Raw genomic sequence first — 248,387 nt, forward strand, 5'->3', positions numbered from 1 at the left:
GGGGTGCCTAACCCTAACCTTCCACCCTAGTGCCTAACCCTAACCTCCCCCCTTTTAGTGTCTAAACCTAACCCCCCTCCTCCCTGCACCATAAAACTAACCCTGTCAGGGGGGTGCCTAACCCTAACCTCCCCCCGGGGGTGCATAACCCTAACCCCCCCCCCCTGCGTCGTTGTTGCATTCCGTTCTTGGGATTATGACAGGCATCGGTATCTTGACACCTGTCATAAATCCCTAGCCGGCATTCCGGATGTCGGGATTGTGACCGGCGACCGCAGAGATGTGTGCTAACCATCGGGTTAGGGCATATCTCTGACTTAGCCCCAATGACTAGATTATTGTTATTATCGTTTATTTATATGGTGCCACAAGTGTTACAGATGGGGAAGACAGGGAGGAGGGAACATGTAGCAGCAAGTTAGGATGAGAGATGGAAAGCATTGATGAAGTAGTGGGTCTTCAGAGCCCATTTGAAGGATTGTAGAGAGGTGGAGAGTCTGATGGGGAGAGGGAGAAAGTTCCAAAGATGGAGAGCAGCTCGGGCAAAATCTTGGAGGCGGGAGTGGGAGGAAGTAATCAGTTGGCATGAGAGGCGGCATGTATTAGTTGAACGAAGAGGGCAGACAGGAGAGTGAAGGAGATGAGGTCAGAGATGTAAATGGGAGAGGAATGGGTGAGGGCTTTGTAAGCGAGTGTGAGAACCTTGAATTGGGTTCTGAAGAGGAAGGGGAGCCAGTGGAGGACATGTAAGAGAGGGGAGGCAGATGTAGAGTGTTTGGAGAGAAAGATGAGACGAGCGGCAGCTTTCAGGACAGACTGGAGAGGAGAGAGAGGGGAGTTTGGGAGGCCAGGATGAGCAATATCGATTAAGCCTGAAAGAAGGGAGAAGGTCTATTCAAACAAAGCAGGAGACTTAAACTAGATACACACTGTTCGATTTTTTTGATCTATCCGACAAACAGGGCAATTTTTCTGAAAATTAAAAGCTCCAATATCTGTGCTACACATTATGCACTTTTTTTTATTAGAAGTGTTAAAGTGTACATATATATCACCATTTTAGTCTAATTATTAATTAATCATTATATATATAAGTATTAGCTCCTTTATTTAATCATAGTCACATATATGAGGACTATATCATAGCCCAGAAACTAGCTTGGTTGCTCGATTAGCATTTGAATACATATAGCCAGACCACACACAAAGACCACATTCTGCCTAAAGCAAAAGATTAACATCTCAACACATGTGGCCATGAGTTCTCTGGCCTTTGTTGTAACACACACAAAGGTTAGAACCACCCCCATAAGTTTCAGATGACCATGAGGGCAGGCTGGGAGCTGAGACACACAGAGACACTCACTGACAGGGGTGTATCTAGGGATCCGAGCGCCCCTGGCAAGGTAATGGACTGGCGGCCCCCCCCCCATAATTTCAGCAAGTGCCCCCAGTAATAGTCCCCCCTATGCAGTGCCCCCAGTAGTAGTCCCCTCTATGCAGTGCCCCCAGTAGCGTCCATCACTCCATAATGTGCCCCCAGTAGAGGCCACTCCCTAAACAGTGCCCCCTAGTAGCCACACTCCCCCCCCCCCCCCCGTGCTGTGCCAGAAAAATAGAAAAAACACACAAAAAAAGCAACTTACCTGATCCCCGCTCCTGCCGACGACCGCCGCTGTCCACTTCTCCAGGCCCACTCTCGATCTGCACTATGGGATGGGAGAGACGTCATGAAGACATCGGGAAGACACCCCCGGGGCACCAGCCAAGTGTCATACCAGAGAGCGGGACACCACTCAGTTAGCTCAAGACTTATGTGAGACATTCACCCTCACTATTTGGACCAGTCATCCTTAGCGAGACTGTTGTTTACCTGCAGGATTTTGCCAGGATTGTGTGACCCGCCGTGGTCAATGTAATACATTATATCATATTGTGTCAAGGTTGTCATGACCCGCCGTGGTCAGTTTTCACACACTGTGATCATTTCTGATTGACCCTAGTTATTGTTGTGTCAATCAACTCCATTTGTCACACGGCATTGTTCCATCTGTACCTATATAGGTCCATTTCATATTAAGTGCCACATTAATTTTAATTTCAGTTTAGTAAACAATATTGTTTCACCATATTGCACTGTTTAGTCATTTTCAATCATGTCTTTCTCTTACAATTAGGAGACACTAGACCATTACACCATGGCAGCGCTCCGAAGCCACCATCAATAACTGAGCTCCACATCTTTGCTAATACATATCATATGTGCCAATAGAGCATTAAAGATTATTTTCCCTATTACCATATTTTGTTAGCAATCGACATAAGATATCCATATTTGCATATTTATAATAGTATTACAAGGAATGTCTGATGAAGTTGGTGTAATGGAGGAGGTGAAAACCTTAGATGGATAGATATGTGAATTACTGGATGCATTACATTGGTATAATGTAGTATGTTATTATATTTATGATCATTGACAGATATCAGAGTTGTAGGATGAGGCTTGGAAACAAAGAACATGTGGCATCCCATCCCCCACACATCCCACACCCCCATGGCCGGTGGTTAAAATCACGACAGCGGAAGTGAGGCAGGGGTGAAGATCCCGATCACTAATTAAGGTAAGTACCGTTAACCTAATTCCCTACCCTAACCGTCCTTTAGGGGTGCCTAAACCTAACCTCCCCCCGGGGGTGCCTAACCCTAACTCCCCCTTCCCCTAGCCTAATCCTCCCGGGGGGGTGCCTAACCTTAAGTCCCCCCGGGAGCCCTAAAACCTAACCCTCCCACCCCCGTGGCTGTCCGCGCCTGGCACCCGGCTTACCTTCGTTCGGTATGCCGGGCGTCGGGCTCCCGGCGTAGGTCTAATGACAGGCGTCGGGATTTTGACGACTGTCATTAGTACCTTGCTGGGATAAGACAGTCGGGAAGCCGGCGGTCGGCATTTAGACTGTCGGCTTCCTGACTACATCCTGTTTTAGGATATACTGTGCTGTATGTGAACTTTATGTTTATATAAATACACTTGTACTTTAGTACATCTGGTGTGCAAATCTTATTGAAATGAAATTATCCTAATGATTATAACCTTTCGAATATATGATAAAAACAGAATATTTGCTTCAGACATATGAGATTAAAACCCAGACAACAAAAGGTAAATGAGGCACAAACAAGAGAATAAAGTGCAAACAGAGAAACAAAGGAAAGAAACTAAAAAAAAACCTTATCAAGAAGTTACCGATTTTCGGCTGATTTTTCCTATGTCCACCCACCAGGCGGATGAATTAGTTACAGAAAAACGTAGTAAATATGGGCAGTTTATGCATTTGTGGATGGTTTTTAATTGTATAGTGTGTACCTAGCTTTAGGGCCATCTGGGCAAACGTATTAGCTCTTTCGGATTGCAGTGTCATCTCTATGCTGATGGTACTTAAATACCTATCCTCTCCAAATTTGTCACCATCTGTATTGGTCCGTGTTATTGAATGCCTTTCTGCCATTTCCTCTTGGATGTTATCTCGCCATCTAAAATGTAATATTTATAAAACAGAATTAATTTTTCCAGCGACCAATAGTAGCTACCAACCTGATATCTCTATCACTGTTGAGAACACAACAGTAAACCCTACCCCTCAAGATCCTTGCCTAGGTGTAATTCTTGACTCTGAACTGCTGATAAAATACTACAACCACCCAAGTAAACTCTATAAGCTGTCCTACCCAATTATATCCCCACTATACAGTCCACACATACAGTAGCTTTACATATATTCTTTTCTCACTCACACCTCTTTGTCTGTCTGTTATTAACCAGACAAGTTTTATTACTGTTTTGTTTCCAAATTGTATAGTGCAATGGAATATGGTGGCGTTATATGGAATATGGTGGCGTTATATGGAATATGGTGGCTGCCTCATTTGGTACCTTTTGTGGATGGAATATTTAACCCATAGAAGTTAATTCCCAAAATGTCTGCACCAACCCTGCAATAAGCTTATTGTGCTCTCTAGTTTTCAGTTGATTTTAATTATCTGTGTTTTTCAATTTTTTTACAACACCAAATCTTTGTACAATGTACCATGTTTTCTGATGTCTGTAAAGCGACTTTGAGTCCTATGGGAGAAAAGCGCTATATAAATAAAATTATTATTATTATTATTATTAAGTAACTTTTAATAAACAAATGACTGATAATATAAAATCTATGTCTCCATTAGGGTCCTATGAAAGTGTTGAAGCCGGATAATTGGCTGAGACAGAATCTGTTTAAAATTAGATCTGCACAACGCCATTTTAGTGAATCTCGCCCATTATAAGTACACACGGCGATGCTATTATTTAACGTCGTGCGATTCCCACGCAACAGAAAGATGTTAAAAGTCCTCATTAAACAAATGCAGGCCGTCACTAAAACATATAAAATGATCAACCCTGCAAAACACGTACCATGGTGTACTCCACAAACACGCAGTCGCATAACACTAACTAGCGTCTTTCCTCAATACCCCAATACCTACACACTGCACACTTACATAAAAAGGTTCCCTAGCATTACAGTGCAATATTCAAGGTTTATTCAGTATTATTAATGTTGTGAAATAAATGTAATTTGATATCTAAGGTTTAGTACATGGTAAGCAGACCGTGTTTGGTGTTGTTCTGATCCACTGTGTCTTTGCAGATTTCCGGTATCATCGGTGAGATCACATGTGCCTGCAAACTATGGACCATAGAGAGTTAAACATTAAAATGTACTCTGTAATGTAGCCAGCTTAGATTTATTATGCAGCGGGAAAATGGACACAAAGGGCTATTGGAGGCTGGATTGTGACCATACGAACTGACCTATGAACTATACTGTAACAGAAGAACCAGGAAGAAGAACCAATGGAATCATGCCAACCTGTTCTATTGTATTGCCTATCTCTGCTAGAGTATATATGCATGCTCTCTGAAACTGGATGCTAGTCTTCTTGCTTTGCTGTTGACGGAGGTTTCTTCTTTGATGCCGGGATCTGGGTCCAGAGCGCATGCGTATGTAACGACTGTACCTTGGGTCTGTATAATTTATTTGTGCTAATTGTATTTAGATCACAGCGTGTAACTATCTGTTTTTATGTTGAATAATAACTTTTTGTGCTTTGGAACCACAATCAAAGTCTGAAAGCAATTATTTCTTGTGCGACTCATAACGCTAAACAGCGACAATTATTTTTAGAGTGTATAGGTAGGAAGGAATCGATAGGTAGGAATCGATAAAAGGAAGACACAATGGGCGGAATTCAATTCTTTCCAGCCCCTATCGCGCCCGACGGAGCTATTCTATTCTTGCTCCTGTCGGGCGCGATCAGCTGCCAGCGCTGCATTTCAGCTCGCAGCCCCTGGGGGATGAGAGCTGAAATGTGCGAAAAGTGACATGTTTGGGTGCCCAAACACCACTTTTCGCGATTGCGCCCAGCACTTTGGTCGGGTTTAGCTGCTTTACGCGGCTAAACCTGACCTCTATGGGCGCGATCAGCGTGAAAAGCTGGCACAGTTGAATAGCGGCCCGCGATCTCCTGTCACTTTAGACGGGGGATGCGGGCCGCGAAATCAATTGAATTCCGCCCAATAAGTTATTATCCTGTTTAGCTTTACATTTGCTACATTGTTGCTTGATGAAATAGTAAAGGTATCCAAGAGCACATCAGTAGCAGTGAGGTTATCATTGGTAACAAGTTAATAATGTTACAATTAATTGCCTTTATAAGTCTTGTGGACCACAAGACTTATAAAGGCATATGTAATAGGTTCAGATTTCATGGAACCGGCGAGATTTCAGAGAGATTGCTGTTAAATTTAAAGCAGCAATCAGTGATAATGCTGGAAATAGACTATAAGAAAAAAAAGATAGACAGTTAAAAGGTCAACAATGTCTAGATAGACACCAGATGTTAGACAGGCAATAGGTCGACAGGGGAAAACGGTCGACAAAGTAAATGTCAACAAGGTCAATGGGTACAAATGGTCAACAGGGTCAAAAGGTAGACATGAAAATAGCTAACACAAATGGTCAACACGGTTTTTGTTTTGTTTGTTTTCTATCCCTAACCCTCCCCTTGGTGCATAGGGGGAGGGGCCCTCGATTGCACACCCTAAGCACAATGTGAGGTGCTACCTGCTGAGACTTGTAGTGCTGCAAGCAGAAAAAGAGAAAAAAATGCAAGTGCACACTCTAACCATGCTAAACCTAATAATAATACTGCTATATTGCTTTAAGAGGTTCTTAGCATAATAATGGCCATAATTATGGGCCTGCCCACTGCATCCAGGTGACCTCTATCAGGCAGGTCCCTAACACTCCTATGGAACAAATACAGGGCACGGGACCCCTCCAGGCCAACCCAGCAGAACCACCCCATGGCATCACACTAGTGCAAGATTACAGGTGATGGTTAAAGAATTATAAAGAAACTCCTATGTGTTAAGTCTTACATAAGTAAGAGGTTATAATTAAAAGTGTATGAAGTGCTACATATATAAAAAAAACATACTAAAGAAGGGAAAATGTGTACATTATGATGCCATGAAGCAGTCCAGCTACACCAGCTCAGTCCTACAAATGAATATCATGGCGGTGAGTCCTGCGCTTGCGCAGTCTGGGTGCACATATAAAACTACTCTGGTGTACAGATCGCCAGAATGACAAGCTAGTGCAACACTTCTACCGTGACTGTTGTTTAGATACATCTCATGGTTAAGACATCTTAGATCACTGCCATCAGCGGCAATACAGGATTTCTCTTAGCGCTGAGATAAAGGACATTTTGATATATGTCCATGAAAGAGGGATAGAAACAAGAGGAAACAAGAGGGGGAGAGAGTGAGAGGATCATCAGTTCTGAGAGGGAAAAGAGGGATACATTTAGGAGCTACAGTATATACCTGTCAATCACTGTGCGATGTATTCCTATGTGCGTCTGTAATTGCAATACAATTGTAGCGTACGCACAGTAAGACTTATACGCATGCACGATGGCAAACAATCGCTCGAGATGTGTACGGAATTGCCATTGCGTTCATCTCTCAATCAGTGCCATAGACAAAATGATCAGTTAATTGAGCGGTAGGCCACAAAGCATAGTGCCACAATAAGGGATTAAGGGCCTGATTCAGACCCGGACGCTAAGCCGCGATCGCTCACTGCCAAAAGGTGTCGGGTATGTAAATTCCGCAATGGCACTGTGTGGCGTAAGGACGCCCTCTATGTCTTAGAGAGCGACGGCAGTGAGCGAATGCTGTAGTATAAAGACGCCCACTTTCCTTTCTTAGCACACGTCATCTCCAGGAAGTGTGTGATTAATCGGTAACATCGAGAGCCATCGGAGCTGCACGCAGCGCTTGAGGTAGACCCTACCCCGCCACTAGCACTGCGATCAGTGCTGACTGAAATACAACCAGGTGACGTGTACAATGACGCCTCCATGCTAATTATGCACGCCCTTTAAACGCCGTTTTGACGCACCTTCCCCTGTTGCCACCCACAAATGGCGCTATCTGTCACTCAAGGTAGCACTCAGTCTTTGTGCTACAAGCACACGATTCCTGATCACAGTGACTGGCGGTCACGCACTGCGATGCATACACATGCGCACAATGTGAACCATCGTCAGCTATGAGCGCACGCTTCTTAACGTCTGGGTCTGAATCAGGCCCTAACTGCGAAGGGTACTTTACTAAAAAAGAGTAACTAGAATAAAGGAGAGTAGGGGGTATATTTACTAAAGTGCGGGTTTTTAGAAGTGGAGATGTTGCCCATAGCAACCAATCAGATTCTAGCTATTATCTTCTAGATAAATAGAATCTGATTGGTTGCTTATGGGCAACATCTCCACTTCTAAAAACTCGCACTTTAGTAAATGTACCCCTGGTAGTGGGGTATTTGCAGAAATTACATTCTGATAATAAGAAACAGAAGAGCATAGGACGGGGATAGTTACTGTACACTACATAGTTCACCATCACAGGACCGCGTTTCCCTGTCGCATGCATCTGAATCCAATAAATGACTTTGCAGACCTGCACATCATACAATCAATAGTCTAATTGCTGGTGTTATATAAATGGATAATAATAATAATAACCACAGTAAGTACTGTCCAAGTGAAGGGAGTAGTAGTTATTTTATGGGACATTCTACTACTCCACTCCGGCTATAATACCAACCACAGTGTTAGAACACATATCAGTACTAGACTTGGGAGCAAACATCCATAAGCAACAGCTTAATTCTAAGTAAAGCTCTTTATCCCTCCTATGTGATGATGAGAGCATATATTCTTTTGTAAGAGCTGTGAGCTTTAGTTACAGTGAGAAGTTTGAATTGGTAGACCATAGGGGAGGTACTTGAAATCCCGGCTGTCGTGAAGCCAGCGCTTAGAATGCCGGCACCGGAATTCCGACAGCATTCAGAATCCCGGCGTCGGCATCTTGACAGTAAGTAGTGGGGTTAGGGTTAGGCAGGAATCGGTATGACATACCGCCTGACATAGGCCTGGCGGATGTAATACCGATGCCGGAAAGCAGAAGACTGAAGATCCTGAAACAGTAAGTATTGTAACTATCCCTAACCCTCTCCCCCCCCTAACACTCCTTTAAGGGTGTCTAACCCTAACTTCCCCCAAGGGGTGCCTAAACCTAACCGCCCTACCCGCACCCTAAACCTAACCCTCCCTCCAGGGGTGCCTAACCCTCCCGGGGGGGTGCCTAACCCTGTCCCCCCGGGAGGACCTAAACCTAACCCTCCCCCACCACGGCTGCCCGCTCGCGACGCCCGGCTTACCTTCGTTCAGTATCCCAAGTGTTGGGATTTTGGCGGGTGGTTAATGATAGGCAGCGAGATTTCGACGCCTATCATTAGTCCCATGCCGGGATTTCACAGTCAGAAAGCCGGCGGTCGGCAGGTTAGGTTTAGGGTGAGGGGAGCGAGGATTAGGATACTTACCGGCAGGTGTCGAAGCCTAACACTGTCTGGATGCCGGCGTCAGGATTGTGACCACCAGGATCCCGAGCGCCGGCATTCCATTACCAACAAAAGTTTATAACATACTTGGGTCTTGTCTTGGTGGTGGAACTTCCCTCTCTCTACGCTGGTATCGGCGACATTCTCTCAAAAAGTTTTACCACCTCTACCCAAACTACAGACTACCACATGAAAGTATGGTGAAATTACAGACCCTAGATACAAAAAACTATTTTATAAAAAATTGATATTTGACTAACAATAAAAATAAAGTGAAACCTAACAAACGTTATTATCCACTAGCATAGAAAATACAAAAGACTGTACATATTGATTTTTATATTTCATGGTTAACAAACGTTGCTGAATTGGTGCACCAGCCATATCTCTGGTCATTGTTAGTGGAAGGCGCGCATTCCTTTATTATATACTGTACGTCATTGTGAGGAAACTTGCTGATATGATAAGAAATATATTTAACATAACCTCATGTGCAAACAGCGATATGGAGAATAAATAAGGACAGTAGTGACATCATAGAGATTAGGACAGTAGTGACATCATAGAGATTAGGACAGTAGTGTCAACATACCAGCATGAGTGGTATAGGTGGAGGTAGGATAGGCTACAGTGCAAAGATGGGTTAATGATTTGAAGACTGGAGGAGAGACTGAATAGACATAGTAGGGCATTTCTTAGGTGGGCAGCGGCATGGAAGAAGTCTTATAGACCGGCGTACACATAATCAAATCATGGCAAAGCAATATCTATTGGGAGAGTCTTCTGTTCAGTGCCACCCTGTACAATGGGCTTTCATGAAAAGGTTCAACTTTTCATATCATCATTTCCAAATCACTTTCCTTACATAGAGCAGTGATTCGGAGTTACCCTGACTCTCTACTAACACTTATCTGAAAAAAGAAAATAAGATTCTTGCACTAATTGAGCCACTTGTTATCTATCATATTCATAAGTGGTATTTTAGGGATTTTTGAATATATTATATTTATATTATATTGGTGTATACAGTATGTAAGACTAATATAGACCATTTTTCAATCAATCCTGTTAATCACACAGGAGTGCTACTGTTGCCCCTTGTATTATTCCATTTTGGGAAAGAAGTTGTTTCCTTATTCAGTGCACATATCCCTAATTTACATACAATAATAAGTGTTTATTGAATTGGTTAAAATATAACTTTTTATTATATTATCCTAAAATGTATATTCTATACGTCAATAGCAGCGAAATTTGTTTTAAAAATTGTAAACAGGTGATATAGAATAGAAATTGTGAATTAAAATATCGAATTAAAAGACAGAGACCCTGATTCAGAGCCGGACGCTCTGACAGAGCGCTCGCTCTGAATCAGGGCCGTCCCTCTGAATTTAAGAGTGGCCTCCTGGCCGCTCGCATAGCTTTGGGTGACCACCCACAGCTATAGCGAGCGGCCAAAATGATGGTCGCGATGGTCAAGACCATCGCGACCATCGGGCTTGCGACGAGACCCTTCCAGTAGGATCTCGTTGCCGCAAGCCCTGGAGTGCTTTTGGCTCTATCAGAGCCAAAAGCACTCCCACTGACATCACTTTGGTGGGCGTGCCGGGGGCGTGGCTGCCCAGACGGAGGCGTTCCCATGGCACTGACAAGGTTTCTTTACAGCAATTTTTCGTTCACTGATGACAACCATACTTCACGTTTGTGTGTATGAATCTTTTGTTATAACGTAAAAAACTAGCCACATATAACAAATATTTAAAACAAAAATCTTATACCAGAATGCTGTTAAGCAAAAACTAACTCCAAATCGGTATGTACCAACAAAGGGGCCCCAATCTGGTTCCTACCGTAGGAGAAAGTATACTGGTAAATAGTTGATCCGTAACACCATACCACCAACGCGTTTCGACGTAGACTGTCTTTTTCAAGGTGATGATGTTACTGTGTTCTACTCTGGTATATATACCTGATGAGGTCCCACCTCACTTAACAAATGAGTGCTGATAGGGCGACAGAAAAATTGCTGTAAAGAAACCTCTACGGGAACACACAAGATTTTCCATATTTAAGCATATATGTAAGCTTCTATTGCATATCTAAAAGTGGATATATGATGAGTGTGATATTTACATCGTGAAGGGGATGAAAGATACCTTTATAGGATTGCCACATACCTTTTTGATGTAAGCTTTGGATGTAAGCAATACCTAGTGGGAAACTGCACCTTGGGTGTTCTTCTCATCTTTAGATTGTGACACGTGGCTGTGAAATTAGTTCAAGGAATTCCGTTTGGGACGTTTCTGCCCTATCCTCTTTGTAAAAGTGAAACATATTTGTTTTTGGAAAACAGGGAACACTATTTTGTATATTCTCTTTCTCTTTTATATGCATCATTGGCTGGAGAGAATTTTCGGACTACGGGACTATCCAAAGAATTGGAATATATAAGTACCCCATTTTTATACTGCATTTTTTTTATATATATGAAATTGATGTTATTTTAAGCTGTACCCTACACCCTACAGTGGAGCGCTAGGCTTCTATTACTTATTTATTTTTGTGTACTACCTCGGTCCAGGCCTGATAACACTGGACAAAACCCAGGGCTGCTCCTTTTTCAGCGCAATATCGCACTACCGTTACTGTGCATTTGTGTGAAAACTGCGCATGGTGAAACCAGCAAAAAGTACACCACATTTTGGGAAAATCAGTGTGTACCCCATAAAAAGCCTAACTGACATAGGAAATCAATATAGAAGTGTATTATTGCACCTAATCAAATTATTTGGGGTTCTTAAATTGCGACATACGGCTGTTATATACATATTTGTAGAAGTGTGAAAAAATTCTAAAACGCTGTTTTTTGCAGAAAATAATTGCTGCAGTCAAATTAGGGGTACATTAAATAGGGTGAAAGTATATTTTTGTGTCTCTAAAGTGCACTTTTAAATTTTTTATAAATACACCAGCTGCAGCCTCCTGCAATGTTTAAAACACATGTCCCATCCATACAGACCCACAAAATACCACACCCACTACTTTAAACTCATTTTCCAACACTTTTTACATTTTAAACCCCAAATATTAGATGTCATTATTAGGGGGATTGCACGATACGTATTATTGTGCAAAAAGTTCGAATCTGCAAACACTTTTCGCTAAAATGTGGCCTTTTGCGGCTAATTGGATATGGCCCTATATACTATATTTTATATATTTATGACAAATGTGTTAATGCTTGCTGAGTTAACCCTGCGTCAGGCGCACCTCTGGGTCTTCCAAGTTCGGGCGCAGTGCGCCTGACAGGCACCTGTTATAAAATCGTCATTAGCACCTAATTAACTAAATTTTAACGTTCTTAAAGTGATCAGTGACCTTCATTAGGATGTACAAAGAGAGAATATATGGAAATCTGATTCACAAAACGACATTTATTAACCTTTAAGCAAGTAAAACAAAAAATACAAAATTTTAAGAGGCGCAGTGTGCCTAAGAGGCCACCCTGGACAAACCTACATATATCTGCAAAATACCCACAACCTTTGTAATTTTCATTCATAAAATGAGCAAAATACACAAAATTGTGAGAGAATAAAAAGAAATACGTACCTTCAAAAGTCGGACGAGTTTGGGCGCAATGAGCCTGAGAGGCCAGAAAGGTCACTACTGCACTCCACGCAGGCGGTGGGAAAACTGACTAGGGGGGTTTCAAACAACACCTAGAGATAGGAAGGTACTAGGAGGGGCAGGCCCCTGCGCCCCCCTGTGGTGGAGAGGTGAGCGAGAACAGCTTTGTGGCGCCTGTCACGCCAGCTGCGCTAGACGCAGGGTTAATAGGGCGGTATGTTATGAATACATTTTTGTATTGGTACCAAAACTATACTATTTTTATTATTATTTTATTTTTTTAAATTAGATTAAGGAGGATTAATTACTACTTTTCTTTTAATTGGGTCCTGGGAGGTATTTATAGGCAGGCTGGGATATTCACATTGAGACTGATTCAGAAGTGGACCCAGTATCGATTGCGCACGCAAACAGCCGTTGTTTTAAGTCTGCGCATATGTCACACAGCGCATGCATCCCAATTGTAAGCGCACAGCGACGCAGTACAGAGTCACATCAAAGGCCGCATTACAATAAAGACGCGACTGAGGCGAAAGACGCAGCTGTCTCATCTGCGGCTACTTTGTATCAGGCACATTATGTGAGATCACTAACGCCACGAAGAAACGTGTTAGGTTTTGAGATCATTGAGAGCTGTGATTAACCTAAGTCAAGTTTTTTAACTTACATTTCAATATTCAATGCCATTCCTGTGTAGATGAGGAGCTGGATGGATCAACAAGAGTGTTTTTTATTTATGTGGAGCTGGACATAGCAAGGAATCGGAGGATGCGATCTGCCGTAATGCCCTTATATGTGCTTAGTGACAGGCAGGAAATACAATCCTTGGTTACTAAGGTAGACATGTGGATAGATGGAATCACTGTAAGTCATGTGATCCACTGCAGGAGAAAGTAATAGCTGAATTCTAATCTGTAAAATGTATCGATATACAGCATATATACACTCACAGAACTCAGACCGAGTGCAATTGCAGATATTAGATCTGATGAAGATTTACCTTAGCTTGCTTTTTGATTTCTATGCATTAAATTAAATGTATATATTTTTTTATAAATGTGGAACTACTGTATATATTTGAATAGAATGATAAAATATGACTATGCATATAAAGATTTCATCACACCGACAGTGCAGTTGTATTTATAACCAATTACATCAGGCGTAATGCTATTGCTAATATTTGGAGTCAGGAATAAACATTAGTAGGTCAGATTGGGTGTAATGATTCTTTCTGACACTATATTATATACACACACACACATTATATAAAATCACACGTGGCAAGTGTGAGGTGAGCAGTAGCAAGCCTGCACCTGAACTACAAATCAGCAGCTAGCAAACAGAAAATGTGACCTCTCCTTAGGAATATACAGTATGATACGAAAGGGTCACAGGGAAAAACTGCAGAATAGTCACCTGTGGTTTATTACTGGGACACAAGGACCTTTCAAACAATTGTAAAAAGTCTGAGGGCCAAATTTAATAGGGTGAGAGTTTAGAAAATGTGAGAGTTTAGCAGTAATCTCTCACATTGGTGGAGTTTTATCTTCAAAATGGGAAAACATCTGAATGAGATTTTAAATCTTGAGCGTTTTTTAAGTCTAAAAAAATCATGCAAGTTCGCTCTTTTACTTTGTTTTTGGACTCTATTACATTGGCAAAGTTTAAAAAGTGTCAGAAACTCTCACTTTTCTAAACTCTCACCCTATTACATTTGGCCCTATAAGTCTTTAGTAGTCACAAACAATTGCACACCAGCTGAAATGCCAGCGGATCAGAAAAGAAAAAAAAAATGTTTAGACTTTATTTAGACTATTAGGGGTCTAGTTACTAAGCAGTGTTAGGAGACAGAGTGAAAGGTGATAAGAAAGTGATAAGGTGCCAGCCAATCAGCTCCCATCACTTTCTTATCACCTTTCACTCTGTCTCCTAACACTGCTTAGTAACTAGACCCCTTAGCATCATGTTTAGGATTTTATAAAACAAGCATGTGTGTGAAGTTTAATAATACGCAAACAGTTTAGATGAGATGTAGTTGGCATTCTAACGGACTGGATGCCGGCACAGATATCCCGCCAACTGACATCCTGATGGTATTAGGGTTAGCTGGTGGGTTAGGTACTAGGGTGGGGTTAGGCTGTGGGTGGGTGGTTAGGGTTGGACAACTTACCTCCAGGTGTTGGTATTGCAGAGCAGTCAGGATTCCGGTGTCAGCATTCTGACTGCCGGTCATGTGTGCGCTGGCATGCCGTACCCTACCCCAGTGATTCCCAACCTCTGTCCTTAAGGCACACTACCAGCCCTGGTTTAAGTGATATCCATGCTTGAGTACAGCTGATTAAAGCAAAATAACTGAAATACTAATTAAGTCACCTGTGCTCAAGTATGGCTATCCTTAAAACCTGGACTGTTGGTGTGCCTTGATGACCGTGGTTGGGAACCCCTGCTCTACCCACTTGAGAGGTATGTGTACAACCCTTGGCAGCCTTTAAACCCTTGACCTTAGCAGCACTTTTTCTCTTGGTTCACATACTTTTTTGAATGCTCCTCGAGTGTCTCTTCCAAATGACACAATGGGGTTTATTTACTTAGCGTTGGGTTCTAAAACCTGGCACTTTCTAAAAATGAAAATTCGTTATTAGTGGAAAAATATGCACTAATAGTATAAAATGAGGTTTTACTGCATATGCTGATCAAAACGTTTAAGCTTGTAATCCAACGCCAAGTGTCCTAATTTGTGGAAGTCTTCTAAGTTTACACTATAGGCCTGATTTCAGAGGTGCGCGCAAACCACACTCAATGCTGACCTTCACGTAGTTCAGTGATTATTTGCTACTGTGCAAAATATTCAGAAACCCCCTAAGGCATATGCGAATGGGGACCGATGGTATCAGAAAGAGAGGCCAAACGATGGGCATTCCTAGGCGGTGACCTGACACGAACGTAAAACAACTATGTCTCGTGGGAGTATCAGTAACAGCGGATGCGTTTCCAGGCGCATAGCCCCTTCCACAGAGACCGTGTTCAGACAGGAAAACTCTACCTCCCATAGGGTAGGTGCAAGTGACGTTGGTGGACGTGATGGTGAGAGGGTGGTGGCGTATGAAGAACCACCTCTGTGGTGTAGCAGTGTACACGGGCGCTGAAAGTTGGTGTCTCAGGGCTAGTGCACAAGGCTGATGCTAGTATTTGTCTATTTTCGTTCCCTCGCCTCCAGCAACAGACGTTAGAGCGGACAAATAATCGTCCACCTTCTGAATCAGGAGCTATACTTCACACAGCACTGAAATGTAGTTAAGATCAAATTCACTCACCTCACCGGTATGGGGGCTGGCATATAGCAAAGGGCTTGATTTCAAAGCACACTGAAAAAGCCTTAAATAGGAGGGATGGACAGTAGCCAAGACAACAGTAGGCAGTATTTGGAAACAAGAGAGAAAATAAATAAACCCATGTTCGGTTAATCCCATATTCTCTAGAGTAAGGGGGGGGCACTGGTTGCAAGAGCTTACATTCTAAAAGAGAAAGGGAAGTATTGGAGAGATACAAGTCATTAAGGATGTGGAAGGGAAGACTGAATCAAGCAGAAATCCGTCTGGCAAGAGTGAAAAAGTGGGTTTCAAGGGAGGGATTAAAGCGATGGATGTAATAATAATAATAATAATTAATACTATCATTTTGGTTATTTCCAATTAACCACGCACAGGCAGAGGAATAATAAGTTATTTTATTACTAAATGATCATACACAACAGAAGGTGTTTTCTAAAATCCATTAAAAATATATAATATTTACATTGTTTATAAAGACTTATAAGATATTATAGAACATACAGTATAGGAAATGGTACATGTACCTGGAACCTGAAGCATATTGCCTCTCAGTGCATAGGTCTATTCGTGTGATGTAATATGCTGATCACTCTTAGGGAAAATGCTTAGACAAGCCAATCCTCCAAACCATACTAAAGGAGATTATATTTAATAACAAAGAGCAAAAATCGATTTATGTCTAATAAATTGGATGACCTTGAGAATGGTGAAAAGAGGAATCAATTAGCAATAGTAACAATATAAAGGGATCACATCATCTGTGAATCCAGGTAAATATAGATAGGAAGAGCCACGGCGGTCTCACATTTTATGGCCAACCCAACTCATGATCAAAATCCAACCCAATGGTACAGAACTAAGAATTTGGTTGGTTGATGCCTGGATAGGCCTCTGTGTGTGGTCATCAGGTAATCACAATGCATGGGGTCCTTTGTGATACAACTGTGTGACCTGACTCCAGGAGAACCGCATTCGTGCTAGCACGTGTAACAGGACTCTCCGCGTATAGCGACCAGCGTTCATGCAACCGAAGCGCCTCCCTTTCTGCCAGCTAAAGTGAATCTTCCTTTTTCCTACAACATGACCCTATGGGAATTTTATAATTTTCTGTTTTCTTAACAACGTTCAGCATTATACAATGCCTATAGAAATTGCTGCAGTATAATAGAATGAACACTTAATAGGCATTTACATAATTACAATTATCTCAATGTTAATTTGTTGCCAAAAATGATACATTGCACAACTCTTTTTTGCATTCGTCCAAAATCTGTGTGCTGCCAGGATCCCTCCATGGGACTAGCTGGTCTCTGGCAAGGAGAACATGGAACATCTGATATATAACCCATATGACCTCTTGGTATTGCACCATCTGACATTTCCAATGTCTGGGTGTTAAATAAATATTTGAAATAAAGAAATAATTGGACGCTAAATAACGGGTGTCTTTGAATAATGGGTATGATTCAATCCAGTACCGCACTAGGAAACAGAAATACCTATTTCAATAGAAAGGTGAAAGTTTCACGAGGGTATGGTAAAAGCACAAGGATACAGTTCCTACACGGCAACTATAGCGTGTCTCAGAATGGAAAGTCCTTGGTAAACACTTGCATGGTTTTATTAGCAATAGCTTGCATGCTAAACGTAGGCACTTCTTGCTTGAATAGCAGGAACAGCAGGTGCAGCTCGGTCTTCTTTGCAAAGCACTTGTGTGAGGTGGACACAGTGTAGCACTGGTGAGCACTGTGACTGAAGCCAATCGGGAACATCTCCTCGTACTGAACTGAGAAGCAGAAAGATAGGAGATTAAGCGTAAAGAGGAAGCACAGCCAATACTTCACATCACATTAATTTATATAAATGCTATTATTACTTAGCAGAGTAATATACATGCAATAACTGGTCTTTTACCCCCAGCCCCTATCTACCATCATTAGAATGAGGGCATTCTCTAACTAAACTAGCAGACAGTGACTGACATCTTGGCAGACTTGTGCGTTTCAGAAATCCCTGATGTGGATTGGCTGGTTCATACACAGGGGAGGGTCCAGCACTGTCACGCCACCTGTAATGGATGGAGAAGGTAATACTTCACTCTTTAAGAGATCTGCAGTGGAATATCAGGGTAACAATGAACTATGTATTTTACCTTCGTGGGTAATATTTGAAATCTTAGGACTTCATTTATCAAGGAGTTTTATCTATTAAAATAAGTGATAAAACGCGTTGCGTACGATAAACGGTGCTCCAGCCAATCAGCTCCCAACTGTAAGTTTTCAAACAGATCATACATTTTGAGTGGTAAAACTTGTTGATAAATGAGGCCCTCAGTGTTACTGTTTTGTAAAGCCGTTACAGGGAATAGTGCCAGCACTGAAACAGAGAATGAATGTTCAAGAAACACGATACATAAAGGGATTAAGCAGAAACGCAGAGAGCGCCAGCAGCCAGGTGTTTTGTCAGAAGCAGAATAGGGTAGTGACGGAGGGTAGGCAAAGCAAAACCCAATAATAGGAACTGATCCAGTATGAAAGATATCTTACACCAGAGGTTCCCAAAGTCTGCCATTACAGTCCACGTTTTAGGGACATCCATGCTTGAGCACAGATGACTTAAGTAATACCTCAATCCATTTGATTTAACCATCTGGACTCAAGCTTGGCTATCCCTAAAACGTGGACTGTAATGGCGGACTTTGGGAACCTCTGTCTTACACAATTCCCAGTTACATATTTTAATGTTCATAAGCAATGACAGAACTGAAAAAAGCCAGCACAATGTGCAATTGCCAATTTAAATATTGTATAGCAGCAATATAAAAACAAAATATGTAATTATCCCCCTCACCATCCATAGCAGGCTGTCATGGCTGACAGGAGCAGCGGTTACTATACGGGAGTACCGTCATAGTAACCAGAAAAAGAATTAAACTAAAGCCTGAAGCAAGTCCAGGTATTTTCTGTGTGTCACTTCTCAAATAGAATGCTGGCACATACTGCAGGCAACGCTAATCTGTGTCAGGGTACTAAGCATGTGTGCCCGTATTGTATCAACATCATCTATCAGACTCATTATACTGATGTATCCATGTACACATATCCTGAAATGGCGCCATGTTTATCTTGTCAGACTTTGCATCTAAAGGCCGGTACACATTAGACAATGTCTAGTGACCCGGTGTGGTGCAAGGATCGGCAAGTGCGATGTCGGCAGCGTCGAAGCGACGGCAGGGCCATGGAGCATTCAGCAACATGGCCCTTGCTGGCGATGTAGCTGACGACAAGCGGGAGCGTGCATAGTCAGCGACATAGCGGATACACACTAGACGTTGTGCCCGATATGTCGTCCGATCCGGTCGGACGACATATCGTCTAGTGTGCACCCGGCGTAAGCCGCACCATACAAATATTTCTTAAAATATGTATCTTTGGGGCAGATTTAATTAGACGCATTGTTTACCGCACTGCTAAAGCTCCCAGTTTAACGTCCAGAGCTATTCAATTATTAGGCAAGTATATTATATCCACCATCCACTCATTGAATTGTATTCAGTAGTCCTGGTTTGTATAGACGTTAGTATTGTTAGAACAAGCAAGGCACGTGTTTAATAGTGTCAATGTTATCCTTGATTGGAAATATATATAACAGTCTCTTACCTCCAGGCTGCTGCTGGCTTCCTATGCTGCAGCCATATCGGCTGCAGCATAGGAAGCAACCAGCAGCCTGGAGGTATTGTTTGGATAAAACTCTAATACCGAGATTTCCACTTTCGGCGCGATTGAGAGCAGCCGCAGCTTAGTGCGGCTCCAAGGGAAGTGCTGCAGGCAGCATCCCAGTTACACCACTAAGCGGTCTACCTGGCATTAGAGACTTGCTAGGGGACCCGGAACATCGTCCCCGCTGCATGGAAAGATACTTTTCTCCCATGCCGAGGAATAAGCAGCACCGGAGCTCCAAAGCAGGTTCTCCTAAAACCAAGATGGTGGCCGCTTCATCCCCGGTGTCTGACATAGACATGCAGCCGGAACAGGCTCCTGCTAAACCTGCAGACATGATTGCACATCTTGAAGGGGACTCCTTCAAGGATTTTATCCATGTCAGATGATACAAAGGCCTATTTGCAGATGGTCATCAGTTTGTCTTCGGTTCCTTAATGACTCTCTTGTTCTACTTTTCAGTATTTTTGAATTTTTGCTGACATGAAGATCTGAACATTTGTGGTGGTTTGTACACAATTGCCTTATGATGTTGATTAGAGCTCTTTACTGTTTATGGCATCGTTAATTGTTTATCATGGGGTGCTTGGTCCAAATCTAACATTTAATGATCACCAACCGATTTGGGGAAGCTAGCTCTGCGGTCAAACCCAGTGGGCATAGAAATGTCTTTCGACAAAATTTTTTCGTTGCTAGTAATATTACGGAAGTACCTAGAATTGCATTTGGTTGCTACAGAAGGTGCCTCCTGTTTTTTTCTGCTTTCTCTTTGTTTGTTTTGTTTTCTTTTATTTATTTTATTGTTGTTGTTGTTAGGGGTTCCGAGTCTCGGTGTGGTATAGCTGGATTCTATTCTGCCAGAATGATACCATGTCATCATTGAAAGTGTGTTCCCGGAATGTGGGAGGGATAAACTCATCTATTAAATGTAAAAAGTTTATTTTAGACCTTAGGAAACAGCAGATATATATAGTTTTATTGCAGAGACACATTTGAGTGATAAAGAACATGATAAACTGGGTTTAATGGGTTATATTATAGCAGCCTACTTCTAAAGCAAGGGGAGTGTTGATATTGGTGAAAAAGTCTCTTGACCCTAACATTTTTGCATTTTAATGTTGATCCAGAGGGAAGATATGTTCTAACGGAAATTTCGGTATTGAAGGAAAAATATGTATTTTGCAATCTGTATGCGCCAAACAGTTATTCCAAAGTTTTTTTTTTACCCAAAAATTGCTAACTAAATTATATCCTTATATTGATTCTCAATTGTTTGTGGGGGTAGATTTTAATAAGGTTGCTCTGCCTTCTATGGATAAATCAGCTTGCCCCAAACGAGAACCTCCTATACCTGCGATAGGAATCAAGTATTTTACAGATCAGTTAGGTCTGATAGACTGAGTTTTAGCGCCTACTGACAAAGAGTATAGGTTTCTTTTGGCAGCACACGGTACACTATCCAGAATAGATTATTTGCTTTAACCCAAAGTTTTTTTTTTTTTTTAAATGATTAGATTCCGGGATTGCTCCCATTTGCTTTTCCGATCATACGATAGTATAGTGTACCATTGCTAGTGCAGTCGATAGTGGAACTAACAGCCACAGGCGTTTTCCTTCCTGTTTAGCTTCTTCTATGAAATTTAGAAATTCCTTAGAGGCAAAATGGATGGTATACATACACAATAATCAAGATCACTCTTTAGATCCTTTATTGTTTTGGCAGGCAGCTAAAACTGTTATGAGAGGTGAAATAATATCTTTTGTAAGTAAATATCGCAGAGAACGGTCTGCCTTACTTTTACAGGCCCAGGCTGAGTTAACCGCTTCTTATGTTACTTTTAAGTCATCCCCTATTCCAAGTAATAAGTTGCTTTATCTTCAATCGAAGACACACTTTGATGCCATCTTAGATCAACAAACTACCCAGTATTTCTCTAATGCAAATTACCAGTTTTATAGACATGGCATTCTGTGTTTAGATTTGGGTCCCATTACCAATATATTTCATTATGGTATGCAAATAATCCAAAATACGGAATATTCAGATATTCAAAATGCCCCTGGTCCCAAGCAGTTTAGATATGGGAGACTCAACCTGTATTGCAGTATTTTGTGATTTTTTTTCTGCCAAATTGTATACACAAGAACCCATAGATCACATGCAAAAATCTATTTTTTGGGACAATCTTTTGATTCCTCAGTCTGAATCTCATTTAGCCCCGCTCACCGCCGAGGTTTTGCAACCACTACTAAGCTAAAGCCGTTGAAAGCGCCGGGGCCTGATGGGCTGACAGTGGATTCTTTAAGATATTGGCAGGTAGGATAAATGTAACCTTATGTGAAGTCTTTAATGCTTTATTGACTGGTAATAAACTATCTCTATATTTTAATTCAGCAGTGATCAAGGTGCTGCAAAAGCCTCTCTCTTCTTAATGTAGATTATAAATTGTTACTAAGATCTTAGCTGATAGGTTAAAATTAATTTTGCCTACTGTCATATCCACAGGGTTTATCCATGGTTGTCACTCGGTGATGAACGTGTGGAAAGTTCTAGACACAGTGCAAAAGCTAAGTCGGGAGCGGGTGGTTCCAGTGATCAGATAGTTCTTTCTTTAGAGGCGGAAAAAGCTTTTGATCTGGTGACTTGGGATCACTTGTTTAAGTCTATACATAGATTTGGCTTTGCATAAAGCTTTGTGAATGTATTATGTGCATTGTATTGCCAGGTAGCTAGTAATGGGTATACTTCTTCACCCTTTTACATTTCAGAAGGGCACCAGACAGGGATGTCCATTGTCACCGTTACTATATGCCCTGGCAGTGGAGTCCCTTGCTGTTATTCTTTGAAATAGGGCACTAGCCCGCAGAGCAACTATTGGCTCTACTATTCTGAAAATGTGTCTGTTCACAGATGTGAGGACATGGGATGTGTGTTACAAATTTACTGGCAGCATCTCAGTCATTGCAGAGATCAATTTACTTTTTAGTCCTTTTGTGTTCAACTTCCCGTCTCCTAGTGTATGTGTAATCATTCTCAGGACACATTATTTCAGTACATATTACACATGCTAATGAAAATGTAAGTAATTGTAATGTTTAATTCTGGATAAGCCTTGATGTTAGCCTGGTCTGTGTTAATAACAGGTCTGTGTTATTCGTTACCACTAGAGCAAGGTGTCACCTCCCAGAACAAAAGACCCTCTAAGTTAATTCCCACCTCCCCAGGGGACGCTCAGGATTTACTCCTCCTTCCATTTGCCTGTTTTGTGCTTCACGTGAACCTGGTAGACTGAACGGAACCATCCCAGCAGGTGTTGGTCAGGGAAGTAATACCTAGAGGAGGTAGGAGAAAGTGACAGCATAAGGGACTCGCACCAATCAGGAAACGGTGCAACCCCAATGGGTGGTCACAATATCGTGGGAAATTGGAAGATTTTAAAACATGTCACTGAAGGCAACTCAGCATGTTAGTCGCTGACTTTGGCTAAGAGGCCTCGCTCTGCCAAGGTGCTAGTGGAACGCATCACCAGTTCTGTGGATTTATACTTGGAAATTCTGCAAGGACCTATACGCTATTCATTGCTGTGTGTTCTGTGATTAGCTTCTACTGTATGGGGTCCTGGAAATGCTTGATTGTACCCAGGGACTATCACTGCTGTGTGATCTCTGATAGTTTCTACGTGTGGGGTCCTGGAAGCGATTGAGTGGACATACGCTATGCACTGCTGCGTGATCAGTGATAGTTTCTACTGTGGGGACTGAGGGTCTCTAGCTATTTCGTGGAATTGTTCTGGGACATTATACTCTACTGGGACTGCCTCTGTCTGGACTGCTACCTGTTTATTGCCCGTTCACTGGATTTACTGCTTGTCCTGACATATTATCTATTTCTGTGTGCTGTGGAAAAATAAACCATCACGTTGGTTTCATCTGCTCGGTGTCTGGGTGATTGAGAGAACCCCGTATCCTCACAACAGATGACATGTTATTATTCATTTATAATTTACATAGCTCCATTCCAACTATTTTAGATATTCTTCAAAGTTTTGGCTCTTTCACAGTTTACAAAATCAAATTACAAAAAATCTGAAATTCTGCAAGATTAAAAGGTCCTCACTCTTCTTCGCACTTTCCCAATTACTTAGTAAACAAGATAGCGTCTAAGTTTATTTGTGACTGGATGACCTCAACTCGACACCTGATCACAGTTTGGGTTTGATCCCCACTAGATCTTGGAGTATCAGGGCTTCCCGCTTACCATCAGTAACCGCCTGTTATGGACTCTGCCCACTGCTGCCACCAAACTCTACCATCTGCGATTGAACCGCTTCTTACATACAACCAGGCTCCTCTACCCCCGCCACCTGGAACTGCTTCTGCTGCATATGTGTCGACGAGCTGTGGCCGCACCTCCTGATTGGTGTCGGCTGATTCCTTCTGATCCCTCGCAATGGACTAGGCTCTGCAAGGTAGCTGGCAGAGGGCTTGAGCTTGGAGTTCACCTGGACTCAATCCAGAACAGCCGGAGAACAGAATAGCTTTTGCGCAATTCTGTTGTCGAAGGACTTGGATGCAGTTTTATTGCTCAATAGTCTTAAAAAGAGACTCTTCCCTCAGATTCAAGGGGGCACAGCAAACAGATGTTACAGCAGTCTTGATGTTCAAAAGATACACACAAACCAGGCTCGCAGGCCTGGTATATATGTCACTCCAATACACTACCACAGGGGGTAAATCCACCCTGTGTTCCTTTTAGCCAATCATGCTAGCTCACAAAATATAAAAAAAAAAAATCACATCTTACATTTTAAAGATACTAACATAATTTCCTCGTCATCACCCAAAAAACAGTTTCTTCCTAAAAACAAACTGATTTAGCATACAGTATTACTGTCTCCTAAAATGTAGGAAATTGTAAATTACATTCATCCTTAGATAGTTTTGACTCTGTGATAAATATATCAATGTAGGATAACCAGCAATAGTATTATCATTCGTCTTCCTGTAATGGAGGCAGGAAATCATGTAAACACAGCTTTGGTTATTTGACACTCTTCACATTTGGGAGTGCCAAATATTTTGGTATTTTCACTATCTGTATTTATGCCTTATATTTTGGATTGGTTCCAAGGCACTGAAGTTTACATTCACAAATCTCTTAAAGAAGATATATTGTTTCCCTACTCCCCGCCAGCTCTCTTATGGGTGTAGTAGGTATTACCGCAGGCCGCATGGCCGGCGGTTCAAATCCCGACAGCACAAGACCGGCAAGAGTGAAAATCCTGATCGTCAAAAGGTAAGTATTGCTTACCTAATTCTACCCCCTAACCCTAACTCTCCCTTAGGGGTGACCTCCCCCCCTAAGTGCCTAACCCTAACCCTCCCCCCCTTCCCCTAGCCTGAATCTAACCCTACCGGGGGGTGCCTAAGCCCAAGTCCCCCCAGGAGCCATAAAACCTAACCCTCCCACCCGCATCCGGCTTACCCGAGTTCAGTATGCCAGGCGTCGGTCTTCCGGCGTATGGATAATGACAGGCCTCGAGTTTTCCACGCCTGTCATTAGTACCACGCCGGGATTAAAGAGTCAGGAAGCCGGCGGTCGGTATTTAGACCGTCTGCTTCCTGACTACATCCCCTTTTTTACATGTTTCCCATGCTTCTTTACCTCCTCAGGTCTTTGATAATGTGTTGTTTGCAGACATCTATGCTGCTTGGATCTCTATTAACCATAAGCTAGGCCGCAGACACTCGGTTACTAAATATGCAACTTTTTGGGGTAATGCAAACTTCCAGCCGGGAATGGAGAACAGTGGTTCTCTTAGGTGGAAAAATAAAGGGATATCGGCTATTATAGATATATTTTACACGGGGGCCACTATACTCACTTGTCAGTCATTTAGTGCTAAGTTTTTTTATACCCAACAGGGATTTTTATATGGTTCTCTAGGTGAGGCACTATGCACAATCTCTATTATCATCATCAATGTCAAAACCTGCTATGCCAGATGTTTTGCAACCACTTTTTAGTTTATGAGCTTCTACTTAATAAAAAACCAAATATATTTACTCAGATGTATTGCTATTAGGGGTGTGCACCGGCCACTTTTCGTGTTTTGTGTTTTGGTTTTGGATCTGGATCTTTCTTCGTGTTTTGGATCTGGATTGGTTTTGCCAAAACCACCCTTCCGTGTTTTGGGTTCTGGGTTTTGTGTTTTGGATCTGTATTTTTTTGAAAAAAAGCATAAAAACAGCTAAAATCACAGAATTTGTTGGTTTTTCTGCTCCTATGCTATTATTAACCTCAATAACCTTAATTTCCACTCATTTCCAGTCTATTCTGAACACCTCACACCTCACAATAGTGTTTTTATGTCCAAAAGGTTGCACCGAGGTAGCTGGATGACTATGCTAAGCGACACGAGTGGGCGGCACAAACACGTGACCCATCTAGGCGTGATACTGCAGTGGCAGACAGGATGGCAGTTTGAAAAACTAGGCCCCAAACTGTACATAATGCAAAGAAAAAAAAGAGGTGCAAGATGGAATTGTCCTTGGGCCCTCCCACCCACCCTTATGTTGTATAAACAGGACATGCACACTTTAACAAACCAATCATTTCAGCGCCAGGATCTGCCACACAACTGTGGCTGAAATGATTGGTTCGTTTGGGCCCCCACAAAACAAGCTGGCAATTAATCTGTCCCTGCACAAACTGGCTCTACGGAGGCAAGATATCCTCATCCACCGATTCCTCACCCTCTTCAGTGTGTACATCCTCATCCTCACAAAGTATTAACTCGTCCCCACTTGAATCCACCACCACAGGTCCCTCTATACGTTCTGGAGGCTGGTCTCCCTGGAAGAGCTGATAATTCATTTTGATGAACATCATCTTCTCCACATTCTGTGGAAGCAACCTCCTACGCCTTTCGCTGACAAGGTTCCCGGCTGCACTAAACACTCTTTCGGAGTACACACTGGAGGGGGGGCAACTCAGGTAAAATAGAGCCAGTTTGTACAGGGGCCTCCAAATTGCCTCTTTTTCCTGCAAGTACAGGTATGGACTGTCTGACATGCCTACTTGGATGCTGTCACCGATGTAATCCTCCACCATTCTGTCAATGGTGACAGTATCATATGCAGTGACAGTAGACATTATTATTATTATTAGCATTTATTTATATGGCGCCACAAGTGTTCCGCAGCGCCTTACAAAGTACAAAAACAAAATGTATACAAGTGACTTACAGAACAATACAATACAGGACATGGATAATATATATTGCTACATTAGTGACCATATCACCCAGATAAGCAACAGAGCATAAGCAACCAAGTGTTAGGTGCCCTAGTGGTGAGTAAGAAGTAAATGACACTATAGTAAGGAGAAGCACAAGAGGGTAGATGGCCCTGCTCGTGAGAGCTTACATTCTAAAAAGGTGGGGGAAGACAAACTGGGTTGACACAGATGGGGTAGATGGGGACGAATGAGCATGTAGCAAGGAGTTAGAATGATAGCTGGAAGGCTTTGATGAAGTAGTGGGTCTTGAGAGCCCGTTTGAAGGATTGCAAACAGGTGGAGAGTCTGATGCGGAGTGGGAGAGAGTTCCAGGAGGTGGGGAGCAGTGCGGGCAAAATCTTGGAGGAGGGAGTGGGAGGAAGTAATCATGTCAGAAATTGTTGCCAGGTCCTTCAGTCCGGACCAGATGTCCAAACTTGGTCCTGCCTGCCCTGCATCACCGCCAGCGGGTTGCTTAGGATACCTAAGTTTTTTCCTGGCAGCCCCAGTTGCGGGAGAAAATGAAGAAGGAGCTGTTGACGTGTTACGTTCCGCTTCAGCTGACAGTGTGTTCACCAGCAGGTCTTTGCACCTCTGCAGGCTTGTGTCGGCCGAAAAGAGAGACACCACATAGGCTTTAAACCTAGGATCGAGCACGGTGGCCAAAATGTAGTGGTCTGATTTCAACAGATTGACCACCCTGGAATCCTGGCAAAGCGAATGAAGGGCTTCATCCACAAGTCCCACATGCCGAGCGGAATCGCTCCGTCTTAGCTCCTCCTTCACTTTCTCCAGCTGCTTCTGCAAAAGCCTGATGAGGGGAATGACCTGACTCAAGCTGGCAGTGTCTGAAATGACTTCACGTGTGGCAAGTTCGAAGGGCTGGAGAACCTTGCACAACACGGAAATCATTCTCCACTGCGCTTGAGTCAGGTGCATACCCCCTCCTTTGCCTATGTCATAGGTGGATGTATAGGCTTGAATGGCCTTTTGCTGCTCCTCCATCCTCTGAAGCATATAGAGGGTTGAGTTCCACCGCGTCACAACCTCTTGCTTCAGGTGATGGCGGGGCAGGTTCAAGAGTGTTTGCTGGCGCTCCAGTCTTCGGCACGCAGTCGCTGAATGGCGAAAGTGGCCAGAAATTTTTCGGGCCACCCAAAGCGTCTCCTGCACGCCCCTGTCGCTTTTCAGAAAATTCTTCACCACCAAGTTTATTGTGTGAGCAAAACATGGGACATGCTGGAATTTGCCCAGATGTAATGCCCGCACAATATTGGTGGCGTTGTCAGATATCACAAATCCCCAGGAGAGTCTAAGTGGGGTAAGCCACTGGGCGATGATTTCCCTCAGTTTCTCTAAGAGGTTGTCGGCGGTGTGCCTCTTACTGAAACCGGTGGTACACAGCGTAGCCTGCCTTGGAACGAGTTGGCGTTTCTGAGATGCTGTGACTGGTGACGCTGCTGCTGTTGCTGCGTAAGGTGATACATCTACCCAGTGGGCTGTCACAGTCATATAGTCCTTAGTCTGCCCTGTTCCACTTGTCCACATGTCCGTGGTTAAGTGGACATTGGGTACAACGGCATTTTTCAGGACACTGAGGACACTTTTTCTGACGTTTCTGTACAGTCTCGGTATCGCCTGCCTAGTGAAGTGGAATCTAAACGGGATTTGGAACCGGGGACACACTACCTCCATCAATTGTCTAAATCCCACTGCACTAATGGCAGATACCGGACGCACGTCTAACACCAACATAGCAGTCAAGGCCTCAGTTATACGTTTTGCTTCAGGATGACTGCTGTCGTACTTCATCCTCCTCGCTAAGGACTGTTGGAGGGTCAATTGTTTAGTAAAAGTAGTGGTGTTCCTACTTCCTCTCTGGGATGATGAACGACTCCCAGCAGCAGCAACAGCAGCAGCGGCAGCAGGAGGCGTAGCAATGCAGGATCCTCCGGAGGAATCCCCGATAGGAGAGTCAGTCATGCCAGTGACATGGCCTGCAGGACTACTTCCGATCCTGACTAAGGAGGAAATTGACGAGGAGGGAGTTGACGGTGTGGTTTGCAGGCGCTTGGATACAACAGGACAACGGGATTTAGGTGTCCCTGGACTGCTTACGGTCTTAGCCAAAGTTTCTGAACTTGACAGTAACTTATTATGAACGCGCTGCAGGTGCCGTATAAGGGAGGATGTTCCTAGGTGGTTAACGTCCCTATACCTACTTATTCCACCTTTACATAAGGTACATATGGCAAGACAGTTGTCCGGATTTGGATAGAAATATTGCCAGACCAAAGAGGTGGAATGTTTGGTCTTCTGCCCAGGCATGACCGTGATGGGCTTTTTCATCCCACGGACAACAACTGTCTCCCCTGGAGCCTGATTTAAACAAACCACATCACCATCAGAATCCTCCTCGCCAACTTCCTCCTCAGCGCCAGCTACACCAGTATCCTCATCCTGTTGTACTTCAACAGTGACATCTTCAATTTGCATATCAGCAAATGGACTGTGGGTGCTCCTTTCAGCACTTGCAGGGGGCGTGCAAATGGTGGAAAGAGCCACCTCTTGCCGTCCACTGCGGGGAAGGTCAGGCATCGCAACCACCACCACACTTGGACTCTCCTTGGGGATTTGTGATATCTTCTTAGAAAGCACAGTTCATCGCTGTGCTTTTGCCAGCTTAACTCTTTTGATTTTTTTAGTGGGAGGAGGGCTTCCATCGTCATGTGAAGCTGAACCACTAGTCATGAACATACTAGGGATCGACCTTAGCCGTTCCTTGCCACTCCGTGTCGTAAATGGCATATTGGCAAGTTTACGTTTCTCTTCAGCTGATTTAAATGTTTTTTTCAAGGTCATTTTCCTGAACTTTGTCATTTGGGATTGTATGTGCCCTCTATTATGACATTGGGCATCGGCCTTGGCAGACGACGTTGATGGCATGTTATCGTCTATGTCATGACTAGTGGCAGCAGCTTCAGCACTAGGAGGAAGTGGTTCTTGATCTTTCTCTATTTTATTTTTATCGGAGAAAGTTTGGTCCTCCATTTATGTTATATCGATTTGATATATACGTGCGGCTAAACACAGAAAATATTTTTTTATTTTTGCTGGAGAGTAGTGCACTTTGTGGGTTACACCAGCCTTTAAGAAATGAGCCAGCCGGCTCTTTACTTATGGGACACAGGCACACGCTTGGCGCTGCTCCTTTGTTGATGCACGTGCGGCTACTGCGCACACAATTCACAAACACAGAAAATAATTTTTTTTTTGGTTTGGACTGGAGTGTACTTTGGGGGTTACAGCACCCTTTAACGGTCAAGCCAGCCGGCCCTTTACTTATGACACAGGCGCACGCTTGGCACTACTTTGTTGATGCACGTGCGGCTACTGCGCACACAATTCACAAACACAGAAAATAAATTTTTTTTTGGTTTGGACTGGAGTGTACTTTGGGGGTTACAGCACCCTTTAACGGTCAAGCCAGCCGGCCCTTTACTTATGACACAGGCGCACGCTTGGCACTACTTTGTTGATGCACGTGCGGCTACTGCGCACACAATTCACAAACACACAAAAAATATTGTTTTTTTAGCACTTGGGGGGAGCACCCCCTGGACAACACTACAGCACCCCTTTAGGACTGGGACCCTGCACAGGACTTTGGAGTGGACACAGCCCCTATGGAGAACTGACTGCACAACACAGTCCAGCCAGCCCCTATGGACTTTGAAGTAGTGGACAACAGCAGCACAGCGCAGCACAGCACAACACTACTCTGCACTACACTACACAGCCCAGCCAGCCCTAACTCCCACCCTCCCTCTTCACTGTCCACAGCCGAGTGAGAAAATGGCGCCGACGCGGGTACCTTATATAGGTTCCAAACCCCGCGAGACTCGGAAGGCAGGATGATGACGTTTTGCCTCGATTTCAGATCCGAGTCAGGCGGGAAAAGTCGAGCCTGACTCGGATCTGCCTCGGATTGGGGGGGCTCGGATTTCAGAAATCCGAACCCGCTCACCCCTAATTGCTATGAAAGCTGAATTGCAAATAAATGGAAAAATGACATTCCACATATTCAGTCTGCAGGTATTTTGCTCAAGTATTTAGACAAAACTATGAAAGTTCTCCATTCTGTAATGCTACAGGAGGTTCATATAAAAACATTTAATCGAGTTTCTCTCTCTCAGGCCCAAAGGAAACCTATTGTTCCAGGAAAAACGGGTACCTAACTAAAGTGTAAATGTTTGCAAGTTCCTTTTTTCACAATATGGGACATAATCAATTAGAAGCGAAAAGTATCGTGGATCGGAGCTTTTTCGCGTGGCCTGAACTTATCTCCAAATTCAATTCCAGATGGTTTTCAAGTACACGGAAAGTCAATGCAATGTAATAGGTGAAAAAGATTTGCCTAAGAATAGCAGGAAAAAAGAAGTTAAAAAAAAGTTAACACCTCAAAAAAGTACTTTGAATTTGGGGCGAAAAAGCACAAAGTGGGGGGACAACTTCGCAAATTAGCAAAATAAGGTTCTGGGGGTGCTCTAAGAAGGGGTCAAGTGTTTTTGGGATTGCAGGTGCTTTTATGAGGGAGGAATTTATTTTATTAAAACTTCACTTTAGAGACATTAAAAGATGCTAGCACCCATTTTCAGGTACCCCAAATTTGACAGGACTACTTCTTTTCACTAAAAAATACTGCTTTATGCCATTCTTCACCACTTGTGTCCCCCAACATTTTTTATTTTTGCCCCCAAAAAGAAAGTACATTTTTTGGGGTGTCCTAAGGAATTATTTTTTTTATGACACACATTAAATTAAGGGGACATTTTAAAGGCTGCAGGCTATTTTTTTTTATTCTGCACCCCTAAACCTCAATTCTGCACGTTTTTTCGCCATGTATTACATGGTGAAAACTTATCGTTTTTTAACAAAGACTTTTCGCACCTGCGAAAAGTCTTTGTAATTGAACATGGGGATAAGTGAAACAGGCGAAAATGACGTCATCGGTGATAAATTATCGCCGATAATGGGTTTTCGCAGCCTAATTGAATACGGCCCTGAGTATGTAAATGGAACTTGGCATGGAAAAATGCTGCGGCAGTTGTATGGAAGCACTTTGCTTGTGGATTCAGAAACTCAGTCGCACATATATACAAATGTCACATCAAATTAATCAGCACAGTCTCCTGGTGCGTTATAGTCACATACCATTGCGACTTAGACTATTTTCTGCTAAAAAGACGGGAAAAAGACGCCCACCCCTAATATATTGTATATATAATATAAAGTGTAGCTGTGTGTATCACAGGATTTTGTAGCTGTATTTAATGTTGGATATCATGTAACATGCTGATCCCGTACCTGGAGTGTAGAACCCTCAGGAGTTAGTTTTCCAGGCATACAGTATTACACTCTTTGCTATAAATAAATCTGTGATAGACGTGTGATCGCATGGGATTAAAGTACTGCCAGGGCAGTGTGTAAGAATGGCCCCATAGTTAATGCTACGAGATGTTATTCCTATAATGCACCAGCGTTCTTGATGTGGGTCTATTGCATACATACGTACAATGCATCAGCCATGTAGTGTCCTATGCAAATATTTACAGTGAGCAACCTATCAGCTACTTAGGAGCGAGTGACATCACAGGCTTGAGGCGCCTTGTAATGCACCTCACCTCTATGGGGGGAATGTGCTGACATTTCTACTCCCAGCCCCCAAGCTGCCGAACAGAAGTGACCAAAAAGTGACCCCTTTCAGCGTTCAAATGGGACTTTCCACAGACGCGACAATGTCCCGTCATTTTGACGGGCTGCTAACTAGTGTCCTATAGAACGACTATAAATTTACAGAGAATCCATTTCTAGCACTGCAATAGGCTTGGGGTGATATTGCAGTATGCAGCCACCTTTATATTATTATGTATCTTCTACTTATACGCTCATCTATTTAATAGAACCTCTACTCAGAGGTATTCAACATGTGGCCCACCAGCTACTGTGGAACTATACAACCCAGCATGCCCTTTCACAGTTTAACTTGCCGCAATAGCAAAACAATGGCAGGGCTTGGAGGGCCGCACGTTGAATACTCTTACGGTCTAGTTAGTAAAAGGTTTAAAAACATTCACAGATTATAATATTCTTGTATGAGGCAATACGTTTGAAAATAAGGTTCATAGTGTCAGATGACAATGTGGAAGCTCTCCTTACAGGACCTGTAACCTAAATACTTAACACCACTGGAGATTACAGGAAAAGAGACATGACAAGGCCTAAAGACTGGGTGTAGTGAAGAGTCAAGTGTCAAATGATTGAAAGGTATGACAATGTAACAATATATGAAGTCATACATTTATTAATTGCTTATTGTTGACAGACTGCAATTATTGAATGAAACAGATTTTGGCTTAGACGCTTGTACTAGAGAAAAGAGGGCGTTTCGGGAATCTGACTTCTACCATTCTGCTAGACAGGAGAATGGACAGTAACAAAACACTTTTATTCTCCATTCACATGGGTTTCCTGTTATAGTGTGCTCTTTAACCAGTTAACTGGGCATTCACGGGCATGATCGATTCCCATTCGACCATGCTGTCTGCTTCCATCCGCCGGTTATTATACATAAATATGGTGACACAGGAGAGGGAAGTGCCACAATGAAGACTTACAGGCACTGGTGGGTGGGTTGGGGCTATGTCACTGTGGATCTATTACCGCTAGGGTGTAATGCCACAAGGGATCTATTACTGCTACTGCTGGGGGGTACTGTTATATTGGGGGTCTATAGACACTGGGGACGTGAGGCTACCCAGGGTATATTTTTTTAAATAGGTATGGGTATGTGATACAGGCAGTCGGGATGCCTCCTGTCAAAGTACCAACAGCGGCATCCCGATGGTCGGTATCCTGACAGGGGTCGGGTAAGTATACTTACTGTCCCCCTAACCCTCCCTTCTTGTATAGCCTAATCCTAACCCTCCCCACCCCCTAACCCTCCCCGTTAGTGCCTAAACCTAAGTCTCCCCCCTTTGTGCCTAACCCTCCCCCCAAAACCTAACGCCAACCCTGCTATGCTGCCTAAACCTAACACCCCCCCCCCCCCGACTAACAGCTAAGATGCCCCCAACTTACCTCGTTCGGGCTGGCGTCTGTCTGTATTCATGCATCAGGATTAAGATAGGAGTCAGTATTTCAACGCCTATCTTATATCCCGTGTTGGGCTTCCACCGTGGTGACTCAGACCGGCGGCACGCCGTCCGCTGGTCTTCTAACTACATCTCTTTAAATAAAGTATTTAAATAATTTTTTTAAGCATATTCTCTAATTTTTTATAATTTTGTGGACTAATTCTGTGTTGATTTTGGGGAAAACAATGAGCTAGTTAAGTGGCTAAGAATGCCAGATGTAGAAGCACTTGCAAAGCAAAGAGAACTAAAGCAATTAAATGCATTTTATTGCCGATGTAATGTTTATTTAAAGAGCTCTTTTGTAGCTTTCTAGATATGGAGCTATTAGCACTGAAATGTTTAGCTACTTAATTGCTTACGTGCTAGAATTGTCCTCACTCAGTAACGGTTCACAGCAGTTAATACCGTCATCTCTGCACTTGTTATTTGCAGTGCAGTGTGTATTTTCGATATCAATCTCCTGAGCCTACACTGGAGTCTATCCAAGATGACAGAATTGGGCTCCCAATATATACCATGGAAAGGGGCATCTCACCATGGCATCCCTAAGCATCCGCTCTTCCCTGGAATCTTCTGTCCTCTTACAACACTAGACAAAAACCCAGGGTAGTGGGAGGAAGAACGTGTAAGAGGGGTTGGGGGGGGATCCCATCAAAAGCAGCAATCAATGATTCCAGTTTGTAACTAGTTCTCACTATGCTGCCATTTAAGATTAGTTAGTTTAATGGGATTTACAGAGTCTATATTTGCTCAAGCTAGTGTAGGGAAAAAGTGTAGGGAAAATTAGGTATCCAATGTTCTGCTTTAATGTTTAACTCCTGCCCTGAAGAGCGCTAGGGACCTGCGGATTTAGGTTGCGTTGTTAAATAGGATGTGCATCATGTTTACAAGTCTGTAGCCCATGACAACGGGAGGTACTGATTAATGCTTAGGACTAGTACATGATTCCATATAGGTAAAGGAACTGGCGAACCAGTGATGTTCTAGTTTTCATATACACTTTGCTGCTGCTGCTTCACTTTTATTGTGAATGCATTTTGGATGAGCGTGTTAGCAGGCATTATAAAAAGGTTTCCCTTTATATCCTTTCACTATGAATGAGGATGCCAAGGCATGGGCTGAGGTCTCTTAATAAGCAGCAACCTTATTCCCTAGAGTGTGCCAAAAACTCAACTAATTCCTCCGCTGGCACTTCATACTAAGCCGGTATAGGGTGAATAACCGGTTGCACCTGTTGCAGAAATCCTCTCATTTTCCCCAAGGTGATAGAATGATTACAGGATTTCAAATGCAGCTGTCCAGAAGGGTGTGTGTTGGTGTTATTTCACTTCTTTTAATATATAATTTTAGTACCGCCTCACACCACTGAGATCACAAGTTCAAATCTTGGTCATGGTTGATCGGCACAAGGTTTGTATGTTCTTCCCGTGTTTTGCCTGGGATTCCTCTCTGTGCTCCGGGTACCTTCCTCACTCCAAAAACATACTGGCAGGTTAATTGGCTGCCGATAAATAAAGCAACCAAAATGCATCCTACTGATAGGGAAGCAATATAGATTGTAAGCTCCACTGGTGCGCGTTATAGAATTATTATATAAATCAGTCAATGGACTTTATCTGATCCAGCATTGTGTTAAGTGCAGGGCTCGGCAGCGATGTTCTCAGAATATATATATATATATATATATATACACATATATACACACACACACACACACACTTTCCCCCCTTAATTAAAATTGGGTTATGCATAAAATAATAAATAATATAATGTTTTTTTATCAAATACCTGTAATAAAAAAAGAAAACAAAAAACTAATTTCATGAAAGGTTAGTAGTGGAGATAGTAGTACGAGTACTAAGACCTTACTGTTCTTCCCATCATGGTGCTCTGTCTGGAAGTAGCGAGAGATAGCGAGGATATAAAAAGATCGAAGCGCTGACCTGCGCTGCTCCAAAGTTAATTTCAGCTCTGGCAAAACAATGACAGAGTGCATTAGCATAGACTGATGTTATGTGTAAAAATAAATATCAGATATTTTATAGGATACAAAGGAAAAATAGAAATACAGCCATTCTCCCAACGGATTGGGTATGAAATCCCGGCGGCTGAAAAGCCGATGCAGGAAACCCGAAATACCAGAATCCCGACAGGGCAGGTAAATATACTAATCTTACCATTCTCCCCTCCACCCTAACCCTCCCTTAGTGGTGCCTAACCCTAAAACTCCCGGGGTGGTGCCTAAACCTAACCCCCCCCCTTCCAGCACCCTAAACCTAACCCTCCCGGGGGGTGCCTAACCCTAACCTTCCCCCTGTGGTGCCTAACCGTAACCTCCCCTTCCCCTAGCCTAACCCTCCCTGGGGGGTGCCTAACTCGTTCGGGAAGCTGTCTGTCGGGATTCCGTCGTCGGACTAAAGATAGGCGGCGGTATTTAGTCGCCTATCTTTAGTACTAAGGGCCGTATTCAATTAATGGCTAAACTGTAGTTTCTTTCAGCATTGGCGAAAACAGTAGTTTTCGCCAAAAAAAGGGCGACATTTTTGCCAAAAAAAAGGCAAAAAAAAAAAACTGGAGAAAAGTTTTCTCCATTCCAGACCAGAAGAAAAAAAATGCAAAATCCCTATTTTTACCAAAAAATGTGGGGATATCTTTCAGGACCCTTTTGACACCCTCACTAATGATAACTTACTGGGGAAATAAATTATAAGTGGCGTACTTTGCCAAAAAACGAACGCGCAAATTTTGGGCGAACTAAGAACAAAAGGTTGATAAAAGATAAAAAGCTATTTTTTTTCCAGGTAATTACTGTTCCACGTAAATTGGGAGTACATTAAAATGGGTGCAAGTATATTTTCATGTCGTAAAAACGCAATTTTAAAAACCGTTAAAAAAAGCCTGCTGCGACCGCGTGCGATATTTAAAACACTTGACGCATGCATACCGCCCATCGAAAAATCAGACCCAATATGTCCAAACCATTTCAACAATTATTTTTTTTTCGCCCAAAATTTGCACGGTCGTTTTTTGACAAAGTACGCAACTTAAAAAATTTTTTTCCGGTAATTTATCATTAGGGGCGGTGTCTAAAGGGTTCTGAAAGAAATCCCCACATTTTTAGCCAAAGATAGGGATTTTGCATTTTTTTTTCTCCTGGTCTGGGATGAAGAAATCTTTTCTCCAGTTTTTTTTGCGTGTTGCAGTTTTCGCCAGTTTTTTGGAAAAAATGTCTTTTTTTTGGGGGGGGCGAAAAATGTCCGTTCTCACCAATGGAGAAAAAAACGTCAGTTTTCGACGCTAATTGAATATGGCCCTAAGTCGGGATTTCGACGCCGGGATTCCGTCAGGCAGCTTCCTGTGCGTCGGTGTTCTAACTACATCCCGTTCTGATGTTTGACTGCTGAGCTCTTTACCATTGTAGTTTTGTTAAGATTTATATTTTTAAAATGCAACACTAACCCTCATTTAATTTTTTTCTTTCCTTCTAGTTGTACATTGGGGCTTGTCCTTACAGACAAATTGTCCGTATACATCAGACATAGCATCTATTTTACTAACACGTTAATGAGGGCCATTGCTCATGAAAGCACAAATGTGCCGTACTCCAGCCAAAAAACAAGTATCTTGATCCGATGCACGTTATACAATGATGATGCGCTATACATAAAATATATAAATAAACTCCAACGCCAGAAATAAGGATAGAACAGATATTTAAGAATCACACATACAACATGGGTTGAAAGAGAAATTGCCATGGAAGAATTTTATGTAGGTAATTTGTCTGTAGTTATTTTTAATAAATCACGCCCGCTTTGGCACTAGATTATATATTTTCCTTTACTGCTAATCCTTGGTGCTCAGGAAAATCTATAGGGCAGAGGATAATTTTCCTCATATAATGAATGGCTATTTCAGCAATATTAGGTGTTGGCTGTGTCCTATGAGCACCACGTAAACACTTAATGACGGGGCACCGAGTTGTGCTCTACCTTGGGAAATCAAGCAGCAAAGACTAAACATTTATTTGTATTGCAATATTTAATCTCTAGGAGTTATCAGTGTGTAGATTGTGCACAGCTATGACACTGGGGAATTGCACTGCTGCTATAAACCAAATCAGTTAGATTAGATTGTGCACAGCTATGACACTGCATTAAGCTGGGTACACACTGACAGATATCTGACCAATCTGTCTGGTGGGAAGGAAAATCTGGTAATGTATGGAGCAAATACCAATAGAAATTTGCTACTAAACCCTGGAGACAGACCAGATTTTCCTTTCCACCAGACAGATTGGACAGATATATCTGTCAGTGTGAACCCAGCTTAAAGCTACACTGCTACTATCACCAAATCAGTTAGATTAGATTGTGCACAATTACGACAGTAGTCGGTTACATCTGGACAGTAACCTAATCAGTCACAGTATATATTGTGCACACCAATTTCAGTGGTCGGTTACATCTGTACAATAACCTAATCAGTCACAGTATATATTGTGCACAGCTATGGCAGTGGTTGGTTACACCTGTACAGTAACCTAATCAGTCACAGTATATATTGTGCACAGCTATGGCAGTGGTTGATTACCTTTACTGTAACCTAATCAGTCACAGTATATATTGTGCACAGCTATGACAGTGGTTGGTTACACCTGTACAGTAACCTAATCAGTCACAGTATATATTGTGCACAGCTATGGCAGTGGTTGGTTACACCTGTACAGTAACCTAATCAGTCACAGTATAAATGGTGCACAGCTATGACAGTGGTTGGTTACACCTGTACAGTAACCTAATCAGTCACAGTATTTATTGTGCACAGCTATGACAGTGGTTGGTTACCTTTACTGTAACCTAATCAGTCACAGTATATATTGTGCACAGCTATGGCAGTGGTTGGTTACACCTGTACAGTAACCTAATCAGTCACAGTATAAATGGTGCACAGCTATGGCAGTGGTTGGTTACACCTGTACAGTAACCTAATCAGTCACAGTATAAATGGTGCACAGCTATGACAGTGGTTGGTTACACCTGTACAGTAACCTAATCAGTCACAGTATATATTGTGCACAGCTATGACAGTGGTTGGTTACACCTGTACAGTAACCTAATCAGTCACAGTATAAATGGTGCACAGCTATGACAGTGGTTGGTTACCTTTACTGTAACCTAATCAGTCACAGTATATATTGTGCACAGCTATGACAGTGGTTGGTTACCTTTACTGTAACCTAATCAGTCACAGTATATATTGTGCACAGCTATGGCAGTGGTTGGTTACCTTTACTGTAACCTAATCAGTCAGAGTATATATTGTGCACAGCTAGGGCAGTGCCTGGCGGGAAATATGAATGTAATAGAGAACATTACACACGTGAGAGTCCTTGTCACCTTACTTATTGAACTACCTTTGTATATACTGTGACTGATTAGATTATTGTACAGGTAAACAATTATGGCCATAGCTAGACAATAGAAAACTGTGATTTTGCTGGACATATTTAGAAACCTGAGGGTTACTCAGATGTCCGATGGTCACGCAGTTGACCCGATGCCACGTCGTCATACGCAGCAACGGATCACAGAAGCCTGCAGTGGGAATCTTTTTACTTAAGAGGCGCCCTGCAGCTTTTGCAAACTATAGCGCAAACGTTGCGCTCTGTTTCTCCGTAAACCTCTGAATCAGGCTCAGAGTAACATAAGTTGTGTCAGACACTGCTTGCAGAGCTGGGGGCAGGGCCACACCATGGGCAGTAAGCTGCACAGAAAATTAGAGTTTTGGTAGACTTACCTAGATAACTCCTTTTCTTCGAGGTCCACAGGGATACCATGGGGAATGTTATGGTTGGAGACCAGGCATCAAACAGTTAAAGCTTCAGCTCCCAGGATTCTTTGGGGTCCTCCTCCATATATCCAAAGGACTTCAGTTTAGTTAACAAGCCTCAAGGCAGGAGAAGGAAAGGGAGGAGGAAGAGCAATCGTACACCAGAAACACTCTTAAGGTGCGTATCCACTACCGATTTTACCAGGCGATTGAAAGATAACGACGTAGTTATCGTTCAATTGCTTGCAAATCGGGCAAAATTCGGGCATTTTAATGTCAAAGACGACCAGTGATGCGCACGCCCGCTGGTCGTTTTTGACATCTATCATCCCTCGAATATGCTGGTCAACCTGACGATGTTGTCAGGTTGCTCATGTTCGGGGATGATTGATGTGCCTACACTGAACGATCATTTCAGACTGTGAAACGACGCCACGATTACAATGTCGTAATCATGCTCTCATTTCACAGTCGGGAAGTGGATACGCACCTTTATACAAAATGAGGCAGTCTGTGACTGAAAGAAAAAATACCCAATGCAGCCAGGTGCGTCAGGATGGGTGCCCTGTGGACCCTATGGACCTCCAAGAAAAGGAGTTATCTAGCCAAGTCTACCATAACTATAATTTTCTTCTTCAGAGTCCATAGGTTTACCATGGGGATGTCCTAAAGCAGTTCCCCTAGGGTGGGGGACCCTCCTGAGCAGAAAGGAGACCTCATCGCCCAAGGATGAAAGGAAGCATCCTGAGAGGCAAAAGTATCAAAGACATAAAACCTAAGAAAAGTGTGGACAGAAGACCACGTGGCTGCCTTGTACAATTGTTCAGCAGAGACACCACAACTTAATGCCCACGATGGCCCTACAGACCGAGTAGAATGTGCTGTCACTGTGCTTGGGACAGGAAGATCAGCCTGTGTGTACACCTGAGAGATAGTCATGCGTAGCCATCTAGCCAGAGTCTGTTTATTAACTGGCCATCCTCATTTGTGATCCTAAACGCAAATATTTCACAATAGGTCAAATAAATAATAAAAAATAAAGAATATTTATTGGTTTAAGCGCTAAACCAAAGTATGCCAGAAAACTGCATGTGCATGTTTTCTGGCCTACTTTGGTTTAGCGCTTAAACCAATAAATATTCTTTATTTTTTATTATTTATTTGACCTATTGTGAAATATTTGCGTTTAGAATAACTTATGTTTATGTTTATCTACCTCCACACCTATTCATAACTGTGTTTAGGCCATTCTGGCTTAGTGTCAACACACATACACTTGCACCATTAGAGACTTATGTGATTCATCTATCACAGGGATTGATTGACTAAGAACAGTATTCCACTTTTTAGACTATTACAAGTAAGGGTTGAGCGCTACAACATCTTCCTTTGATCTTATAAACCTTGTAGGTAAGGGTACCTGCTAGTTGTTAGCAGCTCACCTTTAGACAAGCTAGCTCAGTGCGCAGGTCAACTTTACTTTATCCTCATTTGTGAAAACAATATAATACAAAAAAAGCATCTGATTTTCTAACAAAGTTTGTGCGCTCCACATAGATAGAGAGAGCACGAACTACATTCACAACTACAATTTCTTCATTTACATGAAAACAGGACACTACCTTAGGAAGGTAACCCTCCCTTGTACGAAGAACAGCTTTATCCTGGTGAAAAAAAATCAAAAATAGAGAGCAACAAGAAAGCGCTGCCAAATCAGAAACTCTGCAAGCAGAAGAGATAGCGAGGAGAAAAAGTGTCTTTGCTGTCAACCATTTCAAGTCTACAGAGTACAGAGGTTCAAATGGGGAAACCTGTAGCCCCTTAGGAACCAAAGACAGATCCCACGGTGCAACCAGTGGGACAAAAGGAGGCTAAACTCTCAGAACTCCCTGAAAAAAAATCTAATATCTGGCAAAGAAGCAATCTTTCTTTGGAACCAGACTGAGGGGTAAATTTACTAAGAATCGAGTTTGTGTAAGTTTTGGTGAGATTGCATTCTCACGTGAGCTTTGCCATTTCTTTCATCTCGCAAACTTACTAAAGACAAACTGGAGTGAGTTTGGAAGTGAGTTCTCTTTTTTCACTGTTAAAACTCATGTGAGTTTACAAACTTGAAAAAACTCACCATCGGCCAAAATAGGAAGTACTTTAGTTGAAAAAGAAGCAACTTGCAAATTTACTAAGAATCGAGTTTCCAATCTCATCTGAGATTGTAGCAAACTCAGAAAAAAGAAAATTGCCCTCCAGCACACTGCAGATAAATCAAAAATACTTGAATCCTACATGATAATAGAAATTCAGAGGTATTGGTTTACATACATTGTGTGATGCCCTGGGGGTGGTCCTTGGCTGGAATTTTTTGGGGTGCCTTGCTTCTCGGACGTGAACCCCTTAATTTTAGGGACGCTGGTATAGAGGAGCCTTGACAACGGCCCAGCGCTTATTCATATATTTGCAAATGTATGTAAACCAATACCTCTGAATTTCTATTATCATGTAGGATTCAAGTATTTTTGATTTATCTGCAGTGTGCTGGAGGGCAATTTTCTGTGTTCAGTGTAAACCCCGCCCTTTACAAGCACCTGTAGTATATTAAGCTGATTGAGCAACTACCATATTTTTTGATTGTAGCAAACTCACTGTGAAATAGAAGTTTCAAATAGACCACCTCCTGAGCTGCGAGTTTGGCAGAAACATACACAGATCAGTGTGATTTGTGTATGTTTCTGCCTGTATACCTAATATAAAGTGGGTTTTTTTTGTTTGTTTTTTAAATGACATAGGGTCCTCCCCCAAAAGCATAACCAGCCCCAGACTTGCCAGGCAGTCCCGGTTCCTAAAATTATGGGGAACAAAATGAATAGGGTTCCACCGTAATTTAAGAACTAGCACCAGGCAGCAGGGCCAGACCTGGTTTTAAATATACGGAGAAAAAAATGGCGCGAGGTCCGCCATATATTTAAAACCAGCTCCAGACCAGGGGACTGATGCCACAGCAAGGGAAGCCCTTTCACCGGGTCCCCCAGCCGCAGCATCAGCCCTGACCGCAATTCAGCCCAGGCCAGGGATCCCTGGGGAGTTGGGGACCCCTCCAATAAAGAGGTCCCTCTCTCCAGGGCACCCCTGGCCTAGGCTGATAGCCCGATGCTATCCCCGGCACCCTAGGGCGGTTGTTGCTGGGTTGATAGTGTTAGTGTGTAGTTTAAAATCAATGGTTAAATATTGTCTTTAGTTGTGGAACTACACATACCAGCAAGCCTCCCCCGCATGCTGGTATTTTGAGAACCACAAATAGCAGCATGCGGGGCATTACGGGCCTGCTGGCACTTGTAGTTCCGTAACCAAAGCAATACATAAATAAACACAACATACACTGTGAAAGTAAAATTTTATTATAACATACATGCACACTCACAATCACACATACTCACCTAGTATCCGAAGTAATCAATAGGGGTACCTATAAAAAAAAAAATCCATACTCACCTCTCCTATACGCAGTTCACATTCTCTTCTCAAATAGGCATCCAAAGGGTTAAAAAAAAAACACGCGTACACCCGAATCCAAGCGGAGTGAGTAAAGGTATGTGTGTGTACACATGCCTTTACTCTGCGCAAATGACCGGGGCACACGTGTGTCCCGTCATTGAAGGAGCAGCCAGCCAATCAGCGGGCATTTCCGTCGCAGCAGCTCGCTGATTGCCTGTATGCGGTCAGCATGTTTCCCCATAGACTTCTATGGAGAGAAATCTCCATTGAAGTCTATGCTGGGACCCGCTACATTGTACCATTGATGTAACCACAAGATTAAACACAATTAACCTTGTGGTTACATCAATGATACAATGTAGCAGGTCCCAGCATAGACTTCAATGGATATTTCTCTCTATAGAAGTCTAAGGGGAGACACGCTGACCGCATACAGCCAATCAGCAAGCTGCTCTGACGGAGATGCCAGCTGATTGGCTGGCGGCTCCTTCAATGACGGGCACACGTGTGCCCCGGTCATTTGCGCGGAGTAAAGGTATGTGTACACACATACATTTACTCAGTCCGCTTGGATTAGGGTACACTCGTGTTTTTTTTTTTAACCCTTTGGATGCCTACTTGGAGAAGAGGACATGAACTACGCATAGAAGAGGTGAGTATGGATTTTTTTTATATGTACCCCTATGGATTACTTTGAATACTAGGTGAGTATGTGTGATAGTGAGTGTGCATGTATGTTATAATAAAATTATACTTTCAAGGTGTAAGTTGTGTTTATTTATGTATTGCTTTGGTTGTGGAACTACAAGTGCCAGCGAGCCCGTAATCCCCGCATGCTGGTATTTGTGGTTCTCCACTACACATTAACACTATCAACCCAGCACCCACCGCTCTAGGGTGCCAGGGCTAGCCCCGGGCTAGCAGCCTAGGCCAGGGGTGCCATGGAGAGGGGGACCCCTTTATTGGAGGGGTCCCCAACTCCCCAGGGATCCCTGGGCTGACTAGCGGTCAGGGCTGATGCTGCGGCTAGGGGGCCCGGTGAAAGGGCTCCCCTGGCTGTGGCATGAGCCCCCGCTAGAAAGGGTCCAGTGCTGGTTTTTATTATAGGGTACCCCTACTCAAATTTTTACCCCCTATAATTAAAACCAGGACTGGCCCTGCAGTCTGGTGCTGGTACCTTATTTACGGTGGAACCCTACTCATTTTGTTCCCCGTATATGTAGGTACCAGGACAGGCTGGCAAGTCCGGGGCTGGTTAAGCTTTAGGGGAGGGACCCTATATAATTTTTTTTTTATATTATTTAACCTGTTTTTTACAGGTCTTAACACACAAGCAGCTTACACGTATCTCACTGATATGTGCAGGCTGCTTGCTCGGGTGAGTTTGGAAGAGAGAAAACACTGCAATCTCGGGTGAGTAATTTCCTCTAAACTCGCAATTTTGAGGAAAAAAAACTCAATCTGCTTCATCATCGAAAAACTCACTTTCACCTAAACTCACTTCTTAGTTGTTAAAGGGAAAACTCACCCAAGTTTTGGTGAAGCAAAGTGAGTTTAAAAACTAAAAAACTCGATTCTTAGTAAATTTACCCCTGAGAGTGCAGAAACCTGTACTCTCAATGTAGCTTGGCCGAGACAAAGGTCTAATTAAGCCTGGAGAAAAGCCAGTATCCTGGAAATCCTGAACACCTTAGGATCATACTTTCTGTGGGCACACCACTGACCAAAAGAATGCCAAACCCTGTAATAGATGCAGGTAGAGGCAGGCTTTCGTGCCCTAAGCATTATCTGAATTACAGAACTGGAAAAAACTTTTGCTCTTAAAATGGAAGATTCAAGAGCCACGCCGTCAAAGCCAGACGAGGTAAGTTCGGATACGGGCAGGGACCCTGCATCAGCAGATCCTGCCATAGAGGAAGAGGATACGGACTGTCTAGGGATAGATTCTGTATGTCAGTGAACCAGTGATGTCTGGGCCAAGCCGAAGCCACCAATATTACTGTTCCGCCTTCCTGCTTGAATTTCCTGAGAACTCTTGGCAGGAGGAAAATCAGAGGAAAGAGATACGCCAGCTTGAAGTCCCATCTTACAGCCAGTGCATCCACAATGGCTGCTGATGCATCTCTGGACCTGGACCCGTACTTCGGGACCTTGTGATTGTGACATGACGCCATGAGATCTATTTCTGATAGACCTCATTTGTTTACCAAGAGCTGAAACACTCCCGATGGAGAGACCACTCTCCAGCGTGTATGTCCTGGCGACTCAGGAAGTCTGCTTCCCAACTGAGTACTCCCAGTATGAATATTGCCGAGATAGCCGGAAGATGACGTTCTGCCCAATTCAGAACCCTTGTCACTTCTTTCATGGCTGCGTAACTTCTTGTGCCTCCCTGATGATTGAGGTAGGCCACTGTTGTCACATTGTCGGACTGGATCTGGACTGGTCTGCCGTGGAGCAGCTGCTTTGTATACTGAATGTTTATTGGCAAATGACTTTGCTGATTTGTCCACCTCCCTGAAAGGTGTGATGACCAGTCACTGCTCCCCATCCGCGAAGACTGGTATGTGGGTCCAATTTGGAATCCAGAATGGGCGCCCTTTGTTCAGATGATTCTTTCTCAGCCACCACAGGAGGGAATGACGAACCTCTGGAGTAAGAAGGATCCTCTGGGACTTTATTTGATGATACTGTCCGTTTTACTTGGAGAGAATCAATCTTTGCAGAGACCTGGAATGGAACTGAGCATACCCCACCATGTCGAAAGTGGATACCATTGATCCCAGGATCTGCATTGCTAACAGAATGGATACCCTTCACTTGCGAAGCAGCTTGCGTATTTGCAACGATAGGGCCACAATCTTGTCCTCTGGCAAAAACACTGTCTGTGCCCGAGAATCCAGGAGAGCTCCCAGATGTACCATATGCTGTGTTGGAGAGAGTGATGATTCTTTCCAATTGATGATCCAGCCGTGCTTCTGTAAGCAGGCTATTGTCAGTTGAAGATGGTTTTGTAAAACAACCGGAGTCTGTGCCATTATCAGAAGGTCATCAAGATATAGCAGAATACTGACTCCATGACACCTGAGATAGGCCGTCATGACTCCCATTATTTTGGTAAATACCCGTGGAGCCATAGATAAGCCAAAGGATAGAGCCTGAAATTGATAATGTTGCTGAAGAACAGCAAACCGTAAAAATTGCTGGTGGGATGGTATAATAGGAACATGCAGATATGCATCCTGAATGTCCAGGGAAACCATGTAATCTCCTGGCTCCATTGCCAAAATAATTTATCGGAGAGTTTCCCTATACGAAACTTGGGTACATGGATAAACCTGCTGAGGACTTTTAGATTTAGTATAGGGCGATAATTGGAATAATAACCCCTTCCCTGTTGTGACACAGGAATCGGGACTATTATCCCCACCTGCAGCAGGGAGAGAATGGCCTTCTAAAGGGCCAAAGCCTTTACCGCATTTCTTGAAAAAGTGAGGGCATACCCCTGAGAGACCACTTCTCGGACCCAGGCATTTGTTGTTGTTTTATGCAACAATCCGTAAACTGAAGAAGTCTGTCTCCCAAACTGGGATCCCCCAGGAGGAGGCCGGCTCCATCAGCCAGAGGGTTTGTCATCCAGCTTAGAAGCTGGACGTCTTACCGGCCCAGACCCTTAGTTTGTCGCCTTGATATTTTGCGAAAATTGACCGAAAATAAACCTGTCTAGAGTTTATAGTCGCCGTAGATGGCAGACCTGCTGACTTTGAAGCTGCCAGAGTAGCTATCATTTTATCCAACTCTGGTCCAAAAAGTACTTTTCCATAAAAGGGTAAAACTTCCAGCGCCTTCTTTGATCCTGTTTCAGCTTTCCAGGATCTAAACAAAGGGCCCTGTGTGCCACTATTGAAGCTGCTGATGCTTTATAAGCTAAATTTCCAGCATCTACAGCAGCTCCTCCCAGATAGGCAGCCAATTCTTGTATATGGGAGATATTCATCATCTGTTCTCTGGTAGTATTTGGTAGAGAATTTTCCAATGCCCCCATCCATTCTTCAACAGCCTTGGCTGCCCAGGCTCCTGCCATAGCTGAATGGGTAACAGCTCCAGATGATGAGAAAATCGTTTTGAGACATGCTTCAATCTTTTTATCCGTGGAATCCTTCAGAGAAGATACCGACGGAAAAGGCAATGTAGTATTTCTCTTATTCACATAAAAACGTTTGTCAGGGTTACCCCATGCCTTATCCAGAAGCTCAGTGAGCTGTTCAGATACAAGAAACTCCGTTTTGACCACCTTTCAGTGGTGATTAAATAGTGGAGCCTTCTTACTATGAGCTGGTTCATCATCCTGAATGTCTAGGATTGACTTAACCATCTTCACCCAAGAAGGAACATTCACTGTGGATGAACGGTCCTCCTCCCCCGAGCTAGACCCTGGAGAGGAACCTTGCGCATCATCTGAATCCTCTGATGATGCGTCTGAATCCATATGTTGAGCAGACTGATAAAAACCTAACTTGCGCTTAGGTGCCTTAGTAACTATCGGTCTGCTATCAACATTAGATGGTGCCATACTCTGACTAGAAATGGCCATTAATATCCATCCAGAAAGGATGCATAGGAGGTACAACATAGCATACTGTGGACACCCCATCCAAGGAGACCTAGTGGGAGCAACCAAGAAGGCTCTTGTCCATGGACAGGTAAACTGGACTGGTGAAATGGCTCTTTATAACAGACAACACACAAACCATCATTAATGTCCTGAGAGGACAAATAAGCCATACATGATTTACATGAAACCAGTTCAGAGGGCGCCCCCCTCCTATATTCCTTTATCTTTTTACATAAATAAAGAAATAAATGACAGTGTCAAGACAGCAGCTAGCAAACAGTCACATACCATGCATATGTAATAACATTACAATCGACTCTAAATCAATTACACAAACACAAAGGAATGGCAGGATATAGAGCACTATGGGGGAGATGTATGAAGCGTCGAAGCGGCATCAGTGCACATTATGTGCGCTGATACTGCTTCTCCCCGATGTATGATTGGGGGGCTGGGTGGTAAATGACAGGGGCGCTATCTTGTAGATAGCAGCGCCGATAGCATGAGCAATGTATGAACAGTCAGTTCGCCTGACCGTTCCGCCAACCCAGGTACGCGAAACCCTTCGTAGGGACTGTGTCTGGGTCGGAGCTGCTGGGGGAGCTCCTACCTCCCCTAAGCTGCGTTAACCAGCCGGGTACGCTGGCCTTGTGGCAGCAGAAGCGTCTGCTGCCGATCCCCGGCGTCAGACATAAGGCTCCGGTGGTGTAGTGAGGACAATCCCGGGCCCTGACAGCAGCTGCTTCTGGTGCGTCTCTAACACCAGAAGCAAGGACTGCCGTGCGCGATTACCTGTAAGCGAGGAATCGCCTTAATTGACATCTCCGTACATACGGCTGCAGTCCAGGTCGCAGCATTGCGACTAGCAAGCTTAGCCACGACCTGCCGAAATCACCAGCCCAGTTACTGGTGTTACGGCCCATCGGAGGTAGATGGACGCAGTATATGCGTCTTAATTCAGACACTTATTACTGCCAACTCAAAAACATAAAATAAAATAAAACATAAAATAAAAGCTTAGAACTGCCAGAGCAGTCCCCTATTACAAAGGATGATTCTTGATCCTGCCGCACCAAATGAACAACTGAAGTGCTATGGCTAGGGGCGGGGCATATATGAAGGAGGACCCCCGAGGCATCCTGGGAGCTGAAGCTTTAACTATTTGGTGCCTGGTCTCCAACCATAAAATTGCCCATGATATCCCTGTTGATCCCTATGGACCCTGAAGAAGAAAGAGAGCTAATAGAATGCCTCTGAGTATGGGGGGTGTGCCTTGAGCACTGATGGACACCTTGGATGTGTTATGTGACCAGGAAGTGCACTGCAGTGTTTAGAGATTGGAGCTCACTCAGCAGCAAGAGAAGACATAGTGACGTAGGTAGGAGAATCAGTGGACACTGGAGCTTAATGTAGGGAGGAGAAAGTTACAGTGAGCAGGGGGTGAGATAGGCTCCTAGGACTCAGACCTATCTCCATGTGTGCCTCCCCAGCCATTGACCTCACCGCACGTTACTGGGATCAGCATATGGGAACGTGTATTTTTTTTTTTTTTACCTAGCTAAGCTGTTGCCAGGTTATAAAATAATGTGGTTGAAAAAGTGTTTGCTCACCTGTTCCTTGTATATCTTCCACAGGGTGAGCCTGCACCGTGTATAAACTTTTATTCAGGTCCCGGTTGACTAGCAAGAGACTACAATAGGACAAACATATAACACATAATGAGGCAGTGATACAAGAATAAAGCACAGTAGTTTCCAATTCTTCAGATACTTTCTACACAGCAATAATAACCCGCTTGATCAGACAGTTTACAAGTATTCTCTCCTAAAACATCTGGACAGACGCTGCACAAACACATTATAGAACCGGTTTTCAAAATAAAATATGTAATATATATTTTCCCTTCTTACTGGGTATATTGCGAACACAAGACAGCATTTCAGCATGTTTATGCTTGTTTTGGGAATAGTTTTCCAAGGCAGTCTATGGTTACTATTTAAATTTACATCAGCTGGGTGAGAAGTACGGTGGTAACAACTCACAGTAATAAATATGCAGGTAAATTATATTCTCTTTGAAACATCAAAAACATTATACTTTATTGAATATATCCTAAAACAATATAATATATTGTACTCATAAAAATCCGACTCCATCCAGGTGAAAAGTAATCTTCTAATTTATTGGGCAAGCACAGTGACGTAGTGGATAGCATTACTGCCTCACAGCGCTGAGATCTTGAGTTTAATTCCTGGTCATGGCCCATCTGTATGTTTGCATGTTCTTTTAAATAAATAATATTGTCCCAGTGCATTTTTTTCTAAAGCAGGAAGTCTTATACACGTGTATAAGGCATGACGGTGCACAGTTCTCCAATCTTAGTCCGTCTCCGTCACCGCGGTGGGAGACGTTGGAGGGGGGGGTGCAACCGCTCCCACTGCGCATGATGGAGACGAGACAGGTCACCGTTGATTATTATATGGATAGTATGTACGGTCGATGAGCAAAGTCTGATGGATATACTCTGCAATCCTACCCCTGATGAAGCAAATGATCTACTTATAATAAATAGATGAAGACCATTGTATTGTCAAATAAAACTCAAGATATATGTACTGTGTGATAGCTACAGGTTACAAAGAGCACTGCAAGAAATCAAAGAAACATCTTATGAAACAGGTTAAAGAGCACTGCAATAAATCAAAGGAACTTGTTTTATTTTTATTAGTATTTTAATGATGCCCTAAGCAACGAAAAAGTACATTAGTGTACGTGTGCCCATAAAGAGGGTACTGCAGCTGAGAGGACTAGCGCCTCACTGTCAGATGCATGTGTGTGTGGATACGTGGAAGATTGTGGGTCAGCATTAGCATGATCACAATCACACCCCAGTCATCGCCGCAGCGAAATTTCCATGTGTTCCTATGGACATAAGATAGACTCCCCCATCCAATTTGAAGAGTGATCTATTGGGACCTGTACATGCTTCAATTTGCAGGCAATAAGGTCCGAGGCGACTAGGTCTAAAGGAATATACCTACATATTATTTTTGTTTGACGCATGAAATTCGACAGAAGATGTGTAAATAGCCTTATAGATTTAATGAGAATTCCTTATTTTAACTAGTGCAATAAAAAAAAAGATCTGCCCATGGCTCCGTATACATATAGTGGATTAATAACCATGATTCATGATCAAAGCGGTTTATGAGGAGTCTTTTTATGGTACAGGAAACAAAGCAATTTGCTTATACACACACATTCAAATATACCGTCAGACGGTATATTAGTTCCATGTGTTACTTTAACAAAGGAAACATCCTGAGAATAAACTTTAAGATCTCTTACAAATATACTATTATCATCAGTCAACTGCACATTCCTCCCATTCTTACCGCATGAGAACCATCACAGGGAGAGCGGCCCGAATATGGAGGGGTGAGAGGTGCTATCCCTGTTCTGCTAGATACCTCACTTTGTCCACTTGCCCCATGACACTGAAGTCACTATGGTCTCCACTGGCGGTCACATCTGTAGCATACAGTACTTGCTACGATTTTGGTCCTAATCTCCGGGAGATGCCAGAGAGGGGGTTCCAAGGGCAAGAGCAGGGGGTGTACGGTGATGCACTTTGCGTCATTATGGCCCTGACCCGCCCTGCACACTGCTGTGATTGCAAATTGAGATGAATCGCAGCATCAAACCAGCCTACTTCCCCCCAAGGAGCTGGGCTGGATGAGGGGATATGGCCTAGTCTTTTACAAGTTAGGCAAGTACAATTTATAGGCAACCCCAAGTACCACTGAACTGACAAAACTGAATGGTCATATAAAGAATAGCAAACATGCATACACATACTGTTACACGCATGCACACGCCATTTGTCCACCAGTTTACTCCTTCCGCCCCACCCTTCTTCTTCCACTGCTCCCCCTATCAGTACTAAAACTAAGAACTTATAACTGCAAATAAAACGGTGGCACAGTGACCATCCTCATTTTTAATGAAGGTGAGCTGGCAAGATGTGGCCTAATACACTCTGAGGTCACAACTAGTTATGTCCATTTTCCTTTTAAAAACTGTTCTACAAAACTGTAAAGTATAATTTAATGGGTTGCTATGGTCTCCAGCGTATATATGTGTACATAACAGAACTTTAAGTTATACATTTAGGGCTTCATGATGGTACTAACCCCATGGTGGGTGAACTGCGCTTGAGCAGGACCCATTGTGCGTATGTGCAGTACGAGTCACGCGATCAGGGTTGCAGTGCCCCGTGAGCTGCAGCCTGATTGACAGGCTGTGACCGGTTTGAGGGCGGCATAGGGCTGTGTTGCCCTCGTTTCCTTGGAGTGTCGAGGCCAGGTTCTGCGTCGTAGGATGCAGATTTTCTTGGTCTCGCAAGCAGCCAGGAGCCGGCCAGACCAAGTACTTTTGATCTTATGCAGCCTTACCAAAGCAGCAACCATCGCTCCGAGGAGGCATCTAAGGACCCTGCACTCAGATCGCAGATGCATACAGGTGTCTATTTCCTACAGACACTACCTGCTGTATTAGTTGAACGGTGGTTGAACAGCCGCTTCCTTGCGGCGGTGCAGTACCGTCCAAAGCTGAATCAGGCCCTAAGTTCCAATGTGAATGCAAATAGAAATTGTGAGAAGAACCTTGATTTGTAAATCAAAAGTAATTAGAGATCCAGACTAAATGAACAGACGCAGAGAAACAAGTTATAACTCATGAAGATGTACAAATGATCACATACACATTATATATAAATATATATATATATATATATATATATATATATATATATATATATACACACACACACACACACACACACACACACACACACACACACACTTGGCGCTGCAAGCATTCTAAAGGTGCCCATCCACTAGATGATTGAGTTGAGCGATTGAACTATCGTTCAATAGTTTATAAATCGTTTACAAATCGTTTGGAAAAATGGCTAAAACGACCAAGGATGCGCGTGCCCGCTGGTCGTTTAGACATCTGTCATCGTGCAAACATGCTGGACAACCAGACGATAGCGTCAGGTTGAGCATGTTTGCAGATGATTGATGAGCCTTCACTGAATGACGGCTCATCACAGTCTGACAAAGGACTGCACAATTACAATGTCGTAATCGTGCAGTCATTTTCATGTCTGCTAGTGGATGGGCACCTTTATCCCCTTACAAGTGACCTCTTGCCGGTAGGATGGCAGAAACAATGGGAAGTCTGGGTATTCACCATTTGAGGGCAGGTAACTAATAATAGCTTGTGAATCCTCACCCAGTCAGCATAACAATTATGGGGAAAGGTGCTGCCCAGGTAAATGGGAATTCATCACCTAATTATTTGCCTTATGATTCAGTACTGTTGAATTCAGTTTCTAATGAATGTCTAAAAAACTGAATACTATTCAAGATATACTATGTATAACATTTTGCTAATAAAGATATGAAATTTGAGAACCTGCACAACATAATCATATCAAAATGTTTATAAAAACGGGTCATTCATTTTGTTGACCAATATCGGTGACTTGAGTTTGTGCTCTAAACCACTGGTTCTCGTACTCGGTCCTCAGGACCCCAAACAGTGCATGTTTTCCAGGTCTCCTCACAGAATCACAAGTGAAATAATTAGCTCCACCTGTCGATCTTTCAAAATGTGTCAGTGAGTAATGAATACACCTGTGCACCTGCTGGGTGACCTGGGAAATGTGTCAGTGAGTAATGAATACACCTGTGCACCTGCTGGGTGACCTGGGAAATGTGTCAGTGAGTAATGAATACACCTGTGCACCTGCTGGGTGACCTGGGAAATGTGTCAGTGAGTAATGAATACACCTGTGCTCCTGCTGGGTGACCTGGGAAATGTGTCAGTGAGTAATGAATACACCTGTGCACCTGCTGGGTGACCTGGGAAATGTGTCAGTGAGTAATGAATACACCTGTGCACCTGCTGGGTGACCTGGGAAATGTGTCAGTGAGTAATGAATACACCTGTGCACCTGCTGGGTGACCTGGGAAATGTGTCAGTGAGTAATGAATACACCTGTGCACCTGCTGGGTGACCTGGGAAATGTGTCAGTGAGTAATGAATACACCTGTGCACCTGCTGGGTGACCTGGGAAATGTGTCAGTGAGTAATGAATACACCTGTGCACCTGCTGGGTGACCTGGGAAATGTGTCAGTGAGTAATGATTACACCTGTGCACCTGCTGGGTGACCTGGGAAATGTGTCAGTGAGTAATGAATACACCTGTGCACCTGCTGGGTGACCTGGGAAATGTGTCAGTGAGTAATGAATACACCTGTGCACCTGCTGGGTGACCTGGGAAATGTGTCAGTGAGTAATGAATACACCTGTGCACCTGCTGGGTGACCTGGGAAATGTGTCAGTGAGTAATGAATACACCTGTGCACCTGCTGGGTGACCTGGGAAATGTGTCAGTGAGTAATGAATACACCTGTGCTCCTGCTGGGTGGCCTGGGAAATGTGTCAGTGAGTAATGAATACACCTGTGCACCTGCTGGGTGACCTGGGAAATGTGTCAGTGAGTAATGAATACACCTGTGCACCTGCTGGGTGACCTGGGAAATGTGACCTGTGTGGGGTCCTGAGGACAGATTTTCAGAACCACTGCTCTAAACTACAGGTTAAGGAGACACTGGCCTAGGGGTAACATACCTAAAAATTGTAAGCGCTTTTAAAATAAAAAGCCTAAAAAATGTGGCTGTACCTGTAGCTATTAAGAAGAAAATGAATATAAATAGGATAATCACTCACAGAAGGGCTCAGACGCACACAGGCACATTTTCTTCTAGTCTATGTTACACATGCCACATACATCCGAGGTTCATTTGAACAGCGGGAAGGACATCCGGGGCCTCAATTTACTGTATATGGACTGACACAGTCTGTTCCTGTGGCTGCTTGTGAAAACGGACCATGTATTTACATTTAATGGGAATTTCTCACCACACCAGCAGTCAGTATATGTTAGGTTGCCCAGCTGCTATCCAGTATGCTCTAAAACAGTCTCAATTATGTGTTTAGATGGAAGGGGCCATATTGGATGTATCTGCATAGTTAATACCGATTATCTATACACTACTTCTATAGTTAGAGAGCAACGATCCACTACAGCCTCTAACATGGCTTCTGTGGGCTTTACTACCCATGCAATAGATAGATCACTCTGCCCATTATATTACCATAGCTCTCTATTTGTGATGTGGTATTCTATAGTCCTAGTTATCCTGCAATGTCTCAGTATAATAGAACCTACTTGAGTTTCTAATTTCACCTGCCCATACCAACTCCAGCATGCCCAGCAACTGTAGTACTTGTCTACATTTTACATTACTCCTTCAGGAGATCTCATTTGGGGGTGCAGTGGGGAGGGCGGGGCCAAAGCTACCATTACGCAGCTGCCTAAGCGCGCCGGACCCCGGAGGGCGCCGCTGAGTTCACTAAACTTAAAAAAAAAAAAAATGCACTGGTGGCGGCTGCTGGTCTAATCAACTGCAGCCACTGCTATCAGCCCCGACCCCGCTATAACCTCATAACCTGGCCACCGTCCTGGGCTGTCAGTCTCAGCACTGACTGATGATGCGTGCTGTGCTGCTGAGGAGAGGGAAGGGGTGTCTACAACACTGCCGCCATGTTCCAAGTCAATGACTGCAGATAGTGCAGTGTGGTGTCAAAGGGCGGGGGGAGGTTTGGAGGGTTATCACAAGAACCTCTCTCACTGTATGGTATCTGCATTCAGCGACATGAAATATGCAGGCAGTGTGGTGGCCACCCCTTCCCTCTCCTCAAGTCCTCTCCTCCTCCCCTCGAGGTCAAAGCATGTCAATCACGAAAAAAGCTCCGCCCCTCCAAACTACATGAGGAGCTGCAGCCAATTGACTACTGAGAATTTTGTGTGTGTGGGTATGTATGTATGTATATATATATGTGTGTATGTGTGTGTGTGTGTGTGTTGTAATGAGTGCTGACAAGGTGAGTGAATGTGGTAATGAATGGGTTAAGTGCTTGGTGGGGGGAAGTTATTAGGGGATGAGTGGGTGAATAGGTTAATGGGTGCTGTGTGGGGAGATCTGTATGGGAGCTTGTAAGATGGATGAAAGTATTAATGGGTGCTGGGAGGGGGACATAATGGAATGGAGAGGAATAGGTTAATGGATTCTCAGGGGAGGATTGATGAGTTCTTCAGGGAATGGTTTAACAGGGGGTTCATTGATTCATGGATTCTTGAGAATAATGGGTGATGGGTGGGGGGAAGGTAATGGTTGCTGAATGGGTTAATCAGTGCTGACAGGATGGGTAAAAGGTTTGCTGGGAGTAATTGGGGTTTTAAATGGGTCTGGAGGTGCATGGGAATATTTGGTGCTCTAAGTGTACAGCAGTGTTTAAGTTAATAGATCTAGAGAAAGGATGTGTGATGTGTAGGTCCATGCCAGGTTGGTTTAGCATGGTGCTGCTCCCTGCCTGTTTTGCGGATGGTAAAATGCACCCTGACCCCTTTGGAGCGCCAGGCTGTGCTCCGGATGAGAGTTGTTTGGGTTGCAGGAGGGATGCCGCGCTGTAAACTGTACTGAGAGATTGGGGCTTGGGCTTTGATGCCAGACATTCCATGAAGATCTCAATTCTCCTCCATAGCCATCTCAGCTCCACAGCTGTATGTGGCACAGTGTGGCATAATTATGTATTGGGCACTTATGTGTGGCATAATTATGTGTTGGGACACTGATGTGTGGCATTATGTGGCTCTGACATCTGGCTTAAATATGTATTGGGGCACAGCTATGTGGCATATTATGTTTTAGGGGTGCTGATGTATCGCTTATTAGTGTCCAGAGTGTACACACCATGATGGTTCGTTTGACAACTAATTGTGCCATCAAGCCTCGGAACCGCCATAAAGTGGGCGCAATCTCGGAGGCTGGTCTACTTTCCTGGGATTCCGGGAGAGCTGCTCGAAATATGGAAGACTCCCAAATATCCTGTGGAAGTAGGCAAATAAGGTTAAGACCCTACAAAAGGCCTGGCCCACACGCACACTGGATGTCACAGATACAGGCAATGTCAATATTATAGGCTCATCGCTCACCATTGCCTGATCAATTATTATGTAAGAAGGAGATTCTGCGGGATCATGTCGGGTAAGTTACTGACAAACAAGAATGTACTAATCTGAAAATGCTTTTAATTCCGTGCAAAATAAAGCAGAACCATCATTGCAAGATGTACTAGGCCTTAATCAACTATTTTTCTTAGAAGTGTAATTGCAGTGTTAATTATTTAATCTAACAGCCTGCTATGTATATAATGCAGATAACAACAAATACATGGTAATCATATTTAGAGAAGTTCTTACCCCAATATCCCCCGGTGAAGCGGGAGAGAAGCTGGGAAGGATCTTAGCTGTACGCGTAAGCAGGACTTAATAGGATCCACAACAGGTTTCCAAAATCTTTCCACCAGCTATAAAGCGAGATTAAAAAACAATATTTTTCTCAATGCCGCACGCATTTGCAGGGATATTTAAAAACACAGATCGAATAAAATATATATTCACAAGTATATGTAATGGAAAACTCAAATGAAATTGTTGTCTGAGTCAGTATAACAAACTGCTATTAACGCTTAGCCATCTCTGAATGATGTCCGCGACACTCCCCTGAAGTGAGGTCACTGGTCAAATTTGCTGCCTTCTAGAGATATACAAGGTATCCAAAATCCCTTCAGTATGGATAGGAGAAGATGGGTATCTCATAGGTGTCGGTAGATTTACCGTATGTGGATATAAATAATCCAACACTAAAACAGTTCAATTCTTATTTAGTTCTTCGATACTGGAGTAGATGGTGTTTTATAAAAGCGGTTAGAGTTTCCAATAATATAATTGACGCGTTTTGTGGGTCGCAGCCAACTTCATAAGAAAGTAAATTAAATAAAAGAAGTAGGGCGTCATTCATAGCAATGAGTAAATAAAATTAATAATGAATAAAATGTAATATGGACTGCATGAGTAACTTGAATGATAAATACATAATTATGGTATAACATTCCTTGGATATTTCTTTTTCTTCGAGGTCCATAGGGTCCACAGGATCTACCTTGGGGTATGTAGTTGGATCGCATCCAATGCACCAAATAGCAAAGGTTTGGAGCTCCCAGCATGCACTGGTCCTCCTCCCTATATACCTCGCCCCCAACCACAGGCATTCAGTTTGTAACCAAGCCTAACGGCAAGAGAAGGAGAGTGGAGAAGGAAGAAAAATTGCACAAGAAACACTCTACATATGAAGAGGGAAACTGTGAAAAAAGGCTGAAGAACAGATCCTTACTGAGGCCAGGTGCGTCAGGTGGGTGCCCTGTGGAGTTCGAAGAAAAATAATTATCCAAGGTATGTTATACCATAATTCTGTATTTCTTCTTCGGGTTCCATAGGGTCCACAGGATCTACCGTGGGGACGTCCTAAAGCAGTTCCCTTAAGGGTGGGGAGGCTCCTCCGCAGAGAGGAGAATCAGTCGCCCAAAGGAAGCATCCTGGGAGGCAAATGTATCAAAAGCATAGAATTTGATAAACGTATTAACGGAAGACCAAGTGGCTGCCTTGTAAAGCTGTTCAACCGAGGCGCCAAGTCTTACACCCATGATGGTCCAACAGACCGAGTGGAATGTGCTGTCATCTTGTTAGGAACAGGGAGACCAGCCTGTGTCTAGACGTGAGAAATAGTCATACGAAGACAGCGAGCCAACGTCTGTTTGTTTGCTGGCCAACCTCTTTTGTGAAATCCATATAGCACAAAGAGAGAATCGGATTTCCTGATGGAATTGGTCCGATCTACGTGAATACGAAGTGCTCGAACCACATCCAAGGAAGCTTCACCTGTAGACAGGTCTGAAGACTTGAAGGCTGGGACTACAATTTCCCCATTTATATTATGGAAACAGGAAACCACCTTTGGGAAGTAGCCCACCTTGGTACGGAGAACTGCTCTATTTGGATGAAAGATCAAATATGTAGAACGACATGACAATGCTGCCAAGTCAGAAACTCTGCGAGCTGAAGAGATGGCAAGAAGATAAAGTGTCTTTGCAGTCAGTCATCTCAAGTCCACCTTATCCAAGGGTTCAAAGGGATGCGACTGCGGTGCCCTGAGAACCAAAGACAAATCCCCTGGGGCCACCGGTGGGAGAAATGGAGGTTGCAGCCGCAAAACTCCCTTTAAGAATGTTCTAACATCCGGCAGAGGAGCAACCTTGCACTGGAACCGAACTGTCAAAGCGAAACTTGGACTCTCAAGGTAGCCAGGCGGAGACTTAAATCTAATCCAGCCTGCAGAAAACCCAGAATTCTCGATAACTTGAAAACTTTGCGGTCATATTTTCTGTGGGAACACCAAAGAAAAAATGAACAACAAATTCTGTGATAGATGTGAGCAGAAGCAGAGAAACCCCTGGCCTTTAAGACGGATGACTCAAGAGCAATACCGTCAAAGCCAGTTGAGGTAAATCCTGGTAAAGACAGGGACCCTGCATTAGCAAATCCAATCTTAGAGGCAGTATAAGTGGATTGTCTAGAGATAGAAATGTCAGATCGGAGAACCAATGCCTCCTGGGCCGGGTCAGGCAGGGGCTATTAGTATCATCCTGCCTCCCTCCTGCTTGAAATTTCTGACGAGACTTGAGAGGAGGGAGATTGGAGGAAACAGGTATGCCAACCTGAAGTTGCATCTCACCGCCAGAACGTCTACGAAGGCAGCTGAGGGGTCCCTTGTTCTGGACCCGTACCTGGGGACGTTGTGGTTGCGACGTGATGCCATGAGATCTACGTCCGGTAATCCCCACCTGTCCACCAAGAGTTGAAACACCTCCGGATAAAGAGCCCATTCTCTGGCGTGTATGTCCTAGCAACTTAGGAAGTCCGCCTCCCAGTTGAGAACACCTGGGATGAAAATTGCAGAGATTGCTGGAAGATGGCCCTCTGCGCACAGCAGAATCTTTGCCACTTCCCTCATGGCTTCCGGACTTCATGTGCCTCCTTGATGATTTATGTAGGCCACTGCTGTCGCATTGTCGGAGCCTGGACAGGCCTGCCCTGAAGAAGGTCCTGCGCCTGACTGAGTGCTTTGTGCACTGCTCGAAGCTCCAGTATATTTATTGGTAGGTGGCTTTCCTGGTCCGTCCACCTTCCCTGAAAGGTGTGATGACCCGTCACTGCTCCCCATCCTCGCAAACTTGTGTCCGTGGTGAGGAGTACCCATTCCGGGATCCATAAAGGATGACCCTTGTCTACTTGAGTCATCTCCAGCCACCAAACAAGGGAGAGCCGAACCTCTGGTGAGATGCGAATCATCTGATGCTTTATCCGATGATACTAGCCATCCCACTGGGCCAGGATCCACAACTGTAGGGACCTGGAGTGGAACTGGGCATAAGCCACCATGTTGAATGTGGCTACCATGGAGCCCAGTATCTGCATAGCCAAGTTAACTGACACTGTTTGCTTGCAAAGTAGATTGTGCACACGAGACTGTAGTGCTACAATCATGTCCTCTGGAAGAAGAATCCTCTGTCCCAGAGAGTTCAACAGTGCCCCCAAGTGCATCATCTGCTGAGTTGGAGAAAGAAAATACTTTTTCCAATTGATTACCCAGCCGTGCTCATCCGTAGATGGCATTGCAACATCTCCTGAGGTTGTGCCAATATCAGGATGTCGTCTAGATATGGCAGTATCCTTACCCCTTGTTTTCTGAGACGAGCCGTCATGACTGCCATTATCTTGGCAAATACCAGGGGGGCTGTGGCTATACCGATGGGTAGAGCCTGGAATTGGTAATGTTGCTGATCTACCACGAACCTGAGAAGGCCTGGTGAGATCTTGCAATAGGGACATGCAGATATGCATCTTGTATGTCCAGTGAGACCATGAAGTCTCCAGGCTCCATCGCCAGCATAATTGACCGTAGAGTTTCCATATGGAATTTGGGCATATGGATGAATCTGTTGAGAAACTTCAGATTCAGGATAGAGCGGTGAGACCCATTGGGTTATTGAATAAAAGATTACTTTGAGTAATAACCCCTTCCCTTTTGCGTCAAAGGAACAGGGACTATGACTCCTGACCTCAGGAGTGCCCCAATAGACTCCCGTTAGACTGAAGCTCTGACCGTGTCTTCAGGAAGGTTTGTAGCAAAAAACCTCTGAAGGGGTGTCTTAGGAATGTGATGGCATAACCCTGAGAGACCAGCTCTTTATCCCAAGCATCTGTAGTTGTCTGCTGCCAGGCCTGGGAGAAGCGTAAAAGTCGGCCTCCAACCCAGACATTCTCCAGGGGGAGGCCCACCCCATCAGACAGTAGGCTTACTGTCTGGCTTGGAAGCCGGGCGTTTAATAGACCAAGGTTTCTTGGGCCACGGTTTCCTGTGGGACTGACTCTGTCTGACCGAGGACTGTTTCTTTGTCCTACCCTGTGGACGAAAGGACAGAGATGACAACTGCCTCCTAGAGGTAGACATAGATGGCAATTCAGCAGACTGCAGTGTTGCCAAATAAGTCATTATGTCATCCAATCCTGGACCAAACAGTACCTTCCCGGCAAAAGGCAAAGATTCCAGAGCCTTCTTAGACCCTGCGTCCGCCTCTCAAGTCTTTAGCCAAAGGGTTCTTCGGGCTGCAATCGAATTAGCCGAGAACGTAGAAGCCAGGATACCTGCGTCAATTCCCGCTTCCCCCATATACATAGCTGCTTCCCGCATCTGGCCGAGAAGGGACTGCTGCTCTGTGGCTGGATCAACTATAGTATCCTCCAGAGATTTCGTCCACTCCTCCATAGCCTTGGCCACCCAAGCTACAGCCGTAGCTGGCCTATTAATAGCTCCAGATAGTGAAAACATTGATTTCAAATGATTATCCAGCTTTCTATCCGTACCCTCTTTTAAAGAGGATGCTGCAGGAATGGGCAACGTAGCGCTCCTAGAGCCTGATTCAGACCCACTCGCGAGCGGCTGTCCGCTCGCAAGTGGGTCGATGTTATGGACTGAGCATGCGCACGACGGAGGGAGCTCCGTCGTGCGCATGCGCCAGACGCGACGAGCGAAGGAAAGTCCTTCGCTCGTTGTGTCTGATCAAAGGGGGCGTGCTGTCGATGTTTATTGACAGCACGCCCCCTTTGGTAGGCGTGCCGGGGGTGTGCCTCCCTGACGGGGGACGCCTCCCGTCAGAAGCCGGCCCACTGACATCACTAGTGATGTCAGTGGGAGTGATTTTGGCTCTGATAGAGCCAAAATCACTCCGGAGCTTGCGGTTGAAAACCTCAACCGCAGGCTCCGGCTCGCAATTTCGATGGTCGCGATGGTCTCGACCATCGCGGCCATCAAAATGCACGCTCGTATAGCCTGTGGGTGGTGACCCACAGCTATACGAGCGTCCAGAAGGACGCTCCATTTTCATGGAGGCCGGCCCTCATTCAGAGCGTGCGCTCTGCTCACACCGTACGGCTCTGAATGAGGGCCCTAATCTTGTCACATGAGCATCTATCGTTGGGGGAATTTCCCATTTGTTACACACTCCTGGTGCAAATGGGTACCGAGAGGTTATATTCCTTGTGGTATGAAAATGCTTACTAGTAGTATCCTATGCTTCAGACATGACATTCGACAGCTGCCCAGAATGAGGGAAATAATTCTTAGCCAACGCCTGACACCTAAAGATTGGCTCCTTAGAGGCCAACGACACCTCCTCTTCCTCCATACTGAGGACAGATCTGACCGCTCTTACTAGAGAGGGAACATCTACCAGGCACTGATGGTCCTCTTTTACTGACAGACCCAGAACTCTTAGGCCCTCATTCAGAGGCGGTCGGAGGATGCAAGCGGTCGCTCAGAAACTGGGAGGCCGCTTGCATCCTGATCGGCCGCCTCTGTTTCGGTCGTTAGGCTGTAGGTTTACACCCAAAGCTCTAACGACCGCTAGGGTGATGGTCGCGATGGTCATAGACCATTGCGACCATCGGGCTTATGACGAGACCCTAGGGTAGGGTCTCACTTGTCGTAAGCCCCGGAGAGCTTCTGGCTCTGTCAGAGCCGGAAGCTCTCCACTGACATCACTGACAATCAACATCGACAGCTCGCCCCCTTTGGAAAGAGACCCGCTACGACCGGCGCTGTCGGTCGTAGCGGGTCTCACACATGCGCACGAAGGAGCCGGCTCCCTCGTGCGCATGCGCACTGGACAAACCCTTAGTATCAGAGACTGATGAGGAGGTCGAGTCAGACTCCTGAGGCAACAAATGACGAGAACCTCTTTTATGCCCCTGCTTTTTTTTACTACCACTGGTCTATCCACCTGCGGAGAGGGTGAAGACGGCAATATACTCTGACTAGAGTGAGCAGCCAAATTACCCCAATAGGGATTCATGGGGGGCATACACATAGGATGATGTACATGCTGTGCGTACCCCATAGCATGAGGCGCTACAGCAGCTGGAGCCCGTACCTCTGTGGCTTTGCCTATTAAATAGGACAAAACCTCAGGCGTAATGGCCATCCAAGATGACTCTGGTGCAGGTGTACCAGATATATTGGATATCAGGGCCTGATTCAGAGCCGGACGCTATTTGTGGCTATTTAAATTGAGCGCTCGCTCTTTGCGGTCTGTTGACGCCTCTATGTCTGAGCGAGCGAACGAAACATGCGCTCGCTATTTTGTAAAGACGCCCCTTTGCCATTCGCATCATACGTCATCTCCACTATTTATTAGATTAATCGAGTACATCAAAAGGCGTCTGAACTGCTCGCAGTGCTTGTGGTTGGATTTTCCTACTGCAATCATGCGAACAGTTCAGGCTAAGAGACAACCAAGTGACGTGGTCGTTGACGCTGCTTTGTTAATTATGCACACCCTTAAAATGCCCGTTTTGACCGTTTGCCACGCCTGCATTCGGATCTCCACTCCCCGTTTTCAAGCACCTTCCTCTGTTACCACCACAAACGCCTCATCCTGTCACTCAAATTAGCAGGCACTCGCTATTTTGCGAACACACGAGTTCCGACCGCACTGACTGGTTGGCGCATGCGCATTACGACCCATACGCATGCGCAGATGTGCGAACATAGCTCGGAGCGAACGAGCGGCCACTTACAAGCGGCTCTGAATCAGGCCCTCTGTTGCAACAGTTATTATTACACAATCCATACTGGTTAACATTCTGGTCCGATAAGCTTGTAGAACAGGACTTACAGGAAATAACCACTGAAGGACTCTCATCCTCACATTAACCTTCAGACATGACAATGTATAAATGGTATAAGGTATACAATATAAATGCAATGTGACTTTGTATCAATGAAACACCCCACACACCCTCAGAGGGATGAGGAGAAACAGTGATAGCTGTAACCGACAGTTTTGAAATAATAGGCAGTGTACACACAGCAGCTAGCATACAGTCACACACACTGCATAAATACGCATATTTGCTAAAGCAATATGGACTCTGGATCAACTGACCAGCCTCAAAGGTGTAATGGTAGGATATAGCGTGCGCTATATGCCAAACCCAAGGGAGAGGTATATAGAGAGACAGACCAAACCCCTGAGACCAACCGCTTCAGTAGTGCACGGACAAACGCTAAACTGCGTGCGTCTCACACACAAGGTGGTCAATTATAGCAAGTCAGATGCGGGAATCCGCACCCGGAAGTTTGCGTCTGGGGGGAGGAGCGGCCGGGGGACCGCCTATCTCCCCTAGGCTGTGATTTTGACGACCTCATGGCAGCAAGACGTTGACTAGTGTGTCTTACCACCTGCCCCCGGCGACAGACGATATGGCCTCGGTCGCCTTAGTTAGGACACGTTGCACGAAGCCTTCACCCGCAGCCACCTCCGATGCGTCTCAACACCGGTGGCGGGGGACAGCTTCACACACGATTCCCTGAGAGGAATCGCTTACCTGCCATCTCCGTGACCCAACTGCAGTCCCGGACCTCAGCAAAAGCCGCTAGCCAAGCCACGCTGAGGCCTGCAGAGAACCTCAGGGCATATATCGGTGCTGGTGTTTCGTCGTCGGCGGAGGTATGAGTCTTCGCAGTGCAAGCGTCCTTCACAGCGCCTGGTACCGCTAAACTCTGAAGTTAAAAAAAACTTAAGGTAAAACATAAAAGAAAAAGGCATAGGACTGCCTAGCAGTCCCGTTGTTATAACATGTGCGCCTTGGCGTGCACCAAACAAAAAACTGAATGGCGGGGTATATAGGGAGGAGGACCAGTGCATGCTGGGAGCTCCAAAGCTTTGCTGTTTGGTGCATTGGATACGATCCAACTACATACCCCAAGGTAACTCCTGTGGATTCTATGGAACCCGAAGAAGAATAACCTTTATATAACAATGTAAGAATATAGAAAAATGACCAACATTATTTTCAAAAATATATGTGAAAGGATCAGTTGTAGTCTTCCTGTGCAACCAAAGCTTTATATTCTAGAAAAAAAGAAAATTTCAGTGCATACCTGGTCTTATAGAAAATACATGAGTCAATATTGTATTTTAAAAATGATACAATTTTATTCTGTACATAGGTACTTATAATCTACTTTAATACACATTAGTTCCATATAAAACCGTGTAACCTAATACCGGTATACATTAGCAAAACAACATAAATCAGAAGTTAAAACATATAGAGTCTGGTTCAGTCCAAAAACCAAGTTTAAAGCAGGTAGAATACGCTCTAGCGCTTTACTACCCCTTTCACTTTATATAGGTGTTTCCCAATGATGAACATAAAGTGCAACGTGCAGTATAAAATGATGCAGCGTGTAATCCTGTAATCATGCATAGAAAGGAGAACAATACCTGTCTCTCTAAGCATAATTACAGGATTACACGCTGTCAATTGCTGGAACATGATGTTCTTGTGTAATGAATTGGCTCAGTTCTTATTGATATTGGTTTTGCCTACAACATGGCAGCTTCCACTCTGTGACAGGTGGACTCGTGGGAGGAGTCAAACAAAGCCCTGATCATCATGCAGAAATAGGGACATTTCCATTACATAACATGAAACAGAAAATTGGGTACCTAGTGCCTGATTCAGTACGGATCGTGGCTGCGATTACGCACGCAGTCTCACTGCAATGATATGCTAATCCAGTATGGAGTCGCAGCACAACATAAGGACGCCAACTTTACCTTATACACATCCGTAATGCTTTGCAAGTCATGCGAAAACATCAGTAACACAGAGTAACATCGGAGCCTCACGCACACTTGCACAAGGTCAGACCTTACTCAGAAATTGCGAACCTCGGCACACGCAGTAAAAACTCAAGCTGCGAATGGCATTGCAGTGCCTAATTTATGCACGCCCCTGCAACGGCGTTCAACAGCACTGGAACGCCTGCATTTTGCCGACCATCCCCCTGTCTCCACCCCCAAATGGTACTTCCTGTCAATCACTCTGCGATGGGTCTCGCAGTCCCGATCGCAGTGGCTGGATCACGCACGAGCACTGCGATGCATACGAGACAGCAAGAATTGCCCGATTGCGTGCAGTTGCGATCCTTGCTGAATTAGGCCCCTGGATTAGATGGAGAAGGCCAGATATTGAGTTTCTTGGGTACTGGCAGGAACACTGAAATGTATTAGTCACCCCTGCATGGGTAGCATTTTAGTCCAAATGAGATAAGGTTACCCAGAGTAATTGGAGTAGGACAGAGCCTTTAACCACTCAGAGGACAGACAAAAACTGTGGTCATATAAGTTGGAGCCCCTACGGCAGTGTAGTCATGTTAGCGACCAAGGATCTATGTGTGGCGTTTTCATGTTCTCTCCATTTTTGCGTATTTTTCTCTTGGTGCTCCGATTTCCTTCCACACTGGAATCTTAACTGGTTTCAGATGACAAATAAACCCTGGAGTGTAGGAATAGAGATTGCAAGCTCCACTGGGGCATATACTAATGTGACTGAAGCCTACAATCCTATGGGTCAGGGAACTTTTTTTTACCTTTTACCCCAAAATATATTTAGATACGCTGACGTTACCCCCTTGATTTGAAAGGAAGGAATTCATATAGTAGTGCCCCCATATAATGCCCCTGTAGTGCCGCTTGTACTAAAAAAAAAAAAAGCCCCCCCCAAAAAACTACTTACCTTAATCCCCGCTCCTGAATCCGCCGCCGTCCTGTCTGCCCAGCTGCCTCTCGGAAATATGGGAGAGACGTCATGACATCTCTCCCATAGAGCGCATGGAGAGAGGCGGAAGCTGGAGTTCAGAAGAGAACTCCAGCCTCCGGCTAACGCGGCGCTGCAGGGAAGCAGCCGGGCGCCCGCTGGTAATAACATCTCAGCAGGCGTCCGGCTTAGAATGATTCATATGCATGCCCGGCTGTCCGTCCATTACCCACAGGAATTTCATTTTTACCCTACGTGGGGTAATTTACCCCTATTCCCAACCACTGCTATAGATTGTAAGCTTGCGAGAAGGGTCCTCTCACCTCTTGGAAGCCAGTTTCATTCTATTACTGTATTGCTTCCAACTGCAAAGCGCAACGGAATATGCGGACGCTAAATAAATAAATGTTAATAAATAAATGATGAATATATAATACCCCTTTTATACCGACATAGAAATCTCAGGTTTTTGCACGTGAACGCGCATCAACCCGGGATTTTTGTCAGTCTAAACCAGGAGTGGGGAACCTTTTTTCTGCCAAGGGCCATTTTGATATATATAACATCATTCGCGGGCCTGGTGCAGGACACGCCCCCTCCGAGTGAGGTCACACGAGGACGGCGCCACAATCGCCAGTGATTACAGCAATGCCTTGGGCATCCTGAGGGTAGTGGTGTGACCGTCTGAAGCGTCCCAAGTACGCTCCAGACGGCACTGCTGCATAGATTCTGCTGCATAGATTTTTATTGCTATCCAGATGAGGCTAGCAGAAAAAAGCTCAAAGGGCCAGTCCAAATGATTCCTGGGGCCATATACGGCCCCCAGGCCTGAGGTTCCCCGTCCCTGGTCTAAACAGATCAACCCGGGTCCAGTGACCTCGGGATCCAACATAGCTTGCTTGCAGGGTAGGGAACGGGTCGTTCCGGTGTCACCCTGCAGTGTAAACGGTGCAAACTGGGTCACGAAGACCCAGGTCGTGCCACGTGCTGCTTGATTGGCCGGCTTCAGTGTAATCTCCAAGCGCCTACTGCCATGCCGGAAGATCCGGGTCCAGTGTGAACGGTGCCGACCCGGGCATAACCCGGGTTGGCACCGCAGTGTGAAGGGGGTCTGATCCAGGTTGGAAACGTGCTCCATAGCCTGGGTCAGACCCGGGACTTTGGTGTAAAAGAGGTTTTAGTAACTGCTAAAAAAGAAAAGTTACATATACCTTAACATTCCAACAAAACAAGGAAAGGGAAATAACCTTAGAAATAAAGGAGGAAGCAGAAGTCTGATGTGGCATACATTAATGCTAGATAAGGTTCAAGTACACAAGAAGATAAAGAGTACCGTAAACAGGCAATAAGTGCTCTCTGGTTTTACTGCTGATAAAAAATGGGAGAAGAACGTCACAGGAGACGATGTAAGCTCCAGCTGTAAAACCGCAGGTAAGATAGGTATGTGGATGGAACATTGAATGATTAGCTGAGAAGTGTGCATGGAACGCTCACAAGTCCAATCATACCCCACGTCTTCTGCATACAATGGGCCTCATTCACAAAAAACAAGACCCAGTGGAAACTCCTCCAATTACCACCTCCTAATACCTAATCTAATGCTGGGTACACACTGGCAGATATATTGGAGCATCGTGCAGTGTGTATGTGCGGTCTGCCTGTACACTTGCAGCAGAGGTTGCGGGGAGCGGGACCCGCGGCCAGATGGTGGTTGCTCAGTGTGTATGAACATCCATCATCTGCAGATATCTCGGTTAGGTGTGTGAGGCTACAGCTGCCAGTTTTTTTTTAAGAAGAAAATCAAAGTTTAACTTGTACAAAAAAAATAGAAATGCCAAATGTAAAAGTAAATGTGAAAATCAAAATAAAAAAACATAAGAGAAGCTCAAAGATGTGAGAAAAAAAGAAAAAAAAACAGAAAAAGTGCTACATGAGAGAAAAGAAATAAAATACAAAAAAAAAAGCGCATAAAAAAAAAAACAGTTTACCGTAACGAAAGAGTCGGTACTATGGAGGAAGGAGGTTGATGTGATGTACAAAAGTGTGTCCTCATACACATAGCATTTTTGCGCCATATTACGCCAAGACGCATGGTTAGACTTATTTGCTATGCCACGGAAAGCGAGTTTCGTACCTTCGCATTTTAATGTATTTTTCAAAATGCTGCTGCTGCGTACCAATGCACTTGTAGTGTACAGGTGATTTATTGGTGCAGCTCGGTCATATCGGTCCCCGGTTTCTAGATTTTTCGCTCAGATTAGAGTAATTTCCGCACAGCTATAGCACACAAATACACCGGTAGTGTATACGGTATGCATGCTTTTGTTGCATTAGTAGTGTGAAAAATATGCAAATTGAGTCAAGATGCATGGCGCGGCTTTGTCACATTTTTTATGGTGCGACAAATGGGGCTATTTGGTGCGATTTAAAGATTAGGTGTATGGGGACACATCTGTGTGCGTGAGGTGCACGCTTTGGGATCTTCCCACCTCTATGCAGACCTAGACTCAGTGCGCCTAATAAATGGGGTACAATACAGGACGCAGCCCTCACTAGTCTAAAGCTGCCCACACACACAGCGGTATTTTACCCAATTTGGGCGATTTCGACAAATCGTGACGACAAATCGTGTAAAATATGGCCAAATTTTGAGTGTCCACTCACGATCACGATGCCAATGTGCATCCCCGCTCATCATACTTCGCATCTTCAGATCTGCCGTGCTGTAGGGCAGATTTGCCAATCTGGGACACAATGCACTGGATGCACGATAGATCTTAAGTCAGATTGGACATTTTTTACTCCAAATCATGAGTAGGACTGCCGGGGAGCTGCCGGGGGAGAGTTCAGGGGAAAACGCACACATCGTGGGAGCGTGTGCAGATCGCTATGTGTGTGGGATACTCAAACTCCACCAGAACTAATACTTTCCTGTTATCCATATGCCTCATCCTGGTCCGCTCTTGGCTCTGTGCAAAATCTGTGTCAGAAGCTACGCTAAAGAAACGCTGCCTTTGTGTTTAACTTAAATCCAACAAAGGCAAAGGGGTAAGATGAATTATGAAAGCGTGAAAACGTCACATATAAAAAAAAAATTAAAAAAGTTGCTAAGTTCTAAGTAGAATTGTGTTCACCACCTACCTCTGACTCAACCTTCTGGAGAGATGGACTGGGGCCACAAAGTACACAGACATCTACACCAGGAACCAACTGTAAGGTAAGCAATCTATGAGGGACCTGAAAAGCACAAGCAAAAAAAATTTCACGTCCAGAGCCAATGACTGGGTTGATTTACAGACCCCCTGAACAATATGTACATTTTTAAATGAAGTAAAAACACAACTAGCCAGTCTAATGGCAAAAGTGCTTGGGTGCATGAGATTATTTAACAGAGGTGAATATATGTTATATTAATGAATAACGGATACTAGGCCTGTGCACCCAGGCTGCGATTAGATTGGATACTGACCCTCAGAGTCTTCAGTGTACTTCTAAAGAGTGCAAACATTTAATTTCAGCATCTTAAAAGGAGACAACCATTGCTAATGCATCACTGGGCAATGATTTGGGTATATTCGGTTTCTTGCTATCCAGATAGAAGACTGTGTGAGTGACGTGGCAGAATGAATCCATTCCTGCAATAGCTCACCGTAGGGCTCCCTTGGGGCAGGTACACGGGGTAATCCCGGGATGTATGTGGAGATAAGGAGGCCACCAACCAGCACAGTAACATCACATCTTGAGATGCCAGTCTCCACCACTTCTCTGTGGCTGCCACAAGCTTCCCACCAGCCATAAGACAGCCAAATTCACTTTCTGCTGCTTGGGTGAAACCATCTAGACAATCCTGTTGTGAAGAACGTAGATAGATTAATTGAAATCTAGATAGCAAACTACTGTTCCAAATCAATTTATTTTAAAACACAAGTTGTAAAAAGGATTATTTAATGTAACATTTTTTTTACGGAAATATGGTGAACAGATTAATTAGATCATCATTAATCAGAAATTAAATGTTTTTATAATAATCTGCAGATTCATTTTAAAAATAAAACGTTGCGGAACACCATGGTTGCAAGCAGCTAACTGTTAAGACTTTTACAATAACTAGTTTATCTTAAATGCCGCTACCAGGCACAGAAATGGCGGTCACCAGCGGTGGCTTTATTATTGGTGGCTGATCATGCTTCTGTTTTATAGTAGCCACACGCACTAACCCTCAACAACTGTTATTCTGGTAACTTATGCAGCTAAATGGGGTCCCGTGATGTGGGCTACAGGCTTAAATGCATTGATCAATCCATGAACCAAAACCCCATTATTTATGTATTATTGTGAGTGATTTAACAATGGTGTATATATATATATATATATATATATATATATAAGTAGGTTATAGATGCGCTAGGTAACACCTAAAACGAAACACCTCGTACGGCACCCAAGGATTTATGAAGATGCTGTATTAAAATGACAGTTACATCCACGTTTCTGGGCTGCAGTGAGCCCTGTCTTCAGGATGAGAACAGCAGAAAATAAAATAAATGAAAGGCTTACCTTATATCCGCGCCTCCTTGTAACAGATACCGCAGCTCCTATCACCTGGTGTTTTAATACAGCATCTTTAAAAATCCTTGAGTGCCGCACAAGGTGTGTTTTTTTAGGTTTTACCTAGCACATACATAGCCTATATGTGTACTACTGGGTACTGGCACCAAGGCAGAGGATATCAACAAGCAGTGAGTGGCGAACTATAGAGACTGCGCAAAATTTTAGACATACATCACATGTTAAATTTTGCCTCCTCACTGATCAGCACCCTGCACATAGAGAGAACACTACTGTTATACATATAAATAAATAATCTACAGCCTGGCACTCGATCTGTACAACCAAAATGGGTCTTAGTGTCCTGTCCAGCATGGTACCATACAATACAGCCACAGGAGAAGAGGATGGCACTCTGAAACTTAGAAGGTACGTACATATATTTTAAGTTGCATTAAAATATCAATCCAATGTTTTGGTGTTGAGATTCACTGTCATCAGGGATAAAGAATAGATAAAACAGTGTGCAAGCCCTGTTCTAGCCCTTAATACGGCGTTAATTCTTCTAGACATGGATTTTACTAACTGTCGGTATGTTTTGAGGGGAATATTAGCCCAAATGTGATGAACTGCATCTCCGTAACATTGCCTCTGCCAGCCTGAAGAGTCGTGAGGATACAAAAAGGATCCATGTTTTCGTGCTGTTGTCTTCACTCTACCATCTGTATGATATAATATAAAAAGTAATTCGTCAGACCACATGACTCATTTCCAATCATTAATTGTCCAATTCCTGTGTTTCTGAGCCACCCGGATGCGTTTCACCCTGTTCGTAGCACATAGCAACAACTGGCACCCTAATCAATTCACGAGTGCAGCCGGTTTGCTAATGATCGCACCTCTGGAGTGCCAACAATAATTCCACGTTCAAAATCCATCAGATCGCGTCGATTACCCATTATTTCACAAGTGATACACATTAATCTCTGCATACCTTCACCCTTCCGTTCTTATACAGATTCAGACATCCTATGTTAGCATTATCTGCAAAATAGCTACTTAGCATTGCCTGGTGGTCAGGGCCGGACAGCTCATCTGGCACTTCTGGCAAATGCCAGAAGGGCCATTGGCAGATGGGCCGGTCCGTCGTTAAACCCTGGCCAAGCAGCTCCGTCTCCCGGTGCTCTGCTTGGCCAGGATAGTGAAAGAAGGAGGCGTGCCATAAGGCCAGGCCCCTGTCACTCGCGGCACGCCCCCATGAGACATAACTGTGCCCCTTTTGAGGTGGGCGGAGGCTGTCAGCAGTTCCGTCTTTGCTTGTGGTCATATTAATTTGGCCACTCAGTGTATTTATACATACACACACATATTATATAGTCCACTCAAAAAAGTTCTCCAAATTGTAGATTCACAATTAAAGGATGGCAGTCAATTTTGTATAATCACACTGGCTTCTAAGAAAATGAAAAAAAGAGAAAACAAGGGCGCCTCCTAGTGCAATAAAACAGGTGTTATGAGACCACTTTTAATGGTTACAACAAATGTAAACAGTAAAGCATCCTGAGACCATCATGTGTGGGGTTGCTTCTCAGCCAAGGGAGTGGGCGCACTCACAATTTTGCCTAAGAACACAGATATGAATAAAGAATGGTACCAAAACATCCTCCAAGAGCAACTTCTCCCAACCATCCAAGAACAGTTTGGTGATGAACAAAGCATAATGGAGCACCTTGCCATAAGGCAAAACTGATAACTAAGTTGCTCGGGGAACAAAACATCAAAATTTTGGGTCCATGACCAAGAAGTTCTCCAGACCTTAATCCCATTGAGAACTTGTGGTCAATCCTCAAGAGGAGGGTGGACAAATAAAAACCTACAAATTCTGACAAACTCCAAGCATTGATTAGACAAGAATGGGCGGCCATCAGTCAGTATGTGGCCCAGAAGTTGAATGACAGCATGCCAGGGCGAATTGCAGGTGTCTTGAAAAAGGAGGGTCAACACTGCAAATATTGACTCTTTGCATAAACTTAATAAAAGCCTTTGACACTACTTGTAATTTTACTTCAGTATACCATAGTAACATCTGACACAAAGGTCTTAAAACACTGAAGCAGCAAACTGTATCAGAACCAATATTTGTGTCATTCTCATAACTTTTGGCCATGGTTATACAAAGCACATGGGATAAAGCCACGACCGCTGCATTGTGGCAAATCATGTAAAGATTCAGGGGTATATTCACTAAAGTGAGAGTTTTTAGAAGTGGAGATGTTGCCCATAGCAACCAATCAGATTCTAGGTATTATCCTCTAGAAGGTGCTAGTTAAATGTTAAGTACATTCTGATTGGTTGCTATGGGCAACATCTCCACTTCTAAAAACTCTCACTTTAGTAAATATACTCCTCAGACTCAGCAATAATGTATGAGGACACATCTGTACATAGCGTAATCCTATTGAGGTATAATAAAATACCAATAAATAATAATTATTAAGCCTATATAATAATAATCCACAAAGGATTGGAAGCCAGAAAGCCCAGGTCCAACGCGTTTCATTATGGTGCTGTAGATGGCATCACAAAGACTTCCTCAGTGGCACATAGGTAAAAAGAAACTTACCCAGGTTTATGTAGCATCTCAGAATTGATTAAAAAATAATCAATGAAACAATTATCACCTGACACAGTTTCAAATATGGTAGAAACAAAATATCTAGTATTGTTACAAAAGGTACATATTAAATCATTTAAAGGATATTAACATAATATAAAATACGTTTTGAAATATATATGGGCTCCTCTAAACCATACATAGAGCAGAATTCAATTAGCCTTAAGTTAACAGGGGTGGAAAAGGGTGATAGCCTCGGGCCTATTTAATTAGAGTTCCTTTTTCACTCAAGCGGCTTGTTCATGGTCAGTCCAGAAATGATTAGAAGTGCTGCTTGTAGCACTCCCCAGGCATTATTGCACTCTTTTATTAGTATGCCTGGACTGTGAGCATAGAGCAGGGGTCTTCAACCTTGGCCCTCCAGCTGCTTTGGAACTACACATCCCAGCATGCACTGCCATAGTTTTAGCATGCTGTTATATCAATAAGGTGGCAGTGCATGCTGGGATGTGTAGTTCCACAGAAGCTGGAGGGCCAAGGTTGAAGACCCCTGGCTTAGAGCCATTATGTGTCGCCTCACCTTTTTTATTAACCGTTAAACTGGACCAAATATGGAAAGTGAACCTGGAATGATTTAGGGTGTTTGGTTTGCAGGTTATTACTTACAAGTGAACCTTGTCTCAAATGTGAAATGAGTAAGTGGTTCTGTACTAGGGTCTTCGGCTCCTTTATACCCTTTCATACCCTGATCAGATCTCAGCAGGCATTTTCTTTTTAATGGATCCTTACTCTATAGTATGAAGACACATGGGCATGACTAGTGATTCCACCGCAGCACAACTTTGTGTCCTCTATCAGACGCCATTAGGACAATCTCCTAAGAAATGTGGCATCAGCAGTATGTGCGGAGGCTACAACTAAATAAAAAATTATGTATAACACTGTATGTGATCCACCCCACATAATAAAATCAAATGCATGAAATCACATACTAACCTGCAGAATGGGCACATCATGGGCAATGACGCAGTCCGCGCATTGTGTTAGGTCTCCCATTTTCTCGGACTCCGTTAAAAAGCTGTCAATCAACTTGTAGCATGCCTGGAGAGAGCAGCAAAGAACACGTGTGAGTAAGGTACTGTGGCTGGACACCCCAAGACATGCCAGGGGGCAGCAGAGAGCACCAAAGCAGAGGAGTAACGTGGAGCGCATGGTACTGGGAGCACGGAAATGCTGGAGCCAGTGGCAGCATTTATGGATGTTGGAGCAAAGTGCAGTGCAGGGGCTGTGCAGCTTGCACATTACACCTCCCCCTCCTCTGTGCAGTGCAGGGACCGTGCAGCCTGCACATTACACCTACTCCTCCGTGCAGTGCAGGGACCGTGCAGCTTGCACATTACACCTCCTCCTCCCCCGTGCAGCGCAGGGACCGTGCAGCCTGCACATTACACCTCCTCCTCCTCCGTGCAGCGCAGGGGCCGTGCAGCCTATTGCTATAAAGCACAGCCCGACCGTTCACGGCCGCTGCTCCACTGGCGCCATTCAAATGTTGGGGGGGGCCCTTCCGTTCGAGGCCTATGATTGTCAGTAGCCATTGGATACAAGATAGAGTAGTCGACAACAATCAGTAGTACCTAATCAGTATCATCAGTAGGAATCCATTTTTACTGTACATATCGATTAAGCATGTAGAATAAAAACAATATTTTACTACTATTATTCCATGCAGGATAAGGTATATACATACAGGTATTATGATTTTACATTCTACAAGAATAATCACTATGTCATCTGATATAGTACAGTAGAGCTCCAGTCTTCTTGCTCTGCTTTACCGTAATTATATCTTTCTATCGTTAAACTGGGACTCCTGCAGTTTCTACCACCCATGGTCATCTACCTGGATACAGCACCGGGAGAGGTATGAAAGTGAGCAGGGCTTATGCTAGATGACTTAACAAGCAGCAGAGAGTAGACTCATAGTTCAGGATATCAAGTTGTTTTATTGCAGAGGCGAAGAGTACCAAAATCATGATCATTTTCCAACTCGCACACACAATAGGTGTCCTAATTGCACAGTTGTAGCTATTCAGCTCTTGGGCGGGCAAAAGGCAGTCACCCATTAAGTGCAGTTACATACATGTCCAATAATAACCCAATCAATATCAACTTGAACATTCTCAAACATGTTGTTCACACTGATGCCTAGTGATTTAGGATCAACTAGTAAATCACCATAGACCTGCAGCTTCTGCAATATAAAGAAAAAAATATTGTGCCTACACACATTGCGATCCAGCCCTTTGGCATGACCACTGAATAAACTGGTTTATCAAGTTAGTTCAACATCCATTTGGATGGCCAGTTAAACAGTTCTGTTGTTCACGCATGAGCCTGTAAAACATGCAGATCTTTGTGTGGGCATCTGGTCCATTAATAAGCCAACACATGACTGGCGCAGTGCTGGTGTACTTTACAGGGCACATCCCATTAGATCTGGATGAATATGATTGAATTGTACGCAGAGATTCCTTTAGAGCCAACCCTTAGTAAATGTGCTGATAAATCCAGTTAAACTAATTAAACATAAACAGTGCGTGAGACCAGTTTACATCTGGGCTGAGGCCTCTTTCACACTATGGCCGCCAAGGTACACCTACCCTCAGGTCCTTCTTCAAACGCTCCACATTTTTAGTATTCACAAGATCATCCAACCCGATCACAAGAACCTAGAAAAGTTATAGAGATGTTATATGTACAAATGGCGCCCGGTGATCCAGGAACGCAATAATAAATGTCTATAAAACTTCAAATCCTGACTTGCCTTTGTGTTTTGATTTATGACTTATTCAGGGGATCCGACCACATGGTCGAAAGTGACAATGTCTACATACGTAATGTCGAAATTAGAAAGAATGTTGACATAGTTCAACTTATTGACAGGCACCATGTCGACATCCTCGGAATGTCCACTTGTACACAATGTCTACATCTGAAATGTCACCATGTGAAAGGTCAATACTCCCAGAGTGCTGACGGTTATGGTTATGCGCCGTCGGGAGGTTTAGGATTCGGTTGAGGGGGTAGGTTAGCATTAGGCACCAGGGGTAGGGTTAGGATAATAATACTTATCAGAACCGCCTCTTGCAAGACGTCTGAGTCGGAATTGCTGCACAAATGACCGCCAGGACCCCAAGAAGGCACTGGAACCGCTGCAGATGCCGGGACCAGTTAAGTGACCTCTGGCCCACCAGGGACATTAGGCTGACATTCTATCATGTCATCCATGTAGATATGATGACTGTCGACATGCTGCACGTCAAATGTTGACCTAACATACCACACCCCTTATGCGGTTATTCAGTGAATGAATTTATTTAGATTTATGTATGTTCTACCGCAGGGTGCAGATTTTTTTAATGCGCAATACAAATATGTAGCTCTAACACTTTTAAATAGCACCATTATTCTATTCCCAAGTCTGACAGCATACAGCAGGCATCATTACTCTATTCCCAAGTCTGACAGCATACAGCAGGCACCATTATTCTATTCCCAAGTCTGACAGCATACAGCAGGCATCATTACTCTATTCCCAAGTCTGACAGCATACAACAGGCACCATTATTCTATTCCCAAGTCTGACAGCATACAGCAGGCATCATTACTCTATTCCCAAGTCTGACAGCATACAGCAGGCATCATTACTCTATTCCCAAGTCTGACGGCATACAGCAGGCACCATTAGTCTATTCCCAAGTCTGACAGCATACAGCAGGCATCATTACTCTATTCCCAAGTCTGACAGCATACAGCAGGCACCGTTACTCTATTCCCAAGTCTGACAGCATACAGCAGGCATCGTTACTCTATTCCCAAATCTGACAGCATACAGCAGGCATCGTTACTCTATTCCCAAGTCTGACAGCATACAGCAGGCATCGTTACTCTATTCCCAAGTATGACAGCATACAGCAGGCATCATTACTCTATTCCCAAATTTGACAGCATACAGCAGGCATCGTTACTCTATTCCAAAATCTGACAGCATACAGCAGGCATCGTTACTCTATTCCCAAGTCTGACAGCATACAGCAGGCATCGTTACTCTATTCCCAAGTCTGACAGCATACAGCAGGCATCGTTACTCTATTCCCAAGTCTGACAGCATACAGCAGGCATCGTTACTCTATTCCCAAGTCTGACAGCATACAGCAGGCATCGTTACTCTATTCCCAAGTATGACAGCATACAGCAGGCATCGTTACTCTATTCCCAATTCCGACAGCATACAGCAGGCATCGTTACTCTATTCCCAATTCTGACAGCATACAGCAGGCATCGTTACTCTATTCCCAAGTCTGACAGCATACATCATTTCTTTATTCCCAAGTCTGACGGCATACAGCAGGCATCATTACTCTATTCCCAAGTCTGACGGCATACAGCAGGCATCATTACGCTATTCCCAAGTCTGACGGCATACAGCAGGCATCATTACTCTATTCCCAAGTCTGACGGCATACAGCAGGCATCGTTACTCTATTCCCAAGTCTGACAGCATACAGCAGGCATCATTACTCTATTCCCAAGTCTGACAGCATACAGCAGGCACCATTACTCTATTCCCAAGTCTGACAGCATACAGCAGGCACCATTACTCTATTCCCAAGTCTGACAGCATATAGCAGGCATCATTACTCAAGTCCCAAGTCTGATCAAGCCCACTGTATTGTGAAAATTAACAGTGTCACTTGAAAAAAAAACACACATACTAATTTAAGTAAAGAAACATGATTTAGAGCAGGGGCCCACCAGCTTCTGTGGAACAACACATTCCAGCATGCCCTGCCACAGTTTTGCTATTAGAGCATGCTAAAACTATGGCAGGGCATGCTTGGATGAGTAGTTCCACAGCAGATGGAAGGCCATCTATTGAATACCCATGACTTTGAATCTTATCATATTTAAAGTGTATGAGATGATCCTTGTGTTATTGACCACGTTCATTGAGGCCCCCAAAGTGGGCCCATCGTCTACACTAAATGGAGATAGACCATTTTCAGGGCCTAAACGTAGATTTGTGGGCATGTAGTATCAATTCACTACAAAACAGATAGAACTTCAGTGAGGTCACCGGTTCCTTGCAAGATTGTAGGCTCCGTGCTAACACAGCGCCTGGTTCACTACGGATCGTAACTGCGGATGCAATAGCGATTACGCACGCAGTTCTACTGCGATAGTATGCTAATACATTGTGATCGGTATGCCCTCGCAACACTCCACTTTACCTCACACACATCCGTAATGTTTAGCAAGCCTCCAAAATAATCGGTGCAATTGAGTACCATTGCAGCCTCACACACACTTGCACAAGATCTGACCTTACTCAGAAATTACTAACTTCATCGCACGTTATCAGACCGCAGGCTGCGCAGGGCATCACAGTGGCTAATTTATGCACGCCCCTGTAACGGCATTCAAATGCACTGTCATGCCTGCATTTTGCCGACCACCCCAACGTAACCACCAACAAACGGCACTTCCTGTCACTCTGAGATGGGTCCGCGTAGTCACTGCGATTGCAGTCCAGATCGCAGTGGACGGTTCGCGCACACGCACTGCCATGCATACGCAGGACGCAAAAATCGGATGTGTATTAGCAACTGCGATCTTTGCTGAATCAGGCCCACAGTCCACAAAATGGACATCTCCACTCCATCCAAGTGACCGTTCCCCTTTGAGTGTTTCTCATTGACCATGATGAAATTTCTCTTCAACAATGTTACTGACACCAGCCACGTGCCAGCCCTGCTCGGCATATTCTGTGGCTCTTTTCCCAGAAACTCCTGTACGGTAAAGATGTTCTACACATTCACAGAATTATGGTTCAGAAGCTTCGTTATGGGCTTGTATTGGCAACAGTGTGTCTCACTCTGACCTCAGGGCCATCTTAACGTATAGGCACACTGGGCAGCTGCCCAGGGCCCCATGAATTTAGGGCCTTCGAGCAGTGGCTGGCTGAGCTGGGGGGAATCTACATGGAGTGTTTGGACGGTCGCTCCGCGCATAGGGCAGCCAGCTGAGGGGCAAGTAGAGTCAGATGCTATCCGCCTGCTCCGATTGTGTAATACATACAATCCGAGCAGCCAGACAGCATTCTCTCCCTGCCTCCCAGCCTGCAGCTACAGAGCCAGATTCAGGGGCTGAAGGCGCAATCCCCTGGGCCCCTCTCTCCCAGGGTACCCCTATACTTTAATCACAGCTGCAGTGAAGAGCAGGAACTGCACTTTGAGCTGGAGAAGAGAATGATGTGGAATCCATAGTCCACACTTTACATGATGGGGTTTTTTTATGTTTAAACATTGATTATGATGAAAGTACCAATAAATCTAAAAAGTTTTAATTTAATTTACTGTTTACATTTCTATTCTCGTGAATGGGTGTGTAGTTTCCCCAGGGCCTACAATGCTCTTAAGACAGCCCTGTCTGACCTACATATAATGCATACTTGTAATATAAATCACTAACTGCCCACAGGGATATGGTGACAACTCCTATAGGAGTGTGTTTAAGCAGTGATGGCTGGAGGCCAGACCTTCCTGGAATCAGCACACTCCTGTAGGAGTTCATACTACACCCCTGTGTGCTACTCATTAAATGTACTGCATTACACATACTTGCCAACTCTCCCTCATTGTCAGGGAGACTCCCTGAAATAGTAGCAATCTCCCTGTCTCCCTGAAGAGTCTAGCAATCTCCCTCATTTCATCCTTACCCCCATTATGAAGCTGTTATATTAAAAAAAAAAGAGATATATACATTCAAATGGGATCATTAGTGTCATTTCCTTGCATTGGTTATTATAAGGCACAATGATCCCTATGAATTTCTGAAAAGTATTGGTGTGTTTTCATCAACAAATAGATCTTGCTAACTGCTTTTGGGCTGGTTTACATTTGGATGTAAGTGTTAGGACACGCCTCTCAGATTTATGAGGACACGCCCACTGTAACACGCGCTCATAGGTGCTGCTCTCACAATCTCCCTGAAATGCTTTTTCAAAAGCAGGCAAGTATGGCATTACACATGTGCTACTACAGACCTGTGGAGATGATCCTTTCACCAGTTACAACCAGCACGCAGTTACGAGAGCTAAATGCGGATACTGGGGTGCAGTACTCTGGGCCTGTTTCGGTAAGGATCGCTATTGCGATTACGCACGCAGTCTCACTGCAAAGACATGCTAATGACTAATCGCAACGCCATACGCAGCCTAACATAAGGACGCCCCACTTTACCTTACACACACCCGTAACACATAGCAAGACTGCAAAACCATCGGTAACACCGAGTACCATCGCAACCTCACGCACACTTGCACAAGCTCTGACCTTATTCAGGAATTGCTAACTTCATCGCACGCAGGGAGTACACAAGCTGTGTACACATCCCAGTGGCTATTTTATGCACACCCCTGTAACGGTGTTCAAGCACACTGGCCCGTCTGCATTTTGCCAACCAGCCTCCCGTCACCACCCCCAAACATTACTTTCAGTCAATCACTCTGCGATGGGTCTGCTTGGTCACTGCGATCGCAGTCCCGATTGCTGTGGAGTCTTCGCCCACGCACACTGCGATGCATACCAATGCGCACAAAGCAACAATTGGCCGATTGCGTGCGAAATCACAGTTGCAACCCTTGCAGAATCAGGCCCTATATCTTGTTTTAAACTACAGGTAATGCAGCCACAAATTGACTTACTTCAATGTTTGCTTCTGAATCCATCTCCTGACCATTTTATATGAGCGAAGAGGTGAACTCATCTCATGGGCAGAATATACTAGATGGCACAAATGACCTAGTGGTGCTTCTAACAAGGCACTGTGCACAAACTCCGCACAAATTCCTGCACAGGGAGAGTATGCTTGGCTGAGTAGTGCTGCTTAGCGTGATGGGAGGTGGTGAGAATACCCCAGGCACAGAGTACAGTGATTGTAATGTTAGATATGGTGCCGGTTCCCCTTCAAAGGTCTTATTTTGCATTCAAACAAAGGCCATGCAGATTTGCAGACACCTGACATGCAGGTCATCCATCTGTTCAGGGAATAGTGCAGTGCCGGGAGCAACAGGCGTTACAGAGAGAAAGGAAGGTCTGCCAAACAGGTTTTAAAATTGTTACTGTATCCTGACACGAAACTCATGAATTTGCTGAAATCTCAGGTATACGCATCCCACAGTTAACAGTGATATTGGCCTTTCCCCAGCCCTGGCCCTCAACTACTTAATGACAGGAGGTGTTGTGCTATAACCAGAATAATACTTGCAGCAACAACTAACACAGGAATGCAGTGCATCTGTTTTTCTACCTGAGAAATTATTATATTATATGAGGGCGTGACTGTGACCTTACAAGGATAAGCTCAAATAAACAGCATTCCGCCATGTTAATCTAGTGAATATGGAAAATAATAAAAAAACTGATGTTTTAAATAGTCCAAGGTTGAAAATGGTGCAGTTTGAAGCTTAGGGCAAAATTTACTAAGCGTCGGGTTCTAAACCTGGCGGTTTGGTGACGGTTTTGCTATCTGCAGATTTACTAAGCACAAAACCGCCATTAAAACACATTTTAGAATAGAATAGAACAGGGCTGTCATTTAGAAACCACTGCAAAACCGCCACCAAACCCCCGGGGTTTAGGACCCGCCGTCAAGCTGCTACCAAACCCCCGGGGTTTAGGACCTGCCGTCAAACCGCTACCAAACCGCCGGGGTTTAGGACCTGCCGTCAAACCGCTACCAAACCGCCGGGGTTCAGAAACTGCTGCTTAGAAAATTTTGCTCAGAGTATGAAATTCTACAGCAAACTTCAGTGATTTATGGCACATAAAATAGGGCAACTCACCAGAACCTTGCTGAACACTCGCCAGAAAATGGCTCTGGAGTTTTAGGGCTAAGATTTTTGAAAAACGTAAAAATAAATAATAATAATTACAAAATATGCCCCATTTGAAAGATAAGGCTTTTCATAACTTTATGCATGTCAGGTGCTGGGTGTGCTGGCTTCACACATGAGCCACAATTTGGCTGACTTCTCCCCACTTACTGGATTTGTTCTGCAAACAAGAGAGCAATTAGACCAATTAAGGTTATATAAAAGGCTTAGGGTGGTTTGGGGCTGGATAGAAGCACACTGAGATTAATAGGCCTGCTACCTCCTCTCTCAGTAAACCATTTAATTGGTGCAGGAGTCAGCTGCACTGACGTCACTATATTATCTATTGATTCACTGCAGAGGAGGCAAATTCAAAACTGCCCACTGCTTTGTACTTGGTAGCCAGGGGCGCCGAGAGGGGGGGGGGGAGCAGGTGCTGATTACCAGGGCCCGGGCTTGATAGGGGGCCCGGGACGCAGCACACCACTAGCCTTTTTAGCATTTTTTTTTTACCTTTTTGTAATCACATTAATGTTTACTACACCTTCGCGGCGGCAGGCGGAAGGGGGGGGGGGGGGGGGGGGAGTCGTGGTCATCGCACTGAGGTGACCGTACAGTTAGTGTCCTGCGTGTTGCGGACACTGGATTGCAGCTGCCGAGTGCTGAACCAATCCACAGTGGAGCCAATAGTCTCGTGAGATGATGACGTCATCTCGCGAAACTCTCATCACCAGGCCCGGGGCGGCGGACGGGAACTGGGAAGAACTTCAGAAAGCCAGGCTGGGTGACCATTGGCAGGTACAGTGAGTCAGTAAGAACTCTCTGTATGACTCATGGAAGAGCCACTGACTACTGTGTTCTGTAACTGTGAGTCTATATGAGTGACTAGGATGTTTCTGACACTGTGGTGCTGCTGCTGAAGGCTGTAAATTTGTCATTTCTGTATAATTAATGTAAAAATATAATGCACTTGAAACCATTAGTGTATATATTATATTATGTTTTAGTTTTTATTGTTTTATTTTTTTTTATTTATATATATATACATACACACACACACATATATACATACATATATATATATAAATCATATATAATTCTTCCACAATCCGGCACTCAATGTATCAATTATGTACTTGCCCGGGTGCCCTCCTCAATGTAGCTGATGGTCTCAGGCACATGTGTAAGCTTGATAAAAGCGCAGAATAAAGACGCTGAAACGTTGCTATGTACAGCTGAAGTTGTCCAGTGCTTTATTCCGGAGTGCCGCCAGAGGGATTGGATAAATCATATATAATATATAGATAGGTATATCTACTTAATTATATGTGTAACATATTTACATATATTTGTGTGTATAAATATCTGTGTCTATATATGTATATATGTGTGTTATATATATATATATATATATACACACACACATACACACACACACATATATATATACACACACATATACACACACATATATATATTGGTAGCATGGCATCGTCGTACATGATATCATCTGATTGATTGTGCAGCAGGGCAACTTGAAGATTTCGTATGTAATCAAGGGAGTACGCAAATCGAGTACATGCACTGCACGATATGCCCGGTTTGTGCCAATATTGTGCAGATGTGTACCCACAGTAAAGACGGGTACACATTAAGTGATATGTCGCCCAATCCAGCAGATCGGAGCGACATATCAGGCACATCGGCCACTGTGTACCCACTATGTTGCTGGCAATGCGCGCTCCGAATACAGCATGGTCCCCGCCGACGCTGCTGGTATCGGCAAGTAGGTACGCACTTGTCAATGCCGGCAACTGACCGGGTCCCGCCGCTAAAGAGGTCGGTACACACTAGACCGTCTAGTGTGTACCGGCCTTAATACTGAATACTTTCTGCCCAGCTGCTGAGAGCTATGTCATGCTCCTATGAGTGGGTGCATCTCTCATGCTAGACATGCCCCCAAAGAGGTGCAACCATGCCCCCAAAATGCTGTGGCCACACCCCCTCCAGGGGGGAGCCCCGGGAAGTTGCTGAACCGGGGCCCATGATTTCTCTTGGCAGCCCTGTTGGTAGCCTACATGCAGTAATGTATGGAATAAGAGTTTTTGACCTTGTAGATCTGGAACCTTGGGAAACTTCAAGTCTCTCACTTGCAGGAGTCCCAAGTCTGAGGTCACCAGCACATCACCACCATTGTGTCTGCATCAGTCCCCCCACCCAAATTGTCTGTACCCTGCTAGAATAAAGCCTGCGTGCCTGTAGTGTATTCTACCCACCAGCACACACCTGCCGTCACTGAGGCTATGAGAGCAAGTATTCGACATGTTGTTATATAGAAATTCCCCTACCACTCACTCTGCCACCTATTGCCTTATTGGATATATATTCAATATGATCCTCTCTTCTCAAGCAAGTGCAATATCCTGCCTTGGAATGGTCAATGGGTATAGTTATACGGAATATAGCTTCCGCTAGCTTACAGGGGATGTATGTGAGAGCTGCAGATGGGGCTACTCAGGAAGACAGTGGGTGGGCTACTTTGTGGGCGGTGTCCCGATGGAAATGTGTGACGGGCGCAGGGAACATTGGCAAGCTCTGTGGAGGGCACAGTGCACACTGGTAACTGTGTGGAGGGCACAAGGGTGAGATGAAAGCTGGTTAGCAGAGGGTGACATGTGATAGTACAGATATTAATGTACATGAAATGTGTTCTTTTGATTTATGTAACCTGTCTTATTTTTGATACTCCTAACCACAGGGAACCCGTTTTCACACCAACCTTTGTAAAAGTGAAACCATTCTAGTAGGGCAGAGCAGACGGTATCAGACAAATCCTGGTCGCAGTAAACCCTGGTTAGTGTTAGGCACCACTCCGGGAGGGTTAGGGGAGGGGGGGGAGAGGGTTAGGGTACTTACCGCCCCTGTCGGGATCTTCATGCATCGGGATGCCACTGTCGGGATTTGAACCAGCGGCTATTGAGCCGCCGATATTTTATACCAAACCTGTAACAATATTGAGACTTTGCCTAATCTCTTTGTTTTAATTATATTGCGAGTTTAACCATTTTTATTTTAATATTTATAAAAATGTACCTGTGGATCATCTATGGATTAAAGGAAATTTATCCTACAATTTCTATAAACTTTATGCACTGGGGTTATTCATCTGGTTTGGAAATATACTGAGGGGACATCTCTTAGGACTATAGCACCCAACCATACCGTAGGCTTCATTTCTATTCATAAAACTGACTTTACAAGGAACTTCCATAGACATAAAACCTTATGTTGTGACACAGGGCCGTAACTAGGGTAGTGCGACCAGTGCCATAGCATAGGGCACCACAGGGCAGGGGGCACTGTTTGGGTCTGGCAATTTCCTGTTTATTATCATTCTCACTTGTAGCTTCCTCTTATTTTATCCCCAGCATCTCCTGGCCTCCCCTATCTCTTCCCTGGCACTTCCCCATGAGGTCATGGCCCTTTTTCAGGTGCACTATCTTATATCCCTATTTAAAAAATGAGGGGGGGGGGGCACCAATGCTCTCTCTGGCACAGGTCACCTAAAAGTCTGTTGTAACGTGTCCTATTAGGGCTTCTTACACATGATCTAAATGTTAGAAAACCATTGAAACTCTTTCACTCAAACTCATAAAACCAATGAAATTATAACCATTAAAATAAATGGACGTGTTCTGAGTGCAATACAGACACTTCCTGTGGTTAATTGCAGACTCAGCGCTGTCATGGCGTGAGATTGCTGTCACTCACAAAATGGTGGAGCTGCGTGTGTTCACTGGAATACACACTTGGGGCTAGATTTACTAAGTTGAGCTTTTGCAAGTAGCCTATTCTTGGAGATATTGACCCCACAAATCAATAGGTATATTACTTACATATTATTTATATAGATTTTTAGATTATTTATATAGTCCAAACGATGCGATCACACCAGGCAAGAGGCTAAGGGGAGTCTGTATTAATTTTTTGTATGCCTGAAGAAGGAATTATATGCGAAACGTTCACTCTTCAGCGATTGTCTGTATCTTCCAACTTTACCATTTTCTCTGAAGTTATTTCCATGCCATAAGTGCCACTACATATACTGCAGAATGGAGCGTATCAACCAATACACCAGAGCCATAACTAGACTTTCTGGTGCCCTGGGCAAGAAAGAGCATTGGTTTCCCCCATCCTATTTTTCAAATAGGGATGTAAGATGCGTGCCCTAAAAAGGGTTGCTTCCTCACAGGAAGGGGGCATGAAAAATTTGATATGTCCCATACGATGATAAAGGGATACCGATCCCCTTGTACCACTGCTATCCAGGTGTCATTGCCAAATACAGTGTGAATCCAATGGCTGCAGTGATGCAGTGATACAGTAACCTAGGGTAGGGTCTCCCTTGTCGTAAGCCCCGGAGAGCTTTCGGCTCTGTCTGAGCCGGAAGCTCTCCACTGACATCACTAGTGATGTCAGTGGGGCCGCCCCCAAATGGTAGGCGTTCCCATGGGAACGCCCCTGTTTGGGCTGCCACCCCCCGGCCCGCCTTCCAAACGTGGCGAGCCGTCAATCAACATCGACAGCTCGCCCCCTTTGGATCGAGACCCGCTACGACCGGCGCTGTCGGTCGTAGAGGGTCTCACGCATGTGCACGACGGCGCCGTCGTGTGCATGCTCTGTGGGGGGCGATCGACCCGGTCCGAGTGCATCGGCGCTAACGACCGGGTCTGAATGACCCCCATAGTATCAGGTATCTTCTCCTTTACTCTTAGGAACATCCAGACTACACCGCCTCATTCAATGTTCCCACTGCACTGTTACGCGACATCAGTGGGGTGAGGTGCGCTACTTCTAGATCCGGTTTAGTTTCCTTTCTTTTATCTTTTCTCTATGGTGTTTTTTGCATGGGAGTTTAGAGACACTATTAGCTCTATGCTGAGAGGTGTCCTGCATACATCAGGTGCAGGGGATTCTCTATCGCCCTGCCATTACCACTCATCTGTCTGTAATTAGTATTCCATAGGCATTTCCACTCCCTTATTGTCCCACCAGTAAGCAGAATACACATACCTGTATATCAGGCTTAAGGTGGATGTACACGGGAGATTAGTGGGTGCCGACTCTTATTATTTCATACCCTCATGGTACATGTGGTGGGTCCGTTCATATCCCATTCAATACAACTATAAATGGGATACAGAAGCAACCTATCCCCTTACCTTTAAGTGAGTGGTATCTATTACCTGATTTATTATCTACTTAGTGCTATGATGTATCTCTATTAATTCTGTTGAATAACAGTGACTTATTATTCGCAATACATTGTATTTATATGTTTGGGCAATTGACATCTTAATAATAATACATTGTAGATTAATTATTGCATGTCACTAGGGCGGACTGATGTTCCAGTATTCCCTTCAGAAATTTATCTGTTGAAATTTATCTGTTTTTGAGTATATATTTCATTCTGAGATTTTTTTCACCTGCAAATCTCGATTGTAATATTCTAGGACTATCAATTTTTAATGATTACACATTTGGAAATAATGATTCAGTGATTATTTCACCGATATATCGGCTCATTTTTTCATCAAGCTATGACATCGATGATTTGATTGATTATTGTATTTTGGTATGGTGAACCAACGCTAACAATTGTATCTATTATTTCATTTGATGCTTTAATTGTCATATGTTCATTCACTAATACCTAATTGCATCAAGCTATGATATTGATGATTGATTACCGCATGTTGTTACAGTGAACCGATGTTATAGCATTTCTCTAACGTACAGTATGGTCTCAATAACAACTGTACCATACGGTTCATTTGGAAATTTTATTATGGTGAGTTATGACAGCGTAGGCATTATTATTTGTTATTAGATCTATATTCCAATATCAGCTGTACTTCTTATATGACCACCATTTTGCATTGTATGTTGTTCATGTTGTTCTATGTGGTTAGTCCTTCTTATATGATTATTCGTTTTTCTTGCATTTAATAAAAGTTACGTTTTACAATAACATAGACAGCTATACTGTGCCCCAAAAACAAAAGAGAGTCGTTTTTCTCCTTTTCTCCTTGTTAAAGATAGGGATGGCCAGGAGATGCCCGGGATCAAAGAAAATAAAGCCACCGAAAATTGACAGGCCCGAGCAGTGCCCCCTGCCTGCGGTGCCCAGTGCCGAGGCACATGCCGCACTAGCCTAGTTATGGTTTTGCAGTATACTGATGCAATGACAGGACTCTCCCATGATACCGTTTTATTAGGGGAAGAGACCAAAGCCATTTTTTTATTTTTACAAACATTTTTTTTTTATTGATCTACTAGCAAAAATCTATTAAATATCATTGTAAACAGCAATAAAATAATTCTATTCAATGGCCATTCTGATCCAGGATAAGGAAGCACCGTTGTGTGTTACAACACATTTCATTGTAAAGAGCGGTGGATGAATAGGAGAGGCTACATAGCAGTCTGTGTACAGGGCACACAGTGACATTGGTGTGAATGGTGGATGAATAGGATAGGCTACATAGCAGTCTGTGTACAGGGCACACAGTGACATTGGTGTGAGTGGTGGATGAATAGGAGAGGCTACATAGCAGTCTGTGCACAGGGCACACAGTGACATAGGTGTGAATGGTGGGTGAATAGGATAGGCTACATAGCAGTCTGTGCACAGGGCACACAGTGACATTGGTGTGAGTGGTGGATGAATAGGATAGGCTACATAGCATTCTGTGCACAGGGCACACAGTGACATTGGTGTGAATGGTGGATGAATAGGAGAGGTTACATAGCAGTCTGTGCACAGGGAACACAGTGACATTGGTGTGAGAGGTGGGTGAATAGGACAGCTTACATAGCAGTCTGTGTACAGGGCACACAGTGACATTGGCGTGAATGGTGGATGAATAGGATAGGCTACATAGCAGTCTGTGCACAGGGCACACAGTGACACTGGTGTGAATGGTGGATGAATAGGAGAGGCTACATAGCGGTCTGTGCATAGGGCACACAGTGACATTGGTGTTAGTGGTGGGTGAATAGGAGAGGCTACATAGCAGTCTGTGCACAGGGCACACAGTGACACTGGTGTGAATGGTGGATGAATAGGAGAGGCTACATAGCAGTCTGTGCATAGGGCACACAGTGACATTGGTGTTAGTGGTGGGTGAATAGGAGAGGCTACATAGCAGTCTGTGCACAGGGCACACAGTGACATTGGTGTGAGTGGTGGATGAATAGGAGAGGTTACATAGCAGTCTGTGCATAGGGCACACAGTGACACTGGTGTGAGAGGTGGGTGAATAGGACAGGTTACATAGCAGTCTGTGTACAGGGCACACAGTGACATTGGTGTGAATGGTGAATGAATAGGATAGGCTACATAGCAGTCTGTGCACAGGGCACACAGTGAAATTGGTGTGAGTGGTGGATGAATAGGACAGGCTACATAGCAGTCTGTGCACAGGCCACACAGTGACATTGGTGCGAGTGGTGGGTGAATAGGAGAGGCTACATAGCAGTCTGTGCACAGGGCACACACTGACATTGGTGTGAATGGTGGATGAATAGGATAGGCTACATAGCAATCTGTGCACAGGGCACACAGTGACATTGGTGAGAGGTGGGTGAATAGGACAGGTTATATAGCAGTCTGTGTGCAGGGTACACAGTGACATTGATGTGAATGGTGGATGAATAGGATAGGCTACATAGCAGTCTGTGCACAGGGCACACAGTGACATTGGTGTGAGTGGTGGGTGAATAGGAGAGGCTACATAGCAGTCTGTGCATAGGGCACACAATGACATTGATGTGAGTGGTGGGTGCAGGTGCTGCTGCCACCAGTCTGTATAGTGCTGCTGGTCATGTGGGCCATTCCCACGACAGGGCCCCTATGCATTTCAATGCAAATAGAGCACCTCAAAGAAAAATGTTGGCAGAAGCGATTTTATCATGGGTGAAGCCGCGGGCAACAGCTAGTTTAAAAATAAAAAAACAATTCACTAGACAGGTAGCTCAATAAGTACCTCAGTCAATGTGATTTAAGTATCTCTGCTCAGGTATGGATATCCTGGACTGTAATACTCCTTTCACACAAACTCCGGGAAATCGTGTTGCATCTATTCACATCACACTTTAGTCCCAGGAAAATCCTGGCTTGTCGCCTTTCACACTGGACCCGTCTGTTCTGCAGAACAGCATCATCACATTGCTACCTTATTAAAAGCTTGCAATTACCCAATGAGGTTCCCTGATCATCAGACATGTAGAGTAACCCTGGCCTCCCCTTTCTTACTGCAGCCTATCTGGCTCAGATCTGGGTCACTTAATCCAGGATGAACCATTCCCACAGACACATGAGCTGGGTTTTTCCTGGGCCCTTGTCTTGGTGTGAAGGGGATATGAGAGTGTCTTGAGGACTGAGTGTGTCCTAGCCTGAATAAGAACCACCAAATGTGGAATCCCAACTATTAGTTCTGTAGCCGGGAAAAATAATAAAATGGGTGGATCGCTTACCATGGCGCCGAAAACATTCTCCAGGAGCTTGTTTAATGAGTATTCGTTGGCTGTGCTTTCACGGGACATCACTATTAGATTAATGCTACAAAAATAGAAATAATGAGTAATTAACAGCTGCGGTGCTGACAAAATGGTGAGCGTGATAGAGAACGTAACAGAGCAAGGCCAATGAGGGTTATATACAAACATTGCGGAAGTTTGCACTTAACTATAACAACCAATCAGAAGTTTGGTAAACTGACTAACTTGCAAATAAAAGCTAATACTTTATTGGACGGTATAAGCTTCCATGTGTTCTCCGCATTTGATACAAATGTATTAAGTGAGCAGTGAAAATAAACAAGTTTCTGATCATTTGAAAACACTGCCTAAAAGCACAGAAGGACACTATGGAAAATCTACAGATGTGGCCTCATACATCTAGCCCCCTTGTGCGTTAAACAGTCCTTCTAGTCACGCCATACCATGGCATGCTGCATGTCACTTTAATCAGCAGAAGCTGCTTGTGCTACCTACTCGCAATGCTGCGCAAATAAGGTGCATTTGAAGGCAAAAAGTCGCACAAAATGACACTTGGTGCTGCCTCGTTATGTGTAGCGCAAAAAAGATAGATGTATGTGAACACATCTGTATGTAATAAAAGTTACTGGAAATTTGCAGCTAAAAGCATTGTTAGTAAATAGCAATAAGCATCATCTTGACTAGTTGGAAGTCATTTGTGGCTATTAAGAGAAGAGGCTCTGTCGGTCTTAAAAGGAGATACGGTCAATAACCCGGCAAAGGGGAAATTCTATTGCACTTGATGTAAAGTGACCCCACACAGTATGGCATTGCAACTGACCAGATATCACCCTCTGGGGTTACTTATCAAGCAGTGATAAACTTACTGAAGCGGACCAGTGGAGAAGTTGCCCATGGCAAGCAATCAGCTCCTATCTATTATTTTATAGACTGTACTTGATAAATGTTACTTCAAAGCTGATTGGGTAACAACTCCATTGGCCCACTTCCCTATGTTTTTCACTGCTTGATAAATAAACCCCTCTGTGTGACCTCAAACCTACCGCAATGATGATGATGATCCCATCAAAGATGCGAGGGCCTTTAAGGGAAAATTTTCTCCAAGTACCAGTGTGTGCGCCGTCATCCTGCAATGTGCTAACTGGCGTTACCGGGAATTCTGGAATTGATTTGACCACGTGGACCAAGTACTGAAAGGCTGGATCTCATTCCGTTAAGCCTTCAATGGGTGTGGTCAAATTCACAATGAACCTTTTAGGTTGCCCAGTACATGCCAGCCAATCAAGCTGGCACATAATACTAATCCAGACATTTTTGCTTCTAGAACTTTTAAATTGTTGCCACGTTACGAAACAGACGGCTGGAAGGTAGTGACACTTAGCTGTCTATCAGGAGAGCACTCTAACACTATTATTTCATGTCTAAGTGCATCATAATAGCACACGTCTATATAGTATACCAAAGATCTATACCCTACATATGCACGTGCTACTGTTCTGTCAACATAGCCTGCAGAATGAATGCCCTTAGGTGTTTCCATACCACTAATGTATGCCAAAGGTGAGTCTCAGGTTCCCAACATTTGAAAAAAAAAAAAAAATGTTTTTAAAGGACAGCTATTATTTTAATTTAGTATCACAGCTAAATAAATATTTGATTTAATTTATGACAGTAAATTAAAATGAACCAAAAACAAACAACAAAAATGCACTCAAGAAAGTAATACACCACTAACTTTATCTTGCCACTTCAATTATATTCTTATAATAATTGAAATTATGTACTTTATGTGGTCCATAATAAAAACTACATTTATAGCGATGTCATTTGCATAGTTGATATATGGAATATGATTTGTTGGATGCAGCAGGAGAGGTGATCTGGGTCTTACAAAATGTGGAGCTGAAGGGGAACATGTATCCAAACAGGGGAGGCGTTTCCCATAAGCACCCAATCAGCTTCTAGCTTGCATTTATCAAGTACATTCCTGTAAAATCAGTGTTCTCCCCAGGCTGTTTTCTGCGGGCGCATCGCCTGGCAGAAACAGCCTACTGCCCAGCACTTTCCCCAGTCACATTCCCGATCACCCTCGCCGACCCCTGCTGTGGAACGCTGGCCTCTGAAGCGACCGGAGGCTAAAGAAGCCTCCGATTTCTTCAGAGGCAAGCATTCCCAGTGAGGCACTGTGCAGGTGACTTCATCCGCGACGTGAGGTGCCTGCCTGCACGCCTGCTGGATCTATTAGATCCAGTCAGAGCGAGGCAGCGGGAGTGAGAGCGCGAGCGCCGAGCATGTTAAGGTAAGTTCTGGGCTGGGGCCAGTCTGGGGGCACTGCATAAGGGGCACTATTTAAGCCTGGGGGCACTGCATAAGGGACCAGCCTGGATGCATTGCATAGGGGCACTACTTCAGCCTGGGAGCACTGCATAAGGGACCAACCTGGGGGCACTACATAAGGGACCAGCCTGGAAGCATTGCATAGGGGCACCACCTGGGGGCACTGCATAAGGGCAAAGCAAAACTACTGGGGACACCGTATAAAGAGGAAAACTACAGGGGACACTGTACAAAGGGGAAAACTACAAGGGGCAATGTATAAAGGGGAAAACTACAGGGGACACTGTATAAAGGAGAAAACTACAGGGGACACTGTATAAAGGAGAAAACTACAAGGGGCAATGTATAAAGAGGAAAACTACAGGGGGCAATGCATAAAGGGGAAAACTACTGGGGACACTGTATAAAGAGGAAAACTACTAGGGGACACTGTATAAAGGGGAAAACTACTAGGGGCAATGTATAAAGGGGAAAACTACAAGGGGCAATGAATAAAGAGGAAAACTACAAGGGGCAATGTATAAAGAGGAAAACTACAGGGGACACCGTATAAAGGGGAAAACTACAGGGGACACCGTATAAAGGGGAAAACTACAGGGGACACCGTATAAAGGGCAAAACTACAGGGGACACCGTATAAAGGGCAAAACTACAGGGGACACCGTATAAAGGGCAAAACTACAGGGGACACTGTATAAAGGGGAAAACTACAGGGGGCAATGTATAAAGAGGAAAACTACAGGGGGCAATGTATAAAGAGGAAAACTACAGGGGACACTGTATAAAGGGGAAAACTACAAGGGGCAATGTATAAAGAGGAAAACTACAGGGGACACTGTATAAAGAGGAAAACTACAGGGGACAATGTATAAAGAGGAAAACTACAGGGGACAATGTATAAAGAGGAAAACTACAGGGGACACTGTATAAAGAGGAAAACTACAGGGGACACTGTATAAAGGGGAAAACTACTGGGGACACTGTATAAAGGGGAAAACTACTGGGGACACTGTATAAAGGGGAAAACTACTGGGGACACTGTATAAAGAGGAAAACTACAGGGGACACTGTATAAAGGGGAACACTACAAGGGGCAATGTATAAAGGGGAAAACTACAAGGGGACACTGTATAAAGGGGAAAACTACTGGGGACACTGTATAAAGGGGAAAACTACTGGGGACACTGTATAAAGGGGAACACTACAAGGGGCAATGTATAAAGGGGAAAACTACAAGGGGCAATGTATAAAGAGGAAAACTACAAGGGGCAATGTACAAAGGGGAAAACTACAAGGGGCAATGCACAAAGGGGAAAACTACTGGGGACACTGTATAAAGAGGAAAACTACTGGGGACACTGTATAAAGAGGAAAACTACAGGGGACACTGTATAAAGAGGAAAACTACAGGGGACACTGTATAAAGAGGAAAACTACAGGGGGCAATGTATAAAGGAGAAAACTACAGGGGACACTGTATAAAGGGGAAAACTACAAGGGGCAATGCATAAAGGGGAAAACTACAAGGGACACTGTATAAAGGGGAAAACTACAAGGGGCAATGCATAAAGGGGAAAACTACAGGGGACACTGTATTAAGGGGAAAACTACTGGGGACACTGTATTAAGGGGAAAACTACTGGGGACACTGTATTAAGGGGAAAACTACTGGGGACACTGTATTAAGGGGAAAACTACTGGGGACACCGTATAAAGAGGAAAACTACAGGGGACACTGTATAAAGGGGAAAACTACAAGGGGCAATGCATAAAGGGGAAAACTACTGGGGACACTGTATAAAGGGGAAAACTACTGGGGACACCGTATAAAGAGGAAAACTACAGGGGACACTGTATAAAGGGGAAAACTACAAGGGGCAATGCATAAAGGGGAAAACTACTGGGGACACTGTATAAAGGGGAAAACTACTGGGGACACCGTATAAAGAGGAAAACTACAGGGGACACTGTATAAAGGGGAAAACTACAAGGGGCAATATATAAAGAGGAAAACTACAGGGGACACTGTATAAAGGGGAAAACTACAGGGGACACTGTACAAAAGGGAAAACTACAAGGGGCAATGTATAAAGGGGAAAACTACAGGGGGCAATATATAAAGAGGAAAACTACTGGGGACACTGTATAAAGTGGAAAACTACAGGGGGCAATGTATAAAGGGAAAAACTACAGGGGGCAATGTATAAAGGGGAAAACTACAGGGGGCAATGTATAAAGGGGAAAACTACAGGGGACACAGTATAAAGGGGAAAACTACAGGGGACACAGTATAAAGGGGAAAACTACAGGGGGCACTGTACAAAGGGCACAAATATGGGGGGCACTGCATAATGGGCACTTTTGACTTAGAGCCAGTGGGGGAGCAGCCTGAGACCTGTCGGGCTGGAATGGTAAGGGAGATACCCCTTATCCCGGACCGCGCATAATTGCGAAGGCCCCCACCCGGCTACTTCTTGATGGAAAACATTTCTGGGGAGAACACTGAAAATGATAGGTAAAAGATAATTGGTTGTGATAGGAAACTTCTCCACTTGTTCATTCTTTAGAAAGTTCGATACATCCCCCCCACCACCACCTTCTTCTGCAGAAAAGCCTGTTGACCACTACATTTAGGATCTTGAAGACACTTTGGGGATAATGTATCAAGCAGTGGAAAGAGTAGAGAAGTGGGTCAATGGGGAAGTTGCCCATAGCAACCAATCAGCATTTATCAAGCACTTTCTATAAAAATGATAGACAGAAGCTGATTGGTTGCTATGGATAACTTCCCCATTGGTCCACTTCTCATCTCTTTTGACTACATGATACATCTCCTCCGCATTGATGAATGTTGCACAGCGATTGCTCTATGTGGTCAGGGAGGGGGCTGGGGGTCTGGACAACCCTGTGTTAAACGTTTCCAATGTAAGTGTTCATTTACCAATGGGCAGTAGTGTAAACTGTTTATATATGGAATAAGTGGGAAAAATGGTTTAATCAAAGTGATGATGATGTTGTGCAAGGTCCCATAGAAGCTGCGTTAATCCCATCTGTCACTCACCTCTCATGGAACGTTCTCCATACCACTGTGCTATTCGTAGTGCGAGTAGAGGACAGGAGAACATCCTGGTTATTGGCAAACATGTGCACCCCATTCAGTGATCCAACAACAGAAAACGGCAGCTGGAAAACACAGAACGATAAGTTACTATGGATCATGATAATGTGTGTTTACACTACAGCAGAACCCGGATAAGAAACTGCTGAGATTTGCCCTGCACACACTTTACTTAGTGCAGGAAGACTTGCGCAATACGTGGCACTGACAGCTTTCCAATGCCAGCCTGCCTCTGCACCATAGCCATATATTTATACTGCCAGGTTATTTGCCTGCCTTGCCACATGAGCTTTACCCTCTATCTGATTTTTTTCTTGCCACATCACTGTGATCACAGGGGGGCAGCAAGGTGGCACAGTGGTTCGCATTTCTGCCTCACTTGTGTCCTAAATCAATTAATTCAGGGTCCTATCTGCATGCTCAGTGCAGACCATCGACCCACTTGCGAGCGGACAGCCGCTCGCGAGTGGGTCTGAATCAGGCCCTAAGGCGACTAATTGCACTTGGCCGCAATGCTATGCTAGGAATGACGAAGATATAGAAGAGCAACGAAATCAGCAGAGCAACAAAAGCACGGTTGGTCAATGCAATTGTTTTTCCAATCTTTATGTATGCATGCGAAGCCTGGACACTCAAGAAGGCAGATCGCAAGAGAATCTACGCTTTTGAATTGTGGTGTTGGAGGCGAATGCTGCGCATACCATGGACAGCAATGAATACGAACAAGGCAGTCCTAGAGCGGGTCAAACCAAAAATATCATTAGAAGGCAAGATCACCAAACAAAGACTATCGTATTTTGGACATGTCATGCGGGCTAATTAAGGAATGGGCCATATATTTTATTCGAGCATTTATAAAATGATGGTGGGGTTCTCTCTGTTCTGGTGCTTCTAGCACACTCTGGTCTGTCTCTCAGGAGTTTGTTACTTTAGCTGAGTGTGCTAGAAGCACCAGAGCAGAGAGCCACACTCCAGACAGGAAAGAGGAACTGCACGGATGTGACAGGTGCAGGGTGCTAGAATGTACACTATATCATACGTGCAACTAGTTGACATCCTAAAGGCTTTATTCAAGAACAACTCCCCCATTTCCCCCAAACCAAGATATAACTTTTACAATTAGAATTGGTTGAGGTCAAAAGAAGAAATGCAGCCCACGTCACTGGACTACAACTGGTTTGTCTAAGAGCATGATTCAAAGATGGACAGGATTGCAGAGCCGCACACAAGCACCTGTGCCTATGAAACACAACATCGATGTTGATCGATTTTTAATCAATTAAAATCAACCTTTAGTAAATTTACCCCTTGGACTCTCCAGGCAAGTTTCCATAAAAATCTGCAATAAAAATCACCTAATAAAAACTTTATATATAGGACATAAATTATGTAACTACACAATAATGACAGCTTTATGGATGGTGAAGCACCTAATTGCTATTTTCTCCTCCTACTGTATGAACAATGGTTAAAATGTGGTGTATGCCAACTGTGTGTGAACTTGGGCATCAGATCACACAGCTCAAGCAGGTCCAAGGGTGGCATCTGCTGGACAACAGGTGACATTACTTATAGGTACATTTATTCTGTCCTTATCCAAAAGGTGTATTTACTAATGATCTGCAAATGTGCAGTAACCCATGGTGAGCAATTAACTATAAAGGACCTAATGCTGTGCTAGAAATTTTGGGCACTGCCAATGTAACCTGTATTCTGTCTCTCCTCTCTGCAAACACTACTAAATATAACCAGCTCTATTAGTATAGATCTGGTCCATATTTGAACCAGTGCACACTGAATTTATTAGTGCTGGAAAAGGGGAGGCGAGTCAAACTAATCAGGGTCTCACTTTCTCCCTCAGTATACTCCCCTTACAGTTGGACTGAGATTATCTGTTGGGTCCCTCCAGCACCTCCACATTCCTATATGAAGATTGTTCTGCACTGGGGTGGTAACTGGAGTGCAGGACCTGCTACCCTCAGAATGTATCATTGTTTAGCTGATATTCAGCAATGAGAGCTGACTGTCACAGAGCATGGAGCTTACCCACAAAGACCTGGAACCGATCACCCTTCCATCGTAGAGTTCACCTCCTGCATCTACTGTAGTACAGAGGCAAGGTACCAGAACCCTCTAGCCCCTGCAGTGTTGTGATAGGAACTTATAGCAGAACTAACCAATTAAAACCAAGGATAGTATGGTTATTCAGTTTGTTTCAGAAAATTGGACATGTATTAAACTATGCGGTTTATTTACCCAGCGTCCAGAAGTAAAATCCGTCGCTCCTGATCATGTCACTTAATTCATCCGGGGCTCGAGCTTTTAGCTTTGCACCCCCAAATCTACGGAACTGGTATCCTCGCAAAGTTCGAGACCCCTAGACTCTAGAACTCTTAAAAAACAGACTCAAAACTTACCTGTTTACTCAAGCATTTCACTAATCCCCGTATAGTTCCTAAAAATATACATGCATAGTTCTCTCTTCTGTTAAGTTGATTTTGCATATTGTGTTTTTTAAATACAATTATAAGGTACTTTGAGTTCTAATGGGAGAAAAGTGCTATATAAGTAACATTATCTTTATATTATTTAGTGTTGTATAATAATTTTGGATATACTGCCATCCAGTGGCTCACCATTGATATTGCACTCTCAGTGGCCCATACAACTTGGAAGTCCTGTTTATTCTGCAATTCAGGTATCAACAGTGTTACTCCACATGCAAGCCAGCTTTCCCCCTTTTCCAGTTTCTATCAGAAGCTCCTGGCGGTCAGAAAACTGTTCGTCAGAGTAAGATTTTTTTTTTCTCTTTTGTGGAAGCTCTGACTTTTTAATGTAAGGGCAGCACAGACGGTGTAATGGTTAGCATTACTGCCTCACAGCACTGGGGTCATGGGTTCGATTCCCACTATGGTCCTAACTGTGTGGAGTTTGTATATTTTCCCTGTGCTTGCATGGGTTTCCTCCAGGTACTCGGGTTTCCTCCCACACTCCTAACATATACTGGTAGGTTAATTGCCTACCAAGCTGCCTGAGATTGTGCGCTAAGAGACCCACCGTTTAAATATCTTAATTGGCTCCTACCAAAAAAAATAAATAAATAGCCCTAGTGTGTATGTGATAGGGAACATAGAATGTAAGCTCCACTGGGGCAGGGACTGATGTCAATGGCCATATAGTCTTTATAAAGCGCTGCGGAATATGTGTGAGCTATATAAATAACTGGTAATAAATAAATGTGTTATTTCCACCACCTTTGTTGCTTCTCCTGCAGCTGAGGATAACATTCAAATTACAGGCTATTATTACCAATTATTATTAATAATAATTACCAGAGATCCATGGTCTTTTATTTTGTGGCTCCCTATTGCATTAAGTATCCCAGATTCTTAATGCAGCTAGATGCCTTATTGATTCTCATTGGAGCATCTTGACCCTCCTTCCCTACAAGCCGTTATCAACAAAATATGGCATATAGTCGCTATGGAAAAGATAACGCCTTATATTCATAACAATCTAGTGTTCCCGCTAGGCTGTTTTAGCGGGGCGCGGCGCCCTGCCCTCTTTCTGGAATGCAAAAAGCGCCCTGCCCTCCAGAAGGAGGGCAAAAAGCGCCCTGCCCTAACAGCCTGCGGGAACCGTCTTCACCCGCGGGTCGCAGTGTCCCGCGGGTGAAGAAATGTGCGGTGACCCGGTCACCGCCGGAGAATAGACGCCGGGCGCATGCGCCCGGCATCTATTCTCCCTGTCTGCAGGGCTTGGGGGCTGCCCGGCGTGTCCGTAAGTGCCGGGCACGCCCCCAAGAGTGACGAAAAGGGGACGCGTCTTATAGACACGCCCCCTTTTCGATGACCACGCCGCCTTCGGCGCGCGCACAGACATGCCCTCTCTAGCTACGGCGCCCTGCCTTCCGCCGGAGCTAGAGGGAACACTAAATTCATTTACATTTGTCCAAACTTGGAACCCTTGGTTTACTTTAAATCAACCTTCCCCCAGTAATGCTGCTTCTAGAAATATTATTATGCCTACATACATAGTTCAAGCTCTGTCGTTTCTTTCTCTTTGTTATCTGATTTTTTTCTCTTTGGACCTTGGGCAAAATTCCCCCCCTTTATTTATTTATTGTTTTCCATCCATATTTTTGTATTTAATTTCTGATATTTAAAAGTAATCTAAAATAGCTGTGACAGATGAAAGAATTCATCAAACGTACAATGCATATTGCTGCAATACAAAGAGCATCTTGAAACTATAACTAACTGCCAGTTTTCGCCATCTATTATTTGTTATTGGTGTCCCCAAATGGTCCCCTTAAAGGGCTTTCCCACATTCTGATGACTTTGTTTTGTTTATTTACAATGAACTTTCATCCATAGTTTTGTATTTATTTTCTGATATTTGAATGCTTATGTAACACTAACTTGTAAATGCAAATAAAAGATGTAACTATAAAAACAAACAACAGGCTATGAAATTTAAACCTATCTTAGCAAACTATCAAGTTCTCTTGGCACCATAACAACAAAATACAAAAAAGGTCACCAAACTCGTACAATTTCTCCCACACAGACCGCGATTCAATTCAAAGTGATGCTGAATAGCCCTGGGAGGGAGCTACCGGAGCTACTCAATTCAGCGCGATGTTTAGTCTGACTAAAGGATTTCCTGATGGTGCCAGGAGAGATTTGACTAAAGTGCCGGTCGCGCGGCTGTTTGCCGGCATTCTCCGACTTAACAGCACGCTGAATTAAATAGCTCTGGGAGCTCCCTCCCGGGGCTATTCAGCATCGCTTTAAATTGAATCGCAGCCATTGAGGAGGAGCCATTGAATGCGACAAGTGCAGAATGCACTATGCAATATCTATGCTAGTAGCTAGCATTAAACTCCTACAGGAGAGGAAAGTTTCAGTTTCCTCTGGTTTCTTAATTCCACAATCCTGGCCTCAATTATGGCCCAAGGCCGAATGGACTGGTTTATGGTTACTTGATTTGAGGTAACCCATACACCGCCTAAGTACAGATGTGCCCTTATACATCTTTGCCTCAATCACGCCAAAAGGCCCCTCTCGGCGCGTGTTGGCTCGTGAGACTCTGCATAGTGCCGGGTGTCCTTTTTTTTTGAAGAAAATGCATCAGTCGTAATGGGATGAAATTAGGACGTACCAGCAGACTGTGCTGGTTAATTTGATATGTGACACTTGTATATCTGTGTGGGACTGAGTCCCTGAATCCGTGGGCCTGATTCCAGAGCAGCTTGCTAGATGTGATCGCTCGCATGATGTGTATGCAAATTGCATAGGCAGTGCTATCGCACAGCAATGCCTTAGCACGCCCAGTATTTCTTAGAGAGCGATCACATAGTGTATGCAGACACCCATCAGCCTGTTTTAAGACACCCACTTGTGCACGTCATGTCCAGGAAGTGTATGCAACCATCGGTACATCGGGTAACATCGGATGCTATCGCAGCGCTTGAGGTTGACCATACCCTGCCGCAAGCACTGTGAGCACTTCAGTGTAAAAACAAGCCAGGTGACGTGTACTATGATGCTGTCTTATAATTATGCACACATCTAACACGCCGTTGAGATGCTCAGGCACGCCTGCGTTTGCACCTCCACTCCCCCGTTTTTTAATGGCCAGCCCCTGTTACCTCCTACAAACGGCTTCCCCTGTCACTCACTCTGCTGGGCTGTCTATGCGCAGCAAGCGAATGCATTGTGAACTTTCGCTAAGGTATGCACATGCGCACTGCGATGAATGCACACAATGCATACATAATGCATACCATCGGCAACAGCGAGAGTATGCATCTTAGCGAGCGGGTCTGAATCAGGCCCTGTATACGAAGTGCTACAGTACAATGTAGCGGACGCAGCTTTTTTCATTCCAAGTCCTGTTGTGTTTTATATACAGACTCGGGTGCGCACAGATATACAAGTGTCACATATCACATGAATCAGCACAGTCTGCCGGTGCGTCCTAGTCACATCGCATTGCCACTTAGATGCAAAAGATGCCCAACGCTTAGATGCAAAAGATGCCCAGGACCTGGCAGCTCACTCACGCCAGGAAAGTCACGCTGTGTGGCTTATGGAGGCTAGATGTATGAGGACACATCTGTATTTGCTACTTCCATGGATAAGAGCTTACAGCCACCTTGGCTATGCGTGTGCTGGACAGCCGTACTCCCCATTTTCCCCTGAGGTGGGGGTCGGCGCGACTGCATGGTAAAGCTGACCTAAGAATTTCCTGCTCTGCATTTTTACCCAACAATATAACCTGCTCCCTAATTGGAGGGATAAGTTTGACTCTATCAGCGTTAGAGTAATGTTTGGGTCTATGGTTCAATGTTACTTTAACAAGCTGATTTTCACTGTTGTCTGGTTAGGTTTTATAAGATGTAATTGTGCAACTGTTTACTTGCTGTGTTTTAAACTTTATGGCACAGATGGTAAAGCTGCCGTCCTGTCTTCCTTACACAGTCCGGGAAACACACTTCTCTTCCCGAGCCCATCTGTTATTTCAGAGACAATAGATACCCCATGTGCTTCATTGCAAATAGTTCACCCCAAAAATGTTTTTTTATGATTAATGGGATATCTTTCAATCCAATATACTACATAGGTTCTGGAGACTACCCAATTACTTAGCAACATCCCCAGAAACTAAATTGGCTTTGTCGGATGCTTTAACGTTGTTCATGGAAACTAATCACCATTTGACACATAAATATATACATATAGGTGTGCACTTAAGACAGCAATGAGAGGCACTGCTACACAAGTAGGGTCAAATACTCAGACGGCACTAATTTAGTGTCTGAAAGTTTACACAGTTGCTAATAGAGCAGATAGATAAATATAATGCGATACTATACAACCTGAAGGGGGTGAGGACACCATTCAACCTTAGGATATTTCCATTCACTCTGGGCCTGATTCAGACCCGCTCGCGAGTGCTGAGCGCTCGCAAGCGGGTCAATGGTGCCCTAGTGCGCATGCGCACGACGGAGGGAGCTCCATCGTGCGCATGTGCGAGACCCGGGGAGCGACGGGGAAGCCGTCGCTCCAGGTCTTGCACCAAAGGGGGCGTGCTGTCGATGTTGATTGACAGCACGCCCCCTTTGGTGGGCGTGCTGGGGGCGTGGCTGCCAGACGGAGGCGTTCCCATGGGAACGCCTACCATCTGGGTCCGGCCCCACTGACATCACTAGTGATGTCAGTGGGAGTGATTTCGCCTCTGATAGAGCCAAGATCAAACAGGGCTTGCGGTCACCGAGACCCTACCGCAGGGTCTCGTCGCAAGCCCGATGGCCGCGATGGGCTTGACCATCGTGACCATCTTTTTGGCCGCTCGAATATGCTGTGGGTGGTCACCCACAGCTATGCGAGCGGCCAGGAGGCCGCTCCAAGTTTAGGTAGGAGGGCCCTGATTCAGAGTGAGCGCTCTGGTCAGAGCGTCTCCGGCTCTGAATCAGTCCCTTAGGGAACTGAAACACCCAACACTAAACAGTAATGAGTTGGATGCATTTAATGATGTATGGTCCCCTCAGGAGATAAATTAAATTAAATTACTACCCAAAGACAAGCCCATGGCCCTGAGCAGTTCATTAGTAACTTCTAAATGACAGTTAGGGGAGACCTTACGCCTTTCATTTACAAGCTCTTTAACCCTGTCACTGCTGAGGGTTTTCCCAACACTATGCTGGATCCATTTTTCTACGTTTGCGTTCGCCACAGTAACCACGCCAATTATAGCCTGCCACGTTTTTTCCCTGGAAGACTTGGAATTTTCAGAAAGCACATATCACTCCATGAAGAAATGGCAAAGGACAGTAGCCTAGACAAGGATATCATTTTGCCGACTCAAAAGTTGTCCTTGAAAGCCATAGGGAAATGGATCCCTAACCCAAGTCTTTCCTCTTGGCACTTGAAGGGTATTGTTTCATTGGTTAATCCTTTTCCATCATATTCAAGAGCAATTTAATTTGCCTCCTATAGTTTTCTATAAATACCTACAAATTATGCGTTGGATGCTGGAACTGCAATCATTCAAGGTCCCATCCTTCTGCCCATGGATATCGAGAATTGCGTTTTGGTACCAATATTTATTACGGTCTATTTCACCATCTAAATCACTCAACCACATAGGGAAGACGATTTACATAAGAAACTCATGAGTGACCAGTGGGAGCGTACCTAAGTCACTGCCCACCATACGTCCACAGGTCAAAGGGGAAGCCGATGGATGGAATCCCCACTGTCTAATCCCGGCAAGGGCTAAACGACAGGTGTCGAAATCCTGACGCCTGTCATTTTACCTACGCCGGGAGCCCGACCCCCGGCTTACCGATCGAAGGTAAGCCAGGCGCGGACAGTCAAGGGGGGGGGGGGGGATGGGTTAGGTTTAGGGTTCCCGGTGGGACTTAGGGTTAGGCACCCCCCCTGGGAGTTTAGGGTTAGTCTAAAGGAAGGGTGGGTTAGGCACCCCCGGGGGGAGGTTAGGGTTAGGCAGCCCCCCGGGGGACTTAGGTTTAGGCGGCGGGGAAGGGGGGGTTAGGTTTAGGCACTTAGAGGGGAGATTTGGGTTAGGCACTTGGGGAGGAGGTTTGGGTTAGGCACCCCTAAGAGAGGGTTAGTGTTAGTCGGGAGAATAAGTTAGTCAATACTTTCCTCTCGACAATCGGGATTTTCACTGCTGCTGGGATTCCGCTGTCGGGATATGAACTGCTGGCGGTAAATCATACTGAATCTGGTCAAAGTATTCAATAGACAATGCCTTAACCAGATTGATTGGGCCACATGTTGTGCAACATCAATATTTTGCTGGCTGAATTGCCATGTGGTAGGGATTACTGTGCACATTTCCTAGACCTGCTAATTCATGCGATTTAATATACAGGACTGGTGGACAGCTTGATCGCAATAGCACAGGTCTTCGATGAGAAAAATACAGCTGGAGAGGGGATCAATAAAAACAGTCCTAATCTAGTTTAGTGGCAGAACTAAACCTTTAGCAGAGATGCAAAGTTCAAAAGCAGAGTTCTGCACTCTGTGCTGGGGGTTCAGTATACTCTGTAGGCGGTTAGAATGTTGATATTAAAATGCTGACATGTAACATGTCAATATTGAGCATGTCGACACAGTAGATGTCGACAATTGGAAGTGGGGCAATGTGAATGTTCTGGCGGATTTGGCTAATGAAGCTAATGTCACAGGATGCAATTAATTCACAAAACTTCGGTTGCGGCAGTATATCCCCATGCCTAACCCTAATGTCAGCATTTCGCAAAATGTTTCCATTTCACTTGACGACTTTTACAAGGTCAACATGTTAGCTGTCGACATTTCAACAATGTGGACATCATCACTGTTGACACTTGGCCGTAGACCTGCCGACCGCTTCCCTTGCGATGTATTTGTACATTTGCATTAACAGAGTTTGTAGTCTAAGAATAAACTATAGTAACCAGAATTCTATATTTTACAGTATACATTTCTGCATTATGACTGTTGCGGCCCTAGCCTGGCCTGCTGGCACATATAGGTTGCCCACTGCAGCTGGCATGACACTGCCTGGGCATGCATTATGGATATTACGCTTGTACACAGCACTCTTACCTGTCTGCTGCTGCCCTTGCTCCTGCAGAAGAGGGGCACCCCGCTGGTGGCTGTCAGGCACAGGAGAAACACGGAGCTTTCCTCCATTTCCCTCACGAATTATCATCATGGTCTCCCTTAGGCAGAACATCACCGCTGGCAGCAGCCATCTTTCCCCCCTACTGCATGCCGGGAAAGGAAGCCAGAAACAAGAAGCCGTTGCCTGGTTACCAGACATGGCGAGGTATGCGAGTGACGTAGTGGCGGGTGCGGTAAATTAAATTGCCGTTAGAGGTCGCCTGGGAGCTAACGTTACACCCCCCTCTAGAACTCAAATAGTGGTACGTTCCAGATCGTTTTACTAGCAATTGTATGTCACTCAGTGTTTTGCAGCAGTACCATTGGGCAGTGAGAGAGGGGAAGGTGGGGGCAAGGGCTGCAAGGCAAACATTGAAATACTTCCCAGGACATTGTCGTTCCAGTAGTGTACTGAGTGCTATACATTATTGTGACGATTGTGTAAAGAATTTGATGACTAGTATATTTATTGCATTGGAAAGACTATTTTTTTTTTTTAAATAAAGCCCAGAGAGAGAAATGCATCTGACTACTGAAATAAGAGCAGATTTACCGTGCGTTTTGTTTATACTGGCCTATGGATACATTCTCAAGGTCGAAGCTTTAATACCTGTGATTGTTTCTGGATTATTCACTTTCGTCCCTGCCTCAGTGGAGTTTACAATCTATATTGCCCATCACATGTGCACACACATATACTCAGTGGAGGTATAAGGGGTCTATTTACTAAGCAGTGTTAGGAGACAGAGTGGAAAGTGATAAGGTGCCAGCCAATCAGCTCCTAACTGTCATTTTTCAAATACAGCCTGTGAGATGGCAGTTGGGAGCTGATTGGCTAGCGGAATCGGTATCAGCAGTGGAAATCCTGATCGTCCTCAGGTATGTATTAGCTAATTCTGACCCTTCCTTAGGGGTGCCTAACCCTAACACCCCCCCAGTACCTAACCCTAATTCACCCTCAGTGTTAGGAGAAGTGATAAGGTGCCAACCTTATCAAATATCATTTTCCAAACACAGCCTGTGAGATGACAGTTGGGAGCTGATTGGCTGGCACCTTTTCACTTCTCCTAACACTGCTTAGTAAATAGACCCCTAAGTGCCTAAACCTAACCCCCAGTTCCCCGCTGCCTGAACTAAGTCCCCCGGGGGGTGCCTAACCCTAACCTCTCCCTGGGGGTGCCTAACCCCCCCTTCCCCTAGCCTAAACCCAACCTCCCGGGGGGGTGCCTAACCCTAAGTCCCCCCCCCGGGAACCCTAAAACCTGCGGCTATCCGCGCTCGGTGCCCGGCGTCGCTTCGATCGGGATGCCGGGCATCGGGCATATCAACGCCTGTCTTTAGACCCTTGCCGGGATATGACAGTCGGGAAGCCGGCTGTCGGTATTAGGTTCGCCGGGTTCCCGACTGCATTCCTGACTGGCACCTTATCACTTTTTTATCACTTTTCACTCTGTCTCCTAACACTGCTTAGTAACTAGACCCCATGTGTCTGTGATGTGGGACCAGGTGCAACAATATGCTTTGCCCACTCCCCAGTAAGTAAGGGACTATATGTGTGGCATACTTGCCTACCCTCCCGATTCGACCAGGAGTCTCTCGAAAATCGGGTGCCACTCCCAGCCCGCCGGAAAAGCACACTAGCCTCCCGGCGGCCGCCAACCCCTCTGGACAACCCACGCGGTTACAATAGAAACCCCCGCAGCCGGGGTGGCTGATGACGTGATTCGTGTCATCATGCCTCCGCCCCCTGCTTCACAATGCATAGTGTAGCGGGAGCAGGGCCAAAATAACGTGACCGCTCAGCCAATAAATGCCAGGTAATATGTCCGGCTGCGGCCCCTATGCCGGCCACGCCCCCTGCTATGTCGGCCTAGCTGCTCCCTCCCGGAGGGGCAGTCAGAATGTCGGCAAGATTGCTGTGCGTGCCTAAGAAGGGGTGTGGTCTCATAAGGAAGGTGCGTGGCCTCATAAAACATAGGGTATCATAGCGCCATATAATGCACTCGCGGAAAGGGACTGGGTCTCGGGCAGTTTATTGACAGGTAAAGCGAGGATAAGTAGAGGAGGGACCCCATCCTTTCCTCCGGCCGGACCACCTCCTCCTTCGATACGGGGCACGGTCGGCCACAGATTACTGTAATGATAAGTCAGTTTGACTCATTTTTAGTACTGCCCTTCATTGTCCTGGGCCCCGGTGCACCTGCCGATAGTTCCGGCCCTATCTGTGAGATTGTGAAGGAACTTTGGGCCTGATTCAGAGCTTGACGGTGTTTGAGAGCGCTCGCTCTGAATCAGGGCGTCCCTGTTTTTTTTTAAAGACGGCCTCCTGGCCGCTCGCATAGCTGTGGGTGACCACCCACAGCTTTAGCGAGCAGCCAGGTGATGGTCACGACCATCGTGACCATCAGGGCTTGCGACGAGACCCTTGTGGTGGGGTCTCGTTCCCGCAAGCCCCAGTGAAATTTCGGAAGCTCACCACTGATGTCAGTGGGGCCGCCCCCAAACGGCAGGCGTTCCTTCGGGAATGCCTCCGTTTGGCCAGCCACCCCCCCTGCCCGCCTCCAAAATGGGGCAAGCTGTCAATCACAATCGACAGCACGTCCCGCTTTGGTGCGAGACCCGTAGCGACGGAGCGCCCGTCGCTGGCCGGGTCTCGCGCATGCCGGAGCCGGCTCTGGCGTGCGCATGTGCAGTGGAGGACCATCGACGCGCTTGCGAGGCTTTAGTCATCATGTTCACTGGCAGTGGCAGCTAAAAGAGCACAGTAACACCTGCATGTTTTGCTATTCAGTGATACATACACCTGAACTTACCAGGGAATCGGTATGTTATACCTCCGGGCTTAGGATGAAATACTGACGCCGGAAGGTCGGTAGATGGAGATCCCGACAGGGTAAGTATTAAACCTATCCCTACCCCTCTCTTCCCCTAACCCTCCCTTAGTGGTGCCTAACCCTAACCTCCCCTAGTGCATAAGGCTAACCTCCCCCCAGGTGTACCTAAACCTAACCCCCCCTCCACGTTCCATAAACCTAACCCTCCGAGGGGGTGCCTAACCATAACTTCCTCCCGTGTGTGCCTGACGCTAAGCCCCCTTCCCCTAGCCTAACCCTCCTGGGGGAGGGGGGGTGCCTAACCTTAAGTCCCGCGTGAGTCCCTAAACCTAACACCCCCCCCTCCCGCAGCTAACAGCTCCCAACGCCCAGGTGACCTACGTTCAGTATGCTGGGCGTCGGGATTTTGGATGCGTATCATTGGTCCCATGCCAGGCTTTCACTGTCGGGAAGCCGGCGGTCGGCATATCTCCTTACCAGCATTGCAGCTTGTACAGTCGTTGTTTATACCAGCAGAGAGCAGCAAGTTACATCAGCTGCACAATAGGCCTGATTCAGACCCACATGCAAATGGCGATATTTATGCAAGTTGAGCAATTGTTAGCGCATGCGTGAAAGTTGCACAGTGATTGAATTGCGATTATGCTCAGAGTGAGGATTCACTCGCAAAGTGAGTGACAGGTAGGAGGTAACGGGGGGGGGTGGGGGGTTAGAGAAATGCAGGTTTGTCAGTAGCCTTTATACACTATTTTTTGGGTTTCCATAAATTAGCCACTGAGTCCATGCTCGCAGCAGGAGAGCCCTCTGCATGTCTGGAGACAGAAAGCTGGTGGCCGCCTGATCTGTGTTAGATTATTCCAGTTTTGTGCTTAAGCCGCAGATGTGAGATACTTTCAATGAGTATCTCTAAACTCTGGACGGCGAGTGAGTCATTAGCATATTTTTGCTATTGCGATCCGTGAGAGATTTCTAGACGGGGGTTTCCAATTGCTTGATTTTACAGTGAGTATGGCCAGTCCATGAAGAGTTCAGAATTAGTACTTATCCAGTTTTAATATGCATCATACAATGTGTATTGTGTGTCATAATTCCAGAATATACAGGATCACAGTAAGTCATTAGATGCGGCAGTAAGCCATCCTGCCTGAGCTGAATGTTTTTATTTTAGATGTAGGCACCATTCCAGACCATGTGAGCAAGTCCGGGAGCCTGGAGGAGCAGCAGAAGAACCTAGCACTTCCCTGGACATATATGTACATATTGGGCTCTATTGCAGTGCATCCCTAACAGTGCATGTTTTCCAGATCTCTTAGTTGGTGCACAAGTTATTTATTACTGACTGATACATGTTAAAAGATCAACAGGTGGTGCTAATTATTTCATTTGTGATACTGAGAAGAACATGTAGCACTAGTAAAATTATATTATATTATTATTTCTACTGTGGTCATGTGTGTGCTGGGGAGGGGGTTTCCAGGCAGACGGAAACCCCCCCTGTGTTTGCCTATGCAGCTGCGTGTGGATCTGAATCAGGCCTAATACCTGCCAGCCAGGATTAGGAGCCCGTGATTGAGCTTGTCATTCACTTCAATACACAGCAGTCGCTTTGAAAATTCTATGTGAGCGTATTTTAGATCCATCCCTTCACAACCAGCATCATCCAATTGGTTTGTTATGGGACTACCTTAATTCATGCCAAAATCACACTGGTAATGGGACTTCCCATACGAATTGTGGATATGTCAGGTAAAGACTGCAACATTTTATTGGATTTTTTTTATATTGGGACTCATTTAATGAGCAGAGACATCACCATCAACCTCACAATTAGGTGTGTGCAGTATTTATTGAGTATTATTTATATATGTCTACGGTTATGATGCCATGGTGTTTCGTTTGATTATATATTTATTGTGAGTTATTGAATGTTTTTAAACTTTACATGTTTTTTGATTGATGTGTCTCGGCCGCGATGTATTCATAATTTATATTAGAGCAGCGTCCGACCTGTTGCCCAGCCTGAATGTCTAACATTCCATTTTCAGTGAAAGGTGTGTGCATGCTTGAAAAAAGGGAGAGAAGGGAACCAGCGCTTAATTGGAATGAATGAATCTAAAGGGGAGCTGCTTCAGAAGACTAGAGATGTCCCGTCTTCAGATAATATATTGGCAATGTAATTATGGAAGTACTGAAGCGCTACACCATACAATGTTGTTATAGAATGATGATCAATTGTGTATATACTAAACACACACTGATGTATCAAAAAATTGAAAATGTTTTACTCAATTCAAAAACACTCAAAAATGACATGAACATATATAGTAAGAAAAAGAAAGCAAATAAACATGAAACAAAAATGAAATTTAAATAAATAAAGTCAATGAAATTATATGCATAATGCTCAATGTATACGAATAATGCAGTTAAGATGAATACTTGCAAATGAGGAACGTAGTGACAAATCACTGTAGGCACTAAGGTCACTGTTCCCCTCTGGTGATAATATGACAGTACTTAGAATCCCGATTATTGTCAGTGTGTCAGATATGCGGCGTCCCGCTATCTGGCTGGGTGAGAGAATATAAGTTGCTGGTGGTGTATGCGATAGTGATGCCCCGGGGTTGTCTTCCCAGGGCAGGTGTACGGCTCTTGTCTGGGTGTGCAGGGGTAGAGGAAAGGCCCTAGACGTGATGTATACCCCCCTGTCCAGACAGTACACTGGCGTTTGGGCTGGGCGCCCCAGACCAGCACCAGTGTGTCCGCTGGAGACAGGTAATCAAAACTGGGAAGACAACCCCAGGGCATCACTTCACCTTCAAAATGGGGCCCACAAAGTTCTGTCTACATCCCAGCTGCCCCAGCTATATAAGTATTACTAACTTATGCTTAAAAATTAAAAATCACAAAATTCCAGTACCAGATATAAGCAAAAGATGACAAGACTTTCCATTTAAACTATAAATGAATTTATGTATCATTTATATTTGTTTATTTAGCACCACCCTACAACCTTGTACAGAGCCTATATAATCACCCACATCCATCCCTGAGCCACTGGAGCTTACAGTCTATACCACACACTACCTGGGGGGTTTATTTATTAAGTATTGAGAGACCATACAAAGGGCGTGAATCAAATGCAGCAGTAGGTGTCTGTAGGAAACACACACCTCCTTGCTGCATCTGCGATCCCAGCGCTGGGATCACCATCGCGACCACGGTCACGATGGTTGCCCCTTTGGTCAGGCTGCAGTAACCGAAGCTTACCGCAGCCTGACCAGGTCCTGGCAGCTAGCGTGGCCAGGAAATCTGCGTCCAGACCCTGCCCTCGTCCCTGCCAGAGAACAGGGGCGACATGGCCCCCGTTTCTGGGAATGCTGCCCAGAAATGCCAGCGCTCCACCTCCCAAACGCAGCAGCATATCAATCAGGCTGCGGCTGGGAGGCTCTGCGAGCGGACTCGCAGATGGATGGCTGCACATGCGCAGTACACATCCTGAGCATGCGCAGTCCTCTAACAATCGGAGATGTGCACTAACCATCGGATTAGCTTACATCTCTGAATACAAAGGGCCTGATTCAGCAAGGAACGCAGTTGCTAATTTGCACGCCATCGGCTGATTAATTCGCACTGCGCATGCATATGCATCGCAGTGTGCATGCTGCAATCGGAACTGTGATTGCAGTGTGCTCACAGACGCATCGCAGAGTGATTGACAGGAAGTGCCATTTGTGGGTGGTGACGGGGGGGTGGTCGTGCGAACGCAGGCGTGCCAGTGCGTTGCAACGCAGTTACATAAATTATCCACTGCGTGGCCATACGCAGCCTGAGGTCTCATAGCGTGCGTGGCTGTTAGCAATTTCTGAGTGAGGTCTGGGCTTGTGCAAGTGTGCGTATGGGTCTGATGTTACTCGATGTTACCAATTGTTTCGCTATTCTGCTAAGTATTACGGATGTGAGACAAGAGAAAGTGGGCGTCCTTATGTGAGGCTGCAATGGCACTGTTATACTGTGATCGCAATGCATTTGCATATCAACGCTGATATTAGCAACAGCATTGCGTGCACATTAGCAAAATAGCGATCCATGATGAATCAGGCCCAAAGGGTCTGATTCAGACCCGCTCGCCAGCGCATACCGCTCGCAAGCCGGTCGATGTTTGGCGCTGCGCATGCGCCGCGTCCGGCGTGCACATGCACGAACCGCAGCAAGCGACTGAAGTTCAGTCGCTCCGGGACTCACTACAGGACAGGGCGGCTGTCGATTGACAGCTCGCCCTGTTTTGTAGGCGAGGAGGGGGGGTGGCTGCACAAACGCAGGCGTTCCCTTAGGAACACCTGACGTTTGTGGGCGGCCCTACCGACATTACTCGTGATGTCAGTAGTGGACTTCCTCCTCTATTAGAGCAGGAAGTCCACTCGGGCTTCCGGGAGCCGAGACCCTACCACAGGGTCTCCAAGCAAGCCCGATGGTCGCGATATGAGTGTGCCCACAGTCTATAATGTATGCACAGGTCACAGCGGTGGCCATTTTCCCTGTACTGGACATGCGCACTTAAGACAGGGGTGCCCTCCCCCTCTTGTCAGGATTTCATGAGGCAGCAGTATAGGTCCTACCTGTACTCCTGCAGCGGGTACAGACTCAGGAGCCTTCTCTCGGGTAGCGCGGGGACCAATCCTGCTTGTCTCCAGCCTCCGCTGCCAACAGCAGCTCTTCCAGCAGCAGCTCTCCCAGCACGGCAACTGCTGCTGGCAGCGGAGGCTAGAGATGTACAGAAACATCCCCTGACAACAGCAGGGCTGGTAACACAAATCTTTGGGCCAGTACACTAATTTTTCATGGGGCCCCCATCCCTCCCCACTTGGTAGAGGCCAGCTGGCTTGAGTCCTTTCTTACCTATATGGTGGCTGCTCTGCAATGGGGTACCTTTAAATCCTCCCTAGGCAGACAATAGCTTCAGTCAGTATTCACTATTATATAGGCAATCACATGTTGCGGAAGATGCCTGTTTACGTAGGAATATAACCAATGTCATTATCATACAACAGAGGTAATATTTGTTTTTTATAGAATTGATATCCTAATGAAGATTTTGTGCCCCAGCCGTTCCCTACTAATCTTGAAAGCTGTAGAAAATCTTCAGCCCCTTCCTCACTTCACCTCTCCAGCAGTTTCTTCCCACTGCGTCTCATCCCGCCACAAATCTCAGTGATGTGCGGTGAGGTCAATGGCTGGGGAGGCACACATGGAGATGGGTCTGAGTGATTGAGCTTGTCTCACCTCCTAGTCACTGTAACTTTCCCCTTACTACACTAATGCTGGCCATACACGGTGCGATGCATCGTGTAGTGTGACTGCCGATCAGTCAGCATATGGATCGTGCTGTCACTGCCGATATTCGTGCTGTCCCCGCAGACTGCACGATATGCCGGCTCCCCCCTCCACCATTTGAATGGGATCATACATCGCATCCTAGGTCAGATGGTTTTGCAGGAAGACCTGGGGATGCGATGTACGACCGCGCGGGAGCGCGCAGCACGATATCAGGTACGATATCGTGCCTATACACGGCACGATATAGCACCTATATCATGCCGATCCATCGGATCGGCACGTATATCGTGCCGTATATGGCCACCTTAAGATTTAGTGTCCATTGATTCTCCCAACTGCATCACTGTGTCTTCTCTTGCTGCTGAGCACCGATCTCTAAACACTGAAGTGCACTTCCTGGTCACATGACACATCCAAGGTGTCCATAAATGCTCAAGGCACGCCCCCCCATACTCAGAGGCATGCCTCTATTAGCTCTCTTTCTGTGCAGCTTACTGCCCTTGGTGTAGTCCCGTCCCCAGCTTTGCAAGCCGTGTCTGACTATATAGAAGCGAGGCTGAGCTGTTGCTGCCTCATATCTTATCTCCCTGCAGTCCCAGGGAGCTCCACAAAGCTGGTGAGTGCTAACTATAAAAATTATTACGATAAACCAAGAAGATGTTGATAAGTTGTAAATATCATCTTTGTATTATTCTAATTATTTTGATATCAAATCTCAGGCGTATGACAGGGGAGGCTCTAACTCCCCTGCCTACCCTGACTGCACATCCCTGATCTCCATAGCCTCAGCTTCCTCCCAGTGTCTCTCCAGCAGCCTCACCCCCACTCGCTCCTGTGTCTCTACATAGCCTCAGCTCTCCCCCCGTCTGTCAATAGCCTCAGCTCACCCGTGTCTCTGCAGTAATCTCAACCCTGCCCCCATGTTGATCTATAGCCCTCAGCTCAACCCATCTGTCTCCCTATAGCCTCAGCCCAGCCCCCTGTGTCTCTCTATAGCCATAGCTCTCCACTGTGTCTCTCTACAGCCTTAGCTGGCCCCCTCATGTCTCTCTATAGCCTCAGCCCTGTCTCTCTATAACCTCAGCCAAGTGGGCGGTGCGGGTGCGTGTTGGCGTCATCGTGTCATCATGGCCCTGCCCCCACTATCAAGCAGTGAAAAGAGTGGAGAATTGGGCCAGTGGAGAAGTTGCCCATAACAATCAATCAGCTACTATCATTTTAGAGAATGTACTTGATAAATGCTACCTCAAAGATTATTGGTTGCTATGGGCAACATCCAGGGCATGTGCGTAGAGCGCCAGCCAGCAGAGGACGCTTTGATTCGTGCACCCTCCCACCGCCACACTCCTTTCCGCAGCAACCCCCGCTGCCACAATTCCCCCCCCCCCCCCCCCCGGCTGCTGCAGGGAGGCTCCATTTGCTGGGCGCCGATTTTACCAGCGGGCGCCCGGCTCCCCGCAGCGGCAGACGGTGCTCACTGCTGAGCTCCAGCTTCTGGCTCCACCCACGGGCACTATGGGAGAGGCGTCATGGCGTCTCTCCCATAGTTCGAGGAGCGGCGGACTGCAGTGTACACAGGATGGGGCTTAAGGTAAGTATTCTGTTTTTTTGGGTTTTTTGTATGTGCGCGGAACTCTTAGAGGGGCACTATCACAGGGGGCTTACTACTGGGGGCACTTTTACAAGGGGCATTACTACTGGGGAAATTTTATAGGGGCACTTTACTGGGGGCATTATTACAGGGAATTACTATTTGGGGCACTACTACTGGGGGCTAACTACTTGGGGCATTATTACAGGGGCATTACTACTGGGGGCACTCTTACAGGGGGCACTATTACAGGGGCTTACTACTGGGGGCACTATTACAGGGACCTTACTACTGGGGGCACTTTTACAGGGGGCATTACTACTGGGGGCAATTTTACAGGGGCCCTACTACTAGGGGCATTACTATTGGGGGCACTATCACTGGGGCTAACTACTTAGGGCATTATTAAAGGGGCATTACTACTGGGGGCACTCTTACAAGGGGCACTATTACAGGGGGCTTACTACTGGGGGCACTTTTACAGGGGGCATTACTACTGGGGGCAATTTTACAGGGGCCCTACTACTAGGGGCATTATTACAGGGGCATTACTATTGGGGGCACTATCACTGGGGCTAACTACTTAGGGCATTATTAAAGGGGCTTTACTACTGGGGGCACTCTTACAAGGGGCACTATTACAGGGGGCTTACTACTGGGGGCACTTTTACAGGGGGCATTACTAGGGGCAATTTTACAGGGGCACAATTACAGGTGCCTTACTACTGGGGGCACTTTTACAGGGGGCATTACTACTGGGGGAAATTTTACAGGGACATTACTATTGGGGGCATTACTACCAGTGGCTAACTACTTGGGGTCTTATTAAAGGGGCATTACTACTAGGGGCACTTTTACAGGGGGCATTACTACTGGGCACATGAATACAGGGGCATTACTATTGGGAAACCAAGAAAACTGGAAGCGCTGTCCCTGAGGACTTCAAAAATTAATGTGGGATTATTTAAAATTGAACTAATCATAAATAGACAATCCCATAAACACAAAATAAAAATTTAATAAGAGACACAAAAAAATGAATGAATAAACACAGATAAAAAGAAAAATAATAAAATTCAAAACCACATTGAATTAAATACACATCAATTGTGATGATATAATGATGATGCACAATTAGTGGCTTAAAACCAACAATTTGATATTACACTAAAATCATAAAAGCTTGCTGAAATCAGCTTGGAGCATAGACCTGTATCTATAAGACATAGGTGTGGAATTGCCTTTCTGATTGGCTATAGGTGGTACTTATAGCCACCACCGAGTACTGGGGAGACTGCATCTTGAAGAAACAGCAACTGCTGAGAAACGCGTCAAGCTTCCATTCCCCGCTTGCTGTTCACGCACCTCTGGACTTGACGCTGGCGAATCATTCATACACCGCAGCCTGACCGGAGCTTTCGATCAACAGCTCGCCCCGTTTTGTAGGCGGGGAGGGGGGGGTGGCTGGACAAACGGAGTCATTCCTGAAGGAACGCCTGCCGTTTGTGGGCGGCCCTACTGATATCACTAGTGATGTCAGTAGTGAGCTTCCTGCTCTATTAGAGCAGGAAGCTCACTGGGGCTTGCGGCAGACAAGACCCTAACACAAGGGTCTTGTTGCAAGCCCAATGGTCGCGACCATCACCTGGCCACTCACAAAAGCTGTGGGTGGTCACCCACAGCTTAGCAAGCAGCCAGGAGGCCGGCTAAAAAAAATAAATCGCCCGCCCTCATTCAGAGCGAGCGCTCGCTTTTTGCGAGTGGCTCTTAATGAGGTCCTATGTGCGGTATAATGTGAATGATTGTGCTGCTGTGTGGTGTAGTTTGAATTGGGAATACTATTGTGTGACCATGCCCCTTTCTTTTGAGACCTTCCCTTTAGTATACCTCCCAACCATCCCTCTTTTGGCGACAAAGGGCCTGATTCAGAGCCGGACGCTCTTTCAGAGCGCTCGCTCTGAATCAGGGCGGCATTTTTTTTTGTGAGCCGGCCTCCTGGCTGCTCGCTAAGCTGTGGGTGACCACCCACAGCTTTTGCGAGCAGTCAGGTGATGGTCGCGACCATCAGGCTTGCGGCGAGACCCTTGTGGTAGGGTCTCGCCCATCGCAAGCCCCAGTGAGCTTCTGGCTCTAATAGAGCCGGAAGCACACTACTGAGGCCGCCCCCAAATGGCAGGCCTTCGGGAACGCTTCCGTTTGGCCAGCCACTCCCCCCTGCCCGCCTGAAAACGAGGCGAGCTGTCAATCAAAATCGACAGCCACCCCGATTTGGTGCGAGACCCGTAGCGACGGAGCGCCCGTTGCTGGCTCCAGCGTGCGCATGCCCAGTGAGGGACCATCGACCCGCTTGCGAGCGCTGTGCGCTCACGAGCGGGCCTGAATCAGGCCCAAAGTGTCACAGATCAGGCGGGGGGGAATGGTGAATAGATGCCATGCGCATGCATGCGGCATCTATTGACTGGAGAATGGAGCTGCTGGGCATGCCCAGCAGCTCCAAGAGCACTGGGCATGTACCCAGCATGATTGGAATTATGGGGCGACGCCCATGATTATGGCTTTTTCCATGAGACCACACCCTTTTCCTTTGTCGAGTGCACCCAACTTCGGCGCGTGCAAAGTCCGCCAGGGGGCGCCAAAATGTATCTTCGCTTACCAAAAATATTAGGCTCGGGACGGCCCTGGCAACATCTCCACTTGTCCCCATCTCCATTCTTTTCACTGCTTGCTACATCATCCCCCCTAAATTTTAAAATGTACCTCCAATGTTGGGAGGCACAGTAAGCAATAATATGTACAAACACTGGAGTCAGACATCTTGTGAGATGACTCAATATTCATCTATTCAATAGGAACTAGTGACATCAGTATGGCTGAGAAGTGATGTCATTAGTTCCCATTAAATTGATATGTTGTCTTGTTGATATTGGCTCAGCACACAAATTGTCCGCTTCCACTATGTGCAGCAACTTAAACAGTGTCTGATCTCCATCTCCCATGTCCTTTACATTGTAATAAAACTAGAAAGGCAGATTAGTCATTTGGAATTGCAGCTTGTGCAATGAGATCACTGCACTAGCTTTTCTGCTGAAACTATCAGCACAATTATTAATTGGCTGTCTGATCAAGTGAATAGAGAGAACAAAAGACTGAACTAAACAGATTCATTTCAAAAACCGACTGTGAAAATGAAACGTTATCAAAAAATGAAACAGACTGACCTGCGAGTCGCAGCACCCACAGACAATGTTTTTTGTAATTGCCACTAATAGCTTTTTTCTTTAAAGATAGAACAGTTCAACTATTATGTTATAGGTTTTTATATCTTGGTTATTGAATCTTTCAGCATTGCTCAGGGTCCTAGAGCCCGCCGTCGCCTGTTACTGTCTGCTGCCAACTTTTTTTTTTAATAACACTGAGGCATTTACTCTGTCTGTGGATTCCAAATCTGGGGGTGTAGTGGGGAAGAGGGGGGTGCAGGAGCCATTTGTGGCCTTAGATTACTGGCAGAAGACAGGATTAGCACCCTGTTTCTCCCTCCGCTTTGTCAATCTGTCCCTATACCCAGTGCCGGATGAAACCCTGTGGAGGTCCCTAGGTAGTTGAAATCACAGGTCCCCCCCTGCAAATTATCTCCTAATACATTTTTCATTTTACCAACCAACAATTTTAATAAACCGTACGTAGGTTGCACCAAATTTTTTTTACAAACTGACAGCTGAGCTTTTAACAGTCAAACTTTAATGTGAATCTGATGTGTATGATTTATGTACTTTAAGTTGTTTATGGGTACATTACATTAATAAAGTATTCTCTATAGAGGCTTTAATGTAAAGTTTTCATTTCTTTGAGTTGTCATTTTTTCTATGTTTTGGGAAACTATTTAAGAACGCTCGATTGTAATTTTCTTTCAAGATCAAACCAATATTATTTTGATCCGTTGTCATGGGGCCCCTAATAGGCACAGCAGGGCCCATAGGCCGGTGCATATACTGCCTATTTGGTAATCTGGCACTGCCTATACCTCAGTCTGTCCTCTTCAATGTCTCTCATGCCCTCTCAATCCCTGTCTCTGATCTGCACACATGACTAGAGCACATGGAAGACAGTCAAAGCAGTTTGCCTCCCATAGCTTTTAATAATCAGTAAGTGTCCTGGGAGGGGTGTCCATATGATGTGAATATGCATACCTCCCAACTTTTCAAAAGCTGAAGGAGGGACAGGTATGAATATGTATTGTATTAATGTTTTGTAGAAGCCCCCGTGGAGGGATATATTATGTTTTTGGGGGCTGGTGTTGGAAGAGTACTAATGTTATATGAGGAGTGGTATTATTGTTACGTGGGAGTTATTAATATTTGTGGGGAAATATTAATGGTTTGTGAGGTCAGGCGTGTTTTGGGGTTTTAATGGTATAAGGTTGCTTTTTTCATTTTCAAATGTGGGGGCATTAGTGTCATGTGGTCTCTCTTTATTATATGTTCGGGCTATCAATGTAATATGGGGTTGGTGGGACTATTAATATATTATAAGGTCTCTTAAGGCAATGTAGGCTCTCTAAGGGGTATATTTACTAAAGTGAGGGTTTTTAGAAGTGGAGATGTTGCCCATAGCAACCAATCAGATTTTCGCTATTATCTTCTAGAAGGAGCTAGATAAATGTTAAGTAGAATCTGATTGGTTACTAAAAACCTGCACTTTAGTAAATATACCTTTAATTGTGGAGGCTAAATGTCTGGGCATATTGGTGGAAACAGGTCTGTTTATTAAATTTAAATACTGTGCATTTCATTTTATTGAAGCAGGGAAGCAGATAGGTGCAGGGGGTGGGAGATGGAAGCAGGTATTGTGAGGTGCAGGGGGTGGGAGAGAGAAGCAGGTAGTGTGAGGTACAGGGGGTGGGAGAGGGAAGCAGGTAGTGTGAGGTGCAGGGGGTGGGAGAGGGAAGCAGGTAGTGTGAGGTGCAGGGGGTGGGAGAGGGAAGCAGGTAGCGTGAGGTGCAGGGGGTGAGAGAGGGAAGCAGGTAGTGTGGGACCTAAGAATGCAGACTTTTGGTGCATGGCTATAACATTCCACCACATTCCCTGTTGCTAGATATTTAATCATCATATCCAAATTACATTATTGTCATGGGGATAGAAACAATTTCCGACCATGTAATCTTTTGGAAATCTCTTGGATGCTTAACTGTGCAATACAACCCAATGCCCTAAATTTAGACAGAGATGTTATAACTGTCATTTTGTTACAGATTATAGGGTCTATTCATTATGTTAATTAACGGGGTTCCACCCTCTGTACCTCACAATACCTGCTTCCCTCTCCCACCCTCTGCATCTCACATTACCTGCTTTCCTCTCCCACCCCCTGCACCTCACAATACCTGCTTCCCTCTCCCACCCCCTGCACCTCACACTACCTGCTTCCCTCTCCCAACCCCTGCACCTCACACTACCTGCTTCCCTCTCCCACCCCCTGCACCCTACACTATCTGCTTCCCTCTCCCACCCCCTGCACCTCACATTACCTGCTTCCCTCTCCCACCCTCTGCATCTAACAATACCTGCTTCCCTCTCCCACCTCCTGCACCTCACACTACCTGCTTCCCTCTCCCACCCCCTGCACCTCACACTACCTGCTTCTCTCTCCCACCCCCTGCACCCTACACTATCTGCTTTCCTCTCCCACCCCCTGCACCTCACACTACCTGCTTCCCTCTCCCACCCTCTGCACCCTACACTATCTGCTTTCCTCTCCCACCCCCTGCACCTCACACTACCTGCTTCCATCTCCCACCCTCTGCTCCTCACACTACCTGCTTCCCTCTCCCACCCCCCGCACATCACACTAACATGCTTCCCTCTCCCACCCCCTGCACCTCACACTACCTGCTTCCCTCTCCCACCCTCTGCACCTCACACTACCTGCTTCCCTCTCCCATCCTCTGCACCTCACACTACCTGCTTCCCTCTCCCACCCCCTGCACCTCACACTACCTGCTTCCCTCTCCCACCCTCTGCACCTCACACTACCTGCTTCTCTCTCCCACCCTCTGCACCTCACACTACCTCCTTCCCTCTCCCACCCCCTGCACCTCACATTACCTGCTTCACTCTCCCACCCCTTACACTTCACACTACCTGCTTCCCTCTCCCACCCTCTGCACCTCACACTACCTGCTTCCCTCTCCCACCCCCTGCACCTCACATTACCTGCTTCACTCTCCCACCCCCTATACCTCACACTACCTGCTTCCATCTCCCACCCTCTGCTCCTCACACTACCTGCTTCCCTCTCCCACCCCCCGCACATCACACTAACATGCTTCCCTCTCCCACCCCCTGCACCTCACACTACCTGCTTCCCTCTCCCACCCTCTGCACCTCACACTACCTGCTTCCCTCTCCCATCCTCTGCACCTCACACTACCTGCTTCCCTCTCCCACCCCCTGCACCTCACACTACCTGCTTCCCTCTCCCACCCTCTGCACCTCACACTACCTGCTTCTCTCTCCCACCCTCTGCACCTCACACTACCTCCTTCCCTCTCCCACCCCCTGCACCTCACATTACCTGCTTCACTCTCCCACCCCTTACACTTCACACTACCTGCTTCCCTCTCCCACCCTCTGCACCTCACACTACCTGCTTCCCTCTCCCACCCCCTGCACCTCACATTACCTGCTTCACTCTCCCACCCCCTATACCTCACACTACCTGCTTCCCTCTCCCACCCTCTGCACCTCACACTACCTGCTTCCCTCTCCCAACCCCTGCACCTCACATTACCTGCTTCACTCTCCCACCCCCTACACCTCACACTACCTGCTTCCCTCTCCCACCCTCTGCACCTCACACTACCTGCTTCCCTCTCCCACCCCCTGCACCTCACATTACCTGCTTCACTCTCCCACCCCCTACACTTCACACTACCTGCTTCCCTCTCCCACCCTCTGTACCTCACACTACCTGCTTCCCTCTCCCACCGCCTGCACCTCACACTACCTGCTTCCCTCTCCCACCCTCTGCACCTCACACTACCTGCTTCCCTCTCCCACCGCCTGCACCTCACACTACCTGCTTCCCTCTCCCACCCTCTGCACCTCACACTACCTGCTTCACTCTCCCACCTCCTGCACCTCACACTACCTGCTTCCCTCTCCCACCCTCTGCACCTCACACTACCTGCTTCCCTCTCCCACCCTCTGCACCTCACACTACCTGCTTCCCTCTCCCACCCTCTGCACCTCATACTACCTGCTTCTCTCTCCCACCTCCTGCACCTCACACTACCTGCTTCCCTCTCCCACCCTCTGCACCTCACACTACCTGCTTCCCTCTCCCACCGCCTGCACCTCACACTACCTGCTTCCCTCTCCCACCTCCTGCACCTCACACTATCTGCTTCCCTCTCCCACCCTCTGCACCTCACACTACCTGCTTCCCTCTCCCACCCCTTGTACCTCACACTACCTCCTTCCCTCTCCCACCCCCTGCACCTCACATTACTTGCTTCCCTCTCCCACCTCCTGCACCTCACACTTCCTGCTTCCCTCTCCCACCCCCTGCACCTCACATTACTTGCTTCCCTCTCCCACCCCCTGCACCTCACATGATCTGCTTCCCTCTCCAACTCTCTACACCTCACACTACCTGCTTCACTCTCCCACCTCCTGCACCTCACACTACCTGCTTCCCTTTCCCATCCCCTGCACCTCACATTACTTGCTTCCCTCTCCCACTGCCTGCACCTCACACTACCTGCTTCCCTCTCCCACCCTCTGCACCTCACACTACCTGCTTCCCTCTCCCACCCTCTGCACCTCACACTACCTGCTTCACTCTCCCACCTCCTGCACCTCACACTACCTGCTTCCCTCTCCCACCCTCTGCACCTCACACTCCCTGCTTCCCTCTCCCACCGCCTGCACCTCACACTACCTGCTTCCCTCTCCCACCGCCTGCACCTCACACTACCTGCTTCCCTCTCCCACCCTCTGCACCTCACACTACCTGCTTCACTCTCCCACCTCCTGCACCTCACACTACCTGCTTCACTCTCCCACCTCCTGCACCTCACATTACTTGCTTCTCTCTCCCATCCCATGCACCTCACATTACTTGCTTCCCTCTCCCACCGCCTGCACCTCACACTACCTGCTTCCCTCTCCCACCCTCTGCACCTCACACTACCTGCTTCACTCTCCCACCTCCTGCACCTCACACTACCTGCTTCCCTCTCCCACCCTCTGCACCTCATACTACCTGCTTCTCTCTCCCACCTCCTGCACCTCACACTACCTGCTTCCCTCTCCCACCCTCTGCACCTCACACTACCTGCTTCCCTCTCCCACCGCCTGCACCTCACACTACCTGCTTCCCTCTCCCACCTCCTGCACCTTACACTATCTGCTTCCCTCTCCCACCCTCTGCACCTCACACTACCTGCTTCCCTCTCCCACCCCTTGTACCTCACACTACCTCCTTCCCTCTCCCACCTCCTGCACCTCACACTTCCTGCTTCCCTCTCCCACCCCCTGCACCTCACATTACTTGCTTCCCTCTCCCACCCTCTGCACCTCACACTACCTGCTTCACTCTCCCACCTCCTGCACCTCACACTACCTGCTTCCCTCTCCCATCCCCTGCACCTCACATTACTTGCTTCCCTCTCCCACTGCCTGCACCTCACACTACCTGCTTCCCTCTCCCACCCTCTGCACCTCACACTACCTGCTTCCCTCTCCCACCCTCTGCACCTCACACTACCTGCTTCACTCTCCCACCTCCTGCACCTCACACTACCTGCTTCCCTCTCCCACCCTCTGCACCTCACACTCCCTGCTTCACTCTCCCACCCTCTGCTCCTCACACTACCTGCTTCCCTCTCCCACCGCCTGCACCTCACACTACCTGCTTCCCTCTCCCACCCTCTGCACCTCACACTACCTGCTTCCCTCTCCCACCGCCTGCACCTCACACTACCTGCTTCTCTCTCCCACCTCCTGCACCTCAGACTACCTGCTTCCCTCTCCCACCGCCTGCACCTCACACTACCTGCTTCCCTCTCCCACCGCCTGCACCTCACACTACCTGCTTCCGTCTCCCACCTCCTGCACCTCACACTATCTGCTTCCCTCTCCCACCCTCTGCACCTCACACTACCTGCTTCCCTCTCCCATCCCATGCACCTCACATTACTTGCTTCCCTCTCCCACCGCCTGCACCTCACACTACCTGCTTTCCTCTCCCACCCCTTACACTTCACACTACCTGCTTCACTCTCCCACCCTCTGCACCTCACACTACCTGCTTCCCTCTCCCACCCCTTGTACCTCACACTACCTGCTTCCCTCTCCCACCCCCTGCACCTCACACTTCCTGTTTCCCTCTCCCACCCCCTGCACCTCACACTACCTGCTTCCCTCTCCCACCCCCTGCACCTCACACGATCTGCTTCCCTCTCCCACCCTCTGCATCTCACACTACTTCTTCCATCTCCAACCCTCTGCATCCTACCTAATTCCTTCTCCCACCATCTGCATCTCACATTACCTGCTTCCCTCTTGAACCCTCTGCACCTTTCAATACCTACTTCCCACTCCCCCTGCACTTCACACTACCTACTCCCTCTCCTTCCCCCTGTACCTCAAACTACAAAAGCGAAAACATTGGTCGCACATCTAACCTCCGAGCAACCCCATTCTGTTTCAGAATATCCGTCGCACCTAAGATGCTGGGGCCTGTCCATTTGCATACAAATTCGCTGAGTCGACCTAGAAAATGGTCCTGACATTTTTCTGAGCATCTGCATAGTACATATGTAATAACCCTGCTGGTGGTAAGATTAGCTTCCTCATACGAATTTAGCAGGTAGCTGGGATCAGGTGCCACACTTGCTACTGATAGTGAATGGTGATCACTTTACTTTTACAAATTGGAGCCCATTGTCAGAGCCCTTGTCCCTGGATGTGTTTTTCACACATTTGGGCAATACCTAAGGCTGGGTACACACCTAAATGACTGGCAATCGTGCCGATGTTCAGGGTGATTTGTCTTCACCCTGCACATCACATGATTGCCGGTACACACTTGAAAGATGTAATGAAAGACAGAACAATCACTGTTCCGTCCTTTATTTACTTGTACAGGCTCACATGCGATATCGTATGATTGTGCAGCACAGCCAATCGCACGATATCGCATGCTACCGCGGGTACGCGCAAATTGGGCATACACACTGCGCGATATGCCCGATTTGTCGTTCCGATTTGGCTAAGTTGTAATTGCTGCAATAAGCGACTATAAGAAACAGAATCGGTATGATATCCCGGCTGCCGCATGGCCGGGAGTTCGAATCCCGGTAGCGGCACCCCGGCAAAACAGCAGAGCCCGGCAGCAGAAGCCCGACAGCACTGGAAATCCCGATCGTGGTAAGGTAAGTATGTACTAATCTAACCTAACCCCCCTAACCCTCCTTAGGGGTGCCTAACCCTAACCTCCCCCCCTGTGCCTAACCCTAATCCCCCCTCTAAGTGCCTAACCCTAACCCCCCCTTCCCCGCTGCCTAAACCTAAGTCCCCCCGAGGGTGACTAACCCTAACCCTTCCTCCCCCTAGCCTAACCCTCCCGGGGGGGTGCCTAACCCTCCCTCCCCCTAGCCTAACCCTCCCAGGGGGGGTGCCTAGCCCTAAGTCACCCCCCCGGGTGCCCTAAACCTAATCCTCCACCCCCCCGCGCGTCTGTCCGCTCGCGACGCCCGGCATCCGCTCGAACGGGATGCCGGGCGCCGGTCTCCCGGCATCAGGGAAATGACAGGCGTCTAAATATAGACGCCGGTCATTTATCCCACGGCGGTATAAAGCAGTCGGGAAGCCGGCTGCCGGGATTCCAGCAGCCGGCTTCCCGATTGTATACCATAAGAAACTACAATTATCGGGACCAATTCCTGATAATTAATATATATGCCCTATGTGTAAGCAGGCACAAGTGTCATATGCCACCAATACTGCATACAGGCATATGTTTGTTTTGTCCGCATGCTCAGCACATATTTGCGCCATATGCTAAACAAACGCACACCCACAACTCAGCGTCAGACATAAAATGACACATAGTAGCACAAAAAAAAGCATTTGAGAAATACACAATTGGTCAGCCCTGCTTGAACTCCACAAGTACACAAGAATGTCACTTTGACTTGGTAAATACTTGTGCTATTTCTATACATTTTTATGCAAAAAGTTTTGGGCACCAGTCTCAGCGTCCTCGTAACAGTTAACTGAAAATGACCCACTTCCCTTTACCCTATTCAGATCATTGAATCTGTCCATCAGCAGATTAGCCTCATAATTAGTCATGTGTCATGTTCTCACCAATTATCGTCGAACAGCCTGGACCACAGATTGGCAACTGACAGGGGCCATATCTGAGACACACGCACAGCAAATCGCATTAGAAGCTTCCTGCCCCACTGGATTGTGAAAGAAAGAAAAAAGAACCACAGAAAGCTCTTGACAAAATGTAAAAAGTTAATCGTGTAACCCACTTAAGAGGAAGTTAGCTGAGCAGACGGGTCTTACTAAGCAGCATTCACACTTCATCTCCTGTCCTGACCCTAAGACACATTCTGTCACTGTGAGAACACGATGAAGATTCAAACGGCCACGTTCCTTTTCTTTCTTACATGGAGCGCAGATGCCATGATTCGGTAAGTGACGGCTATGTCTGGGAACTGTATCAGTGTGTGTACTGTACAATCACCACTAATCTTGTAGAGATTAAAGAAATAGGTTTACTCACGCACTCGATCATCTAGCTCATAAAGTTAGGATGTGATGATTGCTCCACACTATGGAGTCTATGGGCCTGATTCAGAGCCGGACGCTAGTTGCGGACGGTCGTTCAGGAAAATAGGGGTGGCTATTCAAATGAACCGTTCGCTCTTTGCGGTCTGTTCACACCTCTATGTCCGAACGAGCGAACAAAACTTGCGGTCGTTTTTTGGATAACTACGCCCCCTGGCCGCTCGCATCCTACGTCATGTCCGCTATTTATTAGATTAATCGAGTACATCGACCAGCGTATGAACTGCTCGCTATTCTTGTGGTTGGTTTTTCCTACCACAAATTTGCGAGCAGTTCTGACTATAAAATAACCCAGTGACGTGGTCAGTGACGCTGCTGTATTAATTATGCACACCCATAAAACGCCCGTTTTGACCTTTAAGCACGCCTGCGTTCTGATCTCCACTCCCCGTTTTCAAGCACCTTCCCCTGTTACCACCCACAAACGCCTCATTCTGTCACTCAAAGTAGCAGGCATTCGCTATATAGCGAACAAACGATTTTCGGCCGCACTGACTGGTTCGCGCATGCGTATTATAAACCGTACGCATGTGCAGAAGTGCGAACATCGCTCGGAACGAGCGTACTGTCGCTTACGAGCGGCTCTGAATCAGGGCCTATGTACTAAGCCTTGGAAAGAGATAAACTGGACAGAGATAACGTACCAACCAATCGGCTCCTGTCATATTTCAAACACAGCCTGTAAAGTGACAGTTAGGAGCTGTTTGGTTGGTCCACTTTAGTACATAGAGCCCTTAATTAGATAGTTATCTATTTTCCCCTAATGAACACTTTTCCACTCATATTAGCTGCGGATAGGCTTGCGGCACGAGTAAGCGTAGCTATATAATGCACTTATGTTACCTCCGAATTTGCAGCTTTTTGTTCGTAGCCCCATAGTGGCAAGATCAGCCCGCGAGTGAGGGGCAATCGGGCAGTGAAGGGTGACACGTTGCGGTACAATTGCGGCATTTCCACGCCGTGGCTATAGCAACTTGCCCTTTTCGCACCTGATAGGATGGAGCCCTTTGTCTTCCAAAATGTTAGTTAACTGATGACGGCTCAAGCTACCATTTTGCAGTAGCTAGTGTTCTCTCCGTAAAATGCAATAATAATGCTTTATGCGAAGGTCAGCATATCCAGTAAATTATAAATATGTGTTTGGAGGCCGCATCCCATTAAAAAATAATGTAATACAATAGAGCTTATTGCCTTTCTCAGGGACATTGACAATTACACAGTGCTGCTATGATTTGTTTGAAAACCTAAAATGAAACATTATTTAACCCTCAGATGAAAGGAGTGTTCTTGTTATAGGAACAAAAATATCAAAATAAATAAAAACAAGTAAATTCAAGAATATGTCCTATTTTCAAAAGTTAGATTTTTGTTCATTTTCATTTCAGTTCTCTAATAATAACACCGGGGAGTAGTAATTGTTTTCTTTCTTGGTTTCTGTAACATACAGATGTGTCCTCGTACATCTTTGCTGCAGTTGCGCCAAATAGACCCTCTCAGCGCGCCAGGTCCCGTGAGACTCTGTTGGCGTCTTTTTTGTGTCTTTTTTTGCAGAAAATGCATCTAAGTTGCGATGTGATGTGACGAGGACACACCAGGAGACTGCGCTGATTACTTTGACATGTGACACTTATGTATCTGTGTGCGACTAAGGGCCTGGTTCAGGTTCAATCGCAGCTGTCATTACGCACGCCATCGGCCGATTGTGGCGTTCTGCGCATGCATCACAGTGCATATGCGCTAACCAGTCACTGCGATCGGGACTGCGATGGCAGTGACTACACAGACCCGTCACAGAGTGGCAGGAAGTACCATTTGTGGGAGGTGATGGGGGGTGGTTGACGAAATGCAGGCGTGTAAGTGCGTTTGAATGCCGTTCCAGGGGCGTGCATAAATTATCCACTGCTATGGCATACGCAGCCTGAGCTCTCACTGTGTACCAAAAGGTTACCAAGTTCTGAGGTCTGACCTTGTGCAAGTGTGCGTGATGCTCCGATGGTACTCGATGTTACCGATGGTTTTGCAGTCTTGCTAAGTAATACAGATGTGTGTAAGGTAAGGTGGGAGTGCTTATGTTGTGCTGTGATGGCATAGCGATCACAGTGAATTGGTATACCTTCGCAGCGTGACTGCTTGCATAATCAAAGCCGTGATCGCGGTTGCGATCCAACCTGAATCAGGGCCTTAAGCTGGCCACACATCTAAAGATTATCTGTCCAACCAGCCAACTAGTAGATTGGTTGGAATGAAACTCTGGTAAGGAATACAATCAGCAACTTGCTCCCAGACGTTGAAAAATGGACCAAAACTGTTGTATAAACAAATAGTTTAAATCAAACATTTAACAAACTTGTCTGACGACCATTTTCATCTGTTTTCTGGCATTTAGGAGTAAATTTCTGATCATCATTTACTCCCATTCCTTACCAGATTTTCATTCCAACCAATCAACAAGTTGGCTGGTTGGAAGTAAGTTGTTCTAGTGTGTGGCCAGCTTAAAGCTGGCCACACATCTAAAGATTATCTGTCCAACCAGCCAACTAGTAGATTGGTTGGAATGAAAATCTGGTAAGGAATACAATCAGCAACTTGCTGAAAAATGGACCAAAACTGTTGTATGAACAAATAGTTTAGATCAAACATTTTACAAACTTGTCTGACCGACTATTTTCATCTGTTTTCTGGCATTTAGGAGTAAATTGCTGATCATCATTTACTCCCATTCCTTACCAGATTTTCATTTCAACCAATCAACAAGTTGGCTGGTTGGATGTAAGTTGTTCTAGTGTGTGGCCAGCTTAAGTCTATGAATCTGTATACGAAGGGCAATGATGCAGCGGCCGCTTTCTTCCATTGTGTATATCTGTCGCACACAGATATATAAGTGTCACATATCAAATTAATCAGCAATCTGCTAGTGTGTTCTAGTTGCATCGCATTGCGACTTACAGAGGTGTAGCATTTATTCACAGCGCCCGGAGCAAGCACTCGCTATGCCGCCATCACATAGAACACACTTAACCACCCTTTACTGAGCAAACTTAACCCCACCCCCACCTACTGGGCACACTTACTTCTCAATCCTACTGGGCACACTTACCATCACCCCCCACTACTGGGCACACTTACTTCCCACTCCTACTGGGCACACTTACCATCACCCCCCACTACTGGGCACACTTACTTACCACTCCTACTGGGCACCCTTATTTCTCACTCCTACTGGGCACACTTACCATCACCCTCCACTACTGGGCACACTTACCATCACCACCCACTACTGGGCACACTTACCATCACCCCCCACTACTGGGCACACTTACTTCCTACTCCTACTGGGCACACTTATTTCTCACTCCTACTGGGCACACTTACTTCCTACTCCTACTGGGCACACTTATTTCTCACTTACCATCACCACCCACTACTGGGTACACTCACCCTTCACTGTGCATGTGTGCCAGACACACTTACACCCCATCCCCCATGTATCGGCTACAGCCTACCTTTCCTTCCACTGTGGTATGCCCCCTGGACAGGCACCCCTCCTTTTCTGGGCACACTCAACCAAGTCCACCCCCACTGTGCATGCACTACAACCCCCGAACCCAATGCACCAACTGACATTGGGATCACTACAAACACCATGCATGCATCTCTCCCGTGGTCTCGCTGCCTCCCACCAGCCACACAGTATAGACATCACTTATGTCCATTCTATTCTCCTCTCCAGTCACCTGGCCACGGATGGCAGTGATCCTGACAGGTGATATCAGGTCAGAGATCTGGCTGGCAGGGAGAGGTGGGATGCAGCAGAAGGGAGGAGAGACGGAGCCAGGGGGAATGCGGAACGGACTAGAAGGAGGAGGGACAGAGCCAGGGGGAAGGCGGAACAGACCAGAAGGAGGAGGGACAGAGCCAGGGGGAATGCGGAACAGACCAGAAGGAGGAGGGTCAGAGCCAGGGGGAAGGCGGAACGGACCGAAAGGGAGGAGTGACGGAGCCAGGGGGAATGCGGAACGGACCAGAAGGAGGAGGGATTAGAGCCAGGGGTAAACTGTCAACAGCGGTCAGTAGTGGCTGTGAAGGGCACAAAAATAATAAGTTTGAGCCCCTCCCTAACCACGCCCATGGCAACTTATGGTAGCTGTGTAGCACAGGACCTGGTGACTCACTCAAGCCAGGCATGTCGTACTGCATGGAGTATTAAGGATAGATGTAGGAAGACACATCTGTAGTTAACAAATGTTACTCTCACCATGAGCAGCAATAAGCACTTGATTAGAGTTAATTAAATCAGCCAAACCCAGTGCAAGAATGTTCATTTCTCAGTTTTACTTCTTTAGCTGCTCATGCTCCTTGCATATACATGCAGTAGTTCATGTACAACTAGCGATGTAGCCAGCAGTAACTGATGTTTGACACAACTTGCAACCCTTTTGATAAATGCATCTTTAGGTGAAATTATACATATGCATGTCAACAAAGCTAAACTGCTCTATTTTTGGTACAGGAGCTGATTTAGGGATGGCCATCGACCATCGATGTTTACAAAATATTGATGGTTAACAGCCGATGTCAGATAGTTTTGTCATCGATGGTGGAAAACTAATGCTAGCCGCCCGATGTGTTATTTTTTTTATCTTAATGTCAGGACACGGAGCACCCCCGATGACCTGTGAAGCCCCGCCCTCAATTCTGATTGGCCAGCAGCCCAGTATGTCATAGAACAGGGTAGTTGAAATCCATTGATGGTTTCCCTTTGAATGGTTTCATCGGACAACCACCGATGATACTATCAATGTTTCCCCACCAATGGCCATTTCTAGGCTGATTCTGAGTTGGGAACTTAGCAGAAAAAAAAAACAAGTAAACCATGTTGCAATACAAAGGGGTGCAATTATAATTTTTGTATGCAGGGTAAAATCTGCTGCTATTGCATGTAGTCAGAGCCAGATTAAGGTCTGTGGGGGCCCCTGATTAAATGTGACAAACTGGGGGTATGCACAATGGGGACCTTATGCAGTGCCCCCAGTAGTGTCAGTGCACACAGTGGTAGTGCCCCGTATGCAGAGCCCACAGTAGTGGTGCCCTTTATGCAGTGCACCCAGTAGTAGTGCCCCCAGGAGTGGTGCCCCTTGTGCAGTGCCCTCTATGCAATTAGTCAATCCATTAGTAGTGCCCCCTGTAGTTATGCCCCCAGTATTAATGCCCCCTGTGGTATTGTCCCCAATAATAATGCCCCCTGTATACAGTAAATGTCCCCAGTAGCAATAATCCTATAGTTGTGCCCCCAATAGTAATGCTCCCAGTAGTTATTTCCCCTGTGTGTGCCCAATAGTAATGCCCTAGTAGTAATGCCCCCTGTATAAATGCCCCCAGCAATACCCCTGTAGTTGTGCCCCCAGTAGTAATGCTCCCTTTGTAGTAGCGCCCCCAGTAGTAATGTCCCCTCCCCCGAGTAATGACCCCAGTAGTAATGCCCACCCCCAAAGTAATGACCCCAGTAGTAATGCCCCCCCACCCCCCGAGTAAAGCCCCCAATAGAAAAGCCGCTAGCACAACAAAAAAAAAAGCTAATACTTACCTTAAGCCCCTCCCCCGCGTCCGCTGCTGTCCACGTCCTGTCCGCTCGGCTGCTCCTCTGCACTGCGTAAGCCGGAGTTCATGAGTAAGCTCCAGTCTCCGGCTCCGGCTGCCGCTGCGGGGAGGGAGCTGGGCGCCCGCTGGTTACAATCTCAGCAAACGCCTGGCAAATGGAACATCCCTGCGGCGCCGGGGTTAGGTTGCCGGAGGAGGCGGAACTGGATACGTCTCCTCCGGCCCACTTTAACCCCGATGGGTGTGGGGGCCCTTCACGTATGGGGGCCCAGGGACGACCGCCCCTGTTGCTCCCCCTCTAATCCGGCCCTGCATGTAGCCCTCAAATCCTGGACAGCTCTACTTTCACACTACAATTTAGATTTGAACTAGGACACGCCCCTCCCATATATAATTCTCTCTGCACATTTTACATCTGACCCACCCGCAGTGCAGCTTGGTTTTGCCAGGGTGCAAAGTTTCTGCTTTATTTTTACTTTACTCCAGTCCCAACTCAGCAACAGCCCCAGAGTGTCCCCAGGTTTAAAATGTGTGGAGCAGCTTTACTCAAAAATGAAGCAGAAGTGATTTGACAATTTTGACTCATGGAAAGCTCTGCCCACGCCGCAACGGAAGGAGCCTCAAAGCGGACATCTGAAGATAAATATGGAGGAGTGGGAATGTGCTGCTGTTTCATCCATATTTGCCTTGATACACAGACCCAATAGTTCAGGAAACGTCCTCTTCCCCATTTTCCGTTTCAAACATCTCATCCTGGAATTGTTTTTACTAGGATACTTTAATTGTGAGTTATGCGCACTTAAATCCCCATTTGATATTGTCAGCTAATAGATATTCATTCCGCTTGGCTGATACTTAGTTGATGATTACCTTTGGCAGTTATTACAGTCAATAATCCTGGTGTTACCTTTGAACGGGATGCGATGAGGACCTCGACAAGCGGGATGCAGTCTGCCGGAACCCCGGCATCAGAAACCCGAACGCAGAGACAACACCGGTGCCAAAATCCCAACATGACTCTGGATGCTGACGTTGGCATCCTGATCGTAAGGACACCACGTAGGAGTTAGCGTGAGGCTATGGGCAGAGGGGAGGTTAGGGTTAGGCTCCGGGCAGGGGGGTTCGGTTCAGGCACCACTGGGGGGGGGGTTAGGGTTAGGCTCCAAGGGAGGAGGGTTAGGCACTAGGGGGGAAGGGTTAGGTTTAGGCACTTACCGGGAGAGTTAGGGTGCGGGGTAGAGAGGATTAGTAATAGGGTACAGGAAAGGAGGGTTAGGGGGTAAATAGGACAGGGAAACATTACTTACCGTTCCTCCATCGGGATGCCGCTGTCAGTATACTCACACCCAGCATCCCGTTCATCGGTATTTCATACCAATTCCCTTTTTCTTAGCAGTAGGGCTTTCGCTGGGTCAGGTTAGTTGAGGAGCAGTGATTGGCAACAGAATTGAGGTCTTGCCACAGTCACCCTAAAGGATTAAGGGCAGTAATCAGATGGACCATTCAAGGAAATCTATTTTCTTCAATTTAAGCCACTCCAGTGTTGCCCTTGCAGTGTGTTATAGCAACAAAGTTCATACACAGAAATCAGCTTTCAATAAAATAATAATGATAATGTTAACATAATAATGAGACAAAAAGAATGGCATCAGTGTGACCCAGCCCCCTGCTGTACTATGTACAACCATTGTTGTGTGGGAGGCACACCCACTTTCATGCTATTTGCCACAAATCACATTAAGATCCCAGAATGCTTGATACATCTCCCCAGAGTAACAAATATATGTTGTCCATTTTACATGGGGCTAAACTGGATGCTGATTTAGATACTCGACACTGGGGCAGATTGTCAGGGTTGGCCTGTGATTGGCCAAATATAACCTGTGTTGAGCATTGATTACCTTAGTTTGTTACTTCTGGAAAACAAAAAATATGCAACTTTTTTTTTCTTTTATGATAAAGCAAAATCTTTATATTGTAGACGCTTGTGATTTTGCAATAGCCTAATGGATGTAAAGTGCTTGACAAACATCATTCAAATGCACAATATAAAGAAGAGCCGAGGATGGTTACTTAAAGAGACTTCGGAGGCCAGCAAGACTGCAGACTCTTAGAGCATGAAGGCATTATGTGGTGTGTCATTGTTTTCACAGTACAAATAGAGCCTTGTTACTGATATGGAACCGCCTATGGAACTGCAGGAAAGACTCAACAATAGGCGCAAAATGCTGTAGACATTTAATTGATGTTTCTGTACTACAATATTGGGCAAGCTAGTAACACTGATACATATGGTCTTTGTGGAGGAATGTAGTATATTAACAATAAATTACCAACATGGGGAGATAGTTTTTATAAAATTAAAAAGTAGTGTCCCAAAATGAAACAGGTCACATGCAATGTATTGTTATCAAGTTCTTGTTGTCATCTGGTAGAAAAATAAACATTTCATAAAGTTCCTTCTTACCTATCTACTTGTGAGCTGAAGATTTCACCTGGTATGTAGTAATTCAATTAGTTTAGTGCAATCAAGGGCTCATATTGGGCCTTATTCATAGTCAATAGCAAATGCTATTCGAGACTTTTTTCAGTCTCATATTGCAATCTTCTGCACTGCACATGAACGACTTTTCGCAATCTGCATCAGGGAGGGTGCGGGTAGGACGAAGCTGGGGGGGGAGGACAGAACAGCAGGCAGAGAGAGGCCGGGGCAGGGCAGAGCAGAGCGAGGGGCAGGACAGGACAGCCACTTGCAGCTGCAAAGAAGCTCACTTGGTTTGCTATCATTTATCATCATTATGGCGCACTTGCACAAGCCTATTCTAGGTGCAAATGATACATTTAATATTGACACTTATGCTAAACTCTACATAGCCTGCAGTTTCGCTAACATGCCGTCACTGAACTTTGCCTATGTGAGTACGCACCATTACCGCCCAGTTGCTCCTGGTCAGTCACAAGTTGATATGCAAATGAAATGCGTCCATTTTGTTCCAGGTGGTGCACATTGTGACAACATGCAAAAATGTTTTTGGAACTCTTTAAATGCTTATAATGTAGATAAATATATTTAACAATGTCTGTAACATATTTCAGTAAGTGTTTAGTGATACATTGTAGCTATTAATTCTCCTTTAAGAGTTGATCATCTGCTAGTGTGGCCCACAGCCACGTTACAGGTAATGCAGTTACATTTCATTGGATGATACCAAGTTTCTCTGTTGAGTTTACTCAGCACAAAGGAATGTTATCAGGCAAACAATGAGTATATACAAGGGGCATTCTATTCCTCTTCTGTTCTACAGTACTTCCCGCTGATATTAAATGCATCCAGTGCTATGTATGCAGAGTTGGTGTACAAATAAGAAGGCACAGTACATACTGATAGTTCTGAAGAATGATGATGACATTGTAACAATTTCTTAGTTTTATACTTTCTTGCTGTTGCAGAAATCGAACTTAACACATCTATTTCCCCTGCAGTGCACCACCCACCCACATACAAGCTTTTCTCACAATCTACTTATTGCATGCACATTTGACATACAAGCTTACAGTCATTACTTCCACTATGTGGTCTAACCAATTGCTTCATGGTCATCCAAAGAACAAGTATATCACTATATCATAAAGTCTGTGAATTACAGAGCAGAATAACATACATTAAATAACTACAGTGTTTTCACCAATTCCCTTACTGTACAGCAATGTCTGGTAGATTTTGGAATTTGAGGGAGTTAGACAATCCTTCCATTAACTTGTGACTGGGCTCCTCCATCAAGCCCGAGTCCAGGTAATTAGTACCCGCCCCCCCTCTTAGCACCCCTCCATGCACAGAACGGGTCATGTGCATGTGCAGTCCCCTCCGCAATAGTTGGTGTACATCTCTGAGTCAGACCTTGGGACTTTTGGCCTGTATAAAACCCCATGAGGAGAACTGTCTTATGGATGTAGGAGATTTTCCAGCTGTCAGTACTGGAGTGGAAACAACACTTTCCTTCTTGTCAGAGCTGCAGTGGAATGTCAGGGTAACAGTGAATAATGTATTTTACCTTCTCCATCATTCATCTGAAAATGTTATTCTTGGCGATCTATAAAAGGGTGACTAGTGCATATTAAATGTTATAATACACTGTTATAATACACTCACCATTTTCCATATACTGTTAATTCTAAACAAACTCACACTTTTGCAAACCGCCCATTTACTAAAGGCAAAACTAACACATAACCGACCAAAAAGCCGACTTTAGAACATCAGACCAACAAACAATGTTTTTACACGGACAATAGGATCTGCAGATTTACAAATGGTCCGTTTGAAAACAAATAAAAACCGAATTCAAAACAACAGGACACTTGCCCTAACAATGGCTGGCGAGTTTGGGAGAAGCACTGCACAGATCGCTATGATCTCTACAGGCTTTATTAGATGTAAAAGCCTAGAAATAGTTAAAATAAAAATGTTTGAGGTCCCCCCAATTAATAACCAGCCCCGTACCTCTCAGCCTGTGCTGGTATTCAGGGCCGGTGCTACCATGTGAGACATAGTGAGCATGATGTCATGCCGTGCTGCAACACTGACAGAGGAGCCATGGTGCGAAAAGGAGCAATGTCAGCCAGATGACACAGAAGGTGTCTGTGGGCTCAGGCAGAGGGATGCTAGAGATACACTGGGGTGCTGAAGAGACAAGGAGGATGGCTGGAGAGACACTGCAGGGCTGGAGACAGGACATGGCTGGCTAGAGAGACACTGGGGGGCTGGAGATAGAAGTGGGCTGGCTGGTGAGACACTGCAGGGCTGAAGACAGAACATGGCTGGCTAGAGAGACACTGGGGGGCTGGAGACAGAAGGGGGTGGCTTGAGAGACTGCAGGGCTGGAGATAGAACAAGGCTGGCTAGAGAGACACTTGTGGAGGCTGGAGAGACAGAAGGATGATGGTTGGAGAGAAATGTGGGGCTGGAGAGACAGGAGGGGGTTAGGTAGAGATACACTGCAGGGCTGGAGATAGGACATGGCTGGCGAGAGAGACACTGGGGGCTGGAGACAGAAGGGGGTGGCTTGAAAGACTGCATGGCTGGAGACAGAACAAGGCTGGCTAGAGAGACACTTGTTGAGGCTGGAGAGACAGAAGGGTGATGGTTGGAGAGAAGCGAGGGGCTGGAGAGACAGAAGAGGGTTGGGTAGAGATACACTGGGAGACTGGAGAAACAGAAGAGGGCTGGCCAACAACACCGGGGAGTGCAGCACTGCCCAACCGAGTGTCCTGAGGATGCTCCTAGCAGCTGTACAGACTGCAGAGTTGTCTGCCTGGAGTGTCTAAAACAATCCTGGCTGCAGGGTTCCGTTCCAGGCACCCTGCTAGCCAGAAGGAAGGGCTGTGGGGAATTGACGGTGCAGACCCCAGAGCCCTGTTCTCTGTGCGACGAGCCACTCACACACCCCTGGTTACGGCCCTGATTGTTGTAATGCAATATCAGCAGTAATAATAGCAAATTATCTGCATCTCCAAAGCAAGCATGAGAATATCTATCTGAGAATATCTATCTAATTGCAGCTTGATCCTAACCCTAATCTAACCCTAACCCTGATTGCAGCCTAACCCTAACCCTAATCTAATCCTAACCCTTGGTGTCAGGAGGTGGTGAGCTGTGCCCCCTCTTGATACAGCTCAAATGGATAAATGAATGAAATAGCTAAAAAGTATAAATTACTCTGACTTTTAGGATTCCCTTGAAGAAGTTCAGATCCATCAGACGTACGCTGAGTGACAACATGGATATTGACGAGCTAAAACGCAGGTATGAGGATAATGAGGTCCCTCGTCTGGCAGAAGTCCCTGAGAAACTCACCAACTACTTAGACGTAAGTGAGAAGGACTTAAAAAATACATATGTACAATATAAATGCACTGATTCATGAGCAACCATAGTATTCTCGGTATCCAAAACAATATGCAAAGTGCCCAATTATATATTTGTGTACACGAGTGGGAGTCTTTAATCATTTTGGGCCAAATTCGTACGCAAAGCCGATGCTTTTGCAGTTGAGCGATTATCGGCCATCTGCACATGTGTCTCATTCGCACTGCGCATACTGTGGTCGCTCGCAGAGAGTATTTATTGCAGTATGGTTGACAGTCAGGGAGCATTTAGAGGTGGTCACAGGTAGTGGCGCATCGCTAGCGTTTTGTGGCATGTCACATCCTGCGTCTGCGATCCCGCAAGAAATTTGGCTTTAGATTCTCAGCTCCCACAGCCATTCTGTGCAACTATAGACTCACTCAGAACTGTGAATATGGAATGATCTGCAAGTAATGATATGTCTGTGTACGCACATGCTTGGATCTGCAAAGATGCCTGTGGGCAGCGCAATACTCCGCCGGCTGCGACTTTTGCATATTTTCTCACAGCAGCTCAGAGTAGCCCCTGTGACACAACAGTGTAGTGATAGTCCCCGGTCACATTCATTGTGTACTTTGTGTCTCCTCCCCCTGCTTTGAAATTGCACAGTCCAGTCAGTGTTGGACTGGGACATGAAGGGCCCATCAGGGGAATGCAGTGGTAGGGCCCTTTCTTAAGGGGTGTGGTCACCCTCCAGAGGAGGTGTGGCCAGCCACCACAGACGCTTGGCTAATCATTAGGCATAACTTGGTGTAATTTCTATAGAAGAGAGCCAAACCCCCATGCTGATCACTGGTCCTGCTTTACCAGGTAATTGACTGTCTAATAGAGTAACAGTTTATACTTTGAGGTCTGGAACCCAACACCTAGAAGAGGAGGATAGGCCCACAGGCAGTGGGGCCCACCGGGGATTTCCCCTGTACCCCTGTGGGCAAGTCCAACCCTGAGTCCAGTTCCTAAGCACCCAAGCACAATGTGCAGCTCCATTACAGTGCCCTGTGGCTGCCATCACATGGAACCCTCCCAAGGTCCTATGACCAGTTTGTAGTTCAATATTTACTATTTACATTCTTACTTTGAGTATCTGTTTCTCAGGTTGGGGGGGGGTGGTGCGGTTATACATGGCTGCAAGCATAAAAATACAACATTATGCCTAATCACTAATAAAACACTTATATTATACTTTTATACAGATCATTTGTAGTGTGTAGGGCCATTCCAAGAAATACTTGCTAAGAATGTCTGGGAGACTCCAGAGAAAAAAGTCCATTACCCCAGGTTCCGCCTACTTCCTCATGATGATGCAGTGATTTGCGTATTCATGGCCCCTCCCATGAGAGAAAATAACACAATTTGCCCCACACACCTGTCATCTGCCTCTCACTTGCCATAGGGGAGCTGAGGAAACACATAAAGGGAGATGTATCAAACCATTCAGAGAACCCTCAAGAGAGGGCAAGATTCCTCCACCCCCCCCCCCGTGCTCCCCATACTCCCACCCCTCTCGCACTTGGTCGCACCCACTTATCGAGCGAAAGTGGTCGGCCCGGGGGGGGGGGGGGGGATTAGGCAGTAATATTGGCATAGTAAAGCGGGGACGGGGAAGTGATCATGCCACCATGTGCCCTCACAGCCCACTTATGCCGCTGTCATGCCCCCTGCTGCACTGACCCGGGCAGCCAGAAAGTCTTTAAGTTTGTAAAGGTGAGACGTTGCCCATAGATATAATCAGCTTCTACTTATCATGTATCTAGCACAGTCTATAAATGAGAGTTAGAAGCTGATTGGTTGCTATGGACAACTTCTCCATTTGTAGGTTTGATACATCTCCCCCCCAAGTATGTTCCCAGGAGTTCTATATTAATGAAGGGCGAATGGGGCAAAAATAAATAAATAAAATAACTCCAGGCTCGGTTCTAATCACTTCATTCTTGTCCCCGGCAGGCCCAGTACTACGGTGAGATCGCCATTGGAACGCCCCTGCAGACATTTACCGTCATCTTTGACACTGGCTCCTCCAACCTCTGGGTACCATCCATTCACTGCTCATTCTTCGACATAGCATGCTGTGAGTAATAAGACAAACACAAGTGCTGTCCCCCCGCACCTTCACGTCACGTTAAATATCCTAATTCCCTCTAAAGGAAACCACTCAGAGGGCTTTATTTATTAATTAAATAATGATATATTTACAGAGCTTCACCAGCACCATCAGTTGTGTTTGGAAACATCTATTGTCTCTTAGGGCCAATTAAGCCTGATCTTGGTCCACCTTCAGATTAGTTGCTGCACGGAGAACAGAGAATATTATTATTTTATTTTGAGCTTACACGGGGAATAGATAATCAGTCAGAGCAACAGGGAACACTTCACAGAGCGAATACAGGCTTCAAGCAGGGACTCGGCCGTTGCATCTCTCCTCTTCTGATGTCTGGCTGTTTAGATAGATGTCTCAGATGCTATCCAGAGGTTCATTTAAATTCCATGTCAATAGTGCAGTCTGCAAAAAAAAAAAATATATATATAAATATTGAAGGAAACACAAGATATCAAAGCACTTATAATCGTTTAGTACAGAGGGCCTGATTCAGAGCCGGACGCTATTTGCGCTCTCTCGTTCAGAAAAAGGGGCCGGATATTTAAATTGAGCGCTCGCTTTTTGCGGTCTGTTGACGCCTCTATGTCTGAGCGAGCGAACGAAACATGCGCTCGCTATTTTGTAAAGACGCCCCCTGGCCGCTCGCATCCTATGTCATCTGCGCTATTTATTAGATTAATCGAGTACATCGAAAGGCGTCTGAACTGCTCGCAGTGCTTGTGGTAGGATTTTCCTACCACAATCATGCGAACAGTTCAGGCTAAGAGACAACCAAGTGACGTGGCCGATGACGCTGCTTTGTTAATTATGTACACCCTTAAAACGCCCGTTTTGACCGTTTGCCACGCCTGCGTTCGGATCTCCACACCCCATTTGCAAGCACCTTCCCCTGTTACCACCCACAAACGCCTCATCCTGTCACTCAAATTAGCAGGCACTCGCTATTTTGCGAGCGCTTGATTTCCGACCGCACTGACTGGTTGGCGCATGCGCATTACGACCCATACGCATGCGCAGTTGTGCGAACATCGCTCGGAGCGAACAAGCAGCCACTTACGAGCCGCTCTGAATCAGGCCCTGTGTTTTAAATCTCCCTGAGCGAGCCATACCATAAATAATCTGCCAAAAGGCAGTAAAGGGATTGCTTGCCTTAGGAGAAAATGGCGGACTAATCTAGTCTCCCTTTCTGTTCTGCCTGGAAAAAATAACGTTCTCAAATATTCATGGCAGCCTATTGTTATATTTTACTAACAAGGGAAGAAAGTAAATATAGACAGTTGTGGCCTTCTGTTTCCTAGGAGTAAAGGTGCATACACACGTAATGATTTTTTGAACGATTTGTCGATAACGACATCGTTATCGTTAAATCATTTAAAAAAATCTTTCAGTTTATGAGTTATAACGATGAACGATAATCACAAATGCGCACTCCCGTTTGTAGTTATCGTTCATCGTCCATTTCAGACTGTCCAACATGACGATTTTCATTAAGGGAAGGAACATTATTCGTTCATCGTTCAAAATATCGTTCATTATACTGCAAAAAATCGTTCACTTTTTCAAGGGAAAATGTGACAGAAAATCGTTGGTTATAAAATCGTTACGTGTGTATGCACCTTTAGACTGGCGTCTCTATGTGCAGGATGTTCCCTGGGAAATATATTAAACAGCGACTTTTTTTTTTTAATATGCCACATGTCGATCGACACTGGTTTTCTGGCCCAAATCGCAGGATCACTTTTCCCGGTTTGGTAACCCCTAAATCTCAAGTGGAGTGCGGTTTAGGACAAACTGCTTGGTAAAACTGGACGTAAAGCATCTGGTTTCACCCTACATTAGATAGAGTAAATAAATAAAGATTATAAAAACAAAAACACTTTTGTGACACCCCCTGCTATTCGGCATTGTTAAAATTTTCAAATATAGGCCCTGATTCAGACCCACTCGCAAGCGGCTGTCCGCTCGCAAGTGGGTCGATGTTCTGCACTGAGCATGCGCACGACGGAGGGAGCTCCGCCTTGCGCATGCGCCAGACGCGACGAGCGAAGGAAAGTCCTTCGCTCGTTGTGTCTGATCAAAGGGGGCGTGCTGTCGATGTTGATTGACAGAAGCCGGCCCACTGACATCACTAGTGATGTCAGTGGGAGTGATTTTGGCTCTGATAGAGCCAAAATCACTCCTGGCCTTGCGGTTGAAAACCTCAACCGCAGGCTCCGGCTCGCAGTTTCGATGGTCGCGATGGTCACAACCATCGCGGCCATCAAACTGCACGCTCGTATAGGCTGTGGGTGGTGACCCACAGCTATACGAGCGTCCAGGAGGACGCTCCATTTTTATGGAGGGCGGCCCTCATTCAGAGCGTGCGCTCTGCTCAGAGCGTACGGCTCTGAATGAGGGCAATAGTGCCCATCTTGTGGCACTACAAGTACAGGCATGCACCAACAGCTAAAGAGTGTTCTTGCATGCGGGTGCATGTGGCGGCAGTGCATACTGTCACTTGTAGCTAGTGTCGGTGGTTAAGGATGCTGAGGAGGTGGAGGGCTGCGGGTACAAAGAAGAATACTACCCTCTATTAACTACTTCTGGGTAGTAACAGACAGACATAGAGGTAAGAGGGCCCTGCTTGCAAGCTTACCCTCTATAGGGAAATAGGCATTGATACAAGGGCAGGCCCGCCAAGAGCCGTGGCGTGCCCAGGTAACAGGGGGCATGGCCTAATTGCGGGAGGTATGGCCACGCCCCCTTCCCGGGAAAAAACAACAAGTTTTGCGGCGCGCTGGGGAGGGGGCGGCACTCTGAGCCCCTTCAGCTCGGCTCAAAGCCAGGGGGGGCGTGATCAGTGTGATCGCTCCCCCTCACAGGCATAGGAGACTGCTGTGGCTGCCGCTCAGCAGCCACGAGCAGTCTCCCACTGCAGCTCGGCTGCTGTGAGGGAGGGGGGAGCGGAGACAGGCCCCTCAGGAAGCCCGGGCCCGGGTAGTCTGTACTCGCTCCCCCCCCCCCTCTCGGCATCCCTGTACACAGGTGTTACATATTGCATATCGGTGCAGCCAGATTACAGAGGTTCTTGGTGGGCTGTATGGTCCAGTCACACAGTAATATTGGCCTGGGGTCAGTGGGAGATGTGTGTGTAGAAAGAACATAGGTTTAGTTATGTGTGGACTGTATAGAGGGGATGTAATTGGGTAGGATAACTAATGGAGATTATGTGAGTGGCTCTGGAATTTGATAAGCTCCCTGAAGAGGTGAGTTTTCAGGGAAAGCTTGAAGGTTTGGAGACTAGAGGAAAGTGTTGTTGTGCGTGGGAGGGCACTCCACAGAGTGGGTGCCACCTGAGAAAACTCCTGTAACCGTGCATGGGAGCAGGTGATGTGTGCGGATGAGAGATGCAGATCTTGTGCAGAGCGGAGAGGTCGGGCTGAGAGATATTTTGAGATAAGTGAAGAGATGTATATTGGTGCAGTTTGGTTAATAGTAGAGATGTGCGCAGACCTCCGTGTTTTGGTTTAGGTTTTGGATCCGGATTCATCTTCGTGTTTTGGTTTTCATTTTGTATCAGTATATTTTTAAATAAATAAAAAACAGAAAATGGAACCATAGGCTACACTCGGCTAATGCTTGATTGGTGTTAGCAGTGGGGCCAAGCGAACTTGGTAAGTCTAACAGCCCAGTGGCTGTTTCTGCTGTCGGAAATGGAGGGACCATGGCAGATATCAGAGATATCTGCTACGGTCCCTCCATGGTACATCCAGGGGATCCTTAATATTTGCGGGTACTCTCAGAGAACAATTGTTTTCAAGGTACAAACCATAACTATTTTTTAATAAATAGGCCCCTATGCGATTACATCATCTTGACCCTTTTTTCATAGACCTGTTAATTGTGTATGGGACGTTATACAACAATAACGTGAATAGTCCGGCCTCGCCCCCACTAGCGGTCATCTGCGTCCTCCCTCCAGGCTTTTCCTGGAGACGAGAATGTTTGAATCGGTAAATATGCCTAGAGGTGTATAAGCTTGCCTATCCTTGATTTATAGTGTAAAAGGATTTTTGTTTCTATATTTAAAAGTTTGGCTTTAACAAACCTGTTACAGCAGTTTCCACCAGAACAAGGAATCCACTCCTGTGGCAATTGTATATTAATGAAAAACTATACATGCTGTAAATATTCACAATCCATTTGTTACATACTGAATATTTATCTGTCTTAAGCTGGGTACACACCTTGCAGATATATCTGCAGAAGATGGTTGCTCATACACACTGAACAACCATCATCTGTCGTCTGGCCACGGGTCCCGCTGGCCGAGGGGCGTGGCGCACCCCCCTACTTGCGGCCTCTACATCTAGAGTAGATATATTGGCATCGACTGTGCAGTACAGCCAACACGATATGTCAGTGAACGGCGTCATTCACAGACATATGACTGGTACACACTGGCCGACGCACACAGGATATATTGGCCGATCAATTGATTGGCTAATATATCTGCCAGTGTGTACCCAGCTATCAGACAATTGCCAATAAAATGTCACCTAATAATTTTTTCTCCTGATATCTTGCAGGGTTTCACAAAAGATATAACGCGGGGTCATCCAGCACTTACAAAAAGAACGGTACAGAGTTTTCAATCCATTATGGAACAGGGAGTCTCATAGGATTCCTGAGCCAAGACATGGTCACAGTGAGTGATGCCTCAGACTATTCCAATAGCACAGATACAATGTATTACTAGTAATGGCATTTAATTATTATTTTGAATTGAGTTGTTAAAAAAATACCAAATCTTCTTACCTGCAGCTGTGATTCTCCACCACATTGATGAGCCTTTTTATATGGCCTAAAGAAATATTATTCAACTGTTTGTGCAATTTAAGTCTGAGCCTGGCAGTGATGGTGGGGGGCACTCAGGATACATTTAATGGTATAGGAAATCCCCCATTCACATCTCAGTGCTATGAGACTTGGCAGCAGCTGGTGGTACTTGGCCATAAAGTTCACCTGAAGTAGGAGATGATCATCATGAAATCAACTTATATTGTTCCCTGGGATGACTTCCTTGGAAAGGTATATTCTGTTTCTGCCAAGTGTTAAGTATTGGGACCCCGTACACACTGAGATCAGCATGTACATTCTTCAATGAATGGGGAGGTCAGGCATCTTTAATATTAAACTGCACATAAGATGCAACCTCTTGATCCGTCCATTTGCAGGAGCGTTTTAAGCTATTCATCGGCTAACGCTCCTAAACACCAATACAATTATCGGGCTGATCAGCCGATACTGGGTGATTGGTCCGATGATTGTAGATAGGTGTGTACCCAGCTTTACTTAAATTTTTTAATATAAGAGTGTCCTGAGGTCTATGGGTAATCCTATGGCTTCTTATAGGTTTATGAATGGAACTTGGGAAAATGTTTAATGGGTTAATGATGACATTAGTACAGTGTCAGTCTGGGGTATGAAGGGCCCACCTGGGGAGTGCTGTGGTAATGGCCCATGCTTAACGGGTATGGCCAGCCATCACAGAGGCTCGGCCAACCATTAGAGAGGCCAGTGGGTGAATATAGATGCATTGCGGGGAGAGCCTGGGGGCAGCCCAACATCTACAGGAGTGCTGGGCACACCCCCAGAGTGATGAAACGGTGGGGCATGCCACTCTATAAAACCCATCGGGGCAACCTTATATGCCACCCAGTTATGGCCCAGTTTTTTTCACTAGAATATCCAGAGATAAACAAGGACATTTATGGGTAGGTACAAGGCAATGCCAATTATTAAAACAATTGAGTGCGCCAATGGTAGGTGCTGAGCAATGCACCCCCTCTCCCTCTTTCTAATTTCACCACTAATTACACCATCCGTGTCTGATATCTACTAATACTTTGCCTCCTCCAGGGGCGGATTGGGCCGCCGGGAAAGCGGGAAAGTTCCCGCTGGGCCGGCCTCATTAACCCCTTTGCTGGGCTGGCCGACACTGCCGGCCAGGCTGGGCAGACACTGCCTGCCGGCAGCCGCGCTTCTGGTTATTGCGTTCTGCTATGTAACGCAAACCGGAAGCTCCCGGCTCCACCGTCAGTCTGCAGTGTCCCGTCCCTCAGCCTCCACCCCTCGCTGTCAGCTACCCTCTCTGTGGCATGCTCGGAGCCCGTTCGGGCCATTTCTTCTCCTGGGGCTGCGGGAGATGACATGGACCATGAGGGGGACGGATGTGCTGTGCCTCGAACGAAGGGGGCATGGTTGTTTCACGGGGGCCTGGCCTTGCGGCACGATCCTGTCTCCCCGGCCAAAAAATTACGTTGACCCCACAACCAATTTTGGACTGCTGTGGGTATGCGCACACCCTTTGCCCACGCTGTCCATTTAAAAATAAAAATGATTGGAGGGTTTTTTGCGGGCAAATTCCCACAGGAGGGGGAATTTTTTTCTTGTTTTAACTCTGCTGTGTGCGGGTGCTGTGTGCGGGTGCAGGGATAGAAGTAGTATAATTTAATGTAGTGTGTGTGGGGAACGGTTGCAGGGTTTGGAGTAGTGTAGTGTGTGCAGTGAGTGGGTGCAGGGTTTGGAGTAGTATAGCATAGTGTAGTGTATGCAGGGTGATCGGTAGTGTAGTGTAGGTAGTGAGTGCAGAGAGCGGGTGCAGGGTTTGGGGTAGTGTAGTGTGTGTGGGGAGCGGGTGAAGGATGAGCGGTAGTGTAGTGTAGGTAGTGTGTGTGGGGAGCGGGTGCAGGGTTTGGAGTAGTATAGCATAGTGTAGTGTGTGCGGGGAGCGGGTGCAGGGTGAGCGGTAGTGTAGTGTAGGTAGTGAGTTCAGAGAGCGGGTGCAGGGTGAGCGGTAGTGTAGTGTAGGTAGTGAGTGCAGAGAGCGGGTGCAGGGTGAGTGGTAGTGTAGTGTAGGTAGTGAGTGCAGAGAGCGGGTGCAGGGTGATCGGTAGTGTAGTGTAGGTAGTGAGTGCAGAGAGCGGGTGCAGGGTTTGGGGTAGTGTAGTGTGTGTGGGGAGCGGGTGAAGGATGAGCGGTAGTGTAGTGTAGGTAGTGTGTGTGGGGAGCGGGTGCAGGGTTTGGAGTAGTATAGCATAGTGTAGTGTGTGCGGGGAGCGGGTGCAGGGTGAGCGGTAGTGTAGTGTAGGTAGTGAGTTCAGAGAGCGGGTGCAGGGTGAGCGGTAGTGTAGTGTAGGTAGTGAGTGCAGAGAGCGGGTGCAGGGTGAGTGGTAGTGTAGTGTAGGTAGTGAGTGCAGAGAGCGGGTGTAGGGTGAGCGGTAGTGTAGTGTAGGTAGTGAGTGCAGAGAGCGGGTGCAGGGTGAGCGGTAGTGTAGTGTAGGTAGTGAGTGCAGAGAGCGGGTGCAGGGTGAGCGGTAGTGTAGTGTAGGTAGTGAGTGCAGAGAGCGGGTGCAGGGTGAGCGGTAGTGTAGTGTAGGTAGTGAGTGCAGAGAGCGGGTGCAGGGTGAGCGGTAGTGTAGTGTAGGTAGTGAGCGCAGAGAGCGGGTGCAGGGTGAGTGGTAGTGTAGTGTGTGTGGGGAGCGGGTGCAGGGTTTGGAGTAGTATAGCATTGTGTAGTGTGTGCGGGGAGCGGGTGCAGGGTGAGCAGTAGTGTAGTGTAGGTAATGAGTGCAGAGAGCGGGTGCAGGGTGAGTGGTAGTGTAGTGTGTGTGGGGAGCGGGTGCAGGGTTTGGAGTAGTATAGCATAGTGTAGTGTGTGCGGGGAGCGGGTACAGGGTGAGCTGTAGTGTAGTGTAGGTAGTGGGTGCAGAGAGCTGGTGCAGGGTGAGTGGTAGTGTAGTGTAGGTAGTGGGTGCAGAGAGCGGGTGCAGGGTGAGTGGTAGTGTAGTGTAGGTAGTGAGTGCAGAGAGCGGGTGCAGGGTAAGCGGTATTGTAGTGTAGGTAGTGAGTGCAGACGGCGGGTGCAGGGTGAGCGGTAGTGTAGTGTAGGTAGTGAGTGCAGAGAGCGGGTGCAGGGTGAGGGGTAGTGTAGTGTAGGTAGTGAGTGCAGAGAGCGGGTGCAGGGTGAGCGGTAGTGTAGTGTAGGTAGTGAGTGCAGAGAGCAGGTGCAGGATGAGCGGTATTGTAGTGTAGGTAGTGAGTGCAGACGGCGGGTGCAGGGTGAGTGGTAGTGTAGTGTAGGTAGTGAGTGCTGAGAGCGGGTGCAGGGTGAGCGGTAGTGTAGTGTAGGTAGTGAGTGCAGAGAGCGGGTGCACGGTGAGCGGTAGTGTAGGTAGTGAGTGCTGAGAGCGGGTGCAGGGTGAGCGGTAGTGTAGTGTAGGTAGTGTGTGCAGAGAGCGGGTGCAGGGTGAGCGGTAGTGTAGTGTAGGTAGAGAGTGCAGAGAGCTGGTGCAGGGTTTGGGGTAGTGTAGTGTAGGTAATGAGTGCAGAGAGCGGGTGCAGGGTGAGCGGTAGTGTAGTGTAGGTAGTGAGTGCAGACGGCGGGTGCAGGGTGAGCGGTAGTGTAGTGCAGGTAGTGGGTGCAGAGAGTGTGTGCAGGGTTTGGGGTAGTGTAGTGTAGGTAGTGAGTGCAGAGAGTGGGTGCAGGGTTTGGGGTAGTGTAGTGTAGGTAGTGAGTGCAGGGAGCGGGTGCAGGGTTTGAGGTAGTGTAGGTAGTGAGTGCAGAGAGCGGGTGCAGGGTGAGCGGTAGTGTAGTGTAGGTAGTGAGTGCAGACGGCGGGTGCAGGGTGAGTGGTAGTGTAGTGTAGGTAGTGAGTGCAGAGAGTGGGTGCAGGGTGAGCGGTAGTGTAGTGTAGGTAGTGAGTGCAGAGAGTGTGTGCAGGGTTTGGGGTAGTGTAGTGTAGGTAGTGAGTGCAGGGAGCGGGTGCAGGGTGAGCGGTAGTGTAGGTAGTGAGTGCAGAGAGCGGGTGCAGGGTGAGCGGTAGTGTAGTGTAGGTATTGAGTTCAGACGGCGGGTGCAGGGTGAGCGGTAGTGTAGTGTAGGTAGTGAGTGCAGAGAGCGGGTGCAGGATGAGCGGTAGTGTAGTGTAGGTAGTGAGTGCAGAGAGTGGGTGCAGGGTTTGGGGTAGTGTAGTGTAGGTAGTGAGTGCAGAGAGTGGGTGAAGGGTTTGGGGTAGTGTAGTGTATGTAGTGAGTGCAGAGAGCGGGTGCAGGGTTTGGGGTAGTGTAGTGTAGGTAGTGAGTGCAGAGAGTGGGTGCAGGGTTTGGGGTAATGTAGTGTAGGTAGTGAGTGCAGAGAGTGGGTGCAGGGTTTGGGGTAATGTAGTGTAGGTAGTGAGTGCAGAGAGTGGGTGCAGGGTTTGGGGTAATGTAGTGTAGGTAGTGAGTGCAGAGAGTGGGTGCAGGGTTTGGGGTAGTGTAGTGTAGGTAGTGAGTGCAGAGAGTGGGTGCAGGGTTTGGGGTAGTGTAGTGTAGGTAGTGAGTGCAGAGAGTGGGTGCAGGGTTTGGGGTAGTGTAGTGTAGGTAGTGAGTGCAGAGAGTGGGTGAAGGGTTTGGGGTAGTGTAGTGTATGTAGTGAGTGCAGAGAGTGGGTGCAGGGTTTGGGGTAGTGTAGTGTAGGTAGTGAGTGCAGAGAGTGGGTGCAGGGTTTGGGGTAATGTAGTGTAGGTAGTGAGTGCAGAGAGTGGGTGCAGGGTTTGGGGTAGTGTAGTGTGTGTGATAATCGGGAATCTGCGCAGACGTATGACCTGTTCTGCTTATGTGCAGAACGGGTTTGCAATCCCTCACAGAGACTGGTAGCAGACTAGCAGTGATTGAAAGTCTGCTGCCATTTGTGGGTAGGGAAGAGGCGGCGATACCCTCCATTTCCAGAAACGGAGGCGTGTCGCTGTTGGGGGGGAGGGAAGAAGCCAGGATCTCCTGTCTTCTTCCTCTCATCTGTGGCAGCCGGCTGCGAGACCCCATGTGTTACCTTAGCCGGCCGCTGTTGCACAACGCAGCTCGGATACGTAATGCAGCAGGAGGCGTGATGCCTCCTGCTGCATTACCATGTCTGCACAGATGGAAATACAAAGCTGCTTTGCTATTCCGTCTGAAGCTGAATCAGGCCCTGTGTGCAGGGAGCGAGTGCAGGGTAGGGTTAGTGGGGTGCAAGGTTAGAGGTAGTGGGGTGCAGGGTTAGTAGTACTGTACCTGTCCTGGACAGTCCATGGAATCTGTCTGAGATACTGGAGAATAGATGGAGGAGGACAGCGCTGCAGAAGGTGAGTAATTAAGGACTAAATAAGCTAATTGGAAACTTCCAAATGCATAATTAGTCATTAGGTGGCTGTCCAAATGGGTACAGAGCAAGTGGTGATGATTTTTCTTTAAAATATTGATTTTAGGAAATATTGGCCATGCTCTGGGGGCGCTCAAAAAAAAACTTGAGCACACAAAAAAAAAAAAAATCAAAACCCCGCACCCAATTGAATACCAGAAATCTTGCACCTGTGGGAAAAACCTAACAGGTGCGAGATTTTTTGTAAACTCACAGCTAGTGTAATTGGATATGCCTCTATGCGCCTTATTCTGAGTTGGACACAATGTCAGTGGTCACGTAGTTGAACAATGTCTTTTAACTTCTCAGTCATGAAAAAGTCGCACAGCACATGCATCAAATGGTGTGTGTGTATAGAGTTGCAGGAACGATGGAGACACATGGACTCTGAACTGTATTGCAAATGTAATAACCGCTCCTGGGCAGTGACTGGGAGGCGGCTATTTAGATGCATAGCGATGGTTTGTCTTATGTGTGATTTCGAAGTGTCGTGGGCATATTACAGATGTGGTTCTGGTATGCCAGGGAATCTGCACCCAGTATGGTGCTGGTGCAAGTTTTGATGGCGCAACTGATGATTACGTGTAAAGACGCACCAAGCAGTTCCAGCGTCTATAGACTGTGACAGTGGGCGTCTCAGTCCTTGTACATTCAGACGCATTAGCATAAAGTCGCAGACACACACTTGGATACCGCTGCATGCAACATGGAATTAGTCCTTAAGTTGTGCTGCTAATTTGTTGTTTGTCGAATTTATTTTACTTAACTAGGCAGAATTAAAGATATGGCAGCTCCTACTCAAGCAAAAGATACATTACAGTTTGCACTGCAGATTTAACTTGACAATATGTTTAATATTGAAGAATTCTGTTTACACATCAGGTCTTTTGTCAGTGTTATTCTGCTTTTCCTTTCATACAGATTGGCAATCTACTGATCACAAACCAGACATTTGCAGAGGCAGTGAAGCAGCCTGGGATTGTATTTGTTGCTGCCCGATTTGATGGCATCCTCGGAATGGGGTATCCCAGTATTTCTGTGGATGGCGTCCTTCCATTGTTTGATAATATAATGCAACAGAAACTGGTGGAAAAGAATGTATTCTCATTTTACTTAAATAGGTAAGATATGTTTATATATTACATTCCAGGGTGCTGGAAATTAAGATTTATTTATAGTATGTAGAGATTGAATTTAAAACCTGTATAATAAGTTTTACAACCAATCTGTGGGGCCCAGTACAGTACTATTGATCTCATTCTAAAAATTGTCCTGGACTCAATTCATTCATTATCTCCCAGATTCAATCCCCGATGTTTATTTGTTTAAACAAGATAATTTCATGTACTGGGAAATTTTTCTAATAGTCATTTAATTTTGTCAAGTCATTAAAGCTAATTATATTTTCCTCTATATATTTTTTTTTTATTACTTATTAATTGTAAGAGATTATATGTATTCCAGATGTTGCTTGTTGTCATTGTATCTGTTATTCTAATACTTCTTTTCCACCAAAAACCCGGGTCCGACCTGGGTTTTCAGACATGGTTCCAACCCAGGTCAGACCCAGTTTACACAGCACCATTGATCTGGGTTATTCTCAGGTCAGCCCCGTTCACACTGAACCTGGGTCTACCCTGCTAAACTTGTGAAGTCATAAAAAGTGGAAGGTGACTGCTCCACAACCACCAATCAGCTCATTTTAGGCATGACCCAGGTCGGATAACTCGGGCTGCGCCTTTTACACTGCACCATTACCCAGGTCCAACCTGGGTCCAACCCTGGTAGCTACCTGGGTTGGATTGCCGGGTCATTTGACCCGGGTTATTTTTCAGGGACCCTTTTACACTGAGCTGCTTTCTGGGTAGACCCAGCAGTAACCGGAGTTATCGCAGCAGTGTAAAAGGTGTAATTCAATTTGGTGCAATGTTGAGATGCTACAATATGTGCGGTTGCACACATTGTCTATATTTACGGCAGTCTAACATTTTTACAATTTTACAGTACACACCTATGGTGTTGCGATGTAAAATGAGCGATGTTGTGGTTACGATGTGTTGTTATTACGAGTGTTCCCATGCATGTATGGTGCATGCACTTAAAATATTTCTCCTATGCCAATTTTGCAATGTAATGTAGTTGTGTAGGTAGGTTTGCCATCTCATCACATTAATAAGGGACACATATGAATTACACAGATTCTGTGGCTGGCTGACTTGAAGCCTCTATTTCACCTGGTTTTAATCATCCACAGAGCCTGTGTAATTCATAATGTCCCTTATTAAAGGGATGAGCTGGCAACCCTAGGTAGAGGAGTAGGGTTAGGCAATGATTGACAGGGAGAGGGAGAGAATGAAAAGGATAGGCAGTGAGTGACAGGGAGGCAGTGGGTGGCAAGGTGAAGTAGAGGGAACGGCAGTGGGTTACAGGGAGAAGCAGTAGGTGACAGGGAGGGGCGGCGGGTTACAGGGAGAAGCAGTGGGTGACAGGGAGAGGCAGTAGTTGACAGGGAGAGGTAGAGGATGACAGGGATAGGCAGTGGGTGAAAGGGTGGCAAGATGAGGTAGAGCGATAGGGAGAAGTAGTGGGTGACAGGGAGCGGCAGCGAGTGACAGGGAGAAGCAGTAGGTGACAGGGAGGGGCAGTAGGTGACAGGGAGGGGCAGTAGGTGACAGGGAGCGGCAGCAGGTGACAGGGAGAAGCAGTAGGTAACAGACAGGCAGTGGGTGACAGGGAGAGACAGTGGGTTACAGGGGTACAAGCACACAGTCCTGTACAGTGCAGAGTACCTTGGTGGGGTTGAGTTCACAACGGCCTCTGCTAATGCAATCATTTCGCTCCTCTTTCAAAACCCCTGCATGCTACTGCACATATGCGGTCTGCTGACCATGTAGTTGTGGTGGCCATTGCCGTGGATTTAGTGTAGCCCATAGGCTACTGCGGGTAAAGTCATCGCATTCCGGAGGTTGGTATTTTTTTTCTCTTCTAGCAAAATAAATGAATTCTCTTTTTCTGAGCTATTAGTAGTGTAATTGTAATTAGTTTGCAATGTTATGCTCTAATAATTTGGAATGTAGGATGTTTCAGTTGAGTAGAAGGGTTTGGGGAGACCCAGCACATCAGAAGCACTAGTAATCTCCCTGGGGACATGGCACACCCATTTCACTGTTGACCACACACACCTATTTGGCTTCCAAACATCTGGACTGATGGCAAGTAGATATTCTTTAGAACATTGGATATAATAGTGTACTCAGCCCTTTCTCTCTTTTACTTCCTGGTAAAACTGCTTAGATATAAAGGGTGCTCATCATGTGATCATTCAGAGCCAATATGCTAAAAGCTGGCAGACTTCCCACAATAGGATGATGTCACAGCGATCATCTCCGGACCGCACTGACCATGCTCCTGCCAGTACAGTACATGTGATATTCACTCTAACTGTGCATTTCATGAATACACCTGATCAGCAAATGGCTAACTTCATGTAGACAAGTTAATATAGAAGAAACTATAGCACTGTCACACATGGTAAGTTGACATACATTAGTTATACGTTGTTTAGACAGCTGGGTAATGTGTAGTTATGTGTAGGTGACGGTTAGGTTTTACAATTGGTGATAAAGAAGCTTACTTTCCCATGCATATCTCAGGTGTACCTCTGCAGGCTTATGGGCACAAAGTATCACCAACAGGATTAGGGAAGATCTATTCTCCAGGATATTTGATATTTACAACAATTTGTGATCTAACAGCTTCTGTTTTTATATATATATATATATATATATATATATATATAAATATATATTTTATTACATGTTCAAACAAAAAAAATTACATTTGAAAATACATAAAATGCGTTTCATTTAATTGAATCCTTTATAACTTTTAATATGACACTTTGGGGGTGTCCAATTAGTCCCGAACATTGTTCAGGCGCTAATAGATCCCCCGGGGCTATCCAATTAGCCCCGAAGTCAATCAGATCCTGGCACTTATTGGGGCTTTTTATTCAGGACCTGATATGTCCCGAAAAATAATCCACGAAAAGTGCAGTTTTTTCACCCCATGAAATGGCGAAAAGACATAGGTCCGGTCCGTGAGCTTATCCTATGTGTTTTTTCAGGAGAAATATCCTTTTATTTCATCTGAAATAATAGGATAGTGGGAAAAAAACATCAGCTAAAAACGGGGATAGTCTGCGAAAATCCCCATTTTTCGCCGATCGCGGCCTATTGAATACCCCTCTTTGAAAGAAAATTCCCAATTCTTGTATTTCAATCTTTAAAACTTCAAATGAATCTTGAATGCACCTGAAATGAATAATTGATTTCTAAATATTACAACACAGATGGGATGTAGTGTACCTGTCAGCAATTAAATGGGGACTCCAGACGGTAGGAGGCAAATGTAAAATGCTACTTACAGCATTAGTACAACTGTACAGCAGGATGATTTGCCATCATCCTGTACTGCCGGCAAGCGTAAAATTCTTAAAGCACCATTTCCCACATGCCGACATTTAGGCATCTGTTTACCATAATGTTTGGTGTCATTTTGATTGTCCACAAGTTGTATGTATCCCCACTGAGATGACTATATTACTATACATTAGTAGGGTCAGAGAACATTATACTGGATGGATGGTCTCATCACTTTAGCAGCCACTGCGAGGATTAGAGAGCTAATACTTTAGTATAACCAGTCAGGATCAATACATCAGACCAAAGAGGTACAGTTTGATATTTCTTCTTATCCTAGTATGCTTTATATAATTATTGTTAAAATACATGTGACTGTAGAATGTTAGAATTATTTCTGTTTCATTGGTGAAGAGATCCTACTGCACCGATTGGAGGAGAATTGCTCTTGGGAGGCACAGACCCTAAATACTACACAGGGGACTTCCGTTACCTGAATGTTACTCGTATGGCTTACTGGCAGATCAAGGCTGATGAGTGAGTACTTAACTATTATTATTACTGAAGTACAATTCCCATCACCCCTTGCACCGGTTCTCTGTGTACTGTGATGCATAGATTTTTGTGTGCTGCTCTACCACCCTTTGGGCTCCACCACCGTAGTTGGTATTTGCTATTAGTTCACTCCTGTACCTTCTTAAAATATCTGCAGCCATACAACAAATTAACCATTATGTCTACCGATTCAGGGACTGACAGAGGCTCACAGACTATAGGGTTTATTTACTAAAGTGCAGGTGTTAAGAAGTGGAGTTGTTGTCCATAGCAACTAATCATATTCTACTTAACAGTTATCTAGCACCTTCTAGAAGATAATAGCTAGAATCTAATTGGTTGCTATGGGCAACATCTCCACTTTTAAAAACACACACTTTAGAAAATATACCCCTTATACTTTACAGTTCAGTTGACTACTGCCATGGGGACCAGGTTCGCACCTAGCTTTGCGAACCTCTATATAGGCCAATTGGAGGACGAGCTCACATGGGGTGGCAGCTTTGTTGCGAACCTGGTCCTCTATGGCAGATACATAGACGACCTGTTTTTCATTTGTAAGGGAAATATGGAGTCATCCAACAACTTCGTCACCTATCTTAATAACAATTAATTTCAATTAACCTTCACCAGCACCATTAGTCTCACCACCATCAACTTCCTAGATATCACTCTTTCCATCAAAAATGATGACATTCAAACATGCACGTTTCAGAAAGAAGTGGATTCAATAATTACATCCACTTCAAATGTAATAATTACAAAAATGGCTACAAAACATTCCAGCAGGTCAATTACGCTGGATTTTTAGAAATTGTTCCAAAAAAAAAACAATTTTGAGGAACAAGCTACAACACTTTTACAATCCTTTAAAGATAACAAATATCCTGAGTCCCTCCTGCAAGATTCATGCAACAAAATTACCAGATTGGATCACAAAACCCTGCTCAGAATTATTAACAAAGATAACAATCAGAGAAACCAAAACGCCTTTTAAAAATGTAATTAAAATTTATCACGAGATATAATACAGCATCCTCCAAACTTAAAAAAATAATCGACTATAATCAAAACATTCTTTACACTGATCCTCTGATGAAATCAGAACTAGGAACAGGGGTTAAAACAATTTTTAAAAAACAAAAAACTTGGGCAATATATTGGCTCCAAGTGCACTCACAGATAGGTCCATACAAGATACATATAAAGGAAATGGTTGGCTCACCGCACCCACAAAAGGATCATTGAAATGTGGGTCCACTAGGTACATAAACTGCAAATTCATTAAAAATAAAACAAATAAATTCCATTCCAACATCACTAAAGAATAATTGTCCATACATACATTTATCAACTGTAACACAAGCTATATCATTTATTTGATACAATGTAGATATGGCCTCCCATACATCGGGAGGACCACTAGGAAGTTGAGCAAAAGATTCCTTGAGCACCGTAGGAACATCTGCAAGAAAAACTTGGACCATACTTTATCTAGACACTGTGCAGAGGATCATCAGGGAGATCTAAGTTCTGTTTCTGTTATAGGAATTGAACATATCAAAGAAACAGAAAGAGGAGATGACAGATTCACCAGATTATGAGGCTTTCTGGATACATAAAAGTCACATATTAAAACCAGACGAAACAGTGGAAGTAGATCTTTAACTTCTCTCCTCTCAGTCCCTGTTATCTAAGAAGGCCACAGGTAGAGTCACTCTCAGGGCATGCCACGGTCTGTTCACCTGCACCCAAGGTCCCTTGGGGTAGCTGAAAACAGAAATATTTGCAGTCCCATTAGTACACCCTTGACAACCCTGTTGGGCCTACTAACACATATTATATATATATATATACCAACAATTCGAGGCGGCACTGAAGGTCTTTATCCTGCTTTATTGAAACACACCAACGTTTCAGGGCACCAGCCCTTTTGTCAAGGTTATATATATATATATTGTATATATTTATACTATTAACATAGTGCTATTCCTCCTCTTTATTCTGTTACTTGTTTAAATAGCTAGGTATAATATCCCCCCCCCCCTCCCCCCCTGGTTTTCATCTCCCCTCTATTGTTTAGTTTCTTTGGGTATTTGTACTTGCTCACAGTGATCTCAGTCTTCATATCTGAGCATTGTCTTTGTTATTTGATTGTTACATATATAGAATATTCTATGTCTCCTGACAGAATCTCTTTTAAAATGTGGTTAGATGTAGTTATTCAAGCATTTTGCTAATATCGATGCTGGAATTTACCCAATAGGTCTATGTACACTAGTTTATGTTTAATATTCCCTTATTCTCACAAAAATAAATTTGGAGTATTAACATCTCACAGCCTACTCCATTCCGAATAGCCTGCCAGCACTTCCATTTAACACACGTGGCTTGCAGGCCAGAGTCTCCACACTAACTGAGCACACAGGACATTATTGCTATCTGGTCCCGATCAGACCATTGACGCTTATCGGTAAGGCAATTTTGATTACTAGACACCAACATCCTCAATACGGTGTCTAGCATTTACTATCACTGAAAGTATCGGAAGAACAATTAGCTCCTGATTTTACTTCTGGCTAATAGCAAATGAATATACCTGCACTGGTCTGATACTACAGCCAGATCTAGTTTGTAGCACCAGCTGAGACATTTTTTGCTGAAACTCTGATATATTATTTCCAAAGAATCAAATGGATACATTCCGTATACAGTATGTTCACTGTGAATACTGCTCCACAGAACTCTTTCATTGCTGATCTGCCGCTGGTGGTCATTATTATCCATGTTGTGTATAATGTTTCTATATATGTGTAGTAGAGAAATTGCTCATCTTGTGCCATACATGAGGTTTTTTTATGTGTACATTTTTTTTTTAAATTAAAGAATATATTTTTAATTCCAATTTTGACTTGTTGGCTTCTGAATATCTAAGAGTGCGCAGTCTACAATTCTTTTTACTTTTCATTTTGGGAGGAGTGCACACCTCTCGACTTAACAGCTGCACCTAGTCTATTCATATTTCAAATTAGCGCCTCCACACGTTTGATTTTATTGTTCCTATCTCTCCATAGAGTCACCGTCGGTAGCCAACTCTCTCTCTGCAAAGGGGGCTGCCAAGCAATTGTGGATACCGGGACTTCTCTGATTACTGGCCCGAGTGCAGAAATTGGCGCGCTCCACAAGGCCATAGGAGCGTCTCCACTGTTCAACGGCGAGGTAATATAGGAAACACAAAAACTCTATTGGTGCATATACACGGTCAGATTTGTCAGATCTGTCAGATGAACGATTGAACGATTTTACCAAAGATTTGAACGATTTGAACGATTTTTGACTGCATTAAAATGAATGGAATCGTCCAAGTCTGACTGCAAACACATCAGATGTCAGATATCGTTATCTGACCATCGGGAACGCGCATCGTTCATTGTCCATCGTTCAGGCATATCAGATATGTCAGATTTTCCTTCAGATATGAACGATTGAACGATTTTTTAAATAGTTATTCGGATCTTAAGAAAAATCTGACCGTGTGTATGCAACTTATGTTGGTCATTGCTGCTGTGTTACTTTACTAGACCATAGTGATGGAGCAGTTGCACTATTTGGACCGGTTGATGTGGTCACAACCATCATTATTATCCATAGAAGTAAAGTCTAAAAGATTGTAAAAACAAATTACTTCGCTCTTAAATTCATTGCTGTTCACAAGCAGGCAGATTTGGTCATTGTCAGGTGCAGATTTGGTCATTGTCAGGTGCAGATTTGGTCATTGTCAGGTGCAGATTTGGTCATTATCAGGCGCAGATTTGGTCATTGTCAGGTGCAGATTTGGTCATTGTCAGGCGCAGATTTGGTCATTGTCAGGCGTAGATTTGGTCATTATCAGGCGCAGATTTGGTCATTGTCATGGTGCAGATTTGTCATTGTCAGGCGCAGATTTGGTCATTGTCAGGCGCAGATTTGGTCATTGTCAGGAGCAGATTTGGTCATTGTCATGCGCAGATTTGGTCATTATCAGGCGCAGATTTGGTCATTGTCAGGCGCAGATTTGGTTATTGTCAGGCGCAGATTTGGTCATTATCAGGAGCAGATTTGGTCATTGTCAGGCGCAGATTTGGTCATTGTCAGGCGCAGATTTGGTCATTATCAGGCGCAGATTTGGTCATTATCAGGCGCAGATTTGGTCATTATCAGGCGCAGATTTCGTCATTGTCATGAGGCAGAATTGGTCATTGTCAGGGGCAGACTTGGTCATTATCAGGGGCAGATTTGGTCATTGTCAGGTGCAGATTTGGTCATTATCAGGTGCAGCAGTATGCGGCAGGGGCTGACATATCGGGCGGTTGGGCACCGTATCGTCCAGTGTGTATGGGCAGCCTGATATGTTGGCCGGTCGGTGGGGATGTCGTGGGTCGCATTGCTGGGTAAATACGTCGTCTAGTGTGTACCCAGTTTTAGATTTGAGAACAATAGAGCAAATCCAGTACTCCCATCACAATGGTAACAAATGAGGAAGGAAGATAAATACAGATGATAGACCATGGTAACAGTGGCTGTAATCCTGAGGTTATTAACACTGAAAGAATTACAGGTAAAGGTTAAAACAAGGAAGTGTCTTCTTTACATATGGGTATAGCAAAGCAGAGTGCCCCAAACCCTGATCTCAGAGGAATTACCATCTGCTTGTAACAATAGTGGGGCACAACCCAAATCTCAGACAAGAAGCAGATCCCATAGGGCCGGTATGAAAGGTGGGCAGTGTAATACCAGGAACTTGTGCAAATCCCTTTAATTGAATAATACTAAACTTATAGAGCCCCAAGGGCTGGAGACTCAAATATTATCACATAGCAAACCACAGGGTGTTAAGCCATGTCATTATGACCCATTGTGACCCCAAGCAGTAATAACAGCCTACAAATCATACCGCCTACCCTTCCGGAATGACCAGGAGGCTTCCGGAAATCTAATAAAAGTGGGCAAGTCTCCCAGAGGCTGGAGCCACCCTGCCGCGGCCATCACTTCCCAAGTGAAGTGGGCAGTACAGGCGGGTGATGATGCAATTTGCATTGAATTGCATCATGGTGGAACTGCCCCCCACTTCACGATGCCAGTAGTTGTGGCATTGTATAGCAAGGCGGGACTACGATGAGGCAATCGTGTTGTCATGCCCCAGACACGCCCACCTCCACTGCGCCACCCCCCTCCCCCTTCCCATAGTGCTGACCTGGGGCAGCCAGGTTAGCAAGTATGCCTACAATTCATGACCAAATGGTCTCATATTGACATCTATTGCCCAAGGTCCAGTTGGATACATACCTATATCCCTAAAACCAAGCTCACTTAGGGGGAAATGTATCAAACCTTCGAAAGAGATAATGTGGTGAATTTGAACATAGCAACCAGCCGGCTTCTAACTGCCATTTTACAGACTGTGCTAGAAAATGATAGATAGATAGATAGATAGATAGATAGATAGATAGATAGATAGATAGATAGATAGATGCTGATTGGTTGCTATGTTCAACTTCTCCACTTTAAAAATTCTAATAAGCCATGTGATATATTTAAGCCAGAAAAGTTACCCTAAGAACTTGAAAGCTACACCTGCCTTTTTAGATGTGAATTAACTGAATGGACAGGGTACACCAGTAATTCACATGGAAATTAACATATTATTTATGTGTCCCTTTTGTTTCTTTTAGTATATAATTAACTGCAACAAAATTCAATCACTGCCCAACATTACGTTCGTCCTGGGAGGCATACAGTACAACCTAACCGGAGCGGACTATGTGCTGAAGGTAAGAACCCTGTATTATCGCAGTCACCTATATAGAATTGATATATGGAACAAGGAATGTGGTATCAAGTGTAAATTGTAAGGATATTAGAATCCCACAAGCAACAAGGTAGAAGATTAGTACTTTTATATAGGTCATGGAATTCCAGGCTGACTTTGGATATTCTCTTAATGTAGAATTATGATTTATTATGAACTGTGACTTGTCAATACTCACGATTTTCCAGCAATCTTTGCCACAGGGTATGAAGGAGCAAGACACACGGGCATCACCACTAGGCAAGGTCGTGTCCCTCTCTCTCCTTTCTGTCATTACATGAAGGAAGAGGCATAAAAATGGAGCTCCTATTTATTTTTAGTATGAATAGGCACAATCATTCATGCTTAGCTTTTCCCTGCCGCTAATGATGGTGGATGGATAGGAGTGGAGAATTGTTGAGTCATCAAGCGCACCCACTGCTCTTTGGGTGTTAATGGATTTAATTATTATTATTAATAAAAAAAGATTATTATTATTAATAATATTATTAATAATATTATTAATAATAATAATAATAATAATAATAAATAATAAGGTAAATATTAACCCTCACTGCAAATAACTGTAACCTGTTTTACACATGTAGCAAGTGTTAAAGGAACACCTGGAGCATCACACTGACATTCTGGAAGCACTAAAGTACCCAGTTTCTACCACCAGATGTCATATTACACTGGAAACCCCATTCAGAGAAATAAGAAAATTATTTGAAAAAAAAAAAAAGAATAAACAAATAGATTTAAAGGGCAATGTGGCTCCCTAGGAAAAATAGAAAATGACCGGTAACCCTTCTGGTTCACATTAAACAGTTACAGAACAAGCATGGGGTTACCCTGTTAAGTGGAAATGAGCACCATGGTAGTCAGGCTGGGCCAGTCACACTATAACAAGGACACCTGCAGTGTGGGCCCTGCCTGTCATACCCTCCCGATTCGGGCAGGAGCCTCTCGAAAATCGGGTGCTGCTCCCGGCCCCACGGATAGGCAGGCAAGCCCCCGGCAACCTGTCCGCAATTACAATATAAACCCCGGTCAAATCGCGTGATCGTGGCCCCGCCCCTGTTTCACATTGCAGTTAATCTGGGCATTGTGAAGAGGAGGGGGCCACGATGATGCAAATGCGCTTTCACGACCTATGCCCTGCCCCTTTTTGCCACGACACGCCCCCACCATGGAAGCCCGACGGCTCCCTCCAGGAAGTCGGTAAGCATGTCATAGGAGTGCGCAGAAGCCAGCACAATGGGTGCCACAGCGGAACCTCCCCCACCACTGGTTCATGGACTACTACCCCCCTCTGGAAAATAGACTACTCACCTGGGCGGGGGAAGGGGGGGATGGGGTAGTCCATCACCTGGTAGATTGGGCGGTCCCACTGCAGCACCCTCTGTGCCGGCTTCTGCGCATGCCTATGCCTGTCATAGTGGAGACCAGATGAGGCTCCATGAATTGCATCATCGAAGTACTGCCCATGTGGCATAATCAGCACTGTAACAGGGCGCCAGTGCACCTTGTGCTGCCACCTAAGTGCACAATGTCACACTGAGGGACAGGGGCCACCAGTACAGGAAAGTACAGCACTCCTTGAAGCATCCTGAGGCTGCTCTGAGCTGCTGTATGGGCTGCAGGATGCGTACCCTCAGTGTACAAAGGACGCTACATGTGGCACTGCAGTAGTGATACTGGTTGCAGGGTGCCATTCCAGGTGCCCTGCTAGCCAGATGCAGGGGCCATGAGGCAGTAATAGTAACGCCCCCAGGGCCCTGCTCCCCGGGATCAATGGGACTACTAGTACACCTTAAATTACGGCCCTGGGCATAATGGCTTAAGCTGTGGGGAGTGGAGACCATGATGACGCAATTCATGGCTTCATGGTCCAGCTTTGCTCACTTCACTGGAGAAGCAGGCAGAATCTGGGAGGCTGATCTACTCTCTCAGGCGCCCGGGAGAACTCTCCCAAATTCAGGAGTCTGCCAGAGTAGACAGGTATGCTATAGACTATGAGCCCTGCACTGAAGAGCTTGTTGTGGGGCCCTAGGTGCTAGGGGTAAGGGTTAATAAAAAGTCAATACAATTTTGTCACCCCCAATGGTTCCAGTACAATTTCATATGGCCCCTCGGCACCACTCATTAATCCATTTATTAATAATTATCCACTTCAATTCCAAACATTCTATCGTGGTGCTCCTGGCCTGCAGTTATAATTATGTATTAGGCTTTTTATGTCACTCCTTCTGCACTGCATCCAGAGTACCTTTATATAGCAGGATATTCCATTTTAGCAGTGGGGCTCCATGATCATTAGTCTCCTAGTGCCTGGTGCAGGGAGGGTGCCAGCCCATATGCTGAAATGGGGGGAGAATACTGGGGCTCCCACAGCCTGGTGAGCTGGGTCTTGGTCCACATGCTGCCTGTCTCTACTTACCAGTATGAGACCGCTGTTGCCTCTTCAAGATGGCAAGATCTCCTGCTGCCGGATCGGGGGAATGGGAGAGTGTAGGACATCCTGCCTGTACGTTAAAGTTCCACCACTGCTTCAGATTCTCCATTTTTCTGTTTTAGAACCATGGTTGGGCTTAATTTACCAAAAGGTACAGTAGGCTAGGGGTGAGGAGTGGGGCAAAAGCAAACTAGTAAAAGGACAAGGGACCACATGCAGTGGACCTCTTTGCTTCCTCTGGTCTGTGGAGGGCCAGGGTAAGAAATGAGATTGGCACCCTGGGAGTGATTAGGGGGCCCCAGTATACTTAAGACCTGCTAATTGTACCAAAATAATAACAAAAATAATAATATACATGATTTTATATTAAACATTAACTGAAGATGACTACTCAAACCCTCAGTTAACAAAGTTGTTAAATCTAATCAGAGGGGGAAAAAAGAATTCTCAGAAACAAAAAGATGCCTCCACCCACCATTAAATGATCAAAGCAGGGAGAACTCAGGACTCACATTTGGTGCCAGCCAATCACAAGCAGCTATCTACACTGGCCACTTATGACTGGCTTATGGTGAAAGGAAACCAGAAGTCTCCATGCATTGATCCCACATTAATGAAGACTAATCAAAACTCTATTGTTTTATGAAAAAACAACTAACAACTCAGTGGTCCTATTCATTGGTCCATTAATTTCAATGGCCCATCAATTTCAATGGAGTTTCTAGCAAGTGCACCACATGTTGAGGTTAATGGGTAATTTAAATTAATCAGTAATTGCTGGTAAATACCTTTTTTTTTTACTCAGTAAATGCTGGTAAATAACTTTCAAAAAATCCATCCAAAATAGAGTATAATCTGTGGCTCGTCACTTCTGAGTCACCAGAGTATAGTTCATTTATGTTTCTCCAATATGTTAATACTATTATTTCCTTCCGTACAGATATCAAATATGGGGAAGACCATATGTCTTAGTGGATTCATGGGTTTGGATATACCTCCACCTGCCGGACCCTTGTGGATCCTTGGGGATGTCTTCATTGGCCGTTATTACACAGTCTTTGACCGAGAAAGCAATCAGGTTGGCTTTGCCAGAGCAAAATAAACACCACAAAATAAGGTCATGCTTCAGAGAAATTAAAGTTAAATGTGTATTGTGCGCAATCAACAAAGCTTCAATCTTACATTTTGTAAAAAGAGATAAAAGAACATGAAAAAGTTTAATTTCCATGCTATTTTGCCTGTTTTTTTCCATATATGATGCACTTCAAATAAAATAAGATATTTAATGCAATATGTTATTAAACAGAAGCTGTATGTCATAAAAAAATGGGTATTCACGAGGATGCACAAAGTGGGTTCCAAATTATTCTCATTGTAACTGAAAACCCTGGCACGTGGTGCAGTCACAAAGGCAATAAATGAAGGTTTTCATACGGAGTACAAGACTAATCCTAAAAATTAGAAAATCATTTTACCAATTTTACTACGGGAGACTCGCAAATTTTCAGGGAGCTCTCTTGGGCTCCTCGGCAAGTAGACCACCCTCTCGCATTCTGCCCATTTTCCTAATGAGGTGGACAGAGCTGACCTTGATGACTTGATTCGTAAGTATTGGTTACTGAGAACTTAATACCAAGCTTAAATAACTGTATAAGTAAGTTCCAGGGTGGTTGAGTGACAGTTGGCTGCAACTCAGTCCTGATAAAACACAGGACAAAACTACAGCTTAGCCAATGAACTGGACTCATGCTTGGGGCTTCAGAGTTGTATTACAATGACCTTGGACCTCATTTATCAATGAGATTTATTATTCACAACGAGTGATAAAACTTGTGCGTATGATAAATGGTGCTCCAGCCAATCAGCTTAAAACTGTCATTTTTCAAACAGATTACAGTTGAGAGCTAATTGGTTTAAGCACCGTTATCATACGCAGCAACTTTTATCACTCGTTGTGAATGATAAAACTTGTTGATAAATGAGGACCCTTGTGTTGAATCTGGGTGTTGTCCTGGATTGTAGATTGAGAATTAAGCATCAGGTGTCAGCCACAATCAAATCCTCATTCTTTCATCTGAGTAACATAGCCAGAATCAAGCATTTAACGCCCTCAGAAAATCTACCTAAAGTCATACATGCATTTGTATCATCACGTTTAGATTACTGCAATGCCCTCTACCTGGGTCTTCCAAGAGAATTCAACCGTGTGCAGCTGGTACAAAACGTAACTGCCGGGCTGTTACCTAACCACCCCCGTTCACACCACATAACACCCATTCTCTACACCCTTCACTGGCTGCCTGTAAGATGGCAAATCTATTTCATGATTGGCTTACTGACATTCAGAGCCCTACATAACCAGAGCCCTAGATACCTGAAGCTGCTTCTAGTTCTTTAATGCCCCGCTCGCTTACTTCCATTTTTAGATGGACTACAGTAGTACCTAAATGGAGGTAGAGCTTTAGGCTTCGTGGCTCCGACTCTCTGGGAGTCAATCCTTGGACAGATCGAGAGGCTTCTACTCTAAAAACCCTTCAAACACAGACTGAAGACTCACCTGGTTACTCAGCACTTCAGTAATGCCCCTTTAGATTCTAAAGAAAAACAAACAACCCAAATACTAAACTCTCTTTTCTGTAATCTACTAATTATTACATTTGTATCTTAGTTTCTTAAAAGGCACATGCAAAGCACTTTAAGTCCTATTGTGAGAAAAATGCTATATAAATAACATTATTATTATTATTATTATAGCAAATTGCTTCATCGTAGCATGGTGTGGAAACAATATTGCGAATCGTGTCACCATGCTCTGCTAGGTATGCATTTAGCAGTTACATTTAGGAAAAAGAACGATGTACAGCTATTTAAGGGTACATATTATAGTAAGGTATTTATAGACAAGCAGGGAGGTATTACATATACCCAGAATCCCCCTTTTAGACCTGGCATCCTGATAACATCTATCAGAAAAGCTGCAGTACCTGCACTGATGCACTGCACACCACTGGAGCTAGTTCCTCTCCGTAGGTTGAATAAAATCCCTCTTGTCAAAATTTCTGCCCTTGGCCCTAAGATGATGGCCTCAAGGATGGACCTGTACTTATCAGCAATGAGCGTCAAACAATAATGAGCAGACTCACAATGATTTTCAAGTCATAAAATATTAAATTAATAAATTAATTAATGCTTGTAAAGGTGATTGTGAGTTGCATTATATCTCTTAAATGGAATATGTATTGATCATGTCTAGAAGACAGTGTAAGACAGACATGCGAATGTTTCTGTTACCATTCCCTTTATGGAACTACAGGACTTGACCTGTTGTTATAAATGGCCTTTTATCAGTCATTTGTTCTTGTGCCTGGTTCGATGTAGAAGCAGAAACGGTGATTTCCAACAGTGCAGCTTGTAGAGTGCGAGAATATCGGTAAGTTCTCTCAGACCCCATCCACTTCTCTAGAGATGTGGGTGGGGGTCTTTGATGCGATTCACTGCACATTCTGTCTTCACGGCCTCAAAATAATTACAATCCATAAATCGGAAACTAGACTCTTCCGATGAACGGAGTCATGAGGGGAAGCGTATTAGGGCAAAGTTTGTTGAAAATGCAGGGTTACTGGTGATTTTCTGGCATGTTGCAAACCACCCGATTCAAAATATTATCCCTCTATCGAAACAATTCTATGGTATTACTCCCTGACAATAAAACTTCTAAAGTAGTGAGGCTTTTTCACCAATGGGAAAAGTAGTACCCTCATCTCTTTTTCAAAATAAAAAAATTCCACCAGAAAAAAATAAATCCTTAACTTAAGACTTACCTGCTGTCTCCTTCCTGGCTTGAGCCAAAGTAATTCAATTAGGGATAGTCATCAAACATCGATGGGCAGCAACCATCCAATGGTCTCCACCATCAATGGCACAGAGACCTGCAATGGATTTTGTTTTTTTTTTCCCTGGTACTAGGACACTGAGCATAGCTCAGCCCCTGCCGTGACCCTCGACAGGGTCCACCCCACCCCACCCCCAACTCTGATTGGTCCACTGCCCAGTGAGTAAGAGAGCAGAGATGACCATCAGTGGGTGAAACCATCGATGGTTCCCCGTCAACAGGGCTGCTGCAGCCCAGGTACACAGAGGGGGCGTGGTAAACCAGGAAGGTGTGGCCAGACCCCCTCCTTACAGAAAAAAAATCAATATGTTTGCGGGAGTGCGTGCGGGCGCAGGTGTCTGGGGATGGGGGCGCAATCGCTCCCCCCTCCTTGGGGTTTATTCAGAAATGAAGGAACTGGGTGATTTCAGTAAACTTGCCACTAAATTTAAATGCAAAACCAGCCTTATAACTAATCGCCGCTTTAAATTTAGTGGAGAGCTACATAATGTCCTTTCTGCACTGAACAGAGTATAATATGTGCCATGCCAATGGGTGTGGTACAAAAGGTCGACAATAAAAAGGTCGACATTAATTTGGTAGACACAAAAATGTCGGGATGGAAAAAGGTCGACATGACATGTTAGACAATACAGAAGGTCGACAGGTTCAAAAGGTCGACATGGAAAAACGGTCAACACATAAATGGTCGACACATTTTTTTATTCCTAATCTTCACCCTAATCCTCCTCTTGTTGCCTAACCCTAACCGTCGCTCCTAGTGCATAACCATAACCATCAGGGTAAGTGCCTAACCCTAACTGTCCCTCCTGGTGCCTAACCCTAACTCTCCAATAAGTGCCTAACCCTAACTCTAAAAAGAAAAAAAAAACCTGTCAACTATTTCTGTGTCGATCATTTCCATGTTGACCTTTTGAACATGTCAACAATTTGTACTTGTCGACCTATACGGTTGACCTTTTGTCATGTCAACCTTCTTCCATATCGACCTTCTGGTGTCGACCAAATCATCGTCGCCTTTTTCATTGTCGACCTTTTGTATGGAACCCCATGCCAATATGTATGTCCCCTACTCTTAACACTACCATGCATTCCGAGGCCACTAGACCACACACAGTCACTGTAATAAGGAGAGATATAATGCTGTGTGGTGCTGAGAGTATTAGCTCCTCAGTGAGTCTGTAATCTATCTCCCAAACAGATACACTATGGTTAAAGATAAAGGGCAACTTTACTAAACACACAAAAAGAGATGGATGCAATTAGCTAAACATCAATTCTATCACTTTTAATAATTTATTAATTAAAAACATCAAGGAGAGTATTCTTATAAAACATTAAAGTGCATAAACATTATTAATATTCACAATTGTGCTATACATAAATAGCTTCAATATTGCTTTTAAGGAAGCATACTAATAATGGTGATCAATTAGCTCTCCAAATTCCACTAAGATAAATGTGAAGTCTCTGAGGGATCTTTAGCCAAGCAATACAGTACTTTTAAAGAACCTTCAATTAGCAAAAGCCATGCATGCAGATTTTCACCAGTTGCACGCAGAACAGTTATTAATGGTCACAAGCCAATTACCGACGGCAGAATGGTGTGAAAAGGTTTTGAAACACAGAGGATAAAAAAACATCTCCCGTGTCCTCTTGTGTAAATGTTGTGCAGATGTAACAAAGTTTTCGACCCAATGAAGAGATATCGAAATATAATTTTCCCTCAATGAAACTCTTGGCTCCCCATAGTGAGGCCTCGCTGTGCACACAGTCTATAGTGGACACACTTTGATGTCTCCACAGTGCCATGGAATCTGTATTGTCACTCGTAGTGTCATTAGGATGCTCTGAGCAGCGCCCTAGTAACCCGGCCATGGCGTTCACCACCGACCCACCCACCCCCTAGGGGGGCATCTTTATGGAAATGTGTGCGACACTCAGGGGGTGGGTGCAGCACAGAGCACACTGGCGCCCTGTTATGGGGCTGGCCTAATCATAACCCTAATCTAACCCTAACTCTAAAATCCTGTATCAACATTTTGGTGGCATATGTCCTAGGCAGGAATGTCTAACTCACACCTGTGAGAATACACTTTCCAAACATTACACAGACTACACACCTCTCCAGATCCACTAAAAACCACTGCGCCCTCATAACTGACCACTCCTGTATCCAACCTCTTTTGTCACCACCTGCATTATGAAATATAGTATTCATGGTACTTCCCTTCTCACAGCTCACGGATGGATAGTGGATGCTAGCCCATACTTCAGGATTGGCGAGACCCAGTATTGAGGCGCGGAGTCTCACATGCCGGCGGTATTCACCAGGGACCTCCGCAAGGGTGTTTGGACTTAGTTGCGTCTGACACGCAGGTTGCGGCCCTCAGACTTGGTTCCCTAATACAGGTGCTGATGTACTCTGGATTGGAGTGTAGTACAATGAAGGTGTACAACGTAGTTGATAAGCCGATAAGCCGGGTCAGAACCAAACGGACAAGACAGTAACAGGGATCAGACGTAAACAGGTCAAGGAGAATAGCCAAAGTCAAAACCAGATCACATGCTAAGCCGAGGTCAGGAACCAGCAGCAGCGATCACTGGGAACGCTGGAGTATGGTTGGGAGCCTATTCTCTGGCACTTGTCTAGTGCACAAAGACTCTCTGTAATATGGAGGAGTTCAAATCTCTCGTCAAATGTGATATCACGTTTGGCGAGCCTGTCCCTTTAAATTTCTCACAGGTCGACGCGCATGTGCCCCCAGGGGAGCTGCGGCCACCTGCACACTGACACAAGACTCCGGGGTAGGATACTGGAGGACAGAGCAACGGGTGCCAGTGACTCCCTGCCCACTGGCCTGCTGCTGACCAGCCCTGCCATATCCAGTAAGTGCATGCTGGTGTATGGCGGACTGTGACACCTCCGCCAATCAAGACTGCCAGTGGCAGCAACTGCATCATGTTTCTTAGTATACAGCAGGGGTGTATCTAGGGGTCATTGGAGCACTTTCCCCCATATTTTCTGAATAATTACACTCTGTACTTACATCTCCCTAGCCACCCCCTCTTCTGTCTCCCCAGCCATCCCCCTTCTGTCTCCTAACTAAGCCATCCCTCTTCTATCTCCCCAGCCATCCCCCCTTCTGTCTCCCCTGCCATTCCCCCTTCTGTCTCCCCAGCCATCCCCCTTCTGTCTTCCCAGCCATCCCCCTTCTGTCTCCTAAGTCATCCCTCTTCTGTCTCCCCAGCCACCCCCTTTCTGTCTCCTAAGTCATCCCTCTTCTGTCTCCCCAGCCACCCCCCTTCTGTCTCCTAAGTGATCCCTCTTCTGTCTCCCCAGTCATCCCCCTTCTGTCTCTCCAGCCATCCCCCTTCTGTTTCCCCAGCCACCCCCTTCTGTCTTCCCAGCGATCCCCCTTCTGTCTTGCCAGCAAGCCCCCTTCTGTCTCCCCAGCCAGCCCCCTTCTGTCTCCCCAGCCAGCCCCCTTCTGTCTTCCAAGCGAGACCCCTCCTGTCTTCCCAGTCATCCTCCCTTCTGTCTCCCCATCCATCCCCCTTCTGTCTCTACAGCCAGCCTCCCTTCTGTCTCCCCAGCCACCCCCCTTCTGTCTCCTAAGTCATCCCTCTTCTGTCTCCCCAGCCACCCCCCTTCTGTCTCCTAAGTGATCCCTCTTCTGTATCCCCAGTCATCCCCCTTCTGTCTCTCCAGCCATCCCCCTTCTGTCTCCCCAGCCAACCCCTTCTGTCTTCCCAGCGATCCCCCTTCTGTCTTGCCAGCAAGCCCCCTTCTGTCTCCCCAGCCAGCCCCCTTCTGTCTCCCCAGCCAGCCCCTTCTGTCTTCCAAGCGAGACCCCTCCTGTCTTCCCAGTCATCCTCCCTTCTGTCTCCCCATCCATCCCCCCTTCTGTCTCTACAGCCAGCCTCCCTTCTGTCTCCCCAGCCAGACCCCCTTCTATCTATCTAGCCAGCCCCACTTCTGTCTCTCCAGCTCCAGCCCCTGGCCCCCTCGCATCCAGCCCCTGCAGCCCACAGATTCTTACCAACTCTTGTCTTGAATCTTCTGACTGTGACCGTCTCACAGCACAGCGATGCAGCATGTGCACCTTATCTAAACCCCCCCCCCAAATATGTATTAATTGTACAAGGCAGCCACCGGCAAACACCAGCGGCTGCCCGGCCCTGGACATCTACACTGGATAGGGGCCAGGGCCATACCCGAGACTCCAGTCCTGGCAGTCCCACCCTGATTCTACTCCCTGGCTGTTGATGGCACCACCGGACAACGCCCCTCCCCCTTGGCTGGCTCCCTTGGCGAGTGCCATCCTGGCCAAGGGGTAGATATGCCCCTGGTATACAGTAAAAAATAATATGCAACAGTGGATTAACAGCTACACTGCGTGACATATATTCATCCATATTAACAGTGGTTTGCTTTACTAAGTGTTCGGTTTAGTTCAAAGGCACCTTATTTGATCACAGACAGAATTGCTGCAGCTTGTTAATAAGACACCTTGTCTCCTGTGTAATCGGCAAATGTACAAGTGTTCCTGACTTCAAAGGATGGCAGCAGAAGAGAGACAAGCTCAAGAAACAATTATACTCTATTATAACAAATCATGGATGGTTTTCCTACATACAGTAAGTTAGAATTTAAAGTTCTGGGTCACCACTGTTGCCACTAGTGTACAATAGCTTGAGAGGGTCATTTGCGAAAGAGGAAAGTACAGTAGAGGCACAGCACAAATGCTATTTATTCCCCCTTATTAACATCATGCTACCATATTTGTGTTATTACATTCATTTGTACGTGTAACACACCTAACCAGGTGAGTATGACGGTTATGGTGAAAGTTATGTTTTACTCAAAAGTACCTGAGTATTGGCGGCTGGAATTTAGGGCCTCATTCAGAGCCGGACGCTCTGAGCAGAGCGCTCGCTCTGAATGAGGGCCGTCCTCCATAAAAATGGAGCGTCCTCCTGGACGCTCGTATAGCTGTGGGTCACCACCCACAGCACATACAAGCGTGCAGGATGATGGTCGCGATGGTCTTGACCATCGCCAGTGCGACCAGAAGCCTGTGGTCGGGTTTTTCGACCACAAGCCCTGAAGTGATTTTGGCTCTATCAGAGCCAAAATCACTCCGACTGACATCACTAGTGAAGTCAGTGGGGCCGGCTTCTGACGGTAGGCGTTCCCTTGGGAACGCCTCCGTCTGGCAGGCATGCCCCCGGCACGCAGACCAAAGGGGGCGTGCTGTCAATTAACATCGACAGCACGCCCCCTTTGATCAGACACAACGAGCGAAGGAAAGTCCTTCGCTCGTCGCGTCTGGCGCATGCGCACGACGGAGCTCCCTCCGTCGTGCGCATGCGCAGTGCACACCATCGACCCACTTGCGAGCGGACAGCCGCTTGCGAGTGGGTCTGAATGAGGCCCTTAATCCACACTTGCTCCGGATCTATTTTTTTGCCAGAACTAATGGTTCATCTCACTATTTCCACTAAGGCAGAGAGGTAAGGGCTCCCACCCCCAGACACAATAAGACACCCTATCACAGACAAGTTTACTTTATGTAACTGGTAGTCATCCATGACACAGGTAATTCAGGGTTGTCCTTGTCATAACATTTTACCAGGTTAATAATGGCCAATATATGTAAGTCTTTACTGACAGTACAATATACATTTATAAACAGGGAACACTAATAAAACACAAATATATAACCTGTCTTTAGTGATTCATTTATTGGTTTTTTTTATATGAATCTACTTATTTCTATTTCCCTTGAAACTATACTATTATTGTTCCCTTTGGTCACCGATAACAAATAGCAAAAATAGGTAGACTGTCCAGAAGTTCTTTATCTAATTTATACTTTTTCCTAAGATTCTAGTCTATTTTACACGCAGTGGCATAACTATAGAAGGTGCAGGTGGTGCACTTGCTATGGGGCCTGCGAATGGTTACGTTCACCCGCGATCCCATCCCGTACCTCTTTACTGGTACTAGTAGGTATCTGCTGTATATGTACCAGTGCATTTACACACATTTACATACAGTCATTATAATTGGCCAAAATCTTGCTGGTGCACTTTTATTTTTCTCTTGCAGGACTGGGTTACATTTGTTCCAATTGTTATATATCTATAGACATTAGTTACGGTCACTGATGCTGCCTTCTCTCAGCCATGCAGCACTACAATCAGGATGCTATAATGTCCCAAAGCAGTCTACACAGAGGAAAGTTCTCTATGTGAGGGACATTTGATTTCCGTGTTAGCTGCCTCATTTAGCTGTACCTTCAAAATAGATAGACAAGCTGTAGTATTCCATGGAGTCTGTTCTGCTTATTTCTCCTTCTTGTACCTCAATTAATGAAAACTAGCTGGGATACCCGGCATTGTCCAGGTTCAAGAATGGACCTTGAAGTCCATCTGCAGCCTAAATTTTTTACATCGTCCTCGCCTATAACCCCACTGTTTGCTAACATGGTTTTAGCCCTGAAAAAGACCAATCTATCCATTTATATAGAGTATTTAGACACTGTCACCTCGGAAGTGGTATGATTTACCGCTTCAGCAGGTATGAATCCCGACACCAGCAGGCCGGCAGCAGTGGAAATCCCGATCGTCTAAAGGTCAGTACTAACTAACTTAATTCCCCCCCTAACCCTCCCTTTGGGGTGCCTAACCCTAACCTCCCCTCCAGTACCTAACCCTAATCCCACCTCTAAGTGCCTAAACCTAACTCCCCCTCCCCCGCTGCCTAAACCTAAGTCCCCTGGGGGTGCCTAACCTTATGTCCCCCCCGAGGGTGCCTAACCCTTACCCTCCATCCCCCTAGCCTAACCCTAACCTCCCGGGGGGGTGCCTAACGCTAACTCCCCGCCGGGAGCCCTAAATCTATCCCTCCCCCCCCACGCGGCTGTCCGCACCTGGTGCCCGGCATCACTTCGATTGATGTGCCAGTGTCCCGGCGTCGGTAAAATGACAGGCGTCTATATTTAGATGCCTGTCATTTAACCCTCGCTGCGATAAAGCAGTCGGTAAACCGGCTGTCGGGATTAGGTCTGCCGGCTTCCCGACTGCATACCGTTACCTCTACACTGTGGTATAAACAATGTTGTATAAGCAATGTTGTTGCAATACCTGAGGAGGTACTGCAACAATCTGCTTTTGGCTACAAACTTTGGCCAAGATTAGATTTAGGAGGAATGTTTTTCCTGTTCCCCCAAGGGCATCTAGAAAGACAATGCCCCCAGGTTTTTTTGTTGCCATAGAACTAATTCTGTTAAATGCAACTTTTTGATCGGACAGCAGCCTGGTCTAATTTTCTGTCACAAATCGCTGCAACTGTGCAACACTATAGCTTGTTTCATATAAAATGTCTTTACTAAGACTGGTAGAGGGATGCATGACGCATGGCATTCAGGAAGCAATGCATCCTGCCGCTCTTTGCATGCATGCTGGCGTTGATTACGCCAGTATGCATGAAGGAAAGTGCAAAGGACCTTTGTAAGAGCTGTCCTTTGCGAATGAGGTACTTCCAGGTCTATGACCCACAATGACACACGCCCTGAGGGGTGCTGGGAGGGATCAAATTGGATCCCTCTCACAGCACTCTGCAGAGTGAAGCCCATAGACTTCTATAGGGTAACACCATCACATTCCGAGGCTTGGTGCATATGAGAAATATGGTCAAACTTGCATTTTCGGTGTTTGACCGCATTTCTCCCTTTGCTGCATCCCACCCTGGAAGGGGTTGGGTATGAGATTCCGGCAGTCTGTTTGCCTACTGTCAAAATGCCGACAGCAGCATCCCAATGCTCAATATCCCGACAGGGGTCGGGTAAGTATACTAACCCTACCCCCTTCTCCCCCTAACCCTCCTTTCTTGCACCCTAATCCTCCGCACTCCGCACACTAACCCTCCTTGTTCGTGCCTAAACCTAGCCGTCCCCCCTTGGTGCCTAAACCTAACCATTCCCCCTTAGTGCCTAACCCCCTCCCAGTGGTGCCTAACCCTAACTCCCCCAGTGGTGCCTAACCCCCCCCCCCCAAAGCCTAACCCCAACTCTCCCACCCCCCAAGGCTAAGACACCCCGGTGTACATTCGACCGGGATGGCAGCTGTCGAGATTCCGGCGTAGGGATTTCGACACCTATCTTTAGTCCTAGGTCGGGCTTCCAATGATGCCAACATACTAACTACATCCCCCTGGAAGTGTCACTTCTATCAGGAGTTGGAGGCCCTAGCTGATGCAGACTCTTCCCTACCATCTGTTGAATTTTGTTCTCCAAGTAGATGAGAGCTTGATTTAACATTCCATCAGTGTATTGTAACCCTAGCCCAGGTTTGGCTAGTCTTGCTTCATAGTGAATGTCTTCACTCATATTTTCTCTAAAGTCAAGCCTGCTTGACTTAGCCACTGTCAGTGCAGGTGCAGTGTGACAGTTGATCCTCCAATTCACTGCTCTTCCATTGGAGCTCTGCCTGCCCCCCACTGGTACATATCAGCCTGTGCCATCAGATCAGTGCAGTTTTAGGCACTGGAAGACATTCTGAGCGAACTTGCTTACACAATAATTTCAAAACAGTGACTCCACAGCCTACTTGGTGGCCCTGGGTAATTGCAAACATAGCCAAAAACCTAATCCTAGTCAAACTACACCACCATGCAAAATTTGGAGCTAGATACAAAACTCTGTCTGTCTATTTGTCCTTTATGCACGACCAAACACTTTCTCGTTTATTATATAGATTACTGTAGGTGAAGTAGTTGGAGGTAAAAGGCATGGTTTTTCACTCTCAATTCTGCACTTAGCGACACAAATATAATCCATTTTATCTATAGTCTACATTTATGGCCTTAGGCCCTGATTCAGAGCCGGACGCTCTTTTAGAGCACTCGCTCTATATCAGGGCATTTTTATTTATTATGGAGCCGGCCTCCTGGCCGCTTGCATAGCTGTGGGTGACCACCCACAGCTTTTGCGTGCGGCCAGGTGATGGTCACGACCATCGGGCTTGCAACGAGACCCTTGTGGTAGGGTCTCGTTCCCGCAAGCCCCAGTGAGCTTCCTGCTCTAATATAGGTTTAGGGTTCCCGGGGGGGACTTAGGGTTAGGTACCCCCCCGGGAGGTTAGGGTTAGGCTAGGGGAAAGGGGGGTTAGGGTTAGGCACTTGGGGGGGAGGTTAGGGTTAGGCACCCCTAAGGGAGGGTTAGGAGGTAGAATTAGGTTAGTAAATACTTACCTTTGACGATCGGGATTTCCTCCTCTGCCTCCAGTCCAAGCACAGTCCTGTGATCTTTCTGATTGGTGTCTGGTGACCACTATAAGCCTGGCAGGCAGGCTCCTCTCTATTGCACAGGTTCTCATACTCAGCCCTCTGGACCCTACGCAGTGCATGTTTACCAGGTCTCCTCACAGAATTGCAAGTGAAATAATTAGCTCCACCTGTGGATCTTTTAAAATGTGTCAGTGAGTAATGAGTACACCTGTGCTCCTGCTAGGTGACCTGGAAAACGTGACCTGTGTGGGGTCCTGAGGACCAAGTTTGAGAACCACTTCTCTATTGTATCCTCTCAACAGGACAGACACTTTGGGTCCTCCGTCATAGCTACCTCCTCGGAACAGGTATCTCACAACTCACTAGCCAACGGCTCCCCTCACTACTCTCCTGCTCACTGTACACGCTTCAGGCCCCGGGGCACTTACTTCTCCCCCATCCTGCAGAACACAGAGGAGCATGGGGATGGGAGGACTGATGATCATGTAGAGAGACATGCAGAGCTCAGCCATACAGTGCTCGAGCGGTAACTAAGTTCCCGTCCTTGCAGTAAGGGTGCCGAGGGGGGGTACTATTTACCCAGGCCTGGGCCTGTTGGAGGGTCCCGGCTGGGACTCGGGTCCTGCTCGCCGCCACTAATTAAGTTCGGGCAGGGAGAGAGAAGACTAACTGCTGCAGCAACCTCTCTCCCCAGCCCAGCAAACACGCTGCTGTCATGCTGTGTGCTGGGCTAGGGAAAGGGGCTGCTGCAGTAGTAGTCAGTTCTCTCTCTCTCTGCATTATATGCGAGAGCGGGGGGGAGCGATTGTGCCCCCACCCCTGGACACTGGCGCCCCACTGTGCGGTGCATTGTTTTTTTTGTTGTTGTAAAGAGGGGGTCTGGCCACACCTCCCCAGTTGGCCATGCCCCTCTCCCTGTACCAGGACCCGGCAGAGCTGTTGGTAGCCCTGCTTGCGCTTTTAGTTTTCTGCACATGTGCCCAAGAATGCTGTTTGCGCAGCATTCTGGGGCGCGATTTCTGCAGTGGTGTTGCCGGTCACAGACCACTAATCACTGCTAGAGGGCTGGAGCAGGAGGAGGACATTTATTCTGCACATGTACAGAACTGATTTCCTCATTCCCAGCCACGGGATGGACATGGACTGCAAGTTTGCATGGGATGTGACCAGTGGTGGCTGCAGAGGTGAGGCTACAGCACAGTCCAAAACTCAAATAGGGGAGCCACACCAGTGCCAACAACATTTGGCAGCGTTTGGGTGGCAGCTGGGTGGCTCCCCTATTTTAATTTTTGGACGGCACAGCAGCCCCACCTCTGAAACCACCACTGGAAGGCGACCATGTCAGTTAGAGCGCAGGTGGCTGCAGTAGCATCCTATGCGACCAAGCCAGTTAAGTGGTTAACAACAAAGATCTCCTTAAGTGATACCATGATACTACATATGGATAAACGCATAGGTAAATGATTCCCATCTCCATTCTTCAGGGGTCCCTAACAGAGCATGTTTTACAGATCACCTCAGTGAAGGCCCCCATACATCAGAGATTGATTGCAGCAATCGTGCAATTTGCAATCGATTGAAAAAGGGAAAGTTTTTTTATACACAATCGATTGCAAATTGCTCGATTGCTGCAATCAATCTCTGATGTATGGGGGCCTTAACACAAGTTAAATAATTAGAGCCATCTGTGGATCTTTTAATATGTGTCAGCCAGTGATGAATGCACCTGTGCACGAACAAGGACATATGGAAAAAATGCACTGTTAGTGGTCCCTGAGGAATGGAGTTGGGAAATACTGGCATAGACTGTAGCACCAAGATGACATATAGTAATTGTGTTTTAAATGTTATCATCTGAATGAGTAAATCAGTAAGTTAGTGATCAGTAAGGCTGCATATATACAATAACAATAATAAAAAACTTGCGCTCCAAATCCGATGGTGCTGCACTGACAGCGAGGGTGGTCACTAGGGATGTGCACCGGACTATTTTTGCCGGATTTGGTTCTAATTCGTCGTCCGGCTTTGGAATTGGATTTGCCAAACTGCGGTGACTGGCTTTGGATTTGGATTTTTTTTTTACAAAAATGCTAAAATCACATAAATTGGTCTTTTTTTTCTTCCTAGAGTATTATTAACCTCAATAACATTAATTTCCAGTCAATTTAGATCACTTCACAGTTTAAATTATAATTTACACCATTATTGGCCAAAGGTTGCAGTGAGCTGACTGATTACTAAGTGACAGAGCAGCGACACAGACACCACAGTTTAAAGCACATCTATGAAACATTGCCACACAGCAGTGGCAAAAATGAAAGGTGGTGCAAGATGGAATGGTCCTTGGGCCCTCCCACCAACCCAGTGGGGTATGGCCAGCAGAGTCACAGTACTTGTTTACACAATGGGCTATGGCCCAAGTAGTCACAGTGCACAATCTTATTCACATTACACCGCACATTGGGCCTGATTCAGACCCGCTCGTGACCGGGTGGATGTTAGGCCACTGCGCATGTGCACGCCAGAGCTGGCTCTGACGTGCGCATGCGCGAGACCCGGCTAGCGACGGGCGCTCCGTCGCTCCGGGTCTCGCACCAAAAGGGGGCGGCTGTCGATTTTGATCGACAGCTTGTACCATTTTCGAGGCGTGGCGTGTGGGTGGCTTCACAAACGGAGGTGCTCCCATGCGAACACCTGCCATTTGTGGGTATCACCATTGATGTCAGTGGGAGAGCTTCCGGCTCTATTAGAGCCAGAAGCTCTCTGGGGCTTGCGGCCATGAGACCCTACCACAAGGGTCTCATTGCAAGCCCAAAGGTCGTGATGTCTTGACCATCGCGACCATCATTCTGGCCGCTCGCAAAAAGACGCCCTGATTCAGAGCGAGTGCTCTTTCCAGCAGTTGTGTCCCCAGAAGTATGCCCCCATTAGTAGTGCCCACAGTAATATGCCTCCACTAGTAGTGTCCCCAGTAGTATGCCCCCATTACAAGTGCCCCTTGTAGTATGCTCCCATTAGAAGTGCCCCAGCAGTTGCGCCCCCATTAGTTGTGCCCCTTGTAGTATGCCCTCAGCAGTTGTGTCCCCAGAAGTATGCCCCCATTAGTAGTGCCCCCAGTAGTATGTCTCCACTAGTAGTGTCCCCAGTAGTATGCCCCCATTACAAATGCCCCTTGTAGTATGCCCCCATTACAAGTGCCCCCAGTAGTGCCACCTTACACAGGGAAAAAAAAAAAAAAAAACTTACCTGGATCCCCGCTCCTGCTGTGACTGCAGCCGTCTGTTCCTCTGCACTATGGGAAAGATGTTGTGTCATCTCTCCCATCACCAGCAGTGGGGGGAGCCGAAAGGTGGAGCTCATGAGTGAGCTCCAGCTGGCTCCCTCCGGAGACGCAGCAGCCAATGACAGTCTGCCTGACTCTCATTAGCTGCTATTACAAACACACAGCTGCCACTGGCGGCTGTGTGTTTGTTCTGTGTAGGGCAGACTGCTATCACAGCGTTCTTCCCTACACTAGTAGGGCCCTGACGTTGGATTCTCTCATGAGAATCCGACATCAGGAGGCCGCTGTTCGGCCTCGAAGGGGGATCCGAGACAGGCGGTGAACACCCGAACAGCGTTCGGGTGGACTCAGATCCCCTATCTTCGGAGCGGGTTCGGATTCCACAGAATCCGAACCGCTCATCTCTAGTGGTCACCAACACCCTCTGTAGAATCACAATATAAAAATACAGTACTTGCAGTCAGTTGCGCTCCTCTGTGGTACAGTGAATACCAAATAACCTTGCCGTTAGTAATGTCTCAATGTACTTCTATAATTTCTCCAATCTTCCCGGCCCCTTAGGCTAAAGCCACTTCTTCAATGGAGTTTATATGTATAATTTTTCCTAAAAAAGAAGGTATATTCAAAATATAGTGAAGCATAGTTGTATTTTAAAACACAAGTTTAAAAAAACAACCATTCCACCAATTAAGCAGCGTACCAGAATGTGTGGGGTGTAGAACAGCACACACCGAAGTTGGCAATAAAATGGGGTACAGTAAGGCTGCATAGCCTGTGGCTGCAATAGTCAGTGTTAGATGAAAAGTGTTAGGTTACAAGTGTAATTACAATTTGATAACTAAGACGGAGTTATGCCGGAGTTAAACTGGAGGAAAACATTCTCAAAACCAGATCACTTTCTGACTGACATCAAGCAACATACTTTTGTGAGTTACCGAATTCACCATCTGCTGCTGTACGCATATCCAGGAAACTCCTTACTGCACTCACTGCTTGGAAATTGCAAGTACTCCCCTATCTGCGTGCTGCTCTTGTTGATGGATCTTTGTTGTTCAAAACATCTCTGACTGGATCGGCTCTGTACACTGTAAGTTTTGCCTTCATACTACAGAAAATCTTGTTTGTATTGCCTTTTTCCATTGTATTACATCAATCCACTTTAATCATTCTTTTAATAACTAATTCCTTCACCCACTACTCTCATACTTCTCTTTATATATCACTTTTGGAGCTGCACTCATACATTAGCAGCACTGTTCTTTTACCTGCTTTTTTGAACATTTAACAACTTTTATCCACATTGACTCTACATCAGTGGCGTCCCTCCCCACGGTGACACCCAGTGCGGGGAGGGACGCCATGCACGCGGCACCTGCCGAAATGGGGGCGTGGTCTTCGGGAGGGTGTGTGTTGGGGGCGTGGCCTCGCATGTCAGGCCTTCGGGAGGGGCGTGGCCTCGTGGCGCGAACCCGGCCCGTGGCCGTGGCTAACAAAATGATACATTAGGTATCAATGGGGTCACGGTGGTCCCGGCCGGGGGTGCAGGAGGTGCGGGCATGGGCAGTGCCGGCTCCCTCACTGACAGGAGCCGAGTGCTGCACTTAATGCTATAGTGCAGCACCCGGCTCCTGTCACTGAGGGGGATCCTGCACCTTGGTGTCACCCCTCAGCGGGTGACACCCGGGTGCGGGCCGCACCCCCCACACCCACCTTGTGACGCCACTGCTCTACATCACACAGCCTCATCTCCAGTTTTCATCTTGCTTATTACCTTGTCCACAGCATGAACACCCTTACTTCAAACAACCCCCATATTCAATGTCCACATAATCCTCTACTTTATCCATCCCTATCCTCCCTTCTTGTCTTCGCTACTTGCTGTTCCCCCTATTTTCTCTCATCAGTCTCCCTTCCAACCCTCTGCTTCTTTCCCCCACCTTTCCTGTTCCTCCACTCAACCACCTCCCTTCATGGCCTTGCTACCCCACCACTAAGCCCCATTTCCTCCTGGTTCTGCCTGTCACCTCCAGGGCTGCCAAGAGAAATTGTGGGCCAGGGTACAGCAACATCCTGTGGGACCACAGCATGTTGGGCATGGCTGCACCCGTTTGTGGGTGGGTCTAGTATGTGAGATGCACCAACTCACATGAGCATGGCATAGCACCCAGCAGCTGGGATTAAAGTAGTAACTACTGTATTAGGATGGCCGGACAGTCCCATAATATTTAAATTTTTTATCAGGATGTATGTAGACGCTAAAATGTAACACAATAATTAAAGTGCTACAACTTTCTTTTGTACATCTCTCAAGTAAATAAACAAAATCTATTTTCTGTCATAGAGATTGATGATTGAAGAACTTAATTTTGACATAACATCATGCTTGCCTACCTTTTAAATCTCCTCCTCGGGAGAACCCGGGGAGGAGAAGCAGCTGGGTCCCGACGGGGGCGGGGCCAAACGATTCACGGCATTAAGCCCCGCCCCCTCCGCGGCAAATTGCCGCGATTGGCGCATATTTAAATAAGGGGCGGGGCTAAATGACGCGATTCATGAAGAATTGTGTCTTTAAGCCCCGCTCTGTACACAGGGACCCGCGATTGCCGCGGAAGTTCTCCCCATTCTGCCCACTTCATTAGGAAGTGGGCAGAATGCGGGAGAAGTGCCTACCCTTCCGGGGGTGCGGGGGGTTACCCGAAAAATCGGGAGCCTCCCGCGAAAACCGGGAGGGTAGGCAGGTATGCATAACAACAGGTCATCTTATACACACACATTCCACAGCACATATCCTAACCCACTGCTCCATGCTCCTTCCTCACTATCTACCCCTCTGTGTCGCCCCTGTCTGTCTGCCCTTCCCCTTTAGAATGTAAGCTTTCACGAGCAGGGCCCTGGTCCCTCACATGCTTCTCCTATCCCTACTTATAGTATCATTTACTCCTAACTCCCCAATTGGCACCCAACATTTGATTGCTGAGGCCCTGCTGCTTGTGTTATGTAGACAAGCTATGTGTATAAACCATGTCCTTGTCCTGCATTGTTTTGTATTACTATTAACTGTTTTTCTTGTGTGCTCATTTATGTACTGTGTAAGGTGCTGTGGAACTTTTGTGGTGACATATAAATAAAGGATAATAATAAAAAATAATAATAAATTCATGGCATAGACTGCAGGTGTCACTATTTCCACTGTACATGCATGTACCAAGACCAGATTCTTTATATAGAGAGCAACTATGAGCTGACACCTGCAGGCTAAACAGAGGCATTACACTATACTACATGTATACAAAAAAAAAAAAAATCACTGTAAAGCTGGCCATACACGCTACAATTATCAGGACGATCCGCCCGATATCCGCAGATCGACCAGATAATTGTAACATGTGTGCTGGCAACCGAGGGTTAAATATTGCTTGATCGGGCATGCCGGATTGTCCAGCATGCCCGCCCTATGCGATATTTAAGAGGTTAACTGTCGGCCACATCGGGCAGTGTATGCCCAATCGCGGCCGACAGACAGACATTTCCTGTGTTCCTTCCCATGGAAGGAACAGGGAAAGGTTCCCTTCCCCAGGTGCGGAGCGCAGATGTTGGGGCTAATACACTGTGAGTAATCTCACAGTGTATGCCGCTGAAATCTGCGGCTGGCAGGCTGCCAGATAAAATGTCTGTCGGTCTGACAGGCATTTTATCTGGCCATGTATGGCCAGCTTAAGATATATTAAAACATATTTAATCACAATGTTGCGTTATTTTCTAGTGAAATATTTTTTTATGTATTTAAATTGTATTATTTAACACAATTTTACTTATTTTTATTATATATATATATATATATATATTTTTTTTTATTTTTTTTTTAATTGATAATAGTCCCACTCTACAATCTTATAAAGGAAAAACATGCAGTAGGGACAATCCACTATAGTCAGTCTTAGTATTAAAATCTACCTGACTTCACAGCCCACTGATCTGTAGTTTGAAAAAGTGCAATCTGATCCGTGCACGGCTGCTGGATCCATTTGCAAAAGTGTGATCTTTGATTCTGCAAATCTGAAGCTGGTATAGTTACTAAGTAGACCCGATTAGACTACAGTGTGTAAGGAAGTGATAAAAACCCAGTGTGACAGAATGAGGCAGCATGGCCTGTCAGAGCATGACGCTGGGCTCGTTCCATGACCCTCTCCAATCCTCACCCCTCATTGCTCTATCAGAAATGTTGCCACTGTATATACAGCACATAAAGGTCAGCTTTCTATCATTCATTTGCTCATTCAAATGAAAGCAAATCAATTTCTGAATAATTATAGTAAGTACTCGTAAAATGATTTAAGAATTTTAGAATTGTTTAACAATGGCCCAAATTAATGTATGCATTCAGGTACTGTAGAGAAAGTTTGGTCATCTCCAAATGATTACATAGGGACAACCATAACGGCAATCAAGGATTCAATATATACCTATTGCAAAAGGCCACATCACATGATCACATGATGCAATGCACACATCAGCCAATCACAAGCGAAATGTGTGTGAAACTGCTTGTGATTGGTAGGGTTAAAGCCGCTCACCCAATCAATTGAGGACAATGTTATCCAGCAGCGGAACTCCTTCAGAAAAGATGATTTTGCTGCTTCCACAGACAGGAATCCTGAAAAATGACCTGTTGGGTGGGGAGGGGTGTATTTGAGGGTTGTAGTTAAGAACCATTGCTCTATACTTTAAAAATGTCAAAAGTAGACTCTTGTACTTCTTATAGGTTCTAAATAAAATCTCAAATAGCCAAATGCTTATCAATTATCTCCAAAGTCATTAGAGGCACACATCAATGTAATACTGAAAGAAGACACACACACACACACACACACACACACACACACACACACACACACACACACACACACACACATATACACAGTTCTCCTTGTCTAAAGCCTTCTTACAAATGGGATTTATCACTCTGCTATCAAGGCTGACAGTGTGTCCGAACACCTATATCAGGGCCAGCTCTAGGGGTGTTCGACCAGTGTGGTTGAACAGGGGTGCCACCCATAGAGGGCGCACCCCTCCCCAACATCCCGATTTCAGTGACCTGCGGGTGGTCAAATCGGGAGGTTGGGGACCCCCACCGCCGCAGCTGTGCTCGGTGACGGACCCCAAAGTCTGAATGGATACTGCTCACATGCGCGCTGCATCCAATCAGTGACGGGAGAGGGCTGGAGGAAGTCCAGCTAGTGAGGCTCCCCCCCCAGCCTGACGTTATTTGGAGGCGTGCCATGTGGGCACGCCTCCAAATGATGTCACATAAGGGGCATGACCTATGATCATTAGGCCACGCCTCCATTTTCGGTCACGCACAGTGAAGCTGTTGGGGTGCACTGTAGAGATCCGGCACAGGGTGCTCCAACCCCTGGAGTCGGCTCTGACGTCTCCAAATGACATCACGTAAGGGGCATGACCTATGATCATTAGGCAATGCCTCCATTTTCGGTCACGCACAGTGAAGCTGCGTGCAATGTTGGGGTGCACTGTAGAGATCCGGCACAGGGTGCTCCAACCCCTGGAGCTGGCCCTGACCTATATATTTAGATATTGGTGCACCGTGACTCTGTATCAAGCAGAGGTCGCAGGCTGGGATTACCATCGCGACCATCAGTGGTCAATGATCGCGATGGTGGAAAGCAGTGGGCCGTCTGCCAGCTGAGTAAGTGTCAGCTGAGTAAGCATCAGCTTACTCAGGCTGGCCAGCTTGCAAAACCAGCAATTGTGTCCATTAACGCAGTCGCTGGCCTTGCCAATCCGAGAAAACGGAGGGGCCAACCCCACCCTCGCACCGCCCCCCTGAAATGCCTCTGTCTGTCAATCAGGCAGAAGCATCGGAGGGGCTGTGTGCAATTATGCTGGACCTATTCTACACATGCTCCTTTTGGGTGCACTGCTGAATCAGCCCCAAAGTACATTTTTGTGTTTTGTGATTTTATGGAGGATAGATAGGAAGGACACATCAATGACTGTTTGTGTTATTGCTGACTGTATTTAAGCCAGTAAATCTAGTGTTTCGAGGTTGCTTAATATTCCCAGCAAAAAAGAAAATGTGTCACCAAAATGGACAGAAATGTAAAGCAACACCATGTGGGGTTTCAGAAGAAGTTGAGATGTTGCCCAGAGTAACCAAACAATTTTTAATTAACATTTATGTAGCACCTTCCAGAAGAAAAACAGCTAGAATCTGATTGGTTGCTATGGGTAACATCTCCACTTATAAAAATCCACACTTTAGTAAATATACTAGGGATGTGCGCCGACCCCGTGTTTTGGTTTTGGACCTGTATCTCCTTCGTGTTTTGGATCTGGATTTGGTTTTGCCAAAACCGTCCTTGCGTGTTCTGGTTCTGTATTTTATTTTTTTTGTTAATTGATAAAAACTGCTAAAATCACATCATTTGGGCTTTTTTTGTTCCTACAGTATTATTAACCTCAAAAACATTAATTTCCACACGTTTCCTCAATTTTGACCACCTCACAATATTGTTTTGTTCCAGTTTAGGCCCAAAATTTGCACCAAGCTAGCTGACTGACTAAGCTAAGCAGCAGCAGGTGGCAGTTCAACTTCCAACATGGCACTTAACATGTTTCCTTTTCATTGATCAAGAGGCCTGAGGAAAATGGAATATGTATGTAGTTAAAGGTCGGGACAGGAAGGGTTGAGTGGAATAAAAAAATTGAATAGAATTTACTACCAAAGAAAATTTATAATGGAGGACGGGAGAGCATGGTTGAACAATATGTTTTGCCCACAAAATTAAACTTGGTGGTTCAGATGTTTTTTAAAATTAAAGGGGCATGCAGGAGATGCTGTCTGTGGTCATAAAAATTTCTGGACATTTTTGGCATTCAGCAACTGCATGCTAAAGATTGCAGCAGCTGTGGCAGTTCAACTTTCAACATGGCACATCAGGAAACAATTTTTTTTTTATTCAAGAGGTCTGAGGCAGTTGGAGTATGTATGTAGTTGAAGGCAGGGAAAGAAAGATTTGATTAGTAGTACATTTAATTTCATTATTTGATTCCAAAGAAAATTTATGAGGGAGAAGGGGAGGTATTTACAGAAAATATTGAAATAATTCACATCAGTTCTTCCCCCAGAAGAATCCTTGAGCGCTATGCCTGCTGCTGCTTCTGCGAGTGGATTTTCATCCAAGAAGGATACCAGGAAGACTACAAGTAGTACTTAAAAAACAATTGACTGTTAAACAATCCTTTGCAAGGAGGAGCAAGTATGACAGCAGTCACTCAGTTGCACAGCGGATCACTGTGCCATAACATTTATGCTGGTATTAGATGTGCGTCCAATATCCGCCAATAATGCAGTGGATTTTAGACAGTTAATTGAGGTCCTGTGTCCACGCTACCAAATCCTATCTAGATTTCACTTCACTCAAAAAGCAATTCCCAACCTGTACAGGGACATTAAAAAAAACTTAATTAATGGCCTTCAAAATGTCATTGTACCCACTGTCCACTTAACCACAGATATGTGGACAAGTGTAATAGACCAAATGCAAGGATTACATTTATTTATTAACAGTTTCTTATATAGCGCAGCATATGCCGCTGCGCTTTACAATTGAAAACATTAATAGAACAAAACTGGGTAATAACAGACAGATATATAGGTAGGAAGGCCCTGCTCGCAAGCTTACAATCTATAGGGAAATAGGCATTGATACACAAGCATAGGTGCTATATATTGCATCTTGGTCCAGCCAGAATGCAGAATTTCTTGGTAGGCTGCATGATCCAGTCACACAGGAATGTCGGTCAATATCAGGAGGATGTGAAAGAAAAACAATGTGTGAGGTTATGTGTGGACTGTGAGAGGGGATGTAATTAGATATGGAAGCTATGAAGGTTATGTGGGTGGTTCTGGAATCTGATAAGCTTGCCTGAAGAGGTGAGTTTTCAGGGAACACTTGAAGGATTGGAGACTAGAGGAGAGTCTTATTGTGCATGGTAAGGCATTCCATAGAGTGGGTGCAGCCCGAAGAAAGTCCTGTAATCGTGAATGGGAGCAAGTAATGCGTGGGGATGAGAGACGCAGATCTTGTGCTAAGCAAAGAGGTCGGGTTGGTAGATATTTTGAGGTGAGCCAAGAGATGTATGTTGGTGTGGTTTGGTTAATAGCCTTATGGGTAAGTAAAAGTATTTTATATTGAATACGATAAATAACCAGCAACCAATGGAGGGACTGACAGAGCGGGGCAGCAGACGCGGAACATTTGGCAAGGAAGATAAGCCTCGCAGCTGCATTCATAATGGATTGTAATGGCAATAGTCTCCTTACTGGTCTTCCCAAGAACAGGTTATTGCAATAGTCAATGCGGGAAAAATGGATTAGAGATTTTTGCAGTATCTTGTGTGAGATATGGTCGAATTTTGTATATGTTTTTTTAGATGAATGTAACATGATTTTGAGACAGATTGAATGTGGGAAACAAAGTACAGTTCAGAGTCAAGTATGACACCTAGGCAGCGAGCTTGTGGGGCATGGTGGATTGTTGAGTTATCAACAGTGAGAGATCAGGTTGGTAACTGTTATTGGCCGGTGGAAATATAATTAATTCTGTTTTAGAAATATTAAGTTTCAGGTGGTGGGATAACATCCAAGATGAAATGGCAGAAACACATTCAATGAAACGGACCAATACAGATGGTGATAAATCTGGGGTGGATAGGTAGATTAGAGTATCATCCGCATACAGATGGTACTGAAATCCAAAAGTGTGGATTAGTTTGCCAACAGAGGTGGTATAGATTGAGAATAGCAGAGGACCTAAGACAGAGCCTTGAGTACTCCAACTGATAGAGGCAGAATCAGCAAATGAACAGTAAAAGAGCGATCAGATAGGTAGGAAGAGAACCAAGAAAGAACAGTGTCCTTAAGACCTAGGGATTGTAGTGTTTGTATGAGAAGAATGTGGTCAACAGTGTCAAAAGCAGAAGAGAGATCTAGAAGAATTAGGAGTGAGTAATGGCCTTTAGCCTTGGCAGTGACCAGATCATTTACTACCTTAGTCAGTGCTGTCTCTGTGGAGTGTTGGGAGCAAAACCCAGACTGAAGTGGGTCCAATAAGTTGTGTGAGTTAAGAAAGTGTGTGAGGGGGTGTAGATAAGTCTCTCAAGTAGCTTGGAGGGGCATGGGAGCTGGGACAGTAATTTGAGAGAGTGTTAGGGTCCGAATTTTGTTTTTTCAGAACGGGAGTAATCACAGCATGCTTGAACAGTGATGGAAAGATGCCAGTAGAGAGAGATTGCAGATTTTATTTAGTGTTAGGAGGATGAGAAGAGTGTAGATACTTCATCTTCGTTTGTGGGGTCAAATGAAGATAATGTGCCAGAGGGTTCAGGTAGGGAATTGAGCAGGTCACTAGCTGAGGAAGAGCATACCATTTCATTTCGGATCTTATCAAACTTGTCCTTGAAATAGGAAGGAAGATCTTGTGCAAAGATAGTAGCAGGTGGGTTGGGTGAGGGAGGGGTAAGAAGCAGTTTAAATGTATTAAAAAGTCACTTTGGGTTAGAGGCTTGAGCAGAGATTAGAGATTGGAAATATGTTTGTTTGGCAGCGTCCAGAGCAGTACGATAAGAGTTGTAGATAGTCTTATATGTGAGGAAGTCACTTGGAGTAAGAGACTTTTCGCCACGGACGTTCTACTTTATTTGAGAGTTTTTGTAGATGCCTTGTTAAGTTAGAATGCCATGGTTCATATCATGGTTAGTCTACGTGGAGTGTGATGGGTGCAGTAGCTGGAGCTACTTCATCGAGGGCTGTTTCTAGAATCTGGTTTAGGTGTGATGCAGCAGTCTCATGAGAAGTGATTGTAGAAATTGGTGAGAGTAGTTGTTGTATAGAGGTAGATAGTTGTTGAAAGTTAATCACATTAATATTTCTGCATGTTTTAGGAACTTTGGTTGAATTAATGACATTGAGATTGATGTAATGGAGGAGACTGTGCAGATGATAAGGTTGTGATCTGAGAGAGGGAAATGAGCATTAGTGAAATCAGAAACTGAGCATAGTCTGGTGAATACAAGATCAAGGCAGTGGCCATCCTGATGACTAACAGCCCACTGGGTGAGTGTATTGCCTTCAGCAGCACCAACAGCAGCATCTAAGAAACAGCAGCTCATTCAGAGGCAGGCTACTCTGTGTATCACTGGTTTCACTAAGAGACATACCGCTGACAACCTTTTGGAAACACTCAGGGAAGTCATTGCAAAATGGCTTACCCCGCTTGAACTCTCCTCAGAATTTGTTATTTCTGACAACGCCACCAATATTGTGAGAGCATTAGAGCTGGGTGAATTCCAACACGTCCCATGTCTTGCTCACACAATCAACTTTGTGGTGCAATTTTTTTTTTTAAATGACAGGGCCATGCAGGAGATGCTCTCTGTGGCCCAAACAATTTCTGGACATTTTCGCCATTCAGCAGGTGCATGTAGTAGATTGCAGAGCCTGCAGGAAATGTTGAATTTACCCTGCCACCAGCTGAAGCAAGAGATAGTTACAAGGTGGAACTCAACCCTTGATATGCTTCAGTGGATGGAGGAACAGCAAAAACCCATCCAAAGCTACACATCATACTATGACATAGGAAGAGGAGGGGGAATGTACCTTACTCAAGCTCAGTGGAAAATACTTTCCGTGTTATGCAAAGTGCTGAAATCCTTTGAAGTAGTCACCTGTGAAGTGAGTTCAGACACTGCCAGCTTGAGTCAGGTAATTCCCCCAATTAGACTGTTGGAAAAGCAGCTTGAGAAACTGAAGGAGGAGCTGAAATGAAGTGATTCTGCTAAGTATATCAGACTTTTAGAGCAAGTACTTTATTCGCTTCACCATGATCCAAGGGTTGTCAGGATCTTACAATTGGATTGATACATTTTGCGGACCGTGCTGGATCCTAGGTTTAAGTCATATGTTTTATCTTTCTTCCAAATGGACACAGATCTGAAGAGATGCAAAGAGCTGTTGGTAAGCAAATTGTCAGTTCAAGTGGCATGTGATGCAGCGATGACTTCTCTTTCAGTTTCTCCAGCAAGTGCATCTGCCAAGAAAAAAAACTAAACTCTCTCAAAAGACCCACTGGTGATGCAGATGAGTCAGCACAACCACGGTTTGACATCTGGTTGGGTCTAAAAGAATTGCCTACAATTAATGAGACATCTACCATGACTCCAACTGATATGGTCACCATTCAAAGAATGGTTGAGAACTATTTTACATTTTTAATGATAGCATCCAAATAGGCATGTCAGACAGTCCGTTTGACTACTGGCAGGAAAAAAAAGGCAATTTGGAGGCCCTTGCACAAACTGGCTTTGCTCCACTTGAGCTGCCCACCCTTGAGTGTACTCAGAAAGAGTTTTCAGCACAGCTGGGAACCTTGTCAACGATTGGTTTATGAGGCTACTTCCTCAAAATGTGAAAAGATGATGTCCATCAAAATGAACTACAAATTCTATGCCAATTAAATCCAAAAATTACAGAGGCACCTGTAATGGTGGATTCCAGTGAGGACAAATTAATATTGTGTGAAGTTGATGTACACACTGATGAGGGTGAGGAATCAGATGATGATGGCTACAACAGCTTGCCTCTGTAAAGCCAGTTTGCGCACATAGAAATCATTGCCAGCAATGTCAGCTGCCAATTGGTAGCTTGTTTTGTGGGGGCCCAAATAAACCATTCGCTTCATGATTGATATTGTTGATAAAGGTGTTAGTGGTGAATATGGCAGGTGCTTGGATCTAGCAGAGAGAAGGAAGCTAGCTGATGCTGGACTGCTTGTTTTTACTTTTTTAGCTAAAGTTTCTGAATTTTGAAAAAACTTTTTAGATGGATGCGCTGCAGATGACGTTACAGGGAGGAGGTTCCTAGATGGTTAAGGTTCCTACATCTACTTACTCTTGCTTTACAAAAGGTACAGACAGCTTGATAATTGTTGTCTGGATTTAGGTAGAAATAAGTCCACACATAAGAATTGGATTTTTTTGTCTTGTGTCAGGGCATGACAATGGGCTTTTTCTTATCATGGGCAACAACTGTTTCTTCCACTGGTGCCTGATTTACACAAACATCCTCATCATCAATATCCTCATTCGTGTCAGCTACTCAAATATACTGCTCATCCTGGTGCACTTCCACAAAAGCATCCTCGATTTCTATGTCAGCATGTTCACTGGTGCTTACATCATCATAAGAGGCAGAATCACCAGTCATAAATAAAGGCTTCACTTCGTGTGGTGAAAGGCACATTGCGAATTTTATGTCTTTCTGCAGGTAACTTTCCCTTTAATGTATTTTTCTTTACCAATGTAATTATCGGTTCTTAGATGCCCTGACTTAAGACCTGTATGTCCTTGAGCATGGGTAGCCAACCTTGGTCCTCGATGGCTACTAACAGTTCATGTTTTCCAGGTCACCCAGCAGGTGCACAGATGTAGTTATTGCTCACTGACAACTGAAAAGATCCACAGGTGGAGTTACTTATTTCACTTGTGATTCTGTGAGTAGGCCTGCAAAACATGCACTTTTGGTAGCTCTGGAGGACCAGGGTTGGCTACCCCTGCCCTTGGGTATCGGCTTTAGTAGATGATGTACGGACTAGTATTGTCATGACTGGTGGCACTGGCAGCAGCTCCAGCCCTAGTATGTGGTTCATGCTCTCCTCTCAACTGATCGTTCTCAATATCAAACACGAATGAAGTGGGGTACAGCACACAGGTCAATTTGTACCAATTTTAAATATTACACTGCGATATCAATGACCTACAGTGTCACAAGATTATTTATGAATACGAATAGAACACACTGCACTACCACTTAGTGTTACAAGATTTTTTTTATACGTAAAATACTGCGCTACCACTTAGTGTCACAGTATATTTTATGAATAAGAAAAGAATAAGACACTGCTCTACCACTTAGTCTCACAAGATTTTTTATGAATAAGAAGAAAAGAATAACACACTTCGCTACCACTTAAAATGTCACAATATTATTTATGAATAAAAATAACACACTGCGCTATGACTTATAGTGTCACAATATGTGGATAATAAACTATGGTCTGGCTGGCAGTGTCACCAAACAATAATAGCGTAGCTAGCACACAAAAAAATACATATTTTTTTTATTTTTTGTGGAATGCTAATAAAAGTTAGAATTAATAATTTTTTTTTACACTGGGAAAGAGCACCCCTGGATTGACAGAGCACGCCTGGAAGAAACAGCAACCTTTTTTGAACTGCAGCCCTAGCTCCTTGATTGACAGGACAACAGTGACACAGCAGCGCCCCCCACTTTATGTACTGCAGCCCCGGCCCGACAACACTGCACCCTTGAACAATAGAGAAGAACAGAGCAGGTCTGTTCTGTACACTCTCCACAGCTTGAGTGAAAATGGCGCAGATTACTGGGACCTTTATAGAATCCAAAACCCGCGAGAATGCCTCATTTTGGATTCCGAGTTAGGCGGGAAAACCCCAACCGGACTCTGATCCTTCTCAGATTTCCTATGTTCGGGTGAGTCGGTTCTTGTAGAACCGGACCCGCTCATCTCTAAAATATACCCCTATGAACTGATAAACTGCCCACTAGAATTAGTGGGCAGTTGACAAAGACAACAACAATCAATGACTCACAAAGGAACTCAGCAGCTAAGTGGTGTATTTACAACTTAAATGAAGAAGACTTGTGTCAAACAAGTTATTGCTGCCAATGATTCATTATTAAAAATGTGTGTATATATATATATAGTGCGAGAGAATAAGGCGCTAGAATATAAGTGAGCATATAACCTTTAGTCTAATCTTCTTTGCAAACAAAGCATAAAATATGCAGACAACACACTCCTCAAATTACGAGTGTCAGCTCTCTACAGTAAAATGTGTATAGGTGAAACACATATGCATAAAATTCAGTAAATAAAGATAGAGTGCGTACTACTGTAAAAAGTGCAAAATAAACTGCATAAGAATTTGAGAGGATCCAGAGACATCTTAAAAAAGGAATGATCTTCGGTCATCTGACCATCAAGTAAACTCAATGTATATGTAAAATAGAAGCATTAAAAAAAAAAAAAAAAAAAAAAGTGTGTACAGTGCAGATGTGTCCAGTGGAGTAAATATTCACATGTAAATATTTCTAAATAATTCAAGACAATTTAGGAACACTTAGGTCCCAAGGATAAGGAAACTCCACATTAGCATAAAGCAAAATAGTTATTTAATCCATACAACAAACAAATGGTAGGTAGCACACGTACAAGAGTGAAAATTAAAGTGAGCTTATCTGTCCATAGAGGTAGACCCAACACGTTTCATCTCATAGCAGAGACTTCATCATGTCTGCTGTATGAAGCTGCAACCTGCCTATGCTGGTAATAAAGAGTGTTGGACTTTTATCCGGTATACAGTATGTGATTATATATATATATATATATATATATATATATATATATATACACACACACACACACACATATACACACACACGGTAAAAGAAGTATTGAACACTACATTTTTCTCTGTAAATATATTTGTAATTGGGCTATTGTAATGAAATTTTCACCAAATGTCAGCAACAACCCATGCAAAGAAATCAAACCAGTGGTGGATTTTGCCTAGGGGCTGCGAGGCTGCAGCCCCCCCAATAAAATCTGCCACCTCAGTGTAGTCAGTGCAGTCCTATTGGAAGTGCATCTGCCAGTCAGATGCTCAACAGTCCGGGCTGCTATTGCCGAGAGCGGCTTCTAGGAGGAAGCCACTACTCTGTCAGCCAGCCCTACACGGCTCCTATGGAAGCCGGTGAAAATGTGCATGGGCATTTCACCACCACTAGTGTGCATAGCCAGTCCCGATGCCTGTCACATCAATTTTGCAGGCACTGGGACCAGGCCAGTAACTAGCTATACCGGCAGTGAGTCCCCCTTGGGGCGAGTCTTTTCTGGCGGCGGCGGCAGCCTCCCTCTTCTAAGAGGGTAGCAGCCACCGCTGAATCAAACCATAGATGTCTATAAATTAAGTTATGTGTAATAATGTGAAATGACACAGGGAAAAAGTATTGAATATGCTTACTGAAATGTATTTAATACTTTGTGCAAAAGCCTTTGTTGATAATGACAGCTTCAAGACGCCTTCTGTATAAAGAAACTTGTCGCTTGCATTGCTCAGGTGTGATTTTGGCCCATTCTTCCACACAGTCAGTCTTCAAATCTTGAAGGTTCCATGAGCCTCTTCTATGAACTCTGATCTTTAGTTCTTTCCATAGATTTTCAATTGGATTCAAGCCAGGTGATTGGCTGGGCCATACTAGCAGCTAATTTATTTCTTTGAAAACAATTGAGAGTGTCCTTGGCTATGTGTTTGGGATTGTCTTGCCGAAATGTACACCCTCATTTCATCTTCAGCATCCTGGTAGATGGCAGCAGAAAATATAATCAAGAAGGTCTCTGTACATTTTTCCATTCATCCTTCCTTCAAATATGAAGTATGCCAGTACCGTATACTGAAAAACAGCCCATGATGTTCCCACCTCCAAACTTCACTGTTGGTATGGTGTTTTTGGGGTGATGCGCAGTGCCATTTCTCCTCCAAACATGCTGTGTTTTATGGCATCCAAAAATAGTTCAATTTTGGTCTCATCTGACCAGACTATATTCTCACAGTATTTTACAGGCTTGTCTAAATGTTGTGCAGCAAACTTTAAACGAGCTTCAACATGCTTGTTCTTCAGCAATGGAGTCTTGCGTGGTGAGCGTGCATACAGGCCATGGCAGTTGAGTGCATTACTTATTGTTTTCTTTGAAACAATTGTACCTGCTAATTCCAGATCTTTCTGAAGCTCTCCATAAGTGGTCCTTAGCTCTTGGACAACTCTTCTGATAATTCTTTCCACTCCTCTGTCAGAAATCTTGCAAGGAGAACCTGGTCGTGGCCAGTTTATTGTGAAATTATGTTCTTTCTACTTCCGGGTTATGGCCCAAACAGTGCTCACTGGAACATTCAGAAGTTTAGAAATCCTTCTGTAACCAATGGCATCAATATATTTTGCAACAATAAGGTTGCAAAGGTCTTGAGAGAGCTCTTTGCTTTACCCATCATAAGAGGTTTCTTGTGTGACACCTTGGTAATAATACACCTTTTTATAGGCCATCAGTTGGGACTGAACCAGCTTATATTAATTTGCACTGACAAGGGGCAGGATTGCTCTCCAATTACTGAAAGAATTCAGCTGGTGTCTTGGCTTCCCATGCCTTTTTGCACCTCCCTTTTTCCCTGTGTCATTTCACATAATTTATTGACATCTATGGTTTGATTTCTTTGCATGTATGCAGGGGCGTATATAGGGGTCCGAGAGCCCCTGGCAAGCTAAGGGACAGCACCCCCCCTCTCTTGCATTTTCCCCTATCACACAGTAGGGGGGGTGGGGGGTGTTATATATATATATATATATATACACACACATATACATACACACACACAAACACACACACCATGCTTACAAACACACACAGCATACATACACATGACATACTTCCAAGCATACATACACACATAACATACAGACATGACATGCTTACAAACACACACAGCATACATGCACACACACATAACATACACACAACATACTTACAAACACACACACACACACACACACACACACACACACACACACACACACACACAAGAGACTGACCTGTTAACACAAACACACCCCCCTCACCCAACCAACACTAACAAGAGACTGTCACTGACCTGTTAATAACACACACACACACACACCACCACCCCCTACCCTGCCAACACTAACAAGAAGAGACTGACCTGTAACCTCACAGTGCTGTGCCGCGCTGAACAGCTCCTCGATCCCTTGCACTGGGAGATGAGTCACTGCACCATGCGGGAGCCGAGGGAGGCAGAGCAGAGCTCACAGCAAGGTTGTGGACAGATCCCCTTTCGTAGATGTACCTACTGAAGGGGATCTATATACACAACCCTCACAGCAGCAAGTGAGGACAGCCGGGTGCGCCGCTGATATACACCGCAGCTGGCACCCGGCAAACAAAACTTGCAGCAGCGGCCAGGTCAGCATTCTGTGCTCAGTGTGGCTATGGCCACCCGCACCCTACCTACCCTTTCCAGCGGGTGCCCAGCACACCATAACCTATCTGTCCACAGCACTGCAGAGCGCATCTATTGCTATGGTGGCACTGCCAGGTGGCGCCCCCTGGCGGCCGGCTCCCCTGGCAAGTCCCATCCTGGTCAAAGTATAGATACGCCCCTGCACGTGTGGATTGCATGGGTTGTTGCTGACCATTAGTGAAAACTTCATTACAATAGCCCCATTACAAATAGTTTTACTGAGAAAAATGTTGATGTGTTCAATACTTATTTTATCCCATAGAGATATAGAGATATACACACACACTTGGGTATGCCAGCACTCCCCTGCTGTGACTCCAACAACCACATCAGGTGCCTTCCTGCATGCAACACCATGCAGCAAACACACAAAGATATATGAGAAAAGGTGGCACTCAGATGACTTTGAATAAAACAGTCACACAGCCCAGTGATGTCACATCACTAGGCTGTGTGACTGTTTTTTTCAAAGTAATCTGAGTGCCACCTTTTCTCATATATCTTTATATATACACAGGTTGAGTCTCCCATATCCAAAATGCTTGGGACCAGGGGTATTTTGGATGATGGAATATTCTGTATTTTGGAATATTTGCATATCATAATGAAATATCTTGGGAATGGGACCCAAATATACACACAGAATGCATTTGTGTTATATACACCTTATACACACAGCCTGCAGGTAATTTTATACAATATTTTCAATAATTTTGTTGCTCAAGCAAAGTTTGTGTACAGAAATGAAATTCATTTATGTTTCATAATACACCTTATACACACAACCTGAAGGTAATTTTATACAATATGTTTTATAATTTGTGCCTTAGACAAAGTTTGTGTACATTGAACCATCAAAAACCAAAGGTTTCATTATCTCAGTCATGCCACAAAATAAAATCCGTATTTCGGAATATTTGGATATGGGAGACTCAGCAAGTATGTATATATAGAGAAATCACATATGCTGGATAAAAGTCCAACACTCTTTATTACCAGCACAGGCAGCTCCATACAGCAGACTTGAAATTACGGTTAGGGGGCAGTTCTCCAAACAGCAGTATAGTTGCACAGGAATCGTCAGCATATCAGCAGCAATTCATATCACAGGACCAGTGGCCCTGACATCCCACACTCCCTTCTGGATGCTAGTCACCATCAGAAGCAACATTCTGTGCTCTGCACACATCCTTAAAGGCTGATTACATGTGCAGCTTAATTAGATGACAACTAATTGAGGTAACACCTGAACTGGATTCTTCAGTCCTGCTGCTGTTACTCTGCCAAACCTGGGATATCTGGACATTCCATATTCACTTAATGTGGAATTATGCTGACCCTGCCACGCTATATATATATAATATATATATATATATACACACATGCTCCTTCCGCCCTGTCTACCTCATCTGTGTCATGCATGTTTATCTGCCCCGCCCCTTTAGAATGTAAGCTCTCATGAGCAGGGCCCTCTACCCTCTTGTGCTTCTCCTTACATACTGTGTCATAGATGCCTACCCTCCCGTTTCGGCAGTGAGCCTTCCCCCCCCCCCGTGTTAACAAGAGAAACCCCTGCAGTGGAGGGGCAGTGAATCCTGTAATTTTGGCCCCTCCTCCTGCTTCACACTGCTGATAATCTTGGCATTGTTTATTGGGTGCTGGCCAAAATGCCGCAATCATGCCCCCCCCACTCCAGCCATGTCCCCTATGCCGGCCACTCCCCCCTGCTAAACCGATGTGGCTGCTCCCTACTATCTATGATGAGTAACTATCTATGATTTGTGAAAATATAGTCCAATGTGGGTGGGAGAAATAAATGTAATCCCTACTAAATGATGTGTGTACCCAGCAATGCACTGACTTTCCTGCCGACAGGTTGACATATGCTTGTATTTCCATGTACTAGACATTGACTTGTTTAACAATTTCTGATCTAGTGCCTGTTACCTTGACCTTTGCTTTTGTAGAGGCAGATCTGAGGCTATTACACGGGAGAGCAGGATTTAGAGTTGACCATTGACGGCTCTGCCATTGATGGTCGATGTTTTTAATATATCAGTTAGAAAGAAACCATTGATTGTTGAGCCATCGATGGTTGAAATTTTTACAGAATGAGACCATGCATGCGTAGACCATGAACGTGCATGCATAGACCTCAGCTGGAATTGGACATCGGGTCACCGCCACCAATGTACACTGTCAGTGGCCTACTGGCCTACCATCGATGGTAAAAGTAGTTTCCACTGCCATCAAAGCATCATTGATTGTTAATCATTGATTTTTGATTTCCAACCTTAGCAGGATCAGAAGGAGGATGGCGCCTGGATGAAACAGTAAAAAAGACTATACTGCTGGACCCAGATGCCAAGTACCATTTTGTAACTCATGGAGAATCACAGGTAATTCTACATTTTATGTGATTATTTGTAAATTCAATACTCATGGGTTTAGTAATCTATGTTTGGGTGTATTCCATTAAGAATATCGACAAACTTAGACATTATTACCATTGTAGTAACTTCTAGTAATTGTCTGTACCTTCTAGGAATCTAACCTTATGAAGGATCTCTTCCTTGACAGTATGATAATAAAGTCTATAAATTATATCTCGGGGTTGTCCAGGGGAACTCTACAGGGGTACATCTATCAAATTTTCAAGTTGGGTTCTTGTTCCAGAATTTCAGTTAATAATTTAGTGAGAAATCTATAATTCCTTGCTGTGGAAAGCTATGGTATTCCCCTAACTCATAAATTGTTGCTTCTGCAATGTTGACCACGCCATCTATTCAATTCTGTACAGACCATAGTTCAAGCTTTTGTCAGAGTTGGAGTCTGGAATTAAAATGTGTTAGATTCATCCTTTCTGCTAACGATGTGAGCCTGCTAGCCGCATTAATTGTATCTGTTTATAAAGAGGCTGCTTCAGTTTTAACTGTTTCCTGAATTTCATTTCCAATTTTGGTAAACTCTGTTTCCTTGGGATTGATTTAATGTCCAGAATTTCACCTAAGTCATCGTTATCCCCACTAGTCTGAGTGCATCCATATCCATCCACAGCAGAAGAGGGTTGTCCCTCTAGAGTTTGAATGAGTTAAAGTTTGAACTGGTCAAAGAGCCGCATGTCTCTGGTGCTTAATGTTGCCTTCAATAGGTTACATAAGTGGCATATATTTAATTATGGCATTTTATTAATCTTTACCCATTCAAACTATTATTGCCGTTGTGGCTTATATTTGCTGTATTGAGACAGAATAAAAGTTTAATGCTTAGGTATTTCACAGGTGCCCTCAAGGAATCGGTATGATTTACCGCCGGACGCATGCCCAGCGGTTGGAATCCCGACAGCAGCATCCTGGCAGAGGAGGAAATCCCGAACGTCCTAAGGTAAGTATATACTAATCTATTTCTACCCCCTAACCCTAACCCTCTCTTAGGGGTGCCTAACCCTAACCTTCCCCCCCAGTGCCTAACCCTAATCCCCCCTCTAAGTACCTAAACCTAACCCCCCCTTCCCCGCCGCCTAAACCTAAGTCCCCTCCGTGGGGGTGCCTAACCCTAAGTCCCTCCAGGGGTGCCTAACACTAACCCCCCCAGTCCCCTAGCCTAAGCCTAACCTCCTGGGGGGTGTCTAACACTAAGTTCCCCCTGGGAACCCTAAACCTTACCCTCCCCCCCGTGGCTATCCAAGCTCTGCGCCCGGCGTCCCTTCGATCGGGATGCCAGGCATCGGGCTCCTGGCGTATGTCTAATGACACGTGTCGGCATATCGATGCCTGTCTTTAGACCCTTGCCGGGATATGACAGTCGGAAAGCCGGTTGTTGGGATTAGGTCCGCCGGCTTCCCGACTGCATACTGCTCTCAAAGACTGATCAGGAATGGTTATGGTTAGTACAATGTGATTATTGTAAATATTACTATGTTAATGTGTTCCCACACTGGTTAATAGCAGCAGTGGCTCCTACCTGTAACTTCCAGGAAGTCTGCTGCCCTCTGCCAGTCTTAGCAGCTGGCTTGTACGCAGGCGCAAGATCTCAAATTGATAAGCATCCAAGGCTTCTAGGGACTGCATCGGCTGCAGCCCTAGGAGCCAGATAGGGCTACCATTATAGAATGGGAGTGGCTTTCCTTTGGAAGCATAGTATATAGAATTTGGGTATATCACTAGTGCGCAAGGAACAGCTGCCTGTGTGGAATCTTAACACAAAATGGGGTATCACCTATATCCCACAGAATCAACAATAATCACAACAAAAATATTGGTAAAGATAATACACTGGCGCTAATAATATTATAAAATGTTACTTCCCTTGATGTTTGATATTTTCTTTGTCTCTTCCACCAGCATGTCAATGGTAATGTTTATATGAAAAGGAAGCACAAAACACGGGAAAATATCCTTGTGTATTATTTGAGAGGTATATATAAGAGAGTTTTTTTTCCGTTAGGTATAGAATCAATTTCCGGGGATGTCCCCTTAACCAAACACTCACACTTTATGTGAATAATATAGGCTCATCAACAAATATATAAATTCCACCAGATGACGAAATATTTTCGGGGAATAACTCCCCCTAAATGTGTACTCACACGCAAAATGTGAAAACATGCACATCAAGTAATCCTTTTAGTACTCTGTCTCCCTTTTTTCAATTGGTGTATCAATTTCACCCAATGTGAAGAATAATCTCGGGGGTATCTCCCCCTAAATGTGTACTCACACACAATGTAAGTATAGCAGGCACATCAAATGATACTTTCCGACAATCCGTCTCTCTCCCTCCTCTTTCCAAGTGGGATCCCCTACTCTTGGTTTCCCCACCGGAAGTATATATCAGTTGGAGGAGAGATTAAAAATTTATTTTTTTATTGCACAATCCTTCACAAAAACAGTTTTCCTAAAAATAATCTGGAGGGACACCTACCCGGGTGTTAAAAAGAGATTCCAAGATGTCAATTGGATAGTAAGAAAAAACGGGGTGCCGTTTTTCATACGTACTCCTAACTCCTCAGGTAAGGCTCCTCTCCAGTTGTAATGCACTTGACCACCGTCTCCAACGCGTTTCGATCTTCACTATCTTTTTCAAGGTGTGGGGCTATGTCAAGCGTCTCTCCCTTAAATACTCTCTTAATCATGCTAATACACTTCAGGTGTATACACAATAAAATTACATCCCCTCCAAGAGGCATAAAACATACATTCCTCCATAATCTTCATACAACGATATACACAATCCATGTTCCCCATTGCCACATCATTTCTGGTCCGTCCGTGACCGGAGTTGATGTCTTGAGTCCATTCTCAGCATTCATTCCCCCTTCTCAAAGTCCGTCTCTTCGTGTTCCACATGTCTATCTCTCCGCGTTTCAAAATTGATTTTTTCTTCCGGATCATCCAAAACTTCCGGAGTCTTCTCCTCACCGGAAGTGACACACCGTTTCTTTCCAAACAACATATCTCCATGGTTACTATATACAGAAATAGTTTAACCCATTGTTTCTCCATTCTAAGTATCCAAGAGGCAACCACATAAAAAATAAAGTTTCTAAAAAAAGAGAAAAATCAATTTAGCAGTTTGTGTATAATAACGTAAAAAAATATATAAATAAAGCTAGAGTGTAAAAAAAAATAATATCACACTAAAAATAACATATATCAAATAACACATAAAATCCATAAAACTCAATTAGCTAAGAAGGAGAGACCATAAAATAATCATCAACAAATATCTTAAGATCAAGTAGAGAAAGTTTTACCGATCATAAAAACCATTTTAACTCGAAGTCTTCATTTAGACCTATCGGACTCAAAGTTTAAAATTATATATAAACTTCATTTCCATCTTAGCCAGTAATGTAGTTATATTTTTTACTCTTTCAGTTGTTTTAACTAATTTTAGCCCCCAAAAATCTTTAATCTCTCCAGTTGAGCATTTATGTACTTTCTTAAAATGAGATGACAGCGAGTGAGACTCTAAACCCTTTCTTATATTCCGGAGATGCTCTCCGATTCTTACTTTAAGGGGCCTGGTTGTTCGACCAATATATACCTTCTCACAACTGCATTTTATTCCATAGATCACATTTGCAGTGTTACAGGTTATAAACTCTTCTATTTTATGTTCCAAATTATTGATCTGTATCGATTCATATTTCATTGTTGTCACTGCTCTGCCATTTTTACATCCTAAGCATAGGCCACATCTGTAAAAACCCCTTGATCTATTGTAACTCAGGCCCTGATTCAGAGCCGTTCGTTAGAGGCAGTACGCTCGTTGCGTTCCGATGTTGAGTAACCGCGCATGCGCCGTGTGTTACACTGCGCATGTGCGTACGGCAGATTGCGAGTTTTTTTTGTCTCGTTCGTCAAATAGCGTACAGGAAGTGACATGTCAAATGTGATTGACAGAACAGGCCGTTTTTGGGCGTTGACGGGGGTGGAGATGGAAAAACGCAGGCGTGGCGAGGTGTTTTTTGGGCGTACATACATTAACAAATGCGAACGTCAAATGTGTTCGTACAAACTCATACGTCACTGGATGATCCTCTTTCCCTTCAAAATGCTCGCACAGCTTAGGGGCTGGATAACTCGACCACAGTGGCAATGGCCTTCTCCTCCGTCCCGGCACTCCACGATGTTGTATCGATTAATCACGGCTTGTCAGAAACTCAATTAGTGTTGGATTGAAAAACGGCTTGGTATGTGTTTTGAAAGCAGTTTTTTTGGATAGCACAAAACCGAACGCAGGTGGAAATCATAGCTGCTAATGTCTGGATTATACAATCAATTAGCGTACATTTGTGGGGGTGTATTTTGGCCGCAATGTGTTCGTTTTTGGACTATTGTAACAATAATGTCATCATGTTTAGGTTTGGTCCCTCATTTTGTGTTTGCAAGGTGTTTATTCCTCCTTAGGTAATGTTTTAAACGTTCCTTAACGAGCACTTTTTTTTCAATGTGTAATTTTTAATTTTGAACGTTGTTGGCTTGTGGGCCCGGATTAAAAGTAACCCATTTTTTCAATAATGTTAGAATACAAAGTCGTACATGTGTGGTAAATTTATTGGTATCCACCCAAAAAAAAAACACATATTGAACTCCAACATTTTTGGCAGTGTTCCACAATATTTATTAATTGTGCAAACAATAATTTTTGGGTAAACGTAAATGCAAAAATTAAAAACAATTCACAAGAAAGGAGAGGGAAGTTTTGGCCAGAAAGGAATATGAGGCAAGCACAGAAGGAGTGTGGGAAAAGTAGCCAATGGTGTCACCGTTTTTTCGCCCGTTTGGCTGGGGGAGGGAGGGTGCCAGACCGGGTCCGGGATGTCATCGGGCTGGCCTGTCCAGAGGCAGATGTTGTGGCCTCTGGATTAGGCACAGGGCTAGGCACATTTGGAGGATTGGCTGATGTTGTGCCAGAGGTGGAGGATCCTGATGTTCCGGCAGGAAGGGAGGTCGGCTCCACCATGTGCTGGCGAACGAGCTGCTCCAGGGCAGTGGCGATGCGGATGTTGGCCCTGGTATTTTCCGCCAGGGCCTGACCAATGGTCACGTTGGCCGCAGCATTTTGCTCCAGGGCCTCAGCCACCCGTACCAGACTGGCGTCCATCCTCTGCAGAATCTCCGTATGGAAATCCGATTTAAAATTGAGTTCTGTGAGGAGGGACACTGCCTGCGAGGGGGATTGCCCTGGACTGGCTTCTGCAGGGTCCTCAGCCGGATGTACTGGTTCCTCCCCTGCAGAGCCAGCAGAAATTCTGCGGCCAAGGCTCCCCTCTGGAGCAGACTCATCCGCCTGTGTCTCTGTTGGAAAAATGAGAAAAGACTCACATTAGAATCTACATATTGGCACAATAACATTTCACAGTTGGTGACATCACAACATTTACCTGGGACAACATGAGGAGCCGCAAAGTCTGGCATGTCCGTATCCATGTTGGACACGCCAAACACCTCCACAGGCTGCACACACCCCTGTGCCAGCTCTTCTAAATCATTAAACTCCAATGACACAGGGGTGGGACCTCCACCTGTCCCCCTTGCATGCCTAGCCCTGTCGGCCATTTTTTGTTTCAGGCGATATTTGAAGTCTTGCCATCTGTGGGTTAAATTGGTAACATTACTTTTAATTTGTTTTGGTTTTTGGTTTTATGGTGGTCAAGTGTTTACTTACCGCCGTTTGACATCCCGGGCTAGACGGACATAATCACCAACCCTATTGACATCCACGGCTACCTCTTCCCATATTCTCCACTTCTGGCTTGCACTCATATTCCTGTCTGCCTGTGGCAGGATGTCCACACATTTCTGAATCAAAACCTCCATCTCCTTTCTTGTGAATTGTGGCTGCCTTTTCTTTTTGGCAGCTTTGCCCGGAATACTGGGCCCAGCAGCCTCTTCCATGTCATCCTCCTCACCTATTTGGGTAAATTTGCAGAATTCTCAACTTCACAACTTGCACAATATTATGTTTACAATTAATCATTGAGTCAAAATGCATGAAATACTTACCGCCTGACTGTTGTCCATTGTTTCCCTGGTCTGTAGCCATGTGTGATGTTCAAACTAGAAATACACCAGAATTGTGACGTATTTATACATGCGTCCTTATTTTGCGGCCGCATCATTGATTGTGCGTTCCTCTGATCCTTCCTTAATTTGTGCGGGAAACGAAACACTATTTATGGCTTGGGGCGTCTCGACTCGAGGTGGCGTTTATTGAATGTTGGAGGTTATGTTGATTGGAGTTGATTGCTGGCTGGTGTCGGAGATTGCGTTTCTTGTGTTTTTTTTGTTTTTTTTGGTTTTTTCTTTGTTTTCCGTTCGTATTTTTTCCATTTTTAATTTTTTGGTCGTTTCCAGTTTTGTTAAGTTTGGGGAAGTCTAACTTTGGGGCAATTTGTCTCTCATTCTGGTGTCGATTTTTCTAATAAGTTTTTCCCGTTATTTCATCTCTCTTAGGTTTTATTTTGGCTCTGCCCCAAAGACATTTTGGTCCGGTTTCTTATATATTATCTCTTGGTAAGTTCATTTGTTAAACTGTTTAGGAAATGTTCTTGTTTGTCTGTACGCAACTTTGGTTGGCCTTCCACATGTTACGTTGTTTTTAGCAAATTAGAACTCTGTGTTTTTTTTACATTATTTATGCGGCGTTATTGTGCCATGTATTTGCAAACTAATTAGCGCATTTTTCCTACTTCCTATTGTGCCTTGTATTTGCGAACTAATTAGCGCATTTTTACTACTTCGTATTATGCCTTGTATTTGCGAACTAATTAGCGCATTTTTACTACTTCTTATTGTGCCTTGTATTTGCAAACTAATTAGCGCATTTTCCTACTTCGTATTGTGCCTTGTATTTGCGAACTAATTAGCGCATTTTTCCTACTTCCTATTGTGCCTTGTATTTGCGAAATAATTAGCGCTTTGTGAAATGTGTATTCATCCCTTAAAAATGTTTTTTTTTTTGCTGGAGCATTGGTTGCTTACATTTGGCCACAATTTGATGTAGTGTGCGCAACGTCGTTTTGCTCTTTGCCCAAATGTGTGTGTGTCCCCTTTTATGTTTAGTCTTGCTTAAATTTGTGATTATGGCCAGCATAAAATGATGTATATTTTTGATGTTATTATTTGCAGTTACAACATATCATGACAATACCCCGGCATGTAAGCATCAATGGATGGTATTTTCAAGCAAAGTTACATGTATTTTTAATGGGTGGGGTAAAAAGGCTGACATTCCAATGTTGTCATTTCAGGTTGATATGGGTCGGATTGTTCTGGCCCTGCTCCCGGAAGCCAACTAACCTCAATCTCGTCCCAGGCGTAGGCATCGTAGGCATGCAAGGCCCCAGATATTTTAAGACGATACCGTCTTCCTCCAAAAATCATCATAGACACTCTCTCATTAATAGAGAGTGATCTTGAGCGGCAAATTGACAGTCCTACAGCAATTCCACCACTTACGCAATTTATGGCGGTGTTACATTTCTGTGCCTCAGGATCGTTCCAAACAACGGTGGGAATAGTGGCGGGCATCTCACAATCCTCCTTTTCCCGGATCCTGAGGGCAGTGATGGAGGCACTTTTCAAGCACCTCCATCATTTTATTAAAATGCCTTTGGATATGGGTGCCCTTAGTGTGTCCAAGGCCAAATTTTACCAAATAGCTGGCTTCCCACACATCATAGGGGTTGTGGATGGTACTCACATACCACTTCAGCCTCCAGCATGGCTGGAGGCAATATTTAGAAACCGTAAACACTATCACTCCCTCAATGTAATGGTGGTATGTGATGTCTCCCTCCAGATCCTGTCCCTGAATGCAAAATTACCAGGAAGTGCACATGACTCCTTCGTCATCCGGCAATCAGGGATATGGCACAAATGAAACAACCTACAAGCTGGTGATGCGTGGCTTCTGGGTAAGTGGAGACCTTTAGTACATAACAATGTTAAGCTTCATACAGAGTGAGCCTGATGTTGACTTTTCGTTTTCACAGGAGACAGTGGCTACCCTTGCACGCCCTGGCTGCTCACTCCTTATTTGGCTCCCAAACCAGGGCCACAAAGTGAGTATAATTCCACACTTACAGCCACCAGGCAAGTGGTGGAGCGCTGTATCAGCCTTTTAAAAGGCCGATTCAGATGCCTCCACCGCTCTGGTGGCGAACTCATGTATTTGCCGGATATGGTTTCGAAAATTGTGGTCCTGTGTGGGATATTTCACAACATCGCCATAAGGAGTGGGGTCCCAATGCAGCCAGAGGATGCCTTACCTGAGGATGGCCCCCCCGAGGTTGGTCGGAGGTCAGTATGTGGGGGGGGCCATACGCGATGATGTGGTGGCCAGATTTTTTAGGTAATTATTTGTAAAAACACAGTGTTGATACCTAATGTGGTTGGGTTTGTTTGAGAACATCTAATTTTTGGCTAATTTTTTCCTCCATCTTCTGTTTTTTTACATAATCTTTGGCACTCCAACGATGACTACTTCCTGCTACCCTTGCAAAACCTGTATGTGGATATTTTTGGGATATATTCTGGAACCCTTATTGCAACGCCATATATGTGGAATCATGTTGGCATGGTCCTTCGTTAACCAGTTCTTGATTTTTTGGATGTGATGTGGTTTTTTTGTTATGTGTTGTATTTGAGATTATCACTGTGTGTTTTGTTTGTGAGTGACCACTTTGATTTTTCAGTTATGTTGAACGTTACCACCAAGTGTAACCAGGTTCACACACGTCACATTTGACTAAGGGGTAATCCAGTACTGACGCCATTTGAGAAAATATGTTTTCTTTATTCAGGGTCCAAACCAACACCAAAAGGAAGCCTGTACAATCCTTTTGCTTCGTAATATTGCCCTAAACTGCTTGCACACCAACTAGGAACCTGTAAAATGTAGAAAAAAAAAAAACACAAAAAAAACCATGATTACATACAAACAGTTTGTGACGATAAATAAACACAAAAAAAAACATACCGGAAGACCCAACGCCAGCTACAGAAGGCCCTCCATCGTCCTCCTCGGAGGTGGGTCCATTCTACAAAGATCGGGGCGGGGTAATGACCAACTCCGGGGAGGGGGTCATTCTAAGAGGAGTGGTTGGAGGAGAGGGGGAATTGGGATGGAGGGGAAGGAGGCTGGAAAAATCTGGCTGAGGGTGTAGGAAGGCTGGGGAGGAGTGGGGAATAGGGGAAGGAGTGGAGTTGGAGTGTTGGCTGGGGGTTGGGGAGAGTGGCCGTGATCGTCTTCTGGCTGGACGCTGACGGCGTAGTCTTTGCTGGGCCCCTTAAAGATGGGAAACAAATTGGGGTTAGTTCCCACAAAAATCCGCGCACAAAAACAATTTCAAATGCCCCCCCAAAAACCAAAAAAATGAGGAGAATGAATACATATGAAATACAGGGAAAACATGGCCATGCAGATATGAGGAGAATTAATACATATGAATTACAGGGAAAACATGGCCATGCAGATATGAGGAGAATTAATAAATATGAAATACAGGGAAAACATGGCCATGCAGATATGAGGAGAATTAATAAATATGAAATACAGGGAAAACATGGCCATGCAGATATGAGGAGAATGAATACATATGAAAAACAGGGAAAACATGGCCATGCAGTTAGGGCCACAAAGACTAACATGAAAACCACAATCCATAAAACTTACTTTCTGCGATCTGCATGCGAAAGCATGCCAGCAAGCGGGGCGTCCGCCGTTGCAGGTCCGACCACCTGTGCTCCAGCTGCCCGATATGGCGGCGTGAGCCGAAGGAGCGCAGGCGGGCCCGAACCTCCGCATATGCGGATCGCTTCTCGCTGTTGGTGATGGGTGGAGGCTGGCTGGTGATCCGCCTATCCATCACCTCCGTAAGCACCAGCAGCTCGCGCCTGGTGAATGCGGAGGCTCTCATGATGGCAATGGAGTTTTTCCTAAAAATCATTTTTGATAAAGTGCTCCCAAATTTTATGATTGGCTAATGTATTTAGGAAATTAACAGGAGCAATTCTATTGGTTAGTGTATGAGTCATGTGTTCGACAGGGCCAGAAATCTGTGGAGACTTATGATAGGCTTGATGCAGTGACATGCGTAAGCAAATTTACATAAAGAAATGAACTCCAGGAAATATGCGGATATAAAAACAAATAGAACAATTATTTAATAGGGGCTAACATGTATTTTGACAATTAGAAGCGAATGTTTAAGCCGTACGTATTCTGCGGGTAAACACAAACACGGACATAAATAAAGTTTATTGCATTGTGTAAAAAAAAAAAAAAAATTAAGCTAATTGATATATTGATTGGCATGTTACGATTGAGGGAGGTAGGCAGAATAAACGAGCAGTTAATCGAAATGTGACAGTCCAACTTCCGGGTAGTACTAGTGCGTGCGTTCCCTTCAAACCACTTCGGGGATGCACGCTCGCTATTTGGCATGCTCGTTAGTTAGAGGAGGGGTCGCCTGAGTTTGGGGAGGATGTTTTGATGCGAACGAAAATACGAGCGTGTGCCTGAATTTAAATATTTTTTACGTTCGCCCAACGTACGAACGGCCACTTGCGTCCGGGTCTGAATGAGGGCCTCAATCTTTCCGGTTGGCCAGGATATAGACTTTTCACCAGGCTGGTCCTTAAGTTAGCTGCCTTTCTGTATATATACATCGGTTTCATTGGTATATGTTTACCTATAATCAGATCCCTTTTTAAGATGCTCCAATGTTTCTTTATTACTTTCTCTATCTCCTTATATTGTGAATTATAATTTGTTATAAAGGCCCATTGAAATTTGTCATCTTTTTCCTTCACATCCTTTAAAGATAACAGATCTCTCCTATCCATGGCCCTTGCAATATTTAAACTGTCCTCCACCTTTCTATCTTCATAGCCGCATGATTTAAATGCTTCCCTCATCTCTTTCGCCTGTTCCTCAAAAACTGAATCCTCTGTACAGTTTCTTTTCAATCTTTTAAATTGGCTATTTGGGATGGATTATAACCAATTAATATGATGGCAGCTATCAGCATAAATATAGGCAGAGGAGTCCGTCGGTTTCTTAAAGGTTTTTGTGCAAATTTTCTTATTTGTAGTATAAATAGTAATATCAAGAAAATTAATCGACACAGTACTGATGTCAAAAGTTAGATTAATATTAAATGTATTTCGATTAAGATACATACAAAATTCATCTAAAATACTCCGATCACCCTTCAAGATGAACAATATATCATCTATATACCTTGACCATGAGACCAGGTTTGCCCCAAATGGGTTATTGGTATTCCATATGGTTTCTTCCTCCCATGTACCCATAAATAAATTTGCATAACTCGGGGCAAACCTGGTCCCCATGGCTGTTCCTGTCAACTGAATGTAAAAGTCCCCTTTGAATAAAAAATAATTGTTTTAAAATAAATGAAATTCCCTTAATAAGGAATTCCTGTAAAACGGGGTCTAAGCCTGATTTATTCAAATGTGTTAAAGCTGACTCTAATCCTTTCTCATGTATGATAATTGTACATAATGAGCTTACATCAGCACTAACAAAAATAAAATCCTCCTCCCATACAATATTTTCCAATTTACTTAAAATATCCTGAGTGTCTTTTAAATGTGATTTGTTTTTTTATAACCAAGGGCTGTAGAAAGAAGTCAATAATTGCGATAAATTGGCACTTAAGTCAAACCCTGACACTATCGGTCGTCTCGGTGGATTAGTCAGGTCTTTATGGACCTTCGGCAATATATATAGTGCAGCGATCTGTGGAGTTTCATTTATTAAGAATTTTAATTCTTTTTGTCTCAACGTACCATTATTTATATATATTTCTACTAGAGTTTTTAACTCCTGTAAAAATTTATCAGTGGAGTCTGTTCTCAATGTGTTATTTGATATATGTTATTTTCAGTGGGATATTATTATTTTTTAGCCTCTAGCTTTATTTATATATTTTTTTACGTTATTATACACAAACTGCTAAATTGATTTTTCTCTTTTTTTAGAAACTTTATTTTTTATGTGGTTGCCTCTTGGATACTTGGAATGGAGAAACAATGGGTTAAACTATTTGTGTATATAGTAACCATGGAGATATGTCATTCGTGGAGAAACGGTGTGTCACTTCCGGTGAGGAGAAGACTCCGGAAGTTTTGGATGATCCGGAAGAAAAAATCAATTTTGAAACGCGGAGAGATTGACACGTGGAACACGAAGAGATGGACTTTGAGAAGGGGGAATGAATGCTGAGAACAGACTCAAGACATCACTTCCGGTCACGGACGGACCGGAAATGATGTGGCAATGGGGAACATGGATTGTGTATATCGTTGTATGAAGATTATGGAGGAATGTATGTTTTATGCCTCTTGGAGGGGATGTAATTTTATTGTGTATACACCTGAAGTGTATTAGCATGATTAAGAGAGTATTTAAGGGAGAGATGCTTGACATAGCCCCACACCTTGAAAAAGATCGTGAAGATCAAAACGCGTTGGTGACGGTGGTCAAGTGCATTACAACTGGAGAGGAGCCTTACCTGAGGAGTTAGGAGTACGTCTGAAATATGGGGCCCCGTTTTTTCTTACTATCCAATTGACATCTTGGAATCTCTTTTTAACACCCGGGTAGGTGTCCCTCCAGATTATTTTTAGGAAAATTGTTTTTGTGAAGGATTGTGCTATAAAAAAAAAATTTTTAATCTCTCCTCCGACTGATATATACTTCCGGTGGGGAAACCAAGAGTAGGGGATCCCACTTGGAAAGAGGAGGGAGAGAGACGGATTGTCAGAAAGTATCATTTGATGTGCCTGCTATACTTACATTGTGTGTGAGTACACATTTAAGGGGAGATATCCCCCGAGATTATTCTTCACATTGGGTGGAATTGATACACCAATTGAAAAAAGGGAGACAGAGTACTAAAAGGATTACTTGATGTGCATGTTTTCACATTTTGCGTGTAGGGGGGAGTTTTATTTAGGGGGAGTTATTCCCCAAAAATATTTCGTCATCTGGTGGAATTGATATATTTGTTGATGAGCCTATATTATTCACATAAAGTGTGAGTGTTTGGTTAAGGGGACATCCCCGGAAATTGATTCTATACCTAACGGAAAAAAAACTCTCTTATATATACCTCTCAAATAATACACAAGGATATTTTCTCATGTTTTGTGCTTCCTTTTCATATAAACATTACCATTGACATGCTGGCAGAAGAGACAAAGAAAATATCAAACATCAAGGGAAGTAACATTTTATAATATTATTAGCGCCAGTGTATTATCTTTACCAATATTTTTGTTGTGATTATTGTTGATTCTGTGGGATATAGGTGATACCCCATTTTGTGTTAAGATTCCACACAGGCAGCTGTTCCTTGCGCACTAGTGATATACCCAAATTCTATATACTGTGTTGTTTTTTCACCTAGGGTATTCACAAGGTGCTGCTACAATGTTTCAATTTAGAGAGGAAAGGAAACAGAGATTGGATTCTCTATTCGATTTAACAACAATCGAAAGTGATCTACATGATGAAGATCTTGATAGTCTCATGGAAAGTCTTGAAAAGACATGCTAAAAGAAAGTAGGATATGGTGGGAGGTGGTGACTATTGAAAGATAGATAGCCCACCAACTAATACCAAAGGGACTTAGAATGGAGAAAAAAATCATCATTTACCAATGCGAGTAAAGATTTTGAGAGGGAATGGAACGATATACTAAATACATGTTCGTTTTCACTGATGCATTTAATTGTAAAAGAAAGGAGAAAAGATTTAAAAGAGATAGAGGAAAAGATAGAAACAAATAGATCATTAGTGGTTCCATTTGCTAAATCTAGAGAATACAAAGAAATGGAAGAAAAAATAAAAGAGAATTTAAAAAGAACGGAAGAGACATTAAAAGAAAGGAAAGTAAAAAAATGTAAAAGAGATAAAAATGAAAGGAATATAGAACAAGGGGAAGGAATATAAAAAGACTTTAAGAAAGGAACCCCAGATATAAGAAAGGGGCTGAGGAATCAAGAAAGATGGAATACTTCAAAGAAATCCCATAGGAGAGAACCAAGGTGGGAAAGGAGGCAATATCATAGGGGGGAGGTCCCCCACTATAGGAATGAAAGTCAGAGGACTCCTGAATGGAGAAATAACGAGAAAGAATATACAAATTGGAATAGATATCCGCTTAGAGAATATAAGAATTATAGAAGGATTCCCACACATAATAGATATGAACTCTTGAATGATGTGGTTCCCCCATTGTCCCCTTTTTTAGAGGATGGGCGAAGGACAAATTTCCTAAGATAACACAATATAAATATGAAAGAGGGAAACGAGGAGGGAGAAAAAGAAAGAACAAAGTAAAAAAAAGGAGAGTCCAGAAGTTGAGACAAAAAGAATTAAAATTCTTAATAAATGAAACTCCACAGATCGCTGCACTATATATATTGCCGAAGGTCCATAAAGACCTGACTAATCCACCGAGACGGCTGATAGTGTCAGGGATTGACTCATTAAGTGCCAATTTATCGCAATTTATTGACTTCTTTCTACAGCCCTTGGTTATAAAAAACAAATCACATTTAAAAGACACTCAGGATATTATAAGTAAATTGGAGAATATTGTATGGGAGGAGGATTTTATTTTTGTTAGTGCTGATGTAAGCTCATTATATACAATTATCAAACATGAGAAAGGATTAGAGTCAGCTTTAACACATTTGAATAAATCAGGCTTAGACCCCGTTTTACAGGAATTCCTTATTAAGGGAATTTCATTTATTTTTAAAAATAATTATTTTTTATTCAAAGGGGACTTTTACATTCAGTTGACAGGAACAGCCATGGGGACCAGGTTTGCCCCGAGTTATGCAAATTTATTTATGGGTACATGGGAGGAAGAAACCATATGGAATACCAATAACCCATTCGGGGCAAACCTGGTCTCATGGTCAAGGTATATAGATGATATATTATTCATCTGGAAGGGTGATCGGAGTATTTTAGATGAATTTTGTATGTATCTTAATCGAAATACATTTAATATTAATCTAACTTTTGACATCAGTACTGTGTCGATTCATTTTCTTGATATTACTATTTATACTATAGTACAAAAACCTTTAAGAAACCGACGGACTCCTCTGCCTATATTTATGCTGATAGCTGCCATCATATTAATTGGTTACAATCCATCCCAAATAGCCAATTTAAAAGATTGAAAAGAAACTGTACAGAGGATTCAGTTTTTGAGGAACAGGCGAAAGAGATGAGGGAAGCATTTAAATCATGCGGCTATGAAGATAGAAAGGTGGAGGACGGTTTAAATATTGCAAGGGCCATGGATAGGAGAGATCTGTTATCTTTAAAGGATGTGAAGGAAAAAGATTACAAATTTCAATGGGCCTTTATAACAAATTATAATTCACAACATAAGGAGATGGTGGTGAGAGCCAGGTCAGAATAGACTTCTGCACAGAAGCTCATTCAGGCTACAGGAGACAAGGAAGATGTCAGGCGACAAGGCATGCCCAGGGGCAACCACTCCTCCCATGGGCCTTTGCGGAGCAGAGCTGTGTGTGACAACTCACGGCTCCGCCTCCATATTAGCTGCCGCCCAGCACCCATCGGGCCAGGCATCAAGAAGGCAGACACCAGTCCACTGCAGTACAGCCCAGGACAGTCCCAGCGACTCCCTCTCCAGCCTAGCTGACCTGAGGCCACCAGACAAGGGTGAATCTCACTCTCTCTAGGTAAGTTATCTCAGGCTGGGAGAGGGGCGACGGGCACTCACTGGGCAGAGAGGGGTGTTGGCTGGGCTGCTGCCCGCTCTGACTCTGAGAGGGATGCTGATGAGTCAGAGAGGGGCACCATGCTGCCTGGCAGGATCAACATCTTCATCGTCACATCATCTGACTGAGGACCTCATTCAGAGTCTCTCGCTAGTTGCGATCGCTCGCCCCCAGCGTATGCAAATTTGTCAAAGGACGCTACGGGAAGTGATCGCTCGCCAAGGCATAAGTACTCCCACCATGTCTTAGCAAGCGGCCAGCGTACGCCCAATCGCACAGGCAGAGCCGTCCACCAGCACACGTCATCTCCAGGAAGTGTATTAAAACATTGGTATATCGAGGACATTTGGAAGCGATCGCAGCACTTGTGGTTGCCTTACCCTACCGCAAGCACTGCGAGGACTTCAGTGTAAAAAACAGGCATGTGACGTGTACTATGATGCTGCGTGTTAATTATGCATGCCTCTAAAATGGCGTTGAAACACTCAGGCACGCCTGCGTTCGCACCACCACTCCCCCGTTATTAGTGTCGTGCCACTGTTACCACCCACAAACGGCCTCTCCTGTCACTCATTTCACTGGGCTGTCTTTGCTGGGCAAGCAAGTGGCCTGCGATCACACAGAGTAGTTCGCACATGTGCAGAATGAAGCATACGCATGTGCGTACGCAAACCATGGGCCGCTTGCGAATGCACAGCGCTAGAGAGAGACTCTGAATGAGGTCCTGTGTCTACTTGGGATGCTGAGAGAGTGAGTGGCTGTGTTGCTGGCCTATATATATATATATGTTTCCTTGTGGCTATTATTTATTATAAACACTAAAGCTGCATACATACACAACGATTTTGTTACCAACGAGTTTATGTCAGATTATCTGTCAGATTTTTTAAAGTGTAATGAACGATTTTTTTGAACTACAAACGATTTTTGCATATTCCCTTAATGAAAATCGTTGAGTTGGCTAGTGTGACTGAACTTCAAACTACAAACGTGAATGCGCATGAACGATAATCGTTTGTTTTAACTTAGAAAGTGAACGATTTTTTCAACGATTGAATGATAAACGATATCGTTAACAATAATCGTTCAAAAAATCATTGTGTGTGTATGCACTTTAAGATTGGTGGTGGGATTATCTGCTAGGGGGCACCAGCCAAAATCTTGCCTAGGGCACCAAATTAGCTAGGGCCGGCTCTGGCCAAGACAGAGGCTTGTCTACTGTTTAATGTTGGAGCCAGTGACGTAAATGAATCCCAGATGCCCAGAGGCAAGTTATAAATTGGTGCCCCCACTGACACCGACACTGTAATGTAGCATTTCTCAAGCAGATACACCTGCAGTTGCACACAGAATACAGGCATGCCACAGATCTTTTTAATCAGCAGAAGCTACTTGTGCATTCTATTCACATTGCTGTGCAAATAAGACGCATTTGAAGGGAAAAATTACCACAAAAAGATTCTCTGTGCTACCGAGTCACTCATGCGTTAAGTGTCGCACGGAGGATAGATGTACGTGGACACATCTGTATGCATTAGTCACAGATAAGATAGTGACCTATATGGTACAATTAGCTTGAGGCTCAAAGTCCTGATGGAGGTGAAAGCCACCTGATGTGGGGTGAGGAGCCCTCCTGATACTCCTTGATGGAAAACCACCTGATGTGGTGGCTTTGAGGACTGAGTTTAAGTCAAAATGCTGCCACTGTGGTGGGACTACAAATCAGAAAATGCCCAGTCCACTGCCGACTGCTTCACATGCCAGGAAGTTGCTCCACCAAAGATCTGCCCCCCAGACTCAATTGCTGGTGCCCCAGGCCCTCGCCTCCCAGACCCTCTTACCCGCAGCTCCATTCGATGCATTCTTGTTGACATCCAGCCACGCTTATCCTCAGGCCAGCTACTCTGGACTCTGCTCCACGGGTCCGTGGCTAGGGCTGTCACCAGGGAGGAGTAGGACAAACAGTTGTGGGTGTGAGGGGAGCCGGGACTGCTGCACGGGTCCATGGCTAGGGCTGTCTCCAGGGAGTAGTGGGACAGGAAGTTGTTGGTGAGGGGATGCACCGGGACTGCTGCACGGGTCAGAGCTGAGGCTAGTGCTGTCGCCAGGGAGGAGTGAGATAGAGAGTTGTGGGTGAGGGGGGCGCTGGACGTGCCACACTGACATAAGAAGCTGCTACACCATTGAGTAGGGACAGGCTATAGATAGATGGTGATGGCACCTGATGGTCTGACACGTAGCTCTCCACTACTACAGTATATGTTTATGATAGCTTCTCAGGTGCCGGGAAGAGGTGCCAAGTATTGGGCGGCCTTGACGGTACACTCTGGGTACATAGTTACAGCCCTAAGTGGGGTGAATCTATTGTGGGTAATGGAGGAGGTACCCCTTCAGTGCTGGAGCCCAGCAGCAGGCGCCTCCTTGTTTAGGAGCCAGCCCAAGGCCTACATTCTGCAGGCAAAGGCCCAGATCGTGGTCTGTGATTAGTATTCCCTTTTGTGATGACCAGACAATAATCGTCAAACTTAAGCACCAAGGTTTACCAGTCCATTTTTTTTTTAATTTTGATGTCTCCATTGATGGAGAAATGGATTGTGTTTGCTCAGTCTGGAGGCCTGCTACTGCGATTTTCTGTAGGGTCAATGTGAGGATCTTGGTAGGAAGCCGCTCCACCCACTGTGTTTCCATTCATAGTCGCAACCATCATCATTAATATCTGCACTTGCACCAGACCCATGCTAGGTGCAAGGGATCATTCTGAAACCACTTCCCTTCCCCATATGCAAACGATGGCAAATTTGCATATTTTGGCTTTCAGGGCCTGACTCAGCTGCAGACTCAGCTCAGTCTTTTATGCAGATGATCCGACGCTGCATTCTAGAATGCAACTCAGGGCCTGATTCAGCATGGATCGCAACTACTAAGGTATACGCGGACGGACGATTGTTGCATACTGCACATGCGACGGCATACGCAGCTTGTGTATTCACAGGGGCCAATGTTACTAGATGTTACCGATGTATATACGCAGGACTGCAAGGTATTACGGATGTGAGATAGCGGTAGTGGGGCGGCAGTGGGCGTCTCTATGCTGGCTCTGCGACGGCATTGGGAAAGCATTCATTAGCATATTTTTACAGCTGGGCTGCATGCGTAATCGCAGCTGCGATCGCAATAGTGATCTGAAGTGAATCAGGCCCTCAGATCAGTAGTGCATACAGGAGGCATGATGCCTCCTGTTGCATTATCATATTAGAGCTATCGTGTTAGTAGCTGAGATAGCTAGTACGTCCTCTGCTGGATGAGGCCCTCAGTTACAAACAGTGACTTGGAACTCACTGAAAAAAACAGAGGACTTCCTCCAGATCTTCAAAGGCAAAGGCCCCCTGCCACTATGTACCTTCGCTCGTTTAAGAGGTGTGCAGAAAAATGAGCAGGGACTCTTACTGTGATAAGTGTTAATGTGCACAGTTGGGCATCGCAGTGATATTCGCTATATCGCTACATCGCTATGAATGAAATGACTCCCTATTTCTGCAGCAAGTTCCATTGTTTGTGGGAGGTGAAATTGCTACTGGCAATGCTCAGGATGGCTCTAGATTTTGCAGTCAACACATCTTCTGCCCAGACATCGTAATGGACCCCGCTCGGTTGCATAGTGAGTTCCACAGAGTGATCTGTGAATTGACAACCTAATGTGCACTGGTGAAAATACTACTAATCTTCCGTCCTTGGCAATCTTATAATACATGGCAAACAATGAATAAGTGAGCACTAATGTCAGCCACTGGGCTGATGCAGGGTCACGTGTAGGAGTTTCCTATTTCAGTGGTGGTGTGTTTATTATAAACCTGCTGTAGCTGTATTTAGCTTATACCACCTCCCACATGACACACTGATGTGCTGATAATTGAAAAGTACTGGCTGATTCTGAACAACTGCACTGAATGATTCCTTATGAATTCATAAAAAATATCGCAAAACAGGAATACATTTCAGCCTAATTCCTGACATTCAGAAAATGAGCAAAGCATACTGTAAATTGAACAATGGCCCTCAACACCCACATAAGACCAAGCTGCACGCTGAGAGCTTAATACAGATGAGAGGGATCATGTAAGCAGTCTGCGTGTATTTATAAACAACTGCAGCTCGAGTAAAATGCTGTATAGCAACCAAAATAGCCAGGCACGGTGTCACTTGCCAAAAGTGGAGAAAGATCTGTTGAAAAATGACCCAAATCTTCTAGCAACAAAAGGAAACACTCAAAAACATAATCTGAGGACAATAGAAGACCAGGGGTGTAATATAAAAGATCAACAACGTAAAGGTCGACAGTCAATGGGTCGACACCAAGCAGTCGACATGAAATAGAATGACGGTGACAAAAGGTCGACAGTGCAGAAGATCGACAGGGTTAAAAGGTCTAATGTAAAGGTGCACAAATCATATAAACGTATATAATTACTGTAAAATATAAGTTTTATTAATTACATATAAAATTAATTTAATCAAAAAGAATGGTGAAATATTTATTTTTATTTTTTAATAAAATCTGTGTCAAAGATTGTGTGTTCTTTAAATAAGGGATTTAGGCCCTGATTTAGAGCCGGATGCTCTGACAGAGCGCTCGCTCTGAATCAGGGCCGTTCCTCTGAATTTAAGAGCGGCCTCCTGCCCGTTCGCATAGCTGTGGGTGACCACCCACAGCTATAGCGAGTGGCCAAAATGATGGTCACGATGGTCAAGACCATCGCGACCATCGGGCTTGCGACGAGACCCTGCGGTAGGGTCTCGGTGACTGCAAGCCCTGGAGTGCTTTTGGCTCTATCAGAACCAAAAGCACTCCCACTGACATCACTAGTGATGTCAGTGGGGCTGGCCCCAGACGGTAGGCGTCCCCATGGGAACGCCTCCGTCTGGGCAGCCACACCCCCGACATGCCCACCAAAGGGGGCATGCTGTCAATCACCATCGACAGCATGCCCCCTTTGGTGCGAGACCCATAGCGATGGCTTGGCCGTCGTTATTCGGGTCTCGCGCATGTGCACGACGGAGCCAGCTCCGTCGTGTGCATGCGCACTTGGCCAACATCGACCCGCTTGCGAGCGCTCAGCGCTCACGAGCAGATCTGTATCAGGCCCTTAGGACCTTATTCAGAGGTGGTTGTTAGATGCAAGCAGTCACTCTGAATCAGGGTGGCCGCTTGCATCCTGAACGGCCGCCTCCTTTTTGATCGTTAAGCTGTGGGTTAACACCCACAGCTCTAACGACCGACATGGGTGATGGTCGCGATGGTCAAGACCATCGCGACCATCGGGGCTTACGACCAGACCCTAGGGTAGGGTCTAGCACTCACGACCGACTCTGAATGAGCTCCTTAGTGGTTTAGTATGCCAATATATACTGTATGTAGATCAGGGATGGTGAACCTTCTGTCCATGGTCCATATCAGGCCCTCGGAATCATTGGACTGGCCCTCAGAGCTTTTTTCTGCTAGCCTCATCTGGATAGTAGGGTGCCTATAATGGCATACTGCATCTAGAATCTATGCAGCAGTGCCGCCTGGAGCGTCCTTAGGATGCTTCAGATGGTCACACCTCTGCCCTTACACCTCCTGAGGATGCTTTGGGCATTTTTGTAATCAACTAGCGAGTGTGGCCACGCCCCCATGTGACATCACTTGGAGGGGGTGTGGTCTGCACCGGGCCTGTGAATAATGTTATATATATCAAAATGGCTATTGGCAGAAAAAAGGTTCCCCACCCCTTTCATATTATATTTGGCAACTATTTAAGACCACTGTTCAACAATTAAACAATGTTGCAATATCCTGTGCTAACATTGTATTTTATTTTGTTGAACTATCCAACCTCTTAACCTGCTGAAATTATATGCACTTTATTTCCTATAAAAAAAGAACAAAGATATATACTTCAAAATATATCTTATTTGTGTCTAATTATCATATTATATTATTATTATATCTTAAGTCAGGAGACAAAATAAACATATATTGCTGGATGATTCTGATTACATATACAATTATTTTTACTATAATCAGAATCATCCAGGAATATATGTTTATTTTGTCTCCTGACTAAGATATAATAATATGATAATTAGACACAAATAAGATATATTTTGAAGTATACATCTTTGTTCTTTTAGTATAGGAAATAAAGTGCATATAATTCAGCAGGTTAAGAGGTTGGATAGTTCAACAATATAAAATACAATGGGCCTGATTCAGACCCACTCGCGAGCGGCTGTACGCTCGCAAGTGGGTCGATGGTCTGCACTGAGCATGCGCACGACGGAGGGAGCTCCGTCGTGCGCATGCCCCAGACACGACGAGCGAAGGACTTTCCTTCGCTCGTTGTGTCCGATCAAAGGGGGCGTGCTGTCAATGTTGATTGACAGCACGCCCCCTTTGGTGGGCGTGCCGGGGGCGTGCCTCCCTGACGGGGGCGTTCCCACGGGAACGCCTCCCGTCAGAAGCCGGCCCACTGACATCACTAGTGATGTCAGTGGGAGTGATTTTGGCTCTGATAGAGCCAAAATCACTCCGGAGCTTGCGGTTGAAAACCTCAACCGCAGGCTCCGGCTCGCAATTTCGATGGTCGCGATGGTCACGACCATCGCGGCCATCAAAATGCACGCTCGTATAGCCTGTGGGTGGTGACCCACAGCTATACGAGCGTCCAGGAGGACGCTCCATGAAAAAGGAGCCCGGCCCTCATGCAGAGCGTGCGCTCTGCTCAGAGCGTACGGCTCTGAATGAGGGCCAATGTTAGCACAGGATATTGCAACATTGTTTAATTGTTGAACAGTGGTCTGAAATAGTTGCCAAATATAATATGAAAGATCCAGACAGAATTAAATAGGAAAATTGTGAATCTACATATATATTGGCAAACTAAACTACTAAGGCCCTGATTCAGACCCACTCGCGAGCGGGTGTCCGCTCGCAAGTGGGTCGATGTTCTGCACTGAGCATGCGCACGAAGGAGGGAGCTCCGTCGTGCGCATGCGCCAGACGCGACGAGCGAAGGACTTTCCTTCGCTCGTTGTGTCTGATCAAAGGGGGCGTGCTGTCGATGTTGATTGACAGCACGCCCCCTTTGGTGGGCGTGCCGGGGGCGTGCCTCCCTGACGGGGGCGTTCCCAAGGGAACGCCTCCCATCAGAAGCCGGCCCACTGACATCACTAGTGATGTCAGTGGGAGTGATTTTGGCTCTGATAGAGCCAAAATCACTCCGGAGCTTGCGGTTGAAAACCTCAACCGAAGGCTCCGGCTCGCAGTTTCGATGGTCGCGATGGTCACGACCATCGCGGCCATCAAACTGCACGCTCGTATAGGCTGTGGGTGGTGACCCACAGCTATACGAGCGTCCAGGAGGACGCACCATTTTTATGGAGGGCGGCCCTCATTCAGAACGTGCGCTCTGCTCAGAGTGTACGGCTCTGAATGAGGGCCTAAATTCCTTATTTAAAGAACACACAATCTTCAACACAGATTTTATTGAAAAAAATAATATTTCACCATTCTTTTTTAATAAATTCATTTTATATGTAATTAATAAAAGTTATATTTTAATTATATACAAAATTTATATGATTTGTGCACCTTTACATTATACTTTTTAGCTAATTTTTGGATGTTTGTTTATAGTGGGTAGAACCTCTCCCATAAGGATGATACATGTGTGAATTACTATTGGAGAGTATATCATATATGAAACTGGTGCAGTTGTATCTCTAAACTTCTACAAGGGTTAAAAGGTCGTCAGGTTCTATATTTTGGTACCATCTGCATAAACAACTCTCTATATAAATATATTTGCTATTGTTTAGAGTAAATTCTTAATGCCTGCTTTACAGTTGAGTGAAATTAATTTTAACTCTATAAATATATGCTTTTCCTCAATGGGTATTTGCACAAAAATGCAACATCTATATTTAGAGATTACACTTCCCTCTCCCCTAATCCCGGAGATGTAGAACGAGTGTAACATACAAGGCTCAAACTCCTAACTACCACGTACAAGGCCTTCTCCAACTCCACAGCTCCCTTCATCTCCAACATCATTCTCCTTACACATACTCCCTCCTGCCCTCTCCAACTCCACAGCTCCCTCAATCTCCAACCTCATTCTCCTTACACACGCTCCCTCCTGCCGTCTCCAACTCCACAGCTCCCTCCATCTCCAACCTTATCTCCTTACACAAACTCCCTCCTGCCCTCTCCAACTCCACAGCTCCCTCCATCTCCAACCTCATTCTCCTTACACACACTCCCTCCTGTCCGCTCTAACTCCACAGCTCCCTCCATCTCCAACCTCATTCTCCTTACACACACTCCCTCCTGCCCTCTCCAACTCCACAGCTCCCTTCATCTCCAACCTTATCTCCTTACACACACTCCCTCCTGCCCTCTCCAACTCCACAGCTCCCTTCATCTCCAACCTTATCTCCTTACACACACTCCCTCCTGCCCTCTCCAACTCCACAGCTATCTCCATCTCCAAACTCATCTCTTTACACACACTCCCTCCTGCCCTCTCCAACTCCACAGCTCCTTCCATCTCCAACCTCATTCTCCTTACACACACTCCCTCCTGCCCTCTCCAACTCCACAGCTCCCTCCATCTCCAGCCTCATCTCCTTACACACACTCCCTCCTGCCCTCTCCAACTCCACAGCTCCCTTCATCTCCAACCTTATCTCCTTACACACACTCCCTCCTGCCCTCTCCAACTCCACAGCTCTCTCCATCTCCAAACTCATCTCTTTACACACACTCCCTCCTGACCTCTCCAACTCCACAGCTCCTTCCATCTCCAAACTCATTCTCTTACACACACTCCCTCCTGCCCTCTCCAACTCCACAGCTCCCTCCATCTCCAGCCTCATCTCCTTACACACACTCCATCCTGCCCTCTCCAACTCCACAGCTCCCTCCATCTCCAACCTTATCTCCTTACACATACTCCCTCCTGCCATCTCCAACTCCACAGCTCCCTCCATCTCCAACCTCATTCTCCTTACACACACTCCCTCCTGCCCTCTCCAACTCCACAGCTCCCTTCATCTCCAACCTTATCTCCTTACACACACTCCCTCCTGCCCTCTCCAACTCCACAGCTCCCTTCATCTCCAACCTTATCTCCTTACACACACTCCCTCCTGCCCTTTCCAACTCCACAGCTCTCTCCATCTCCAAACTCATCTCTTTACACACACTCCCTCCTGCCCTCTCCAACTCCACAGCTCCCTCCATCTTCAGCCTCATCTCCTTACACACACTCCCTCCTGCCCTCTCCAACTCCACAGCTCCCTCCATCTCCAACCTTATCTCCTTACACATACTCCCTCCTGCCATCTCCAACTCCACAGCTCCCTCCATCTCCAACCTCATTCGCCTTACACACACTCCCTCCTGCCCTCTCCAACTCCACAACTCCCTTCATCTCCAACCTTATCTCCTTACACACACTCCCTACTGCCCTCTCCAACTCCATAGCTCCCTTCATCTCCAACCTTATCTATTTACACACACTCCCTCCTGCCCTCTCCAACTCCACAGATCCCTCCATCTCCAAACTCATCTCTTTACACACACTCCCTCCTGCCCTCTCCAACTCCACAGCTCCCTCCATCTCCAACCTCATTCTCCTTACACACACTCCCTCCTGCCCTCTCCAACTCCACAGCTCCCTTCATCTCCAACCTTTTCTCCATACACACACTCCATCCTGCCCTCTCCAACTCCACAGCTCCCTTCATCTCCAACCTTATCTCCTTACACACACTCCCTCCTGCCCTCTCCAACTCCACAGCTCTCTCCATCTCCAAACTCATCTCTTTACACACACTCCCTCCTGCCCTCTCCAACTCCACAGCTCCTTCCATCTCCAGCCTCATCTCCTTACACACACTCCATCCTGCCCTCTCCAACTCCACAGCTCCCTCCATCTCCAACCTTATCTCCTTACACATACTCCCTCCTGCCATCTCCAACTCCACAGCTCCCTCCATCTCCAACCTCATTCTCCTTACACACACTCCCTCCTGTCCTCTCCAACTCCACAGCTCCCTTCATCTCCAACCTTATCTCCTTACAGACACTCCCTCCTGCCCTATCCAACTCCACAGCTTCTTCCATCTCCAAACTCATCTCTTTACACACACTCCCTCCTGCCCTCTCCAACTCCACAGCTCCCTCCATCTCCAACCTCATTCTCCTTACACACACTCCCTCCTGCCAACTCCAACTCCACAGCTCCCTCCATCTCCAACCTCATTCTCCTTACACACACTCCCTCCTGCCCTCTCCAACTCCACAGCTCCCTCCATCTCCAGCCTCATCTCCTTACACACACTCCATCCTGCCCTCTCCAACTCCACAGCTCCCTCCATCTCCAAACTCATCTCTTTACACACACTCCCTCCTGCCCTCTCCAACTCCACAGCTCCCTCCATCTCCAGCCTCATCTCCTTACACACACTCCATCCTGCCCTCTCCAACTCCACAGCTCCCTTCATCTCCAACCTTGTCTCCCTACACACACTCCCTCCTGCCCTCTCCAACTCCACAGCTCCCTTCATCTCCTAACTCATTCTCCTTACACACACTCCCTCCTGTCCTCTCCAACTCCACAGCTCCCTTCATCTCCAACCTTATCTCCTTACACACACTCCCTCCTGCCCTCTCTAACTCCACAGCTCCCTCCATCTCCAACCTCATTCTCCTTACACATACTCCCTCCTGCCCTCTCCAATTCCACAGCTCCCTCCATCTCCAGCCTCATCTCCTTACACACACTCCATCCTGCCCTCTCCAACTCCACAGCTCCCTTCATCTCCAACCTTATCTCCTTACACATACTCCCTCCTGCCCTCTCCAACTCCTCAGCTCCCTCCATCTCCAAACTCATTCTCCTTACACACACTCCCTCCTGCCCTCTCCAACTCCACAGCTCCCTCCATCTCCAGCCTCATCTCCTTACACATACTCCCTCCTGCCCTCTCCAGCTCCACAGCTCCCTCCATCTCCAACCTCATCTCCTTACACACACTCCCTCCTTCCCTCTCAAACTCCACAGCTCCCTCCATCTCCAACCTTATCTCCTTACGCACACTCCCTCCTGCCCTCTCCAACTCTACAGCTCCCTGCATCTCCAACCTCATCTCCTTACACACACTCCCTCCTGCCTTCTCCAGTCGGCCAATGACCGCTGCATTACCTCTCCTCTGGTTACCACATCTCAGTTCAGGATTCAAGATTTCTCCAGAGTGACCACCACCATTGGAACAATCTCCCTAATTCCATCAGACTATCCCCCAGCCTGCAGTGCTTCAAGCGGGCATTGAAAACTCACCAGTTCATAAAAGCATCCATCCACCACTTAACCATGTCACCACGTAGTCTGCCTCTTAACTCCCCTTATACTTGCTCACTCCTTATGTCTTGCATTTGTCTCCCCCTTCCCTTTAAACTGTAAGTTCCATGAGGAGTGCTCTCCTCCCTCCTGTTCTTATCTTCTACTTCTCTTGCTACCTGCTACACATCCTCCTTAGGTTTTTTGCCCCTGGACCACAATCATCTGTTTTTGTTTTTTCAGTCAAATTATACCTGTCATTTGCACCCACACAGGCAGCTACAGGTTTCAGCTAACGCTGTACTTTTTCATTGCTCACATTGCATTAGTGGCTGTGTTGAGATTTGTAATACTATTTGTACAGGTATACAGTTGAAATACCGACCGCCGGCTTCCCGACTGTGCAATGCTGACAGGGGACTAATGACAGGCATCAAAATCATTATCCCTATGCCGGGAGTCCGACGCCCGGTATACCGATTGAAGAGGTCAGGGAGGGTGGTTAGGTTTAGGCACTTACAGGGGGGTTAGCGTTAGGCACTAGGGGGGAGGTTAGGGTTAGGCATGCCTAAGGGAGGGTTAGGGGGGGAGAGGGTTAGTTATACTTACCTTAATTACCTGTCGGGATCTTCACTGCTGCTGGTCTTCCGGCATCTGGATTTGAACCGGCGGTCATTCATACCGATCCCTTTGTACAGTACTGTTTTACCCTGTATTGTCTTATTGTTTCTCTGTATGGTGCTGCAGAACACTTGTGGCACCCTATAAATAAAATGTTATAATAATAATAAGTTGAATTAAGTAGGAGCCTGAACAGGTGTAGCACGAACCTAAATGTTTCATATACGAGGGATCCCACACTGTAAGTATTTCTGATATACAGTAGGGCCTGATTCTGAGTTGGGAGTAAGCAAAGAAGAGCATGTAATTGTGCACCTTGGCAAAACCAGGTTACACTGCACAGACCCTGCTTAAAGACAGCGGGTAAATGGCTATAGTATATACTATATACAGTCCCCTCAGTGTGTTTACACTATACTATATACCCTCCACATGCTTGCACTCTACTATATACTCTCCACATGCTGGTACTATGCTATATACCCTCCACATGCTGGCACTCTACTATATACCTTCCACATGCTGGCACTCTACTATATACCTTCCACATGCTGGCACTCTACTATATACCTTCCACATGCTGGCACTCTACTATATACCTTCCACATGCGGGCACTCTACTATATACCTTCCACATGCTGGTACTCTACTATATACCCTCCACATGCTGGCACTCTACTACATACCCTCCACATGCTGGCACTCTACTATATACCTTCCACATGCTGGCACTCTACTATATACCTTCCACATGCTGGTACTCTACTATATACCCTCCACATGCTGGCACTCTACTATATACCTTCCACATGCTGGCACTATACTATATACCCTCCACATGCCACTCTACTATATACCTTCCACATGCTGGTACTCTACTATATACCCTCCACATGCTGGCACTCTACTATATACCTTCCACATGCTGGCACTATACTATATACCCTCCACATGCTGGCATTATACTATTTACCTTCCACATGCTGGTACTATACTATATACCCTCCACATGCTGGCACTATACTATATACCCTCCACATGCTGGTACTATACTATATACCCTCCACATGCTGGTACTGTACTATATAACCTCCACATGCTGGCACTGTACTATATAACCTCCACATGCTGGCATTATACTATTTACCTTCCACATGCTGGTACTATACTATATACCCTCCACATGCTGGTACTATACTATATACCCTCCACATGCTGGTACTGTACTATATACCTTCCACATGCTGGTACTTTACTATATACCTTCCACATGCTGGTACTATACTATATACCCTCCACATGCTGGTACTGTACTATATACCTTCCACATGCTGGTACTGTACTATATACCTTCCACATGCTGGTACTATACTATATACCCTCCACATGCTGGTACTGTACTATATACCTTCCACATGCTGGTACTGTACTATATACCTTCCACATGCTGGTACTGTACTATATACCTTCCACATGCTGGTACTGTACTATATACCTTCCACATGCTGGTACTGTACTATATACCTTCCACATGCTGGTACTGTACTATATACCTTCCACATGCTGGTACTGTACTATATACCCTCCACATGCTGGCATTATACTATTTACCTTCCACATGCTGGTACTATACTATATACCCTCCACATGCTGGCACTCTACTACATACCCTCCACATGCTGGCACTCTACTATATACCTTCCACATGCTGGCACTCTACTATATACCTTCCACATGCTGGTACTCTACTATATACCCTCCACATGCTGGCACTCTACTATATACCTTCCACATGCTGGCACTATACTATATACCCTCCACATGCCACTCTACTATATACCTTCCACATGCTGGTACTCTACTATATACCCTCCACATGCTGGCACTCTACTATATACCTTCCACATGCTGGCACTATACTATATACCCTCCACATGCTGGCATTATACTATTTACCTTCCACATGCTGGTACTATACTATATACCCTCCACATGCTGGCACTATACTATATACCCTCCACATGCTGGTACTATACTATATACCCTCCACATGCTGGTACTGTACTATATAACCTCCACATGCTGGCACTGTACTATATACCCTCCACATGCTGGCATTATACTATTTACCTTCCACATGCTGGTACTATACTATATACCCTCCACATGCTGGTACTATACTATATACCCTCCACATGCTGGTACTGTACTATATACCTTCCACATGCTGGTACTGTACTATATACCTTCCACATGCTGGTACTATACTATATACCCTCCACATGCTGGTACTGTACTATATACCTTCCACATGCTGGTACTGTACTATATACCTTCCACATGCTGGTACTGTACTATATACCTTCCACATGCTGGTACTGTACTATATACCCTCCACATGCTGGTACTGTACTATATACCTTCCACATGCTGGTACTGTACTATATACCTTCCACATGCTGGTACTGTACTATATAAACTCCACATGCAGGTACTATACTATATACCCTCCACATGCTGGTATTATACTATATACCCTCCGCATGCTGGTATTATACTATATACCCTCCACATGCTGGTGCTATACTATATACCTTCCACATGCTGGCACTATACTATATACCCTCCACATGCTGGTACTGTACTATATACCTTCCACATGCTGGTACTATACTATATACCCTCCACATGCTGGCACTATAGTATATACCCTCAACTTGCTGGTACTATACTACATACCCTCCACATGCTGGAACTATACTATATACCTTCCACATGCTGGCCATTTTAGGGGAAGGGGCACCGGGGCACCAAAGGAAATTTTGCCCTGGACTCCATATGGTCTAGGACCGGCCATGATTGTAGTGTAAAAATAAAGCTGTCCAGCATTTGTGAGCCACATTTCTCTCTCCTTCGTATAATACATGCAAAAGCAGCCTGTAAAAACAATATATGTATTTGCCACCCTTGCATTGCAACATGGTTTATCCAAATGCACAGTTACTTGTTTTTTGTGAACAGTCCAGCTTGATGTCCTAATTAGCTTTCTGTTAAAGGATAAGGATAATGAGTATGGGCCCTCCCTCTGCAAAAGTGGCTAGTAGACCTAGGCTACAGTATGCCAGGCTGGGCTGTTAACACAATAACATGAAGACCCATTTGTTTTAGTGCTATCAGTCCAAACTGTTTTGAAATTGTGAAAAAAGCCCCTGTTCTGTCCTACGAAATATGTGTACATAATTAAAAAAGCTCATTAATTATTTTTACAATTATTATTATTATTATTATTATTATTATTATTATTATACTTGCAATCACCAAATTAGGGCTTATAAACTAATGTTGTGCCTAGGATAGATCTGACCCAGAAATCCACCCCTGGTGACCGCCCCAGCTTGCTATAGCCTGTCCTACAACATATCTGGATATTTACAGTGTATTTGTTTTTGCAGATATACTTGTAAACTATAGTTATTAGGCTGCAATTTTGCATCCCGAAGTTTATGCTTATCTTTGGCCTGAAAAACTGGGGCCTACTTAAAGTGAGGTTCTTAAAACGTGGATTGCATTTTATATGCTAGTGATAGCAGTGTTTTGGTTTTCCATACATTTGATGAATTAAGTTTGTGCCTAGCCTTGTTTATGTATAGATATTTTGGCTAACATATTGTAGATTGCAGTGGAATGTGCTGCTGTTTTATAATTAAAGCATAAAAATATTGATTACTTTATAAAAAATTAAATTCAAAATATTTAAAACAGTAGACAGCAATTATACATTATTTTTTAAACTTAATATTAACTAAGTTTTTCTATAACATCCCAGAGCAATTGAGTTAAACTTAAGACAGTCCATCTAGTTTGTAGATGGGCAACCAGTCAATAATGAAGGACCGAACTTGTTTGTCTGCCCGTTTTAAACTAGGTGGGCTCATAGTGAGCTGTCTTTTTTGCTTCTAAAGTTTTCTGGGGGGGGGGGGGGAGGCGGGGGTTAGCCAACACATTGCAGATCAAGTTAAGAAGATGTTATATAAGTATTATATTTATTACACTGAGGAATATATTGGGGACAAACTATATATTTATTTCATAATGGTACCAGTAATTATTTAAAAAAAAACTATAGGTAGCACATATTATATTTTTAATATAGTAAACCTCATATTTCTTATCATACTGAAGGGACCACACATTAAATGTGAAAACTAGAGGGGCGGGGGGGTTAGGTTTAGGGCTCCCGGGGGGACTTAGGGTCAGGCAACCCCCCGGGAGGGTTAGGATTAGGTTAGGGGGAGGGGAGGTTAGGGTTAGGCACCCCCAGGTGGAGGTTAGGGATAGGCACCCCCCCCCGGGGGACTTAGGTTTAGGCAGCGGGGAAGGGGGGTTAGGTTTAGACACTTAGAGGGGGGATTAGGGATAGGCACTTGGGGGGGAGGTTAGGGTTAGGCACCCCCAAGGGAGGGTTAGGGTTAGGGGGAAGAATTAGGTTAGTGATACTTACCTTAGGGACGATCAGGATTTTCACCCTTGCCAGGCTGCACCGCTGTCAGGATTTGAACCGCCGGCCATGCGTCCGGCGGTAATACCTACTACACCCTCATGGATTATATTTATTGAAGGAAACACAGATTATATTTATTATATTGAAGGAGGAATGTCTTTTTTTTGTTCCTGCTACCCACAGGGCAGTGGTATCAGGGGAGTGCTATTGCTACTTAGCGTTTGTCTGGGTATCCCTAGTCTGAATATTTGTTCACTTCTCTCGGAGGAATGGGACTGACAGGGTTGATATCGCGGGGAGGAAGGTACAGGGACACAGTTGTAATGGGCCCAGGCTGTCAAGAGGGCCTGTTGCCCATGATACCGTCCAACAGAGTTTTCTCCTTTACTTATCACCTGGTGATCAACTGTACCATCAGGCACCAGTACTCTCCTAAAATCACCTCTGGCTTGCTGAAGATCCTGGGCCACGTAAGTTTCAACAGTCTATAAAATAGATGGAATGGAGGAGTCTGGCGATACTCTTCTCGGCAGACGTGCTAAACTATACCAGTGAACTGAACTGCCTGTCTCGGTGGGAAAAAAGGTACCAGTTCTTGCTTCCATTGAGTAAAATAGAAAAAAGCACTGACCATTACAGTCACAGTATCTACGTACCTCTCAAGTCAACAGTCCCTATTTTCTCAGGATGGTCATGATTTGCAAATCCAAAAAACAGATGTGTCATCGTATGGCTGGATTTGGGTGTAGGTTGGATGGATCTGGGCAAGACTTAGTAGATCTGGGTGAATCATTGGATGGCCTTATTTTTGTCCCAGCTTTTTTTTAAAATGCTGTTAGTTATATATTTTTTTTGAGTTGTGACCAATACCATTTTCATTTTCTAGTTCTAGTCTTTATTTCCCTAAAAAAGTAATAAATGAGTACCTAGCTTCACTTCTTTCCTGTTGTGAATTTAGAGCAACAGATTTACGTGGGTTGATATGCAAAAAGTAAAAAGTTTGTTCCTTAGAGGAAAATTTATAAATGGGTAAAAAGGCATACTGCCAGCATATTCCCGGTGAAGGCTTCCCCAGTGGCGGCATGTACAGCAGAATGCCATTAATAACTCCCAGGGGTGTAGTGAGGGTGGTTCCAGTGGAGCATGTGCTCCAGGTGCCAAAATGGACAGAGGGCGCCATCCAGGGTTTTGGAATTCATGGGGCGCTGCACAGTGTGACGGTCGCCTGTTGTTTTTATCTTAGTTTGTTCTATAACCTAAATAAGTTAAGAATCTGAGATCCGTTTCTACATTTCATTCTCCCTCAAGCTGCCCAGATTGCCTCCCCTCCCTCCTCTGTGATCATCTTCTGTCACCTCTCCTTTCCTGTCAGATTACATTCATTTCTCACCTCTTTAATTCCCTCCTGTCTCTACCCTGTGATTGGCTCTTTGCCCTTGTTTGCTCCATTCTTATTGGCTTCTGTCACCACCCCTCTCCTCTCCTTTTTTTATTGACTTCTGTCACTGGCCCTCTCTGAATGGCATCACCCCTCCCCTCTCCTTTCATATTGGCCTCTATCATCTCCCCTCTCTGATCGGCACTTTCCTCTGCCCTCTCCTCTTTGATCCCCTCCCTCCTTCTCTCCTCATTCATTCATTGATTCATTCATTCATTCATTCATTGTGCTTCAATGGACTTAATAGTTACACATCTGAGGTAAAATCCTAAAATTCAATTATAAGGTATGAGTTTAAAAAAAGTCACTGCTTTGCTATTTAAAGTACATGAACATGATTAGTAGTACTCACATTAATATAGATCAGTGGTTCTCAAATTTGGTCCTCAGGACCTCAGGACCCCACACAGTTCACGTTTTCCAGGTTACCCAGCAGGTGCACAGGTGTATTCGTTACTCACGGAAACATTTTAAAAGATCTACAGATGAATCTAATTATTTCACTTGTGATTCTGTTAGGAGACCTGGAAAACATGCACCGTTCGGGGTCCTGAGGACTGAGTTTGAGAACCTGTGATATAGGTGCAATGTAAATTTGTGAAGTAGGAGCATAGCTAAGAAGGGAGCTTCCCATAGGTGTTCCCACTCCAGTGAAAACTGCTTGGGGCAGTATTGCAGTAATAAGCTGTGCACCCTGTGGAATTTCACTCTAGCACATGTACTCTGTCAATTTAAGTTATATGATCAGAATATAATAATAATAACAATGATTCAAAGGAGATAAAAGTCAGATCCTAGGTGCTATACATAAATAAAGCAGTGCCAAAGGAGCTACTCCTTAATGTCAGATCACCAAAGCATTCCATGCCCCCAATTGGACTTCTACGCCCAGCGTGACACTGCCACTGTATTCCCCTGCAGGCTGGCCATACCCCACCGGCACAGTTGAGTACAGGGGGGGGGGCGCTATGACATGCGCTTTCTCCGGGCGCCAAGGTTCCACGCTACTCCTCTGGTAACACCAAAAAAAAAATGTAATCCTTTTTTTGTAACAATCTGTTTAAAATCTTTTTTTCTTATAGCAGTGGAACTGAGGGCACGATTCAGACCAATCCGCTAGATGCATACGCTCGCTTGATGCATATGCAAATTTGTCTAAGTTACAGCAAGGCATGCGATCAAAAGCACGTCCACTATGTCTTGGCGGGCGATCGCTTTGTGTATGCAGACGCCCACCAGCCTGTCCTAAGATGCCCACTTGCGCACGTCATCTCCAGGATGTGTATGTAACCATCGGTACATCGGGTACCATCAGAAGCAATCGCAACGCTCGTGGCTGACTATACCCTACCTCAAGCACTGCGAGCACTTCAGTGTAAAATTCAACCAGGTGACATGTACAATGATGCTGCCTGTTAATTATGCACGCCTCTGAAATGGCGTTGAGACGCTCAGGCACGCCTGGGTTCACATCTCCACTCCCCCGTTTCTAGTGGCCTGCCCCTGTTACCATCTATAAACGGCTTGTCCTGTCACTCATTCAGCTGGGCTGTCTATGCTTGGCGAGCGTATGCTTCCCGATCGCTCAGACTAGTTTGTGCACACACACTGCAATGCATACGCACTTTGCCAAACATCGCCAGTTATGAGCGTACGCTTGCTAGCGAACGGGTCTGAATCAGGCCCTGAATGCTTATCAGTTGCTCCGTACCACTCTTGACCAGTATTGCTGGAGCAGCTTTGCATCACAGAGTTGAGCAATGACAAAATATTCATATATTGTGTTCAAAGCCAATTTATCACCGCAATAAAAAATACAACTTTTTAATAAATAGTCAGTTTTATCTCTAACAGACAATGACAAAAGCCTGCAGTGAAAGTTGTCTGAAAATCATTATTCTTTACCTTTTACATTACACCTCCGGAAGATCCTGGTGTGGAAGTCAAGGCGAGAGGTTTCAAGCGCTTTGTATCATGAATTGCGTCATGTTTGCTCTTCGCAATTTGTGTCATCAAGTGGGAGGGGGGATGGGGGAGCACGACAATATGAATCACTGCGAATAATGTTATGTATGTAAGTATGCTAAAGTTAATTTGGGCTTTGAGAAATTAAGTTTTGTTTTTTAGTATATCCTATGTAAATAATCAACTGGAAGATATCCTATTTTCTTTGTATGAAATAATAAAAAATATAAATACTAAGATTTGTGGCATGGATTTTTTTATAGTTTTTTTGTGTTGGCTTTTTCTTTTCTTTAAGGTGCTTGAAATGATGGGAAAACCCCTTATCTAGAAAACCCTGAGTCCCAAGCATCCTGCATAATAGATTATATACATTTACCTAATAGGTTGCTACAAATAACAAGCAATTATAATGAACTGAAGATGGGTCGTAAGTGCAAAAATAAAAGGTAGATGTTGCATCTATGATCCCTCTTGCCTTTGCTAGGAATGCTTATGATCCTATTGCCAAACTGCTCTCCCTATGCATCGCCACATATCTCAGTGCAGAGCCAGCCCTAACCAGTTTGATGCCCTAGGCAATATTTTGGGTTGTGCCCCCTAGCACCGTCGCCTCTGACCCAGCACCCCTTTTCCAGCACAGCACCCATCAACCAGCAGCACAGATCACAGCAGCAGCCAGCAACATCCATCACCCCTCACCCATTGCAATCCTCATCCACAGAGCTGTAACTAAACATTTTGGTGCCCTGTGCCAGCAAGAGCATTGGCGTCCCCACCCCCGTGTGTATCCCTGCAAATAGACCCAGCCTTCCGGACTCCACAAAGGCCCATGGGAGGAGGGCAGGCCCAGCAGCTCTCCTCCAGTGGCAATTTTTGTTACTGCCCGCTGCCCCCACTGTCTCTGCTCCCCACTACCTCTGCTGCTGGCTAAATGAGATGCCGCCCAATCAGAGCTGAGCTGAGAGCTCAGTTCATGTTAGAATAGCAAGAGCAGAGGCGCCGTCCGCCCGTCCCGGTCACACCTTTGCCCGCTGTCAAGCTGAGCTGGCCCTAGGCTTGGAATGCATGCCCCTAGGCATTTGCTTAGTTTGCTTATGCCTAGGACCAGCTCTGCCTCAGTGCACAGGATCTCAGGTTCTTCATGAAGGGTTCTCCAGTTTTTTTCAGACCACTAGTACACAAATATTTTCAGTACCATATTACACATGCAATACTCTATAACCAAAATATTCAACACATAGAGGCTGGTGCAGAGCCAAAGGCAAGTCAGTTTATGGACAGATGTGTGTTTTCGCAATGCACTTGTTCCGAAGACAAGCCTACGGGCGATGCTGACCAAGACACAACTTAGTTGCATCTCCACTTGTGGCTGAAGGTGTGTAACTGGGTGGCAAGTCCCCAGGAGTTCCAGGTGGGAATAATCAGGCAGATGCAGCACAAGTGTGGGGCTGTTGTGGAACCTGAACTAGATAGTGCCAACCCTGGGTAACCTACATGGTAGAACTAGTCGCAGGATGCCAAGGTTTGGCCACGTGCAGCTTGAGAAACCACCGTAGACTTTTTAATTTGTACACCATACAAGAGTGGGAAGACATTACGACTAGTCCGACTAGGCCATGCCTCATGGGTAGAGGAGTGACGAACATGGCTCTACAGCTAAAATTGTGATGATGGTGACAATATGCTTGTGTGGAATAGTAGTGTGTTTAGGTTGCAGTGTCATGAACCCACTGATAATTGTCACATTTATGCTATGGTATATGTTGCATGTTTTTATGCAATAAACGGTGCCTCTTTCACCCATTATTTGCCACTTTTGGCTTGGGAGATTTATTGACCCACGTTGAGGTGGAAAGCCAGTTATGCATAAGGTATGACAGGGGCGTGTGTTACCTCCGTGCAGGCCCCCCTCTCTCACCAGCTGATTTCCGTAGTAGATTATGGCACTTGCCAGAGTCAACTGCGCAGCCATTTTCATGGGTATTTTTGTAGTGCACATGTGCAGATCTCCGGAATCATGGTGCTTGCACCATGTACCTGGTGATTCCTGCGGCGCTGACGGAGAGGTAAGTATTTTCAATGGGTGCAGTGTACTTTGCCCCCCTGGGTCCAGGAGGACCCACACTGTAGACCCTGCACCCATTATAGATACGCCCATGAAGTCTGACCAACTTACCAATCGGTTGGCTGGCATTATTAGAGAAAAAAAGCAGAGTAGAGACCTGGGTGGCACTTGAAAAGTGTCCTAAACAACCAGCTTTTACTGGCCACTGCATTGTTATACCACTGCTTAGCAGAGTCACAAGTGGCGGGACACGAGCACAGAGAGAGGTGTAGGGAGAAGCCCTACAGGGGCGTGTGTTACCTCCGTGCAGGCCCCCCTCTCTCACCAGCTGATTTCCGTAGTAGATTATGGCACTTGCCAGAGTCAACTGCGCAGCCATTTTCATGGGTATTTATGTAGTGCACATGTGCAGATCTCCGGAATCATGGTGCTTGCACCATGTACCTGGTGATTCCTGCGGCGCTGACGGAGAGGTAAGTATTTTCAATGGGTGCAGTGTACTTTGCCCCCCTGGGTCCAGGAGGACCCACACTGTAGACCCTGCACCCATTATAGATACGCCCATGAAGTCTGACCAACTTACCAATCGGTTGGCTGGCATTATTAGAGAAAAAAAGCAGAGTAGAGACCTGGGTGGCACTTGAAAAGTGTCCTAAACAACCAGCTTTTACTGGCCACTGCATTGTTATACCACTGCTTAGCAGAGTCACAAGTGGCGGGACACGAGCACAGAGAGAGGTGTAGGGAGAAGCCTTATTGAGGGCTGAATTGCAAACACCTAACACCTCTAAGTGCTGCAGAACATGGTCTTGTTACAATTAACATATGAAAAATACATTGTGTCATATTTTCAAAAGTATTTTATTAGTAACTTTCTACTAAGGGCCTGATTCAGACCCACTCGCAAGCGGCTGTCCGCTCGCAAGTGGGTCGATGTTGTGCACTGCGCATGCGCACGACGGCGGGAGCTCCGTCGTGCGCATGCGCCAGACGCGACGAGCGAAGGACTTTCCTTCGCTCGTTGTGTCTGATCAAAGGGGGCGTGCTGTCGATGTTGATTGACAGCACGCCCCCTTTGGTGGGCGTGCTGGGGGCGTGCCTCCCTGACAGGGGCGTTCTCAAGGGAACGCCTACCGTCAGAAGCCGGCCCACTGACATCACTAGTGATGTCAGTGGGAGTGATTTTGGCTCTGATAGAGAAAAAAATCACTCCGGGCCTTGCGGTTGAAAAACTCAACCGCAGGCTCCGGCTCGCAGTGGCGATGGTCGCGATGGTCAAGACCATCGCGGCCATCAACCTGCACGCTCGTACAGGCTGTGGGTGGTGACCCACAGCTATACGAGCGTCCAGGAGGACGCTCCATAATTATGGAGGACGGCCCTCATTCAGAGCGTGCGCTCTGCTCAGAGCGTACGGCTCTGAATGAGGGCCTAAGTTTTAAAGCACTCAACTATTAATTCTAAGCATATAGCACACACCAGGACTGCCAAGAGCTGGGCCCGAGTGAAGGGGCGTGGCTTAATCACGGGAGGCATGGCCAAACTCCCTTAAGAAAAATAAAACCATTGATGCAGCACCGGGCCTCTCCAGCAAGCCCGGGCCCAGGTAATTAGTACCCGCTCCCTCCTGTCTCTCGGCGCCCGTGGCTATTACAGCCTAAGTGCTGTTCCTTTATGGTGGCATTACAAACAAAAATGAAAGAGAATGGTCCTATATACGTACGTACATACTATGGACCTACTGTATAAACGTACACATTATGATAAACAATCACTTTGCTTTACAGGGTTCAGATACATTAATGCTCCGTTAAATACACTGGAATTCTCTAATAGAGCCGGAGGCTCACTACTGAAGCCTCACCCAAACGGCTGGCGTTCCTTTGGGAACACCTCCACTTGGCCAGCCAACCCCCCACCCGCCTCCAAAACAGGGCGAGCTGTCAACCACAATCGACAGCCGCCCCATTTTGGTGCGAGACCTGTAGCGACGAAGCACCCGTCACTGGCTGGGTCTCGCTGTGCACTCGCGAGCTTGTCTGAATCAGGCCCACAGAACTATGAGCTGTAGGTAAACTTTGAAAGCGCGTTTTTAGCGTAATAATAAAAGTACTGTCACAATATAAGGTTTTGCCCATGCTTTACTTGTCATTTATTGCAACACCTGTGTATAATAGCTCTAAGGCTCTACTATTGCAAATAGTTCACTGAAACTTTATTATTCCTGTCATATTCTAATTACTTATGCATACAAGATTACATGGTATGCAGCCATTATGTTAACATTCAGATCATGTTGACATCCTGGTGTCGACATTTTGAATGTTGAGATTTTGGTGCTGGTGGCAGTTAGTCCACACATGGTATAGCTTAACTAGTTCTTAGATTTATGGAATCAGGTAGAACAACAAGTAGCATAAGACACAGGGATGTCACAGGTGTAACAGCGGTATGCAGGTATATATAAGAGCAGCCTGGAGCTCAGGGTATGGCTGGGCATTGTAGAATGCTGAGTGTATTATCGGTACATACATTGGTGGATGGTTGCACTATTGCCCCAACTATAACAGTGGCGTACTTGCAGTGTCCAGTATTGGGCTCCGTATGGCTCTGCAGCTGTAAGTCTCCTGAGTTTTTCTGTTCTCATGGAATGCCAGGGAGTAAGAGACGCCAAGCAACCGCAGTTGTGCATGTCGGAGGTTGGGCCTGTCAGGTCCTAGTGACCGCTGAGTCAGTTTACCTTGCAGGGTACTGGATAGGAGGCAGCGCAGGAGCACATTCCTTCCAACACCCCCTCCTCGCTCAAGAATGCCTTCCATCACAGGCCATCACATGAGCATCACACAACATTTCATGTCTCTCCTGCAATGAAAAAACATGGGGAGTTATGCAAAGGACAATCAGCAATTAAATCAACAATTACATCAACAATTAAAATATGCTCCAGTCCACATTCCTGCAAGAAAAGACTCTGAGCAGGTAAAAGTCAGGCTACAGCGATCACTGCACATCACTCCACAGTGTCTAGGCAGGGGCGGTTTAAGAGAGGAGGGGACCATGTACAAACTTCTCCATGCAGGCCCCTTCCTTTCTGTGGTACAGTAGAACAGCGCATGCGCAGGTCTTCGATAACATGGCATTCATGCCATGGTCCTGGAGACATCTCTACTGCGCCAATGCAGGACTTGGGAGAGCTAAGTATTATAATTGGTGTAGGGTGTGCAGCGTGGGCCACCGCACACCCTGCACCCATTATAGATACACCAATGTGTCTAGGAATGTAGTTGTTGGTACCAGGTTCCTGCCGTAATTACAGTCCCTCTTTGGTTGTACACAATGCTCTGACCCTTTGGAAATTGGACTCTGTATCCTTTCCAGAACACTTATGGCAATTAGATTAGTTCCTAGGTTAGGCACCAATAGTACGTCTTCCAAGTCAGGAGCAACTTCCTTGCCTTCCACTTTTAAGCATAGACTAATTGTCCAGACATTAGTGGCATTAAGCCCTTACCTGCTATACCGCGGACTATGATTGACTCACATGGCTTTAATTAAATGAACTTACTTTCATGACAGATGAAATGCCTTGTGGCTCCTGAGTCCATGTACCAGCAGTACTTACGGTGGCTATCTGCTACATTTAAGGCTGGCTCATTCCCACTGTCACACTTAAATAATGAGGTGTCACTTGATATATTTGATCTGCTTTCTGAGGTCTTATGTTATGTCCCAACTTGTGACACTTTAAACATCTGATCTTAGGTTTTATGTGTTTTGAAATTTTAGACAGTGAGACAGAATTCTCAGTATTTATTTCTGTAAGTATATGCTCTTGAAACTACAACAATTGTACACAAACAGTCTCTGTGGTCAGCTTTGTAGTAATTGACTCTAATGCTACAACCAAGAATTTGTACTCGCCACAGCAACCTGTTCATCATTTATTATGACTCCAACTGAAGTCAATTGCTGAGAGATGGATAACATTCTGTCTATGTATTTGTTTCAACGTCTTAAGCTTTGATGCATATACTGTGCGCCTCAGGTTAATTATCCTTGGTTAAGCCTTTATCTTCGTATGCACATAACATACAATGTAGCATTTCTGTGGATAACAGAATAAACATGATTCCAATATTAGACCATTTGACAATTTACATTAGACCATCTACATCTTCAGGATTTGTATTATCACCAGAATTGCTAATGCAGCTACCCTTCCATAACTTCTCCAGGTTGAAGTGCATCTCCATGCAAACTTCCATGTAACATAGTTTTCAGCACCTGCAAGCTTCTCAAAACTCATGCTAATCCCTGCACTGTACATTTCTATCATACAGGTGAATAAGTGTCGCTCTGTACTCACTCAGATCATCTAATTCCGTGTTGTCTGCAGCTTTGCTGATCTTGGTATCAGCATGTTTCACACCAAGGGGATCTGGACTTTTGGCAGCTGCATTTGTGCACAGTGACTGCCTTGGTACAGATCCCACTTGCATTAGCCTGGTGGTTAGAGAGATGTTTAATAGATGTTGGGAGATTATGGTATCTGTTAGCACGTGGTTGCTGGGTGTGATGGTACTGTATCCGTAGACACGTAGGTGCGGGGTCCATAACCAATTAGCAGAGTAATCTGTGACAACACTCTGGCCCCATAACCTATTGGCAGAGTATAGCATTACCACGATGTATCACATGTGGTACAGCTTAGCCAGATCTTAGATTTATTGAATTGTGATGTAGTCATGTGACCATCACAATCCCGACATCGGAATGCCGGCTAGGGATTTATTGTAGGCATCAAAATACCGATGCCTATCATAATCCCGACGCTGGAACGCAGAGGACGCCATCCTGAACTAAGGTAAGTCCGGGACGCCCTTAGCATTAGCATCGCACAGGAGGGAGGGTTAGGATTAAGGAGTCCAGCGGGTTAGGGTTAGGGTGGGGGATTAGGGTTAGGCACCCATAGGGGGGAGGGTTAGGGTTAGGCACCCCCAGGGAGGATTAGGTTTAGGGAGTGGTAAGGGGGGGTTATGGTTATGCACCTCCGGGGGTAGGTTAGGGTTAGGCACTAGAGGGGGAGGTTAGGGCTAGTTACCACTAAGGGGGGATTAGGGGGGGACAGGGGAGAGTTAGGGTACTTACCTGCCCCAGTCGGGATCTTGATCCTGTCTGGCATCCACTGCCGGGATTTGAACTGGCATTTCAATCCCATTGTATTGAATCAGGTAGAAAAACAAGTAGCATAAGACACAGTATTGTCACAGCTGTAACAGCGGCATGTTTATAAATGTATATACAATAGTGTGCAAAAGTTTTAGGCGGGTGTGGAAAAAATGCTGCAAAGTAAGAATGCTTTTAAAAATAGAAGTGTTAATAGTTTATTTTTAATCTATTAACAAAATGCAAAGTGAATGAAATGAAGAGAAATCTAAATCAAATCAATATTTGGTGTGACCACCCTTTGCCTTCAACACAGCATCAATTCTTCTAGGTACACTTGCACAAAGTCAGGGATTCTGTATTATTAAAGTCAGGTGTATGATTAACCAATCATACCAAACAGGTGTTAATTATTAGCATTTTCATATGTAGGTTGAAACACAGTCATTAACTGAAACAGAAACAGCTGTGTGAGAGGCTTAAAACTGGGTAAGGAACAGCCAAACTCTGCTACAAAGGTGAGGTTGTGGAAGACAGTTTCATGTCACATGTCATACATCATGGCAAGACTGAGCACAGCAACAAGACACAAGGTAGTAATACTGCATCAGCAAGGTCTCTCCCAGACAAAGATTTCAAAGCAGACTGAGGTTTTAAGATGTGCTGTCCAAGCTCTTTTGAAGCTCAAAGAAATGGAGAATCTTAAGGACCGTAGATGCAGTGGTAGGCCAAGGAAACTTAGTGCATCAGATGAAAAACACATCATGCTTACTTCCCAAGGAAATCGGAAGATGTCTAGCAGTGCCATCAGCTCAGAACTGGCAGAAACCAGTGGGGCCCAGGTACACCCATCTACTTTTCAGTGAAGTCTGCCAAGAAGTGGTCTTCATGGAAGAATTATGGACAAAAGCCATACATTCGACGTGAAAACAAGGCCAAGCGACTCAACTATGCATGAAAACATAGGAACTGGGGTGCAGGAAAATGGCAGCAGGGGCTCTGGACTGATGAGTCAAAATTTTAAATAATTGGCTGTAACAAAAGGCATTTTGTTTGACGAAGGGCTAGTAAGCACTACAATAATGAGTGTCTGCAGGCAACAGTGAAGCATGGTGGAGGTTCCTTGCAAGTTTGGGGCTGCATTTCAGCAAATGGAATAGGGGATTTTGTCAGGATTAATGGTGTCCTCAATCCTGAGAAATACAGGAAGGTACTTATCCATCATGCAATACCATCAGGGAGGCTTCTGATTGGCTCCAAATTTATTCTGCGGTAGGACAACGACAAACATACAGCCAATGTCATTGAGTTCTATCTTCATCGTAAAGAAGAACAAGGAAAGGGGCTCTGTCCCCTGAAACATAGACAAATAAAGTTTGCTTTTAACAAGACTCCGGGTGCCACCTGTATCCTGTGGGATTTTGGAACTACTATATTGCTTTGGAGGAAGGCAACAGAGCACTGACAATTTATATTACCACTTGAGTGCCGAACCTAATTTGTTTGCTTGGAGCTTAGGAGCTCATTCAGACCCGCTTGCTAGATGCGTTCTTTCGCACCCAACGTATGCAAATTTGGCTAAGTGATATCGCGGCAGGCGATTGCACAGCAAGGCATAAGCACGCCCACTATGTCATGGCATGCGATCACTTTGTGTATGCAGATGCCCACCAGCATGTCTTAAGATGCCCACTAATGCACATCATCTCCATATAGTTTATGCAACCATCAGTACATCGGGTACCATCGGAAGTGAACGCAGCACTTGAGGTTGACTATACCCTACCTCAAGCACTGCGATCACTTGAGTGTAAAAAAAGCCAGGTGACATGAACAATGACGCTTCCTTTTAATTATGCACGCCTTTGAAACAGTTTTTGAGACACTCCGGCGTTCGCACCTCCACTCTCCCGTTCCTAGTGGCCTGCCCCTGTTACCACCCACAAACGGTTTCTCCTGTCACTCACTCTGCTGGGCTGTATATGCTCGGTGAGCGAATGCTTCCTGATCTTTCGCACTGGCTTGCGCACATGCACTGTGATGCATACGCATGCGCAAAATGCGAACATTGGCCAGCTACGAATGAACGCTTCTTAGCATCAGCTTCTTAGAGTGTTGCTGTACTGCATTGTAGTGCGCCGGGCATGATATCGGTAAATAAACTGGTGAATGATAGCACTATTGCCCCCCTCCATAGTGGTGGTGATACAGTTGTACTTGCAGTGTCCAGTGTGGGCTCTGTGGCTGGTGAGTCTCCTAGGTCCATCCATTCTCATGGAACGCCAGAGCAGAAAGACACTCGGAGACGCAGCACATGCCAGAGGTCGGGCCTGTCTGGCTGATCTCCGGCAGGTCCTAGTGACTGCCGAGTCAGGTTACCTTGCACATGGTACTGGATAGAAGGCAGCGCAAGGGGTGCACTCCTTCCAACAAGGTGCAGCACCAAACAGTGGAAAAATGTGGCATATATAAAACAGGGACATGCAACATAGACAACATACAAATGTAAAATTAAAGTTAGGCATGGCCGTGCTCATTCGAGAATTATTAATCTAGTGCCGGGGCAGGCAACGTGTGGCACTCCAGCTGCTGTTAACTACACATCCCAGCATGCTCATCCACAATTTTAGCATGCCCTAACAGCAAATTGTGGCAGTACATGCTAGGATGTGTAGTTCCACAGCAGCTGGAGTGTCACAGAGTGTCTACCCTTCATCTAGCGGTTCATTAAGAATTTGGATTGTGAATATAATTGTTTACACAGCATGATAACTAAATTACACTAATCCCAAAGGCAGCTGGAATGTATGTGCCCTCCTGCTGATTAAATACTAAACTTCCTGCTTTCTGTTTCTTTATGTATAGGTCTTCCATTTAAAGTTGTGCTGTAGGGATGATACAGGTTGGGTACATGGGTTCCTGGCAGTCAGGATGCCGCCGGTCAGAATCCCGACACCCATATACTACCACTAACCCTTACCCTCTCTCCCCAGTGCCTGAACCTTACTCCCCCACCTAGTGCCTAAACCTAACCTCCCCCTCCCTGCATCCTAAACCTAACCTTTACCCCTTAGTGCCTAACCTTAACCCTCACCCTAGTGCCTAACCCTAAACCTAACCCATCCGTAATGTCCGATACCTTAGGGATTCCGGCATTCTGGAGCTGGGATCCCGATCCCATTCCGCATGCCAGGATGCTGACTGACTACATCCTAATGGATCTTATTGGACTCATGTACCTAACATTGTGACTGCTTATATAAGCAGTTAAATACTCCCTGGGCTCATCATGCTATACTGTATAATAAATAATAAGTTGCTTGTAACCAAGACCATCTGATTAAATAGCATTATAGTTTATTTAAGTCTTAGCTGCGCCATGCAATAGAATGAACAAGGGCTCAGAGCATGACTAGGGGAAATGACATTTCCAGTGCAATCAGTGCCCTGAACGAGGAACCTCG

At 45.2% G+C, this 248,387-nt stretch overlaps 2 protein-coding genes across 4 annotated transcripts; one reads left to right on the forward strand and one right to left on the reverse strand.

Annotated features, from left to right (window-relative positions):
• Positions 1 to 16,348: 16,348 nt before the first annotated feature.
• On the reverse strand, positions 16,349 to 107,233 carry FUZ (fuzzy planar cell polarity protein). Of its 3 annotated transcripts, none has more exons than XM_088462568.1 (11): positions 107,046 to 107,233; positions 97,366 to 97,487; positions 91,944 to 92,028; positions 77,128 to 77,196; positions 75,464 to 75,568; positions 70,955 to 71,152; positions 70,447 to 70,542; positions 57,502 to 57,608; positions 49,714 to 49,793; positions 36,037 to 36,138; positions 16,349 to 17,759 (listed from the first exon to the last, which is right to left on the reverse strand). In XM_088462568.1, exons 1-11 carry the CDS (start codon positions 107,130 to 107,132, stop codon positions 17,557 to 17,559), a joined length of 1,254 nt encoding a protein of 417 aa, XP_088318694.1. In that variant the 5' UTR covers positions 107,133 to 107,233; the 3' UTR covers positions 16,349 to 17,556. The 3 variants fall into 3 exon arrangements, with proteins under 3 accessions (XP_088318694.1, XP_088318695.1, XP_088318696.1); XM_088462570.1 differs by lacking the exon at positions 16,349 to 17,759 and adding an exon at positions 22,825 to 23,025; XM_088462569.1 differs by lacking the exon at positions 36,037 to 36,138.
• A 21,062-nt stretch (positions 107,234 to 128,295) lies between these two features.
• Positions 128,296 to 167,090, forward strand: LOC148535468 (cathepsin D-like). Its single transcript, XM_088462572.1, has 9 exons — positions 128,296 to 128,571; positions 140,055 to 140,193; positions 142,176 to 142,299; positions 146,898 to 147,016; positions 153,452 to 153,651; positions 157,366 to 157,488; positions 160,581 to 160,725; positions 163,218 to 163,316; positions 166,732 to 167,090. The coding sequence occupies exons 1-9, from the start codon at positions 128,510 to 128,512 to the stop codon at positions 166,891 to 166,893; spliced, it is 1,173 nt and encodes a 390-aa protein (XP_088318698.1). The 5' UTR covers positions 128,296 to 128,509; the 3' UTR covers positions 166,894 to 167,090.
• The last annotated feature ends 81,297 nt before the right edge of the window (positions 167,091 to 248,387 follow it).

This window comes from Taudactylus pleione, unplaced genomic scaffold, assembly GCF_031769625.1.
Source record: "Taudactylus pleione unplaced genomic scaffold, aTauple2 ptg000051l, whole genome shotgun sequence".
Lineage (NCBI taxonomy): Eukaryota > Metazoa > Chordata > Amphibia > Anura > Myobatrachidae > Taudactylus > Taudactylus pleione.

Bases quoted from the DNA above. Each gene is read 5' to 3' on its own strand.
- FUZ (XM_088462568.1), bottom strand. From the start codon at position 107,132: ATGGAGGAAAGCTCCGTGTTTCTCCTGTGCCTGACAGCCACCAGCGGG. The intron at 57,609-70,446 runs GTAGGTGGTGAA...CTCGCTTTATAG, and splicing joins TCCAGAAGGTTGAGTCAGAG to CTGGTGGAAAGATTTTGGAA. The intron at 49,794-57,501 runs GTAAGAACTTCT...GTCCTATTGTAG, and splicing joins CTTCACCGGGGGATATTGGG to TCTCTTGCTAGTCAACCGGG.
- LOC148535468 (XM_088462572.1), top strand. From the start codon at position 128,510: ATGAAGATTCAAACGGCCACGTTCCTTTTCTTTCTTACATGGAGCGCA. The intron at 147,017-153,451 runs GTGAGTGATGCC...CCTTTCATACAG, and splicing joins TGAGCCAAGACATGGTCACA to ATTGGCAATCTACTGATCAC. The intron at 163,317-166,731 runs GTAAGAACCCTG...CCTTCCGTACAG, and splicing joins GAGCGGACTATGTGCTGAAG to ATATCAAATATGGGGAAGAC.